Genomic DNA, 252613 nt, shown 5'->3' with positions numbered 1-252613 from the left:
TAAGACATGTAACCCTGGAGAGGCAAGACAGCCATGCAGGGAGCCCGAAACTCTGATGGGGCCCTAAATTTTACTCCACGCTGAGATACATCATGAACCAGGTTGGTCATAGCGAGGTAAGCGGCCCCTTTAGCTTCAATCATGGGCAAAATCCCCATTTGGTTCAGCGAGCTCTGCTATCTTGTTACTCAGACTGAACTTCCAAGCCCAGACCGCAATTGTACAGATGGGTTTTGATGTGGGAAACAAAGCAGAAGAAAAAGTATTAGATTTCCTCACTGTCCACAGCCCATTGACAAGTCTTTGAAACAGGCAGAGGGACATTCTTGCAGGGACTCAGCTCCCTGGATGTTGACACTTTGCTTAGGGCAAGAGGCAATCTGAGCCCAACCCGCAGGATCCTGTAAGTCTACTTTAACATATAAAAAATTCCTTTGGGAACTTCCTTTATCTACCCCCCTACCCCCAGATACATGTTGGAAATCATCCTCCAAGCATATGACCCACCGATATACATCTGAAAGGTCTCATGACTGAGTTTTTACTAAACAATATTAAATGACCTTTCTCAGCAATAGATAAGCCCCCTCAGGATCCTGGGAACGTTGTTTCCAAAATACCTGGGAGGCTTACACTATCCCTACCCCCCTCCTCCCAACTTGCAAGTTTATAATGGGCCGCTCCTCATGGCCCCAGTGTAACTCTTTCTGCCCACGGGCCCTGCTCCCCGTGCTTTAATAAAACCACCTTTTTGCAAGGTGCAAAGCCGTCTCAAGAATTCTTTCTTGGACGTCAGCTTCGAACCCTAATGTCTTTCCTACATCAGGTTGCGTGTGGGAGACTGAGTTCCGAGTCTGGGCAGCGCACCGCTAACCCATCACTCTTGCTAGAACATCTCGGACCGCATACCCGGCCGGCAGTGAATGCTACACCATGATGCTCTTCCGGCACAGCCAGATTTGTAGAAATGCATGGAAAAATCGACTAACTTCAGCTAAATGCCAGTGATCAGATACAGTAATATTCATCTCTTTGAGTCACTTTCCAGCCTTTGGAGTATATCAATCCAAGGTTTAGCTGCTTCTGTTGTCAGAGTTGAATCCTCTTAGGTTATCTTATGATAGAGAAAGAGGCACAGATATGAATGGGCTCCGCAACCAACCTCAGGATGTCCAGGCACGAGCAGGAAGGAGCGGAGGAGAAGAGTAATCCTGAGCAGCAAAACTCCTGCCAGTGGTGGGGTGTGGAGGACAGAGGATTTGTGTATTTTGGGGAGGGGTGGAGAGTGTGTGTATCAGTTTCCAGGAGAGCTTGTACAGTTTGAAAGAGTTTGTAGGTGATTAGTCGAGAATGGTCTAAAGTACAATCAATACATCCTCTGAAGAGTTTATTTATTTAGGATATCCAAAGACACACGAGAGTGGATTTTTAAAATCTATGCCAACAACAGAAAGAGGTTTTCTTTTCTATTTCGTGTGGCTACCCATCTCTCTTCCTCTCACATTTTCCTAAATATACCCATCCTGAATTTTCACGGCTTCCAACTCTAAAGTTAAGGTCACTGCATCTCTAGAGTTCACTTCAGTTCACTATAAGGAGTAGCTGTGCTTCATTTCTTTTCTATTTAAAGAGAAATTAATTGGTCCCACTTCCCAAACTGACTGTTGTGTATCTAAACATCATGCTACTTATAAACAATTTTTTGTCAAAAGTGAGATTCCAAGGATGTCTGTGTAAGCGTAAGGAAGACTGAGGTCAGAACCATGTAGGCCGGCAAACCACCATGGCTTGTCAACTGGATTTTTTCCACAAAGTGGAGAACTAGAAAGATTAGTTCATTGCTTTATTTGATGTAGCTGCATCTGGAAACCTGGAATAACTAAATATCTCTGGATTTTCCCAGAGACCAGGTCACCTCTTTGATCCTGCTAGCTATTCGTAGATTAAACACACACACACACACACACACACACACACAGAGAGAGAGAGAGAGAGAGAGAGAGAAAATTCTTAAATGGGACACTTGTAACCAAAAGAATTTTGAATGAGAAACCCTAAGAACAATTGTCTATTTGGGGAGAGAATAAAAAAAGAAAAAGAGTAGTGCAGATGGAGGGTCTTGCAGAAAGGAATAGCTTTATAACAATATAACCAAATCTATTAACACGTCTCTCTTGAGCACTAATTATATGCAAGGTGCACTCTATGCTGTAGAACATGAATAAGACTCTGCCTTCTATATCAGAAAGTTTTGCCATTATACAATGACTTGTCTTATTTTTGCTAAATTTTTAAATTATCAGTTTATTTTCACTTATTCTTCTTCTCATCCTGGACAACTGCCCAGAAGGCTCCACATATATTCCTAGATTTTTAAAAAGAGCTGTTAACAGTTTTGAAATGATTGAGCTCCATTCTGAATGAGCCATATAACCTTTCTGTGCCTCAGTTTCCCAATCTGTAATATAAGTTTAGCCAACGATCCTAAAAAAAGTCCCTATTTTATTTTATTTTATTTTATTATGTTATGTTAATCATCATACATTACATCATTAGTTTTTGATGTAGTGTTCCATGATTCACTGTTTGCATATAACACCTAGTGCTCCATGCAGAACGTGCCCTCCTTAATACCCATCACCGGGCTAACCCATCCCCCCACCCCCCTTCCCTCTAGAACCCTCAGTTTGTTTCTCAGAGTCCATAGTCTCTCATGGTTCGTCTCCCCCTCCGATTTCCCCCCCTTCATTTTTCCCTTCCTATGATCTTTTTTTTTTAACCTATAATGTATTATTTGTTTCAGAGGTACAGGTCTGTGATTCATCAGTCTTACACAATTCACAGAGCTCACCATAGCACATACCCTCCCCAATGTCTATCACCCAGCCACCCCATCCCTCCCAACTCCCACCACTCCAGCAACCCTGTTTGTTTCCTGAGATTATGAATTCCTCATATCAATGAGGTCATGTGATACAGGTCTTCCTCTGATTGACTTACTTCACTTAGCATAATACCCTCTAGCTCCCATCCACATTGCAAATGGCAAGATTTTGTGGTTTTTTTTGATGGCTGCATAATATTCCATTGTGTGTGTGTGTGTGTGTGTGTGTGTGTGTGTGTGTGTGTGTGTATGCCACATCTTCTTTATCCATTCATCTGTTGATGGACAACTTGGCTCTTTCCATAGCTGGGCTATTGTGGACATTGCTGCTATAAACATTGGGGTGCACGTACCCCCTTCGGATCCCTACATTTGTATCTTTGGGGTAAATACCTGGTAGTGCAATTGCTGGGTCATATGGTAGCTCTATTTTCAACTAAAAAAGTCCCTTCTAAGTGAAAAAAATTCTATGATTCATTCACTCATATTCAACACATATTGATATTAACCATCCAATATGTGCCAGGAACTGTTTTAGGCACTGGGGATATACCCAGGAACCAAAGTGACAAAGTCCCTGCGCTTGTGATGCTTCCGTGAGGAGGGAGGGGAGTAGGGGAGGGAGAAAGACTATACAACTAAAAAGATACCCAAACAGAATGTCAGAGGGTGACCAGCTCTGTGGATAAGCAGGATGAGGCCAGTTATGGAGTGTTGGGCCACAAAGGATACTGGGAGATCAAAGGAGGTCTCACTGATACGGAGCCACTTGAGCAGAGCCTTGAAGGAAATGAGGGGACAAGCTACCGACGATCTGGAGGAGGGGTGAGATCATGTGCAAAGGCCCTGAGGTGGGTCTGAGGGAAGGCACGAAACCAGAGTAGGTTGAGTAAGGGCAGAAAAGGAGGAGAGAAGGTGTAGAGGCAGCAGAATTGGCCACTGTAGGAACTGTGACTAAAGACAAACTAAAGACAGAAGCAGGACTGTCCTAGTTTTACACTTGGTTTAAATTGTAGATTTCCAACATCAGAATTTGTTAAAGTTTGATACGAAATTAAGTCATAACATGAAAATACGAGATGGCATTTAAAAAATAGCTACTTCCTGAAATCTAACCCTTCTGTTTCCTTGAACTTCATTATTAAGTAACACTGGAAATTTTTAACGATGTACCATAAAAATGATCATGACTCACTCAGCAGATGTATACAGCAACCACTGCCAAAGGCAACAGTGAGGATGTGGGGACAAGGGCCATGGCCACTGCACTGTCTGATCCAACAGCCCCTGTCTCATTGAGACTCCCGGTTCTAGCCTTGCTGGCTAAGCCAGCACATCATGTCTGATTCCCAAAGGAGAAAGGCTTCCCCGACACATCCTTTAAGCTTATTTTAAACTAACTGCAGTAGCACAAACTCGAAAGAACAGAAATAGTTTTAATTTCTGATATCACCATGGGCCAAAACAAGCAGTTTCACAAAAAGTCTTGTGAACTTCAGAATTTATAATTCCAGAGATGCACTGAGAAGAGAAAGTCATCATGAGGTCATAAAACATTTGGCCAGAAAGGAAAGGAAGAAGCAGGGCAGCCTCCCCGCCGCCGCCCCCTCCCCCGCCCCAGGCGTCCTGACCCAGGCCTCTGCCTCTGACCTCATCCTGTCCTCATTAAGGTCAGTCCTCAGCCCCTTCTCGGAATGTGGGTCCCCTACCCTGTATCAACCCACAGTGATCAGTGGGGCTTCAAAAATGACACCTGCAGACACCCTAAAAATGACATTTGCAGAACCACGTCCTATTGCATCTGACTTCTGAGAGCAGGACGAGTGGGGTAGGGCAGACAACTGTGTTTTTAAAAGCATTATGAAGCAGGTGTGGTTGATAGCCATTCTTTAAGAAAGCTGCCTGATTTCCTCGAGCTCCTGAGCTAATTTTGTAGATGCTTGGTAATTAACTTTTCTAACCCAAATTTTAGGAAATAGAAACAGTGTCAGCGCAAAAGGCAGGGTGTCAGGCTGCCAGGGTCTCATAGGGCGGCCTTGATCTCCATGAATTCACCGGGTTTCTGAGGTCATCTACCCCCACCCACCTCAGAATTGCTTGGACTCAAGAAGGATGACTCACGCTAGTAGAGTTCCCAGAAGCTTGAGTTATAAACCCATTATTTGCTGATTTTTCAGAAGAAAGGCAATTGCCAGGGGGACCCGATGCTCCTGTTTTTGGACCATCACGTCCTTCCCCCATTGGCAGATGTGGTCAGGAGCTGGAACTCTGAAGCTCGACTGCAGGCTTGTTGAGAGGCGGAACTGGAACTCAAAATCAAGTGCACCAGACTCTAGAGCCCACCTGTTAGGCAGCTCTACCCTAGTTCCATCAGTGGCCCACACAGCGACATGGCATCTGTATGCAATTGCCACTTCACTGCGTCAAAGATGTGACAAGTAATAAGACAGCATCAGACGTGGCTGGTACCTGAGCCTCTCTGGGTTGAGAAGGGATGTAAGTTCACTCATACATGTGACTTTTACAGACCACTGGGAAAAAGGGATAAAAGTCCCCACTGCTCTCGAGTCACAGAGAGACTGGTGAGGAGTTAATGGCAGCTACAGCAGGGGTGAATGGTGATACAGAAGCCTCTAGGGAGAGCAGCTAATCCAGCCTGGGAACAGGGGCACAGGAAGGCCTCCAGGGACAAGCAACACCATCCACGAGCCTCCCAGAACTACACGGAGGGAGGGAGTCACTGAAAGAATATTCTGGGCAGAGAAAACAGGACTTGTGAAGGCATGGAAGTGTGACCCTGTGGGAATCAGGAAGTCCCAGGTGGAGGAGGTACAGGGCGCGTGCGGGCAGAGCTAAGACAGGCGGGAAAGAGAAGGGCAGGGTCTACATCTTGAGGAGCCTCACCAAAAGGCTCAGATTCATCCTGAAGACAGGAGGCACCATTAAAGGATTCTAGGCTGGACTCGTGAAGACCTGATTTGATTGTCCAAGATCACTCGGTAGTCACAGGACTGCCTCAGGGGAAGGATGCTGACTGGTGTTGGGGAGGAAGGTTACAGCGCTGTGACAGTCACCAAGTCAGAAAATGAGGTCAGAGGCAACAGATCCCAGCGAGAGTTAAGCAAGCAGAATGGACTGAGGATGAGAGATGAAGAAGAGGTCTAGGACAGCTCCCATGTGCCTCATTTGGGCCAACTGGCAGAGCCAGTGACCAAGACCAGAGCCAACATATCAGTTTTAGCTATGGCGACTTGGGGATGAAGACATCCAGCAGGAAGCTCCCTAGGTGGGTCTGGAGCTCAGGAGCTCTGGGCTGGGACAAAAGTGCAGAAGAATGGCAGCAGGTGCAGGCGTTATGTCACGAGTGCTCCATCAATCCATAAGCACTGCAGCTGGGGACACGTGCTGGGCGTCTGTGGGGTGCCAGGCACCTCGGCCACGTTGTCTAATGTGGTCCTTTAGCGACCCTGTGAGAAAGGTATCACCATCCTGTTGTACCAGCGGGAAGACTGAGGATTAGAGGGGTTAAGTAAGCTGCCAAGGCCTTGTGGCTGGTAAGTGGCCAAGCCTGGAGTCAAGCCAGGCCCCGGGATGCCGGGGCTGACTCTCGCACCATGTTGCCTCAAGTCAGCAGCACAAGTGATAGAACTTCTGGTCACTCCTCATACAAAAACCCAAATTAACCAAATGGATTTAAAAAATGAAATCTCATATTAAAACAATCTTCACACTCCAAGGTACATTTGTCAAGACTAGAAAGTCAACCTCTCTTTCCCCTAAAATATACTTGATTTTGACAAAATCGGCATGATAGGTAACTTTGAAAGGATGAGTTGATGTCAGTAATACAGACAACACCAGCATTTAAAATGCAACTGATGGGGCCCCTGGGTGGCTTAGTCGGTTAAGCGTCCGACTCTAGATCTTAGCTCAGATCTTGATCTCAGGGTCGTGGGTTCAAGCCCCACATTGGGTTCCATGCTGGGTGTGGAGCTTACTTAAAAAAAAAAAAATGCAACTGATTCCTTCACTGAGCAAATAAAGCTTTTATGCAACATACCACCCTTAAAACCAATCCTGAGACTCGTCTTTCTGCCACCACTATTACTTTCTATATGCCTCTCCTAGTCTAGCTCTTGCATATAACAGACCATCAGAAATGATTTATTCACCTCTCCTCTTCTCAACCAAAAATTCAAACCTGGTGATCATGTAGGAGGATACTCTTAGACTGACGCACCTTCTTCATGAACTACACTACAGTGTATACTTTGCTTTGTAATTTTATAATAACGGTCATAAAAGGATGATGAGGATAAGGAATAACTAAGTCCTCCATACAAATCTGTTTGAGCAAGAGCCCAGGCAAGTCACACTATCCAAAGATGGGCTTGCCCAGAGTGCTCCTTAAGTCAAGAAAGGACAATGAGAGAACCACACCAGCACGTGTGCACAACAGCCTTGCTAATTCATCAGAAGGTGGATTGATTCTTACAACAAAAGACTAAGGCATAACATGAGGGATCTGAGAAACGACTGGTTCAGAAAGTACGAGATCACTTCAGTGGTTCTACAGCATTAAGGGATTCATAACTTACCTCAACAACGTGGTCTGTCTCCCAAAGATGTATAATATTGAAAAAGACAGTTTCCTATCTTTGCACATTTGCAACATCTAATCCCAAAGCCCTTTTGGTTTCCAATCCACGCTTAAACCAAAATCTTGCCTTAGGCAAGAATCACTCCATCTCCCTAAACCTAAGTTTGCGTATTTGCAGATTTAAGGTAACAATACCTGCCCTGCACTCCTCTGCCCAGCTCCCGAGGTCTGCGGTGATAGCTAAACATGGGGACAGGTGAAAGCACAGAGTACACGGGGAACTCGATACCTGTGAGCTACCGTTATTCATGAGACTGGTATCAACTGACTTCATGGGGCATGTGGGTCCTACATGTAGCCTGTTTCTTTTACTGAAGATTTAAATCTACATTTTAAAACACAATGGATATTCTAAAATATAGTCAGGGTCACTCTTACCTAACTGGGGTAAAAAAGCATTCTAAAAGCACAGAAGAGCTACGGGCTCCAGATATATATGTGAAAAAGGGACAACAGACCATAACGAAAAATTATTTTCCTCAAAAAAAGTTGCCTTTCTATATTGGCCCAAATTGAAAATTCTTTTCATCACAGTTCTTTTTTTTTTTTTTTTTTTGAGATTTTGTTTGTTTATTTGACAGAGAGCGAAGGAGGGAACACAAGCAGGGAGTGGGAGAGGGAGAAGCAGGCTTCCCGCAGAGCAGGGAGCCCGATGTGGGGCTCGATCCCAGGACCCTGGGATCATGACCCGAGCTGAAGGCAGACGCTTAACGACTGAGCCACCCAGGCGCCCCTCTTCACAGTTCTTTAAAGCCTTTTAAAATCCTTGCAGGTGAGTGGCTCAGTTGGTTAGGCCTCCGACTCTTGATTTCGGTTCAGGTCAGGGTCTCAGGGTCCTGGGGTAGAGTCCCTCCTTGGGCTTCACGCTCAGTGCAGAGTCTGCTTATCCCTTTCCCTCTGCTCACCCCCCATAATTAAATAAATCTTTTAAAAAATGAAATGAAATAAAATAAAATCCTTGCAGGTGAGATAAAATGTTCTTGGTCCTAAGCTGTATCTGAACATTTTCCTTTTAATGTGATGCGTTTCTTTTATAATCGAAAATTTTCCTCAACAAACTTAAGTCAAATTAATTTAGCATATATTTCTGAGCATCTTCTCTGCATTAAGCACTGTTAAGTACCACTGGAGAGAGGTAGGTCAGGAAAATACTCCTTGTTTCATAAGAACAGTACAATCTAACAAGGAGATAAGCACACAAATAACTATAATATGCTAAGGGTCATAAGTAAGTCCAGGAAAGAGACAGCTATGGTTAGGGGAATTGAGAAAGGCCTTACCGAGCACTGGGAGTAGGAATGAGGGCAGATTGATCTAGACTCGTAGGCAGAGAGAAGAATAAATGCCAACACAGGGGAGCAGGAAACAAGTGCTCAAGGGCTGGGCAGTTGTTCAGTTGGGCTGACATTACGGTAGAATATAAAGAATTTTGCTACAGCATCAGTGCATGCTTTTTGCTAAAAAGACGCAATACAGAATAAGTTTTTGTTAATTTATACAGCTGAAAATAAAATGCTAACTCCTGGAAGAGGGGAAAAAAGAAGTCAACTGGGGGAAAGGTATAGATGAACCAAGATTGGCTAAACGTTCCTAATTGTTGAGGCTGGGTTTATACTCTCTCTACTTCTTCGTATATCTGAAATTTTCCATTAAAAATAGCTAAAAAAGAGGGGCGCCTGAGTGGCTAAGTCAGTTAAGTGTCCGACTTTTGATGTCAAGGCCCTGAGTTCAAGCCCCACATTGGACTCCACGCTGGGCATGGAGCCTACTTAAAAAAAGAAAAAGAAAGAAAGAAACAAGGCCATTTATTGTAGGAAGATGGTCAGCTGATAGCTCCTCAGGTAAGGGCATGAATCCTATGAACTTTCTAACCTCTGGGTCACCTGGAGGGAGAGGGAGGGGCTGAGGCTGGAGCCGACTCCACAGGGAAGAGGACAAGCACAATGTGACTGAGGTGGGTCAGTGGGCCCGTTTTTGGTTCCCCAAGCCTCTTGCTCCACACTTGTTTCTCTACTTCCTACCGGGAGCAAGGGAGTAAGCAGGCTCTGCTCGGGGACAAGTCAGGAGTAACGGAGTCTAAGAAAAATGAAGGCAACTGTGTTGTCCCCATTGGACAAGTAACTGGGTGGTTATTTTTGGTCCTATCGAATTTAATAGTTGTTCAAATTTAATGCTTCTATCAAATGTAATACTTGTTTAATACATGCTAGAAAATACTGAAGTGAAGAAAATTAAAAAATCAACTGTATCCCACGAGCAAGAGAAAAACACTCAGCGTTTGGCATATCCTTCGCCTTTGTGCATGTGTGTGCACGCCCGTACACCCATGCACATGCGTTCTCTCCTCATAAGAACACGAAGGGCCACAGGAAAATATTCCTGGGTACCACGGTTTTAAGGGTAAAAACTATACTTCACGACAGCTCATGAAACAACATTTTACAACATTAGTTTAAGGGCTGCCTAGTAGTCCATTAAAGAACACTCATCTGGTACTTGTGATCTTGGACAGGGGGTTAAGTCGTCTAACAAAATGTTTTGATCTGGGAGGCCTCTCTTCCAATATTATTTTGAATTAATACATATAGTAGTATATATACTAGTGAACTGTGATGTGACAGTTAAAATAATTTGTTTTCTTAGGGGAGAAGGGGTGGTGGTAATATTCTTACCACAGAAATAATCCTATATTCCTTTAAAAAGTATAGGTTGGGCGCCTGGGTGGCTTGGTCGTTAAGCGTCTGCCTTCGGCTCAGGTCGTGATCCCAGGGTCCTGGGATCGAGCCCCGCATCGGGCTCCCTGCTTGGCGGGAAGCCTGCTTCTCCCTCTCCCACTCCCCCTACTTGTGTTCCTGCTCTCACTATCTCTCTCTCTGTCAAATAAATAAATAAAATCTTAAAAAAAAAAAAAGTATAGGTTGTTGGGATTTTAGTTTTTTGTTTTATTTTTAGGTTATAAAAGCAATACATGAATGTTGCAGGGTAGGCAAACACACAGTATTACAAAGAGTAGTAAGTAAAAATTCCCATTTTTCTTCTACCCCATTTCACTGCCCAGAACTGGCTACTGGTAAGAGCTTGGCATGTCTGTCTTCCAAACATTCATAAGACTATTTTAAATACATGGAACAATAATCGCACAGCCACATATCCTAGGTACATATATAAATATACAAATATGCATGTATACATATGTACACACACACACAACGTACATATACAATGTATGTAACATAAACACATATAATGACAATTTTCCTTCCTTTTCTTTAACACTTCTTTTGTGCCTCTTCCTGGAATCAGAATAGCTATTAGAAGCACTACTGGTTTTTGCATAAGAACACCCCAAATTCACATGCTGGCTTAGATTGCAGGTCTATCAATCCCAGCATCTGCCGTGGCTCCTGTGAGAGGCAGTTGGGAATAAAGACACCCCCCCCCCTCGCCATCCATCGCTGTGTCCTCAAAACGTGAACATACTTGGCCTTTATTTAGACAACCTACTATGGATGCTTTTTCAATCAATTCCAAATCCTTTGTGGTTGCCACTTCCAGCTATACCTGTCTTCGAGCACCAAATCTGTGGTATTCACGGATAAAGCCCTAAACAATGTACTTTTCCATGAAATTATCTCCTCGAAGGCGTGGCTCCTGTTCTGACATTCTAAGATGGGACTGCAAACTATGGCCCAGCCCCTGTTTTTGTAAATAAAGTTTTATTGGAACCCAGCTGTGCCCATTCATTTGCATATTGCCTATGGTTGTTGTCACACAACGAGAGCAGAGCTGAACAGCTGAGGCGACTATGAGAGACTGTAGAGCCCAAGGAACCTAAAGAAAATTCTGCTGATTCATGTTCTAGGATATGGTAAAAACAGACTGTTTTTTCCCTATCAAAAGTTCTGGAGGAATTGAATCACATACCTCATATTCGGTGTCTTTGTCTAGGCTAAAGAGTTTATTTTATTATTATTCTAATCATTTTTAAAGATTTTGTTTATTTATTTAAGAGAAAGAGAGAAAGCACAAGTGGGAGGCCGGGAGAGGCAGAGGGAGAAGGAAAAGCAGGCTCCCCGCTGACACAGGGCTCCATCCTCGGACCCTGAGACCAAGACCTGAGTCAAAGTCAGATGCTTAACTGACTGGGCCACCTGGGCTCCCTTAAAGAGTTTATTTTTTAAAAAATATAGGTGACCCTTGAACAACAAGGGTTTGAAGTGCATGGGTCCACTGATCCACAAATTGTTGTCAATAAATAAAGTACAGTAAAGTAAATGTATTTTCCTTATGATTTTCTTCACATTTTATTTTCTGTAGCTTTATTATAAGAATGCAGCATATCATACATATAACATACAAACTGTTCATTAATTGTTTATATCATCGGTAAGACTTCCGATCAGCAATAGGCTATTAGTAGTGAAGTTTTTCGGGAATCAAAAGTCTTACCTGGATCTTCTACTGCGCAGGGGGTCAGTACCCTTGACCTCCATGTTGTTCAAGGGTCAACCGTACAAACACACAAAAGCCCGCTGGCTCTGACAGCAGCAGTGGTGTGCTGGTAAACCTTTAACCACTTGCTCTCTGCGGTGGGGGAGCTCTGGATTACACCATTTGCTGATTTCCATGGTGTGGACAGTCCCATAACGGCTAACTTCAAGCTAGAAAAATGTGACGCCCTTGAACATGGAGTTGGGAGGAGACGCAAACCGCTGGTTCCTCGGACATCGGTGGTCCCACCACCCACTTTAAAGCTGTAGACACTGAGGCCCAGAGAGAGTGTCTTGCTCAAGGCTGCCCCAGTGACTGGAACCCCACTAGAGCTCATTTCCCAGTACAGGGTCTGGCTGCCCTCAGGGAGTCACTTCCTCTGTAAAAGGAAGAACAGAGGAAAGAAGGCAAAGGAATTTCTTCACCAGGCACATGGTAATAAATGTTGGATTTATCACTATCTTCGTGGCTTGGGACTCTGGCTTTCTCAGCATGTGCTCTGAAGCACACAGCTGGTAGGGGTAGTGTTCGTCACGCAGGACCAGGTTTCATGTGAACACTCGACAGTGGCCTGTCTCCATTAACCAGCACTTACCTAAGCTACCAGACTGTGAACTCCAGAAAGACGGGGGCTGCATCTGTTTGTGCTCACTGCTTCCCCCCCAGTGTCAAGGACAGAACTGGCCACTTGGTAAAATGGATAGTCAATAAATTAAGTACTGAAGGGATAAAGGCATGAGACCCCCACCATCAAAGTGGTGCTTTACTCCAAGAACACAGCAGGTACACAGAGATCCCATTCCCTTCTCCCATCTGTGGCCAGGGCAACAACATGCAATACGCTCATGTGCTTTAACATCTCTCAACTATCAGCTACAGTATCCAAGCTGCTTCATCAGAGCACAAGAGGCTCTGTGGATGGAGGAGCAACAGGGAGGACAGAGTTACGGAATCATTTTCCTTTGGTGAATATACATATGTAATTTCTATCTGGAACTTGTTTTGACAGAGCATGAAGCCAAGGAAATAAACCCATGAGGGATCCCACCTACCACACAGCAGGGTGCAGAACATGGCTTTCTGGTAGGGGCTGAGGCAGGGCCGCTCCAGGTGGTACACCTCTAAAAGTGGAAAGTGAAAGAGCAGCAAGACGGGGGAATCCTAATATTATTCCAACAAGCTCAAGGCTACACAAATGCAAATAGCAATGCACGTGGAGGAAAGGAAGGCAATGTTCTTTTGGAAATGACTTTTTGACTACTTGGTAACTCTCACACCAACCCCTACACACTTGGCATGGGCTCCCCGTGGCCACTTCTCTGAACCCACAGGTCCTGTTTGCCACATCACTGCTGTGACCCGGGCGCACAGACAGATCAGCTCTGTGGGCACAGAAACAACCAGAGCCATCTGTGAGCCTTGCTGAGTTTTCAGGAGGCCACTCACTGGGGCTCATCATCTCTTACGTGGGGACCTAGTACTTAGTTTCCAAAGCGAGATCAAGCTTGGTCCCAAATTCCAGAGGTTAACATTGTCCATGCATGGGGTGGTGTGTATTTCCATTTAGAGCAAGCATCCCAAACAAGAAGCAGGACTAATGACTGAAGCCTCCAAAGCATTTCCTACACCAGTGGTTCTCAAAGTGTGGTGCAGGAACTCTAGGTATCCACAAGATCAAAACAACTTCCATTATAATACCAAGAAGCAATTTGTCTTTTTCACTGTCACGTGTTCAGGAGTATACGGTGGAGTTTTCCAGAGGCTACATGATGTGATATTGCAAGACTGAATGAAGAAGCAGATATTAAGAATCCAGCTGCCTTCTATTAAACCTGACATAAAGATATTTGCAAAAATATAAAACAACGCCACTCTTCTCAGTAACATTCTGTTTTGGAAAATATGGATATTTTCATAAAATGCTATGTTAATATATAATACGCGCACTATTTTAAAAAATGATTATTAAATATGGTAAATTTTGTTTTATATATATGGTAAATATAAAAAATATAACCCACATAAACAAAAGGTATAGGAATTTTTATGTGTAAAGGGGTTTTGAGCCCCCCAAAAGTTTGAGAACTGTTGTCCTAGAGGCTGTCTCCCTGCCCCCAAGCCTGTGAGGCGGGTTATGTGTGTTGCAGGAAAGACGTGCCATTCTGATGTCTGGCTGGATTAGGAAAGGCAGCTCATTTTCCTTCCTGGATCTCTGAATCTATGAGGGTAGGCTCTGTGCCCAACTCTTCCACCTCACCCCATTTGCCCCTTACCACTTGGTGTGGATTCCCCGATCTGCCGGAGGATTTCCCTATTCCGCAAGCCCGGGCGCGCTGGGAACTCCCTCGTGAGGCCCGCACACCCCCCCGGGGTCAGGACACCCCAGCGAGGCCCGCACACCCTCCTCTGGGTTAGGATTCGCCAGTTCGGCCGGCCTGTGGAGCCTGGATGAGGACTCCCAGTGAGGCCCGCACAACCTCGGCGAGGACTCTCCGGCGGCATGCACAGTCAAGGCAAAAGAGGGACGAGGAAAGCCATTTCCAGTCCCCGAACCCTGTCCCCAGCGCGGCACAGGCTGGAGACAAGGCGGAGAGGTCAATCCCCAGGAGCTAGTCCCCTCCCCGATTCTCCCCTGGGCCTTCCCCGGCTTCTCTCCAGCCCCGGGCCGCTCTGCGCACCTCAGTCCCGCTCGGGGAAGGAGCCTCGGGCGCCGCGGCGGAGGCTCGCGCCGACTGCCCCGGGGACAGCGCGACCGGCGCTCCCGCCCCGGGACATCCGTCGGGCCGGGCCAGTACTCACCGCTGAAAGCACAGCCGGGATCTGACGGGCGGGCGGGCGCCAAGTGCGGGGCTAGCTCCAGTACGCTGCGCGGTTCCAGGGGCCGCCGCCTCCGCGCCCCTCCCCCTGCGTCCCCCGGGGCCACCGGCCGGTGGGCGGAGCAGGGGCGGGGCGGGGGGCGCCGGGCTCGGGCGCCGCGGGGCCGCGGCCGGAGGGGCGGGGCGGAGTCTGTCCCGGCTGCCCCGCCCGGCCCGGATGGAGCAACTTGGCCCTGGGCGGGAGGGGGCGGTGGCTAAGGGCTCAGCAGCAGGAAGCGCGCCGCCGCGTGCTCGGCCGCCTTCACCTCTGCGGGCCGTCGGCCTGGGACGCGGGGGACTTTCGCTCACTCTGAGGTATAGGGTGTGACTGCCCGGCTCCCGCTAGGAAGTGAGCCGAAGGGGTGGGGAAGAAATGTCGTTTTTCTTTTTTGCTTTTAATAAAAAATGACTTTGCCATAAAGGTAGAGGCTTCATTCTTTGGCTGCTCCCGTATGTGTAATCACGTTACCCTTCTCCCCACCGCCTCGACCCCTTTCACCCCCTTGTGTCCACCCCCTACCCCTACTCCCGCCTTAATGCCTTGCAAAACGTACCAAATGGGCATCGGGATCACGCTGACATAATAGGACTTCGACGTTCCCATGGTTATGAATGCAAAGTTTCTAGTGTAAAAAAAATTTTTTTAACGTGTGACAACACTTTATAATGCAGGCTGTTCACCAGTCGGATATCAGAGGAGTGGCTGAGAGTTGACACTGAGTGGGCCTTCTTCACAAGATCCGCATTTGATTGATAGGTTGGTTGGAGTTGCACCCTTTCAAACAAATGTGAGTAGAAAGAAGTGATTAGATCTTTCTAGACCAAAAGTGGTGAGGTTTTCCTGCCAACTTATATGGAAAATTACTGTAGTTTTCTATCTTGAACATCTGAATCAACAGCTTATAGGGCGAATAGCTAATAACTAAAACTAATTCCCACTGCTACCAGTTAGTTACCATTCTGCTCCTCTGTGCAGGGTCCTATGGTTGGATCTTCACATATCTTATTTAATTCAACTCCTCCATCTGCCCTGTGAAGTGAGGAATATTACCCCATTTTGCAGATATGAAATGCCCCATAGCTGGGATTCAGTCCTCATGCCTGTCTGTCTTCTAAGCCCATACTTTCCTCATCATGCTATACTAGGGTACAACTATCCCCTAATTATATCTAATTTTTAAATATAAAGGGTTATATTTAACTTTGAAAGATGAGATATTTACTGTATTTCCAATATGGAAGAAGACTTTCTTCCCACACGCTTCCTAAATTCACATTCACCCATTCTTCTTATGCACATTCATTGAACGAACTTTCCTTGAGTGTCTACCATATGCCAGAGGTTCACCACAAACTCTGAAAAATAATAATAGAGTTCCCTTGGAGGTTAGGGTAATCATGTTCAAGGATAACAGACACGAGTATGTATAGTATATCATTTCTTGACAGGAAATGATAAAATCAAAACTCTAAAGGGAATTGGAATTTATTAGTAAACACTGGCCCAAACCATGAAGGAAATCCAGATATCCCTTACTTTTTAAGAGTCAGTGTTCCACACTTCAGTTTTATGAAAGACCTACAGTCCTACCTGTTTTCGCTAACTGAAAGAAATCTGAAAAGGATTTTCACTTTTACGAGAAAGATGAAAAGTGAAAATAGCATTCAGTGTTTGTTTTGCCGCAAGCTGTTAGATGGGGAGAGAGGCCCCGCCAAGCTCCTCCCAGAACTACACTCAGTCAGCAACACAGCCTCAAGCCACCATGGCTTCGGACCGTCTGAGCATCTGTGCTTTATCTCGATTGATTTTGTGCCTCCCTTAGCAAGATGTGTCCTAAGGTATCAGAAAAGCCTAAAAAGTTATTTTGTGGGTCTGGGAATGCTCAAAAAATTTTCCACAGAAGGTAGTGGTGGTTGCTTCTTTGCTTTCTGCCATTTCGGTTTCCTAGGAACGCTCCACTTTCGGAGAGCACGAGAAACCTGTAGTCCCCACATCACCGGGCTCTGTTGCTCTCAGGAAAGTCACCAGTGACATGCAGATTGCAAATCCACTGGCCTGTCTTCTGTTCTTGTCCTCACTGACTGCTCTGTGTTATTTGACACTGGTGACTAGTCTTTCCTTGAAATTTTAACCTCCTTTTGGCTTCAGAGCCCTCGGCTTTTCCTTCTCTCCCTTTCATGTGACTCTGTACGCTGGTGAGTTTTTCTTCATTTATTTTCTCTCTAGACAAACTCCCTGCCACCTCTAGCGGAAGCCTGCTAGGTCTCTGTCACTGTTCTTTCCCCTCTTCAGATCTCCACATGCTTTATTTCCAGCCATTTGTGGGGAATCACCACCCGGATATTCCAAAGGCACCTGTCATTCTTCACATCTAAAATGGGAATTTAGTGTCTTCTCTAACCATCAGTCTGTTCCCTCCTTCCTGTCGAGTTTCTTCCTCATTCTGAATCTTACTTCTGGAATTTGGATCTCATGGTGCATTTAAGGGGTTTAGAACCATATTATGAGGCTTATACAGGGTCCACCTGATAAATATTTCTGTTGTGGCACAAAAGACTGTGCAAGTGGCCTAGAGGAGTATGTATACTTTATGGACCTTCTGAGAAGAGGTCATCCAGGTGTGGAACTGCTCAGGCACCACAGAGGACTCCAGGGCCTAGTGGCAGAGGGGCCTTCGGTCGAGGCCATTGCACTGTTCTAGCAGTCTCACCTGCCAGAAGCTTCTGCTGCCGTAACAAGAACCATGAGGATGTAAAATCAGAGACCTGTTATGCTCTGAGGAATGTCTCATCATACTCCACACTGACTTCAGTTACTTGTGTAAACTGGCCTTCCTCAGTTTATAGAAAGGTCCTAGAAACTGTACCCAACTAACTTTGTATCACGTTTTTCAATTTATAATGCACTTGCACACATATCATTTAATAAAAAGGAAATGGTGTCAGAGAAAGGCAGTCTGAGAGCACATTTCTCCAATCTCCTGGTGCATTGAAAACATACGTTCACATGCTGTTCTCTTGGAGAGACTGAGTTTGAGAGTCGGACCACCTTTTGAGAAACACCCAGACTGTTTTTTGGAATCACCAGAGGGCACTTATTAAGAATACTGCCTCCTTGGGACACCTGGGTGGCTCAGTCGGCTAAGTGTCTGACCCTTGATTTCAGTTCAGATCATGATCTCAGGGTTGTGAAATTGAGCCCCGCGTGAGGCTCCATGCTGGGCATGGAGCCTACTTAAGAGTCTCTCTCTCTCTGTGTCTCCTTCTGCCCCCTCCCCCCCAAAAAAAAGGAAAGAAAGAAAAGAAAACCGCCTCCTCTGTCCCCCACCACCTAGAATGTTGATTCATTAGGTAAGGGGTGGGATCTGTGCTCAGAGTCTGAGGAATCTAAACACTGCGGGTGATCTAGCATGTCCACAGATTGGCACCAGGGAGCTGCTGTCTGAAATATAAGCCATGAGGGTGAGACCATGTCAGTTTGTTCATCACCCCTAACACAGAGTCTGGAACATAGTAGGTGTTCAATATAAGTTTGTTGACTCTTACTTACTGTCGGTTTCTTCCTGCGCCCTACTGTATTACACTTTGTTCCATGTTCTCTAGCATGGCCCAGAGGGGGAAACATTGGCAATGCATGAAGTATAAGGTGGTCCTTCCTGAAATGCTTTTTTTTTTTTTTTAAAGATTTTATTTACTTATTTGACAGAGAGAGACACAGCGAGAGCAGGAACACAAGCAGGGGGGTGGGAGAGGGAGAAGCAGGCTTCCCACCGAGCAGGGAGCCTGATGCGGGGCTCGATCCCAGGACCCTGGGATCATGACCTGAGCCGAAGGCAGATGCTTAACTGACTGAGCCACACAGGCGCCCTGGTCCTTCCTGAAATTCTTGTTTGAGGGAACTCTCGAATACCCGTGTTCATCACTCAATGTATGTCTTCCTCATACTAGAGGAAGTTTGAAATAAATGTTTTCCATTCCTTTACAAAATGCTTATTCATAATAGAGAAAGGCAGTGATTAGCCTCATCTTGGCCCCCCACAAACATCCAACTGCCACCCCCCTCCACAGCCATCATCTACTTAATTTTTGTGCTCCCTTTCTTACTGCCTCAGTGCCTGAATCCTTGAGCTGCTTTCCCAAGGAACTAGGAACCCCTGGCCATCTGCTTTAAACGCCATTCCCTTCCACATAACTAGTGATAAAAGCCAAATGTGGTCAAATGTCCCACTGAATCTTCACAACAACCCTTTGAGGCTTGGTGACATTGTTACCATTTCACCGATAAGGAAACAGATTCAGAGTGATTTTATAACCTACTTCAGGTCACATAACTGGCATCACATAACTGTGATGCTGGGGTTTGAACAAAGGCAGATTTAACTCCAGAGCTTGTGCTTTTAACCTCTATGCAATGAAGTATAATTTTATTTAAGTGAAATCATCAGATGCTCTGAGGTTATAAATGATTCTTTGCAGAAAAGAAGAGGAACGTGAGTGTTCTAGGAGGGAACTTTGGTCCAACACCACATAGTCCAGAATTCCTTATTCATTTATTTTCAGGGCTTCTTCTCCCTGGTTATAGTACAAAGATCCCTGCTGCAGCCCTACAATTTAGGTGCACACAGGTGAAAATGCTCCTCATCCTGGGGGATGGGGATGTTGGAAGTCAGGAGCAGTAATATCATTATCTTGAGGCTGCAGCTACTGACTTTTTCATTTTTTTTTTTCAAGAAAATTATTTGCTAACATCGACAAATGAGAGAAAAATAGCAAATATGGCACTAATTGGACTCATTTTCATTTCCAGTTTATGAGGAGACTGTTTTCATATATTAGATTAACCACTTTAAAAAAATCTTACTACAGCCCCCATGCTCTTATATTCTCTTCATTCTTTTCCACCCTCTATTCTCTTTGTCCTTCATTCTGGGTATTTCTTTCTGACCTGTCTTGCAGTTACTACAAAAGCACTGGATTCCCCAAACTCATTTTTCCTAAGCCACAAAGCAGACTCCCTGTGTGCATAGCGTCCACCTGGGCCCTCTACCTAGTCGCCATGGGTAACTGATGTGACATTATTTTCATGCCACTTGCTGTGTATCAGTAATAAAGTACTTTATCTCTGACCCAAGGATCTCGTGTCTTCTGCCAACATCCATGAAACAGTAACAGGCTAAATTATTAACACGCATAGGGTAAAATCTTAGTTTCTGACAGTTTTGGTGACAAGATGGGATGCTAGCAGAGACATGCCTTTCTGGAAGACCCTATGGGCTGTGTTAGTGGGCAAGAGAAGACTCTCCAGGATCAAGCAAATGCTTTTATCCAAGTGGTGAGCAAGGTGCAGAGTAGGCCCCTCCTGCTCCCTTAATGTACATTTAGAGGATAAGTGATACAAAGCGGGATTGAAACAATTTACCCAAATGATGTTTTGATTGTACTCACTCTCCTCAAGAGTAGGAAGAGAAAGGGATGTTATATGACAGTGGGGCAGCCAAAAGTGGCTGTAGCTGCTGAGTCAGGGGGTCCCCAAATTTAGATAAATGAGGTTAGCAGTATGGAGATAGAAACTTAGGTGGATCAGAAACGGGCGCTGGTTTGGATGAGCCCTGCTGGCAGCTACTTGAAACTGAAAGTTGATACAAAGCCTTGCTTACTGGCAAGGGACTGCTCTGTTCCTCTGCACCTCCCAATTCCTCCCTTCCCCCACACCCCAACTTCAGCTGCTTTAAGGAGAAAGCTAGGTATGCTTGAGGAACCTCAAGAAGGGAGAAACTCAAATATTTTTAGCTTTGTTGATTGCAAGTGCCCAGGCTACAATCCTGCCCAGTTAGTGGGGGGTTGGGGTGCTAGATGCCAGGGTAGCTGAAGGCACCAAGGACTGTGGAGAAACCTGCAAGAATATGTGCAAGGAAATCGGTGTGGAGCCTGGCTTGAAGAGACAAAGGATTAAAAAAAAAAAGCCATCCTCCAAAGCTTTTCTTCCTCCCCCTCTGTCTGTGTCCCCCCACCTTCTAGACTTCCAGCAGCTGTAGCCCTTTATATGCCTATTAGACTTCTTGGTCTATTGGTCCATGTTCCATGGGGCAGTGGTTCTCAACCAGGTGATTTAGTGCCCCCTTCCAAACCTGTGGCATTTGACAATGTCTAGAGATATCTTTGGTTGTCACAACTAAAGGAAGGAGGGTGTGTTCTACTGGCACGTAGTGAGTAGAAGCAGGGATGCACAGGACATCTCCCCAAACAGATAATTATCCAATCCAAAACGTTAGTAATGCCAAGGATGGGATCCTTGCTGGGGGTGGGGGGTGAGGGGAGGCATCCAAAAATCAACTGATGGGGTTTGGGCAACATTTTCTGTGAAGAAGAAAAATTAAAGTGACCTGGTAGGGAGGGCTTTTTGGGCTGATTCAATGTACTATTGTCTTTCACTGCCGAATGTATAATTGATATTCATGTTATACGTGCTTGTTATACGTGAATACTCATGAAGTCCAGAAAGGATTCTTTCATTCAAGGACTGTGGCATGTACAGAGGTAATCTCTGTCCTCTTATCGGTGGTCTAGCAAAAAGAATATAAAATCTGAGAAGAAATGGAAATCACACCTTTAGTTAAAGAAAACTATTGCGAAATTCAGAGAAGCAATTCCCTAGTACAACATCGCCACCTGCTGATCCAGGCACCAAGTGCACCTCTTTTAAAAAACTGGGGTTGCGGCAGGGGAGTGGGGGGTTGGGGGAGGGGGTAGGAGGCGTCACTATTGACCTGTTGCTGAGCTCTTGTTGAAAAAGAAAACCTGACCCGTGACTTCACAAAACGTCCCCATTTGGGTGTAGGTTAGATCAGGCTTGACAACGAATAAGGAAAAGGTCCAATATACCTCACCTGTTAAATTGGAAATTGTTTCCACACTTGGAAATTGGATATTCAAGGACCTAGGAGCCTGGCTCCAGCAGCATCTCGGTTTATATGGAAAAGCAGCAGCTACTGCTGTGGGGAAACTAGATTCACATTATAGCACCTGAAATAAAGCCACAGGCGCAATGGGGCCCTCAGTTCCCAGAGGCTCACCTTAATGCTGGGGCCTGGTTCACTGATGGTTTGGCTAAGCTCAAACCTGTTAGTGTCCACTGGGGGCCTCTAGCTGTTTACTGCTCCATATAGGCCGTACTCAAAATTGGCATTGTTGTTCACTCACTGCACAGACCCCAAGGCCGTTTTTACAACTCTGATCAATACTCCCTATGATGAAACGTATTTTTTACTGACTCTTGGCATAGTCCCAATGACTTAGCTGTCTGGTCTCTTATCTGGTCCACCCCTTGGAAGACCATAGACTTCGGAATTAAACAGCCCTGGCAGCTGTGGTAGGAACACCTTAGACTCCAGATGTACAAGCGTGGGGCAATAAATATTCTCTTTGTCGCCTAGACCCAACACCATCACTCAAGGCGAACAGCAGGTGCAGCAGACAGTCTGTGGACGTGGCTGATAGTCAGATATACTGCTGTGCCCGAGCAACCTTCAGTTGCAGCTCTCAACATGGAGCCCCTTTAAACAGGTACAAACACACGGACTGGCACCACCTCCCCCCATTCTGTTACAAATTCACATGCTTCTCTGATGCCTGAGAGGGATGTGCCATGGATAGGAAAGGAAGTTACAACCATTCAGGGACACTGCCCATGTGACTTAATCGAACCGACGTGATGCTGATCCAGATCAAGTTTAATGACAAATCCTGATAGGAGTTACCTGTGCCTACTTGGGTTATATGCTTGTATATGGCTGGAATGGGCCATGAAATAGCTCTCCGTCAGGGATAGAGGTGGGTTTTTTGCCCATCTATTGCCCCCTGTAATTATTGGTGATGACACTAAAGATCAGCAGGTTAGTGAAATGGATAATGAATGGGTCTTAGACTAGATCAAATCCCGACTGTCTGAAATAGTCCTCTGGTCTCCCCTGGGACAGTTGCCTGGGTCCAGGACCCCGGAAGGCATATTTGAGGTCAATACTACAGGTTAACGTCATCTCATTGTTTGGAGTCCTGATGACAGTAGCCTTAATTAAGTGCTGTGTGAGACCAATTGAACAGATTTAGTTCTAGCCTCTGTTGGTTAAATTAATCAGAGTGGCCAACAGAGTGAAATACTTTGGTGACAGTTTGCCAGGATCCAAGACAGGTAGGGACAAAGGTGGATTGATGGGGAAAACAGTATTCTATAGGCCCTGAACATCCCTGCACCTGTTTGTCGGGTATGCCAAGAACGCAAGTTCCTTCCTGACTCTTGTTTCCTAATGCCATTTCTCAGGGTTGTGTTTAAAACGAACAACCTTGAGAGTTGAAATTATATGTAGGTCAGATATTCGCTTCAAGATGATTGGGTCGGGGGAAGAACTGAGTAAGGGTATAGAACCATATCATCTAAAAGTTTGTAATTGTTGAATCTGGGTCACAGGTACATGCGGGTTCAAAGTATAGGCTTTCTTACCACTTACTATAAAAACAGTGGATTCCCAAGCTGTGTTCCTCATCAGTAACCCAAACCCATTGTATGTAGTACATCTTTCCGGGTCCCTTAGCATTACCCCATGGGATCTGGGACAATGCTCATGCTGCTGGTCACCGGGACCCAGCGTGCGCCCCCTACTCAGACCCAGGCCTTACCTGCCGGGCGCCTAGGGCGAGGGTGCGGTGGGCGGGGCAGCAGGCGGCACAGGGCGGGGCTTACGTTCCCGCTTCCTCCTCCTGGTGCTCCCGGGCCGCGCAGCCTTGTCTTTTCCCGGCCTAGGGGCGCTGCCGCTGACCGCCGCCAACTGTTTCGCCAGCAACCAGTCCAGGAGGATGGCCCTTCTGTTGCAGGTGAGCCCTGGCATCACCCGGCAACTCCTCAGGTGAATCCCGCGACCTTAGCTTACTAGCCGGCCAGGCGCGGAGGGCGCGGTGGGCACCTGGGCTGTCACTACGCACCCCTGCAGCGGGCCTGCAGGGCTCCAAGCAGGGTGCCCCCACCCCTGAAAGAAAAAAAAAGAGGTACAGAAAGAGGCTACTGGCTGTGTTTGGCCCGTAGGCAGTAGTTTTGTCAACCCTGCCCTAAAGTTCATGGCTAAAGAATGCAGGCCCTGTAGCCATATTGCGTTCGATTCTGGTTTTAATCCCGACTCCACGTTTTACTGCTTGTGTCAACATGGGAAAAGTATTGAGCCTCTCTGTGCCTCATTTTCCTCATTTTAGTATATATGCTGCCGAAGCGAGCCTCATTTTGAAAACAGTGGTAATAACAGTTCTTCACAGAGTTGCAATGAAAATTGAACGAGCTAATATGTGTACCGTGCTTAGAAAAGTGGCACATTGTGCATGCTCACTAGATGTTAGATGTTATTATCAAGCCTTTAATTTCATATAGACTATTTCTGTTCATTGGATTCAATCACATATTGCATAGCCATCTGCTGTCTTTGCCCTTTTCATCCCTACTCTCTTTCTTCTCTCTTCCCCTCACTTTCTTTCATATGTAACCAAGAAATTCCTCACTTTTTTTTTTTTTTTAAATCAGGTATGACTGTTCTTCCCAAGGTTGGGGTTTGCCTATAGTATTATACTCTTCAGAGTGGACTTATTTATTTTATTCTCTAAGAAAAATTCTAATGAATAATTTTTCTTGTTCACAGCATTACATATAAATTACCAAAAATTGACTCTAGAAGGGATGGAAAACTTGGCTAGTGCAATAATCATGCAAGTAATAGGAAAAGTTATCAAAGAATTAGATCCAAAAATGTTAACTCAGGTGATTTTTAAATTTATTTATTTATACGATTTTATTTATTTGAGAGAGAGATAGCAAGAGAGAGCACAAGCAGGGGGTGGGGAGAGGGAGAAGCAGGCTCCCCCCACTCCAGCAGGGAGTTCGACATTGGGCCTGATCATGACCTGAGCTGAAGGTAGATGCTTAATGGACTGAGCCACCCAGGTGCCCCTGATTTTGAATTTAAATGGACTTTTTATTATGGAAAATATAATCATATGAAAAAGTAAAAAGAATTAGAAATGAACCCCATGTACCTATGACCCAGACTCTCCAATTATAAAGTCTTGGACATTATTGTTTTTACTACATCCTCACCTAATTCTTCCCACACCTGGTAATTTGGAAGCAAATACCTGACTTTATACAATTTCATGTATCATATATTTTATTTTAAAAATGTAACCACAATATCATCATTATATTAACAAAGTTAACAATACATTAATCCCAAAATATCATAAAATATGCTGCCTATATTCAAATTTCCCCAATCATCTTATAAAATTTTTAAATAATTTGTTTAAATTGGGCCTATTACCCTTTCTCTGTTAATTTACAGATATACACATTCTCTTTTTTTCTTGCAGTTGATTTGTTGAAGAAATAATTGTCCTGTAGTGTTCTACCACCTGGATTTTGCTAATTGCATCTCCTTGGTGTCATTTAATATGTTCTTCTATCCTCTGCAAATAGGTATATGTATTTTGAAGCTTGATTAGATTATGCTTTTGTGTTTTGCACAAGAATACTTCATAGATGATGTTGTATACTTTTATTAGGACTTACATAACACCTTGTTTTCTCTCTCTCTCTCTCTTTTTTTTTTTTTTTGATGTTAGCAGACATTGATGATCATTTCTTAGACTCACTAATCATTAGGAGATGGAAATGAAGATGTTCTAATAGAATATCTTCAAGTTGGCTCCTGAGTCTTTTTTTTTGACATAACCTAGCTGTCTTTGATAGCTTCCTTGCTTTCTGGTATAAGCATATACCAGAATATATAATCCCGTATAATAAGAGATTTCTCATTCACTTTGTATATTTTCTGTCCCAGACCTAGAACCTGATTCCTGTTACTGGGAAATGGTATTTGGAGATATAATCTGTGCCCTAGGGATGCTCATGGCTGTGGAGTTGGTCTTTGTAGAAACAATGTCTTTTCAGTGGATGGAGTTTTTGTTTATAAAATACATCCTTTAAAAATTTTTAATTTTATTTATGAATATGATTTATAATTATGTAAATTATTTTTAGTTTCAAAGTTGTGATATTGTGATTTGAGATGAGGAATATGTATTTGGTCTTTGTACAGCTTTTGGCACAGAGCTCCTAAGACCCATGGAATTTACTGAATGATAAGAGCAATAAAGGTGTCTTTTGTTATGTTAATGAGGCAGCTTTTGGCGAGCATCTAAGGATGGGGGCTGGTTGCCAGAGGAGCCAACGGTGTGATTAGGGTTGGAACTTTCAGGCCTGGGAGCTGAAGAGGGACTGGAGGTTGAATCAATTGCCAGGAGTGATTTAAGCAGTCATGCCTATGTAATGTAGCCTCTATAAAACCCCAAAGGACAGGGTTCGGAGAGCTTCAGACTTGGTGAAATGTGGAGCTTTGGGAAGAGTGGTGTGTCTGGAGAGGGCATGGAAGCTCTGCACCCTTTCCCCATAACTTGGTCTATGCTTTCTTCCATCTGGCTCTTCCTGAGTTAATATCCTTTATAATAAACCAGTGATCTCGTAAGTAAAATGTTTCTCTGAGTTGTATGTGCTCTAGCAAGAAGGGGGTTGTTAAAACCTCCACTCTATGCAGCTTGTCAGAAGCACAGGTGACAACCTGGACTTGTGACTAGCATCTGAAATGCGGGTGGGGGACAGTCTTGGAATCAGCCCTCAACCTGTGAGATTTGATGCTTTCTCCAGGTGGTTAGTGTCAGAATTGATTTAAATTGTGGGATACCCAGCTGTTGTCTGAGAATTGCTTGCTGGTATGGGAACCCCCGCTCCCCAGTTACCACACACACACCCCCATGTTGAAATTGGTACCAGAATCTTTCAAAGTCAAATCTATAAAACAAAGTATATTCAGAGAAGTCTAGCTTCTATCCCAGTCTTCTTCCTCCTATTCTTTCCTACCTCTTATGTATTTTTTTTTTAAAGATTTTATTTATTTATTTGAGAGAGTGAGCAAGAGGGAGCACAAGCTGAGGGGAGGGGAAGTGGGTAGACTCCCCACTAAGCAGGGAGCCCTTTGTGGGACCCGATCCCAGAACCGTGGGATCATGACCTGAGCTGAAGGCAGATGCTTAACAGCCACCCAGGCACCCTGTATTTTTTTGTTTATCTGTCAATTTCATTTAACAAAAGAAAATATGTGAATATGCTTCTATTTTTTTCTTTTGTAGACAAATAGGGGTGTCTTATGCATATTTTCTCCCCCCCCCTTTTTTTTGCCTAACCACTTATCATGGAGATCACTCCATAACAGTATATAGAAACTTTTCCCATTCCTTTTTTTTTTGATTTTATAATACTCTGTTATGTGCATGTACCATTGATAGACATTTTTGTTTTCAATCTTTGCTGTTACAAACAGCACTTCAAAGAAAATCCTAGACCATATAGCTTTTTGCATGGAGTACTAGAAGAAGTATTGATGGGTCAAAGGGTAAGTCATGTCATTTTGCTAGACATTGCCAAATTCTTTTCTGTATTAGTTAGGGTCTGCAGTGGTCTGAATGTGTCCTCCCAAATTCGTATGTTGAAATCTTGGCGACCCCCTGACCTTCCCACCCAATGTGATGGTTTGGAGGTGGGGCCTTTGGGAGGTCATTAGGTCATGAGGGTGGAGCTGGAGAGGTAGCTTGAGCTCTCTGCCCTGTGAGGATGCAGTGTCAGCAGCCTACAACCCAGAAGAGGGCCCTACCCAGCACCCAACTGACTTCATCTCGGACTTCGAGGCTCCAGAACTGTGAGAAATAAATGTTTATTGTTTAAGCCACTTAGCCTGTGGTAACATGTTGCAGAGCTCAAAGTGACTAAGACAAGGTCAAATTTGAAAACAAACCACACCAGCTCTTTGAGCCAATGGAATTTAATGTAAAGAACTGTTCACTAGGTATAGGGTTAATTAAATTGCTGAAAGGGTAAAAAGAGAGCTTTAGGGAATCAAAAAGGCAGCAAGTGTAGGAAGCCTGTACCAGCCCTCAGCAGAGGGGACTAAGAGGAGGGGTGCCATGGAACGGCAACTCAGACCTCTGTGGAGATGGAGATGGTGCTGCTTGACTGGTGCTGTGGTTCTGAGTTTGAAATGGGGAGCTCTGTGGTCCGGGGCCCAGATCTTGAAGGGGGTGGCCAGCTGTTGTATATCCTGTTTCTATGGGAGACGGGAGTTTGCAAGTACGGGGGAAACTGAGAACTGAATTTCGCTGCTGTTGTGGGAAGGTACTGCGGCTGTCAGGGTGAAAAGCATCATGGGAACTGCAAGCAGACAGGACCAGACAGGACCAGACAGGACCGAGCCAGTCCTTCCCGGCCTCCCCCAGCCTCTGTCCTGCGAAGAGCCGACGAAGCGGGACGGTGGCTTGAGAATCCTGGCTCCGGCATCAAAGAGCAGGGAGTAAGACAGGATAGATTGGGAGCCGAGGGGCAACCAGGTTAGAATCCCCGCGGGGCCGCCGTCCAGAGGTGTGGAAGCGCTGTTACGCATTTCTCCCCGCGACGGCCTGTTTCGCCACAGCCTCAGCAACAGATTCGGTATTTTGTCCGACTTGTAGATTTTTTGCCATCACATTCTTCCTCTCAACAACAGGTAATAATCGTGCTTTAAGATGGAAGGTAATAATGGTTCCTACTGCTTTTATGCTGCTCATGTATAATGGCGTTAACAGTGCTTGTAAAACACTTCACAGCTCCTCAGAAACACAGCTGACACGGAACAACTGTGACCGGGGAGAAGATGGCCGTGCAAACCCGCCTCAGCCGTCTGGTGGCAAAAGTGAACAGCGGGGTCCTACTGCATTCCTGACAATTAAAATAGAGAATTTTCTATGTTTTTATCCCTTTGAATTTTCCCGTTTATCTCACTCAGACTTAAGCCTAGGATAGCTTTTGTTAGAAAATAAGGCTCTTTGTTAAAAGGTTCATATTCCGTGCTTCTTTGCAAATTACCTTCATAAAAGGGAACATCTAGAAAATACGCCCTTAGTTTTCTTTTGTTTTTAATTTCGTAGGTATTTTTGACACTCGTACATATTTTTATGAAAGCCAATTAGTCATTTACGATTTTTTTTATACCTTTACTGATAAAATAGTGTTTCTCGACTTCTCTAGCTAGGCATCCCAATTATTTAAAGATATTACGATCAAAATATGCTCCCCACTGGTAAAAATCACTCAAAGATACATCCTCTTACATTCTAGACACATTCTCCATTGAGTTTTAAAATCTTTGATATAAATTTGTAAAGGTTAAGTCATCATATAAATAGCAGTGCTATTAACAATCCCAAAATTAATGAGAGTGATAATGAGCTCAAGCGTGTAAAATGCCAGAGTTAGCATAAACACTGTAATGCCTCCGTGTATGACATTTTTGTTTTGCCATAGGGAAAAGTTCTGTGAGCTAATTCCCTAAGTAGTGCCAATATGTTATTACTGCAAATAAACTGCTCATTATCTAAGGTGTTTTTGCAACGTTTGGAGAAAGCAAAATGAAGTTTTCTTGAAGGAGACATTTATCTCTGTGCAGTAAAAGAAAAAAGTGGTTTTAAACAGAGGTGAAATTAAGAACACTTCTGTACATCACTTTCATCATTGTTATAAAAGTAAAACATGTTCACTGCAAAGAACTTTGAAAATATACCCACGTCTGTGCGTACACACACACATCACATACACACACCCCTACACCCAATCCCGCTCCATTAAACACTGCCCATAATCTGGGGCACCTGGGTGGCTCAGTTGCTAGGCGTCTGCCTTCGGCTCAGGTCATGATCCCAGGGTCCTGGGATCGAGCCCCGCATCGGGCTCCCTGCTCGGCGGGAAGCCTGCTTCTCCCTCTCCCACTCCCCCTGCTTGTGTTCCCTCTCTTGCTGTGTGTCTCTCTGTCAAATAAATAAATAAAATCTTTAAAAAAAAACCCAAAACTGCCCATAATCCTTTCCCCCATGGATGACTTATCACTGCTAATATGTTTAGTTTTATCAATGTCTATCTTATCTCAGTAAGTGGGGAGCTCATAGTAGCTAGTATTATACGTTGCTTTTTTTTTTTTTCCCCAAACATAACATTAGAAACTTGTCTCAGGCCATTGAAAGTTAATTGAAAATATGATTTTTGTATTGTTGCATAATATTATAAGACACAAATAGATTGCATTTTATTTAACCCTTGGCCATCTCCCATTTTTAGCTATTTAAAAGTTTTCTTACTTTTCCATTATGAACAGGTGAACATTTTTATGCATAAAACTTTGACTAAATATCTAATTATTTCCTTAGCACAAATTCCTACAAGAAGAATTTGCTGGGTCAAAGGGTTTGCACATTTTTTTTTTTTAAGAAAATTTTTTTTTTTTTTTAAGATTTTATTTATTTGACAGAGAGAGAGAGAGCACAAGTAGGCAGAACAGCAGGGAGAGGGAGAGGAAGAAGCAGGCTCCCCACTGAGCAGGGAGCCTGACGTGGGGCTCGATCCCAGGACCCCGGGATCATGACCTGAGCTGAAGGCAGACGCTTAACCGACTGAGCCACCCAGGCGCCCAGGGTTTGCACATTTTTAAAACTTTTAAAATATGTTTCCAAATTGTCCTTCAGAAAGCTTGTATTAATTCAAATTTCCACTGGATGAGACAGAAGAACCGTCTTTCAGGATCCTTCACAATGCTGGATATTATCAATAATTTTTTTTGTTAATTTAATGGGAGAAATTGATGCTCATTAAAAAATTTATATTTATCAAATATTAATTTGTAAATACAATTATAAGATCAAAATATTCCTGATTTAGCCTTCATCAAAATTATGGCTGAAACCAGAGGGCACACATTTCCATAGCGTGTATCTCCAGAAAAAAAAGAAAATTGTTGACATGGATGGTCTGAAAGTGAAAAGCACTGAGATAGTCATTATGTGCTGTTAAGGAGATGAGGGTGAAAGCTGAAAATTTGACATTTTTAAAGTATAAATATTAGCCAGTATTATACTGTTTTGGTTTCTCTAGATTTGTAATGTAGTTTGAAATGAGGAAGTTTAATAGCTCCAGCTTTGTGGTTCTTTTTCAAGATTGCTTTGGCTATTTGGAGTTTTTTTGTGGTTCCATATGAATTTTAGGATGGCATTTTCTATTTCTGTAAAAAATCTCATTGGAATTTTGGTAGGGATTGCATGAATCTGTAGATCACTTTCAGTAGTATGGACGTTTTAACCGTATTAATTCTTCCAATACATAAATCCATTTGCTTGTATCTTCTTCAGTTTCTTTCATCAATGTTTTACTGTTGCATTTGCTCAGAGAGTGGATCTTATGTTTTCTCACCACACACACACACGCACAAACACACACACACGCAAAGGTGACAATATGAGGTGATGGATGGATTTGTTCATTAGCTTGATGGTGGTAATATTTCTCAACATATACACATATCAAAACATCACATTGTATATTTTAAATATATATGATTCTCATTTGTCAATTATACCTCATTAAAGCTGGAAAAAATGGCTTAGCCCTTTGGGAGCAAAATATGAATATTTAGTCAGGTTGGATAAATAAAGTTCTAGCCAGATTTTTCTTGAAGTTTCTTTTTTTCTGTCTTCATGAATTTGGATCAGGCCAGTTCATCAGCAAGATGTTCTCCAGTGACACACTGATCTTTACTCTTGAGACATTTTTTTTTTAAAGATTTTATTTATTTGAAAGAGAGGGACACAGTGAGAGAGGGAACACAAGCAGGGGGAGTGGGAGAGGAAGAAGCAGGCTTCCTGCCGAGCAGGGAGCCCGATGCGGGGCTCGATGCGGGGCTCCATCCCAGGACCCTGGGATCATGACCTGAGCCGAAGGCAGACGCTTAATGACTGAGCCACCCAGGCGCCCCTACTCTTGAGACTATATAAACTACTTTGGAGTAGAAAATTTTATTTTTTTATTATTTTATTTTATTATTTTTTAAAGATTTTATTCATTTGAAACAGAGAGATAACAGAGAGAGAGCATGAGCAGGGGGGAGGCAGAGGGAGAAACAGACTCCCCGCTGAGCTGGGAGCCCGATGTGGGGGCTCGATCCCAGGACCCCAGAATCATGACCTGAGCCGAAGGCAGACGCTTAACCATCTGAACCACCCAGGCGCCCTGAAAATTTTATTTATTTAACATAGGTTATAGACAATGTATATTTGAATTTTATAATGTTTCACTAATTGATTCTGGCTTTATTGACATTGCTATAATTAAGCAGACCATCTAAAATATTCTCTTAGAGAGATATGGGCTATACAGAAATATATGGTGTTTATTTATTTATTTATTTTAAGAAATATATGGTGTTCAAAGCAGAAACATTTAAAAACTAAACACAGTAAGAAAATACAGATAATAATAAGTATTGAAGAGGATGTGGAGAAATTGGTTCCCCTCATACAATGTATTCCCTCAAACACTGCTGATGGAAATGTAAAATAGTACAGCCACTTTATTTGTTTAAAGATTTTATTTGTTTGAGAGAGAGCACAAGCAGGGGGAGCAGCAGAGGGAGAGGGAGAAGCACAGCAGGGGCCCAGACGCGGGGCTCAATCCCAGGACCCTGGGATCATGACCTGGGCCGAAGGCAGATGCTTAACTGACTGAGCCACCCAGGCGCCCCTAGTATAGCCACTTTAAAAACAGTTTGAGGGCGCCTGGGTGGCTCAGTTGGTTAAGCGACTGCCTTCGGCTCAGGTCATGATCCTGGAGTCCCGGGATCGAGTCCCTCATCGGGCTCCCCGCTCAGCGGGGAGTCTGCTTCTCCCTCTGACCCTCCCCCCTCTCATACTCTATCTCATTCTCTCTCTCAAATAAATAAATAAAATCTTTAAAAAAAAAACAAAACAGTTTGAATGTTTTTCAAACTATTAGACATAGAGTTACTATATGACCCAGCAATTCTAGTTCTAGGTATATACCCACGATAAATGAAAACATTTATTTATATAAAAATTTGTACATAAATATTCATAGAAGCATTATTTATAATGGCCAACAGTAGAAACAATCCAAATGTCCTTCGACTGATGAGTGTATAAACAAAAAGTGGTATACCCATACGATGGAATATTCTTCAGCAACAAAAAAGAACAAAGTACTGATACATGCTACACCAGGGACAAATCTTGAAAACATTATGCTAAAAAGACGAATCCAGTCACAAAAGATCACATATTGTATGAGTCCATTCCTCGACAAAATAATAGCCAATCTAATCTACCAACGTATAAAGAGAGTAGTAGGTCATGAAAAAGAGATTTATCTTAGGAAAGCATTATAACATTTGAAAATCAACCAGTGTAATTTTTGTATCAACAGACTAAGAAAAACGATAATCAGCCTTAATAGATGGAGAAAAAGTGCCTGACAAAATTCAACATCCATTCATAATAAAAACTTTAGCAAACTAGGAGCAGGAGGGAAACTTCCTCAACCTTAGATAAAGGGCATCTATGATAAACTTACAGCTAACATTATACTTAATGGTGAGACTGAATGCTTTCCCTGTAAGCTCAGAAACAAGGCAAGGCTGTCCACTGTCATCACTCCTATTCAGTTTTGTTCTGGGTCCAAACCGATGAAATAAACCAGGACAAAAGATAAAAGGCGTACAAACTTGAAAGTTAAATAAAACTATAATCTGCTTGTAGCTGATATGAACAACTATGTAAAAAATCTCAAAGAATTTACAAAAAGATTACTAGAACTAATAAGTTTAGCAGGATTTTAGGATACAAGGTCAATATATAAAATTCAATTGTAGGGACGCCTGGGTGGCTCAGTCGGTTAAGCGGCTGCCTTCAGCTCGGGTCATGATTCCAGGGTCCTGGGGTCGAGTCCCACATCAGGCTCCTTGCTCATCGGGCAGCCTGCTTCTCCCTCTGCCTGCCGCTCCCCGTGCTTGTACTCTCACTCTCTCTAGCAAATAAATAAATAAAATCTTTAAAAAAACAAACAAGATTAGGGCGCCTGGGTGGCTCAGTTGGTTAAGCGACTGCCTTCGGCTCAGGTCATGATCCTGGAGTCCCGGGATCGAGTCCCGCATCGGGCTCCCTGCTTGGCAGGGAGTCTGCTTCTCCCTCTGACCCTCCTCCCTCTCATGCTCTCTGTCTCTCATTCTCTCGCTCTCTCTCAAATAAATAAATAAAATCTTTAAAAAAAAAAAACAAACAAAATTAAAAAAAATGAATTGTATTTTTATATATTAGCAATGAACAATTGGAAGTTGAAATTAAAGATGAGTACTGTTTACAATAGCACAAAAATTATATACAACTTAGGTGTAAATGTCAAAAAATATGTATGGGATCTGTATGCTGAAAACTACAAAACACTGATGAACAAAACCAAAGAAAGAGTTTAGTAAATGGACAACTATACAGTGCTCATGGATTTAAAGTCTCAATATTGTTAGATGTCAGTTCTGTTCAAATTTAACTGTAGATTCAATGCAATACCATCAAATCCAGCAGGATTTTTTTTGTAGAAATCAAGCTGGTTCTAAAATTTATATGGAAAGGCAAATGAAAAATCCTCTGTGCGCTCTTGTTCATCCCTCCCTCTCCTCTAATCCCTGGCAACCACTGATCCTTTCATTGTCTCCATAGTTTTGTCTTTCCCTGAATATTAAATAGTTGGAATCATACAGCATTTTGAGATCTGCTTCTTTCACTAAGTAATATGCATCTAAGTTTCCTCCATGTCTTTTCATGGCTTTATAGCTCATTTCTTTTTAGTCCTAAGTAATATTCCATTGTCTGGATGTTCCACAGTTTAATTAATCATTCACCTATTAAAGGACAAGTTGCTTGCTTCTTAGTTTTGGCAATTATGAATGAAGCTGCCTTAAAAATCTCTGTGCAGGTTTTCATGTGGCCGTAAGTTTTCAGTTCAGTTAGGTAAATACCAAGGAGTGTAATTGCTGGATTTTGTGATAATATATGTTTAGTTTTGTAAGAAATTGCAAACTGTCTTCCAAAGTGACTATGCTATTTTGCATTCCCACCAGTAACGAATGAGAGTTTTTCTTGCTCCATGTCCTCTCTGGCATTTGGTGCCAGCACGAAATGCTGTCACTTCTGGATTTTAGTCATTTTAATAGGTATGTGTTGGGATCTCATTATTGTGTACATTTGCAGTTCCCCAATGACCTATGATGTTGACTGTCTTTTCATGTGCTTACTTGTCATTTGTATATCTTCTTTGGTGAAGTGTCTGTTCAGGTCTTTTGCTCATTTTTTTTTTTTTTTTTTTTAAGATTTTATTTATTTATTTGAGAGAGAATGAGAGAGAGCACATGAGAGGGGGGAGGGTCAGAGGGAGAAGCAGACTCCCTGCCGAGCAGGGAGCCCGATGCGGGACTCGATCCAGGGACTCCAGGATCTTGACCTGAGCCGAAGGCAGTCGCTTAACCAACTGAGCCACCCAGGTGCCCCTTTTGCTCATTTTTAATAAGATTGTTTATTTTATTGTTGAGTTTTAAGTGTTCTTTGTGTATTTTGAATAACAGCTTTTATCAGCTGTGTCTTTTGTAAATATTTTCTTCCAATTTGTGACTTATATTCTTCTCTTGAGATTGTCTTTTACAGAGTAGAAGTTTTTGATTTTAATAAAGTCCAGCTTATCAATTCTTTATTTCATTGATAAGGCCTTTGGTTTTGTATCTAAAAAGTCATTGCCATACCTAAGGTCATCTAGGTTTTCTCCTATGTTATCTTCTAGGACTTTTATAATTTTGATTTTACATTTAGGTCTGTGATCCATTTTGAGTTAATTTTTGTGAAGGGTGTAATGTTTGTGTCTGCATTCATTTTTTTTTTTTTTTTGCATATGGACATCCAGTTGTTTTAGCCCCAGTTGTTGAAAAGACTGTCTTTGCTTCATTATATTGCCTTTGCTCTTTGGTCAAAGATCAGTTGACTGTATGTATGTGGATCCGTTTCTGGGCCCTTTATTGTATTTCATCAACTATTTGTCTATTCTTTCACTATACCACACTGTCTTGATGATTGCAGCTTCATAGTTTTAGGTCGGGTAGTAGGTCCTCTTTGTTCTTTTCCTTTATTATTATTATTTTTATTTATTATTTATTTATTATTATTATTATTATTAAAGATTTTATTTATTTATTTGACAGATAGAGACCTAGCGAGAGAGGGAACACAAGCAGGGGGAGTGGGAGAGGGAGAAGCAGGTTTCCCGTGGAGCAGGGAGCCCGATGCGGGGCTCGATCCCAGGACCCTGGGATCATGACCTGAGCCGAAGGCAGATGCTTAACGACTGAGCCACCCAGGTGCCCCTGTTCTTTTCCTTTAATATTGAATTAGCTATCCTTGGTCTTTTGCCTCTCCACAGAAACTTTATTGATATCCACAAAATAAATTGCTGGGATTTGGATTGGAATTGTGTTGAATCTATAGATTAAGTTGGGAAGAACTGGCACCTTGACACTATAGAGTTCTCCTATCCGTGAGCATGGAATATCTTTCCATTTATCTATTATTCTTTGATTTCTTTCATCAGAACTTTGTAGTTTTCTCCAAATGGACCTTGTACATATTTTGTTAGATTTATACCTAGGCATTTCATTTTTGGGGGCTCTAATGTAAATGGAAATGCGTTTTTAATTTCAAATTCCAGTTTTAATTGCTGGTATATAAGAAAATAATTGACTTTCATATATTAATTTTGTATCCTGCAACCTTGTTGAACTAACAATGGCTTATTAGTTCCAGGAATTTTTTTCATCTTTTAGATTTTCTACGTAGACAATCATGCCATCTGCAAATAGAGACAGTTTTATTTCTTCCTTTTCAATTTGTATACCTTTTATTTCCTTTTCCTGTCTTATTGAATTAGATAGAAATTTCAACAAGATGAAGGCAGAGGCAAAAGGGGACATCCTTGCCATGTTCCTAATCTTAGAGGGAAAGCTTGGAGTTTTTCATTATTAAGTATGCTACGAGCTATAGATTCTTCTGTAGATGTTCTTTATGAACATCCCTTTATTCCTAATTTGCTAAAAGTATTTATTATAAATGGGTGTTAGATTTTGTCAAATGCTTTGTTTGCATCTATTGATATGATCATGTGATGTGTTACATTAGTTGATTTTCAAATGTTGAACCAGCCAGGCATATGTCTGATAATCCCACGTGGTCATGGTGTATAATTATTTTTATACATTGTTGGATTCGATTTGCTTATATTTTCTTGGGGATTTTTGCATTTATGTTCATGAGAGATATTAGTCTATAGTTTTCTTGTAATGTCTTGTCTGATTTGGTATTAGCATAATCCTGGCATTAGGAAGTATTCCTTCTGCTTCTGTCTTCTGTAAGGGATTGTAGACAGTTGCTAAAATTTTTTTTCTTAAATGTTCAGTAGAATTTACCAGTGAACCCATCTGAGCCTAGTGCTTTCGGTTTTGGAAGATTATTAATTATTGATTTAATTTTTGTAATAGCTATAGGGCTATTTGGTTTATCTCTTGCTTTTTGTGTGAGCTTTGGCAGATTGTGTCATTCAAGGAATTGGTTGATTTCATCTAGGTTATCAAATTTATGGGCATAGAGGTGTTCATAGTATTCCTTTATTATCTTTTCATTGTTCATGAGATCTATAGTGGTGTCCCCTCTTCCATTTCTGATATTACTAATTTGTGTCTTTTCTCTTTTTTGCTTTGTTACCCTGGCTAGAGGCTTATTTTTTTCCAAAGAGCCAACTTTGTGTTTTGTTGATTTTCTCTATTGATTTCCTGTTTTCAGTTTTATCGATTTCTGTTCTAGTTCATATTTTTGATTCTGCTTCCATTTGCTTCTTCCTTCCTTCATAATTTTCATTAAGGCCCTTATTTCTTGCTGTTTGTGAACCTCCCTGCTTTTAGGTCCCCTGAAAATTGTTTCTTCAGGCCAGAGATTCAATTTGAGAAGGATTGAATGGTCAAGGGACTTACGGGAAAAGTGTGATCAAGCCTTTTCTTCCTACAACAACTACAGCTACTACTAAAATCTACCATTTATTGAGGGTCTACTAAGTGTGAGATATTTTTTAAGCAATTATCTTATTTAATCCTCATAATAGTCCTACAAGGTAATTAGTATTATTTTCATGTGTACATGAGGAAAGAAGGTTATGGAGGTAAAAGTAACTTGCTCAAGGCTACACACTTTGTATAAGTGGAAAAGTTGGGTTTTAAGCTCCGATCTGTAGGGCAATAATGCAAGAGATGTACATAGAAATAAATTCACTGCAGATATACAGTCATTTAGAGATTGCAACATCACAGAGTTTTTTAAAAAAGATTTTATTTATTTATTTATTTATTTATTTATTTATTTGAGAGAGGGAGAGAGCATGGGCAGGGGGAGGGAGAAGCAGACTCCCCACTGGGCAGGGAGCCTAATAAAGGGCTCTGATCCCAGGACCCTGGGATCATGACGTGAGCTGAAGGCAGATGCTTAACTGACTGAGTCACCCAGGCACCCTGCAACATCACAGAGATTTTAAGAACATTTTATGCTTAAAAAAAATTTCAAGAGTGGTGTATTTTGTTTATGGGAAAGTGGGATTGCCTTGTCAGGTGAAGGAATGACTTACTCAAAGGTAGAGATGTGTTGGTAGGTGGGGAATGGTGAGACTGGTGTTGTCTCAATTCAGTGTTAGTCTATGATATATATTTTTAAAACTGGCCCCTTTGGATGCCCATATGTTTTAATCCTTCAAGAGGATTAAATTGTTGGCATGTCCAGTATTTCACTCAATCCTTAAATATGACTTTAAAATGATTATCACATCCTAAATTGGTTTAAATTAAGTCTATGTGTAATACTTCTTCATTCCTTTATATCTTATTTTGGAAAATTTGGCTTGACTTCCTTTAGGAGGTGAAGATTATGTTCTAGGAATCCTCTCAGCCCAGTAATAATGCCATGAATTTAATTTCTTTTTTTTTAAAGATTTTATTTATTTATTTGAGAGAGAATGAGAGAGAGAGAGAGAGAGCACATGAGAGGGGGGAGGGTCAGAGGGAGAAGCAGACTCCCCGCTGAGCAGGGAGCCCGATGTGGGACTCGATCCTGGGACTCCAGGATCATGACCTGAGCCGAAGGCAGTCGCTTAACCAACTGAGCCACCCAGGCGCCCATGAATTTAATTTCTATAGGTTTATTAACTCCAGAAGGCAAAGAGCTTAATGCAGGGAGATGTATTTAATTATTGACAGTGGAAACTTTTTGAGAGACTTAATGAAGGAAACAAAATCTGCATAGAGTAATAAGGGAACATTTGATTTCAAGATATTATTTGCAATATTAAATTGTGCCAATAGATGGAGAAGTTGTTCCATATAAATCAGAAGGCTTGGTTCCTCTATGATGACTAAAGAAATTCCGGTTTCTGGCAAGTTGAAAATGGATTTTCTCAGTAAAAATGTGAAGCAGGAAAACTGGGTTACTCATAAATTTTAATAAGAAATAATTTTAACAGGGGACAAGAACTTCACTAATTTCAATTATATGTACATGAAACTCTTAGTACCTGCACTGTTTTTGCAATTTGGCCATACCACTCTTCGATCTGTACATATGAATGTATGTATGTATGTGTTTATACCTGATCTTGTACAAACAGGGTTTTTAAAAATGCATGTAATTTTATAGGATAAAAATGATAAGCATAACTATATTTAAAAAGTGGAGCAAGAAAGAATGGAATGAAGTTAGAGTAACAGCATGCCTTGAGTTGGGCCACAAATCTGGCCTGGAGCTTCCAACAGCCCTTGCAAGTAGGCAAACAGGATCAGCTGAATGACTCCCAAGCCAAGCCAGACTCCCAGTGTCTATAATGTAAAAAAACATGCCATGTGCTAGGAGAGCTATAATAATTCTTAACACTAAGGTCAGGAGTATGTCTCTTAGGGACTCATAAATAGGACTCTGTGTAATGCAATAGATAATACCCTTAATTAAGCCAGTGATACTTTTCACGGGACTACTTCTTGCAGATGGGTCATACCACAGTGCTATTTAATTAAAGGAGTTTGAGGTGGAAGGGGGAGGGTGAGCACCATGTGCCTCAAAAGTATCCTTACAAAGAATACAGTATAGCTTTCTGATTGTCTAGTTGGACAGAAGGATACAATTCAGAATCCATCAGTCGTTCATAAATGTTAATCTCTCTAGCGGAAGGGTTTGATGAGGCTGGAGGGCGGGAGTGAAGACTACCTAGCATGCTGCACACACACCACTGAGCCTGGCAGCTGGTGAGGCCTTACTGAAAGCCATTCACGGTCAGTCTGGACCGAGCACTACCCTCTACCAAAGGACACAAATGGCCTGCTGTGGCTGACTTGTATGGATATATGTGTGGCCTCTTCAATGCAGTGGTGTCTTTTTCAAAAGTCCTTTGACCTGGGTTAGCTTCTGGAAGGGTTCCCTCCAGCCTCATATTTGCTTATTCATCCTGTTCCAAATCTCCATGCACAAGGTCCCTCTATCCTGTTGGTGTTACGGACTCTCTCTTCGCATCGTCTCTAGCTTGATCCTTCTCTTGCTCTCTTGGTACCTTCACTGTTTGTGATTTTCCAGAGGATACTGCTGCTCTATACCCTGAAAGCCAAGCCAGACTCCCACTGTCCCAGCCTTTCTAGAATACTGCCCATATCAGGTTTCCCTTGCTTTCCAGGAGGGAAGGAAGAGACCACACAGCCATTAGGTTTCATGGCTTCCTTCTCCACCAACTTGCCCCAATCCGTTAGTCTGTGACACATTTATAAAGTTTTCAGAGTAGCTTCTGGGGCTGGAAGCTGATTTGAGAAGGTTGCTCCAGCTCCATATCCAGTCACCACTTGGTTTCTTCACATCCATACGCTCTGCCTTCAAACACGACGTCACTGCATCCTCTCTGGAAGTGACCTGGGTCATTCAGCCCACCTGTCCAGTCACACACACAAACGTCCCCCTGCATCTGGCCTCCTCTCCTCTCCATTGTGCCGGTTGCAAATTCTACTAAACAGAATGTTGCAATAATTTTGCTTTCTATAGCCTGAGAGTGTGCTAAAGGTACTTTTGCTTATACTTCTGCACATTGATTGGAAGAATGTGCCCTGAATTCTATTTTGTTTCCATTAACCTTTTTCTGAGAGATTACTGACCCTGAATATTGGAGCCGCAAATGGATCCTTTTTAACAAGTATCCTGTCAGGATGCAACTGCTGTGTATTATGTGGCTTTTAGTCTGCAAATGCTTCCTCTTAATGCATCAGTTCCCTTAAGAAGTAGTTATTTGAGTGACTTTCCCTGTATTAGGATTTTAGGAATATTTCTATTTCTACTGTTTTAGGAAACCTCCAGTCAGAAGAATTTACAGTTCACTTATTTTTATAGCTGGTGGTAGCTATTTAAAGCCTTGCGTCTCACTCCTACCTGCTTGAGAGCATCCCAGATCAATGCTTCTTCTGATTTCTCTGTAGACTTTGTCTTAATCCTGTGCACTCAGTCTTAAGTGAGATATTTGTATCCTGACGTATTCTGTATGTTTCTGTCATCCTTGAGAAAATCATGAAAATTCTTTTCCTAGCTCAACGCAAAGCAGAGTTGGGCCACTATCATTTCCCCTCCAGTGAGAGACTTTGTGTTGAGGTGAAGCAGCAACCCGATTTTGATCTTACATTATTTAGATGGGAGCCTCCTTACTGTCCACTGCAACACTATGTCTACGAAATAGCTCCCCAAAGTTGCCCTTAGAGGATGGGTCAGGATTGGATATACTTCTAGAAATCAAACCCAGTGGGCAGCACACTCTGCATTCTTGGATCCTTCATTATTTTCAGGTGATGCTGCCAACAACTCGGGACTCTCAAGCAGCAAGCCTGTAGGACCAGCCCCTGGGGGCTGTCTAGGCCTCTTAGGAGATTTTCAGTGGTCAGTTCTTAGCAGATACATAGGGATTGGTCCTCATTATAAGCTCTACCTGTCTTTAATTCTCTTCTCTATTTTCTATTATGGTAAAAATTAAAAACAACAACAAAAAAGACCTGTTAAAAGCAGCTCTTGGTTTCTATCAGTGAGTACGTTTTGAAGGTCCTTGGAATCTTGGGGGTAGATTTTCACACGTGCGAGTATGTGCGTGTGCAAATTGGGGGGCGGGCAGGGCACAGAGGAGAGACAGGGAGGAGTTGGAGACCCTGGAGTGTAAGGGAATATAATCGAAGTGAAAAACAAGTGCTCCCTCATGCTTTGCTGCAGAGTCCTCCCAGAAAGCAAAATGAATTGCATGTAGACTGCCCTCCCCTTCCCCGCAAAGGGCTTGCAATGTCCTGACTCTTCAATCTGAGTTATTGGTGACAAGTGAAATCAGGCAGCCTGCTTTCTAGGTAGCAGGTTGAACTGCAGTGAAATGTCTCAGGAATACCTCGGCCTTTGTCAAAAAGCTAAGCAGAACTGACTCCAGATGGTACCTGTAGGGTGCATTGTAATCTTTCTGCACACATTACTTATATTTGCATTTGTGAGGTATAACCCGTTGTGAAGCAAAATGCTGACTGAGAGGCTCTAGGAAAGACCCTTTAGCATAACAACATCACATTGGTTTTGGTTGTTTCGGAACAAATGAGCACTGGAAATCACTGAGGAAGAATGCAGACAAATTGAAAGTAAGGGAAACAGCTTCCCCTTGGTAGGGGGAGTGTGTGTGTGGCGGCGGCTAGCAGGTTCTTCCCCGTAGGATCATTTCCCACCGTCTCTTTATTATATGGAGCAGGGATCTGTCCGTTTGGATATCCTTGGCTTCTCCAGATGCCAGAAGCAGTCTTGAATGAGCATGCTAGACCAAGGGAGAAGGGAAGGGGACCTTTTATACCAGAGTGAGATCTACAGAAAATGAAGCTGAGAAACCATCAGTTGGTGGAGGGGACTGGAGTGAGCTAGGGGAGATGTTCAGTGAACAAAGGAACAGGAGAAAGGAGAACAATTGTTGTCTTAAAATAGAGGGAAAGAGAAGAGAAATGGGAGAAAAAGAAATCAAAACAAGAGATAAAATCATTCAAAACAAGAGCTAAAGAGCCAGAGAGAACGCTGCACAGAAAATGGTGCTGGGTGTCTCCCACAGTAGGGTTAAACTGAGTTAGGGCTAGCAGTGCGGTGGGGGAAGCAGGACAGAAAAGTGTCAGGAGGCTGTCCTTGGAAGTCTGAGGGCAAAGTTGCCCACAGACCTGCTCTGCTCTGGCAGGGATGATCCTGGAACATCTGCCCAGTGACCTGTCTCCACAGGGCCTCGTCTGGCTGGTTCTATAGAGCTCTGAGAAGGCCCTGGAGGCTGTCTTCTGTCTCTTGGTGTGAGGATGGTGTATGGGGAGGAGGAGAAGGAAGGGAGGAGCAGACGAGAGACACAGCCCATCTTCCTTCTACATCTCTGTATCCTAATTAACGAAATGGCAAAATGTCATAGTACCCAACTCAGAGAGTCCTTAGACCATTAGACTGAGGTGGCTTGAATGCCTTGATAGCCTCCCTTAGCAAACCAGAATCTAAGCCTGCACAGGCCTCAGTTAGGAAATCGGAACGGTAAGGACAGCCAGGCACAAACGGCCAGCCAGGTCTCAAGTTATAGCTAGTCATTAATTCCCTTGCTTTGCTTCTGCATTTTCTCTGTGCAGGTAAGTCTTGCCCTTGGCTCCTGTTGGTGGAACGCGCCTGACCACTTTCAGTTCGGTGCTGCTCAATTTGAATCGATTCTTGGCTCACATAAACTCTTTAACATTTTTAAAATGGCTCAATTTGTCTTTTAACAAGAGATAATACAACGTTCCTGGCTCAATAAATATTAGCTATTTTTAGTACCCACACGTGTGGTCTTTAAAAAATGTACAAAAATATTAACATAGTAGTTTTTATTAAGCAAAAACACCAGTTACTAAATAGTACTCACAACCAAAAATACACACACACAAGGACACACATGCTCACACGTACACGCATGCATGGAAGGAAGGAATTAAAATCTTAATAGTGATTACTTTTAGAAAGTGGATTATCACTAATTTATTTTTCTTCCCATGATTGTCTGTGTTTCTACAGTGAACATTAATTCCTTTTGTAGTAAAAAACACATTATTCTTTTTTTTATTCTTTTTTTAAAAGAAGATTTATTTATTTGACAGAGAGAGAGCATTCAAGAGCACGAGCAGGGGGAGGGGCAGAGCTAGAGAAGCTCAAGCAGACTCCATGGAGGCCGAGGTGGGGCTCGATCCCATGACCCTGAGATCATGACCTGAGCTGAAATCAAGAGTTGGAGGCTTAAGTGACTGCACCACCCAGGCACCACCAAAAAACATTCTTCTTTAAACAGCTGCAAGAATCAATCCCAACAAGGTTCATTATCAGTCCTTTTTCTTATGCGTCCCCAAATATAGATTCAAGAAGGTGTTACATCAGTCCTTGTTCTCACTCTTCCTCAAATGTGCATTCATTTTAGGTGGGAGCTTTATGGCCACCCCACTGGTGCCTTCCAGCTCAGAGAGAGAAGCATGTTTGCATTCTGGTAAGAGCTGGAAGTTACTCGGTCCTACTTTTCCCACCTGTGCTTTAGCAAAGGCACCTGAAGTTCATAACAAAAGACCTTATTTGCTTACAGCTGTGCTGGTTAAGGTGTCAGAATTGAAGGCAGCCTTGGATCAGGTATGGCTTCCCATGATCTGCAGGAGGAAGGCTAATTTTTTGGAGGGCTGTCTCTTTGCACATGCTTTATTAATCGATGTGCATTGCCATAAAAAATTGGCTTTTAGCTGAGGCAACCTTCTGAGGGTGGCTCAGTGGAACAGCTGCTCTGGATGGGAAAGTGCCACTCCAACTGGGTGTGCATATGAACCACCTGGGGATAGCTCAGAGCACCTGAAAGCAAGCATTTGTCAGCGGAGCCATGCTTTCCCTGGGCCCTGTTTGGAAATGGAAGATGTCATGTTGTGTTTCCATTGCCTCTCTGCTAGAATCCAATGAATAGCATTGTATGATGATGTGGAATCTGGGTGATTTTTGGTGGTGATGATGGGTTTGAAGAGCAGGGAGGAGGCGGGCGGTGATGTAGGATCCACAGTCCAATCGGAAACGAAGGAGAGAAGCAGAGAAAGAGCTACGAGTTAGATGTCTGTGCCTGTGAGTTGCACTCCACCTCAACTTAAGCACTGCTCCGTATTTTGATCTGCTTTGGCATGTTTTGATTTTGGGCAGGGATTCAATCTTGTCCATGTTGCCAGAGGCTGTGTATGTAATAGAGGCATCACATGCAGTGACAGGCTTGTAGAAAAAGCACTGTGCCCTGACACAGATTAAACGGGAGCATTTCCATTGAGAAGCACGGCACAGGTGGTTTTTTGCATCCCCGTGGTAATTTGGTGGCTCGGGGTCATGTTCAGCGGCTGTCCAGGTGTGTATGACACTCAGCGATGCTGATGGATGTGGGACCCTGCCTCCCCTGGTAGCCTGGTTCTTAGGTGAAGAGGCATCCTTTATGGGGAAGCTTACTGAGCAGAGGGTCCACGACTGGGGATACAGAGCCCTGAATACTAGCACCCCAGCTTGTTCAGACCTTGGGCGGAACTCTGATCCTTTGTGAAGAACTGACAGTGCGTGACAACTAAGAGCAGAAGCACGGGGATCATTCAGTCTTTATTCCTCATTCTTCTGGCTATTGCTCCCCCCCCCCCCCCCCCCCGCCCAGCCTCCCAGAAGGCGGAAGGCAGAAGAGGGAGGAGGGGCAAGTCGGGGCATGGTTGCGCCTCCTAATTTATTAGTAGTTCTATTAAAAGGTATTGTGGTGGTGGGGAAACTCATGGTAGCTAGGGATAAAAAAATGTTGGATAATTTTGGGTTTCAGATTATCTAGGAGTTATTGTGAGCACCATTGAAACCCTTTCCATACATGAGGGGCAGGGCCTGTAGCCTCGAATTCTGTATTTGGTGTTAAAGATTTGCATGAAACCGTTTTCATGTCCAGTTAGATTGATGAGCAGTTTGGCTACTTAATGTTATTCCCGCTTTGTTTTTTGCTGAGGTTCTTTAAATGTGCTCTGTGTTGACTGACTGATAAAGACATGTAAAACATTCACTGCCTGCCTACTGTGCACTGAGCCCTGAGCAGAGATACAGGGTGCAGATCGACTTTCAGGGAATTTAATCTAATTATAGGGACAGAGAATTAAGCAAATATTTAAGAGATAGTGTAGTAAGTGTCTGATAAGGAAAATCCTATGTGCCTTGGGGCATGTGGCAGCGACCTGGGGAGGATGGAAGAAGATATGGAGGCGCTGACTTGTAAGTTGAGACCTAATGATGAGTACAGTTGACTGGGGAGGGACCAGTGTTCTGAGCAGAGGGACCAGGCCGAGCACCTGTCATAATTCCTTTCTCCTGTGCATGTATGGTTAGAAAGTCATAAGTGAGAAGAAACGTCTCATAAAAATCAAGTTGGAAGATAGTTATTAGCAGATCTCTTATCAAGGAGAACTTCATTTATCTCCCACTTACGACCACTGCCCATTCGGTTTTGTATTTTTTTAAAAGATTTATTTATTTATTTGAGAGAGAGAAAGTGAGTGAGAGAGACAGAAAGTGAGTGAGAGAGACAGAGAGAGAGAGAGAGAGAAGGAGCAGGGGGAGGGGCAGAGGGAGAGGGAGAAACAGACTCCCCAGTGAGCAGGGAGCCCAATGTGGGGCTCGATCCCAGGACCCTGGTATCATGACCTGAGCTGAAGGCAGACACTTAGCCACCCAGGAGCCCCATGGTTTTGTATTTTGGCTATCCATGTGCATCTCCAAAGGATCTCTGCAGGCCGTGGAAGGCCTTAGTTATCCCTATATCTCACAGATGGGGGTTTTGCACTTGGGCTTGCTGAGTAGTGAATCAAGGAATAAATGGATTCAGGGGACATTGGAAATCAAGGCTACATCCCAGTGCCAATAGGGAAGGCAAATAATCTTAATATGTGATGTTGACTCTTGAACTCTGTCTGGATTGGCCAGTGGCCTAGGTGTATCTTACCTCCCTGATTCTTGGCCACTCCACTCAAACTGCTATTCTTTTTGGGCTTAGCCTGGGATGGGCACACTGACCTATTATTCCCTCAAATATCTCACTCTGCATTCAAGTTGTTATGATTGCAGACTCGTGCACACATAGCTCATTTCACAAATAACTTTATTTCCATTTATTTCAACACAATTGAGAGCGTCCTATGCCCCAGGCACTGTGGTATGTGCTGACAGTACAAGGATGAATGAGACAGGGCTTAGGGCCTAAAGTTACTAACAAGGATTACATGTCAGGGGTGCAACTGAGCTAGAGATGGTGTGGGTGGGATGGGGTGGATGTCTGGGAAGTCCCAACATCAAGGTTTTGGGCACACGACACCAAAAGGGAATATGGCCTTGATTGAGGAGCTGCTAAGATCATTTTGACAGGAAATAGGATGTGACCGCTTGGGAGATTATAAACTTTTGCCCAACTTTCTTTCTTGCTAGTGGGTATGAAACCATATTCTTTCATGCTGAGCTCTCTTTGGGTCCTGGACAGGATGGGGCTGAGGTCATTTGGGAGACTCACACCTACCGGATTCTAGACTGATTAATTCTGCGGCTTAAAGGAATCGATGTACCTCTGTGATACTGTGAAATAATAATAATAATAATATATTAGGTCTTTGTCCCCAGGTCCTGGCACAGAGCTCCCAAATCTTGTAATTTCTTGAGTGATAGAGAGGATAAGAACGTCTTATGTTATAATATTTGGTCTTAGTCCCTTCTTCCTGACACAAGAGCTTCTTTTTTTTTTAAATTTTTATTTAAATTCTAGTTAGTTAACATACAGTGCAATATTGGTTTCAGAAGGAGAATTCGGGAATTCATCACTTACATACAGTACCCAGTGCTCATCACAAGTGGCCCCTTTAATGCCCATCCCCCATCTAGCCCATCCCCCACCCACCTCCCTCCATCACCTGTCAGTTTGTTCTTTATCATTAAGAGTCTCTTAATAGTCAGGGCACCTGGGTGGCTCAGTTCTTAAGCGTCTACCTTTGGCTCAGGTCATGATCTCAGGGTCCTGGGATCAAGCCCTGCCTCGGGCTCTCTGCTCCTCAGGAAGCCTGCTTCTTCCTCTCCCACTCCCCCTGCTTGTGTTCCCTCTCTTGCTGTGTTTCTCTCTGTCAAATAAATAAATAAAATCTTAAAAAAAAAAAGAGTCTCTTATGGTTTGTTTCCCTCTCTCTTTTCCCCCCTTCCATATGTTTATCTGTTTTGTTTCTTAAAGTCCATATATGAGTGAAACCATATGGTATTTGTCTTTCTCTGATTGACTTATTTCACTTAGCATAATACTCTAGCTCTATCCATGTCATTGCAAATGGTAAGATTTCATTCTTTTTGATGGTTGAGTAGTATTTCAGTGTGTGTGTGTGTGTACATATATATACCACATCTTTATCAATTCATAAGTTGATGGACATTTGGGCTCTTTATAGTTTGGCTATTGTTGATAACGCTGCTATAAATATCAGGGTGCATGTACCCCTTCAAGTCTGTATTTTTGTATCCTTTGGGTAAATACCTAATAGTGTAGTTGCTGGGTTATAGGGTGGTTCTATTTTTAACTTTTTGAGGAACTTCCATACTGTTCTCCAGAGTGGTTGCACCAGTTTGCATTCCCACCAACAGTGCAAGAGGTCCCCGTCTCCACATCCTCACCAATATCTGTTGTTTCTTGTGTTGTTAATTTAAAGTTGGGCAAAAGTTTATAATCTCCCAAGAGGTCACGTCCTATTTCCTGTCAAAATGATCTTAGCATCACACCATTCTGACAGGTGTGAGGTGGTATGTCATCGTGGTTTTGATTTGTATTTCCCTGATGAGTGATGTTGAACATCTTTTCATGTATCCATCTGGATGTCTTCTCTGGAAAAATGTCTATTCATGTCTTCTGCCCATTTTTTAACTAGATTATTTGCTTTTTGTGTGTTGTGTTTGATGAGTTCTTTATACATTTTGGATACTAACCCTTTATCTGATTTGTCATTTGCAAGTATTTTCTCCCATTCCGTAGGCTGCCTTTTAGTTTTGTTGATTGTTTCCTTTGCTGTGTAGAAGCTTTTTATCTTGATGAGGTCCCAATAGTTATTTTTGCTTTTATTTCTCTTGTCTCTGGAGATGTGTCTAGTAAGAAGTTGCTGTGGCCCAGGTCAAGAAGTTGCTGCCTGTGTTCTCCTCTAGGATTTTGATAGTTTCCTATCTCACATTTAGGTCTTTTTTCATCTATTTTTAATTTATTTTTGTGTATGGTATAAGAAAGTGTTCCAGTTTCATTCTTCTGCATGTGGCTGTCCGATTTTCCCAACACCATTTGTTGAAGAAACTGTCTTTTTTCCATGGATATTCTTTCCTGCTTTCTTGAAGTTTAGTTGGCCATATAGTTGTGGGTCCATTTCTGGGTTTTCTGTTCTGTTCCACTGATCTATATGTCTGTTTTTGTGCCAGTACCATGCTGTCTTGATGACTACAGCTTTGTAATAGAGCTTGAAATCAGGAATTCTGTTGCCTCCAGTCTTGTTTTTCTTTTTCAGAATTGCTCTGGCTATTCGGGGTCTTTTGTGGTTCCATACAAATTTTAGGATAGTTTGTTCTAGCTCTGTGAAAAATGCTGGTGGTATTTTGATAGGGATTGCATTAAATGTGTAGATTGCTTTGGGTAGTATAGACATTTTAAAAATGTTTGTTCTAATCCATTTTCATTTCTTTGTGTCCTCTTCAATTCCTTCTTAAGTACAGGTCTTTCACCTCTTTGGTTAGGTTTATTCCTAGGTATCTTATTTTTTTGGTGCAATTGCAAATGGGATCAATTCCTTGATTTCTTTTTTTTGCTGCTTCCTTATTGGTGTGTAGAAATACAACAGATCTCTGCACATTGATTTTTATATCCTGCAACTTTGCTGAATTCATGTATTAGTTCTAGCAATTTTTTGGTGGAGTCTTTCGGGTTTTCTACATAGAGTATCATGTCAGCCACAAATAGTGAAAGTTTGACTTCTTCCTTTCTGATTTGGATGCCTTTTATTTCTTTTTGTTGTCTGATTATTGAGGCTAAGACTTCCAGTACTATGTTAAATGGTAATGGTGACAGTGGACATCCTTGTCTTGTTCCTCCTGACTATAGGGGAAAGGCTCTTAGTTTTTCCCCATTGAGGATGATATTAGCTGTGGGTCCTATGTATATGACCTTTATGATTTGAGGTATGTTCCATCTATTCCTACTTTGTTGAGGGTTTTTATCAAGAAAGGATGTTGCATTTCATCAAATGCTTTTTCTGCATCTATTGAGAGGATCATATAGTTCTTATCCTTTCTTTTATTAATATGGTGTATCACAATTGATTTACAAATATTGACCCACCCCTATGGCCCAGGAATACATCCCACTTGATCATGGTGAATAATTCTTTTAATGTACTGTTGAATTGATTTGCTAGTATTTTATTGAGAATTTTTGCATCTATGTTCATCAGGGTATTGACCTGTAATTATCCTTTTTAGTGGGGTCTTTGGTTTTACAATCAAGGTGATGCTGGCTTCATAGAATGAGTTTGGAAGTTTTTCTTCCATTTCTATTTTTTTGGAACATTTTGAGAAGAATAGGCATTAACTCTTTAAATGTCTGGTAGAGGGTGCCTGGGTGGCTCAGATGGTTAAGCATCTGCCTTTGGCTCAGGTCATGATCGCAGGGTCCCGGGATCAAGTCCCACATCGAGTTCCCTGCTCGGCAGGGAGGCTGCTTCTCCTTCTCCCTCTGCTGCTCCCCCTCTTGTGCTCTTTTGCTCTCTATCTCACATTTAAAAAAAAAAAAAAAGGTCTGGTAGAATTCCCCGGGAAGTCATCCCGCCCTGGACTTTTGTTTGTTGGGAGATTTTTGATTACTGATTCAATTTTTTTTTTTTTGCTGGTTATGGGTCTGTTCAAATTTTCTGTTTCTTCCTGTTTCAGTTTTGGTAGTTTGTAAGTTTCTAGGAATTTGTCCATTTCTTCCAGGTTGCCCAGTTTGTTGGCATATAATTTTTCATAGCATTCTCTTACAGTTGTTTGTATTTCTGTGGTGTTGGTTGTGATCTCTTCCATTCGTGATTTTATATATTTGGGTCCTTTCTCTTTTCTTTTTGATAAGTCTGACTAGTGGTTTATCAATTTTATTAATTCTTTTGAAGAACCAGCTCTTAGTTTCATTAATCCATTCTACTGTTTTTTGTTGTTGTTGTTGTTTCTATATCATATATTTATGCTCTAATCTGTATTATTTCCCTTCTTCTGCTGGCTTTAGGTTTTATTTGCTATTCCTTTTCTAGCTCCTTTAGGTGTAAGGTTAGGTTGTGTATTTGAGACTTTTCTTGCTTCTTGAGGTAGGTCAGTGTTGCAATATACTTTCTTCTTAGGTCTGCCTTTGTAGCATCCCATAGGTTTTGGACTTGTGTTTTCATTTTCATTTGCTTCCATGTATTTTCTTATTTCTTCCTTAATTTCCTAGTTAACTCATTCATTCTTTAGTAGGATATTCTCTAACCTTCATGTATTTGAGGTCTTTCCAAATTTTTTCTTGTGGTTGACTTCAAGTTTGATAGTGTTGTGGTCTGAATATATGCATGGTATGATCTCGATATTTTTGTACTTGTTGAGGGATGATTTGTGACCCAGTATGTGATCTATTCTGGAGAATATCTCATGTACATTTGAAAAGAATGTGTATTCTGCTTTAGGATGAAATGTTCTGAATATATCTCTTAAGTCCATATGGTCTAGTATGTCATTCAAAGCCAATGTTGCCTGGTTGCTTTTCTGCTTAGATGATCTGTCCATTGCTGTAAATGGGGTGTTAAAGTCCGCTACTATTATTGTATTATTATCAATGAGTTTGTTATGTTTATTATTATTTGACTTACAGATTTGGGTGCTCCCAAGTTGGGGCATAAATATTTACAATTGTTAGATCTTCTTAATGGATAGACCCCTTAATTATGATATAATGTCCTCCTTTCTCTTGTTACAGATTGTTTTAAAATCTGTTTGTCTTATATTAGTATGGCTACTCTAGCTTTCTTTCTTTTTTTTTTTTGAAGATTTTATTTATTTATTTGACAGAGAGAGACACATTGAGAGAGGGAACACAAGCAGGGGGAGTGGGAGAGGGAGAAGCAGGCTTCCCGCTGAGTGGGGAGCCCGATGCGGGGCTTGTTTCCAGGACCCTGGGACCATGACCTGAGCTGAAGGCAGACGCTTAATGACTGAGCCACCCAGGCGCCCCTCTAGCTTTCTTTTGACGTCCTTCAGCATGATAGATGGTTCTCCATCCCTTCACTTTCAATCTGCAGGTATCTTTAGGTCTAAAATGAGTCTCTTGTAGGCAGCATATAGATGGATTTTTTTTTTTTTAATCCATTCTGATACCCTATGTCTTTTGATTGGAGTGTTTAGTCTGTTTACATTATTGAATTATTGAAAGATATAAATTTAGTGCCATTGTGTTACCTATAGAGTTGGTGTTTCTGGTGATATTCTCTGGTCCTTTCTAGTCTCTGTTGCTTTTGGTCTTTTTTTTGTCCACTCAAAGAGTCTCCCTTTAAATTTATTTCAGGGCTGGTTTAGTGGTCACGAATTCCTTTAGTTTTTGTTTGTCTGGGAAACTCTTTATCTCTCCTATTCTGAATGACAGCCTTGCTTGGCTGTATATTTTTCCCATTCAGCATGTTGAATATATTCTGTCACTGTCTTCTGGCTTACCAAGTTTCTGTGGACAGATCTACTGTGAACCTGATGTGTCTTCCCTCGTAGGTTAAGGACTTTTTTTCCCTTGCTGCTTTCAGGATTCTTTCCTTGTGTGTGTATTTTGTGAATTTGACTATGGTATGCCTCGGCAGTGTTTGGCTTTTGCTGAATTTTTTTTTTTTTAATATTTTATTTATTTATTTGAGAGAGACAGAGATAGTGAGAGAGAGCTCGAGCAGGAAGGAGGGGGAGAAGTAGACACCCCGTGGAGCGGGGAGCCCGATGTGGGGCTCGATCCCAGGACCCCGGGATCATGACCTGAGCCGAAGGCAGAAGCTGAACCATCTGAGCCACCCAGGCGCCCCCTTTTGCTGAATTTAATGAGAGTTTTCTGTGCTTCTTGGATTTTGATGTCTGTGTCCTTCTCCAGATTAGGGTAAGTTTTCAGCTATAACTTGTTTGAATAAACCTTCTGCCTCCTTTTCTCTCTCTCTTCATCTTCTGGGACTCCTATGATATGAATGTTACTATGTCTTAATAAGTTGCTGAGTTCCCTAAGTTTACCTTCATGATACATTACCTTTCTTTTCATCTTCATTATTTTCTATAATTTTATCTTCTATATCACCGATTCGCAACTCTACTTCATCCATCCCCTTTTTTTGGCTTCCATTTGTGTTTGCATCTCAGTTATAGCATTTTTAATTTCATCCTGACTAGAGTTTAGTTCTTTTATCTCTGCAGTAAGGGATTTTCTAGTGTCTTCTATGCTTTTTTCAAGCCCAGCTAATATCATTATAATCGTTGTTTTAAAACCTAGTTCGGACATCTTATATCTGTATTGATTAAATCCCTGGCTGTGAGTTTTACTTCCTGTTCTTTCTTTTGGGGTGAATTTCTCCATCTTGTCGTTTGTCCAGAAAAGAAAAGAAGAAAGAAAAACAAAACAAAACAAAACAAAAAGAAACAAAGACAAACCCCCCTCCAAAACCAAAAAAACTAGATCCTGGGTGTGTTTTCATCTGCTTGTTAAAAAAAATCTAGATCCCAAAATAAAAAAAAATTTAAAGCAGGAATTAAAAAAATAAAATAAATGAAAAGATAATAAAAAAATGAAGAATAAAAGTAAAAAGGAAGCTAGATCCTACTTCCCCTAGAGCTGAAGCTTTGCAGCACTCTGATCAAATATACTTGGTGGGACCGTTGTTTGTGCTGATCTTCTGGGGGGGGGGAGGGGCCCACTGTGCTGATTCTCAGGCTGACTTGTTTCAATGGAAATGTGCCTCCAGGGGTCGGGGGGGCGGGGCTTGGTGTAAGCAGCTCGGGCCTCCACTAGGTGGCGCTGTTTTGCTCCCTGAAGGCCTTCAGCACTAATGAGCAGGATGAATATGGTGGCACCCTGCTCTCTGGCCTGGGAGCTGAAAGTTTGTGCCCCCCCCCACTCTTCATGAGCCCTCACAGAAGAGCAATCAATCACCCCCCTCATCTCCGTGGGTTCTGTCCGAACCCTGCGCTCGCCCTGCCTGTGTCCAACCTTTTTTATCTCAGACACTGAGATTCAAAACTCCAAGTTTTAGGGACTGAGTTTCAAAACTCCAAGTTTTAGGGACTCTTGCACCACGGACCCATGCTGTTCCTCCAGGGGAGGGTCTCCCTGGGTTTTGCTGTATGCAGGTCTGTACCAGGAAAGCAGTTGCAGGACCGTGTCGTGGCTCGCAGTTTATGGCAAAACAGAGCAGAAAGCCGGTGCCAAGACCTGCGGCTCCCAGCCGGCTTCCCCACTCCTGTGCCTGGGAACAGTGCAGCATGTTGGAGCCACCTGTTCTTGCAACCCCGGGGATCCTCAGACCACGCTGTCACTCCTGGGATTCCGCTCTGCCTCGTCACCTGAGCACCTGTAAGCCAGGCACGTCCCCCATGGTAGTGGACTTCTAACAGTTCAGATTTTGCACTCCGCTGCTTATAATACTTTGTGGTAGCCTCTATAAGCAGACACCCTCCCCGCCATGGTATCGACAGATACATCTCCTCCACGTCTGTTCTGTGCACCTTGTACCCTCCAAAAGGTGGTTGCTTTTCTACTTGTATACTATTAAGTTTTGTTCTCTCAGACCTCTGATCGGTTTCTTGGGTGTTCAGAATGATTTGGTAACTCTCTAGCTGTGTTTGAGGGACAAGACAAGTTTAGGGTCCCCCCTATTCCTCTGCCATCTTAGCCTAAGCTAATTTTAATTTTTACATTTGTAAAAATTTACATTTACATTGTCTGTGAAAAAAGGGGCCTGGGTATAAGATAATAGGGAAAATGTACAAAGGGTTAACAAAATAAGCTCTCTTTAGTAACACTAGAAGCAAGCAAAGTTGATACACTAGAAACAATACTTACCTTTTCATGAGGACAGATCTCCTAAGTAGAAGTCAGGTTATTATATATTTTGTTAAAACATTCTTGTGTCAACTTTTCACTAAGGGAGACTCAGGAGAACCTAGTGCTGATTTCCAGGCTACAAATCACCTATCTGTGTTATACAAAGAGACAAATTAGCAATGATGTAAATCTAATGGGTTGTTTATTTCCAGAAGTAGTGAAAGCTAGAAAAGCATGGCAACCAAAACAGTCACAGATAATGTGAGAGGGACTTCTACTCTTGGCAAAAAAGAATTGGAAAAAAAAAAAAAGGTGTGAAAAGTCCTGAAACACTCACTAACAGTTGTAGGCAATTTAACTTTTCCTTTTTCATTCTTGCATAGGGGGTTACATCCCATCAGGAGTAGTAGTTATAGTGAAGGGTTATTTGTTGCTTCCCCTGCAGCTCTTATTTCATAATTCTAAGCTCAGTAGCAGAGGCCCAATCAAAAGCCCATGGACACATTTTCTAGTGAAACTAGTGATGATTGCATATCAAGAACTTACAAAGAACTCAGGACGTGTGGTGTTATCCTTAAGCTCTCAGATTCTCTCCTTATTAAAGTCATCTCTTAGGATCTATGTGAATTCCATAGGCCACAAGAAAAATTACCATGTCAGTTCACTTACTGGTAAAAAACTTAATTGCCAAAGCTGGGTTTATGGATAGTGAAATTGTTTCTTTGCTGTTAATGCATATTTTCAGCCGTATGGTAAACCAGTTGATGCTTAATCAACCAGAACAAATTGCATCCATTTGTTCAACAAATAATGGTGCAAACTTTCTGATTCAAAACTAAGTGGTAATAGGACAAGTTCAAATACCTTTAAGCTCACCCTTTTTTACCCAGATTCATCACTTGAATAAATACTTCTTGGATCATTGCAAGCCTTTAATTTATAGAGTTCTGAAAAAGTGAATTTTGACATGTGTTTTTTGCCAATGTTCTCCTTGCTTTTATGGAGGAATGGATCTTTGGAGGTTCTTGTTCCATCATTCTAGAAGTGCCTCCCTCCAGTCCCTTCATTTTTACTTTGTACATTTATCGGCATTAAAAGTCAGTTAAATGGGTTCCCGTGTACCCACACAGCTTTGCATACATGGGACAGTGACACTGTGTGGCTACCTGCGGTGAATGGCCTCTGGCAGTGAGTGTCTGAGCACCTGCTGTTTCATCTGGAACTTCTCTTAACCTGAAGAGGAGCAAACAGTTTAAACTTGGAAGGAGAGCAAAGGGAACATCACTGAGAACAGCACTGGTCACAAGCATAGGGTTTCTGAGTAAGTGTTGAATTCAGTAGCTTAAACTCAGGACATTTCAAAAAACTCAATAGCTACAGCTCACTTTTGTTTCATTTCCTAGTAGAAAAATGTATCAGACTATTCAAGTTCTTGTATAGACTTTCGTTTTTAATGTAAACGTGGATGCTTATGCTTAGTGATAGATGATACCATCTTGCTTCCTCAGGTTTTCTTCCAGGATCTGCGCTCTGCGTTGTCCTCCTCTTCATGGATAGTGGCTGAGGCTCAACCAGTGATTTTTTTCCCCATTCTTCTCTCTTTCAAGACCAGAGTCCAAAGTAGCGAATTCAGACAGTATCATGTGAACTGGGAAATACTTGTATAGACAGACAGTTTTTGTGCTCATTAATGGTTTCAAAGGATCGAATGAGAGAATCTAGACCAAAGGATAGTTGTGTCAGAAGGCTAATTTGAGGGGCGCCTGGGTGGCTCAGTTGGTTAGGCATCCAACTTTTGACTTCAGCTCGGGTCATGATATCAGGGTCCTGGGATCAAGCCCTGAATTGGGCTCCATGCTCAGCATCTGCTGGAGATTCTCTCCCTCTGCCCCTCCCCACACTTGTGTGAGCTCTCTCTCTCAAATAAATAAATAAATCTTAAAAAAAAAAAAAGGCTAATTTAAGTTCAAAATAGGGAATTATTTCTGACAACAAAAGCTCTAATTCGAGTTCAGTTGTCATCTCCTCTGTTTTCCTCATTTTCCCTGATGGAGTTTTTCTTTCTGTAGTGCTTGACACATTTCTGCCTTTCGCCACCTTCTCATTTCATGATAGTATTCATTTACATGTCTCTCTGGTCCTGTGGTTCTCAACCAGGGGGAGTTTTGTCGCCCAGGGGACATTTGGCAATGTTTGGGAATAGTTTTGGTTGGCACACTCGGATGGGGAGTGCTACTGGCATCAGTGAGTAGAGGCTATAGATAGTACCAAAACCCTATAATGCACAGGACAGCTCTCCACAACAAAGAAATGCCCCTCCCCAAATGTCAGTGGTGCTGAGGTTGAGATCCCTGCTCTAGTCCATGAAATTCGAAGGCAGTGAGCTTATAGCTAGGTATATAAGATATGATAACTATTGGCCAAAGAACAGAGTCTGTTCATTTCTTATCATTCTTTGCAGATGGTTTGAGAGCTTGGAAATTATGTATTTATATTTTTTCTTGTCTTGGTTAGTCACTGAAGGGGAAATCCAGAAAGATCAAACAATCCATTTATTCTTACGAATAAATGTCAAAAATACGTGAAAAAAGCCAACCTAAGAGGCACAGGGAGCAAGCCAGAAAATGCACTCTATATAAAGGCATCATTCAAGTTTTACCTTAGCTGATGGGGCTGGCAGTCCTCCTTCATCAGAAGTACAGTCTTTTATCTGAGTTTGTTTTACTCTTCAGTGTGGTTTTTGAATGTGGACTTGATTTACTTCTCTTTGTTACAGAGTCTCAAGATAGCACAATATGGAGAGACACAGAGAGCCAGGCAGCCTGTGCACAGATAGCAGAGGGATGGGAGGGAAGCTGTAAATGGAAGAAAAACTTTCTGCATCCCATTTATTCCCATATAAAAAGAAACCATGTTCCTGCTGTTTCAGAGAGAAAAGGTAAAGAACATGGAAGAAGAGATAGCTTGCTTCCCGGGGTCCCCTAGGCCTGACTGTGGTAGATGTCTCTCTGAACGGGTCCTACCCTGGTGCGGCTACATCTTCCAGATACTGCTTTTGCAAAGGAAGTAAGCACAGGCCTGATAACACTTACCCACACCCACCATCTCTCCATGTCCTGTTGATATGCGTATACACAAAACAAAAGCACACAACTCAGAAATGTTTGTTGAAGGCACTTGCGTATAAAGGAATTGAATGAATACATGATTTAGGAAGAGATGTGGGCTTTTGTGATGGTCCAAGGAGTTACTATTTATTGTTTACTCTTTGCCAGGACCTTTGCTACGTGCTGTTTTCATTTAATCCTCATACTGTTCCTGTGAGTTACAAATGGTCATCTTTTTCTCACGCATGAAAGCTACAGTTCAGAGGTCAGCTAACCTCCCCAGGGTTGCAGAGCTTGTGTGGTAGAGTTAGGATTTGAGCCCTGGCCTGTGCTGCCCTGCTTCAAGGGAAGGGCTTTAGCTCCTGTGAAACCTGAGAAAGCGAGATAGTGGAGGGGGTGGGATTGAGCCAGGGGCTGCTTCAGGGAGCCCCCTGGGTGCACTCTTTAGGCAGAAACCCTAGAAGGTGTTCTTGCCCCTGGTTTTTAATGAAGACAACAGAAGGATCAGATGGCAATGACCGAATCCGTCCTCTGTAGTAAGAACTGTAGCCACTTTACTATACGTATGTGGCTTGTGACTCTTCAGGCCACAAACTGTGAGTGGGGTCACAAGTGCTGCTACCATCCATGTGTCACAGACTAGTCCTCGCTAGCTGATGAGGACACCAGTGCCTGTAAAACTCTCCAAGAGTGTCTGCAAGCCTTTTCGGGTAGGTCCTTCTACGTATATTAGGCAGCTTCCTCGTAGCACACTTCATTTCCTCCATTTCTTTCTCTCTTTCTCTCTTTCCTTCCTTCCTTCCTTCCTTCCTTCCTTCCTTCCTTCCTTCCTTCCTTCCTTCCTTCCTTCCTTCCTTCCTTTCTCCCTCCCTCCCTCCCTCCCTCCCTCCCTCCCTCCTTCCTTCCTTCCTTCCTTCCTTCCTTCCTTCCTTCCTTCCTTCCTTTCTTTCTTTCTTTCTTTTATTGAAATGTAGTCGACATACAATGTTTCTGTTAACTAACTGGAATTTAAATAAAAACTTGAAACAAAAAAACCAAGATTATAATAGTTTCAGATGTACAACATTCATATACATTATGAAGTTATCAACAAAATAAATTTAGGTACCATCTGTCACCATACAAAGTTGTTAACCAATTATTAACGATATTCTCAAAGCTGTACATTGTATCCCCGTGTCTCATTTATTTTGTAACTGGAAGTTGGTGCTGTTTAATCCCCTTTCTCTATTTTGCCCACCTTCTTACCCCTGTCCCCTCTGGCAACCACCAGGTTGTTCACTGTCTGTATGAGTCTGTTTCTGTTTTATTTGTTCATTTCTTTGTTTTTTAGAATCTACATATAAGTGCAATCATATGGGATTTGTCCTTCTCTGCCTTTATTTCACTTAGCCTAATACCCGCTAGGTCCATTCATGTTGTTGCATATGGTAAGATTTCATTCTTTTTTATGGTTAAGTAATAGTCCATTTGTGTGTGTTTGTGTGTGTGTGTATTATATCTTCCTTATTCATTCATTTATAGAGAGACATTTAGGCTCATATCTTGGCTATTGTAAATAATGCTGCAGTGAACATAGGAGTGCATATATCTTTTTGAATTAGCATTTTCACTTTCTTCAGACAAATAACGCAGAAGTGGAATTGCTGGATTATATGGTAGCTCTTTGTTTAATCTTTTGAGGAAACTCCATACTGTTTTCATAGTGGCTGCACCAGTTGCATTCCCACCAACAGTGCAAGAGGGTTCCCTTTTCTCCACATCTTCACCAACACTGGTTATTTCCTGTTTTTTTTTTTTTTTTTTTTTTTTAATAGCCAGAATATTCTGACAGGTATGAGGTCATATCTCAATGTGGTTTTGACTTATATTTCCCTGATGATAAGTGATGTTGAACATCTTTTCATGTGCCTGTTGGCCATCTGTGTGTCTTCTTTAGAAAAATGTTTATTTGGGTCCTCTGCCTATTTTTAATTGAATTATTTGTTTTTTTGATATTGAGTTATGTGAGTTCTCTATGTATTTGGGATATTAACCCCTTATAGATTATATTGTTTGCAAATACCTTCTCCCATTCAGTAGGTTGCCTTTTCGTTTTGTTGATGGTTTCCTTTGCTGTGCAAAAGCTTTTTAGTTTGATATAGTCCTAGTTGTTTATTTTTGCCCCTTTCTGCACTTGCCTGAGGAGGCAGATCTAGAACAATACTGCTTAGACTGATGTCTAAGAGCTTACTGCCTGTTTACCCCTAGGATTTTTATGGTTTCCAGTCTTATATTTAAGTCTTTGATCCATCACTTTTGCGTGTGGTGTAAGAAAATCGTCCACTTTCATTCTTTTTGCATATAGCTCTCCTGTTTTTCCAACACCATTTATTAAAAAGACTGTCTTTTCTCCATTGTGTATTCTTACCTCCTTTGTTGAAGATTAATTGACCTTATAACCTGGGTTCATTTCTGGATTCTCTGTTCTTTTGATCTATGTGTCTATTTTTATGCCGAAACCACACTGTTTTAAGTACTAGAGCTTTAGAGTATAGTTTGAAATCAGGGAGCCTGATACCTCCTGCTTTATTCTTCTTAATCAAGATTGCTTTGGCTCTCCCCTCTGTCTTTGATCTGACCACTGTCAAGTACTATCAGTGTGGTGCAGCTCTTAAGAGTATAGACTCTGGAGTTAGACTGCCACAGTTCGTATCCTACCTTTGCCACTAACTTCCTGAGAACTGGGATAATTTGCTTATGTCTGGTTTCCTCATCTATATAATGAGTGTGCCTACATCACAAAGTTGTGAGGATTAAATGAAATCATCCATTCAAAGTGCTTAGCACAGTGTCTTGTAAACAGACGTCCTTCAAGCTTAGCTATTATTACTTTTAAGTCCACCATATCTTTCAGGCATATTAAGAAGCAGCAACATTTGGAAACTGCCTGGGTAGAGTTCTCTTTAGGGAACTACCTGGGGAGACAGGAAGTTTATAGATATGGAGAAAAAGATGGGGGAGGATGGTGACTTCAGCAAAATACACTGGGTTCCTCTCAGCTTCTCTTCACACCCCCTAGGCATTTTGGAGAATTTTATTGGCCTGAAACTATGGGTTAAATTTTTTTTTTATTAATCATTTCATGACAGTGTTATGCCCGAATGTCTAAGCTTGTAATTTGTGTTACAAATTACTAGGATTTTCTGTTAAATTTTTAAATATATATTTTTGTGGAGTGTTGCCCTTTTTTGTGGTATTTTTAATTTTGTGATATTTTGTGATATGGATCATAAGTAAGTTTGGTTCTCAACAATTTTAAGAACAAGTTGAAAATGTAAATTCCTGGTCTTCAGGAGGTCTGGCAAGGCAGATATAATTTTTAGCAAGTATTGCAGGTCCCTTGGAGGTGAGAGGTCCAGAAAATGCTAGAATAATATCTAAGGTAAAGTTTGAGGAATCCATTATTTGGGAGAGGTTATCAAAATGTGTGGAGTGGATAATGTGCATGATTCCTGTATTGCTCTTCTGAAGAGTTTTTCACGGTGCCTTTGGTGAACGTGAGAGCTGACACGGCTGAGGTGGAGGGAATACTCCTCACTCTCCCCAGGGCTTTCTGGGAGAAACAGGCTATCTTAAAAGATGCCTCATTGCACAGTAAAGCTGCCCCCTTCGTGCATCTGGAGCTGCAGAGTCATCCGAGCTTGAGTTTGTTTCTGTCCACCGCTACTACCAGTGGGAGCACATGGGATTGCATGAAACCTGAATTCACCCTGATGTGGGGAAAATCATAAACTCTAAAGACAGATGTCATGGAAGTAATATTTAATTCTGCTTCCAAGTATCTACCTCTGCCTCAAACAGAATTGGCTAGGGCTCTTATTTGCAAATAAGAGAATTCACCCTATTCAAGCAAACCACAAAGGAGATTTATTAAGGGAGATGAAGAAGTTCACAGAACTTGAAGGAGAGGCGGGAGGCCCTGAAGTCAGGAACAATGCTTAAAGGAACCTCAGGTCTGCTCTACAGATGACTGTAAGCCCATTGCTGTGGGAACAGACACGGCCACTCACACAGCCAGAGCTAGGACTGGACACTAGAACCAGGCCTTTACACGCCACCTGCCAGGTTGCAAAAAGATAGATTCCATGTGGAGACTGCTTCTTAATAGTTCTCTCTTCAAAGCTCATTTCATGCAGGTGCATCTATTTAGGGAGTCTGAGTCACGTCCCTGTTCTGTGGTATATTGAAGCGGCTCAAATCAACTTATGAGAGCTGACTATTAAGTCTCAAGGATTTTATAGATCAGATTACTGATCTATACTAATCTAAACTAATGGTTCCTTGACACTGGCCTTGTTAGGAGTCTTTACACCCTGAAAATTGGCAAGTAATACAAATCAGGGCCTTTTACACCCCCCCTCCCCCCCGCAAAGCTAATTGTGAAACATTTACCGTCACGTCATTGTGATGCTAGATAGTCTGATCTCACATTTCCTTTGGGGATATGGACCTCGTAAAGTGTGGAATCCTGTAGACACAGAAATGCTGTTTAAAATGTGCTATACATTCACTAAACCAGCAAATGATTGGTTTCAAGGTTTCTTCCAAATGATTCCCTTGTCAAAGTATCTTTTTGGTGTCTGATAATGTAGAGAAAGATAGAACTACAGATGTGCTTCAGGTGATAGCCAGAATTTATAGCCTTGTCTCCTCCATTGGGCACCCGACCAAGCAACTCTCTTTTCCCCAAAATAGCCCAGACTATTTATTAAAGAACTAAAGGGAACCATGTGGCCTTTTGAGACATCACTGTGAAGCACTGGGCCATGAGCATTCTGAATCTGGTGGTCTTCTAGTTTTGGGTCTCCAGTAATTATTTCCAGGAGTTAAGCAGAGGGAATAAAATCTTGCCATTTGCAGCAATGTGGATGGAACTGGAGTGTATTATGCTAAGTGAAATAAGTCAGTCAGAGAAAGACAAATACCATATGATTTCACTCGTATGTGGAATTTAAGAAACAAAACAGATGAACAGAGGGGAAGGGAAGGAAAAATAAGATAAAAGCAGAGAGGAGGCAAACCATAAGAGACTCTTTAACTATAGGGAGCAAACAGAGGGTTGCTGGAGGGGAGGTGGGCAGGGGGATGGGGTAAACTGGGTGATGGACATTAAGGAGGGCACTTGATGTAATGAGCATTGGTGGTCTATGCAACTGATGAATCACTAAACTCTATCCCTGAAACTAATAATACACTATATATTAACGAACTTGAATTTAAATAAAACATTAAAATAAAAAAAAAGTCTCCAAAACCAAAATGATAATGGAAGTAGCCACACAGCAATTATGAGAGAGATGTAGCAAGGGGCACCTCTGTCCCTAAAAAAACCAAGTGAAAGGGAGGGACTTAATTGGCAGACTCAGAAGTGGGAAATCCTGTTGATGGACGCATTTCTCCGTTGAGGGTGGAGGAGGTTGGGCAGACCAGGGTGTGCAGGCAGAACTAGCACTGGAGATGGTAGTGAAGGGTAGGAAGGCGCAGATCCCCTGCCCTTTGCCCCTCCCACATTCCCATCTTCTTTCAGCACCAGGGGGACTCCTGGGACTTCAGGGAATGCCGAGGAAACAGTTCCCTCCTCACCCGAGACAGAGAGCTCATGTCCGCGGGGCTACCCCCAGTTACGATGATCTCAGACACCAGCATCCTGGGACTCTCAGCACTGCAGCGGACACACACAGAGCAGCGTCCAGGCTGCGGTGGTGCCTACCATGGGGTGGCAGGGATGTCTCTGGAGCCCAGGGGTAGAGACACAGCTCTAGGCACCAAGACGAATGTTTGGAAGGAGATTGTTTCGTAAAGCATGCAAAACCTGGCAGCCACAAAGGGCCCTTCCGCAGTGACAGCAGCCTTGCAGGGCGGCCAGACCACCCAAGCCAGCTGGTCCTGGAAGGTGACTGGGGAAACATTGGTGGGTAACAGTCACTCCCCCCACTGCCTATTAAAATAAAATAAAAAATATCATTGATCATCAAAGTAATAGGGTTTTTGGTGGAAAACTTAATAATATTGAGAAGTAAAAAGGAAAAAGTTGTAAAGTAAGTATTATCTTGTTACCTACTTTAACAGTTTTGACTTTTCAGTCTTTTTTTCTATGTATTTATGTTTTTATTTATGTTGTTAAGCTCATGCTATGTGTTCTACATGTTCTCTACCATATTATATTTTTTCAAAGGCATTTTAAATATTTGCATGATACTCATGTATATACATATATATACATGTACACACACATGAATCTATCTATCCCATTATAAATAAGATTGGGGTAAACATCATTTCTTTGTGCACATTTCTGATTATTTCCTTAAGTCAGATTTCTAGGATAGAAATAAAATTAATAAGCATTTTAAAGGTTGTTGATGTGGCTTCCTAAACTGACTTTCTGAGTTACCATCTAGGTGAATGTGTTGGGTACAGCCTAATATCGTGGGTAAGCCAGATAAGCTTTGAAGCCAGAAAGCCAGAAAGAAGTGGATTTGAGTTCTACCTCTGCCACCTCCTGGCTGGCTCATCTTGGGCCTCTAACCCTCATTTGTTCAGCTGTACTGTGGGGATAGCGCTGCTTGCCTTGTAGGGTTGTCATATGGATTAAATAAAAGAAGGCATGTGAGGCCCTTAGCCTGGGACCTGACCCATTGCAAGTGTACAGACCGGCGCATATGCTCTCAGCCTTACCTCGATGCCAACGTGTGGTGACCAGATCTGCACAGTCCCCGCCCACTGGGCGCAGGGACAGCCTGACAGCTCCTTACCACTCTCACTTCCTGCCCAGGCTTCTCTGCTGTGTGCAGTGGATGCTCCCTCGGAAGTGCAAGGGGTTTAATAACGTCTTGTAGGCCAGCACTTGACCACTGGGGGAAGGTGGCCAGTGGCTGAACCCTGCCCCCTTTCTTCCTAGACAGATGGTTCTGAGAATCCTTTTATAAAGCTTCTCAGGAGGCCCTGTGGGGTCAGCTTAACAGTGGCCCATGGCAGTGGTCAGTTCTATCTGCAGCTGAGATGGGCTTTCTCTGCTCCCAATCTCCTGCTCCCTCAGGTCCCAGTTTCCCAACCACCACCAGCACGTGAGCCTCTGTATCAGGCTCTGCTTTAGGGGAACCCAGGCTAAGACAGTAAGCATCAGTAAACGTTAGCTTTTTTCTTATTTTTTTTAAGATGGAGAAGGGGGGAGGGGCAGTGGGAAAGGAAGAGAGAGGATGTTAAGCAGGCTCCATGCCCAGCATGGAGCCCGACACCGGAGCCCAACATGGGGCTAGATCTCACAACCCTGAGATCATGACCTGAGTTGAAATCAAAAGTAAGACGCCTAACTGGCTGAGCCACCCAGATGCCCCTAAATGTTAGCTTTTTTAATGTTACTGCTAATTTTTTATATTTCCCCCATCCAACATATTCTAGAAGAAATTCAGTCACCTACCAAATATTTCTGGGGCTTCCCAGAAATCCTCATTTTATTCCCGGCAGGTGCACTGACCTTTGGTATTCCTGCCACCTTTCCTGCCTCATCTGTATCGCTAGTCTGTGCTAACTCTAACCTTCTCTGGTTAGCTTCTGCCCAAACTATGAACACACGGGCTCCCACAACCCTACTCTTTTCATCTCCCATATACCCTTAACCCAGGGCTTTGTAGGTAACAGAGGTGCATGTGAAAGGCCCACAGGGATACTCTGACCTCACTAAATACGGATTTTTCCTTTTTTTCTGGGAAAAAAGAATTAACAAACTATGGCAGTTAGGTAAATGATACTAAAATCCATGTATCCTTTCCCAGAAAATACATCATGCATATTTTAATAAGGGATGAGAACAAATAACAGTTTCTGGAGGCAAAGGAGACAGTTGACTTATTTCCCCCTTTGAGAGGATAGTTCAGGAGACCAGGCTTTTGTGCTCATTTTCACATAAGTAACCTCACATCCTCCCTAGACATTCCTATCACTCCCCAGGGCTTTTGTTCTAACTTCATCATTTCCTGAGTGAAACTGAGTTATAACTACCCTTTCCCTGTACACTTCCACCAAAGTTGACCTCTGAAAACACAAATACAGTTATTGCACTCTGTGGCTTAACACTTGCCAGTGGGTCTTTACTGTCCAGAGAGTGAATGGTCTCGCCATGGACCCCAGGGTCCCTTATGATCCAGGCCCTGCCTATGTCCTAGCATGTCTTTCTCCACTTCTCACCCTGCACCTAAGTCCCAGTTTTCAGTGTTAGCATCACTTGTGAGCTTGTTTGGAAATGCCAATTTGTGAGCCCACTCCAGACCCATTCAGTCGGAAACTCTGCTGGGGAGGCCCAGCCATCTGTGCTTTAATACACTTGCAGGCTAAGGTCTGAGAACCGCTCACCTAAGCAAAGCAGGTATTCAGTGGCCTCCAAGGTTCAGTGGCCTTGACCCCCTAAGATATCTGGAAGTTCCTATTCATTCTTCAGGAGTGAGTTTGATCACCTTTTCCATGAAGCCTTCTCTGCCTTCACCTGACAGCATTTACCAGTTTACCACTCCTTCCTTGGTGCCCACACATTTTCATCGTGAAGTGTAATATGCTGTTTTTCAATTATTGCAATTTTTGTCCATGTCTTTGACTAGACTGTGAGATGCTTGGGGGGAATAGAAACTCTCTGAAAGTTTGTTTTAACTTTTTTTCTGTCTTTCTCTACATCCACCCCCCACCGTAGCTTTTATAAAAAAGGGGATTGCAGGATAGAATGAGAAGCCACTGTTCAAATGTTCAAAATTGGTGCTTTCCACTGACTGGCACCTCTTCTGACTGCCTCTTTCTGTGCCCCACCGTGCGATGGGGTCACCAGTTTTGTCCTAGATACCAAAGGAACAGATTCATCCTTGGCTCTTGAGAAAGGGGCCTTGTTGTCAGAAAGCGGTCAGTTCCTGATGCTGCAAATAAGTAATTCTGTTTGCTCTATGACCCTGACTTTCTTTTTTAAATGGATCATTTGAAGTTTGTAGTTGATTGTGTTTTCTCTTCAGTCTTAGAGCAACAAAGACTCCTTAGTAAAACCTTTGCTGCTTAAAGAAACCTTGAAGTTGCCTAATGTTTAGGGCCATTGTATATCATCTAGGGACGGCCCTGTGATTCTCTTCTGACTGTGCCCTCATCGGTCTTGGACCAGAGAGGGCTCTGTTGTGGACCGAGAAACAGAGGGTTCAGGGGGGCCAGGGCAGATGGAGGAGCAAAGACCCTGCCTTTACCCTCCTCTCATTATTGTCTCTACAATTCTAGAAAGGCTGTCTCCACACTTCTAGGAAGGGTGGTGGCTTCCAGTGTGGGCCACCTGGAGGGAGGTCTGCTGCGTCCCTCTGCAGAGAGGCAGTTAAGACTTCCCAGGTGGCTAATGGGCCGGGTCTCACTATATTTCCTTTTTTTTTTTTTTAAGATTTTATTTATTTATTTCAGAGAGTGAGAGAGCAAGCATAAGCTGGGTTGGGGGGGTGGGAGGGGCAGAGGGAGAAGCAGACTCCCTGCTGAGCGGTAGCCCCCACGCGGGACTCCATGCCAGACTCCATCCTAAGACCCTGGGATCATGACCTGAGCCAAAGGCAGATGCTTAACCAACTGAGCCACCCAGGTGCCCCATCTCACTGTATTTCCTCTACCTAGGTATCCCCCATGGCTAGGACAAGGCCCAGTAGACAGCGAATTCCAACTAACTCATGGCCCAGATTGTACAGTTGTGAGTTCTCCAGGGTTTGTGGGCGCTCCGCTTTGGGTTGGATCCTAGACTTGTCTTAATTTGGAAAGAGAGAAGCAAGCAGCCTGCAGCTGTGTGGCGGTTTTTCTCCAGGCCAGAGGCTTTCCTAGAAACCATTCAGTGGAGTAGCAGATGGCAAAGTTACAACCTTTGTAGCTCTAAGACTTAATAGAAACCATGATCAACTATAGTAATGGACTGTCTTGTAACCCAAATTGATGCTTTTATTGTGCTCTGATGGGCTTGTCACTTGTTCTGCCTCTTTGTTAGTTATGACAAAAATCACTGTCATTATGCATCTGGAACAAGAAATCTTTGGCCAATATCCTTTCAGTATGATTTGTATAACTGAAAACTCTCATTTGGATATCGCTTTAAGAACTAAAAAGGAAGAAAGAGATGACTCTGACAAATCTAGGGCATTTCTGAAGAAGCATGAATTGGATTGTAGAGACTGCAGTGAGAGAGCTGGAATATGCTGGAGAACTTGTTTATTCAGAAGAGCTCATCTGGGTCCTGGCAGTCAGGGAATTCTGGGACACAGTTTCTCTCCAGTAAAATTCCTAATTTATGCCTGTAATGGGCCAATTAAGGATGTGGCCGTGGTGTGATAGGATGATCAGCTCATCTTTTTTTTTTTTTAAAGATTTTAATTTATTTATTTGACAGAGAGAGACACAGCGAGAGAGGGAACACAAGCAGGGGGAGTGGGAGAGGGAGAAGCAGGCTTCCCGCCGAGCAGGGAGCCCAATGCGGGGCTTGATCCCAGGACCCTGGGATCATGACCTGAGCTGAAGGCAGACGCTTAACAACTGAGCCACCCAGGTGCCCTGATCAGCTCATCTTCTTCAGGCTGAAGTTATAGATCCCAAGAGCCACATAGTCTGTTTCTATGTGATGCTGCCTGGATGTGGGCCCTGCTCACACACGGTGAGTGAATGGATGCCCCTCTGGTGGAAGGTACCCAAGATTAATAGAAAAGCCTTCCTTTTGTCAGATGTTATAATCAGGAAGATGGAACTTTCCTCTGTAATACAGTTTTTGCTTCTACTTCCAGGATGCTGCAATTAAAGGTCCGGACAGAGGATAGGGACATGAATAATGGTGGCACCGAGCATTAGCACAACACTCCATTCATCACTGCTGAAGGGCAAATGCATAACCCTCAAAACCATCCTGGGAAGAGGGGAAGGGAGAGGAAGTGCAGGCTCCTTGGAACCCTGATTTACCACTCAGCAGAGGATGTGAGATTCATCAGAACGGTCCACCTTTTTTAAACATTAACATAGAACGTGACATTGATAATGTGACCATTATGTGCAGCTGATTATGGGTCACAGATTGACATGTGGAGATTTCCCAGGCAGGCATTTAATTTCATGTATATGTGCTCCCTGTTTCTCAGGGGCCACCTACACAGCCAGCAGTGATAGAAACTGGGCTCAGACTCATTACTCAGCAAATGATTTCTTGTTAAATGTACCCCATATCCTTCTTGAACGGTGACATGATTGTACCACATCATCAGTTTGTGGCTTGTATAGCAGAGGCTGTGAATCTGATTTTTGTCGTTTACCCACCAGGGCAGAATATTCTGACAGAGAATAGAGGGGTTGAGACCTCTGGTTCAGGTCAGAATAAAGGTGAAAGGTTTGGCTTTGGAAGGGGTAAGACCAATTCAACTTAAACTAGGTCCTTAGCCGGGGCAGGGAGACGAAATAGTACCCAGTCTCCCAGAAGAGGCTGGTATGATCTATGGGCCCTCATCAGGATTCCTTGGTCTCAGGCGGTCTTAGGGAGCAGTGGGAGTATAAGGAAGAAGTCATGTCCCAGAGTCAGGGTCAACACTTTAGGTGTCAGGAGGAAGAGTTTCCTCTGCCCTTCAGTCCTTTTAGCTGGACTAAGAATCAAATTAACATGAGATAGATTAACAGGAGAAAATAAAATTTAATTTTGTATGCATGAGGAATCTACACAGACATGAAATTAAAACGACAGCCAGGCAAAATGGGGTCTATATGTCATTCTGAACTGAAGAGAAGGGGGTAAGGGTCTGAGACTTCAAAACAAAAGAGTACAATTCACAGGAAGATGAAAAAGAGTAAATAGTAAGTGTTTGCTTGGCCGCTCAGAAACAATGGGCCATAGAGGACTTTGATCAAATGGGCCTCGCTGGGTCCCTCTCTGTCTACTATGCCAAGTTCATATTATAATAGAGTTGTCTATGGTGATAGCTCTCTTCCTGAGGTAGGTCTTCCATCTGAATTGTTTTTTGGCAGTTGAAGGGGAGGTAAAGAGCTTCTCCTGAATTTGTTGGCTTTTGGTTGCTTCTAACTCAAAATTATCTTCATGCCAAAGTGTCCCTTGGGGCGGCTGCCCTTGGCCCCTACACAGGGCAAGGGTTGGGGTGGAGGGGACAGAAAGGGAAGCTGTGACTAGGGGTCTACCCCCTGGCCCAGGGCAGATCCTAAGTACATGGGTGATGGGGTCAGGACCAGGCACCACCTTGGGATTTGTGGCATTATTTTTTTTTTTCTTAAGTAAGCTCTAGGCCCAACGTGGGGTTTGAAGTCATGATCCTGAGATCAAGAGTCACATGCTTTCATCTTGAGGTGTGAAGCTGCTGCTGTCCTTTCTGTCCTCTCTGTCCTTCCCATCCCTGCTGTCCTTCCCGTCCCCATGTCCTTCCCGTCTCTGCTGTCCTTCCCATCCCCACTGTCCTTCCCATCCCTGTTGTCCTTCCCGTCCCTGCTGTATCAGACCAGAAATGGGTCATCAGGTATTTCTGTGGGGAGGGGCTGGGGAAGGCAGAGTCGGACAGATAAGGCAGGGGTCAACCGCTTGTGAAGTTTTTCCTGGAAGGCTCTGTCCTGGAATAATGTCCTCCAAACCAGAAGGAAGGGCTGCTCTGACCCATTGACCATGGGTGGACCAGAAGCCTATGATAGTCCAGGCATCAGGGAATGGGAAAAGGATGGAAATCTGCAGGGAGTCGTTTCTCCAACCCTTAATGACACCTCAGGACACGTCCTCAGACAGGTGAGCTTTGCACACCAGCTGTCTCTCTTCTTTTGGGGGAGTGGGCACAGCTGAGATCCAGCTATGTCCCCATTCCTGGGCTTTCCAGCTCCCCAGAGCCACACTCGCCTGACTCGTGTCTTTAGCTGTCTTCTTTGTCCAAGTTAGACGATGGTAGAAGATAGTTACCAAAAGGTGATTTTTTGGATTTGTCTGACTTACCGATTGCCAGTTTATTCATCTCATTTTGCTTTCCTTGAGCTGAGAAGGTTAAAATGGTGCAAAAAGTCAGAATGGCAGCACTCTGAAGGTGAGTAGGGATAGAAAAAGCCTCATTTTCTGTTTCCGAGAAGTACTCTTTTTCTCTTGGTTGCCCACTGAGACTTGGAATGTACTCTTCCAGTGGGAATGGAAACTTTTATTTGCATTGGTTTCTGTGTTGTGTAACTCAGCCCTGGTTCCAGCAGAAGCTTGATACAAAGCCGCAATGAGCTGAGTGGCACAGGCTGTTTCTTCACCTTCCCCTGATAGTACCTTGTTTGGAGAGAATTATAACTGAAAGGGAAACATATTCCCTCTGGCCAGAGACTTGGCTTAGAAATGCTCATTTGGGGAAGCTCCTTTTTGTTTGCTGGTTAAATAAACCCTCTGATATAAATCAGTATTTGTGAGTATTAGGGAAGACCAAGTAAATAAAACCCTACATGTTTATTGCAAACAGAAATGCCCTAGAAATTCTCTAGGGCAAATGAGGAGTGGGAGGGGGTCATTATTTCCTACACGGAGAAAATTAACTGTTTCATTAGTTTACAGGCAAACACATTTTTCCTTAAGTAGTTGTTACTGAAATCTTGCCACATTTGTGCCTCTTAGTAGGCATATGAAGCACCAAGAATATTAGGTAGAAATAATGGCATGAGAATTAGCTCCCACCTCATCCCCACCATCTGGGTAAAACTATGGAAAAGGAGGAAAGCTGCTGCTGACATTCGGGGCCTGGCAGAACACTTACAACGAGGCCCTCCTTTTGGACATAAACGACCTCACTGAACATCACGTCAGACAAGGGCATTCTGTGACTGCGGTGAAATCAGAGAAAAAACAAATGGGAGAACTTGATCATTTTGTGTAAGCACAGACAAAAACAAACCGCAACAATACCGGACATCCTCCTGTCTTGACTAATGTGACTGGCTGTCACGGCTCTGCCTTTGGTTCCTACCACTTGCCTTATAGGTCAGATTTACTAGGACAACAAGGCTAGAATTAGCCCAGTTTCTGGTAACATCCAATCCATAGCAAAGCCTGCTTCCTTTAGCCCTCCCTCAAATCACCACCCATGGCCAACTTCTATAATGAACCCTTTCTCCTTTTTATCTTACTGAGATGCCCCATGGTTCCCCATCTGTGTGTTCTCCCTCACTGCAATGAGCACTAACCCCAACTCATTCAAGTATGGGTGTGTTCCTGGAGATCTTTGCCTGGAGGACATTGACACGAACCACTGGTTTCTCCTTCCATCTTTTCTTTCCTGAAAACAAAACCATAATGTGTGGCTATTAAAAGCCTCTTGTTCTGCCCAAAAAGAAGCCTCATTTCCCACCGAGAATGCCCCATAATTGGTCTTTGCAAATTAGTCCAGGGATGGGCATGGGGACCAAGTCTGGTCCATGTGACCCAAGAGAAATTGCTTTATTGTGCTATCTTTGATCAGAACTACATATTTTTTTTTTTTTTTTAAAGATTTTATTTATTTATTTGACAGAGAGAGAGGGAACACAAGCAGGGGGAGTGGGAGAGGGAGAAGCAGGCTTCCCGCCGAGCAGGGAACCCGATGCGGGGCTCGATCCCAGGACCCTGGGATCACGACCCGAGCCGAAGGCAGGCGCTTAACGGCTGAGCCACCCAGGCGCCCCCAGAACTACATATTTTTAATTACTATATAACATTTAGTTGTGTGAAAGTCGTCAATTTTTGGAAATTTTAAAACGTTTCACATATGGCAGTGAGTAAAAGCTTGAGAACTCTAGTGTGCTTTTACTTTCTCTTCTCACATCATTAATTACATCCTGAGATATTAAAACATACGTAGTAATTTAGATCCACATTATTATTTTTTTGTTGTATTTCCTTTTCTCAAGGATTATTTTTGTTATACATCCTGCTTTATTAAGCATAGTCAAAGCAATGTGCCTTCTTCCTTCCCTCCTCCCTCACTTCTTCCTTCATTCATTCCTCTCTCTCTTCCCTCCCTCTCTTCCATCCTCCTCCCCCCTCTTCCTCCTCCTCTTCCTGCTTGTTACATGGCTCACTAGCATTTTTTTAAAGCTTTATTTTTTTCCCTTTCACATGAGCAGTAATTCTGGGTCACAATATTCTTTCCTTGAGACTCTACTGATGTTGCCCTTTGTCTTCTGAAATACTGTTTTAGGAAAGAAATGTCATGCTCATCTGATCTATTTTTCTTTGACTATGCATCTTAAAGATAACTTTAATCATAAAATATATATAAAATTTCTCTTGGACAATCCATCAGTTTGCTTCTTGAGTAAGTTGTAGACTCAGCTGAACCATTGCTGAAACTTGTAAGAATAGATAACAAAATATATTATTTCAGATGCTACATAAGGGGTGCCTGGCTGGCTCAGTTGGTGGAGCATATCACTCTCTATCTTGGGGTCATGAGTTCAAGTCCCATGTTGGGCCTAGAGCTTACTTAAACATTTTTTAAAACTAAAAAAAAAGCTGCATAATTAAAACTCTAATCCTTGACAATACTTGGTATTTTAAATTTTAGTTATTCTAGTAGTATATGTAGTGGTATCTCATGGTGATTTTAATTTGCATTTTCTGATGACTAATGATGTTGAGCGTCTTGTCATATGCTCATTGGTTATTCCTAAAACTTCTTTTGTGACATGTCCACTTTTTTGCCTATTTTTCATTGGTTTGTTTTTCATCACCTTAACGAGTTATAAGAGTTATTTTTATATTTGGATACAGTCTTTTAGCAAATACCTGCTTCATTTTAAGAAATCAAACTAGAAATTACAGCCAAAAATCAAAAGATTGGCAGGTGAATGAACAATTACATGTTTTAATCTGAAATGTTTAATAAATATGAATTAGTTTTCTTTTGCTGTTGTGATAAAGTACACAACAGAGTGGCTTGAAATAGCACAAATGTATTATCTTTTTTTTTTTTTTTAAAGATTTTATTTATCGCAGAGAGAGAGAGTGAGCACAAGCAGGGGGAGTGGCAGGCAGAGGGAGAAGCAGACTCCCGCTGAGCAGGGAGCCCGATGTGGGACTTGATCATAGGACCCTGGGATCATAACCTGAGCCGAAGGTAGACACTTAACTGATTGAGCCACCCAGGCATCCCATAAATGTATTATCTTAAAGGCCTGTGGGTGACAAGTCCAAAATGGGTCTTACTGGGCTGACGTCAAAGGGCTGGGGGAGAATCCATTTCCTTGCCTTTTACATCTTTTAGGGGGCTCCTATGCCCCTGGGCTTGTGGCTTCATTCCTCCATCTTCAAAGACAGCAACGTGAGGCTGAATCCTTCTCATGCTTTCCCCTCTCTGGTTGTCCCTTTTTTGCCTCCCACTCCTGCTTTTATGGACCCTTGTGATTACATTGGGTCCAACAGGATAATCCAGGATAATCTTCCTCTGTTAAGATCAGCTGATTAACAACCTTAATTCCATCTGCCATCATAATTCCTCTTTGTCATCTAACAACATAGTCACAACTTCTGGGAATCAGGATGTGTACATCTTTGGGAGGCCAGTTCTGTTCACCACAGTATGTATTATTAATTCATAAGATTTCTCCATATTTCTGGCTTTTTTTGATTAATCTGTAAACTTCTAGTCCCAGATACATTAGATAAGAGGACTTCTGCAGGGTCTGCAAGAATTTGACAATGTAACAGATAAATCTGACAATTGCCTTTGAGGTACAATAGTTGGCCCATATAGGTGAGTGCCCTGGGATGGAGAGAAATTATTGCCTAATATCACTCATCTGGAAAGTGGCAGAGCTCAGACTTGAACCCAGCTTCTTTGATTTTATTAGCCACACTTTATGACCCCTGCTATTCAGGGGAACTAGAATACTAAAATATGGGAGGCAGGATGGAGACTTAATTAAAAAAAAGATAGAAACCTAGGACAAAGACTGTCATATTTAGGAGATTTTTAAGAGGGTGGCATTAAAGTAGATAAAGCAGAATACAGGGAGTCATGGAAGGGACAAGGGACAGAAACCATTGGCCCCTTTTACTCAACTTTGGTGGAAAAGACATTCCACGAATGGCACCATGCATCACATTCCCTGAGTGCCAAAAGCAGGTGAATGGAGGATTGAGGGAGGTGGTCAGGAGGAGCACTATCCAGGAGCATGTGGGAGCACATCTATAAGCTCCCTCACTAAGAAGGGGTGAGTGACATCTGCCTGGGGGTGGTTGGGCAGGTGGAAGCTGAGCCTGAGGGTTTTTACCAGATCTCACAGTCCTAAATGAATGTTGAGGTTGAGGAGGCCTGGGAGTGGTGGTTTACAGGATAGTTTGGGCTATATTGGTATGTAATATATGAGTGATATCAATGACAAAATATAATTAAAGCAACAAGTCCATGACTACAAACTTCTGATCACTAAGGCAGCTGTGCCACACGTTTTCTGGATGGACATAAGTACAGTGTACGTGCATCATACTGAAAGCTTCGGTGGAGAACAAGGCAGTACCTGCCTAATGATGTCCAGTTGTCTCCTTCCTCTCTGCAGTTTGTCGCTGAAAGTCTTTGCCTTCTTTATTCCAAACTAACCTGCTGTGGAACTGTGCGTCTCAAGGAGCCTCTGGTTCCTGGGTTCCAAGGGTCAAGCTGCCCAATCAGACTGCAGGTTGCAGTAGAATGTCCACATTCTCCGAAGGCCCAGAAGGCTGAGTGGCGTGACCTCGCCCTCCTCACTTCTGAGCGTTTGATTTCCTGAGAATGTGAATGTGTCCTGGGCGGGTGAGGGGTCTCAGGTCAGTGCCAGAGGCCTAAAAAGACCAAGAGAAGGATTGTCTGAGGTGTAGGGATCCACACTAGAAGCAGCACGGGCACTGTTGCAGTTAGGAATTGTAATAGTGTTTAAAAACATTGTATCAATGTTTAAAAAATTAAAGGAAAAACAGAAATGAAAAAAAGGCTCTTTTTATAAAGACTAACTGAAAAACAGTACTTTGAGAATTTGCGTTTTGAGAACCTGCTCAGTTTCTCATTCTCCCCTCTCCTTTCTTCCTTCATTTCTTCCACTGTCTTGATTGGCTATTATTATGAGAAAATGCAGGTTGCAAAGAATCCCCTCAAACCTTGAAGAAACTGTTAGACTGTTCAGTTAGTAATGTTGAGCTGTTAACCTGTTTTTCACATTAAAGTCTATTGTCTAGGATCACTGAACCAGAGCAAATAGACCAGACACCTGGTTAAAGTGTTAGTGTAACAACAGCAAAAGCTATTGAGCACAATTTCTGATTGCTGGGAAGACTGTATGTTTCCAGGTTTCATTCTGTCACTTGGAATCAAAGCTACAGTCTCTATGCTCTGATATTTCCCAGAGCCTCAAAAGCTGCTTCTCCCTGTGCTCATGGGTCCAGTGGCAAAGGGGAGAAGCATGCACTATATCCTCCTGTCCATTTCTCAGATTTTTTTAAGTGTCACACATAACCTCCTCCTTTCATTAGTCAAAACCCCCCCAAAAAACAAAACCAAAAACAAAACAACCCCCCCAAACCCCACTCACTTACAAACTGATTCATGCAAATTACTTCCTTTGGGCCTCCCACTGTTTCATCTGACATTTGCAGATAGATGTGTTTGGATCTCAATTTGGGCCACTTGTTATTAATAAAACATTCATCATACTCGCATGCATATGGATTTCTGACCATTTTGGTTTACTGTCAAAAGGCTGCCCTTGAATTAGAGGCTTCTTATGAAATATTAAAACCGTGTTAATGATTTTCACTTAATCACTTTTCACACGGGCCAGATTTGGTTTATGGTTTGGTAAATGTCAAGGGTACTAGTTATGGTGATTTTGAATGACCCTCAGTGGTTCTCTGAGTTTGGGCAGGGCCCATCTGGTCATTTGATGATTTCAGCATATGGGTCATTGCAGATCCAGTAATCGCTTGATAGATTCAGGAACTAGCATGTGCACCACTCAAAGGCCCTGGTTTTCCATTAGTTCTTTGTAGTTGGCAGTAAGTTTCAGAGCAGATGTTTTTTTCCTTTGACCTTGATGCATGTGGGGTGGGAGGAGCAGGGAAAATCTGGCTTTCTCTGTGCATCTGCATGGGTTTTTAGTCCAAAAGAAAAAGACCAGGTACTTAGTGAAACTAGTTTTGAATCCCTAGAGTATAAAGGTCATTTAAGTAAGTGAAAAATGAATATGTAAGTCAATACATCAAAACTACAGTAAGAAGGGACGATGTAATCTCAACAGAGGAAAGCTGATGTTTTGGAGACTTTTGTCTTTGTTTCAGTTTATGAATTACCAGAAGGTTCATTTGCATGCGTGCATGCATAAGAGTGCATCACTCACATGCCATTGTTCTTGGTATCTGGTATCTCTTGATACCAAAACCACAGGGAATGCTTTTAAGATAGAGCCTAAAAAATACAGACACTTGCTGACTTGTAATTAACAAAAAACTGTTAACTATATATATGTATTTTTTAAAAGATTTTATTTATTTATTTGACAGAGAGAGAGACACAGCGAGAGAGGGAACACAAGCAGGGGGAGTGGGCGAGGGAGAAGCAGGCTTCCCGCGGAGCAGGAAGCCCGATGCGGGGCTCGATCCCAGGACCTGGAATCATGACCTGAGCCGAAGGCAGACGCTTAACGACTGAGCCACCCAGGCACCCCTGTTAACTATATTTTGAGAGTCTCTCATCGCTGTGACACAAGGATCTCCTTATGATCTGCAGTCACTTGTGTTCTATTAGTCTCTCATCTTATATAAAAGTTGACTGTGCATGAATATATATTTTGTTCAGCTATTCCAGTAGTTCTTTGAGGGAGATAGGGCAGGTGGTGCTGTTCTTCTATGGTAAATGAGAAGACTACGAGTCTATCATGATTGGTGAAAGCTCTGAGATTTTACCATACGTGCAAGCAGACATGTGAGCCTGTTTCTGTTCTCTGGATGCTGGCAGAAGACATAAAAATCCTAGGTCAGAGACAGAGGCAGCACCGCAAACAGCATGAGCATGGTGTCGACTCCTCTTCGCCATGCCCTCCAAGTCCTAGGGGTACGTAGATGGGCCTGGACGGATGCTGCCCATGCACCGGATTGTGTTACAGAAGAGGAATTTATTGTTTTTCTAGTGAGCACTCAGGAAACCTGCTCTTTGAGTGGGAATATTACCTTACCCTTCAAGGTTGCTTGCTGCAAAAACAACCCTGAGAAATGAACCCCATAAAGAACCATCATAGCTTTGCATTCTCAGCATACCCAGCAAAAACATGCAGGGTGTTCAGGACCCATGGGCATTGCCTCTCCCAACAGAGTCTGGGTGGATTACGTGTTATTTGCAGGCTTAGGAGGCGAGGAAGTGGCAGAGCTAAAGCTCAAATCTAGGTTTTCTGATGCTAGCTTCAGTACTTTTTCATTAATGTTAATTAATGTTAATGTCACTAATGTTAATACTTATACTAATACCAACATGAATACTAAATACCAGTACCAATGATATATGGAGCAGTAACCCTACACCAGAGACTGCAGGAGCTAATTTATACACATTATCACTAAATCTTGTCACGTCCCTAGCAAGTGGGTACTATGTTGTCCTTTAAAAATTAAAAAAAGAGGCCCAATTAGTTACATTTCCTAAGTTCACACAGCTAGAAAATGGTAGATTCCAAAGCGCATGCTGAAACAGAAGCCCAGACAGTTTCTTTTATGGGTATAATTTTAGTGGTACCAGAAATTCTCTATCCAAACTATCCCTTTCACAGCCTTGTCAATCCTTGAATCCCTTAGGGTGAGAGATTTGATCTTTTGATTAAGACTCTTTCTTGTTAAAAATCCAAATTCCTTGGGAGCGCTAACACTGTCACGTCAGTCACTTTATACTTGAGAATGAACAAGTTGAAAGGTCCGTTCGTGTTTTTAGGTGTGGATGGAGTGGAGGGCAGAGAGGACGTGAGGGTATAGGCGTTTTGGGAAAAAAGGCTACAACAAGGAGAGAAGTTAAGGGATGAAAGAGGGGTGGGCTAAAAATACGAACATTGTCCACCTCAGTGTGGTTCGTGCTTCAATTCATTGTACTTAATGGTTGGATATCGAATATGGAGAAATCACATCAGGCTATAAAAATCAGCACAAAGCTGATTCTGACGTCTTTGTGTGCCCAGGCAGTTCTGCAGTCCCCAAGAGTGAGGGCTTTGGAGCCAGAGGGTCTGAGTTCAATCCTAACTCATCCATTCATCTGTGTGTGATCTTGTATATTTTCCTAAACACTGTGCCTCAGTTTCTTCATTTGTGAAATTGGGATAATGATGGGGTTGTTAGAAGAAAACCTGACATTTAATTAAGCACTCAGTAAATATAAGTTACTATTATTGTATGTTCTTATTTAGGTCACCTCAAGTTCTTTTTGGAATGAGAGCTAATCTATAAAATAAGAATATTTAAAAAACATAACCTCTTTTAATTTATTATAATGTAATGTTAATAGTGTCTTTTCTGATTTTCAACTTACATGAAATTCCAGAAATAACTGAGAAATGCTCAATTAGGTTCAATTGATTATAATGCTATTTACATAAAAAATAGTTATTCCCTGAATAAATTATAACTAAGAATAAAATTCATTGAAGTTTCTTTGGTTACCAAAGCAATTGTTTTTTATCAATTTTGTATCAATACTGTGCTGGTTTCTGAGGGAGGACACCACTGTGAAGAAAACATAGTCCCTCTACAGAGAACCCAGAGTCTAGTAGAAAACACTGAGAGATGAGCAGATTAGTATTTTATTATTATTATCCATTCTTGGAGGATCGACCTTCTGGATAGTGTTCTATTTCATCCCATATCTTATTTTTTTGAAGTTTACTTCGTCTAATACTAATATAGTTACTCCAGCTTTCATTTGTATAATGTTTGCATGGTTTATCTTTCTCTATCCTTTTACTTTTTATCTATATATGTCTTTAAATTCAAAGTAGATTTCTTAAATACAGCATATATTTGGGTCTTGCTTTTTCATCCGATCTGAAAGTTGTTGTAACTTTTCCTTACATCATCCATATTTAATGTGATTATTGATATGGTTGGATTAAAATCTATTATTTTTCTGGCTATTTTTCATTTCTTCTATCTGTTCTTTGCTCTCCCACCTTTTCTACCTAGAAGATTTTTATGATTCTGTTTTATCTTCTCTATTGACTTATTATTTATACCTTTTTGAAATGTCTTTTAGTGGTTAACCTAGGGCTTATAATATACATGTTTAATAATATCTTCAAGTGATGCTATACGGCTACATGTGTGGAGGAAGGACGTTCCAACTGTATATTCTCAATTCATCCTTTCCATTCTTCTACTTTTTCATATGCTATAAACACAGAATGCAGTGCTGTTATTTTTTAGAGTAATTAAAAGTAAGAAAAGATTAATTTTACCTTCATTTATTCCATTTTTTAAATTCTTGTGGGTTTTTTGTGGGTTTAGTTGTCAGTCCAATGTATTATTTCTGCCTAAAGCACTTTAACATTTTCTGTAGAGTGGGTATGCTGGCAATAAATTTTCTGTTTTTTTTTTTTCTGAAAAGTATTTATTTTTCCTTCCTTTTTGAGTGATATTTTTGCTGGATATAGAATTCTAGGTTGGCAGTTTTTCTTTCACCACTTTAATGGTATTGTCTTTTAGCTTGGATGTTGCTGATGGTAAGTTTGCTATAAGTTTTGTTTTTCTTCTGTATATAATGTTTCTTTTATATCTGCTGTCTTCAAAAATTTTCATTGTCTTTGTTTCTAGCAGTTTGAATATAATAGGCCTAGAATTTTTTTTTTTTTTAAATCATGTTTGCTTTTCTCTGGACTTCTTGGATCTGTTGTGTCATGACTATCATTCATTTGGAAAACTCTTAGCCATTTTTTTTCTTAACCATTATTTTTTTTTAACTATGTATATATGTATATATATATTTTTAAAGATTTTATTTATTTATTTGAGAGAGGTGAGAGAGAGAGAGCATGAGCAGGCTGAGGGGCAGAGGGAGAAGCAGGGTCCCCACTAAGCAGGGAGCCTGATGCAGGGCTTGATCCCAGGACCCCTGGGATCATGACCTGAGGTGAAGGCTGATGTTTAACTGACTGAGCCACCCAGGCACCCCTTTAACTATATTTTTCTGACCCTTTCTCTCTCTCGCTCTCTCATCCTCTGGAATATTGTTCCACAGCTCTCAGATGTTCCATTTTTAAATTTTTTTCTTGCTGGGTTTTAGTTTAGGTAATTGGTATTGACATTTCTTCAAGTCTACTTATTCTTTCCTCAGCTGTATTGAATGTACTGATGAGCAGTTGAAGGCATTCTTTATCTTTATTACTGTTTTATTTATTTCTAGCATCTCTCTGATGAAATTACCCCTCTGATCTTGGATATCTACCACCTTTTCAATGATAACTTTTAATATATTAATCAGAGTTATTTTAAATTTTCTGTCAGAGAGTTCCAGTGTCTGGGGCAGAGACTGGAATCTGTATAGGGTTTTAAGCAGTGCTCAGAGTTGCTTATCACTATGTAAGTTTATAGAGAATCATCACACCAGCGAGCTCACTTGGCCAACTTGCCAGGAGTAAAAGTGAAATAATAAAATAGAAGAAACACTCTGGTACTCTGTTAGAATATTATTCTTCCTAGAATACTTAAATGTGGCAAACTTAATTCCAGAACTCTAAATTCATGATCTCTTCATCACAAGAGCTTTATCCCTTCTCTAGCTCTTATAGAAATGTTTTGAACATTATTTTAAATATATTTTTTAAGGAGTAGATTATAGGTTCCTTTGGTCCAATTTGTTAAAAATGTTTCTTTTCCCCTGTCACTAATTCCCTCACTAATTTCTACAGGCAGCATTTCTTTAGAAAATGCTCCTAAGGCTTTCGCACATGCCTAGACATCTAACGTCAAGATTTTTTTCAAAGCACAGTCGTGTTTTTAATTTCCAAAACAGCCAGAAAAATTACATAGGTGGCTTTGAGAAATAACCCCCCCCACCCACGTGCATGCATGAGTGTGCACACACGTGTATACAACATAAATAATGTGATAGTTCCTTAAAAAAAAAACTTGGAATATTTTGTTAATCTTGCTGTTGGGGAGTATATTATTACTGGGGACCATTGTTTTTTTTGATATGTGAATAATATAAGCTTTACTTCACAAGCTGTTCACCCATCTATCTACCCATTTATCCACTCATCCAGTTCATTTATTCAACAAACATCTGAATGCCTATCTGCCAGATACTTCATTAATAATAAAAAGATGCTTCTTGCATGGAGTTTGTCATTTACCAGAGGAGATAAGATGTAATAATAAGTAATGATAATATACAATAAAGTGTGGCATTCTTACTGCACTCTAGAAGCAGAGCCTGCATGAAACACCTGTTTGCCCTTTCAATTGCTGGCTAATTTCTGGCACTCATTCTCTACTGTGCTCAGCTGCAGAACTCAGACTCACTCAGAATGAGCCTGCTGGTGTTCCTTTCATGTTCTCTTGGGTTAAAAATCTCTCCCTGATGTACATGCACAATCCCAATAATATTTATGAGAGTTACTAGTGCCAGCAGGAGGCTCTGCCCCTGAAGCTGTTGGAAGGCATTTGAACAGCTTTTCAGTGAAGATTAATGATTACAGAAAAGAAAAAAATCTTGGTCTGTCAGCTGGAAGTTAACTCGAAGGGATATAACAGAAGAAAGCCAGTGAGGATACTTCACAAGCGAGGTGTGTTTGAGGAATTTATGTTGGAACTGAAGCTTTGATGAATTACATGTATAATGCTACTCACAGGAAGATGTCAAAGTTTGTGGATAACAACAGAGAAAATAATGAGGGTTACTATTTCAGAATGCCAAGCACATCAATGATAATCTGTTTGTCCAAGAGAATAGTAAGCAAATGCATTTCTTTGGGTTAAATTCATTTGCCAAGACGGACAGAAAGCTGTGCCAAGTGGAACTGGGTTGCTGTAAAGGAGATGCAGATTATACTTCCAGTAAGGACTCAGGCTTTCAAACTTCCACGGAGCATTGGATCCTGCAATTAAACAGAGTTTTGCTCTCTCTGACTTTCTGGTCTTCTCTGTTCTCTCTGGGTTGAGAACCTAGATGGAAAAATGGAGTGGAGAGTGAAGTAAGTAAAGCCTTCGTTCAGGAATTTTAGTTATTTCCCAAATACATATTGTGCTTTGGTCATTCCTCAAAACACTATTCAGATAAGTTTGACTATTTGATTTCCTTGGGAATCTTGCCTCTTCTCATTGTGACTGAGAAACTTACGCTTCTGTAAATTTTGATTCCACAATTTGGTGCTATATGCAAGAGTCTCTCACTCTCTCCCTCCTTTTAGTGCTCTAGATGTTCTGCTGCATTCCACATTTTAAGAAAGCTGCAGGGAAGAACCAGGCAGGGTGTTGTCATCTTTACGATTAAAACATTATCAATATAGCCAACGTAGGAAAGCCATCACCTGAGACAGAATCCTGAGCCAGAGGTCCTTATCCTTACAGAACAAGCTGTCCTGTTCCACCGTCTTGAAGAGAAGGCAGTGTGAATGTGGGTCTGGGTGGATGGTCACCTGCCCCTCAGAGATGGTCTGGTGTCTGTGGTTTTTGACGTCTTTTCTTCTCCTTCCTCACCTTCTCCCCTTCATCAGAGCAAAGAGTTCTTCCTGAGTAATAAATTTGAAAATTACACATTTCTACAGGCTATAAATCTATATGTTCTCTCCCTCATTTCATGAACCTTACTGAGGTAAATACACTTAAGAACAGGAATAAGAAATATTAGGCTTAGAATATCATGTACTGTTAGAAACTAACTGGTCATGAGGAGAGAATTCTACTTTTCGAGGTTTGGATTTGGGCAAAGCAAGCTCTGTATGATTAAAATTCCTTAGATATTTCAACAAGAAATAGCTATGAAATAGAACTCAGAATTGTTTTGTAAGCACAATAGTTAAGTAATTATCACAATAATAGTGATTGTGTTGCACTATATGCTATGATTTTTTACAGGCCATATTTGATTTCACAATTCTTTAGATTAAGTGTTATGTTGGTAATACACATTTGATAGGCTTAAAAAAGATTAAGTGATTTGCCAGAGTTACACAATGTTGAATGTGGAAGCAGAGACGCATCATCTTAGAGTCTCATCCTTTAACGTCTAGATTTTGCTGTTTGAACAATAGCCCAGGGCAGGATTATTCGAACACAAGCACTTCTGAATGTTGGGGGAGTGCCAGGTATGCATCTTTAGGTTCAGTGGTTTTTTATTTTTGTTTTTGTTTTTGTTTGCTCTGGAGGTCACTTATGCCCTGAGGTTCATATGTATACTGAAGGAATATTAAAAGAGCAACTAAAATCCTGACAGTGAAATTGATGGTAAATAATAGGTCAGAGGACCATAATGGGATAAATTAACTGCAAAAGGAGAGAACAAGGAGGCTGACTTTTGCATTTCGGCAGTGTTTTAAGTTTCTTTTGATTCAATTTAGTTTCGCTCTGTGTTTTCTTTGAACATTTTTGGCCATATTTACTGCTGTAAGGCTTGCTGATTTTAGCCTCATGCCTTTCCTCAACTTATACCAAAAGTTTGTAGTTAAATTCCTAAGATGCATTGAAATTTTAGATACTAATATGCCTGCATTATTTCCAAATTAAATAGTTTTTCCTGATTTTAGAAGGCTTATAAAAAGGGCAATGCCTTTTACCAAAAAATATTCAGCATGTCCTTTTCACTCTTTTTAAGTGCTGCCTCTGAAAAGCAGAGAGTACTCTCCTGGGCCATATTTAAATTTGCAATGCACACACTCCTCACAAGGTTTGGATCTGGCCCGGGATTGTTAAGATTCTTTTCCTTGGCTGGCTCTTTAATCAAGGTATTGATTAAAGTTCTGTTTTGCATCCACTCAGTGGTTGGCCAACTTTTGGAAGCTGTATGCCTGGTCTTCCTCAGTATGATGACACTTAAAATATTAGGTACCAGAAATACATCTTAATATCTAGAAGATATTTTCAAGGGAGAAGGTCTTCTAAGCTGAGCTATACAACTGCTTGCTATAACTCAGGGTTTTTTTTTTTCCCCCCTCAGGTGGTTGCTTCCCCTTTTCTTAGCCAAAACTCATTTTGCATACTTATTTGAACATAATACATTATATTTATTCACTTGTTTGTTTATCAATTCTTTCACTCATTTGTGATTTTGTTTTTTCTATTAGACTGCATTTCTTGAAGTCATAGCCAGCGTCTGGCCCATTGTAGTTACCCAGTAGATATCAGCTGAGTGATAGAAATATTTTTTTTCCCAGCTATATTGAGGAATAATTGACAAATATAATTGTATGTTTAAAGTATACAATGTGGGGCGCCTGGGTGGCACAGTCATTGAGCGTCTGCCTTCGGCTCAGGTCATGATCCCAGGGTCCTGGGATAGAGCCCCACATCGGGATCCCTGCTCATCAGGAAGCCTGCTTCTCCCTCTCCCACTCCCCCTGCTTGTGTTCCCTCTCTCGCTGTGTCTCTCTCTGTCAAATACATAAATAAAATCTTAAAAGAAAGTATACAATGTGATGATTTGATATACACTGTGGAATAACTACTAAGATCAAAATGGTTGATACACAATCATCTCAGAGTTAACTCTTCATATTTTTTCTTTTTGTGGTGAGAACATTTAAGATCTACTCTCAGGAACTTTCAAGTAAACAATACCATATTATAAAGTTTGTACCCTTTGACCTACATCTCTCCATTTTCTTCTTCCTTACAGTCTTTGGCAACCATTATTTTGTTCTGTTTCTATAAAAATATCCTTCAAAATTGTTTGCCATGAGTATGTAATACTTTATGATTAGTTAAATGTGTTATAGTTAAAAATAGATTTGTAAGAATAGTGATTTAATATGACTGTAAGAAATATTTCTGTCAGGCAGATTGAACTTTGAAGGTTGATATGTGTAATTTAGAAAGCAAAGATGGGATTTTAAGGTTGCTCTGGACTATTCATTGGTCACTCAACAAGAGAACATCCAACAGAACAAATGTATCTCTAAAACCGTAATAAAGTCCATGCATCTTCCTGTCTCTTTTAGCAGTGTGAAATAATTATATTTATGATTACAAGCGATGTTTCATTAAGCTAGCCCTACGTTATTGAATAAATCATAATCTTTAAAGTGAAGAGAGGTTGGCCTAACCAAGTCACACATCATACAGACGTTGATCCCAGGGGTTTGAACATTTATCTACACCAGGTCTGATAGCTTTCACGAAGAGCAGGCTTGTTTCGGCAATTCGTGATTCATTTAAGGAAGTGTGGTATTTTTAGACATGCCCTTGTGATCTATGTGAATGATGTTTTCTAAGGCTGTCTGTACATAACCAGTGTATAACCATACACAGCAGTTCTGAATGCCCCAGAGTTTCATTGTCAAAACTGAAATTGCGGAGAAAGTTAAGCTCATGAGTGTAGGTTTAAAAAAAGAAAAATGTATAACTGAAAATGGCTACAAGTAAATCAGAAACATCTTTCGATGCTCAGTTAAAGAAGGCATCACACACACACAAAAAAGACAAATTTTGGTCATGATACTGAAGGATAGAGTGATATATAATTGTATGGATAAATGTATACACTTAAAGCTTAGCAATTTTTTCATTCACATTAAATTCACTATCTACTTTAAAATATAATTGACTACGTTTTAGGAAGAAGAACATGGTACTAGCTGGCATTTAATCATAAAAATACCATTTTCCTCATTTTCCAAGTGAGCAAACTGAGCTTCAGAAATGTGGATTAACTTTGAGGTCACACAGATCTTACGTGACAGAGCCCAGATTCGAATTCATCTTGCTCTGTGAGCTGCAGGACTTAACCCTCTACAGCACTCCTGCCCTCTGAAGGAACTCGACTCAAGGCACAGAATTGCCCAAAGAGGCCTGCTTCTCCAAGGGTGAGCTCAAGTCTCAGGTCACACAGCTTGGAAAAAGGGCAAGTCTCGGGGTGGGGAAAGCAATGATAACCTTGACTCTGCCGCTCGTGGCTGTGAGGAACTTTCTAGGGAAAAGTTGGGTCAGATTTTCTGGCTTGATTGAGGGAATAGAGGCAACTGTGGTAGGAACAAAGGGTAGCTCCCTTCATTTCTGTGTCTGTAGCCTGGCCTCTCAGCTAAGGTTTCAGTCAGGAAGGACATTATCCAGTGTTTTTTTTTTAAATATATATATTTTTAAAGATTTTATTTATTTATTTGACAGAGAGAGACACAGCGAGAGAGGGAACACAAGCAGGGGGAGTGGGAGAGGGAGAAGCAGGCTTCCCGCCGAGCAGGGAGCCCGATGCGGGGCTCGATCCCAGGATCCTGGGATTGTGACCTGAGCCGAAGGCAGACGCTTAACGACTGAGCCACCCAGGTGCCCCTATCCAGTGTTTTTGAATTAGGTGCATGTTCATTGGGTCAGTGGTTTTGAACGAGTTGGACTCAGATTCATTGTACTGTAGACATGGTTTTCCTAGCAACACTTGAAAACATATTAAGACTTTGCCACTTCCCTGTTAGCATGTTCACTGGCGAATGGGACAGACACTGTAATCCTGTGGCCTACGATGGGTAACTGTGTACACGGTGTTTCTCCTAATCATCACCCCCCTGCTCACTTCCTGCTGTTTTTCTGCCAATCTCACTTGCCAGGGATTATCCACTGGCTTTCTGCCCTTTCGCCTGCTACTGCCAGGTACTACGTATGCACATGGGCCTGCTCTTGCTGCTTTGGGAGGCCAAGATGCTCCTCTGCCAAGGCTACGCAAGGAGGGCCAAGGATATGCAGATCAAGAGGAAAGCCGGCCAGGGATCCTCTGCACTGCAGGGCTGAGCACCTTGGCCAGAGCCTGGGGCCTGTGCTGATCTCCCTTAAGAGTTAAAAATTCAGGGGCACCTGGGTGGCTCAGTCGGTTAAGCATCTGCCTTTGGCTCAGGTCATGGTCCCAGGGTCCTGGGATCCAGCCCCACATTGGGCTCCCTGCTCAGTGGGGAGTCTGCTTGTTCCTCTCCCTCTGTCCCTCCCCCACTCGTGCTCTCTCTCTCATATAGATAAATAAAATCTTAAAAAAAAAAGTTGAAAAGTCAGTGAAAAGATGTGTTGCTATCCTTTGTCTACCTTCTTACCAGATAGATTAATTAGTGGGACAGGAAGCATGCTAGTTGAAAATCACCACTTTGGGTGACACCAGGAATGTTTTCTCTTAATTTGTGAAACCCGTGTTTCTGGAAATAAGGCATGTTTTGTGGTCAGTAATGCTTAGAAACAGTTGAGTGAGGGGCACCTGGGTGGCTCAGTCAGTTAAGTGTCCGACTCGAGGGCTCTAGGTTTCAGCTCAGATCATGATCTCACGGGTTGTGGGATCAAGCTCGGCATCAGGCTCCCTGCTCAGTGGGGAGTCTGCTTGAAGATTCTCTCCTGCTGTCCCTTCCCCAGCTCATGTGCGTGTGCTCTCTCTCTCTCAAATAAATAAATCTTAAAAAAACAAACAAACAATTGAGTGAATCAGAACCTGTATTGTTTCTTTATTAAAAGCCTTACCTCTGCAGTGACCAATTGGATTTTGACCACAATGGCGCTGAGGAAAAGTAACTCCTATTTTACATTGAAGGAGCTCCAACATATAGGTTCTACCATATTATGTTTCTCATTGCTAAGAGCGATAAAAAATTAATGGCTTATTTGTGGATTATTGCTTAGTTGATAGGGAACTATCTTGGAGGCCTTTTTTAAAAATAATATGTTCAGGGGAAAAATTTGGCTTTTGGGTACTATCTACTAATAAGGAAAGGATGATGGATTAAACAAGAGTTACTTTCCCAGGGTAATCATTAAGTATTTATGTAGGGCACAGCAAATGAACATAATAGAAATGAGTTTTGGCAAGTTAACAGCACCATTTATCTTTAAAGCGCTTTATAAAAACAAGCTAATTAATCCTCCCACCCTGTATATGATGAAGTGAAAATCTTGTAATCCTCTCTTTTGTTTCTTCTTCATCAACTTAGCTTTATTTAAATAACTTTTAGTTGGAATGTGTTTTTGGTCCTACTTGATTGTCCTCAGTGATAGATTCATTGCTGCCCCCTGGGAGACCCACTTGATGAAGTGACACTCCCAACAAGAAGATGAAGTCAGATTGAGCTGGCCGATCCCAGCTGGAGAGCTCATTTATAACTTTCTGAAGTTGTAAAGGAGATAGAGCCTCCCAGAGGACCACAGCTCCAGACAGGTCAGCCATTCCTTCCAGACATTTCTCATTGGGCAGAAAGTTAAAAATTAGGTTCAGTAAAAGTGATCTGCCATGATTTTGCTAAACCATTTAGTATCTTCCTGCTGAATCCTGCCTTCTATTTACATAAACTGACTTTGTAGACAGTTTATCAACTTACCAATTTTGTCAATTTTTTTTTTCCCAGTTTTATTGAGATATAATGGACATATAACATTGAATTACTTTAAGATGTATAATATAATGATTTGATATATATGTGTATTGCAAAATGATCACATAATAAGTTTACTTAACATCCATCAGCTCACATAATCATATTTTTTGTTGTGATGAGAACTTTTAAGATTTATTCTCATAGCTACTTTGATTTATACAATACAGTATTATTAACTATAGTCACCATGCTCTACATTACATCCCCAGAACTTATTTATCGTATAACTGGAGGTTTGTACCTTTTGACCACTTTCACCCACTGCCCCCCCATCCTTTGGCAACCATGGCAACTGTCAATCTCTTCTCTGTTTCTGTGATTCAGTTTTTAAGGATTCTACATATAAGTGAGATCATATATAGTATTTGTCTTTATCTGTCTGACTTAGCTCACTTAGCATAGTGACCTCAAGGCCCATCCATGTGTTGCAAATGGCAGGATTTCCTTTTTTTTGACTGTATAATATTCCATTGTGTGTATATCTATCTATCACATTTTATTAATCCATTAATCTATCAGTGGACACTTCTTATGTCTTGGCTATTTTAAATATTGCTTTTGGATGTGGGAGTACAGATATCTTTTGAGATAGTGATTTCACTTTCTTTAGTTATATGCCCAGAAGTGGAGTTGCTGGATCATATTTTTTTTTTTTTCCATTTTTTAATAACTTTATGTTTTGATATAATTTTAAATATAACTTAGACAAGTTTGAAGAATGGTGTAAATAACTCTTTATTCCAGTTTATTTCAGTTCTGCCAGTTGTTTACATTTTTCCCTATTTGTTTATCATATTTTTTCTCTCTCTTTTATTTTTTCTGAATCTCAAAAATAGAGCATAGGGGTGCCTGGGTGGCTCAGTCGTTAAGCGTCTGCCTTCGGCTCAGGTCATGATCTCAGGGTCCTGAGATCGAGCCCCACATCGGACTCTCTGCTCAGCGGAGAGCCTACTTCTCCCTCTCCCACTCCCCCTGCTTGTGTTCCCTCTCTCGCTGTGTCTCTCTCTGTCAAATAAATAAAATCTTAAAAAAAATAGAGTATAACCTGATTTTCTCAGAATAATTCTGTGTATGTAAATGCTCAATATTTAAAAGATTGATATCTTTAAAAATATTTTTTAGGGGCGCCTGGGTGGCTCAGTCAGTTAAACATCCCACTCTTGATTTTGGCTCAGGTCATGACCTCAGGGTTGTGGGATAGAGCCCCGAGTCGGGCTCTGTGCTGGGTGTGGAGTCTACTTAAGATTCTCTCCCTCTGCCCCTCCCTCACACTCTCCCTCTCTAAAAAAAAAAAAAGATCAGGGGCGCCTGGGTGGCTCAGTCGTTGAGTGTCTGCCTTCGGCTCAGGTCATGATCCCAGAGTCCTGGGATTGAGCCCCACATCGGGCTCCCTGCTCCGCGGGAAGCCTGCTGCTCCCTGCTCCGCGGGAAACCTGCTTCTCCCCCTCTCACTCCCCCTGCTTGTGTTCCCTCTCTTGCTGTGTCTCTCTCTGTCAAATAAATAAATAAAATCTTTAAAAAAAAAAATCAAAGAATATTTTTTAAAGGTCTATTTTAAAGACAAGACTATTTAAATGGCAATAGTATTTAATAGAATCAAATAACTCAAGAATAAAAAAACATACATTTTGCATTTGAAGTAAATCTCTTAAAGTTAGGGCCAGCTCTGCTACATAGTAGGTATTCAAGTATTCAGTGAATAAATGATTATAAATTATTTAAAAAGCCTAAGTATTCCAAAATTGTTTATATTTCCTCTTAACACATTTTCTTTCTGCAACAAAGAGATTTTAAGAGTAACCTTTATTCTATAATTTAGAACACGAGTATTTAACCTTTCAAACTTGTTTAATAATGCGAACCACAGACTAATAAGTTATCTTTACATTAGTGAATTAAAACACTGTGTTTTTTATTAGCTTCTGCTTCAGCTTAATAACTGCAAAAAGTCAACACATTCACAACTGTGTTAAGTCTTAGGTTAATTTATGTCAATTTTGATTTGGAATCAGAGAATGCATTTATCTTTTAAGCAAAAAGAATATGATGACGTAAAAAGTCTAAAATCTTCAAATAAATTTAAAATATCTGAACCAAAGAATTCCCTCATCATTACTTCATCATTTTTGGTAAGGAAAATAGGATAGGGTTACTTGTCCCAATGTCTTTTTTGAAAGGAATCTGTGATCAATGGGATTATACTTTTTGGGTCAAGGCACCCTCTTGACATTCTACTTTCCTTCCAAGTAGATAGCATTTGATTTTTTATTAACAAAATTTTATTATGACATGGTTCATATTGTCAAAAGAATTTAAAATATCAGGTGAATATTCTAATTTTGTCTGTATGGTCAGATGCCAGAAGGGACTGTGTTGTTTGTGGTGGAGGACACCCGTGATGATTAATTTTATGTATCAACTTGACTGGGCCACAGGGAACCCAGACATTTGGCCAAACACTATCCTGAGTGTGTCCATAGGGTGGTTCTGGATGAGGTTAACATTTCATTTGGTAGACTGAGTAAACCAGATTGCTTTTCCTAATGTGAGTGGGCCTCATCCAATCAATTGAAGAAGACCTGAATAAAATAAAAAGGCTCAGTAAGAGGGAAGTGCCCCTGCCTGACTATTGAGCTAGGACATTGTCTTTTCCTGCCCTCAGACTGCAACCATACCATTGGCTCACTGGGTCTTCAACTTACTGACTGCAGGTCTTGGAACTTGTCAGCTTCCATAATTTTGTGAGCTAACTCCTTTTCCTTTCTCCCTCCCTCCCTCCCTCTCCTTCCCCCTGAACCAGTATCCTGTTGATTCTGTTTCTCTGTAGAACCCAGACTAACCAAACATCCGTTAGGACATCCACCCATTTCACAGTCACTCCCTCTTCTTTGGCATCTGTTTTCTAACCCGCGTTGATGGTTCCTGTAGTCTTTTTTGTTCTGTTTGACCCCACCTCCCATATGAATTGTCCAGAGGTGGACATCTGACTCCATGTGGGCCTTTCAGATTATTTATCTTGAGAATTTGAGATTGGATCTGAGAAAGAGGAAGAAGGCATAGTTTCCTATTTGGCCAACATGTAACATTAGACTTGGGAGCTGTGAGTGGCCATCTTTTGTCCACTGGGTAAGAAGCAGAGAAAGCTGGTCTGCAAAGAGAGTAGAAAGTGTCACAGGTGAAAAGCAAAGGAAAAGTTCCTGACCCACTTCTCATTCCTGTTCCCATCACTTTCTCAAGCCTGGATGCTTCCTGCGTTTGGTTTATATAATGCCCTGTATCACACCCCCTACCCTCTACTTTGTCTTTTATTTTTTACTCTTGTTGGCTGAGTTGGTTTCTCCATCAATAGCCTGAGTAATACATTGGCTTGGCACGTTATTTACTTCTCTTTGTATGTTAACTAGAGCCAATGAGAAAGTCAAAGAAAAGGTAGGATGGGAACCTGTTCAGGTGTAGCTCACTGAGAAGCAACCACAGAATGTTATTTTGTAGAACTTCTCTTTGTGTCAATTCTAGTTTGAAGCCAACATTTTCATGAAATAGCCCCAAGTGCAGCATCAGTTCCTATGTTAAGAAAAAAGTGCCCAAGCCAGTATGTATTACTTAACTCTTTTTTGAAATGTTGATTTGATACTGTGAAGAGACCACAACTGTACTGTAAAAATTTGTTTTCTCTGTAAATTATTTGGCGTGGTGAAGTCAAGGTAAAGGTTTTGTTTCTTCTTTGCTAAGGTATTGCTCACTAATTGTGAGCATATGTATGAATCGTTCTAAGGTATTATGAAAACAATGCAAAATTGATGTGAGGAGTAACTGCAGTATTTACCTTGGAATTAAATAAGATGTGTTTAATACCTGGCACATAGTAAGGTCTACGTAAATGTTAAGTGTTATTTTCAGATTCAGAAGAAAACTGCTTTAGACTTTATTATTATTGTTATTTGCAATCCTAGGTGATTCTTTCCACACACAATGTAAGCATTATTCTTTTGCTCTGCATCTATCTGCATGGAAAAGTACTATAACAGATGTGGAGGAGTAAAGCTGTGGCGCTTCTGGTCAACATCTAAACAAAAGCATCCCTACTGCAGGATCTCCAGAGCAGCGCTGTTGAAGGCAAGGACATGAAATAATTCCTTTTAGTAGCAAAATGAGAATAGGACTCGGGCGTTCTAGCTCCACAACAACCTAGAACACAGTAGGGTCCTCAAATGCTGCCCTTAACCAGTCCTTGCCAGTTCCTTCTTCTGCCCATTCATTGTTGATGGCTGTGAATGAAGCTGCTCAAGAGAGGAGGGAAGGGAAAAGGTAGGCAGAATTCTTACTAAGGTATTTCTATTTCTGGCAGATCACTACTTGATTATGTAGAGCAACACATTTATCTGGAGGCCTTTTTCAAAAAAAGTGAACGTTGCCTTATAATGAATACTAAATAAAACCGATAGAATCCAGATTAATTTTTAATGAGCAGCAGTTGTGTACTGCATGTAATAATATTGAAATTAATACATAATTAAAGTAGATTTGTACAGAATAATTCACTTGAGAGTTGAGTAGTGGAGAGCAAAATTGAAAATCTCCAAAGGCGACCCACAGCTCTGTATCTTGATTTTTCAGACACACAGAGAGATCAGTGTTTCTTGAGGCAAAGTCACACTTCCCAGAGGCATTGGAGATCGCTGGTAACTTTGATCAGGGCTAAGACCTTCCATGTTTAGTTCATAGGAGGTCGCACTGGACACTAATTAGGACAAAGTCCACACATGTCACAACCTTGCCTAGAGCACTGTTACCATTTCAGTGACTTTTCTTCTGCATTTTCACTGACTAATGATTTTCACCTTTCTTAAGTCAGGTGATTGGGTCACTCTGACAAAGTAAGCAAGCAGTGCTACCAGTTGACATAGCTTTAAATACTAATTGAATTTATTATGTTGTAGATACTATAATGGAACAATGGACACCCCCAAAATGACAAGGAAAATACACTGGGGATCCATTTCCTTGTCCTGCAGCTCTACTGCAGTAAATGGCCACATTGTCACTTCTGGAGAGGTTGTCTCTGTGTAGGAGAGAGTGGTTGTGAATTTCAGCTGAATGGTCCTTAGTGAACACTGCTTTTTTTTTTTTTTTTTAACTCAGCATCAGTCTCCCTTTCCCCTGCCATTATCTCCCCAATTTTCTTGGGGTAGCAGCTCTCCCACGCTCTCAGTCTGTGTACTGAAGATGGGGTTGACTTCATCCTTGGCTCTAGGAGTGGGCTTGTGACTTAGAAGGTCACATCCCCTTGTCTACTGTGACTGGTTCAGAAATGAGCATGTGATCCAAACTGGAACAAACAGAGCCAATACAACTCAGTCTAGAACTTTAGGAAACTGCTGGGAGAGAAGCTTTCTCTCTTTCTATGGCTGTACAGCTGAGAAGAGGTAGACCTGGAACGGGGAGCTATAATAAAGCACAAGCCTTCCAGAGAAAGAAGCCAACACGGAGAGAAGTAGATGTTCACAAGAGGTAGGCAGCTTTCTACAACGTTGTTTAAATACACAAACCCAGCTGTGCCTGGAATTGATCAACATCCGGACTTTTCAGTTCCATGAACTGATAACTTTTCTTTTTTTGAGTTGGATTTTCTGCTGCTGCAGCTCTGAGAGTCTTGACTAATATGGGACTCTCAGAAGTCGGTGTCTTTTCTTTAATATAGCTTAATAGAATTCAGGACACCTTGCCCTGCCAAGCTTGTGTGGTCCTGCTGGAATTTGGGGGTCATACCACTTAATTTGGTCTTTGGAATCACCCGAGGCCCCTACCTCTATGAGTAACCCCTCTGGCCCAGGCAAAGTGGGGAGGAGGAACAAATAGGAGGATGTAAATCTGGAGAAGTTAATGATCCAGTGTCCCACTTTTCTAGAGCCCCTGGTTTGAGAAGATTCCTCCAGGGCAGAGCTTCTCAAACTTTAAGGGGCATGCAAATCACGTGAGGATCTTGTTAAAAAGGCAGATTGTAATTCAGTAAATGTCTAGGGTGGGACATAGGAGTCTGCATTTCTAACAAGCTTCCAGGATGCTACTGGTCCAAGGACCATACTCAGAGTTGCAAGGTGCTGATAATGCTTTGGCATGGTCTCTGTCTATGCACTTCTTCTGCTTCAATCTAGGGTCCAGACTGAGACCCCAGACTGATGGTGGAATTCTTCAAGGAATTCTAAAGGAGAGATTTTCCTTTAATCTTTTACTCCCCTCTTGGCACACCTGTTGAGCTAGAGAATGTTTTGCCTAGGATGCATAGGTTGTGGCTGTGGATCAAATGCCTAGAAATACCTCTGGCTTCTTGATGACAAATCATATTTTTATTCTTAAATAACTTACATAACTTTTATCTAGCTCTAAAATAAGAACTCCTACTTACAGTCTTGCTGTTAATCTTAAAGTTTCCCCAGGAGATAGAACACATCTTATTACAGATGATCACAAGCCAGCTTTTCCCTGACCAAACTGAGACAGAAGATGTATCTCCTTCCCCTCCCCTTTGTGGCAACTGTGAACATCAATCTAGATTTTCCAGACCAACTGCTAAGTGGTCCTGAGGGAACCTAAAATCTGTGTTACACTTTTAGAGAAATGGGACAGAGAGGCCTTTTATTTAATAAACACTTATCAATTCTTATATTATTTTTGTTAATTTATTATTATTAATTTATTCTTGGTAATAAGCACATCAGTTCTTGTGGGCTTATCCTGAGCCTACAAGTTTTTTTAACCTTTATTCTAAAATGAGAGGATAAGTATCACAATAGGGAGAACTCCATGTCAGTGCTCAAAGAGGGCAGAGTGAAACAAGATTTCAGTAATTTCCAGAACATACAAGCAGATGGAAGAGGGCTGAAGAAAGACAAGGTGGCAGATCCCTCCCTACAGCACAAAGGGGTGGGGGGCACTGCAGGAGTGACTGGGTGAGTCTAGACTCAAACTTACAAGTGACTATGGGAATTGAGCCAGTTTGTGGGATGATGAGCTAGAGTGTAGGCTGTGTGGGTCCACCTACAGAGATATTTTCATAGAAAATTGGTAGCAGTTACTATGTTAAACTAGAGGTCTTGTGCAAGTGAAGTCTTTAGAAAATGTGGGAGATGATTGTATGTCTTAATAAAATGGACTGGGAGAAGAATCTGAAGAACCACTCGTGGGAAAGGGAAGGACAGTGAAGTAGACAAATAGATAAACATGGAGTAATGAAGTATGTGTGTGTGTTTGTGTGTGTGTGTGTGTGTGTGTGTTTAAAATCAGTGATAGGGACGCCTGGGTGGCGTCATTAAGCATCTGCCTTAGGCTCAGGTCATGATCCCAGAGTCCTGGGATAGAGCCCCGTGTCAGGCTCCCTGCTCCACAGGAAGCCTGCTTCTCCCTCTCCCACTCCCCCTGCTTGTGTTCCCTCTCTCACTGTCTCTCTCTCTGTCAAATAAATAAATATTAAAATCAGTGACAATTTCTCAGAAGGTTAAAAGGGGGACAATAGCATAATAGTTAGACTTCAGAAATCTGCCTCTTGTCAGAGTTATTAGAATAAGATACAAGCTTGATTAGTATTCCTACTGGGCCTTCTGTTTAACTTCCAGCAAAGGGTTTTATTTCCCTGAAATATGATTCCAACATGATGATCATAAGCCTTGGTTAATTTTAGGACATTTCTCTTCACTTATGAAAAAGGGTTCATCAGCACTCCTTGCCAAAAACTCATTAAAATACCTTTTAAGCTCTGCTTTAAGGTCATTTTTAGTATTCGTTGCAGTGTTAATTAGAAGACTGCGGTCTCCTTTATTCCTACCAGAATCCCTTTCCAGTAGCATCTTTGGTTCTGGCATTTTGCTGACGACCCTGTTTCCCTGAATTTAACTTTAACAGAATAAACGGCTCTATTTTTGCTTTGCTGTATTTTATTTAGCTATTAGTTTTGCAGCCTCAATCACTGATAAACCCAAAAGCTGTCATTTATTAATTTATTGAGATGCTCTTCGCATTTTCCACAGAGTCAGAGAAGATACCAATTAAATTAGTTATTGCAAAAGTGAGATCCCAGAAAATAAATTTATATGTTCAGAGTACTAACTTCCATCAAGTCGAATCCCACTTTCCTAAAAGTACAAAATGTCTCATATGTAAATTTGATATATACTTATTGCTGCCTCTTTGCAGACATTAAGCAAATATAATTCGGTTATTGCCTTTGAGAAAATGTGTAGAGGAAAAATGTAAACTTCATATTGCATGTGTGCAGGAAATCTGAAGAGGACACAGGAAATCTAGCTTCCAGTTCCAGTTATAGGCCATGTTTGCATAGCAAGTCAGGGACGAACACTAAGCCAGAGTTTACAAAACTTGTGCCGTGCCATGTGGGCCTGTCCATACTGCTGAGTGTCCTCATGACATGGCAGCTGGTTTAACTCCGAGTCATTAATAAGTGAGGAGGGAGGGAAAGGAGGGAAAAGAGATAGAAAGAAAGAAAGAATGTGAATGGACAGAAGCTGCAGTCTTTTTATAACCTAATCTCAGAAGTGACCTACTGTTACCTTTACATGTTCTCTTATCAGAAGCACATCACTAAGTCCAGTCCATACTCAAGAGCAAGGGAAGTAAATACTTGGAGGGGAAGAATATCAATGAATTTGTAAACCTGTCTTTAAAACCTCCATAGTACTCTTATGTCCCCTCCTTCCCCTAGTTGTGCAGGGCACACATGACATGGCTGCACATGGCAGTCCTGGTGAAAAACCAGAAGGTCAAGGACCAGGAGTAGAAGATAGGACAAATCTAGGTTTCCTGGAGAAATTTTGGATAAGGGTTACATGTGAAGCTATGGAGCACAATGGTTAAGGACTTCAAGTCAAGCATAACTCGTGTGATTCCCAGTGCTTTCACTCTCTAGCTCTTGCCAGTAACCACCCTCCCCCCCACCCCCGCCCCCAACGCCCTGCTTCAGTTTTACTGAGATATACAGTTGACTCTTAAACAACATGGGGGCTAGGGGCACCAACCCCCACACAGTTGAAAATCTGTGCATAACTTTGACTCTCCAAAAACTTAACTATTCATAGCCTGCTGTTGACTAGAAGCCTGCTGATAACATAAACAGTTGATTAACATGTATTTTGTATATGTCTTTTATATTGTATTCTTACAATAAAGCAAGCTAGAGAAAAGAAATTATTTTTAAATTGTTGCAAATCTTCAAAAAATTTCCAGTATATTAATTGAAAAAAAATCTGCATATAAGTGGACCCATGTAGTTCAAACTTGTATTGTTCAAGGGTCAACCATAATTGACAGTAATTTAACATTTTACATTTCAGTTTTTTTTTTTTTTTTAAATCTGTATGAAAGGGTAATAAATGGGCAGTACGTTTGCCAACCCCATGTGATCACTTCTCATATTAAATTCTGTGAGCTCTGCTGGTTCCACCACGACAGCATATCTCAAGTCTGTCCCCTTTTCTCCATACCCACTGCTACCTCCTTGGACCAAGCCAGCCTCTACCATCTCTGATCTGGATGGCCGTAAAGACCTCCTCACTCGTTTCCCCAGTTCCACTCTTGCTTATCTAAGGTTCATTCCCCACACAGCAACCAGAATCATCTTTAAAAATTACAAATCAGATCATACCATGCCTCTGCCAAAAACATTCAGTGTTTCCATGTAGGTTTAAAACAATCAAAATTTCTTTCCATGAACTGCAAGGTATCGTCCAACTCCCACCTACCTTTCTAGACTCACCATTAACTCAAGTATTCTGTTAGCTTGCCATTCCTACACTTGACAGAATCAGTCTTGTTTGTGCTAGAATATTTGTTCTCTTGCAACAGGGATATGGATTAAAATTTTTTTGATGATGTCGGAAAAACTATCAGCTGAAAAAAAAGTCCTCCTCTAATCTAAGGGCTGCTACTGGCAGGAGATTCATCGGGGGTGCTGGTCGCCCACTGCACCATCCCAGCGCCACATCGTACGCTGCCTCCCTTGGCAAAGAGCCTGGCACATGGATGATGCTCATCAATGCTTGTTAAAATAAAGGACAAGTGAATTATAGTCTAAGTCAGCACATTATCTACAGTGTGAGAGCAGTGAATATGGGACTGAATGAAGCCTTTGCTGGCTCTAAGTCACTATCCTATTGTTTACCAGCTGTGGAACCTAAGACAAATTACTTAATTCCGCGGCACCTTGGATTCTGAAACCATAACATCGGAAAACGCTGTTAATTTTGTGGCATAGGATTGGTGTGGTAACAATGGGGAGATAAAATAGCTCAAAGAGGGAAGTTGATTATTTTTACTTTCCTTCCTTGCAGCTGGCCTCAGAAAATTAGCTGGCTTTTCCATGTTTTCTAATCTTTTCAGCCTTTCTATAGCTAAAAGAGACCCATGAGCAAGAGAGTGGCCTGTAATCTCCACACACTCTGTTTCCTGGAAGACAAATCCAGGGGCTTTTGATTTTATGCATTTTAGTATTCTACAAAATGTGAAACTAACGTAGCAGATAGAATCAATACACAGTCACTGGTAAATATTTTGTAATTCCCTTCTGAAAATGTAACTGGAATCCCCCCCGCCCCCGTTAGGCTCCCGCATCTTGCCATTTTTGAGGAGGGGGGTTAATAAGGAAGGGCTCATTAACCTGCCACCCCTCTGATTTCTGACTTCTGGAAGGGACCTCCTTCAAACAGTTATGAAGAGACAAAGTAGGTTAATAGGTACTTATTCCTTGGTTTATATCTCTGAGGATGTTTAGCCTGAGTGACTTCCATTGTAATGGAGTTTCTGCCTCACCCAGGAAGAGTTGCCTCAAACATCCCTCACACTGGGTAGTGATGTGGTCAGCGAGAGTTGTCTGAATAAAAAAGAAACCTCTCATAGGGTTTTTTTTTTTTTCTACCCTGACAACTCTTGGAATATTCCCCCATATTTGCAAGAAAACAAATTTGATTTGTAAAGTTTGTTTTAAATTTCAACTCTGAAACTAGGTTGTAATTTAATTCACTCAATTCACAAACATTTATTGAGTCTTTTCATGTGGCAGGCCTTGTGTTGGGATCTCGGGATTAAAAAGATAAAAAGACCTGTTTCCAGTCTTAAAGAGCTTCACGCCAAACGGGAAAGAGAAGCATATGCCCGGCAATTCTATGACAGAGGCAGACAGTTAGAAAGGAGAGAGGAGTTAAATCTTCCTTGTCAGGTAGTCTTAGGAATTGAGGGTCAAGAGATAATGTGTAAACTACCCCCAAAATTTGTGGCTTCAGACATTTATCATAGTTTCTGTGCATCGGGGGTCTGGGCATGGTGTGATGGGGTGGTTTTTGCTCCGAGTTCTTTGTGAGGCTGCAGTCTGCATGTTGGCTGGGCTGCAGTCAGCTTGACCTTTGGGGAAGGATCTGCTTCCAATCTTACTTACACAGTTGTTAGAAATACTCAGTTCTTCCCAGGCTGTTGGACACTGGCTGTTGGCTGAAGGCTGCCCTCAGTTTCCTGCTTTGTAGGTCTCTGCATGGGACATCTCCCACATCGCAGTTGCTTTATGAGAGTGAGCTAGCAAGAAGAGCCAGCAAGAAAATGTGAGTAAGACCAAAGTCACAGTCTTTTATAGCCTGATTTTCGAAGGGACCTGCCATCACTTTCTCAGTGTTCTATTCACAAGAAGCAAGTCACGAGGTTCAGTCTACACAGAAGGGGAGAGATTTACACACAGACATGAATACCAGGTGAGGATCTTTAGGAAGCTTCTTACTATAGATGAGTGAGCACTCATCAAGGCTGATTTGGGATGGTGGAAGAGGAGGGACACATTCAAGGAAAGGGGACCCAAATGAGCCATGCCATGAGAGCACAAGGAAGGTTTGATTGGAGAATTTTCAAACATTTGACTGGATTTCAGAGTGCAGGGGTAGAGTAATGGTAATGGTAAAGGTTGAAAATGAGGCTTACATAGGGAAGATACAGGTTATGAACGGCTTTGTATAGAGAAATAGAGAATGAACTTCATCCCAAAATACTATTGAGGATCTTAAAGGAGAGTCACGATTCCACATTTACCTTTGAAAGATCCCTCTATGGCAGTGTTTACAGAGGGGTTATTTATCACACTTAAAATCAATCCCATTAGACCCTCATAACCTACATGCACGTCAGGTTTCCTGACCTGTGGAAGCAAGGAGTTTGAGGGCTCTACAAGAAGCCATCGGTAATCAGTCACTGGAGTATTTGTGGGTGCTGCTAGTTGTGACATGGCCAAAGTGGGGGCGACTGAGCCTTTCTTCTTGCCCAGGAAAACTGGGAGAAGTTACATCAGGAGCATCCTGGTTCATCCCTGGATAAAACGTAATCAGTTTTTACAGATTGCTCACTTTAGCCCCACTTCTTGAGAACATCCCACTGTCTCTGTCTTGAAGCTTATGGTTCTGCAGTTGGAAAGTTTTGAAAAGCCATTAGCAGAGCACTAAAAGACATGATAAATACGGACCTACTCTGGTGACCTTTTAGAGATTTAGAACATTTTAAAAGTAGAACACAATAAATGTCATGGCCTCGGCTCCTTGTTTGTAGAGCAAGAGTCTTGAACGCGGTGGTCTCTGAAGTCTTGGAGAGTTTCACATTCTGAGATTTTCTGTGAAAGGCATAATTATAAATCTGCTTGTTTATTTTACTTCCAGAGATTAATCTTAAGGCGGAGTATATTCTTCCCATTTCAAGCCTGACACTAATTCTTTGATGTTTTGGGGTCATGTCATTGGGGAGAAAGGCTTTTCTTCTTGTACTATTGCGAAATGTGTAGAAAAGCAGTTGCTAAGATAACATGGGAACTTGTGAGTGCATTTACTTCCCACTGTACTGCTGACGGGCTGAACTTTTTCTTTTCCAGGAGAGACATTGCCATTTCCGACAGGGAGGGAGTATATAATGCATGAAAAGAGGGACAGCCTAGAGTAATAAAGCAGATGTGAAGAGACTGTCTCACAGTTGTCAGTCAGCTGGGAAGTAAAAAGAGGCCACATGTGCATCTGAGCTTGCTCAGAGTCATCTCTGCTCCCTCCTCCCCCACCTGCTTATGGAGTGGAGTGGTGCCAAGACCGTGCAGTGCTGGAGCTAATCCAAACATGCTCCTTTTGAGGAGAGAGGAGGCCTGTGTGGTTAGATTAAGGGGCTCTCTATTTACCACTATGCACAGGGGGCCCTTGAACTTGATGTCACAAGAAGATGGCAAAAGAATTTCCGGGGAATGATGAAACCGCTATTCTACATATCATTTGTTGTGCATGTTTACTCACACAGGGGAAATGTGGGCTTGTGAGGTACCTGCAGATCCTCCTCAGTAGGGAGGTGGTGAGATCTAGCAACTGCAAGAGGTATATTTACGGGCTTCAAATCTATTTTTAAATAATTTATTTTTAACTGGGTGATTCATACATGGGTATTCCTTATATGATTTGCTTAGACATTTTTAAGTGGAGGAAACAATAGGTGGCTATGGAACTTTTAAACAGCCTTATTGAGGTATAATCAACAAATATAACTGTACATGTTTAAAATACACAGTTTGGAAAGTTTTGACATATGAATATACCTGTGAAACCATTACCACAATCAAGAAAATGAAAACATCCATCATCCCTAAAAGTTTCTTTAAATTCCTTTGTACTCTGTCTCTTCTGTTCTACATCGTCCTCACTCTGCCAATCACTGATTTCCTTTCTGTCACTATTGATCAGTTTGCATTTTCTAGAATTTTCTGTAAGTGTAATCATATAGCATCTACTCTATGTTGGTTGGCTACTTTCACCTAGCATATTTATTTTGAAATTCATCAATGTTTTTGCATGTAACGAGAGTTTATTCCTTTTTATCACTGAACAGTGTTCCAATGGATGGATGTACCATGATTTGTTTATTTATTCACCTGCTGATGGACATTTGAGTCACTTCCAGGTTTTCACAAGTAAAGCTGCTATGCACATTCTTGTACAAGTTTTTTGGTGTGGACATATACTTTCATTTCTCTTGGGCAAATACCTAGGAGTGGAATGACTGGATCATATAGTAGGTGTATATTTAGCTTTTTAAGAAAATAGCAAACTGTTTTCCAAAATACTTGTACCGTTTTACTTTCCCACCAATGGGGTGTGGATGTTGCAGTTCCTCCACATTCTCTCCAGTGCTTGGTATGGTCAGACTTTTTAGTTTTAACTATTCATTGTGGTTTTCATTTGTATTTCCTTAATGAATAATGATGTTGAAGTACACCTTGTCATTTGCTTATTTGTCTGTCTATCATCTATCTATCTTTCTATCTGTCTATCCATCTATCTATTTTTGGTGAAATATATAGTCAAATCTTTTGCTCATTTAAAAAATTGCGCTGTTTTCTTGTTTGGTTTTATAGTTCTTTATATTTTATAGATATAAGTTCTTTATCAGGTATATGCTTTGCAAAAATTTCCTTTCATCTCATGACTTACTTTTCATTCTCTTTAGTGTCTTCTGAAGGGGAGGAATTTTACTTATTTATTTATAAAAGGATTTATTTATTTATTTGAGAGAGAGAGAGAGAAAGAGAGTGGGGGGCAGGCACAGAGGGAGAGGGAGAGAGAATCTTAAGCAGGCTCCATGCTGAGTGTGGAGCCCTGCTCGGGGCTCGAGCTCATGACCCTGAGATCACGACTGAGCCGAGACCAAGAGTCATACGCTTAACTGACTTGAGATTTGAAGTCTAACTTAACTAACTTATCCTTTCATGTATTCTGCTCCTGGTATTGTCTCTAAGAAATACGTGCCAAACCCAAGGTCTCAGAGATTTTATCTTATGCCTTTTTCTAGAAGTTTTATAGTTTTTAGGCTTTACATTTAGATCTGTGATTCATTTTGAGTTAATTTTTTATGTGCTATGAAGTATAGTTTCAAGGTTTTTTCCTTGTATATGTATGTCCAGTGGTTTCTGTGCTTCTTGTTGAAAAATCTATCCTTTGCCACATATAGGATTTCAAAATTTTCCTCCTATGTGGCTTGTCTTTTTCCCCCTCTTAGCGTTATCTTTTGCAGGACAGTATTAATTTTGATGCAGTCACATTTGTCAATTTTGTCTTTTATGGTTTGTAATTTTGGAGTTGTAGCTAAATCTTTGCCGCTTAAAAATCTCCAGCTTTTAGCTATCTGTCCCTTTTAGCTATCTGTCCCCTGTGTGATAATCAAATATGCAAATACGGATGAAACATTCTTGGTGTATGGAATATGCTAATATTGTAAAGTGTATTATTTTAGAAATTTAAGAGGAGTCCAGGCAGCTGCAAATGGCAAATTAGGGACAGAAGGAATTTTAAAACATTTTTGGGAAGAAAGGAAGAAAAAATTGCCCTGCATGTCTTTTTGTTGTTATTTGTTTTTTTAGAACAGAAGGATAATAATGGTGGAGATGGGATGAGGCTTAGCATCAGATGCAAATTCATGATGATAATTGGTTGTTAATATTCTGGGGGCAGGTGGTATGTGTACTTGGACTTAAAAATCAGCCATAATGTGCTAGTTGCCAACACCTTATTCTGTGAGTGATTACTGGGGATCATTTTGGGTACAGAAAATAAATTACTCAAAAAATTTTTCTCCTACATCTACGCAAGAAAATACCCAGTTTGGGATCCGTGGGACCATTTGCCTTCCTTTCTCTTATAGGCAGGGGACTACCCTTGGTCAGTATCTTTTCCTGTTCCAAATCTTCACTACTTTCCTTAGGCTAGATCTCCAGCCAGTCCTCATATTTTCCTTGGTTTCAACAGCTGCCTTCCTTTCTACCTCATTGAAGCCATCAGATGTGCTTCTGTCGCCTGTGCCTAAACACATATCTATAGCCACAGCTATCCCTGCATGCCTCAAAGGGCCACACAGGAGGTCAAGGCAGAGGGCAGGCAGAGAGAGAAGCAGGATCTGGGGCACGTGCCTTTGTTAGGGCCTGTGGGTGGTGTATTGGTCAATTCAAAGCATAAGAGAGGGTTTTTTTAAAAAAAGATTTTATTTATTTATTTTATTTATTTGTCAGAGAGAGAGAGAGAGAGAGCACACAAGCAGGGGAAGCTGCAGGCAGAGGGAGAAGCAGGCTCCCCGCTGAGCAAGGAGCCCGATGTGGGACTCAATCCCAGGACCCTGGATCATGACCTGAGCCAAAAGCAGCCGCTTAACTTAGCCACCCAGGTGTTCCAAGAGAGGGGTTTTGTAAGCCCTTTGGGGGTCTTATCTAAAGAAAGGGATTACAGGCGCTGGGAGGCAGGGGAGACTGTTGAACACAAGGGCTGCTGGGAAAGTCATATCATGAGCTCACATTTGCCTGTGACTCTGTGGGCTTGTGTGAGGGGCTAGCATCACCGTAAAGCCCCCAAGGCCACTTGGCCAAACAGAATGGGTTCTGAGGCAGCAGTACCATGGAGTAGCTTAATTTTAAACTCTGGACGTGCTCCTATCCTAAAAATATTCCTCATTGGACCCCTGATTTTCCTCCTCCTCCTTTTTTTTCTTCCTATTTTATCCATGTTTTTTGAATGAGTAATATTGCGATCTCTACTTGTACTACTACAACTTCTTCCCTGATCCACGGTGTCCTGGCCTCAGCCCTGACCACTCTACTGAGACTGCCCTCCCGAAGGTCCAGTAACTCCTTCATTGCCGTACCTAATGGGCATTTTTCAAGACTATTTTACTGGACTTCTTAGTTGTATTTACCTCTTTTTTGAAACTCTATACCATTGGGTACCATGAAATTTTATTCTCTTGGTTATTTTTCTGATTCCCAGAAATCCTTTGTTGTCTTTATTGTCTGCTCAATAAATTTTGTCTTTTTTGTAAAAATGTAAGTGAATCTTCAAAATGAATGATGAATACCATATACCCACTGAAACTATTTTTTTGTTTCTTGTCAAGATTTTTGGATTGGGTACTGAAATGAATATCTTACCATTAGTTTTTGCTTTTTATTTTAGTAGGTCATATGTTCTAATTTTATTCAGTTAACTTTTCCATAACATTAGCATAGCAGAGAAAGTATCTTCCTGGATCTCTTTACCTGTTCTCTTTGCAAGAATCTGGATGGTCATTAAATCTGTGTGCCAAAAAACAGCTGAATTCAGAGTATTCAACTCACAGGACAGAAATATATAGTGTTGTGCCTTAAAAATTATGCAAACCTTAGAAATCTGTAAATGAGAATTGAATTTGGAGCCTAGAGGTAGAAACTGTGATTAAAAAGAATATGAGAGCTTCTAAGATTTTTTTTTTTTCTGGGCAGGAGTGAAAAATAAAAGACAAATCTCATTTGCTTTTTTCCCCCCTACCACATAAAAAGGTAATACAAAGGCTTAGAAATACAAAGTTGCTTTTGGAATTTAAATAGGTTTTTGTTATATAGTATAGTAATCCTTGTTTAAATCAGCAAAGTAGTGTGGAGGCACGGAGTTAAGGATAAATTCTTTATACATCCGATTTCCCTTCTGTTTGATAGTATGAACATATTTTTCTTTCTTGCAACATTATTATCTTTTTACTGGATAGAATTAACCTCTAGTCAAGCCACTTTGATCATTGAAAAAATGTTAGTGGTCCTTTCATTTATTCAAAAATTGCAAATACATATGTACTATTTTTTTTTTTTTTTTTTTTTTGAGAAACCTATCTAAAATGGGCCAAAAAGAGGTCCAGGAAGGCTTATGCGGGATAAAGCAATAGTGTTTATATTTATTCTTTATTTTATCACAAGAGATTTTGTTTTCTTTTACTTGCTCACATGAAATATAGCTGGTTTATGCCCCATAAAGAGCACTAGCCTTCTACAATGGAGAAGAGAGTGGCAGCGTGCCTGACTAATGGCAGTTTAAAGTCTCTGATGCACAGGCATCAACTTAAATAAGGCCTCCGCGTTGTCAAGATTTAGAATCTACAGATGCACGGACATTTATTCATCTGCTTTTCATTTAGCTCTGAAGACTTGCAGGTCAGCAGCGTCTGATTGCTCTGGCTGCCTTCCAGGACTAGCAGAGGCCAAGAGCACGTTATGAGGCTGCCACCAGGTGGCAGTCTTTGACGGAGAAACCCCTGCCCTCCGGCAACCACCAGTGGCTCTTTCTACTTCCGGTCCTCTTTTTCTTTTTTTTTTCTCCTCTCTTTCTCTCTCTCTTGCTTTCTCCCTCCCTACCTCCTTCTCTCTTTCCTATGATATTTTTGCCTCTTATTCCCACGAAACAGTTCATTTATCTTCAGGAAACTATTTATGATTTACTTCCTGTCACAATGTTCTTTCCATCTCTGGAAGAATGAAGAGGGTTTCTGCATGCTATTGCAGCAGGAGGGACTATTCCTTTACACTTCATAAATGTACATAAAATACAGAAAAGGTGACCAAATAAAAAAAAAAAATCAAACACACAGCCCCCACCCCAAAGCAAACTGTATATAATAACCATAGACCAAATGCGGGTGTAATCCATACGGCACTCCCTAGGAAAAAAAATGATTAGCAAAATGGACTGCGTCTGCTTCACTCACTGGTCAAGAAGGGATTGTGCCCTGGGTGCTGGAGCAGACAGCTCGGACTGACATCTGAAAATCTCACGTCCATTTTGCTTTTAACCTCGGAAGGAGTCTGTTGTTTCTTTCTTGCTGACCGTTTTATCGATGGAGTACAAGGATCAAGGAGGCCTGGCCTGCTCTTTCAGGACTGGATGGTTCCTGCATGACCAGCAGCAGGGGGTAGAATTGCATTAATCAGTAAAAACGGTTTTACTAAACCTGGAAGCTGGATGCAGGTGGGATGGCGTTGACCAAACCAAGTATATTGTTTTGCTCAATCTCATAGCTGTGCTTTACATTATAGATGAAGAAGCTAAGAATCAGGAAAGCCAGTAACTTGCCAAGACTGTGTAACAGTGATCATCAGAGAAAAGATTCAGACACAGGTTCATTTCATGCCAAGATCTAAAGGCCGTCTAGGCTGCCTCCAGTTTAAGTGTACCAGACTTTTCTTCCCCATTCCTTTCCTTTCTCCACATTGATCGCCTTCTCCATATTTTCCTTTTCATTTCCTTATTCTTAATCAGTTTCCCATCCCCCAGACCAGATTCACATTTCTCCATTGACACAACCAGTTATTACTAATCTCAATGTTGTTTTATTTTTTATTTTTTTTAAAGATTTTATTTGTTTATTTGACAGAGAGATAGAGAGCACAAGTAGGCAGAGAGGCAGGCAGAGGGAGAAGGAGAAGCAGGCTTCCCGCTGAGCAGGGAGCCCGATGCGGGGCTCGATCCCAGGACCCCGGGATCATGACCTGAGCCGAAGGCAGACGCTTAACCGACTGAGCCACCCAGGCGCCCCCTCAATGTTGTTTTAATTTTCATGACTTTGATTATGAGTGAGGTGAGCATTTAAAAAGGAAACATGTATTACTTCTTTTGTGAGTAGCCTGTTCACGTACTCTGCCTATATTTTTTTCTACATTGGGAACTCTTCTTTGTTAGTTTCTATATGTAAAGTACATTACCTTTTTGTCCCCTAAGTGTCAAATATTTAAAAAGATAATTTTCATCTATCTCTTCGAGTTTGTTTTTTATGGAAACTATTTTTCCTTACGGCAAATTTAAATCTTTGTAAATATGAACCTGTTCTTTTTTTTTGCTGTGATTCGTACCTTTGTTGTCTGGCTTACATAAATTTTTTCACTTCAAGATTGCAAACTGTATTTTTCTGTAATTTCTTCCTTTATTTTTAAAACCACTTTATTGAGGTGTAGTGACACAAAAAGCTGAACATACTTAATGTACAAAACATAATGAGTTTGGAGATAAGTATACACATGTGAAATGTGTACCACAATCTATTCCATAAACATATACATCCCCTCCAAAAGTTTCTTCCTACCCTCTTTATTTATTAGTATTTTTATTACTTTTTGATCAGAAGAGCACAACATAAGATCTACCCTCATAGCAATTTTTTGTTTAAGTGGGCTCCACACCCAGCATGGAGCCCAACCTGGGGCTTGAACTTATGATCCCGAGATCAAGACCTGAGCTGAGACCAAGAGTTGGACGCTTAACTCCCTGAGCCACCCAGGCGCCCCTATAGCATTTTTTAAATCTATAATACAGTATTGTTAACTTCAGGCCCTATGCTGTGCAGTAGATCTCTAGGACTCACTCTTCTATAACTGAAACTTGTATACTTTGTGAGGGATTTTTTTTTTTTGTCTTCATTATTATTTAAATCTTTTAATCATTATCATTATTTTTCTATATGGCATAAAGAAGAAATCTAACTTCATTCCATTTTGAGAATAATACATATTTTGAAACAAACAATAAAAAGAAATGCATCAAGTACCAGGCACACAGTAAAACTGACTCTGTGAGGTAGATACTATTTTTATTTCAATTTTTCAATGGAAGAAACCGAAGCACAGAAAGGTTACATTATTCACCCAAGTCAAAGCAGTAACATTTGGCTTCAGAGTCATGAAAGTTAGTATCTTTCAGCAGGTAGTCTGACTTGAGAGACTGGCCAAGATTTAGAAGTTTATTCTGAGAGATCTAAGTTGGATTACATTTTCTTCATAATTATGTTTTTATCTTTATTTTCCCTTTTAAATATTTGAAAAATAGTAGGATGTAACAATGTACTTTTAGGCTGAATTATGAGGGTATTGAAGGCTAAATATAAAGAGTCTTGTATAAAGACTATAATTAGATACAAATATAAATTTACTAATATAAATCTATACGTGTCCTCCAAACTCATTCAATCTGGAAATGCTTCACCCATTTCCATAAAGCATTTAGCTGTGATATCTTTTGACTCTGCCTGTCCATTTTTAGCTGCCTTTCCTCCAAGGATGATGGGTGTGTACTGACTATTGATTCTTTTGCTCCCACTGCTCCTTATGACAAACGACCTACATTCCCTCATGTTTGGGATGCAGTGTGTTGCTTTGGAGCCTGCCTGAGCTCACTCTCCTAAACTAATCTCACACGTTTCAGGCTCATTAACTCTATACTCTAAGAAGTTAAGTTCATTTGAGTTACATTTGTTAATTTACTCTGCTAGGGAATTACTCACACCGTGTGTGCGGCTCTTCCCTGGTGGCTTGAGAGAATGATCAGATTGCTTATTATCTGAAAGTCATTTCACCAAGTGGAAAGATTTGACTTCATCAGTTTCACCCATAACACCAGATTTCATCATTCTGTACTTGACTTCCTGCATTCAAAAACAACTTTTGAATAAAATAAAACCAAAAAAGCAGTGCTCGCTGGGGGCCTGGTGTTAAGTTTGGATATTACATCATATAAATTATGAAGTAATTGTTTTGAGCAAAACAATCTCTTGTAATCTGGACAGAAATATCTTTCAAGTTTTGCAGGATGCAAACTGTGCTAGTGTTTTAAGAATCAGATATTTAACCAAAAAGAAGCTGAAGCCATGTAAACTAAAAGAACACCCCATGAACACTTTAAAAGTGCCTTTCTTTGTTGGAGTGAGTTCTGAAAGGGGTCTGGTTTTTGTTTGAAGACAAATACCTAAATTCTATTTAAAAATCTGCTGTCATATTGAATTTGAGTTCTGATCCAGTGGATAAGGTTGGTCTGAGATCATATATACTCTGTTTTGAGCTGTAGAATCTGGTAGTTATTTTTTAACAGCTTTCTCTGTGCTCGCATCTCTGTCTCTCTGTCTCTGTCTCTCTGTCTCTCTCTTTGGATCTCTATCTCTGTCTGCCTCCCCCCCCCCCACACACACCCCAGAGTAGGAGCCACAGAGGGAGATGACAGAAGCCATTTCTGAGGTAACCATCTTGGGTGCTCTGCAGAAGAGAAAATCGAAGCTCTGTTGGTTTTCCGCAATGCCCAAGTCCGAATGGTAGTTTTTGAGGAAGAGAAAGAAGTGTAGTAGATGAAGACGTGCAATTTAAACTCTGAACCTTGACCAGTCGTAGCCAAGTATTGGGAATTTCCTCTAAGGACTTTAAAGGCCTGGACCCATGAAAGAGCCAACACCTCTGTCTGTAAGAATGGCAAATGGAACAATATGAACTCAGGGATTCATAGAGTCAGGGAAAGTTGCAGATTCAGGAAGGGGAGAAAAAAAGGAGGATCTGGACCAGATCATGACAGAGCTGTTTTCGTTATCTGGCTCAACTAAGGATTTTCCCCTTTTTTTAAGTGAGGAAGGAAGTAAAAGCTAACACCAAAACCATTCTGCATATTACATGTAGTTCATTGTGTATGTAATTTTGCTTAGGTTAATTCTGGTAAATTGTCAAGTTTAGTCCATTGAGTGGGGTCATTTAACATCTTATAATTTCTTTTGTTACAGTCAGATTCTTAGTAGAATCGTTTCTTTATATATCGTTGAAAAGAAATGGCAGAACTTGCTGGAATCTCTGCTGGTAATTTTATTCAAGATTCTAGTGGGCAGAGCAGGTCAGTAGCATCCTCCAGTGGATGGCAGCTACTTAAGACCTATTGCTTGGATTAATTTAGAAGGAGAAACAATTGTATGGCAGTATAGGCAGTGAAGAGGTCTTAGATCTCCTATCTAGCCACATCTTCAAAGCTTAAGGAATTTGAGGTTAGGGCAGTAAATGACTTGTCCAGGGCCACCAAGGGAACATAGCAGGGCCAGGATTGGGTTGCAGATCTCCCAGCCCTATTCCTCGGTTCTTCACCTAATGCTTCCCAGCTTCACCAGATCTGTGTGTTCTGGTAAGGGAGAAAGACACTCTTAATCTGTTTCCCGAATAAAATGTTCTCTGCCATTTGCAACACTCCAGAGAATAGAAACATAGCAAAATCATTGTTTTGCGTTAATACTTCCATTTTCAGCCATCTCGGCAATCAATCAGAACTTTTATCTTCTTGCCTGAAATGACAAGGACATTTAATTCACAACAATTTCCTTTTTCCTTTCTCTCAGCGACTCTATTAAATAAAACATGATGGATCACACTCTACATTTGCATGCCAGCTAAAACACGGTCAAGGTTCTGCTAGAACAGAGAGGATCCTGCCCTTGCTTGAACATGATGGGGACAAAATGGAAGTTAGTGCTGGAAAATGCTCAAATTCTGCACATGTGAACATTTTTCACTTAAGGAAAGGGGCCCAGTTAATGGCCAGAATGAAAACTGGAAGCAATGCTAAAAATTAATAGATAAATTCCAATCAATAAAGGTCACGGTCCTACCTAATTAAGGCTAGCTTTTTAATGACACTTGAATTTTAGAGAGCTCAGCTGGAACATAATCTGGCCAAGTATTCATTTTCTGTACTGTACCTTTCAGTTAATTCCCTCCTTCCCATAACAATTAGAACAGAGAGCTTTTTTTTTAATCTGTGCCTTTATAGAGACTGTTCATATTTCTTCTTCTTCAGAGTGCCCAGGGGTGCTTGTCTTGCATGTATTTTAGAGCAACCCAATGTACTTTGCAATCTTGCATACAGAGCTATTGATTCTAGTGTTGACAGGACCATAAAGGCATTGTCCAGTCCAACCACCTGGTTTATGCAGACAGAGGATCACATTTCTACTTCTATATTCTCCTCTCCAGGGAGCTTATGGTTTGCTTACAATCAAGGTTAAATAGTGAGGTGTTGACTTGAATGCAGATCTCCTGCCTCTTGGTGACAGTGCTGTTTTCATACGTTCATTTATTCATTCAAGAGATCCTATTTTGTTCTGTGAATGTCAAGATAAACAAGATGCGTATCTTTCCACAAGAAATTTACAGATTGGTGAGGGAGTATGGATAAACTAGTAATAATAGCACAGTGTGGTAAGTACCATTTATGGAATAAGGATGAGATTCTGTGGGAGCACCTTGGAGAGATTTGTAATGTAATTTAAGGGCTGAGGAAGGTGTTCCAGAGAAAGTAAAATCTAAATTGCAACCTGATGGATGGAAAGGAGTTAATTTAGTGAAGGGGTGGGGGAACCAGGCAGAAGGAATAATCTGAGGTGAGAAAACCCAGCTCATTCATGGAAAACTGTGCCACTTATGTACAGGATAGCTCCATATTGACAATGATGAGAGAGGAAGCTGGAAAGAGAAATTATTTAGGCTTCATAAGCTACATTAAAGATTTTGAACTTGCTGTTTATTGCAATGGAAACCATTGAATGATTATCAAAACAAGATGACAAAAATACATTTGTGCAACAGAGCGATTACACAGGAGATGAGGGTATGGATGATAGATCGGAGAAAATTAAGAAAACAGACACTACCACTACCTCAGTCTGGGAACTCTGTCTACAGACTCTTTAGTCACAGTTGGTCAGAAGGAACCTTATTTAGGAAATGAGCAAATGTTGGAATTTCTACTGACTTGGTAACCAAATTTCATAGTCTTTCCAAGTTCCCGAAGTAGGATTCTTCAGGGTAATATTCCCTATCAGGGCAAGGTTGTAGCAGTTGGCATGGCCCGCTTATTACATCCAGACTTGTAGATGTTTCACTTCTTATATCAGGGAATCTGCAGCTCTTCCTAAGTCTTAAATTCCCCCCAACATACTGGCTGGTGATTATAGTTGTGGTAGCAATAGTCACAGCTCTGGCAATAACCTTCCTTATCCATAATTCCCTGAGAGGACGCTGTCTCTCATGGTTTTAGTTTATAAGCTCTTGGATAATCAGAGAATCATCTAGTAGCACAGTACTTTCCCCCTTTTTTTGCTTTTGCTTTTGTTTTGTTTTTTTCCCTTTTTTTGACACTCCCTATTATTTGTCTCTTACTCATAGTCCTTGATTTTAATTCTCTGTCTGCTTAGGGGATGAAGCTGTATGTGGCCCCAGGGCTGGGGCCCTTCAGTGACTTTTCAAAGAAGTCGGAAGGTGCGTGAGTCTGTACCATGGCATCTCCCAGTCCACCTTAGTACTCATTATGCTGGCTAAGTCTACGTATATGAGAATAGTCCCCATTTCTTTCTTTCTTTTTTTTTTTTTTTTTTAAAGATTTTATTTATTTGACAGAGAGAGAGAGAGAGATAGCAAGAGAGGGAACACAAGCAGGGGAAGTGGGAGAGGGAGAAGCAGGCTTCCTGCTGAGCAGGGAGCCCGATGCGGGGCTCGATCCCAGCACCCTGGGATCATGACCTGAGCCGAAGGCAGACGCTTAACGACTGAGCCACCCAGGCACCCAGTCCGCATTTATTTCTATGAGTAGCAAAGGGAAAATAAGAAACAGTCATTTTGCCTGGTTCACTAGCTCCTCCCTGCCCATGACAGGCCCACCATCTTGCCACATCTAGTTCAGGCCCCACATTTGTAGAGACCAGTATAGCTCTCAGGAGTAATCATCACACAAATTACATCAGGGGGCCTTTTGCTTGGCTCCATTCACTCTTCAATCCCAGTGTGACTTTGAATTTAGAGGCTAAGACAGGTCACTTCTAAAGTCAAGAGAGGCTTATATGCATTCCAGGAGAAGCTTAGGGAGTATCCTGCCAAGGAAGAAGGGGATAGGAAGGGCTGAGGAAGGTTTCTGGAGCTGCTGTGACTGGCTCTTCTTTCATTTTAGATGATTTTTAAATATTGAACAGAAAGCATAAACTCCTATCTTCCTACATAGGTGTCCATGCTAAACCTGGAGTTTATTAGGTCTCAAAAGCTCTTATCCCCTTCCCCCCGTGTCACTTGCTGTGGTATTGTCTCACAAAAACATCCATCTGGCATTTATTGGACTAGATAACAAACAGACCCAGGACATTCCCTATTGTCTCCAAGGAAACCTTTGAGGCAAAGCCATTATTCTCATTTAACATGGGATTCTAGGATCCCATACCTATTTTTCCAGAAGCTATAATATTTGTTCAGTTAACATTTCCTGAATTGAATTAAACTTTCAAAGAGCAAATGGCTCAGAATCTCCCCATGCGGTTTGCACCTTGCAAACAGCTTCCTAAAGCTACTGGTACAGTGTTTCAAGGTGGGTGGGGAGGAGGCCTATCCAGAAATGGCACCAGGCACGAGGCTGACAGAGGCCTGTCAAGGTGAAGGTGATAGATGGATTTGCGCAAGGGAGGTGGTTATTTTAATAAGGATTATCTGAGTGAGCTCCGAATAACCAGCTGCCTGTCTCCACAGGGAGCACTATTTGACATAAATGAAGACAAGGACAATGATCAAGTCTGAAAGAGAGTTAATTGAGAAGGAGTAGCCGGCTCTGATCTCCAGATTGAGCTTCTGAGGAGGATTTGGGGAAGTCAGAGTGAGTCAAATGATTTTACATGCAGGGATTTTCCCTGGGAGACACAAACACCATAACTTTATTGACCTCAAATGAGGAAAAGGTCAACATCACAGAGGCTCAAAGCGTGTTAGTTTCCAAGGGCTGAATCTCTTAATTGCAATGTTCATTAAAATGGTGTTTTTTTTTTTTTCTTTTAGAACTAGACCAGCTTTTTAAAAAATGCCAAAAGAAAGGAGAATGAAAGAATGGGGTATTAAGTATTTGGTGCCTTTTCATTTTGTAACCAAATGCCTCGGCCTTTGGATTGAAAGATAAAGAAGTTTGGCTGAGCACCCATTTCTCTATTAATTCTTATGGGAATCAAAAATTAATAAGCATCTGTCTCAGAAGAGCCAGCATTTGTTTTGTCTTGATGCCTATGAGCTACATACTGTATATTGTCTCAGATGTCATGCAAATCTCTGTCCGCATGTCATCTCTTCAGACAAGCTGTATAAGATCACCACCCTATCTATATTAGCGTCACCATCATTCTCCATCAGTAACTACCCAGATGCAGTATTTTTTATGGTATTTAGTAGTATTGTGTAATATTATATTATGTACTTATTTATCTGTTTATCTTTCTAACCTGCTTGACTGTGACCTCCATGAAGGCAGGGACTTTAATTTACTACTGTATCTTTAGTACCTAGGCTAGTGCTTGGCACTGTTAAAATGAATGACCACATATCCTGGGCAAGAATTTTCATGTCTATTCCTAAGAAGCTATATTCACTTTTTTCCTTATTTGGAAAACTTTTATTACAAATTTTTAAATTCTTTTGTGATGAAATGATAATAACAGAGATACAAGTACCACTAGCAATAAACAACAAAAAAGCTAGTCATACTTTGGTAGGAGAAACACCAGAAATTAATAGCTGAAGAAATAAAGTTTCACATAAATGAATGGCCCAAATATAAAATATACTGCAAAATAAGTTAGGTGGAGTGAACTGGGTAAGAGCTATAGCATACATTTCATGATACAGTTGGTGTATATGATTCTGTTAGGGTGATCAACTTTGATGAATGAGCTCTGTTACTAGCCATGCATTTTTTAATTGAAATTTTTTTGAGATAATTATAGATTCACATACAGTTATAAGAATTAATAGAGAAAGATCCCAGGAGTTCTAATGCCAGCAGAGCTGGCCAAGTACCACCTCTCTTTTAGGTCAGAGATCCACACTACTGATTTTAAGAAATGAAAAAGGGAGACCTCTAATCCAAGATGGCAACATGGGAGGCTCCTGAACTCACCTCCTCCCACTGGCATGCTGAATCTACAGCTACACATAGAACAATTCCCTCTAGAAGAATTCCAGAAAATACCTGAACAATAAGTACAAATGGGGTAAAAAAGAAAATACCCACACTGAAATGGGTAGGAAAGGCTGAGATATACTCTTGCCACAAACCCTATCCCCAGCACAGTGACGTACAATAGGGAAGCAACTGACAACTTCCAGCTTTTCCCTGAAGAGTGAAGAGGTTGGACCCAACATCCCAACTTTAAGACTTCCACCTGAGAGGTGGGTCCCCCAAATACCCAACTCAGAAAGCCAATGGGGCTTGGTATCCTCGAGACCCACAAGACTGTAACTAACAAAGAAACAGTTCTTAATGGGCTCAGGAAGACGAGGACTCACTGTGGCTATCTCCCCAGGACTCAGTGTAGAGGGAGCAGACCAAAATGCTCATCTCTCAGTCTTTCCCTGAAAGAGGCCCATTCACATTTCAAAACCTGCTGCCCGAGGGTCAGGCTTCTAATTTAGCACACCTCTAAGTGCTGACCACGGTCCTCCCTGAGACTGGGGAGGCTGGGAGAGCAATCTCTGAGTCCTCCCTCTGGCTTACTCCAGGTCATTGGTGTCTCCCTGGAAGGCAGTTTTTCCATAGAGATGTCAAATTGCCCTTTAAAGGTTTGGAAATTATTTTATTCTCTTTTCAGCAGTGAATGAGAATAGAGGTTTCTCCGCATCCTTGCCAGTATTGGCTGTAATTTTTAAAATCTGTGAGTATTGGTCATTTTCTTTTCAATGTGAAGGTAGGTTTTTGCTGATTTGTTTTGGACCTGTGGTTCTCAACTCTGGTTGCATGTGGATCTCCTGGTGAGCTTCTAAATAAGGCTGGAATCCCAGCCCTAACTGACTGAATCAGTTACTCTCCGGGCAATTCTCATGTTCACCTCTGGTTGACAGCCACTGGGGGCTAGGATGGTAGCTGATGCAGGAATAAACTGTTGAGAAATTGATTTGGTTCAGGAGCTCATAGCAAAACACGACATCAGATCAGAACAGCCACCCACATAGCCAAATCAGCTGACAAGTACTTTTTAATGAGCTTTCCAGATAATCAAGGCTTACTATATTTCCAGTAGCATTAGTTTAAAGCAATGTTTGTCAGTCAGAAAGCTGATGAATTTGGACATTGCAGCCTGGGTGTGAAGTCCTGAGCCCCTGCTCAGGGTCATAAACTTAATTAGCATCTGAGTTATCAGGAATAGAGAGGCATGGCTTCTTGGCAAACTATGCATATTGTGTGCATGTGGAATGAAACTTTTTAATTTGAGATAATTGTAGATTGCCATGCAATCGTAAGATGTAGTAGAGAGAGATCTCATATGCCCTTTCCCCAAAACTATAGGACAGTATCTTAACGAGGCTACAGACGTTGAATACAGTCAAGATACAGACCATTTCCATTATCACAAGGAATCCCCCATGTTGCCCTCTTTTAGCCACACCCACTTATCTTCCACAGCAGCTCCTTCCTTAACTTCTGGCAACCACGAAGCTGTTCTCCATTTCTATAATTTTGTCACTTCAAGAATGTTACATAAATGAAACCACACAGTACGCAACTTTTGGGGGTTATTTTTTTCCCCACTCAGCACAGTTCTCTGTGATTCATTCAGTTTGTTGTATTTATCAGTAGTTGTTTCCTTTTTATTTCTGTGTAGTATACTGTGATCTGGATGAGCCAGTTTGTTTAACCATTCACCCATTAAAGGGCATCTGGGTTGTTTCCAATTTTTGCCGTTACAAAGCTGCGATCAGCATTCATGTACGTGTTTTGTGTGTGTGAGCATTAGTCTTCATTTCCCTGGGAGAGGAGTGCTGTTGCTGCTGTATTTGAAAGTTTAGTTTTTTGCAAAACTGCCAAACTGTTTTCCAGAAAGGCTGTACAGTTTTACGTGCATACCAGCAATGTTTGAGTGATTCAGTTTCCCTACGTCCTCACTTATATTTAATATTGTCACTATTTTTTTCATTTTAGCTATTGTGATAGACATGTAGTGAAAATTCATCATGGTTTTAGTTTCATCTCCCTAATGGCTAATGATAAAGGAACATCTTTTCATGTGCTGATCTGCCATCTGGATATCTTCTGTGGTGAAATGTCTATTTACGTCTTCTGTCCATTTTCTAAATTGGACTGTTTTTCTGTTGAAAATGGAGAGCTCATAATATATCTGTTCTTTGTCAGATATGTGGTTTGCAAATATTTTCTCCCAGTTTGTCACTTGTCTTTTCATTCTGCTAATAGGGTCTTTCATGGAGCTAAAGTTTTTTAATGTTGATGAAGCCCAATTTATCAAGTTTCCTTTTATGGATTATACTTTTGGAGTTAAATCTGAGAACTCTTTGCCTAGACCTACCTTCCAAAGATTTTCTCCTCTTTTTTTTTTTTTCCTAAAAATTTTATAAGTTTTACGGTTTGCATCTAAGGCTGTGATCCATTTTGAGTTTGTTTTTATGTTTCTTTTTCTTGTTTTTGCTCATAAATGTTTAATTGCTTGAGCACCATTTATTGAAAAAACAGTCTTTAGTCCATTGAGCTGCTTTCGTACCGTTGTCAAAAATCAGTTGGACATATTTATATGAATCTATTTCTGGGTTCTCTGTTTTGTTTGATTGGTCTGTGTGTTTATTCCTCTGGTAACGTCACACACAGTCTTGATTATTGGAGCTAAATAATAAGTCTTGAAATTCAGTAAACAGATTCTTCACACTTTGTTTTTCTTTTTCAAAATTGTTTCACTTTTCTAGTTCCTTTGCCTTTCTATATAAATTTTAGAATTTACAAAAGATATTGCTGAGATTTTGGTAGGAACTGTTTAAACCTCTATGTTGGTTTGTGGAGAGTTGACATCTTTGCTATGCTTAGTCTTCTAATCCATGAATACAGTATGTTTATTTATTTATTTATTTAAGATTTTTATTTTAAAGATATCTCTACACCTAACTGTGGGGCTTGAACCCACAACTCTAAGATCAAGAGTTGCATGTTCCACAGACTGAGCTAGCTGGGTGCCCCTCTCTTCATTTATTTAGATCTTTCTTTCATCAGTGTTGTACAATTTTTAGCTTCTATATCATGTGTTTTGTTAGATTTACATATAGGTATTTCATTTTTTGAGCAATTGGGGATGGTATTGAATTTTTAACTTTTGTGTTTATATACTCACTGCCAGTATATAGAAATATAATTGATTTTTGTATGTTTTTCTTGTATTTTGTAACCTTGCTGAATTCATTTACTTGTCCATGATTTTTTTTTCCTCGTGGATTCCTTTACCTGTTCTATGTAGACAATCCTGTCATCTGTAAACACTTTTATGTCTTTCTTTCTGATCTGCATGCCTTTTACTTCTTTTTCTTGCCTTGGTGCACTGGCTAGAACTTCCAGCACAATGTTGGTTAAGAGAGGTAAGAGTAGACATCCTTGAATTGTTCTCAATCTTGGGAGGAAAACATTCAGTCATTCACTGTGAAGTATATTGTTAGCTGCAGGTTTTCTTGAAGATGCTCTTTATCAAGTTGAGGAAGTACCCCTCTATTAAAAATCATTCATGGGTATTGAATTTTATCAATTCTTTTCTGCATCATTGATATGAACAGGTTTCTTCTTTAGTCTGTTAATTTGGTAGATTACATCGATTGAGTTTTAGATGTTGAAATTCCTGGGTGGGGCTGATGGTGGAGGCAGTGGCCTCATTAGTTGGCAGCAGAGATGAAAGTCCCAGCTCCCTCCTTGATCTTCTTTGACACCACCCTGGTGGGGTGTTGGGGTCCCTTGCTGCAGTTCCCAAGGGTGGAATTGTGAGCTCTCCACCCAGTCTTTGCTGCTGTGACTGGGGGTGGGCCATAGATTTTTTTCTTTCCCGGTGTTTGGCTCTGATGGAGTAGTTATTATCTGAAAGTCTTCTTAGTCTGCTCCTGATCTGTTCCTTTGGCTCAGAGACCAGGCTTATTTATTTTTTTTTAATCAAAAAAATTTCTTTGTACTTGTTGATGTTTCTGGTTTGCCAGCTTCTTCAATTTGCGATATTGAAGGCAAAAAGAAAACCCAGGGAACTCACCACCATATTCTCCCTCAAGTTCTGTTGTCCCTAATTGGTCTTTCTTCTCTTCACCTTTCAGAGTCAGGAATTCCTGAGTTTGTTGTATATATAATGTCCAAAGTTTTTGATTGTATGTAGCGGGAGGAATAGGGGAAAGTATGTCTACTCCATCTTCTCAGAAGTGGAAGCATATTTAGATGTTGCTGTATTATATACATTAGATTGAACTACTCAGGATAAGACATTTATTTACATACTGCAGCTCTCTTTCTTCATGGTTCTGGGTGATTGAAGTATTATTTGCCTGCTTTAGCAAATGGAATCTTGATTAACTGTTTTTCGTTACTGAAAATGTTGAGTATTTTGTTTCACATGTTTCAAATAAAACAAATATCTGTCTCTATAATTATCCCTTGTTATCTATAGTTTGTTACTTATCAGTGAGACCCCAAGGTTGGTCTTTGTGGAAGGAATGAAGGTTTTAGGGGAGGCATAGCTCTCTTTGTGGGAATTATCCTTGAGGATGGTCTCTTAGTGGAACACTAAGGAAGAGATAGGGAAGGGGGAGGGAGATATTGTGTAGAGTTTATATGCAGGTGCTTTACACAGGTTATCTCATTTAATCATATAATGTATTGTTACCAGCTCTATTTTCAGCTGGAACCGTGGCTTAGAGCGGTTAAGTAGATATATAAGGATTGATATATATATATATATATATTTTTTTTTTTTTTTTAAAGATTTTATTTATTTATTTGAGAGAGAGAGAATGAGAGAGAGAGAGCACATGAGAGGGGGGAGGGTCAGAGGGAGAAGCAGACTCCCTGCTGAGCAGGGAGCCCGATACGGGACTCAATCCAGGGACTCCAGGCTCATGACCTGAGCCGAAGGCAGTCGCTTAACCAACTGAGCCACCCAGGCACCCTATAAGGATTGATATTTTAAGCCTGTGTCTCTATCCTGATAACTTTAGCTATTCCCCTAACCTGCCTTTGCCAGGTTGTGAGATCATCACACATTATATGGAAGTTTTGCTCTGAGTTTATGTCCTGTCTCTTCTGAAGGATACTCTGTAGATAAAACAGTATGGTACAGATAAGATGTATGATTAAATCTGCCTACTAACTTCTGTAACTATCATATGCACTTTAAAAAATGACATCCAACAAATGGAATATGACAATTCTCTTTTCTAATATTTTAGCCTAGGCAACTGGATACATGAAAACACTCCTGAAGATGAGTATGGGCTAAGGATTTTTGGGAGAAAGAAAAAAATTATCAAAGGATGACAATGAAAGAAAATAGGATAGAGAACTTTGTGTCTCAATAAAGCATCACTAGCAGTTCAGCAAAAGAAACATTTTAAGCATTAAAAATGAGAGAGTAACTTTTGACACAAATGTCATCCAAAGATAAAAGTGGCAAATAATGTGAATGGATAAATTTGGTAATATAATTTGGGTTCAAGATAGAAGTATCAATATAAAATACAAAAATTATATGATGTGGAACTGAGAAACTATAATGTAGGCTAAACTACTGTAGTTTCATCAATTAATGTTAATTTTCTGAGGTATGACAATGATATTGTGGATACATAGGAAAATGTCCTTATTTAGAAGATGCCTGCTGAAGTATTTTGAAGTCAAATGTCATAGTGTCTGCAACTTACTTTCAAATGGTTCAGCAAAAAAAACAAACCGAAAAGCCACTTGGGATGTTTTATTCCCATGTCCACTTTCCTGTATCACTGCCTAATCCATCAGGTGTAGTACTCAGGGCCCCAAATACTCTGAGAGATCCACAGCAATGTCTTAAGTTCTTTTCAAATCAAAAGACAAAAAATGGATTTCGAGGTCAAAGAAATGTTTTGATATATAATGTTAATAATTCATCCTTATGGAACACAGCCATAAAATGTAATTTTTAATCTGTTTTTAATAGAGGAAGAGGCACACAAAAGTGCGTAGGGCCCACAAAAGCCATAAAGTGGCCTACTTGCCACCATCAGAATTTAAGCTCCATGAGGGCAGAGATCAGTGGTCTCGTTCCCTCCTGTACTGAAGACACAGTCAGCACAGTGCCTGGTCTCAGGCATAGTCTTAACTAACATTTGTCAGTTGAGTGAAAGAATCACCTTGACTCGAGTTTTGTGAACATTGGACCTATTCTTCTAATAAAGTATATGAAATTACTCTTCTATAAGCCAAGTATACATTATTTTTAGATTACCAAAACATTTTGGATTGTTAACATCTCTTTCCCTCTTCTTTAGTATGGAAAATTAAGAACTGACTGCATAAGAAGGAAGGAATCAATGTTGAGCAATCATTTGTTGACCACCCACTATATGACAGGCAGTGATCTATGTTCCAGGCATTCTTTTTACCCACTCTGAACCCAATGTATTTGCTTCTGGAAGGAAAAGACAAGACAATTTAATGAATATTGTTCTGTGGATAATTTGCATACAACAGCAACAATGTAGTAATAAGCATTTGTTGGCATTTATGTGCCATGCAATGTGCTTAAAAGCACTTTTTGGGAATGATCTCTTTTAAATCTTATGAAAGATCTCATATAAAAACTAACAATACCTCATTTTATAGATGACCAAACTGGGGACCAAGAGGTCTAACAACTCCCCGAGTATCACACAGTGTGAAGGTGGCAGGGCCAGGGGCACCTGGGTGGCTCAGTTGGTTAAGCGACTGCCTTCAGCTCGGGTCATGATCCTGGAGTCCCGGGATCGAGTCCCGCATTGGGCTCCCTGCTCGGCAGGGAGTCTGCTTCTCCCTCTGACCCTCCTCCCTCTCATGCTCTCTGTCTCTCATTCTCTCTCTCAAATAAATAAATAAAATCTTTAAAAAAAAAAAAAAAAAAAAAAGGTGGCAGGGCCAGGACTTGAACCCAAGTCACTGGACTCTGAAGCACAGACTCTTACCTGCCTCCTTCTATTCTGTCTCCCACATGTGCCTTGAGCGAGCTGCCTGTGAAAACTTGGGGGATTATTTTTGGCTTTTAAAATATTTTGCCCTTGTGTGCAGACCCAGTTCTGGATTAAGTGCTTCACCCGTAACTGTTATCAGTAGTAATGTCTGAACTGAGGTATCTGAAATCACCTTGTGGTTCTAGGAACAAGAAATGGATGTGGGGAAGAGAGCTGTACAGGCCACAACCTGGTGCCCTGGAGTCACTGCCCTAATGGGGACACTGTGATGCGGTGCAGATTACGCTGTGGCACCCCTGGGAAGGGTGAGCGTTGCTATAAAGCCTCTCATGGACCCATTGGCCCAGCAGTAGCAGGCACTGGGAGAGCTGACTCAGACTCGGGGGGGAGAGAGGGGAGGGGAGGAGGAGGAGGGAAACTACTACACTGAAGTAGACAGTAGATACTGAGGTCCGTACCAGGGCTGTGGCTGTGGGAATAATTCTCAGGGAACACATGTTAGACACTATGTGGCCACATGATACCTCAATGATGCTTGTGTAGCAGAAGTTTTCTTCCCAGAGGCAGAGTTAATACAAGACACGTGGGTATGGATTATAGGAATTAGGAGGATGTATGCTCATTGTGTCTGTTTATAGTAGTTCTGGTACCCGATGTGGAAGAATGATTTTTAGCATCAATATCCTGAAGTAAACAAAACATCAAGATCCCTCACTTCATTATTTAGAAATTAAAAAACCAATTACCAATTTTTAGATTCTTGTAGTTATTTTTTAAGCAGAAGGTGAGATTGGTCCAATTTAATTGAAAGAAGTTGGGATTCAAGGACTCGCCTTTCTTTCATTTTTTTTTGTGTTTGGATTTGGGGGCTGGTCTGTTCCCTAGGTGTATGTGAATTTGGGGGCCGGTCTGTTCCCTAGGTGGTGGCTGTGTGGGAGTAGAGGATGTGGTGATTTGTTCTGAGAAGCAAATGAGTTGATGGATATGAATATCAGTGCTCGTGTGCTCTTTGTTTTGGAATATATAGCAGAGCAGTTTGCACGCAGGCTCAGACTTCATAGGTGATTTTGTTTTAATATGAATGTTAAGTTTCATTAGATGTGCCTCCAAATTACTTTTGCCAGAAATTCACCATTATTTGTACTGTATAATTTTCCTTAAGATTACAGTAGAGATTTTAGTACAAAGTAACTCTAATTGAGGAAATAACACAGTCATAGTACATATGATACCCAGCCACTAGTGAGTTCTGCAGGCTTAAAAATTGATTCTCATTTTTCCTAAGTAGAAGTAGCAGCAGGACTTAAGTCAGTATTTCTATGGTCCCAAGGGCCCACTTCTTTTTTGGCCCTGATATGCATCATTACTACAAACTTGCTTTACAAAATAAAACATAAAATAGTGTGGTAGATTGGATTAATGTCCCCATTTCTTCACTCTCTCTGTGAATTACCATCATGCATCCACAGCTTTTATCATGAGACTTTGCAGAACATCTGACCAAAGGCTGTGGGTATCCTTCCCCATCCCATTGGTTTGTGACAATGTCCAGTTCTGCAAAGAGGCCTTTGAAGACATTCTGTGGTTCTCCTTCTGTCTCTTACACTCTGTCATTGTTTCCAGAAGAACAGATCCCAGGTAGCTGTTGGTCCAAGGAAAACGAAAGATGAGCGGAGCTGACCTGAACCTGACCTGTGTCCTGAAGCAGAACTTCCCCAGGCTACTCTCAGGTCTGTAAGAAAACAAATGAATGTTTGTTGTAAGTCACTACAATTTTGAGATTTTTGTTATACAGCTAACACTGACTTAATATCAATAGGAATTCCCATGGTTCTTCAACTGACCTAATCGGGGAAATGCACGTGCAGAACGGTGCCAGCTGTTACATCTAATATGTGTGCCTGGACTTGCCAGTTACATCACCATGATTCTCAAATTGAATCTATTGATCATTTCAAAAAACACTAACTTGGAAGTATCCAGGCTTTGAACTTGGATCTGAAATACATAAAATTTTCTATTATTTTAAGAAACATCAAATGAGTATCATAGGAAAAAGAAACTCTGGAATGATCAGGGGGCCAAGAATCTTCGCACTATCTTCACCTTGGTCTAGTGGTGGGCATCTCATATAGTGTGGCATAGACCTCACATGAGCCTGGAACACAATGTCAGAAGGCCAGTTCTAGCCCAGTCTACTTGTTGAGACATCTCAGCACTTAATGAACTTCTCTGAGTCACAATTTCCTCATCTGTTAAACAGGAAAAATTATAACTGCTCCAGCTACCAAACAGAGTTTTTGGTTTTGTTTTTGTGTTTTTGCTGATCACATCAGGTAGAGCTCCTTGAAAACTCTAATGTCAGAGATGCTAATTCTCATACCTATGTACTTTCAAATATTCAGAAGTAAAAGCTGAGGGTGTAATAGTGACTGTAGATTAACAAGTTCCTTTTTAGGGAGTTGGGCTAATATGTAGGATTTCTAGAACTCTAAATTGATAAAGTTACAGAAATTAGAAAACCTCCATGGTGAGGAGTTCATACGTCCTGTTGGTAGTCTCTTAGGTGGTCCCAGGTGGTTTCTGTAAAAGACCACTTCCTGAATAATCCTTTAGGTGGGTGTCAGGTGGCAGGCATGCTACTCAAGACTTGTTCTATTGAGGGCGAGGGAGAGGAAGTGCTCTGTATAGGAGTGGGTAGCTCTGGGATTATTACTCAGGTCTGATTAAACTGCCCTCCCAGTTGCCCATAAAATGTGCCTTTTTAATAAAATAAAGGAAGTCACCCTTCAAACCATCAGTAGTAGGTGCATTTGGCAGAGTAATTGAATTTTACATTTAAAATATTCTTCGATATGAGGAAATATATACTTTCTGGGAAGTCTTTAGTTATTCCATCATTGCTGCTTACCAAGATTTCCTTGTGGCTGCTCTCACAATTTTCCAAAACAAAGGAAGTCTTTGCTTCCGCAGTTCAAAAAGGTCATCTAATTCATAGCCCTTTATCATTAGTAAGATCTGCTTCTCTACAGGTTGTTTTCTTTGCAAGTAGTTTCTTTTGACAATGTTGCTCCTCTCTCCTTGTTCATATTCTTCTTTAGTCTGGCAGTCAGTTTACCTTTGATTATTCTCCATGGACCTTCCCACTAGCACCATTTCCTCTCATACCTTTCTCTGTTGAAGTCTCAGTCAGTTTCTCCCAGTGACAGAGAGTCCTCCTTCTCTAATCAAAACTTATTAAATCCAAATGATCTGATAAAGTTAATTTGTGTGTCAGGACCCAGAAAAGTGGAGGCCACCCCCAGGGGCCAGGACCACATCACAAATCTAAGCCGAAATCAACCTGCACTAACGGGAAAGGAAACACCTGTCAAGGAGACCCAACACACACAACCCCAGTCCTCCAGCTCAGCTTCAGCTAGCTCACCTTACCCTAGAAAACAGGTCCTGCTGGCTTTTTAGGGAAATCTCCGAGCTCCTAGTCAATCATGCTCTGTTTCTGTGTTGCTGCTTCTAATGCTCTATAAAACTCACTCTTGCCCCAAATCCCACGGGAAGAGTGCTTTGCTGCTGGTGAGGCACCATACTCCCCCAATCCACGGATTATGTTCCCTTGCATAAAGGACATCAAACTTGTTACTAAATTGTTTTCCTTTTGTCATTTGACAGATTCATTCAGCCAGATCTTAACCAAAGGTAGAAAACGGTTTCTAAACCAGAGGATTATTATGATGCGTAACTTACATATCCTGTATTATCAGAAATATCATTAAATTGCATGTGATTTACTGACTTCATCATTACAGCTACATGAGTGCGTCTTAATCACTCAGTTCTTTTAACCACACTTAATTTCTAAACCGTCATGCCAAAAAATGCACTTCCATGCTTCAATTTCTCTAAAATGGTTAAAAGCTGAGAGGCAGGAAAAGATGATAAAGACAGCACAGATGATTACAGGATTATTTACAGTGTGAATCTGGGTTTCTGATACTTCCACATTCAAAGTTGTATAGATTATTTAGCAGCATTCCTCGACTCTAATCATTCTGAGACCACTGGAGAATTGCCTTCTAGCTCAGTGCTTGTGCTAATTATTGTAAATCTTTTGTGGAAAGTAGAGACAATCATGAATACCATACAAAACCAGGAGAAAGGGGCAGAAATAGTAAACTTTTGGACTATGGCATGGCAGAACTGGAAGGGCCCTTGGAGTGTTAGACTGATGCTGTCAGTCCAGTGTCCTCTTTTTGCAAGTGGACAACCTGTGAAGTTCCAGGGAAATATGTGATGTATTATTGTTGATGCTCACCAGTCAGATACCATCAGGGACACTTGAAGTCACGAGAAGTTGTGTTTATTACTTGATGCAATAAGGGGACCCCGTGGGCAAGTGTGAACATCAAATTAAGAAGGTGTAGGAAGATTTGTTATAGAGTTTGGCTTTCTGTTAGGTGACTGGAGGAAGGGGTCAAGGAGGCAGGAGTTTGCTGTGAATGGGGACTATCGGGATGGGAGCTATTCTTTCCTGGAGATCAATGGTTTATATCTTAGATACAGCGGGTACAGAGTGGGGATACAGCTGTATTGATTTATGCATCTGGCATTCATGATAGCTGGGAGAGGCGGATGTTTGGATATTCCTGTGGTTTGCATATTGTTCTTATTTTTGTCTAGGATCGGACATGATTATAAAATGATCTTGTGTTTTTCTCACTCTGTCAGAGGGTGACCTCTGCTGAAGTTGATGCTCTGTGACAGTGTTTACATTCAACAGGAGAATACCATGGTCTAGCTGTGTCAGGTCAGCTCCCAGCTGACAACTGTCAAGGCTTCCTTATTATTTCTCATGAAGACATCCAAAATGGGAAGAATGGGTGTGGCAGTGTCCAAGCTTGAACATAAATCTCTTGACTTCTAGGACAGAGACCTTTTCATTAATGCATGCCAGACCACGAAAATCTGTAATGTGGGAAAAACAGTAAAGTGGAAAGTACACGGAGTTTGGAATTTGATAAAATTGGGTCCAAATCCTGGCTCTGTCACTTAATTAATGTCTCTGAATTTCTGATTCCTCAATGAGGCAATTGAGGAGTGTTGTTTCCCAATTCTGTGTTACTAATTTTGCAAGAGGGTCCAAAAAATAGCGTTTTTCTCCAGCTTCAGAAAAAATGTATAATAGATGCCAACTTAATATGGAAGCTTAAATTTTACTTTATTTACTAAATTTTACTTTAATTTAAAACAGATTTCCTAATCCTATGGTTTTGAAATCTGAGTCAAAACTGGTAAATAGCTAATATTGTCTGTCCTTGGATTGAAATAAGATAATTTCCTGAATGCTATTTAATGTTAGGAAAAACAAACGAACAAACAAACAAACACCCAGTATGTTTTTCCTCTTGCCCAATTTTAAGGGCAATTATAAAAAAAAAATACCTACAAGGGTTAGAAGGATTGTACTCTTTCCTGGGCTTATATTGTAGAATATGTTATATCCATCCCTTATAACTCTCAAGTAAAAAGTCCCAAACCTACTTGTTAACATATTTCATTTCAACTCTCTCCTTGAAAATTGATCACAAGATTTATATTTCTACAGGCTGTTCACAAAGACTATTTTGAGTTTCATGAAAGGACACAATTTTAGCAAAAGAACAATAAGAAAAATATATCTGTAGATGAAATAAGGTTAGAAAGCAATACTTCTTTAATTGCTTTCAAATAAAATGTTCATGTTAGTTAAATTTGTGAATAAAACCATACACATCTTCTGGAAGCCTGAGTTTTACCTTTTGATGTGTTTCATCCTAGGAGTGAAATGTGGAAAAGGATTTCAGATTTCAAAGGAAAAATAAATTGCATAAATAAGGAAAACAATATTCAAACAAATAAAATGGGCAAGTGAAATTTCTGTAAATTGCAGTTGTTACAACACAAATTCTCTTCCTTTTACTTTATAAGCAGAGGAGTGTTTTGGGGGTACAGAAATTGGTTGTAGAGCTTATAGAGCTCTGAGGAAATATTTGGAAGTGTTCACTAGAAAGTAGAGGAGGGGACATACTCCTACAAGTCTCCCAAACACAGAAACGCTTAATGAAATATACAACAACAGGAAACATGAATATAGAACCAACCTCAGAGGAGAAGAAGAGAAATCCCGTTTTCAGAACCCCAGAGGAATTCAAGCCAGAACAGTGAGCTAAAACTGAAGCCTGTTGCAGAATGCTGAAGACCCAGGGGAGGAAAATATGGAACTTCTCTCTGAGGTCGTCTCTTAGGAGGGAAAAAAAAAAAATCCCACTGAAGATGTTAAAAAATACGAAGTTCTTGAGGGAACAAGTCACCCTAAGAAGTCAATGCAGGTAACAAATGGATGTATAAATAGCCCAAGAATTTCCAATAATGAGCAATCTAGAAAGGACTAAAAAAACAGTATTTTTAAAGAATGATCAGAGATGAAAGAAGGATAGACATCATAAAGTAAGAACAGGACATTATGAAAAAAGGAAAAGTTTACATAGAAGAATCAAGCAGGAATTGTAGAGATAATAAATAAATAAATAAATAAATAAATAAAGACTAACTTTAAAAGCAACAGCAACAACAGTAACAGCATATTTGAGAATTTAAAAGCAACATGGGAGGGGCACCTGAGTGGCTCAGTCGGTTGAGCTACCAGCTCTTGATTTTGGCTAAGGTCATGATTTCAGGGTCCTGGAATTGAGCTCCACATCGGGCTCTGTGCTTAGCAGGGAGTCTGCTTGAGGATTTTCTCTCTCCCTCTCCCGCCATCCCTCCCCCTCTCTAAAATAAATAAATAAATCTTTAAAAAAAATAAAAGCAACATGAGAATAAAATGTAGATGCTACTCTTAGAGTTTAGGCAAGGAGGGGTCTAAAATAAGTTGTAATACACCATAATTACAATTAAGCATATGTGAACAATCAGAAACAAGTTCAGTAGCTATCAGTTGGGTGGAAGGACAGATTGCAGTGTATTTATACAATGGTGTACTTAAATGGTGTAGTTAAAAATGAATGAGATCAAGATGTAGTAATATGGATAGAGTTTAAAAGCATCATTGAGAATGAAAGCAAGTAGCAATGTAAATGCACTTTGCATGTTATCATTCACATCAATTTGATAAACCTATAATATAAAACAGTATGCTCCTGGATATATACTAAGTAGTTAAAATGTAAGAACACGGAGAGGGAGAAGACTCAGCTTAAACAGTGTTAGCAATTGCTCTTGGAGAGAGATGGAGAGAAATCAACTTGGGCCATTTTCAGTTGGAACTCCAACTGCATCTGCAATGTTTTATTTATTCATTTTAGAAACTGAAGCAAAAATAATATAGTGTTTATATTCCTAGCAGATAGGTAAAGGTGTTTTTTTTTTTTTATGGTACCTTCTGTGCTTTTGGTGTGTATAAAATTTTTCACAATTAAAAATATAGGGACAGAATAAAAAATGTGAAAGAATGGAACAACTTTCAGGTGAACATGGGGCGTATCAAACCTAAGTCTTTCTGCTTCCCTAAATGTGGAAGTGACTCTCTCTGCCACAGGCCACAGTTTTCAAGTAGGGTGGGGTTGCCAAATAGAAATAAAAGTTCTCCAAGTTCATTCGTGCAACCTAAGTATGTGAGAGGAGATCAGCTTTTAAATGCAAGTTTCTCTGCCTATATTTGCCCTATCACCCTTCACCTTTGTTAGTCTTATTAACAAGTTTTTTCCAACAGAGACAGAAGTGCGAGTGAGAGGAAAAGTAGACCTGGTGATATCTGAGAGGCAGGCTACTCCTCTGAAGTTCCTCTTTCAGTTCTCTTAGTGAAGATGTCTTTCTCTTGACTTCTTGTTTTGTGGTACAAAGTGGTTGATGCCAACCGGTAAAAGCTAAGGATTAGCTGCATAGAGCTGTATGGATTCTGATCATCATAGAATGAAGCTGTTTGAGGGTCTGTTGTTATTGAGTATCAGTGGGGCGGGGGGGGGGGGTGGGGACGGACTTCAAAATTCAGAGGAATAGTATGACACAAAGGAAGCATGTTCCTGTAGTATGAGAAAATAGAGATTTTGTAATTACATCATTTTAGTCATTTAATAATTGAAGAGACAAGTTTAACATATCCTGTGCTTTTGATGTTAACTAGAGTTTAACATATTAATTGCCCCAATCTGATGTGAAATAATGCAAATTTAATCCTGCAACTGCTCTTTCCTGTTTACTTTAACTGATGAGTTTTTCATGGTTCTTCAGCATGAGATTTTTCTTTTTAAAATATTTATGGTTGTGTCAAATATGTGTAGATTCCTTCAAAACTATCTCATTTTTAAAAGCAATTAAAAGTGAGAATAGGCCCCATTAAAATTCAGGAATAAAACTTGTCATTAAATGGAAGTGATTTGTGTGCTGAATACCAAAGGATTTGGCAGCTCTAGGTTGCTGAGTCTGAGCCTAGGCTAAAGCAGAGTAACAAGGCTTTAGTGGCTGAAAGAGGAGTGAAGCTGGAATTCTAAAAAGCCATGAGGAAATTCATTTGCATATATAAGAAATAGATTGGGGGTTTTCTTGACATCTTTTGAAATTCAAGTTGATTGATCCAATGAATGTAAAGAAGGAAAAAGTTCTTGGGCCTCAGAATGGAGAGTAATAGAGTATATATGACAAACAGATAATCAGGGCGTAGGTCCCATAGGATGATGTTTCCATTTCATTCAGGGATGGGTATTGCAGAGTGAAGATATTCCAGGCAGAGTTAAATGGAAGAGATTGGTACCTTCTCTGGAATTAGGCATGGGGTAGCCAGAATCAACATGCTAAATGCTTTTTAATGTCGTGCCTAAAACAATGACTTACAGGACTATTCTCAACAGGCAGAATTTAATTACACATTGGATTTTAACTGATCTACATATAAAAATCTCTTTTCCTCTCTTAAATTTCTCTCACAACATCCATCCTTCTAAAAAACGAGGTTTGGATGACCCTAAGTTACTATCCGTGGATTCTTTATTGCATGCTGCTAGGATTCCTGTTACAACAACTTTAAGTCATTTATATGCTAGAGAAAGAATCTGCGGCCCTAATTATTGTGGGTAGAGGGTTAGGTTTTGGATATAAAAATGCTAATATATAAACCAGCTCTAAAGAGAAGACATGAGGGGATATCTCATTTTGGAGTCTCAAATATATCAAATTCACTATGTGACTGAGGAGAAATTGTCCAGAAGAGACATTTTGGAGGTAAGTTTTTTACATTTAGCTATGAATTCTGCCCCCAATTCCCCTAGTTTCATTGCTGGTGAAATGGACTGAATGTCAGGCTGAGCTGTAAGGCTTGCTTATTGCTCCATATTACTTTCCTTGGACTTACTCTGACCTTAGTATTTAAAGAGAGGTGGTGCCTTCTGCACATAAGCCACCATCAATTGCTGCTAGAGCTTAAGGAAAAACTAGCGCCAGCTAGAGGGGGAATGTTAAGCTAGTTCTCTCTTCTCTCAGAAAGCTCTAGACTTAGATGTGGAGGAGGTGAGTGTCAGTGACTAATGTGCGGACTCTCATTCTTAAGTCAGAGGGAAGAGGTGAGGAAAAACCATTATTCCTCATTTCACACATATTTATGGAGGTGCTATCATGTGTCAGACAGTTGTCAGGCACTGTGGCCAATACAAGTGTAAGGGTCTCTACCATTGAGAAATTATGATCTCGTAAAGACTAGGGAATACCAAGATTTTCAGGAGGTCAATATTTAATAAGCCTTTCCCAAACCAAGTTCTGAACCAGTTGGGAGAGACAAAGTTGGCACAAAGGTAAAATCAAAATACCAATGTTCGTACGATAGTATTGATGTGGCTTAGGTGTGAGGCAACAACGGATTCTTAATAATGTACCCAGTGTTAGACAGATGTGTCCTCCGAGGCACAACCTCCCCATGCTCTGCAAAGAGGGTAGCCCCTGAAAACCTGCAGTGTAGAAGAGCAGATCTCAGGCTATGCTCTCTGCAGAGCTGATTCTCAGGAAGGAAACTGGTATCTGTCCGAATGGATGGGGCCCCGGGAGTGGGGGGCGAAGATCGGGTGGAAGCCAGCGACTCTGATGGTGAAAGGATTCACCCAAGGCAGAACAAAGGAGATAGACGTGTACTGAGGAAGCAAGGGAGCTTTGGGAAGGACAGCAAAGCAGGGACTGTGACGAGGCAGCAGGTGGGGCTGTTTTTAAAGAGGGAAGGTGAGGTGTGCCTGGGTGGTGCAGTCCATTAAAGTGTCTGGCTCTTGGTTTTGGCTCAGGTCATGATCTCATGGTCGTGATCTCATGGTCTTGAGATTGAGCCCTGCCTTGGGCTCACACTCAGTGTGGAGTCTGCTTGATTCTCTACCTCTCCATCCGTCCCTCCTGCTCATGGTGTCTCTGTCTCTGTCTCTCTAAAATAAATAAATCAATCTTTTTTTTTTTTTTTAAGATTTTATTTATTTACTTGACAGAGAGAGACACAGCGAGAGAGGGAACACAAGCAGGGGGAGTGGAAGAAGGAGAAGCAGGCTTCCCGCCTAGCAGGGAGCCTGATGTGGGCCTTGATCCCAGGACCCTGGGATCCTGACCTGAGCTGAAGGCAGACACTTAATGACTGAGCCACCCAGGCACCCTAAAAAATAAATAAATCAATCTTAAAAAAAAAACAAACAAACCCAAAAACAAAAGAGGGAAGCTGAGGAAGTATGGGGACAAATGGAATTCTCCCTTTTTCGGTAACTGTGCCTAGTTGTAAGTAGCCCATTGGTCAGATGGGGCCTATGGATATTTTGAGGTGGGTCGCTTGATGGACCTATTTGTATTCAGCCAGGGGGTTGCTGTGGGCCCTTTCTACATTCCATTGCTCAAGTTTATTTGCCTAAAAGAATCCTCTACAGAAACTGAGTATCCAGTTGATTATTCTAAATTTACCAACCAGATTAATTCTCTTAGCATAGAATATGTTACCAAGAAATCTTTCTGACATGATGTTCTAGATTCTATCTTTAGGGTCTCCTAAGCAAGAGATATGAAATCAATGAATTTTGGGTCTGCCTCCTAATTTTACTGTTTAACATCCTCTTGCCTTCGTTTTTCTGGTTTATGCAATCCCACCAGGTTGTGCTCTCCCATCAGATCAATATCTAATCCAGGCCTTGATGCTACACATTATTGCCCTCCATGGCTTCCATTTAATATTGAAGATGCTTCATCTTTAGTATCCTAATCCCATAAACTTTTTGGTTATGATCTCAATTCTATCACTCCACCTTCAGGAGCAATCTTTAATTAAAGTTCTTTTATTTATTTATTTGATGGATAGAGAGAGACAGTATAAGCAGAGGGATAGAGAGAGACAGTATAAGCAGAGGGACCAGTAGAGGGAGAAGCAGGCTCCCCACTGAGCAGGGAGCCCAGTGTGGGGCTCGATCCCAGGACCTGGGATTATGACCTGAGCCCAAGGCAGACGCTCAACCGACTGAGCCACCCAGGTGCCCTTCACTGCAATTCTGACTCAGGAATACTTTTGAGTATTTTACCTATTCTCATGGATTCTCCTTCTGTGACTTTCACAGGGTGCTTCTCCTTCTTTTTTTTTTTTTTTTAATTTTTTTATTGTTATGTTAATCCCCATACATTACATCATTAGTTTTAGATATAGTGTTCCATGATTCATTGTTTGTGCATAACACCCAGTGCTCCATGCAGAACGTGCCCTCCTCAATACCCATCACCAGGCTAACCCATCCTCCCAACCCCCTCCCCTCTAGAACCCTCAGTTTGTTTTTCAGAGTCCATTGTCTCTCATGGTTCTTCTCCCCCTCCGATTTCCCCCCCTTCATTCTTCCCCTCCTGCTACATTCTTCTTCTTCTTTTTTTCTTTCTTAACATATATTGCATTATTTGTTTCAGAGGTACAGATCTGAGATTCAACAGTCTTGCACAATTCACAGCGCTTACCAGAACACATACCCTCCCCAGCGTCCATCACCCAGTCACCCCATCCCTCCCACCCCACCCCCCACTCCAGCAACCCTCAGTTTGTTTCCTGAGATTAAGAATTCCTCATATCAGTGAGCTCATATGATACATGTCTTTCTCTGTTTGACTTATTTCGCTCAGCATAATACCCTCCAGTTCCATCCACGTCGTTGCAAATGGCAAGATCTTATTCCTTTTGATGGCTGCATAATATTCCATTGTATATATACACCACATCTTCTTTATCCATTCATCTGTCGATGGACATCTTGGCTCTTTCCACAGTTTGGCTATTGTGGACATTGCTCACAGGGTGCTTCTCAATAGTTTTCTGGATCCTGGCGGTCTCTGGAGGAGTCATTTCAGTATTATCTGATATCTTTCCTCTCTTTTCCTCTGCTAGATTTCCATGCTAAGCACTCTTTCTGATTTAGTAAGAATTGAAACAATTAAACAATCCCCTGTTTCAACATTGCTTCTGAAACTTGTCTGCATGTTGGCACCACCTAGGAGGTTTAAAAACACTGATGCCAGATTCCACCCCAGAGATCATCATTGATTTGGTCTGGGGTACAGTCCCCCAATAATTCCCGTGTCAGTAATGTTTTAGAACCACTGAACTAAAACATGTCCCATTTTTCTAATATTTTAAGAGCAGTTAGGAGCGCCTGGGTGGCTCGGTCAGTTAGGTGTCTGTATTCGGCTCACGTCATGATCTCGGGGTCCTGGGGTTGAGCCCAGGGTTGGGCTCTCTACTCAGTGGGGAGTCTGCTTGTCCCTCCCCACACAAACGCGTGTGTGCATGCTCTCTCTCTCTCAAATAAAGAAATAAAATCTTTTTTTAAAAAAAGTAGTTAGACTCTTGGATTTTATGCCCATTTATTCTGATCTTTAAGTTTTGCTTTCTTCCATGTCTATTTAGTTTAGTTAATATCTTAAGTAATTAAGTTATTCTTTCTCTTGCTTCTGCTTAACCAGAATGCCTTTCTTTATTTGATTTTCATTCTTCAGTTGTTTCTATTCTAAGAGGAAGACTGAAGCACTCCAAGAAGTTGCTATATTTTCTTTTTAATAAGGATCCCATGTCTTTTTAGTTAGTACATAACAAAATCTACTCCTTTTCTCTGGATGAAACCCAATTTGGTTCTAAAATCTAAATCTAGTTTCAAACCAAATGGTGGGGTGGCTCTTGGGCCTGTGGGCAAGTTTCATGAATTTAAGGTTAGTTGCTCCATAGTTTTCTTCTGATTCCTAAATAAAGAATGGAATTTGGGGCTGAGGACCAATCCCTTACTGTCTACCCAGACATGGTACTAACATTATAGCCTAACCCTAACTCATACTCTGTAGAACTCCACTGTACAACAGATTTGTCTGCAAAACAGTAAAATAAAATAATTTCGCCCATTCATTGATGCTTTAGGAGGGTTTAACCAACACAGCATTACATTCAACATGAGGCCAAGCCACTCGTGTGAAATTCAAGGTCAGACTGCAGCAGCAGCCTCCTGAGTCCTTCATGGCATGTGTCTGGATATGTTGCTATTGCCTGGTGCCTGTGGCTCAGCCTTGATCAAAGAGCCACTTATGTGTGGCTGAAGCTGTCATAAACCTTGATGACCCAACGAGGTTCAAGTGCCACATGATAATCACTTGCTAAAGTCTAAGTCTTAAAACTGCCCATTCAGAACATATCAGCTAAAAACAAAAGCAAAACAAAGTGAAACTAAACCGTCCTGTGCATGACACAAAATAGGCTGAATGTTTCTCTCTTGTTTCAAATGTAGAAACACTCTTCTCATGGCCACAGCAGATGCTTCAATCTCCAGGTATTATTTTACTACCCAAATTCCGTTCTTTCTTTCTCATGGTTCTTGAACTAGGGCATTAGAAGGACAATTCCTAAGAGCTCCTTTCTTTATTCAATCAAAGACAAAGGAATTACGGAGAATGAGATTAAAACACCAACTTGTTACTAAGAGGGCTTTTGGAAAACACAACTTAGCTGTATGATAATAGTGGTCTTTTTTTTTTTTTTAAAGGTTTTATTTATTTGACAGAGAGAAAGACAGCCAGAGAGGGAACACAAGCAGGGGGAGTGGGAGAGGGAGAAGCAGGCTTCCCGCCGAGCAGGGAGCCTGATGCGGGGCTCGATCCCAAGACCCTGGGATCATGACCTGAGCCGAAGGCAGACGCTTAACGACTGAGCCACCCAGGCGCCCCGATAATAGTGGTCTTTTTTAAAGTTGGATCCCAGAATTAGGTAGGTTTATCCAATCACAGACAACCTTAAAAAAAGCACAGGCAACTCTTGAGGAGTGACGTGACCAGCTTGTAAAACAGAAGGCTTGCACGAACAGACCATAACACGTGCTTCCTGAAGTTAGGCTGGCCCGACTTTGGTTTCATGTCACATTCATCAGTCACCTAGTCATTCCTCCAAGAGTGCTCTACTAACAGAAGTCCCTCAATATGGGAACTGGTAGCCAGCAGACAGGAGGCTCCCTCGTACAAAAGAGATAAGACATAAACACAAATGTCCATTACACCAGCAACATTTGAGTGACCCATTAAAACAGACTCAGCAGCCTCAGTCCTGAGGAAAAAAGACTCACTTGTGATTACTGCCATGTGAAAGACAACCTTTGCAATAGATCTTAGAGGGTATTTAACACGACATGGAACAGGGGAATAATAGAAGCATCCTTGGCAGAAACATTGTAAGAGTAAGATGGAAAAGTTGAAGACAAAGTGAGTCATCTCAAATCTATCATCATAATTTAAGCCTCACTGTTCCTTCATTAATTAGCTCATTTTGTCCTGTTTCTCAAGTTAATCCTATTTAACATTTTATAAAACATCTCTTATAAAACTTTTCTGTGGCTCTTACAGTGCACAAATAACATAGGACTGGATCTCAGCACCTCTAATCCAACATATTTTCTGGCTACTCCTCTAATAAGAATCACATCCTGGGGACTTGTTTTGTGGCCTCAAATGAACTCTGCCCATTGTCAAAGGTCACAAGACTGGCAGTGACCTGCTGGAGCATCCAGCTTTCGTGTGGAATCAGGTGGTAGGTGGTGATAGCATTAAGAACAGGACTGCAAGTTTATCTTGAAATCAGGTAAAGATTTATCCTCTTGTCTAGGAATAGAGGAAAAATTGGTCTGATAGGCTTCCATTTATGGGGAAACATCCATTCCTGTCTTCACCACACTCCCATGAAAAGAAACCCAATTATTGGTTTGTGTTATCCTTAATGCACAGATTGTTATATAAACACACCAATGCTATAACTTATAAACATGTAATCAGGATATTTTAGACACCACACACTCAGATACTTAGAATTTTAGTTCCCCTTACAATCTTTAGTTAGCTAGCTGTCAGAAGAATAGAGAAATCTAGAATTATGAATTATGCAGATTTAATACATGAAAAATTCATCCCAAGTGAGAGTATGGAGATGAGTGTAGTAGAATGCTAATAATCTTTAACGGTAATATTTTTATTCTTAAAAATGACTTTCATTGTCAAGTCTGGCCTAAATCTTGGTCTCCATGGCTCTACAGTTTTAACAACTGGAAACATCTGGCTGCAGAATTTAGGATATCACTTAAACCAGATCTTTGTGACTTAAAATGGAGATGGCCATGTGGGTAATCAGGCCTTGATTGTTGTAGTTCTGCTAATTGATCTGCTAGTCATCCCTTTTACCTCATATTCTCAAAATTTGGTCTCTGTATAGGACCCACTGTTCTGAGGGGGAGGACCTATTTTGCACTCACTCATCTTCCGCCTCACAAGACCTTTTGAAGCCTTAATCTTGGTCCTGTTTTAAACAGAAGGAAACCTTTTGCTTTTTAGGGACTGTCGTAAAGATTCCATGGGATGTTACGCAGGTGATGCCATCCAGGCCCCAGGTACTCAGTGAATCTAAGCCCTGCCACACTTCCTTCTCCTCTTAGACATTTACTGGGGAAGGCCAGATGGGCTACTTATCATCCCAAGGATCCAAGTCATTTGGTGACAAACCTGTTCAGCCATCTGCTGTAACATTTAAAAGCTCCAAATAGGTAACCAGTGAAGGGGATGTCCCAGCCAAATGCACTGTAGCCCTCACAAAAGCTAGCATGATGTTGGATATCCCCCTGAGCGATAACAGGATCCCCTGGTAGAACTTTAGGGCATGCAAAAATTTCCGTGGAGCTAGTAACAAAAATACGTATTTTATAAACCTGCTTCCTGTGTTTTCATCTCTTGACCAACTATGAGATGTTTAGTGTCCTGGGTTAGTTTTTCTTTTTTTTTTTTTTTCCTGTTTTGCCCTACCTGGCTGTTTTGCACTATTTTCATCTACTATATCATATATCCAGTGGCTAATTATATTAACTCTGGCACTTAACCAGCCAGCTGAGTGACCTTCAGCAAGTTACTTAGTCTCTTTGAATCTCAGGCAGCTCATTTGAAAATACAGTAATAGTCTAATATCTTAAAGAATGAATGAGTTAAAATAAAAGGATATATCTAAAGCAGCAGTTCTCAAACATTTTCAGCTCGAAACTCCTGTAGCTCTTAAAAATTATTGAAGATTTCAAAAAACTTTTTATTTATATGTTATATATCTATCGACATTTACTGTATTAGAAATTCAAACTAAGAAGTATTTCTGTAATATTTATCTTTTTTAAAATAGCAATAACAAACCCATTATATTTTAACAAAAAGGAAATATTTTTTAATTAAATAACTTTAAAAACAGCTTTTGAGAGTGGCATTATTTTATATTTTGCTAATCTCTTTAATGTCTTCAAGACAGCTAGATTATCATATATACCCTCTAGATTTGATCTATTGCTATATGTTGTTTTGGTTGACGTACATGAAGAAAATGTGGCCTTACACAGATTCATAGTTGGAAAAGAGAAGACTATTCTTTTTTTTTTTAATTTTTTTATTGTTATGTTAATCCCCATACATTATTAGTTTTAGATATAGTGTTCCATGATTCATTGTTTGTGCATAACACCCAGTGCTCCATGCAGAACGTGCCCTCCTCAATACCCATCACCAGGCTAACCCATCCTCCCACCCCCCTCCCCTCTAGAACCCTCAGTTTGTTTTTCAGAGTCCATCGTCTCTCATGGTTAAGAGAAGACTATTCTTATAACCTTTTCCAGTAATTGTGGATATTCTCCTTTGATAGTCACCCAGACTCAGCAAGTGGTAGTTTATAAAAAGGTTTGTTGTAGTCTGGAATCTTAAACCATATCAGTGAACATTCTGTCCTGTGTAATATTAAAACCCATTGGTCTGCTTGGCACTTTGAATGGATCTTTCACCCACATATAATCTTATGCATTGTGTGTATGGATCATTTGGAAAATATTGGTTTACTAAGTTATACAGGTCTTCTAAGTGTTGACACATTTTATCACAGCATATAAACAAAAATCACATTTGTTAACTCATCACCTATCGTATCAGAAAAATCTCTTAAGTATTGGAAAGCTGTCAAGCTCACGGTGGTAAATACAAGACTTCAAAATTTGAATTTTCATTTGAAAGTTCAAATTTTATCAGTGGCCACAAATATTGTTAGTTGTTTTTCTTGAAGTGACAGGTTTACTTTGTTCATTTTCAAGAAGATATCTGCCAAATACCCAAGTCTGAAAACCATTGTTTGTCTGTCAGCTGTTCTTCCAAGAAAAAATTGTGTTCCATGAGAAAAGTGGCAAGTGCAGCTTACAACTCAAATAATCACACACCTTTCTTCGAGACAACCATAATGTTTCAGTCTCAGCAGATGGGCTCTATGTGTACTTTCCATTTGATCATATAGAATATTACAAAGATGAGCATTTTAGAGGTAAAATTTAATAAAATTAATAATTTTTACTACTTCATTAAAAACAATCTTAAGTGAGACTGGCTTTATGTATTTATTTTTTTCCTACATGCAAGTTCATGGCAGTGAAGACGGTAGTTATGACTGATACATTTTTATTTTGGTGCCACTGCCTTGATTCATGCTCAGGTGCCATGAGTTTTTCCCAGGATAAATTTTTCATCATCAGTACAAATGCCAACACAATGAAGAAAGACATGGAACTTCTTAGCATTGTTACAAAATCAGTTTTGATTTTGCAGAGTCCCTGAAAGGGTCCTGAGGATGCTAGAATGTTCTTGAGCCATACTTTGAGCTGCTAATATATGTTTTAGATATTACATGACGTAATACAGAGTAAGCTGTCAGTTAGGAAGATCGATTTCATTATTATTATAATGTGAGTATTTTATAATGTGAGTATATTTGTGGAGGGTCGAGTTCATGGCACATTATTGTCACAGGTTTACGTGAAAGACCCACTTTGCAAGCTTCTAGGTTTTAATGATTTTAACCTCTTTCTTTGTTCCCCCAGTCCTAGGGCTGTTTCTGATTCTCCACTGGTGGTGGAAATCAGAAACCAAACTTGGTGGGGTGGGAGACCATGAGTAGTTTCATAGCCCACCCTCCCCTGAGGTAAACAATGATCTGAGTTTTGAGAAGACAAAATATTCCCTTAATCCAGTCAGTCATCACAGATGTTATTTAAACAATCTGAGCCTCTTCTACTCTTAATATGATTCCATTTACCAAAATAATTTTTTAAAAAAATGCTGTCAGAATCAGAATACTATTTTTAAAAATAGGAAATACTCCCCCCCCCTTACATAATGCCTGAGGATGATTACAGACACTCACAGGTGATAATTCAATTAGGCAAAAATATGTATGTGTTCCAAAACAACTGAACAAAGGAAACTGAGCAAAACACAAAGTGTTTCATCCCATGAAGACATTTTCTCTGGCTTCCTAACAGGGCAATTTAATTCTGAAAGATGGCATGTATTGATTGAAGTACTTACTGGCCCCTCGATACTTAACAGATGAATGAAACCAATGAAAGGGCACTTACTGTTCACATTTCCCAATGTGAAAGAACAAGTATTAATAAAGGGAGAGAGTTAATTTTAGAAAATGACACCTCCTCCAAAAGATTGCATTTATTGAAACTGTTTCATAAAATAGAATTGTAAGTTATCAGCCTAAAACAATACATGGATTAAAAGAGAACGAGGCCAGAAAAAGCAGCTTCCAGGGAGAATGCCTCCAGATGCTCTTCTGGATAGAGATGACAGGCGTGGCTGCCTGAAGAGGAGCTTGGCCTTAGAGAGCTTCTAATCTGGGAAGAGGCTCTTGTTGGGTTGTGGAAGCATGTAAATCCCTGCTTTTCATTGTTAGCTCTTCTACTGCCTCTGCACACTCTCCACATTTCTAGTCTGTCCGTCTCTTCAGCTGCTCCAGATTGTTGTCTACCTATGGAGTGTCGAAATGGCGCCCGCAAGGGGCGCTACCTTGAATAGTGGGAGGCATCATCTCCTCAGAGAGTTTATATCTGAAATTTATTCATTAAAAGAGTAACTGCAGATTAAGTGCAATCTCTTAAGAGAAGTTTCTGATACCTATGACACACAACATATAAAAAAATCATCTTGTAGTGTGTTAAGTGACTGGCTAAGGAGATGGGTTAGGAAGAAGAGGCATTAACAGTTTTTTACATTGTCAGATTCTTTGGTCAGTGAGCTAGGTTTTACAAACATCAGTCATTTTTTAATCTTTACAAAAATCCCACGGTAAATTCATGTTTGAAGGGTGAGTAGACTGAGCCTCAGGGAGGATAACTTATCCAAGGTTGTGCAGATTGCTATAAACGGGCTTAATCCATTTGGTCTATCATAACTATTAGGTTATTGATAGATCATGGTAGCTTCTGTCAAAGCAAAAATTGCATGGGACAGTGTGAAACAGGCAAGGAAGATTTTATTCAAGGCTATTAACGATAGTTTGTGGGACACTACGATTATGTCTGAGCTCATCTCCCCTGTAACAGAGAGCTGGGGACGGAAGGAGAATCTTAGGTCATCTCTGTTTGCTAATTGCCTTTATCCAAAGGAAAAACTACTTTGTATCTTCATGACAAGAGACAGTTTTACAACTTGGAGAAAACTGCCTGCCAAAGTTAGGCTCATATCCTTCCACAGAAAGTGGGAGATGGGGCGTTAACCTCCTTAATGATTCTATTTCAGAAAGATGGCATTCAGGTTTTTTTTTTTTTTTAAAGATTTTATTTATTTGACAAAGTTAGCAAGAGCAGGAACACAAGCAGGGGGAGTGGGAGAGGGAGAAGCAGGCTTCCCGCTGAGCAGGGAGCCTGATGAGGAGCTTGATCCCAGGACCCTGGGATCATGACCTGAGCCGAAGGCAGACACTTAAGGATTGAGCCACCCCCCAGGCACCCTGGCATTCAGGTTTTTAAGAAAGACATTCCTGGATTGCAAAACTGGTGAGAGGCTTTTAAAAAGATTTACATAACAAAAGTAATGAGAAAGAATTTACAATTAGGGTTTTGTTTTTTTTAAGATTTTATTTTTTTAAAGCAATCTCTACACCCAATGTGGGACTTGAACTTACAACCCCGAGATCAAGAGCCCCATGCTCTTCTGACTGAGTCAGCCAAGCACTCCTACAATTAGAGTTTTCTTGAAGTAAAAGCTCTAAGGGAGGGTCAGGGTCCTAGAGGCAGGAAGAAGCCTATCTAAAATTTCATCAGGCTGAAAGAAAATTAAGGCCCTTGGTCTTGGTCAGTCCTCCCTTTTGTTCTAGGGAAACCAGGCATTCCACTGAACAATTTAAGAAAGCTAGTCTTTCTGCTTTGTTAAAGTAGATTTGTGTTATTGAAGGACTAGTTGAACCATCTACTGAGACTTGGCAGGAGAGGGTATTTGCTGGACAGTGTGAGCAATTGGGTATTTAATAAGGGGTTTCCTATGGAAATAAAAAGGAGAACAAACGTTAATGGTTAGAACAGACTATAAACCCAGTTCCTGAGTCCAGAAAGTAGTCCGTCAAGAAGATTCCTAGACATTGGGCTTGTTGTGTCTATAGATGGTGCAGTAAGGATGGCAATGGCAATACGACAGATTTTTCAGTTTGCAGTTGGAATATTTTGGTGATGGTATAGACATCAGAGGGGTTTTGGTGGGATTCACCATAGCCATAGTTATTTTCTGGAAGAATTTGGAAGATACAGGATTTCTGATGAACTTTCTCTGTGGCCCATATAGCTGCACCTTGAGGCATGAAGGCTGATACATGATCTGCTGCGTGATGGGCCCCTTTGAAATTTATATAGAGTCATCTGGCTTTAACTCTTGGGGCTTCTTCAGATCCCTGGGGGAAAGGCCAGCTAGAAGACAATGTATAGTTCAGTAGGAATCTGGGCAGATTTTAATTTTCAGTGACTCCCAAGTCAGAAGTGTGGTGGAAAAACTGGAAATGTTTGTTTGGAGGGTTTTAGTCAGATGTTGAAGGAAACTGTAAAAATGTTAAATTTCTTAAGTGCTGACAATTTGTGTAAGATATCAGGATCTCATATACTTTACGATAGGTGACAATATCATGAAGTTTATAAAGAGGTGAAAAATAACTCAGAGACAATGAACAGGACCAGAATTTGATAACTTACAAGACTGTACTATAGTTTTCTTTTGAAACATAAAATTTCTCTCTATAGTCACCTCACTTTTGATCAATGATAATCAAAGTAAGATTATTTTCAATCACAAAATAAATTTGGTCTTATTAGATTTGACCTGATTATTTACATAGGTGCAGCAAAGATGGTAATTACCCACATAAACCTTTTAAAGTTTGCTTTGTTGGAAGTTTCTGTAAGATTTGTAGATTGAACTTTAAAAGCCTCTTGAAGCTAGGAAACTGAGCCAAGAACTTGTCACCAGATTTTGCTTGCAGTACTTATAGATTTGGGTGAATTCCTCTCTTTTTGAGCTCGGGCCTTCCAGGAATGACTTTCCTTACTTACCTATAAGGCTGGAACTGTATAAACCAGGCATGAGGCTGGTTTTCCCAAGAGGGCTTTGTAAGCATTGGCTCCTTAAAGCTGACCTTAGTTCCTTAAAACTGTCTGGTCATATCTGATTCTATGCACATCCTTCTCAACTATGACATTATAATCAAAGTCTTGGTTATATAATCAATATTTTTAATTATGTTCTGTTATAAGGAGGACAGATTTTTATCAAACCTATGAAAATAATTATATTGCCACAAAAATAAGAAAACACAAAAGTTTCTGAATTCTGAGGAGGATTAAGTGGGGAGAAAAAGATGAATTTCATTTATGTTTACAAAAGTGAAATCTACTAAATAGTTTTATGAGTTATAGATAGCTTAAGGAAAAAGAGAAAAGGATTCCTTATATCCAGGAAATAGAACATTAAAGCATCAGTAATATTCCCAAATAAAACCCATAGTCATCCTTCATAAATTCATACAGTCCTGTGAAATTATTTCTTGTTCTTCTTGATCTTGGGTTAGCAATCTTGTGAATCCATCAGCTTCTTCTGGCTGGTATAAGAATTAAATTGACATGAGACTGATTAACAGGAGAAAATTAGATTTAATTTTGTACATATGGGAACTTCACACACATGAGAGGTTCAAAGAAAGAAAGGTAAAATGAGATATACATGCCATCCTGAGCTAAAGAATGGCGTAGAGCCTTCCAAGGAGAGGGGGGCAATTCACAGGGCAATAAGAAGAGCAGATGATTGGTAATTAGATGTTTGCCCTGCCATATAGATGGGTCACTTAGACAAAATTTATCTGTGGTAATAACTCTTATTCTGGGAAAGATCCCAAATTTAGATTTTTTTTTTTTTAAAGATTTTATTTATTTATTTGAGAGAGAGAATGAGATAGAGAAAGCATGAGAGGGGGGAGGGTCAGAGGGAGAAGCAGACTCCCTGCTGAGCAGGAAGCCCTATGCGGGACTCGATCCTGTGACTCCAGGATCATGACCTGAGCCGAAGGCAGTTGCTTAACCAACTGAGCCACCCAGGCACCCCAAATTTAGATTCTTCTTGGTAGTTAAGGTTGGGGCAAAAGCTTCTCTTAAGACTCCATGTTCTCAGTTGCCATTAGCTCAAAATGGTCCATGTGCTAAAGTATCACATTTTGGGGATATTTGTTCTGAACCCTTGTTGGGAAGGAAGAAATTTAATCTGTCCTTCAAGGTCTTTCTATCTGGACTAAGAATCAAATTGACACGAGACAGATTAACAGGAGAAATCAAATTTAGTTTTGTACATATGGGGAATCCACATAGATATTAAATTCTGAAGACAGTCTGGTAACATGAGGCTTATGTCACAACCTGAACTAAGGGGAGGGATGGAGGTCTGGAGATACAAAGTGGAGGAAAACCAGTAGCAGGAGGGTGAGGGGAGATGTTTGGAAAACAAAGTTTGCCTTGTTATGCAGATACATTTATTAGGTAAAGAGTAATTAGTATTAATAGCTCTCTTGTGGTATAGGCTCTCCTTTCTAGGGTAAATTTAAGCAGTTGAAGGGGAAGTAAAGAGCTTTTTCTGAATCTTCTGGGTATTGATTGCTTTTAACTCAAAATAATGTTCATGCCAAAGTGGTCCATCTTGGGGCAGTCTGCTCTTGGCCTTTACATCCTTCATTTGGTATTAGGCATAATGCTAGGACGTATCATGGACATTAATCAAGGGCATTGACACATTTCTAGAAACTTCATATAACTTAAAAATTATTTATATTATCATTTACCCATACAGACATAACCTAGGGAAGGTTAAGTATCTTTTTTTATTTTACAACAATTCCCATCCAATTCAACATATCAAAAAAACCCTAATTATTTTTTGTATCTTTCTTTTTAGGAAGTGAGAGCTCCTTTGTGACTTTCTAAGGGCCCTCTGGGAAGTCCCACATACAATTTTATGTGTAAAAGGTATTATTTAGGATTAGATTTGGAGAAGGCAAAATATTATATTTTGAAAAGCTGGTTAAATCTGATCATGGGTCATTGAGAAACAATGCTTGGCTGCCATTTAACTGAAGTGACAATAAAAGATTTCAAAAGTAAATATCGGAGATAACAAAATTATTAAAAGATCCTTAGCTCTTTTAAAAGTAAGAAGACTTGGTTCTTTTAAATAATCAAGGGCATGGTAAACTCAACATTAAAGCACAGGAAATTATTCTGATCGAACACAGAGTCTTTATTTCCTTAATGGTGTAGAGAAACGACAGGCTCCCTCTGAGCAGGGAGTCTGACATGGGGCTCCATCCCAGGACCCTGAGATCATGACCTGAGCTGAAGGCAGACGCTTAACTAACTGAGCCACCCGGGCACCCCAAAATTACTCTTCTTTTTCCTTAACAATAACACATCCTATGTACCTTGCATGCTTTGCACACATAGTTATTTCCCTTTGCCCTTATAGTTTCGTTTACATACATTGATTATAAGTATTAACTATTAATAACTTTTGTTATATAGACAAAGCTAAGAAATAGATAATTATGAACATGTGTCATATGCCAGCAGTTTGTAGCGGACTGGCAAAGCTTATGAATATGCTGTCTCATAATTTTTATAGGGATTTGCTTCCTTATAGTATAGCTCCTTATTGTGGCAAAAAAAGGACATGTTTATTAATAGCCTGAAATATCTAGCCTTTCTGTACCATGTAAAATAAGAAGTTAAGGTATGTAAACTTAAATTTATGTTTAGTAATTAATGTTTCAGTGTTCAATCTTATGTAGAAAATGATCTAGATATTTAATGAATATGTATACTTAATTTAGCATGTAAGTCTACAAAGTTACCAAAAAGGTTTTGGAAACTCTTTTTAAGCAGACATCCTACAAAATATAATTATTATTGAAGTAAATGAATCATATAAGATGCCTTTCTTTTAGTTCACCTGCCTACAGCTTCCCCAGGCCAACAGTCTCCAATCAGGGCATATCTGAATTAGAAACCTTTTATCTGTGCTTCTATAGTAATCTGTGTTTCTCTCTCTCTTTCTCTCTGATTGCTTTGTATGTCTATATAATAATTGTCTCCTTAATTGTCTGTACCAACTGAGTAGTGACATCCTTGCATGCAAGAATGTAGCCTTTAACCTCTTTATCTCATATAATTAGCACTATTCTAGTACACAAAGGGATCAATAAATGTTTTTGAATGATTGATTCCGCAAATGAATAGCACTAACTTTCTTGGTTAGGTAAAGTCACTAAAAACAGATTTGATATAAGCCTCCCCAGTCTCACAGTCAAGAAATCAACTAGGGCTTTGATAATTCTATGACATACAGCAGACTGTAAAGTAGAAAAGTCTGAGAAATAAAGGGCAGTGAAGATTAGAGCCGAGTGCCCACTATAGGGAAGTAACTCATATCAAAGAGAATCATTCAAAAGTCAGTGCAAGCATAGGTGCTGTGGTTTGTTTAAATAATTTATGCAGTTCTACACCCAATGCCCTAGGGGTGGGGAATTTTCTGCTCTATTTTTGTAGAACATGAGATGAAGCTGTTAAAAACAAAAATTCAACTGAGTAAACTTTAAAGATCTTATTGGATGTATTCAGTGATTCATGAATCAGGCAGCATCCCATTTTAGCAGATAGAAAGGAGCTCCAAAGAGCTGAACAAAGTGGGAGACTTTTATAGGCTGAAGTGGGCCAGGACAAGGAAAGAGCAGATTACCTCATTTTTCTTCGGGGGCCACACGGGGTCTGTCAGGCAGATTATCTCGCTAGTACTGACCAGGAAATTCCAGATGGCCTGGTTTAAGATTATATTCCTGGGAGAGGTTGAAATTGAGTTCGGGCTTGCTGCCATGGGGCGTAGCACAAGTGACTCCATTTTGGGCCCTTTGAAAGGAAGTTATCACTGACATTATTTCTGCTTTTAAAAATGTTGCTGAAAAGGGAAATCTGAGATAAATGATACAAAAACAAGCTTTTGTGACTCATTCGTTTTTAGAGATTGCTGAGCTTTTTAAGTGAGAGTAACAGCAATTTGATTCTCCCATTTGGACTATTTCACTGAAAGAAGGATGTGCAATTTTATGTTTTGTTTTTGAAATTATTTTGGTTTTTCTGATTTGATATTCTTTCCTGCTTTGCAAAAAGAAAGAAAGAAAGAGAGAGAGAGAGAAAAAAAAAAGGAAGAAAGCTTGCCTTTCTTACTCTATATTTTTTTAAATGTCCAAATAGATTTTACATTGTGATAATAATTGGAACTACAATTAACTTGAACTAGTTTAAAAATCACATAGAAAATTTTCTAGTATCTTCATCCAGAGAGATTTAAGTATATATATTTCCAGGCAAAAGAGAAGTATGCTGTGTTTTTAAAATATATTTCTGGTGATAAACACTGATGAGAGTAGAAAGTGCAAGCCTTCCTTTAATGCTCAACTCAAAAACTCCACACACATTCCATGGAAAACTGAGTGGAAGAACATGGAAAAACATGCCTAGAAAAGATAAGTATTTTTTGGTCATCAAAGTTGAGGAGCTTAACCACATATCCTTCCCACCTCTGGAAATGTCAGGGAATATTTTCATGTACCTTGCATCACTTTATCCTTAGAAAACTCTGTGGAACAGACAAGACAGATATTTTTGTCCCCATTTTATGTAAAGGAATATGATGTCCAGAGTGATTGACTTCAACAGAGCTACAGCTCTAGTAGGGATGTGTCTGTTTAGCAGAAAACAGCCATCCAGTTTTGCTTCATGATTGACACTGAGTTTACCTGTTGCTCAGCTTCATGTACAAGTGTAGTGATCTTCTCTCCAGAACTTCAGTAGGCTTGCTGATGTTCATAAGCAGACTTCATGAGATGCAGAGGAATTATGCAATGGATCACTCTGCTGGAGGTCCTTACACATGCAGATAATCCACATGAAACACGAGGGAGTTATCGTCAATTGCCTTTTCTCATTTTTGTGCCTCAAAACATCTCTTGAAGGAGAAGGGATCAGATTACTCATTTATTTAGGTGATTGGTGTATCATACTTAAGGGAATTTAAAGTAGAGTGGCCTTAAGTATAGTTAACATTGAGGAGCTGTAGCCCAAGTATCATGATTTTGTTTTTGGTGCCCTCATTACCCTTCTATGTATTTCTGTAGAGTAACTAACTATAAAGGACTTCAAATGATAAAAGCTACATGGAATTAGGATCCTGAAAGCATGAAGTTGACTTGAAAGAGGGAAGAAAAGTGGGTGACTCTCCACTGTCTTCTGCTATAAAGAAAAGAAAATTTGGCAAACCAGCCTTGTTCTGCAGAACATTGTAGAAGAGTGAGCACAGAGGAACCAGCACTACCTGCCATCATCAGCAGATACGGACTTGAGTGTTCGTTCCTCCAGGTTTCTGCCATAAGCTCAGCAGAGAGAAGTGGTACTAAGGGGCCTGTACTTTCCCACCACCTGTGGTTGCTCCAACTTTTATTCAAGTTGAGCCTTTAAAAAGTGAAGTCTGTGGAAAACTTTGATTATGCTTCTTGTTGCATGGCTTTCCCATGTTGTAATGCTTTCTCTCATACTTTAATGCCAACAACAGCAGCAAAAGCAACAAAACCCAAAAGCTGCCATATGGAATTTGTGATTCCCATTGCTAAAAAATTATTAGGTATACTATTTTCATCACTTACTCATGGTACTTCTTTAGTATCTTGGACAGTGCTGCATGGATAATAACTGCTTAGTAAATATTTGTTGAATGAGAGAATAAATGGATTAATAAAGGAGCACTTACTAGCCGCACTTCCTGATGTTTCAGGCACTGTGTTAGGGGCCGGAATATTATGGTGGACAAAACAGACAAAGTCTGTGCCTTTGAGAAGTTTGTGCTCTAATGTAGGACACACCTATTAACAGTCATACACATGTATAATTATAAACTGTGCTCAGTACCATGAAGAGATGTTATCTCTTCGAGAAAGTTTTCTACATTTTTTGATAGGGAAGGTTTTGTTTCCTTGAAGAAATGGTTTGATTCATCTTATATAGTTGATACCAATTGATCAGTCTCTTCGTTTTATTTGCCAAGAAACTCAGAACTAATTTGAATCTAATTTCAGAAATTATGTTTTATGATGAACATGTTTATGTTCTCGTTTTTATTCATCTTAATATGCTAGCTGTTCATTTATTCATTCAGTAAATACTTACAGAGTATCTACTGTGTACCATGCTGCATGCTAGGCATTCAGCATTGAACAAAACAAACATGGTCCTACCCCCATTGAGGTTACAGTACAGAGGGGAGAAAGATATTAAATAGTAATTGCCTAAATAAATATAATAACAATATATGAAAAGTCCTATGGGGTGAGGGGAAACATGGCAGTGTAAGAGAGAATAATGGAGAAGGGGAAGGGAGATTTTCTTTCTCTCCAAGGAACTGATACTTTGAATGGAGACCTGAAAGGTAAATTGTGCAGATGATGAGAGAGAAAGTGTGTGTGTGTGTGTGTGTGTGTGTGTGTGTATGTGTATGTGTGTGTGTAGAGGGGTGGCTTGAGAGTTAGAGGACAGTAGAGGGACAGGTGAACCATTGCAGGCAAAGGAAACTTAGAATCTCTTGATGTGGAAAGATCCACTCTTTAATAACTAAAAGCCAGGCTGGTTGATACTTACTGAGCTGAAAGGAGAGGGGCACTAGATGGCCATACAAAGCTTAAAAGGCTACTTTAAGGATTTGATTTTTATCTTAAGATCATTAAAAAGCTGTTGAAAGATTTTCATGGGGGAGATGGCATGATTAGAATTACATTTTACTACATTGACTCAGCTGCCTGTGAAATGGATTGGAAGGAAACAAATGGGGACTTTTAAAACATTTTATTAAAAATATTGATATCAGGGCACCTAGGTAGCTCAGTCAGTTAAGCATTGGGTTCTTGGTTTTGGCTCAGGTCATGATCTCTTGGTCATGAGATGGAGCCTTGTGTTGGGCTCATCGGGCTCCTGGCTTAGCCAGGAGTCTGCTTGAGATTCTCTCTCTCCCTCTCCCTCTGCCCTTCTTCCCCACCTGTTCTCTCTCTCACTCTCAAATAAATAAATCTTTAAAAAATATATTGATATCAGCCATTCTTGTTTTGCTTGAGATTTCACTGTGTATAGTGTTGTAGCCTTTTTGTTTAAATTTATACCATTTTTACTTAAGGAACATTCTCTTGTCCTATTTTAGTTATTTTAAATAGGCCATTTAAGGAGGTCACTGAGCATTGTCAGGGATTTCTTGGAGGAGACTTTGAAGGTATGACTGAAAGGAGAGACGAATAATGGAAAATAAGAAATGATGTGGGAAAAAAAAAAAAAGAGGCTGACTGCACCAAAATTACTGTTTTGCAGGTTGGTTAATGGCTGGCCATACATCCCTAAGCTTGACTGTAGAGGCAGTCCTCATTTTTGTTCACCCAGGGATATGAGAGCCTCATTAGTAGTAGGACATCAATATATTTGTAGAATTAATTAATCAATTAAGACATTCTTATCTTTTCCAAAAGTTCTTACATTCCATAAAGGAAGCTATATTGGGGAAATTTTTCTTTTGTTTCTTTTCCCTGGCTTATCTTTCTATTAGAGCAGAGATGATTATGAGGTCCACGAAGCTATGGGTCTTTTGTTTTGTTTTTTTTTGAGGTGGGGGAAGGCCATAAAGCAATAAATACAAAACATACAACAATATGGCCTTTTCTTTTCCCATCATGGGACTGTGTTTCTGTGGGTTCATTTTTGGTGCAACTTTTATATACTCTCCAGTCTGAAAAGATGCCAGCTCTGAAGTTTGAAATCTTAAATTCCATAATGGTCTCCTTAAGAAGACTGACAGAGTGTACCTGCATATGAATTCACGTTTGCAGGCAAAGGCAGAGGAGACTGTGGTCTACACTTCAGTCATGCTGTCACTTAGGTGGCTCATTGGCTCTGATAATAGCTCTAACTGCCTTATTAGGCTCTCGAACATATTTGGTGATGAAATCGTTCTTCTTTCATTAGGGTCATGCAGAATGTTGGACAAGAAGTGCCTTGGGCTATCTCTCAACACTATCACAGACTGGCCACCAAAAAAACCTCTCAAAATGCACTCCATCTACTTCACACACAAAGCACCCACAGCTAAATTAAGATGCTAATGACTGTGCTGATGACTCCAGCATAAAGATGCTGGAGTGCTACTGAGAAAGAAATGTTTCTCTACTGTCAGATCTATTTAGAACATCAAGGAACTTGACATTTTATTTCTTTTCTTTTTTTAAAGATTATTTATTTGAGAGAGAGAGAGAGAGTGAGAGAGAGAATGAGCAGGGTAGGGGCAGAGGGAGAAGGAGAAGCAGACTCCCTGCTGAGCAGGGAACCTGCCGTGGGACTCGATCCCAGGACCCTGGGATCATAACCTGAGCGGAAGGCAGACGCTTAACTGACTGAGCCACCCAGGCACCCCTGGACATTTTATTTGTATGGAGCCTTTTGCTCTGCAAGTTTTCAATACAGAAAGATAAATTTTATTTTATTTCTTTATCACTGAAGAATGTATTAGTTATGATGGGCTAGAGACGGAAATAGGGTGTTCAAAATGTTATCTCAATATCTTTCTTTCAGCTGCATGCAATAAGCTGCTTTGACCTCCTGACCTAATCACAACACCTCCAGGAGAGGAGATTTAGATATCTTGTCTAGATCCTTGGCCTTGTTATTAACTCTTCATCTCTGCCCTTTCTGGTCACTCAGAGCCTCTCCAGTGGCTCATGTGTTTCCATGAAGCTGTGCCTTACTCCAAAATACCTTCCTTCAATGGTGTAATAAATTATTCAATGAGAAGAGTTTTTAATAAAAATTTACCACAAAACTAAACTTCCCATATTCTCACCTTTATCGGTCTTTTCCCTCTCAATCAACAGCACTTCCATCTACCATCAAGTTACAAACATGGATATATCCTCAATATCTGTCTTTTCCACGCCTCACATCTCATCAAGTTTTGTTAACTGTAATTTTAAAAATCTCATAAATCAGATTTTTTTCATTCCCATGGTTACTGCTCTGTTTCAAGACATCTCTTCTTCCCATTGGACTAACATAATGGCCTCCTAATGAGTTAATATCTATATTTAATAATGGAGAGTTTACTAAGACAATACAAGTATTTATATTTCACCAGTAAACAGGTAGAAACTGTAGTTTAAAAAGTCTCAGGAATAAACTTAAAGGCAGATGTTCATGTTTTTGCATAAATTAAACCGCAAAGCCTTATTGGGATATTGAGAGTGTATAAGAAATATGTAGTAAATATCTAGTAAATGTGATGTACCCTTGGTGGTAATAGATATCTATTCTATGTTTTATATTTCTAGTTTAATCGCGATTAAAATGTCATGAAGATTAAATTTTAGATTTCACAAGAAATATGTCAAATAAGATACAAACAGCTCTACACACAAGCAAATGATGGCTAAAATAAACCAAAGAATATTTGGAAACATAGCCAAGCTCAAAACCAAGCAAGAGAAATGACCATGAGACAAAGATGAAGAAAACATGCAATATCAGAGCTGTGAGCAAGGGCTTCTGCCAACATCCCCATGGGGTTATTGAAAATACAATGAGATCTTAACAGCTTGGTTTTGTGTTTTAGGTGCACAGACAGGGAGAAATGGTTAGCCATAGGTCTCAAATGCCTAGGAAACCACTACTAAGTTTCTTGCCTAAAGCCAGAATCAGCAAGAGCTTCCCCATCCCTGAAGTGAACACCAGAAAATCTCTATTCACTGCCTCTAGGAAGCAGCAAGAAAGTTCACCTTCCATTAGCTTGTCCATGGGTGAAAAATGAAAACATCAGAATTGTGTCAGATGCATATGAGGGGTCAAGAAATTAAGAGCCAGTGAAATACTTGGGACTTGCAATATTGTGCAAGAAACTGCTATGTCAGACATTTGCATAGTCCTGAGCATATTTGACTTCCCCAAAAAGGAATACAGAATGACAGGATGAAGATAAGCTCATAGTGCAAGTGTTCAAACAACACAGAATGAACCATTGTGAGAGAGAGTCCCAGATCTGGTAAGTAGAATAATTTAGATGCTTAGAACTAGAAATAACAGAAGTCTGAAAGAAAGTTTACAATAAGTTTATTTAAACTATTCAAAGAGATAAGGAACAGAAGTCATAAGGTAAAACCAAAAATGTATAAAAAGGATTAGAAAACTTGAAAAGGTCTCTCTACAAAAAGTCTCTCTATAAAAAACATTCTGAATGCAAAGCCTGAACAGTAAACCAGACACAGATGAAAAGGGAATTCACGAACTGGACAGCACATCTGAGGAAATCACTTAGAATGCACCATTGGGAGAGAAAGTGATGGAAAACATTAAAATATTAGTTAAGGGATATGGAAACCACCATGAGAGCCCATATATATCTAGTAGGCAACGTTTTGAGTAGTCTTGGCTAAGAATTTTCTAAAGTTGAAGAAAAGCATGAATTCTGAAGTTGAAGAAGTACTTTGAGTCTCAAGCAGGGAAAAAAATGAAAGCAAACCTCACCAGAGAAATCATGGTAGAATGGCATGATATTAAAAGATACAATTACTATAAAAGCTAGCAGAAAGAAAATAAAGATTACTTATAACAATACATTTTAAATTATCAGCACACTGCTTATCAGTAATAATAGATCTCAAAATATAATGGGATTACATTCTCAAAATGCTGAAGGAAAATAATGTTGAATGGCAATTTAGATTTTAAGTTAAATGTGCATGATTTCACTAAAATCTAGTCTAGGTTATTCTGCGGATTAGAAATGTCTCTGTGTCTAACACATCTATCACAACGAAAGTTGATTTCTCACACTTTCCCAGTTTGCTGCACGTAACTTCCCAGGTTAACTTTTTTCATGCTCTGACTCTTTGATTTTGACTGCTTCAATCTCTTGATTCTGGGACCTCACCATGAGGTCTCTATGTTTTTTTGCCACAGGAAAAGAAGGGACATGGAAAGCTTATACCTGTTTCTTTTCTGCCCAGAATTGACATGTCCCTTCCACTTGCAGACCACTGGCCAGAACTAGTCAATGAGCCCCATCTAATTTTAAGGAAAATTAACATTGGGAAGTGTTGTCTTTCACTTGCCTGGAAAGAGAGGCAAACCAGATATTGTGAGCACTAAAAATGTCTACCATAGTTCAACTCCCGTGACATCAGATCTTTGGTTCATATTTCTTTCCAAACACAGAGCATACTAATCCCCTTCTTAGCTGAGAAAACCCACATGTCTTATGCAGTCATAGCATCATAGTCTAAGTCCAGGATCTCTGGGGATGCAAAGTAGTCCCTATTTGAAAGTCAGTAGATCCGGGTATAATTCTTCTTGGCCCAGGGAACTGTGATAAACAAATTCCAAACCCTTGGGGTGCCTGGGGGGTCAGTTGGTTAAACGTCTGACTCTTGGTTTCAGCTCAGGTCATAATCTCAGGGTTCTGGGGTTGAGCCCTGTGTCGGGCTCCATGCTCAGCCCGGAGTCTGCTTGTCCCTCTCCCTCTGCTCCTCCTCCTCTTTTTCTCTCTCTAGAATAAATAAATAAAATCTTTAAAAAAAATCCAACCCCCTAAAGCATAATTTATGACGGTGGCATGAGTTTTGGTTAAGTGCAAGTACTTCCATTCAGAAATGAGTTTAATGTAAAATACACAGTAGTCACTGGTCTGTAAAAACTCTGAAATCCTGATGGTAGACATTGTGAGGATGCTGTGACCTAGCGGTGGGGGATGTTCCTTAAAGGCCCCGATGTGATCTCTAAAGGAGCTTCCTTACGCATTGTTTTCTCTACCCTCTGGCTCTATCTCTGGAGAGGTGCTTTCTTTTTGTTATTCCTCTTGTTCACATCTGAAGTGCTGTCATGAAATATGCCCTCCTTGGGAAATACACTTCTTTCTCATCCTGCCACCTGCTCATAGACAGTTGGATGTTCAAGGGTTATTTCAAATCAGGAACAGTCACATGAATTTTTAGTTTAAGCTTTTGGTGTAACTCTGTCAAAATTTATTAAGCTTCATTCTTATTTGAAGTCAGTTCCATATGCCAATTATTACCTCTAGAATTCCTTTCAAAGTAAGATCTCCAGAAATGCTCTATATCTTTGCTTTCTTCTCTGCATATCTTTTTCTCTCAATGACAGCTAAAATGCAGGTGTCAGGCCCCTGAGGAATGGATAATCCTTTATTCTTACCTTTGCACTGAGTAATTTCATCCAATTGAAAAGTTTTATTGGAGGTTTTTCCTCAATGCCTTTTTTTTTCTTTTCAATCTTACATTTTATTGCTTGTAACACAAGAAGATTTTTTTCCCCAGCATTACAAAGTCCTGAATTTCTGAGCTTCTGGACTTCATAGAGAGGTGATCTGAGTTTCAAAACCATGAACTTAAACTGGTACCAATCTGCAAATTTGTGTGTTTGTCCTGAGTTTGTTCAGGATTTTAGATATAATCCTGGAGAAAGCTAACAGGGATTTGATCCAGGCCATGGGTTTATCAGCCAGTTATAATAGGAGAATAATTGGGAAAAAGACTTGAATGTATTTATAAGATAGTATCATACATAAATGGAGTAAAGAATCTAAGCTGTACTAAGACAAAAGTGGATGTAGCAAAGGGTCTGAAGAAAAGAAAAAAGGACATTATAAGATTGGTGGTCCCTGTAGAAAGGAAAACAAATAGCTTTTCTTTTCTCAGATCCTGGGTCTACTTTCATGGAGGTTGACCGAATGCAGAATTGGGCAGCTCGAATTGTCATTCCAGAAGGTATATTAATTTATCAGCATAGAGCCCAGAATTAAATATTGATGTACTGTGCCCCACCTTCCACCCAGAGGGGTCCTGAATTCTTCACAGGAGATAATACTGTTCTTTCTGGGTGTGTTCCTTTGGCTTACTGGCTGCTCTTATACTCAGATTTTTCAGGAATCCAAAATATTGCCAGCTGCCTGGACCACAAAGACAAGACGAAAGAGACAGAGTGAGCAGGAAAAGAGTATACCCTTTGATGGGTATCATATCAACAGTCCATCTCAAATATTTAAAGAAATCACCACCAATGTGGTTACCAACACTATTATATATGTGTTACCGTGTTACATATGAAAACGAAATCTGAGATATTGGAGAATTAACAGTAGAAAATAATATCTTGACACAGGAACCTGAATACAGTGTAATCCACATCATTAAGGGCTGCATGGTAATATTTTTCTCCAAATTTTCTGTAAGGGAGTTCATCTACCTGTCATCTCCTGAGATAATGACATACCTCTTAATATTTTATAGGTCGAAGTCTCCTGAAATATGCCCATGGAGGTTTGTCTCCCAAACTCAATTCCTGCTCCACCTTAATACAAAATACTCTATGGTTGACTTTCTGCCACAGTGCATGGCATCTGTGAGCCAGGGGGCTTATAGCTCTCATAGCATAGCCTGGTTGGAGGCAGATAGGAAAATTGGGGTGGCACACTGTACAGTAATCAGGGTGCAAGCAATGTCTATGTTTCATTTTTTGTTGCTTAGACCCAAAGCGCTAAGGGAAAATCAAACTCTCTATCATTCTATTTAAAAATAAAAATGTCAATGACAGAGGAATGGAAATAAAAAGTGTGCCTTGGTCTAGTCTCAATATGAGGATGAATAAAATAATTGCTTATCTGTGTAACTCATCTTTAAGTCATATCTTTTCCACCTAATTTAAAGCTATTGTTATTCAGCAAAAATGTGTATGCAGCTTCCTATTGTATACAGTAAACAAGAAATCTTCAGTGTTGTCCTGAGTATAATCAAATCTATATAAGCTAGTATCAGAAGTGTAGTCGGCCACCTCCCAACACAGATGGATCCCATGCAATACATTAAATCGTTGGATCTGTGACCAGGGCCAGAACGAGTCTTCTTGTATTCAGTCAGCTGTTTCAGGGTTTCATTTTGCCTGGGCTTTGTCTTTCCCATGTACTACCTGTCCGGTGGGAGTAAATCATTACCTTCCCCTTATAAATCCAGTGGGAGAATGTCAACCCCATTATGAAGTCAAGAATCAGTATAGGTTCTCATTAGGACATCATATCTTGCTAGTATGCATAAAGGGCCATTTTTTTCCTAGTTCTTGATCTCTGAAAGGAATACAATTAATGAGAATATTGGATTCACAGAAACCTCTGAGTTAGGAAGCCTGGGGATGCCAGCATTGTGATTATGGCTTCATCATTGGACAATCACAGAGATGATTTTTAAGAATTCCCACATGAGCATATATTGCACATCACAGTTTTCTTATAATCTTGAATCAGCTCAGAATTCTTGTTAATTGCTTAAGCTACTCCAACCTTGTTTGGATAGAAAATCACCCTGAAGCCTATTAGCTCACTTCTCTCAGCATGGCCAGTTATACAGACCTAAGTATCAATTCCAGAAAATTTATTTTTTAGGGTGTCATTCAATATTTCATCAATTCCCATCACACTTGGTGCCTTGAAAATATCCTCTATAATCTTTCTTCCCCCTGAAGCATGTATAAACAAATCTAATTCCTTGTTAGATGCTAATTGCAACCGCCATATAACTGGGCCTCTGAAGCTTTCTAAAGACATTATCCATATGTCAAGGTCCTCCCCTAACTGCCTGATTATCCTAATGAGAGCCTTATTTTTTCTTCTTCCTGCTGACTGCACCCCATCTATTTTGTAAGCTAAATATCCACTGTAGAAATATCTTCAGGATGGTTCAAGATTAGCAGCAGTGGTTCAGTGATAATAATTGTAATAAGTTGCTCTGCAAAAGCATCATTGGTGTAGGTTGTGTGAGGATGGAAAATCTCCCTCATCTTTGATATGTTTCTCAATTAACCCATTTTACTTAGTAGTTAAGAAACCTTCTGGAAAACAAACAAGTCTACATGACATCAATCAATGTTTATACATATATAAACCATCAAAAGGAATGAGATCTTGCCATTTGCAACGATGTGGATGGAACTGGAGGGTATTTTGCTGAGTGAAATAAGTCAATCAGAGAAAGACATGTATCATATGATCTCACTGATACGAGGAATTCTTAATCTCAGGAAACAAACTGAGGGTTGCTGGAGTGGTGGGGGGTGGGAGGGATGGGGTGGCTGGGTGATAGACATTGGGGAGGGTATGTGCTATGGTGAGCACTGTGAATTGTGTAAGACTGATGAATCACAGACCTGTACCTCTGAAACAAATAATACATTATATGTTAAAAAAAAAGAAGATAGCAGGAAGGGAAAAATGAAGGGGGGGAAATCGGAGGGGGAGACGACCCATGAGAGACTATGGACTCTGAGAAACAAACTGAGGGTTCTAGAGGGAAGGGGGGTAGGGGGATGGGTTAGCCTGGTGATGGGTATTAAGGAGGGCACGTACTGAATGGAGCACTGGGTGTTATACGCAAATAATGAATCATGGAACACTACATCAAAAACTGATGATGTAATGTATGGTGATTAATATAACATAATAATAAAAAAAAATCTCTGGAAGCCTTTGGGGGATGTGAGAATGCTATGATGCAAAATTTCAAGGTAGCACCTTAGAGTTGATGAGAGAGGACCTGAGAGGCTAAGAGGAGATTGGTATGCTAAGCTGAATTTAAATCCTCAAGATTGTTGGAGAATAATGGTTCTGCGTATAGTGTAGGGGCTCTTGTTTTAACCTCACTTAGTGTAATGGATGCTGTATGCTGCAAAGACCCCCATTTCAGGACCTTCCCCCAGCTGCCAAAATATTGACTGCCAATGACTCACAGCTGGGTTTGCTTCCTTGGACAACTCCTGGCACCAGGTATCTTGGTTGAGTCCCTCTCTGGAAATTACCCTCAGTTGAAGGGAGCTGCTTTGGTCAAGGGATAAGCCTGATGCCTGTGGGATTGGCTGAGGCTCTATGGCAAACATTCTTAGTTGGTTTTCTCCCTTTGTCTACAAATCCCTCTTCCTTCTCTTGCTTATAGGTGATAAAGGATCAGGAGATCATAATCCCCAATATATGTCCTACACACAGATCTCTAGACCTGAATTAGGTACATCATTGCGGGTGATCTGGAGGTGTGCTGCTGATATTATTATAGCAGATACTTAGTCATTCACTTGGGTAACTCTTACACTTGGGAAAGGGGGAACACTCAGATATTTCAAGGACTGTTGGACATAGGGTCCCAGCTGACATTGATACCTGGGCTTCCAAAGTGTCATCATGACCCCCTAGTTAGAATCAGAGCAAAGGCACACCAGGTATTTTTTTAAAAAAGATTTTTACTTATTTATTTGAGAGAGAGCACAAGCAAGGGAAGCAGCAGGGAGAGGGAGAAGCAGCCTCCCTGCTGAGCAGGGAGCCCGACGCTGGGCTCAATCCCAGGACTCCAGGATCATGACCTGAGCTAAAGGCAGGTGCTTAACCGACTGAGCCACCCAGGTGCCCCGGCACACCAGATATTAAATAAAGTTCTAGCCCAAGTTTATCAGAGTGAAGTTAAGCAACTTGATTAAGGGCATTCCTTAAATGTATGCCAGTAAGAGCCCAAGCTGGAATTTTATGGCAGATCTATCTGGTTCCACATGACATCCTCTCCCATTTTTTCCCCCTCTCAAAGTTTATAGGTGCAACTGGACTTAAGAACTATAAAAACTCAAACATTGAGAAGAATAATACCATTTCAGCTGACATAAGAATTGATGGCCTCTGCCTTGCTTTTTAGAAGTTTGGAGCATTTCCCTGAAGAGAATAGATGAGTAAAAATTAAAATTCATGTAAGATGAAAGATGAAGGGATATGTGATCAAAGTCCATAAATCATGAAAGGTACACACAGGTTTGCCCAAAATAGAAGTACCAGGAGATTTGGGATTGGTCTTAGTCTTTTTAAAGGAAGGTACAAGGTACAATAGTGAAGTTATATACCTCTTTACTGCAAAGATAGATATCAAGTATGAAATGTGGATACATTCAAGAAGATGTTAGTATTCCTGGATATTTATGTCTGATACACCGTCTTAGGTGACAGGAATCCCAGAGTGTTAGAGCCCGGCTGTGGTATAACACTGAGACCTTGGCCTAGTGGGAGGGTGGGGTATAGGCAGAGCTGGGGGAATCGGAGAGGCTTCACGGGCAAAAACAAAAGCAAAAGTAAATTGTCAGTGCAAATGGCAGAACTGAGAAGAATCTGGATACCAAAAACAGGAGAGATTCTGGTGGAAATGCCCAGGGATAAGGCTGAAGGCAAAGTTCAGAGGAATTCCTTGACTCACAGGACTATAGAATTGGCGCAATGCCTCCCTTGTGAGGAAAAGAGCTATCTGTAAAAGGCATAGCAGGGGAGAAGGAACTCTGACCAGGGAGGTCTCAGAGCTTGCTCTCAGGTCTCAGTAACTGATGACAAGCATGGAAATGCTTTTGAAGGATTTTGTTTTATCTCAAAAATTTATGCAAATTTTGAATTTAAAAAATAGTATTATTATGTTTGTTTTACTGTTAAAAAGTGTTTTGTTCCTGATAAATTCTGAAATAATATTATGCCTCCAAGAAAATGTGTCATGTATGTTTTCCCTAGGTAACAACTAGCACTTTAAGGAATTTCTTACCTCATTTTCCAAAGAACAGAAGGGAGTGTTTTGGATATTGGATCCTACTGGGGCCATATATAGTTGCTGTTTGTGTATCTGCCCTCTGTATCCATTCTTTCTTCCAAACACTTTTGGGGAATTACTCTATCACATTGGATACAGTCTAGTGGGGTTCTAGTCAGGTGATCGGACTTCATTACCCAAGAGGTAGACCCTGGACATAAAATTGGCTAAAAAAAAAAATTTCCATCCTGAAATTAATTTATATACAGAGTGATTAAAATCAGTATTTGTTGATCCCATTGGCAAATCCACTGACTATTAGAAATATATTTTTAAGAGTGACAGAATCAGAGAGTAATAGGAAACTTCTGTACTTTGGTTGGTGACAGATCAAATAGAATAAAAATAGAATAAAAACAAGCATTTAGGGGTGCCTGGGTGGCTCAGTTGTTAAGTGTCTGCTTTCGGCTCAGGTCATGGTCCCAGGGTCCTGGAATCGAGCCCTGTATCGGGCTCCCTGCTCGGCAGGAAGCCTGCTTCTCCCTCCCCCACTCCCCCTGCTTGTGTTCCTTCTCTCGCTGTGTCTCTCTCTGTCAAATAAATAAATAAAATCTTAAAAGCAAAACAAAACAAGCATTTAGAGAATCAGAGATATAGATCTGAATATGTGTGTTAGTATATATTTGTCAAACGTGATATACAAATGAAATGCACCTTTTTAATTTTTATTTTTGAAATGCACCTTCTTAGTCTTAGAAAATTTTAAATAAATTGATGATACACTGAGTTCAGTATAAATATATAATAAAAATTATAATAAATTTGAAAAAAAGGCATATGCTACATTTTATGACAATGAAACAAAACAACTTGAAAATAACCCTAACGTGGGCTGCGTGGATGGCTCAGTTGGTTAAGCGTCCAACTCTTGATTTTGGCTCAGGTCATGATCTCAGGGTCCTGGGATCGAGCCCTGAGTCAGGCTCCGTGCTGTGCTCAGTGGGGAGTCTGCTTCAGGATTCTCTCTCTCCCTCTCCCGCTGCCTCTCTCTCTGCTTGCATGCTCTCTGTCTCTCTCTCAAATAAATAAATAAATCTTAAAAAAAGAAGAGCAAACAAAGTAAGAAACTAAAACGTTCACTGGAAATAAGAGATACTACTTTTCTAAACAATGATTAGTTGAAATTAGAATTCAGAATTGTTTGCATGATTTTCAGGAAGATGAACATAAAATTCCACATATCAAAATGTACGTGGTCCAGTCCAAACTCTTTCCAGAAATTAATGGTTAAATGCTTTTAATTATTAAATATTAATAAGAAATAAATCAAATGTCCTTTTAAACATGTTTTAAAAGAGCAGTGGAGCCCCTTGTATACAAAAACCCATAGAAATGATTCTGGATTAACTAAAGATTAAAGAGGTCATCTTACATTATGAAAACAATTCTTTTTTTACATCCAATTTGAACCTTATTTTTAATCTTTATTCACCTTTCTTGGTTGTTAGAAAATTCTTTCATGTTTTCTTCTTAGAATTAAAAATAAGTGTGTCAACTTATTTTTGTTTTCTGATGAGATAACTAGGTTATTCAAATGATATTTTTTTGTATTTATTTCTCCATCTGTATGTTCATTTTTGTTCACCATGACTTCAGAAATTCCAAATAAATTTATTGTGTGGAGTGAGGAAAATGTTTTATCCCTTTTTATATCTTTGTTGGCATTTTAACTAGGAAAGGGGTTGGGTGTGCATATTTCTAAGGTTAGAATGTATTTGCCCTTCTCTTAACCTTACTCTTCCCAGTATTTATTTCTGAAAACACGTAGTGCCAGGGGCTTTCCCCTGTAATGGCATGTTTCAAAAAAAGCCCATTAATAACAACTAAGAATTGTATTTTCTATTTTCTAGGCTAGGAAAACACTCAGTAGTTTTAATAGAACAATGACATTGCATTCTTCAAAAACTGGGCGTTAGTCTTTGTCCAAACAAAGTCATACAACCCCAATCCAATTCAGGTTGCTTTAAAAACTTTAATGTCTTCCTTTTATAGTTTGTTTTTCCATTTACAACATTTTACTTCTGATTGAAATGCTTCCAAATGGATCAAATGGAAGTGTTAATATTAGAAGTCTTGTAAACCCACAGCTAATATGGAAAAACGGAGAGCTTTTCTTCTACGGTCAGGAACAAGACAGGGATGTCCACTCTCACCACTGTTATTTAACATAGTACTTAAGTCCTAGCCTCAGCAATCAGACAACAAAAAGAAATAAAAGGCATCCAGATTGGCAAGGAAGAAGTAAAACTTTCACTATTTGCAGGTGACATGATACTTTAAATGGAAAATCTGAAAGACTCCATCAAAAAATTTCTAAAACTAATAGATAAATTCAGTAAAGTCGCAGAATACAAAATCAACATCCAGGAATCTGTTGCATTTCCATACACCAATAATGGAGTAACAGAAAGAGAAATTAAGGAATCAATCCCATTTACAATTGTACCAAAAACAGTAAGATACCCAGGAATAAACCTAACCAAAGAGGTGAGAGACCTGTACTCTGAAAGCTATAGAACACTTAAGAAAGAAATTGAGGACACCAAGAAATGGAAAAGCATTCCATGCTCATGGATTGGAAGAACAAGTACTGGTAAAATGTCTTTACTACCCTGAGCATTCTACACATTTAGTGCAATTCCTATCAATACCAACAGCATTTTTCACAGATCTAGAGCAATCCTAAAATTTGTATGGAACTATAAAAGACCACAAATAGCCAAAGCAACCTTGAAAAACAAACCTGGAGGCATCACAATTCTGGACTTCAAGTTATATTTCAAAGCTGTAGTCACCAGAACAGTATGGTACTGGCACAAAAATAAACACATAGATCAATGGAACTGAATAGAAAACCCAGAAACGAACCCACAACTATATGGTCAATTAATCTTCAACAAAGCAGGAAAGAGTGTCCAATGGGAAAAAGAAAGACAGTCTCTTCAACAAATGGTGTTGGGAAAACTGGATAGCAACATGCAAAAGAATGATACTGGATGCCTTTCTTACACCATACACAAAAATAAATTTGAAATGGATTAAAGATTTAAATGTGAAACCTGAAACCATAAAAATCCTAGAGGAGAGCATAGGTAGCAACCTCTTTGACATCGGCCATAGCAGCTTCTTTCTCAATATATCTCCTGAGGCAAGGGAAACAAAGGCAAAAATAAACCGTTGCAACGTCATCAAAAGAAAAAGCTTCTGCACAGTGAAGGAAACAATCAGTAAAACTAAAAGGCATCCTACAGAATGGAAGAAAATATTTGTAAGTGACATATCTGATAAAGGATTAGTATCCAAAATATACAAAGAACATACAACTCAACACCCAGTAAATGAATAATCCTATTAAAAAATGGACAGAAGACATGAATAGACATTTTTCCAAAGAAGACATCCAGATGGCCAGCAGACACATGAAAAGATGTTCAACATCACTCATCATCACTCATTTGCAGAAATGCAAATCTAAACTATAATATCACCCCACACCTGTCAGAATGGCTAAAATCAACAACATAAGAAGCAACACGTGAGGATGTGTAGAAAAAGAAACTCTCATGCACTATTGGTGGGAATGCAAACTGGTGCAGCCACTATAGAAAACAGTACGGAGGTTCCTCAAAAAGTTAAAAATAGAACTACCAAACAATTCAGCAATTGCACTACCAAGTATTTATTCAAAGAATACAAAAATACTAATTCAAGGGGATGCATGCATCCTAATGTTTATAGCAGCATTGTCAATAATAGCTAAACTGTGGAAAGAGCCTGAATGTCCATCAACTAATGAATGGATAAAGAAGAAGTGATGTGTACACACACACACACACACACACACACACACACACACACACAGGAATATTGGCCATAAAAAAGAATGAAATCTTGCCATTGCAATGATGTGGATGGAGCTAAGAGAGTAGTGTGCTAAGTGAAGTAAGTCTGTCAGAGAAAGACAAATACCATATGGTTTCACTCATATGTGGAATTTAAGAAACAAAACAAGGGAGGCAAACCAAGAAACAGACTCTTAACTATAGAGAACAAACCGATGGTTACCAGAGGGGAGGTGGTTGGGGGGATGGGTGAAATAGGTGATGTGGATTAAGGTGTGCACTTGCAATGAGCACTGTGTGTTGTATGGAAGTGTTGAATCATTGTGTTGTACACCTGAAACTAATACTACACTGTATTTTAATTAACTGGAATTTAAATAAAAACTTAAAAAAAGTGTTGTGTTCTATTTTTATATCTCACAGTAAAATGCTGTCACATTTTTTGGTAAATCTTCCTTTCCAAACATAGACAAAATTGTAATATAAACACACTCACACATACACACACTGTCCTACTAATTTTTAATAACTCAGATTTCAGGGGCGCCTGGGTGGCTCAGTCAGTTAAGTATCTGCCTTTGGCTCAGGTCATGATCTCAGGGTCCTGGGATTGAGCCCCACATCAGGCTTCCTGCTGGGCTGGGAGTCTGCTTCTCCCTCTCCTTCTGCCCCTCCCCGCTGCTTGTGCACACTCTCTATCTCAAATAAATAAATAAAAAATCTTAAAAAAATCCCTCAGACTTCACAATTTTCTATAGATTTTTTAAATTATGTTTTCACTTATAATTTTTTGGGGAAAATTTCAAACCTATAGGCATCTTCCCTGGGGCAGTATATGTATTTACGTGTTGAAATTATCACATCTCCTTAGGATCCTAGGGTTCAACTCAAGTCACTCTTTCCAAAAGCCTGGTGTACAATAGCCACAAGGAAGCTGCACCAAATGGCACTATTGTGGAGACTGTTTAGGACAGTTGCTAACTTAGAATGTATTTTTACATATTTGATATATGGATATGCTTAATTTAAGTATATTTATCATTATAAATAACTATTGGGGTAAAATGATTTTTTAAAGTGAAGATTGTTTGACTAACATTTCTAAGTGTGGAAATCATGAACAAAGCTCCATTTATTCTTGGAGGATAGAACAATGAGGCGGTGGGAAGCATAATGGAATGTGAGCATTCAGCCATCCCTCACAGTCTTTGTATTCAGCTTGACCACTTGCCCAATACTGTATTAAGGTCTAGATTTACAAATATGGATGTAAACCAGTCCCTATTATTATCAATTTTATAATCTGAGGATGGAAAGACAAATAATTATATCAATGTGTCATGATATATGTACACATACATACTGAGTGGGACATATATTGCCTACCTGGGAGGTCAAGAATGGCTTCTGTGACCAGGTAACATTAGAAATTCATGGGTGGGAGAAGTGGGATGTAAGAAGCTTTCAGGCAACTGCAGGTAGTTGGATATGACAAAGAATTAATGCCTTCTGAGAAATGAACTGAAGGAATGCAGAATGATTAGCCTGGGCAGGTTTTGGTAAATGCTTTTAAATATTGAAAGCAAGTTCATCCCTGCATATGATTGTTGTTGTATGTATTAACACTAAATACCATCCTGTCTTAAACTTTATTAAAATGAACAACTTTTGAAAATGGGAAAGGTCATTTAAATTGCAATATACTTTCCTCCTAGTTTTCAGCACAAAATTGGTGCTCAAAATGGTGACTGTTATGATGGGAAGCTGTATTTCCACTGGTCCTTGATTCCAGTTCACATTTTGGTATCTGTTAAAAAAAAAAAAGATAACAGAAGACATGTGTTCCATTTATAAATAACTCTTCCTCATACCACATAAAAATCAATTGCAATATGTATAAATGTGATATTGCAGAAATACTTGGTTATAAATATTACTTGTGCACTACCACATGCATTAAAAAACACTTATAGTGCATTAAATATATTTCAAAATATAGAAAATGACTTTTATATCTGTAATGAATAAACATGTATAAATATGCACATGCATTATGAAACAGAAGGCATTGTATTTGAAGAAAACATTAGTGATAATACAGATAAAATGAGTTAGAAGGTCTGATAAAATAAAAGGTCCCAATGTAATAATTTATTATTTAAAATTGTGAGGCTTACTTATTTTTAATATAATTTTTTTGTTATTTAATGAAAGTATCACTTATTTTATGATTATTAAACACCCAGTCGTTAATGACAGTTTGAAATGTATGCAAAATTACAAAGAAAATACAGCCAGTAAATTTAATACTAACAATATCCATTCTTGAGTTTTCAGTTTTAAATATTATCCATTACTGCTGTACTGTCAAATGCCAACATTATAAATACATGTTTTTCTGTAATTATTATATGGGTCAGGATGGGCTCATTATGCTGTCATAACAAACAACCCCGAGTCTCTGTGTTTTAAAACAAAGGACTATTCCTTGCTCTTGCTACACATCAGCTGCATTAGCTGTCCTCTGTGTCACCCTCACAGGTTCTTGGGTTGACATAGCAGCTGCTTACCCTCTGGAAAATTTGCCAGCCCTTGTGACGGAGGGAAAGAGTGAGTGTGGCAGATGGTGCATTGGTCCTTAGAAGTTCCGCCTGTGGGGCCCCTGGGTGGCTCAGTTGATTAAGCGTCTGACTATTGATCTCAGCTCAGGTCTTGATCTTAGGGTTGTGGGTTCAAGTCCAGCATTGGGCTCCATGCTGGGTGTGGAGCCTACTTAAAAAAAAAAAGTTCCACCTGAAAATGATATATATCACATCAGCTCATTTCAAAGCCCAAAGCAAGTCATCTAACTCCAAGGGGGCAAGTAGTTCAATCCACTATTTGCCTGGAATGAGAAAAAAATTTTTTTGTGAAGAGTTTTTACTGACTACCAAAGTTGTTTTACAGGTATGTGAGAATATTGGCAATTATCTATGACAATAAAACAGAGGCAAGAAAAGTATAAAGTATAAGGAATGATTTGAAAAATTTTTGTAAGTACTTACGCAACCTCATGCTTCCAAAAACTTCATCCTACCCCTTCCAAAAAAATCAGTTTTGCTTGTTTGATCTTTGCCTGCTTTCTGAAATATGTCCTCACTTTCCAGTTTCTTGAAAAGCCATACTCTTGATTTTTCCAAACTCATATGTAACACTAACTCTAAATCTTGGCTTTTTCAAAATTTGTTATATAACAGTTTGTTATATGTGTTTATTATTAACATCCTTGTGTCCAAGTCAGCTTTGCAATTTTTAGATGATAAATGGAAGTCACCAAAATTAAGAGAATCTATCATTCTGATGTTTTTTTTGTTTGTTTGCTGCTCTCTCCAGTAAAGATAATACCTTTCACCAAAAAAATGTTTTTGGAAGGTAGCTGGTATTGAATTGCTTCTTTAAGTCAGCAAGAATAGGCAGTAAAGCAGCAAGACAGTGATATCCGATCATTCCTTCATTACTAACTTCTCAAGGTCAAATCTTTCCTTACTGTCTCCCATGCACTGTAGTAATTGACACAAATAGAAGTGGTTGCCTTGCTATATTCTTGCCATATTTCTACTATATTCCACTTCGTTACCCCAGCATTGGTCTTACCGGTACTTTGGGATCCATGCCTCTCTGATACAGTTGTTCAGGAGGCAAGTACTTGATTAAGCTGGGCTGATCACAGGACACCCTTACTCTCCAGTTACAGTAAGTGGTCCAGAGATGATGGGGTAGAGATTTGCGCCTGGACCATCTGAATCTACCTATTAGGTTTTTTTTACTGGAGCTAGAATGGAAAGCCCTTGACTTGTTGGTGGCAAAAATTGAGCTACCTATGTCAATAGTTATAGCTGTGTTGGAAAAAGTGATTCTGAAAGAAAAAGTCAACAAAAAAAAATGAGAGCGAGGAAGAGAGGGATTTCTGATTGTTCTCATGTCTGTTTTTTGTGGTTTCACGTATCAATCATTCCTGAGAGCTGGATTCTTGCTCCCTGTCCCTTTTGAGGATGAGTCATTAAACTCCTTTATTGTCTCAGTGAACTGAATTTAAGTTTATTTTACTTGTAACTAAGAGAAGTCTGAGAAATACTAATACAGGCAGGCCAGATCTGAGGACCCAGAGGGGGTTCTGCAGGACCAGCCAATATGTTCCCTGGCTGCACACAGGATAGAAATCAAGCGTGAGCCAGCAGGAGGTGAAAGCTGATTTTATTGAAGGTACAGAAAGAATGCAGGTACAGAGTATCTGTGAGATTCAGAAAGGAAAGGAGAGAGTCTTGTCTTTGCTCAGGGTCTGGGGTTTTACTGAGGATTGTGGTTTGGCGTACATATCCCCTCAGCCATCCTGGAACTGGTTAGAACAGAGATGAGGGCTCAGGTGTTATTCCTTCAAGCCAGACGTTCTTGGCATTGAGACGTCTAGCGCCAGTGGTCTGGAATACACATGTGATAGCTTCGTTTGGTCATTCTCACTTGGTCCTTCCTTAGATGTTATTTGTTCTAAAGAAATCGTTAGCTCCTAGTCTCTTAAAAGGGTGACATACACTATTTGCATTCTGAGGCATGCGTAAAGTTGGGGTGCAGGTCCCAGCAAGATGAGAAGCCAGCAAAGTAGCCAAAAGCAGATTTTATGGAGTCCTTCAGTTTCCCTATGTCAATACTGCCCTCGGTGCTATAAAGATTCTCATGGAAAAATAAGCAAAAATTAATAATATAAGTATTTGCTAATTTCACCCAGAATAGCAGAAGGTGTCTGTTTCAAAATGACTTTAAAAGGTAACATGATGTTACTTTATCTCACATTGAATTGAAGTTCACCATTGTCCACTGTAGGGAAAAAGATACTAAAAATTCTGAAAAAGGTTTTATAATTTACTTGAATAAAGAGACAAAACATGATAATGATAAAGGGATATTTAGTTTCTAATTATAATAGTGTCTTTTAAAAAAATGTGTGTAGTCTTATGTTAGACTTTATGTCCTAAGCTATTTGCGGAAACACCTATATTTTCCTCAAAATAATAAAGGAAGAAGAATCGGTCAGAGTGAATAAGGGATAGTATATTTAAATGTCTGAAGTTTCTTTTACTAGTTAAACCTTTATGTAATTTACATATACAAAAATATATATTTTAATACATAAGTAAAAGCCATTCTGCAGTTTTTTACACAGGGTCTGGGGAATGAAGTAGTGGGAAAGCCAGTCCTAAACAGTCTTGGGTTTAATTTCTCATTAATTTGACTTCATTAGCTCACTAGGGGTGGTATTTTGTCTTGGTGGTGGTGGGGTTAGTTGATCTATGTTAGATTAAATTGATAATAGACCCTTTTATAGAACAGAATAAAATAGATTAGACTGGGGAAATGGCAGCATAGAATACCTCTGTTTGTTGATTAGTGCCTCCTTTTTGCATTAGGAACAACTATTTAAGAAACAAAGTCAATTTCAGATGATAGTATTTGGTAAATAAAGGGTTGAAATAAATATAGCAGGATGGTTTTATATCACTTTATATATTACACTTTATAATTCATGTAATTATAATGAACTAGAATAGTCTTATCAGCCAGAGTACTTCTTCCCTGATCAATCTTACTGGAACACAGACATTCTTCAGTAACTACTTGGAAATACTCTTTTAATTACCTGAATCATTGGCATTATCATATCCAGCATTATAGCTTATGTTTCATTAATTACATTTTAAATTGGCAACTTCCCAACTGAATTAGAAGTTAGTATAACCCTATTAGCATTATGTTTATAAGTCATATTTTAATGAGGTTTCCTTACAGGAAGATAGTTTCATGTGGATAGCCCCATACATTACAGAAATCTTGTGATCTTTTAATCAGAGGTTAAATGAAAAGGTGATTTGAAAACATGAGGCATTATCTAAATGCAATATGCCACTCATCTACTCCTCATTCCATAATCTAAGAACCTTGTATTTATTTGAGAGATCCTTTTCCCCCTTTATTCTGATTAGTCCATTTTTATTCTCTGTATTAAATTTCACCATGAAATTGATAAATATAATGAAGAATATCAACAAAGCAGGATATGCAGTAGCCTGCCTGACTTAGAAAGTGCTTACTTGTCAATCTTTACTGCCTCACGTTTCAATGAATTACCTGTTCTATGAAAGTAGATTTCAATGGTGTGATATCTACAAATTAGATCCTACTTTCCTTGCACAGAAATAGAGATGAGTATTACACATTCACACCAAAAAAAAAGTTTGAATTTGAAATTTCAATACCTACTGTAAAAGCCTATATCATTGGCATTACTGATTAAAATGGTAAGTTGTTTTTCCTCGAAGTGGTTAATACTGACAATATGCTTTTCCAGACGTTAGCAAGTTTTACTATGAAAGGAACAGACTGTCCATAGAGTAGTAAGCACTGATGTGTTCTTCCTACCAGTTTCATCTTTGCGCCCCACCAAATCCCCTTTAAGAAAACCAGTATAACAATTTTTGAGCTTGCAAATAGCTGAATTAAGAAATAAGTTATGAAGTGAATTTTGAGGTAATCTACAGCACTTTCAATCTAAATTGATTCATAAAATTCAATTTACACTAATCTTTCATACACTCAGGCTTGCCACCAGATGACACAGAACTGTAAGTAATAAAAGATAAAATTCCAGTGAAACGAATTTGAGATATAACTGAATACAGATGAATAGCCTAACTGATACTAGACCAGGAAAACTTTGAATTAGAGAATTATTTCTCTGCATAAAAAGGTCTTTCCACTAGTTTACCATTGTAAAGATGATGAAATTACAAAATTACATCTGTAAAATGCTCTTCACTTGAACACATGCGAAGAGAAAAAATAAGTTTTCTGCATTACTAATATGTTAGTTAATAGGAGATGTGTTTTTGGTGTGTGAACATCAGTTTCATTATGGACATAGAGAAATGTGATTTTGCATTACATTGCAGTTAGGCAGTTGTTATTGGAAATATTATTCATAATAAAGTAAATTTTATTTATTTTTTAAATTTTTAAAAAATATTTTATTTATTTATTTGAGAGAGAGGGAGAGCACAAGCAGGGGGAGGGGAGAGGGAGAGGAGAAGCAGACTCCTCCCTGAGCACAGAGCCCCATGTCTGGCCCAATCCCATGACCCGGAGATCATGACCTGAGCCTGAGTCAGACGCTTAATTGACTGAGCCACTGAGGTGCCCCAATAAAATATAATTTTAAAATGCATTTATGACATGATTTTTGGTTCTAGCTGGATTCTTTCTAACATTTGGTAAATTAAGTAAGATTTTTTCATTATCCATATTTTAATGGTCAGCAAACTGAAACTCACAGATCTTAAAGGATTTGCCTTAGGATATACATTTTCTGATAGCAGAGTCTTTCCTTCACTGTGTGTTGTTTCCAACTGTAAAGAATCCTCAGAGCTTAAGCCATTTACCTTGCCAAGTTTACAGCAGAGTGGTGACAAAATGAAGCTGAAGTCATAAAATGTTGAGAATTTAGAAAAAGTCTCTATTTGGGAAACCTTTTCTAGCAAAAGTCCTTGTTGAGGCAGAGTCCAAGTCTATAGTCTGTTTACCACTGAGTCCCTAAATATTCGTCGTGCTGTGCTGCGTGGCTTCATCCGGCCGTGCCTAACACAGAACTAGTCCTAACAGAACATCCCCCTTTTCTGTTTGAGACCAAACTCCACGTTAGGGTCTTGCTCTTGCAGGACTTCTGCACTCCCATCACTGGAGTGGAATTAGCAGAAAATGACCCAGTGGTGAAGCAGTCACTGGGCCTTTTTGCTGTCCTTCAACTGTGTTTCACCTCAACACCTACTTCTGGGCAGCTCACATTGTGGAAGCTCAACAGATGCTCAAGAGAAAGTTGCTTCAGCTGAATCTAAACAACAGACTATTTGACCATGGAAGCTACATGCCGGGGATGCCTGAACCCACTGCCTGAAAGACAGCTAGCATTATTTTTTGCATCTCAGGCAGGCAATATTTAAGTCAACTTGATGGTATCTGATGAATAGGCCAATTCTGATATTTTAATCAGCCAAACAGTGTCAGCTGCTTGCCTGAGGTCATGGATTTTAGAACTGAAGTATACAATTTTTAGGTTTTAAGATGAGAATTTGTTCTCATTACATTTTTGTAAAGTCACTGTTGGGATAAATATACTCTAATAATTTAGATAATAATTCTGGAAACTGATCAATTACTAAATTTAAGATAGAAAAGAGTGTTCTTGTTTATTTTTAGGAAGATTTCTTATTATCAAGGGTTCAATCTGATATTCTAACGATTGCTCCATGGTGATTATAATCCTGGAACAATATACTGTTGGCAGTTTATGGGATTAAAATATGAAAATAAATGTGGTTGGAAGTTAAATGGCCATTTTCATGTTGGAGTAGGAAAAACCATTGTTCACATATTAGCTTAAAATTAGTGATTTTAGTGAGAAACAATTTTTATATTTAATGGTCCCTGTTAGCATTCTCCAATTACAGTCTAATTAGTATGTGCCAGCTATTACATCATTACTTTTTGTTTTGTTTTTTTCATAGAAACTTACTTTTTCCAATGTATAGCTTGGCTATAGGAAACAACATGACATCATTTAAGATTTCAGTTCTTCACAGTTTCTGCTTTTCTCAATCAAAACTTGACTTTCTTTTTGGTTATTGTTTTTCTGAATACAGAATGGAAGTATGTTTATATTGAAAAATTTGAAAATGCAGATAAGCACAAATAAAAAAAATAAATGCCTCCATTTACTACCAGCCATTCAGAGGTAACCACTGAAACACTACAATGTATGTCATCTGGTAATATCGTCTATGGAATATATTTTATTTTAGTTTTTAATTATTTATTTATTTATTTGTCAGAGAGACAGAGAGAGCACACAAGCAGGGGGAGCTGCAGGCAGAGGGAGAAGAGCAGGCTCCCTGCTGAGCAAGGAGCCTGACGTGGGACTTGATCCCAGGACCCCGGGATCATGACCTGAGCCGAAGGCAGATGCTTAACCAACTGCGCCAACCAGGCGTCCCTGGAATATATTTTATTTTAAACAAAAACTGGATCTTAGCTTATTAATTTTTTAGATACCTTTTTTCTTTCAGTTAATTGTTAAACTTTTTCAAATCAGTGAACATCTTCAACTCTATTAATTTCAAATCAATGAACATGCTTTCAACTCTATTAATTCAACTCAAAGTTTGACTATAATGTGGGAATCCAAGCAAAAATGATATACAGTAAATTTTATGTACATAAAAGCCGGGAAGGTAATGAGAAAGGAACAAAGAATGGGGCAGAGATCATGGATACACATAAAGATGTAAACTGACAATGACACAGTTTACTTCCCAGCTCAGCAAATGCTATAATTTTTGAGCCTTTGAAATTTTCTCCTTACATTTGTATATGGTTCAGTCTTACTGGAGTTGTATCCTCTCTTGTAGTGCCCTATTTTATGCAGCCAGAATGAGCCAGCTGATGGTGTCAGCATTTCACCTAGATACCTCCTTGCTCAAGGTTATGAATTCATTGGGTACATTTTCTGTCTTCCAAGTTATAGGTAATCATTTAAGACAAGTTTTTGCCCTACGTAACATACTTTGTACTTTTCCAGCTTCCTATAATGGTTTTCTCATTATTCATTCTCTTCGTTCTCCTTTGACGTTTGTTAGCCATGTTCTACTCGGCTCCAAAGGTGACCTGACATGTTTTAGGCCACAGCCCTTTTTCTTAGGGATTTCTAGATAGTTAACCGTTTCCACAATAATGCTGCATGATAACCAAGCACAAAATTTTAGTAACATTTAATAAAAATTTTTTTTTCTTATGTGACTGGCTATTCTAGGTCCTTTGCTTTTCCATATAAATTTTAGCATTGGCTTGCCAGTTTTGACAAAAAGCATTATAGTATTTTGATCAACATTTCGTTGAATTTATAGATCAATTTAGGGAGAATTGATATCTTAACAATATTAAGTCTTCTCATTCATTAACATGGTATAACTTTCCATTTATTTAAAATAGTCTTCCTTAATTTCTCTCAATAATATTGCATAGTTTTCAGTGTGCAGTTCCTGCACATCTTTTGTTAAAATAGATGTATTGGAGATGCTATTATAAATAATATTTTGAAATTTTGTTTTTTAATTATTAATTGATAGTCTATAGAAATACAATTAATTTTGTATTCAATTTTTTCTTTTGTCCAGTGACATTGGAAAATTTACTATTAGTTTTTTTTTTTGTAGACTCTATTAGAATTTCTATTTACATGTCAATGTGATTTTTGAATAAAAATATTACTTCTTCCTTTCTGATCTTTATTAAAGATTGTGATTATAGTGCTGTACACATGGATATAATTATTAGAATTCTTTGAGTTTCCACCAGTCCCCAGATTCCCTACTAATACTATGTTCTGACTGTTCTCTGGTATTTGCAACCTTATTCTGAATATAGAAAAATGGAAGAAAGGTGTGGGTGGGTTTACATCCCTTTGGCACAGAAGAGCAGTTACATGATTTTCTGATTGACATAATCCCTAGTTTTCTGGGTCAGGAACATGGATGGTTTGGAAGAACAAATATTTTTCTGACTATATTTTTAGGTGGTTTTTTTATTTTCTCATAAATTGAAGCCAGTGTGTGTCATTTGCTGAATTCTGATTTGTTTTTCTAAACCTAGCCCTGACAGCCTTGCAGTTGTTGTCAATCCCTCCAAGATTATAGTGTTAGACTGCCTAATAGTTATATTTTTCTTTGTGGGTTTGGGTATTTATCTTTCTTCTGTCTTTGATATTTTGGGGAGAAGTTGAAAGGAGCTGCATTGGAGGTTGCTGAGCCAGTTGTCAGAATGAACTGGAAATACTATTTTTTATTGAAAACTAAATTCCCAAGGCCAATTCATGCACCAATAAGTTCTAATACATGTATGTTTCAAGATGAGACAATATTAACTTTTGCATCAAAAATTTTATTCCTAAAAATTCTGCTATTGTTAAAAGACTAAGCACCCTTTCCTTATTATTTGTTTTAATTGTGCTTCTTATAGAAGGACTTTCATTGTATGATATTAGCTGTGCTTGAATTACCTATATATTTCATAAGAGTCTGCCATGAGATTCTCAGATCCTTTTATGTAGAGGAAAGGAGGGTGCAGAGTGTTGGCAGTGACATTGTATGCAGTTAACTATTTCCCCTAATTTTGCTTTGGGCAGAATATTTGAAGAAATATATCTTATAGAGATCTCTTGAAAACACTTTTAGCATAAGATTATGTTAAAAATTTAATTAAAAAAAATCCATGCAATATTCTTTTTTTTCTTTTTTTTAAATTTAAATTCAAGTTAGTTCACATATAGTGTATTATTAGTTTCAGGGTAGAGTTTAGTGATTCATCAGTTGCATATAACACCCAGTGCTCATCACATCACCTGCCCTCCTTAATGCCCGTCACCCAGTTACCCCATCCCCCTACCCCCTCCCCTCCAGTTTGTTCCCTAGTTAAGAGTCTCTTCTGGTTTGCCTCTCTGTGTTTTTATCTTATTTTATTTTTTTCTTCCCTTCCCTTATGTTCATCTGTTTCGTTTCTTAACTTTCACACATATGAGTGAAATCATATGGTATTTGTCTTTCTCTGACTGACTTATTTCACTTAGGATAATACCCTCTAGTTCCATCCACATTCTTGCAAATGGCAAGATGTCATTCTTTTTGATAGCTGAGTTATATATATATGTGTGTGTGTGTGTGTGTATATATATATATATACATATATATATGTATATATATATATATCACATCTTCTTTATTCATCTGTCGATGGGCTCTTTCCATATTTTGGCAATTGTGGACATTTAAAAAATCCATGCAATATTCTTAATTTTGTAAATGTGATATGAAGCCAGAGAATTCTGCTAAAGCTCTTTTTTGTTATCTGGATGTTCTCTAATCTATTGCAATTTACTGGCAGCAGGGAGTCAAGGAGGAGTAAGAGAGTAGGTGGGCAGAAAGAGGAGAGGAGGAAGCTCAAATCTTCCGACTCCCAAAGTCCTGTGAGGTCACTGTCAGCTGTAGACTCTGGCTTTACCACTGCTTCAGCTGGGACCTCAGTGTCCCAAGACACTGAGTGTTCAAGAACTCTGGAAACTGCATTATGCATGTGTTTTCTCCTAAATATTGCCTTTATCATTATCTCTTGAAAAATAGATGGCTTATCAGTCTTCCATAGTTTTTTGAAGGAATGTGCCTCCCATTTCCATTACTACCCAACTAAAACCTGGAAACATCTGGAGGCAGGAAACACAGAAGTTTGAACCTCAAGGTACTTACATGTTGAATGACACACTTCATTTAACCTCTGCCAGTATGTGTAAGGCTTAATAATAATGGCAACATGTTAAGGCAGTGTTTGAACATTGTTTAGTAATCCAGCATCATTTATAATTTCCAATTAGCTTAAACTCAATACAAAATATTCTTCTTTTTCGTATTTATCTGCTTCTCTAAGTGATTATTTTCAAGGTAGCAAAACATTGGTCACAGGAACTGCACCAAAAAAATGTGAAGTTTCATTTGCTAGGTGATTGAAAGTCAATGTGGTCATATAGCTCAGTCACACCGGCTTTCTTGTTGTTCCTCTCACATTTCAAGCTGCCTGTCTGCAGCAGAGTCTGCACACTGCCCATTTCCTCTTCCTGGACAGTGTCCCCAGATCGTCACCGGAATCCTCACCCTCTCCCTTCATCCGGGTCTCTGCCCAAATGGCCTCACTGCCTTGGAGAGGTCTTCCTTGATGACCCTACTCCAAATAGCACCTCCCCCCTCTCTCTTTTTCCTCTAACGTTGCTTTGTTTTTCTTTGCCGCATTATCACTACTTATATTTTTACCTATTTACTGATGGATTGATTGTCTGTTGTAGGAACTATAATGTAAGCTCAGTGAGGACATGAATTTTGTTCACCGGGCATGCCTAATGCCTAGAACAGTGCCTGGCACTTCATAGTCAGTAGGTAATTTTCTCTGAATAATAACTGAATGGGTGACATCTTCCTTTATCTTTCTTACTAGGCCAGAGTCTTCGCTTCCTTGCTTCATAGGATTTATTACAGTCTGAAAATACATAGTAATATTAGCATGTATACTCCCCCCCTCTATGTAATAGAGGGAGTAACAGTGGTTTCAAGAAGAGGGAAGCTTACTTCTCTTTGGTCTAATAGTGTGGAGGTCGGCAGTCCCAGGGGTGGCAGAGCAGCCAGGAGGTCAAGCAGAGCCACACCGCTTTCTGTCTGGTTCCTCAGCCACGCAAGGGGCATAGCCTCCTGTGCACTGCCGAGATGGCCATCGGGTACACACGCCCGCCAGCAGGAAGGGGGAAAGGAGAAGAGAAGGTCAACCCCTCCTCTCCTTTTAGGGTGTGACAATTTCCAGCTACAAGTGGGTCTGGAAAATAGAGTGTTTATTCTGCCCAGATAAAAACTCATTTATCATGGATGTGGAAGAAATTATCCTGGAGGACAAGCAGCAGGCCCTGCTACAATCCTTTTGTGTAATAATTTAATACTGTTCTTCTCTCCACTGAACTGTTAAACACCTGTGGTTTTTCTTTTTATTTTCTCCTCAGGCCCTAGCACCATGCCATCACATAGTGGTTACTCCATAACTATGTAGTTAAATGATTATTTTATCACTCAATAACTACATAGCTAAATAATTATTTTATTGATGACACAGCTCTCAACTAGGCATGCCCATTTGTCACAGGAGGAACTTTTTCAGTGAGGAGGGAGGAGGGAAGATTATTCTATTACTCGAGGTAGGAGGAGAGGGAAGTTCAACATAAGGGAAGTATTGATGAGGTTAAGGCAGGAATAGTTGAAGAATTGAAGGCTTTTGCAAGAGGAGGAGCCTGGGGTGGGAACTGTCTGAGGTTAGGGAATGGTAGCTGATGGGTCCTTTGTAGTGGTTATTACAAGTTCCCCAAGGGAAGAATGGGGAGGCAGCCAGGTGCTTTTCTGGGGATCCAGGAGCTGCTTGGGTCCCGTGGTCCCACCTTCCGTTCCACGGGCTGCCCAAATTCTTCATAAAATCACCATTCTGCTGAGCTTACTTTCCATTATGATTTTCTCTCTTTCAAGCAAACAAAATCCTGACTGACACATCACTTTGAAAAGGGCCTTGAAACTTGTTCTTGGATTTATGGATAACCCTTAGGTTATATGTAAACATCTTAGCTTATAATCAAAAACTCCTGGAATGTTGAAAGAAGCATATTTGTTATGAAGTTACACTTAATGCAACAGGAAAAATAGCTATCAATTAAAAGCTTATAGATGCTTGAAAATGATTTAAAAGATGAGTGCTGTTATATATGATACTTTCTATTAAAAGTAACATTTTTGGGGGTACCTGGGTGGCTTAGTTGTTAAGCGTCTGCCTTTGGCTCAGGTCGTGATCCCAGGGTCCTAGGATGGAGCCCCGCATCGGGCTCCCTGCTCAGCAGGAGGCCTGCTTCTTCCTCTCCCACTCCCCCTGCTTGTGTCGCTCTCTCGCTGTGTCTGTCTCTGTCAAATAAATAAATAAAATATTTTTTTAAAAAAGTAACATTTTTGGTGAAAAAAAATCTTATTTTCTATAATATTGATAACAAAATAAATTGCATAGAAAAATCACATTGGGGCACCTGGGTGGCTCAGTTGGTTAGGCGACTGCCTTCGGCTCAGGTCATGATCCTGGAGTCCCAGGATCGAGTCCCGCATCGGGCTCCCTGTTCAGCGGGGAGTCTGCTTCTCCCTCTGACCCTCCCCACTCTCATGCTCTGTCTATCTCATTCTCTCTCTCAAATAAATAAATAAAATCTTTAAAAAAAAAAAAAAAGAAAAATCACATTGATGTGGGAAAGATGTTGGGGTTCAGAGCTGACTGCCAAGAAAGAATTCTTGAGATGTCTTCAGTGCAAAAAGGTGGTTTAATTAAAGCACAGGGACAGGACCTGTGGGCAGAAAGAGCTACACTGGGGTCACGAGGAGTGGCCCATTATATACTTCCAAGTGGGGAGGGGGTTAGGGATAGTCTCTAAGGAATTTTGGAAGCAAGCTTTCCAGGACCTTGAGGGGGCTAGCTGTTGATAGGAAAAGGTCATTTATTGGTGCCTAATAAAACCTTAGTCATGAGACCCTTCAGATGTGTATTGGTGGACCATATGCTTGGGGGATGATTGCCAACATATATCTTGGGGTTTAGAAATAAAGGAGGTTTCCAAAGGAATTTTTATATGTTAAAGTAGACTCACAGGATTCTGGGAGTCAGGCAAAGATTGCCTTTTGCTCTTAGCAAAGCATGAACATCCAGGCAGCTGAGCTCCTAGAGGAATGTCACTCTGCCTCTTTTAAGGACTTGTTTTTTTAATTTTTATTGTTATGTTAATCACCATACATTACATCATTAGTTTTTGATGTAGTGTTCCATGATTCATTGTTTGCGCATAACACCCAGTACTCCATGCAGAATGTGCCCTCTTTAATACCCATCACCAGGCTAACCCATCCTCCCACCCCCCTCCCCTCTAGAATCCTCAGTTTGTTTTTCAGAGTCCATCGTCTCTCATGGTTCCTCTCCCCCTCCAATTTCCTCCCCTTCATTCTTCCCCTCCTGCTATCTTCTTCTTTTTTTTTTTTCTTAACATATATTGCATTATTTGTTTCAGAGGTACAGATCTGTGATTCAACAGTCTTGCACACTTCACAGCGCTCAGCATAGCACATACCCTCCCCAATGTCTATCACCCAGCCACCCCATCCCTCCCCGCCCCCCACTCCAGAAACCCTCAGTTTGTTTCCTGAGATTAAGAATTCCTCATATCAGTGAGGTCATATGTCTTTCTCTGATTGACTTATTTCGCTCAGCATAACACCCTCCAGTTCCATCCATGTCGTTGCAAAATGGCAAGATCTCATTCCTTTTGATGGCTGCATAATATTCCATTGTATATATATACCACATCTTCTTTATCCATTCATCTGTCAATGGACATCTTGGCTCTTTCCACAGTTTGGCTATTGTGGACATTGCTGCTATAAACATCGGGGTGCACGTGTCCCTTCGGATCCCTACATTTGTATCTTTGGGGTAAATACCCAGTAGTGCAATTGCTGGATCGTATGGTAGCTCTATTTTCAACTTTTTGAGGAACCTCCATACTGTTTTCCAGAGTGGTTGCACCAGCTTGCATTCCCACCAACAGTGTAGGAGGGTTCCCCTTTCTCCGCATCCCCGCCAACATCTGTTGTTTCCTGACTTGTTAATTTTAGCCATTCTGACTGGTGTGAGGTTTTGATTTGGATTTCCCTGATGCCGAGAGATGCTGAGCACTTTTTCCTGTGTCTGTTGGCCACTTGGATGTCTTCTTTGGAAAAATGTCTGTTCATGTCTTCTGCCCATTTCTTGATTGGATCATTTATTCTTTGGGTGTTGAGTTTGATGAGTTCTTTCTAGATTTTGGATACTAGCCCTTTATCTGATATGTCATTTGCAAATATCTTCTCCCATTCTGTCGGTTGTCTTTTGGTTTTGTTGACTGTTTCTTTTGCTGTGCAAAAGCTTTTTATCTTGATGAAGTCCCAATATTTCATTTTTGCCCTTGCTTCCCTTGCCTTTGGCAATGTTTCTGATAAAGGAAATCTCCATTTGTAAGTGTGTCTCCATCTGGATACCAGGAAGAGGAGCATGACTAAATCTGTAGGTGAAGACACTGATTTAAATCTGTGTAACAACCATACCCATGTTTACTGTGCTTTTTCTGATTGCTTCCAATAACTGGCTCCCTAGTCCTCAACATCTCCCTTTGTCTTTAGCTGGAGATGGTATTTAAGGTGGTGACACCTGGGCCATTTGGGGAAGTTACTTTTCCTGGGGATCTCCCATGTATACAGGAGGTATTTATATATTAATCTGCCGTTTATTACAGGAGGGTTGGGGTCTTAGCCAAGAACCTACAAAGGTAGAGGGAAAATCATTTTTCCACCCCTATATTATAAAAACCTATTTTTCTTTGAGGACTTTATATACCTAAAATAACAATAATGGGAGGGAGCGGTGATCCTTAAAAAAACGAAGCAAGTAAAACAAAACATAGAATCTTCTAAAAATGGTGATATTAACTTGAACAGGAAAAAAAGAGGACAAAGACAAAGGGCATTTTAACTATCAGGACTTTATCATGTCATCATCATAATAAGATTCAGCTGCCTTTGCCTTAGGTGGAAGCAATTTTGCATCCTACTTTGTGTCTCATGGTAAAAAACTGCAATGTGAAAAGGTCACTTTCACAACAAATTGTATCAAGGATGAAAAGTGAACAACAATAATGCCAGTATTGTTTTGCTAAGGTCTTCTGTGAATTGAAAGTAGCAAAGTTTGTGGCTAAATGTGTGGTTTGCCATGTCAGTATAATGTTGATATTTGAATCAGAAAAATCTAAAAAAAAAAAAAAAAGAAAAGAAAAAAAGAGAAATGTGGATTCTATAAGTTGCAGCATATTTTACTAAATTCATAGTGATGAATTACCAATATCATAGTGATGTAGTTTTTGAATGTTGGTGAGGTCCAGAGCCAAGGGCCAAGAAAGAATTCTTGAGATATCTTTGGTGCAAAAAGGTGACTTTTATTAAAGCACGGGGACAGGACCCCTGGGCAGAAAGAGCTGCTGCATTGGGGTTGTGAGGGTTGGCTGATTATATACTCGGGAGTTGGGGGTTGGGGGTCATATTGGCATATTGGCATATTGGTGGGTCATATGCTTGGGGGATGATTGCCAACATGTATTTTGGGGGGTACAGAAAAAGGAATTTTTGTATGTTTAAGTAGACTTACAGGATCCTGGGGGTCTGGCTAAGACTGCCTTTCATCGTTAGCCATTGAGGCAGCTGAGTTCCTAGAGGAATGTCACTCTGCCTGTTTTAAGGACTTGTGAATGGGCTGTAAGTAGTAAGGAAATTTAATTTTTCTTTTGCCTTTGTTTCCCACATCCATTGGATCAATTTTTATAGTTTTTATGGTTAATATTATATCATGCTTCCCACTTCATACCATTCTTATTTTATATGTTAACAATTAGTCTGGAACAGATTATGATGGGCCTCGTATGACAGGCTGAAAAATTGGAAACTTTGCTAAATGGTGAGCAATATAAGAGTATTTGACAGAAGAACAAAAAATCATGAGAGTTTGGTTTGAAAAAGATTGCTCTGTGTCGAGCAGGAAGATTGACATGAGGCAGCCATGTTGTAGGAAGGGAGATTTGTAGTAGGGGATTTGACATTTGAAATCTCATGTTCTTTCTCTTTTTTTAAATTTTATTTTATTATGTTATGTTAATCACCATGTTCTTTCTCTATCCATTCATGTGTTTGCTAAACTGCTGGCTAATGTTTGAACTTCTCCTCTTCCTCCCCCTTCCTCTCCCTCCTTCTTTTTGTTCTTTTGTCTTCAAAGTAATCGAGGATGGTCGATAGAAAGGCAGGCAGGGGCAAGGGACCCCCATTCTAAGAGGAAACTACCCTTAAAAGGAAAAAGACCCCATCCTGTTATTCTACACCACCCTGGAAGTAGCTCTCCACCCCTGCCCACGTGAACAACTACCTTATATGTAGATGAGCATGTGGACAAAAACCTGATTGGTGACAGGCTTATGGAGGGCTAATTAGATTAAAACAGCCCACCAGGGACACCTGGGTGGTTCAGTGGTTAAGCATCTACCTTTAGCTCAGGTCATGATCCCAAGGTCCTGGGATGGGGTCCCATGTCGGGTTCCCTGCTCTTCGGGGAGCCTGCTCTCCCTCTCCCTCTGCTGTTCCCCCTGCTTATGTTCTCTCTCTCTCTCTAACAAATAAATAAATACATCTTAAAAAACAAAAAAACCCAAAAAAAACAGAAAACAGGCCGCCAACAATCTCATAAAAACCTCTAGAGTTAGAAACTCCAACAGCAACCCTCTTGGGTCCCCTCCCTCTTCGGGAGCTTTGTACTACCGCTCAATAAACTGTGTTGCTGCCCATCACTCTTCGTCTAATCTACCTCTTCATTCTTTGAAGTGGTGTGACCAAGAACCAGGGTCACTAAAGGAAAAGAAATCCTGAAACAAAAGTGCACTTACCTTTGTGAGAGGGATTATTTTTACTTAGTCTTTGCCATCCTGGTGACAGAGCTTCCAGGGGTTAGGACTAAGGACAGACTCGAATTGCTGCCACCATGTTAGGTTCAGAATCCTTACCAACAACAAACTTTATATTAGTTTAAACAACCTGTGACAGGCTTCTTATTATGTAGGATGTGTTTTTCTGAAAAGAGTTTTCAGGTGCCTGCTTATAGACCCATCAGTTTGGCAGACATGCCCAGATATGTCTGAACCTCAGAAAGCGATATAACTCAAGTTTTCTTAGGAGGCTCCTCAGCCTTGTAAATAGGCTTCCAACAGGCCTATCGTTTCAGTTTGCCTGAACATGCCTGAACCTGCCTGAATCCCAACAGTGAGCAGGAGTGTTTCAAACTGAGCTTTTTGCTATATACAGTAGGTAGGGTGAAAATAAAATAAAAAACCAAAATGATTATCTTTGTATCAAATTTAATATCTGTTGAGGGTTTTCACATATTTGATCTTCACAAGAACATTGTCAGGTACACACATTTCTTATGAAAGCATTTCTTATCATCCTATTTCAAAGCCAAGAAAATGGTAGGAGATGTGAAGTGAGTGGGAGAGAGAGGATAGAAAGCAGCTTTCTGATCATTGAAATGGAAGATAATAGGAAACTTTTTGTTCCTGCAGGAAGAGGAGGAAGAGGTATGTGGAAAGATGCAGAGGTAATTGACAACCAAAGGGACACAGGAACATGAGAGGAAACCCTTCCTGGCTGAAATACAGAATCAATCTGAAGTTGCTGGGGAGAGAAATATAACAAAACAGTATAGTTCTGAATTTGTTTTCAACAAATCACAGAAAAAAATCCCAAATGCATGTAGGTAAAGATCATCTAGTTGAAAAATATATCTATCACATCTGACTGGTTTTGTAGAACTCTGGTGCTTTATTAAACTGAAATTAGTCCACTGTGGTATACCATACTGAATATAAGATATACCATTGTTTTATGAGTCACTAAATTTTTTTAAAATGCTACCAATTAAATATGGCAAACTAGTAATTGTAACACGCATTCTGATTTCAGAGATGATAAAATATTTAAAAATATGTATCTCAGAATAATTGAATGCCATTAATTATACCCTCCAAATATATTTTTATGTGAATGAGGAAAATCTATGCACATTAGTTGGATAAAGTTCATTGTGCAAAAGACAATTTTACCTAGCTCGCTAGGATCTTGATACTTGCCATGTGACAGTCTGGGGGGAAAAAATCAACTTTATCAACTGTCATAAGGAAAGCATAGTACCTCAATACGTGGGGCATTTCATTCCCAAGAAATATTTTATGTAAGTTATATCATGGAAGATATCCAAAGTATGCAGTTTTTTTTAGGGGGCAGGAGAGAGAATCTTAAGCAGGCTCCATCCCTGGGGGCTTGATCTCACAACCCTGAGATCATGACCTGAGCTGAAATCAAGAGCTGGATGCTTAACCAACTGAGCCCCCCCAGGCACCCCCAAAGTATGCAGTTTTTTAAATATTTTTAAATATTATGTTTTTCAATAATTTTACAGGCTTCCTTCCCTGCAATATTTCTATTAGGGAATAGGAAATCATGTTTGTAAGTCCTTTCAATAAAAAAGGAAATTATTGTCAATCACCTAAAGCATAAAAGAGAAAATCAATTACCAGGTCATATATAAGGCACTTAACTCAGAAAGAACCTCTCTTTGGGACCTCTCTTAAAATAAGGAATGGTCTCTAGTTGGCTTGGATATATTTAAAAACTCGAGGAAAATAACAAAACCTGCAAAGACCTGAGAAACTGATGTGGATAATATATGACTAAAATTTAATGTTAACTTTAAGATTTAAGGTTAAAGTAAGAGTGAGCAAGTCACTACTTCACGTGTCTGATGCATGTTTCCAGAAAACATCTCACTCAGCATCTTATTAAAATAACCTTGTAAGATGAAAGATGTATACCTGATTCTTTGGCCAAGAAACCTTCTAAAACGAGTGAAAGTGTATTTTACTAGAAATCTCAAACCCTATGTTCCTGTCTTGGATCTGGTAATAAGTAATTGTATGACAGACAAAATTCCTTAACTTATTTAGACCTCAGTTTCTTCTTCTGTAAAATGAACAAACCAGAGTAAGCTATGTGATGTGTAAAAACAACAAAAAAAAATCTCTTTCTACTCAAATAATTACAAATATAAAGAGGCAGCAAATAAATGGTCCTATTATCAAATTGACTAAATTTGGTAGCAGAGTTAGTATAGAAATATGCGTAATGTATTTTGGGGCAGATATCTGATAACCCTCTCAACAATCTCCCCTTCTCCCAAGAAAGTAAAAAGCATTGTGTTAAAAACTCATAAGAGAAATCAGGGAGATTGCCACTTTCCTTTTTTTTTTTTTTTTTTAAAGATTTTATTTATTCATTTGACAGACAGAGAGAAAGAGAGCACAAGCAGGGGGAGCAGGAGGCAGAGGGAGAGGGAGAAGCAGGCTCCCTGCTAAGCAGGGAGCCAGATGTGGGACTCGATCCCAGGACTTTGGGATCATGACCTGAGACGAAGGCAGCCGCCCAACCGACTGAGCCACCCAGGCGCCCCGAGATTGCCACTTTTCAATACAGTGGAATAGCTTACAGCCTATCCAATCACTCTTTGACAGAAAAGTAGTTTAGCTCAATTTAAGAAAATCTGTTTGAAGGGATCCATGAACTCCCAAGGTAGAAGGAGCCAAAATCCTGGAGAAGGAAATTCAGGGATATGAGTTTGACATTCTATGTTGCTTTTATTCTAAAGTGGGGGAGAGGAAAAGGCAGAGAAGCCAAGCAGGAAGGCAACAGAGAACAGTGGCTAAGCAGAGTTTTTGGTGGTTTTCTTAGGGGCTGAGGAGACAATGATGAGAGATCATGGCTACTGTGGCAGCCAAACCGAGATTCCAGAGAAAATGGAAGTACAGAGAAGCCAGTCCAACCTCAGCACTGCTTTTCACCTTTAGGCACTCGGTGATTTGTGTGTGACCTCTACCTATGATAAACCAAATGAAAAGTTCAGATAAGAGACTAAGAAACTAGGTAGAACCTTCAAGAATCTCATTGTTCTGGGGAGATGAAGAGTAGGAACTTCCAAGGAGTAGGGAACCATGCAAATTGCTAGGGCAACTATGGAGGTAAATCTAAATGAGTTTTACATGTACAGAATAAGTGAAATGAGGTCATATCAGGTTATAATCTATGTTAAATATATAATTAAATATATACCTTATAGGTTATTTATGTTATTAAAATATATGACAACAATAACTCAAGACATGAGGGATATATGGAGTTAAGTGTTCTAAGGTTGTAGTATTGTCAGGCAAGTGATGTAAGTACTAATATATATATTAGATCACAATAAGGCAAGGAAGCACATTTTAATCTTAAAGATATCATTAAAAGAATAATAAATAAACAAGCTAATCAAGGAGAAAATTGGAATATAAAAATATTTGAAATTTTCAAAGAGAAGAAAAAGAAACAAAGAATCTATAAAGTAACTATAATAAGGTAGATTTAAAGCCAAATATATTGATAATTACATTAAATGTAAGAAGACTAAATATTCCAATTGAAAGGCAAGATTATTAGTGGATGAAAAGAAAAAACATTATCTTTAATTCAGCCTGTAAGACACACAACTTAAATGTGAGCAAATAGTAAAAGTTAAGATTAAAAGGATGGAGACCTATATAAAATGCAAACTTTGTGTTGGCGAGATAAAGAGAAATTGGAATCCTTGCACCTGTTGGTGAGAAAGTAAAATGGTGCAGCCACTATGGAAGACAGTGTGGTGGTTCCTCAAAATATTAAAATCAGAATTACCATATGACCCAGCATTTCCGCTTCTGGGGACATACCCAAAAGAACTAAAGTCAGGATCTCAAAGAGATATCCACCCTCCTGTGTTCATTGTAGCATTATTTCCAATAGGCAAGATATGGAAATAACTTAAATGCCCATTAACAGATGAATGCATAAAGAAAATATGAGATGGAATATTGTTCAGCGTTTAAAAAGAAGGAAATACTGCCATATGCAACAACATGCATGAACCTGGAGAACATTAGTGTAAGTGAAATAAGTCAGTCACAGAAGAACAGATACTGCATGATTTTGGATACCTCACTTATAAGAGGTATCCAAAATAGTCAAACTCATAGAAGCAGAGAGTAGAATGGTGGTGCCCAGGAGCTGGAGAGAGAGGAAAATAGGGCATTACTGTTCAATGCATATTAAATTTCATTTATGCAAGATAAATAAATTCTAGAGATTTGGTGTACTGCCCGGTACCTATAGTTAACAATTTTGTATCGTGCACTGAAAATTTGTTAGGAGAGTAGATCTCAAGTGATGTGTTCTTACCGCAAAATAGAGGGTAGAGATGAGAAGAATCTTTTGGAGGCGGTGGATTTATTACCTTGATTATGGTGATGGTCTTGCGGTGCATGCATATGTTCAAACACATTAAATTGTATGCATTAAAAAATGACACTGCAGTCTGGTGGAAAGCAGATGGCCTTTTCAATAAAGGGTGCTGGGTTATTTGAATATCTGTGTGAAAAAGAGCTGACCCCTGCTTTGTAGCATATGTGAAAATTTTTTTCGGATAGATTATAGGTCTAAATGCTAAAAGCAAAACAGAAGAGGGGAGAATAACTTTATTACCTAGCATTAGGTAAAAATTTCTTTATAGATTATTAAAAGTACTGATGATAAAGGAAAACGTTCAAATATCAGACTTCACCTAAATTAAGAACTGTTATTCATCCAAGACTGTTAAGATGTTAAGAAAAGTGAATATACTAATGCATAAGTACATACTAAGAAAGTGAATATACTAATTACAAATTGGGAGAAGACATTTGTAATACATATATCCTATAAAGGCCTTATATTCAGAATATATAAAACATTCCCACAACTTAATGGGAAAAAAAGACAGAAAACCCAATTAACAAATTGCATGCTCTCTCTCTCTCTCTCTCTCTCTCTCTCCCTCACACACACACACACACACACACACACACACACACACACACACACACACACACACAAAGAGACGGGGAGAGAGATCCAAACAGCCAAAGAACACATAATGTGCTCTTTGTTTTGCAGGGAACTGGAAGTTAAAACTTCAATGTCAAAATAAGATACTACTAAATATGCACCAGAATGGCTAAAATGAAAGACTGAGACTACTAAGAGTAGATGAGGGTGTAGACCACTGGAGCTCTCATACACTGCTCATGATGATTTAAAGTGGTAGAACCACTTGGAACATTACTTAGCAGTATGTAAAAAAAAAAAAAAAAAAGTGAACATACTCTTACCATTTGATCCAACAATTTCATTCATATATGCATATGTATGTACCCCAGAGGAACAAAGGCACACAAATATACAGGAATTTTCATAGCACAATTTGTTAATAGACTCAAACTGGAAATACCTAGAAGTCATTTAACTGCAAAAAGGACAAATAAAAGTTGGTATATTCCTGCAATGGAATAACATACAGTATTGAGAACAAATGAGTTACTTTAGACACAACAATGTGATGGGATCTCACAGGCTTAATGTTGAAGGAAGAAAGCTGATGAATACATAGTGTACAATTCTATTTATAAGCAGCTAAAAATACTACACAAAATTATACAATATAAATATAAAAATATTACACAAGATTAATCTGTGGTGATGAAAGTCAGGGTAGTTACTTCTGGTGAAGCTGTTAATGACTTGGACTCTGAAGAAGGTGGGCTTCTGGATGCTAGTAATATTTTTGTGTTTTGATCTTGCTAGTGATTACATAGATGTATTTGCTTTGTATGCCTCTTAAACTTGCATTAAATGTTTTAAAACTCAGTAGATTCTAGATAACAGGGTGACAGAATTTATCTTCAATATTCTCAAAGGAAATGTCAAATCTAAACAGAAGATTCATAATGGAAACATTAGCTGCCTCCAGTTGTACCTTTAAATAAAATATATGAAATGCCTCTAATGTAAGACAATAAATTAGATTAAAATATATGATCAAGTTGCAATTAAGATCTGAAGATTAACCACCTATGCAGAGTATAAATCGGGGCAGAGAGTTTGATTATTTGAAGAAAAGCAGTATAGACACAATGAACTTTGAGATAGTAAAATGTCAGAATGATTACAGACCTAGATTTAGAGACCTGCAGTATATGTGTAGTGAAACACTTTCTTTTCATTCCATTCCAAGTTGAGGGCAGAACTGATTAGTTTTTTTTATGAGTTTTAAAGATATGGTATACTTATATTTTGTTAAATCATACTTGAAAGATGGATTAAACATACTCACGTTTAAACTGATTTTTTTTAAAAAATATTTTTATTTATTTATTAGCAAGAGCACAGAGGGAGAGGGAGAAGCAGACTCCCTACTGAGCAGAGAGCCTGACACTGGGCTCGATCTCACGACCCTGAGATCATGACCTGAGCCAAAGGCAGACAACTGACTAAGCCATCCAGGCACCCCTAAACTGATTTTTTAATAGAAGTGTATTTCTAGCAAAATATTTCCCCTTTATGTGTTGTGTGGGAAATGCATGGAATGCCAGAAACCCTTTTACAGAAACAAAGCAGTGTCCTCTGTTCTGGTTTCCCAGCTGTGAGGTGGCATGATTGGTTTCTGGGTGAAGGTCTTTGGCTGTTTCACCAACATACAAGGCTGACTAATAGATGACAGTGATTAACCAATGATGCTGGTAAAATTGAAAAGTGAATCACATCAGATATTTTGCTAACAGTATCCACTAATGTGTTAAAGTTACAAACAATATAGAGAGATCAAGAAGGGAGAATTCTGATATCATGCAAATAGAAATACCAGTAGTTTGTAATATTTGTCTAAAAATGTTTTGTAGTTGATAAAAATAGTCATTTGTGATTTGTAATTTTGAGAAGCTATAATGCATGTCTAGTCATCTCTGAAAGGAAGAGAAAGAGAGAGAAGAAGAGAGAGAGAGGGAATACCTATCCCATGGAAGGATTTAAAGTGTGAAAGTGGGGACATTTTATTTGCCTCCATATTTTGGTAAAGTGATATGCATTTGTGTGTGTGTGTATCATTTCTTTTCTCTGCCATAGGCGAAAAATGCAAAGGCAATTATTTTCTACTCTTATCTGAATGGCTTTAGAAATAAGAAAGAAAGATGAGAGAAAAAAACCAAAACATCTTTTCAGACTATGAAAATTGAAGGTCATTTTATTAGAACACTTGTGTTATTATCCCTTTTGCCATGCATGACAAATTTCCCACTTTTTCCTCATCTTCACTGCCACCCTTCTGGCAAACCACCTGAGATCTTGACAGAGATATCTAAGTCTTCTGTCCATTTGTGCTTTATCCCCTCCTCAATTCTTTCTCCACTCCAGAGCCAAAGCAATTATTTTAATGCCAAAGGGAATCATGGAATTCCCTTGTTTAATACACTTGATGGAAGCCACATTGCACCAAGGATGAAAATCACATTGATAGTGTGTCCTCTGCAGGTCTGGGTGATGTGGACCATGCCCACCTCTCCAGCTGCATCTTCCACAGCCTTCCCCTTCTCATGCTCTTGTAGCCACAGTTGACTTCTCCCATTTTCTCGTATATTCCTTGTTCTTTCTTTCTTGCCCCAGGGAGTTTGCTCATACCTGGGACAATTTTCTCATTCATCAACCTAAGTCAGGCCTCTCCCCTAGCCCTTTACTTTTCCATTGTAGCACATAGTATATGCATTCCCATGTTCATTTATTTCAAATCTACCTATGCCTCTAGATTATAAGTTCTATGAGGCAAAGGAGTATGATGATTTTAGTTTTCATTATATTTCTAGTGTCTAAGACAGTGTCTGGCATATAGCAACTGTTCAATAGATGTTAGTGAAATAAACTAATAAATTTGATATAAAATATCAATCAGAGAGCAAAATTACTAGCTTTATCGTACCTATTCATTTAGGGTTTCCTTTTTTTTTTTTTAAAGATTTTATTTATTTAGTTGACACAGAGAGAGAGCGCACAAGCAGAGGGAGTGGCAGGCAGAGGGAGAAGCAGCTTCCCACTGAGCAGGGAGCCCGATGGGGGGCTCGATCCCAGGACGCTGGGATCATGACCTGAGCCGAAGGCAGATGCTTAACTGACTGAGTCACCCAGGCACCCTCATTTAGGGTTTCAATTCAGGGTTATTTGTAATACATAAAAATTGCCATCCTGTTTCTTCATGTAACCCCAGTTGTTTAGATTTTGGAAAGTAGAAGGTAAATATCATTAAGTTTAAACTTCCCATTTTATGGATAAGACAGCAGATTCAGAAGAGGCCAAGGAGACACTGACCTCCTTGGGCCTATCCTGCACCAAATATCTTTGTGGAATTTAGTAAGTGCTATTTATTCATGGGAATCCCACTTGAACTTTTGTGCAAGAAAGGAGTAATTGCAGTTACAGGCTTTCTTTATTATAGCATGATTTTTATTCTATAGAATGCAATGTATACAGGGAGCAAATCAACTTTTGTGTATTCAGACATAAAGCAAAGCATCAGGCTTAAAAACACTGTTTTACAAAAACAAACCAGTAAACAAACAATGAACCATGGAACACTACATCAAAAACTAATGATGTAATATATGGTGACTAACATAACATAATAAAAATTTTAAAAAAAGGCTGCTTATCACATAACAAAATAAATTTTGTATTTTCTGGATACTCTGAAAAAACAAACAAACCAGTAAACAAACAAACAAAAAACCCAGTGTTTTACAGCAAACAAAATTTTTAGAAGATAAATACTTTTCCACATCATATATATCAAAGGTTTAGGCATAGTCTCTGTTTTCATTAACTCATGCTAAACATTGTCAGTTAAATCAGACAGTTCCTTTCTAGGTGTTTTCCAAGTTATCTTTGATATTTTGATTATACCTTTTTCCAATTTCTCTAGTACTTAGGTAGTGATTTGTACATTTTCTCTAAAATGTATCATTTTCACGGTAGAGTTTCAGAGCTGCTATGCAAAGAACAGGATTGCCCCCCGAAACTTGGGGCTGCTCACATGACAGTATCTGGACAAGCAGTTGGTCTGGGCTTGGGGTCCTCCCTTTTCTTCCAGCTGAAGGGGTAGCACCTAATCTCAGCATCCACCAGATGTGACTTTTTTCGTTGTGGAGAAGTCTGATAAGTCTCTACACCTGTGCACGTGCTTCTCCTGCTCTCAATATCCTCTTCATCTGCTCCATTTCTCAGAGCTAAATCATACTCATACTTTGGAGTGAAAGCAGATATCAAATAGTCCTAATGACTGGGGGCTGAGTTAGACACTCGTCAAATACATCCTCAGAGCTCTCCCATCGTCTCTATCATGGTCTTTCACAGAGTGTACTGTGATAAGTCAGCCACTGTTCTGCATGCCCCCAGAAGTCAGAGTTTTACCTAGGATGTGGTCTGAGTCTTTTGCTCACCCTATACTTAACATAGTACCTGTCATATTGCTCAAAAAATATAAGCCATTTGTTGCGTGAAGCAGTTGCCCTTTAGCACGCTAATTTAAAAAGCTCATGCAATACCAAAATTCATTCTATATTTTATATAGAAATAAATGTCCTCTAGATGAGCATGAAATGAGCATTCTTTTTTGTTTTTTAAATAATATTAAAAGGGTAGTAGCCATAACAATATTCACTAACACCTGTTATTAGGACCTAACGACCCACAGGATTTATATTTGACACCAATCTAAAATTGCAAGATAAGGCAAAATGTATTCTTTTAGATCAGACTGATAGAATATTAGAGTAGAAATTATTTTTAGATTTGGGTCTGCTGGGTATTTTTTAACTTTTATGTTTCCTAATTATTAATGATACCTAGAGCAAAATCTGGAAAGCAAGAATTTATTCGCATTTTAATAATTACTTCTCCACTCTCTTGGCCACAATCAATCAGTACGGAGTGTACCTTACTACCACTGCTTTTGGTATCTGTGATGTGTATTATAGTTACGGTGACCATATATTCTAGTGTTCCCCTGTTGTCCTGGAATAATTATTAAGAGTGTCTCCTTTTCACTCTCAGAAGTGTCCTTAATTGAGTAACAAATTATATAGTCAGTCCAATGATAAAATCAGAACTAAAAGAAGGCATTGAATTACTTACCTTTCTACATTATCCTTTGTTGATAGCAGGAGGGAGGCGTGGATTCAGCAGCATGGATGGCTGAAAGTGGTATCTTGCTATGCCAATAGCTTGGACCCTCTGGTACTTTAAGAACTTCAAGAAGAGGCAGGCGCAGTAGGGAGGGCTGGTTGTGTGCTCGGGGCTTTGCTTGTGTCTGACTAGATTGGAGGATAAGTGACGCTGGTCTCTCAGAGCACACTGCTGGCATCTTGCACATGCAGGCGTGAGTGTGAGCAAGGCTGAGAGGAAGCAGCATTTCTTGTGGGCATCATAACATACCATATGCCCGTCAGGCAGCATGGGCGGGGCCTTTTGCGTTCATCACCTCGTTGGATGTCCCCAGCAGCTCTCTGAGGTAGATACCTTCACGTCAGCTTTACAGATGAGCAGATGGAGGCTTAGCCAGGTGCAGCAAATTTCCAGTGGCCACACACGTTAGTAACCTATACTTGAACACTCGTTTTATTACCTTGGAATCTGCAAGTGGAGAGAAGATGGGTGCTACTAGTGTGTAAGTTATCATATGCCACGTTCCTTTCCCCCCAAACTAAGTGGGCCGTGCGCAAAATGGTACTTCGATTTTACTTTTGTTTGAATTGCTGTTAATTCCCCTGAGAACGAGTATTTTTTCCTCAGAGGCACACTGTGGACTCTGAGGCCTTACTGCCTGGCCCCCGCTTCTCCCTCCAGACTAATCTCCCTCCAAACACGCACTTCACTGTGTGTTCTAGTTACACCTGCGCTATCTCTGTCCCCGGAGCCAAACATGTTCTCTGTCTACCCCACACCTTTGCACACGTGGTTTCCTTTCCTGGCAAGTCTCTGCTGCTGCCGTCTTCCAAGCTTCTGCTGAGGTACTGCTTCTTCAGCAGGGTCTCTTCTGGCCTCTCGGACCAGAGTAGTCCCTTTGTCACGTTCTGTATTTCCCTTCTGGTAAAGTGCGTCACACCTGCAGTTTCTTATAAACTTGACAAGGGCGAAGGTAATATGATTCGTACAGAACTCCACCAGCACCCGGAGAAGACCCTGACACATCATATGTATTCCTCATATACCAGTCAGTATTAAAAATTGAATACTCAGTCCTCCTTGATATTCTTCTACCTGTTTGGCTATGGTTTCCCGGTATGCTGTCCGACAATACCATCATGTTTAAAGTGTCACCAAAGACATTTTGCAAAAATCTTAAGCCTTAAACAGTATGTTCATGAAAATAAACAGAACCAAAAAGCTTTAGCTACATCTGTTGGAAAGATTTTGCACTTACTTGAGTCCAGGGAGATTAGGGGGAAAAAAAAAAGAAAGAAAGAAATGCATAAGCCTCTTTGTTACTGTGGAGTTGCACTGTTTTATTTGTAATCAGGTTCACCAAAAGCCTAATTAGTGCTCTTTAGAGCAAAGAAATAATGCCTGACATGGTTCACCTTCTATCGGGAGCAAAATTAAAAAGAAAAATGTAAGGTGTGAAGATTTGGAGGCACTCAGAATGTATCAGTTATTTATATTAACATTCATTATCTGACTAAAAGGCAGCAGAAAGGCTTTCGGGAATAGTAGGTTCATATAATTTCTCTCTAATTATTCTAATTTACTGTAATTAAGATGCTGAAATAATCCTGAGAGAAAGCAGTAATGTCTTTTAACATCAACTGAGGGTAGGGGGAAGCTAGCTTGCATTTTTAGCTTTATTTACTGTAACTTGTCAATGTGACAGAAAAACTGATTCTGACTTGTAAGTTTTTTAAAAATTATGGCTTTTAGAACTCCTAGTGCAAAGCTGGATAAAGCACGACTCGAAATTATAACACTTAAGTCTATAAAGTATTTACCAGTTCATAAAGTTTATTTATCAATGCTATATATAAACTTTATCGAGATCATGGCTTTTAGAAAAAGGACACCTGTAATATACATTTTCAGAATTTCAAGCGTAGGGAAAAATGCAAAGAAATAAGTATGAGTTAGGTATCCTCTCTGCGGAAGTCATTCCCAGGTGGTGATAAGGAATGATCTGGAATGATAATATCTCCAAAATACTTTTCACGTTAGTGAATGTAGAGACTTAACTAGATAAGAGGATTATGGAAAAGCAGATGCTAAAAGAGTTCCCTCCTCAGTATGTATTTTATATCACTGATGATGTTGAGTGGAAATGGAGTGGATAAATAATTGTGGTCAAGGTTCTGCTGTGTGAGGGAGCGTGAAGGTATATCCTGCAGGTGGGTGGATGAGTGATGAGCCTTGATAGTTCTCAGTGTTCCCAGCTTACCATCTTCCTAGTCTTTTCAGTTGTTTCAAACACCTACTCTCAGGTTACAAGTTGAAGAAAGCTGCCAAATAAAGACATAAAATATTCATGTTACAATATATTGTAATATATATATACAATATATTCCTTTTCATTTGCTAAACATATCTTAATAATATAACATCCAGTTTGAGCACATGTTGATTGAACTATTTATGAGAGTATTTATTACAGTGAGAAAATTGTCTTCTCTTCTAGATCAAAGCCCCCCAGGGACCAACACTGTATTTCTTTCTCTTGACCACTACTGGGTGTAAAATTCCCGAAATACTAAGCTACATTTTGCCAAGTCTCCCAGTGGGAAAAACATGATTGAGACTTATGCCTGCTGTGATTGAGAGCAGTTCAGCGTATTCCTTTTAATTTGGGAGTTCCCAAGCAGTAGATTGGAATCTGCTAGATATTGTGATTTCATTTTTAGATTTAGTGCCTTTCCTTGGCTATACTTCTTATTGTTCCATCTGTCTCTACATTTGAGGCTGGCTTCCCGGTCCCAGAGTGGTGTTGGTGGCCATACCATGCAGTGGTGCCCCTTTCCATAATTCACTGCACGTGTAATCAGTGGGTACTCCTCCACTAACTGCTTGAACTGCAGACGTTCAGGAAAACGAAAATTTGTTTCCTCCCAACATAGCAAAAGCTCGTTCAGCTGTAAAGGCTTATCACCAATGTGAATTCCTTCCAAGATTTCCTAGAGCCCCCACAACCTCACAAGTCATGCCCCATCTTCTCCCAGTGCTTCCCTCCACTGGAATGGATCTTTGCTTCTTCTGAGCCCCCACCACAGATTTTTAGTTTCTCTCTGTTAGCCCTTGGCTCAATGTACTCTACTTTCTGGGACATTGTGAGGGAGGTTGCATTTTGAAGGGAAGATAGCATGATTGTTATTTAAGGAAGTTCTTTGGCCTCGGGACAGGGAAAAGAAGGGCAGAATTTCTCAGCTAGCCACTCTCCTCAAGCGTGCAACCCTCAGCTTTGCAGGTGCAGAGACCCATGTTCTCAGGATCCTGGTGGACTTGCCCCTCACAGGTGGCTTGCAATCACCATAATCATATAGAGCACAATACTAAGTCATTCATTATGTCTTTCTTTTTTTTTAAGTCATTATTTCTTAATGAAAACCAACAAAAAGTCATCTGGATCAGAATGTTCCTAACAATCTTAAGGGCACACTGTAGTCTTCTATTAAAGTTCCGAAGACAGTGAGGCTGTAATCAGCTGCTTGTTGGCCGTGAATTAAAGATCTTGGTAGCTAATGGTGCCAAGCAATGATAACTGAACATACCCACTTCCACTGTAGGGCTGGACCTGGCTCAGGACCACATTCTTCTTGCTGCGGATGGTTCCTTTCCTCTAGGGCAACACTGGATGGATATTACAAAATTCTACCTCACTGATCTCAGTTTCCCATGGTTCCATACTAACTAAATCCCTTCTGTTGATTTCTTTCTTCTTCAGCTATCTTTCCTTCTGTGAAATTAATTTTGAAACATTGTATTCAGCTAGAATTAAGTCCTGTTTTTCTTGCATTAAGCTTAGGAGTTTTGTCTGGAAGTGATCTCTGCTTATAGGTGATCTTCTCCCTCAAGAATGAATTTTAAGTATTTCCTTCTTAGTTCTTAGTTTAACCCTTTGAAAAATTACGTATATCTGTTTTCCACTAATCACGTGAAAAGTTTCATAGGCAGAGATTGCGTTTTAGATGTTACTTTTGTGTTGCTGCGTGCTGCATACACTTAGCCAAATGACTTACATATGGTTGGTACTCAAAACTTAATGGAAAAAGTTTTATTAGATCGCTGAGTGAAAATAATGAACTGCTAAGTAAAAACAAAACAAATTAGAAATAATAATATCCAGAATATTGTCCTTTCCAAAAAAATAATTCTCATATTTCTAGGCTCTCTTCTGGTTTTGTCTATATGAATACCTATTTAGCAAAGTTAAAATAATAAGGGTAAATACAATTTTGTACACTTTTTTCTGCTTTTTTTTCCCATTCAACTATGTCAAAAATATGTCTACAGTGTGATAAATTTTTGTAATTTTCATTTCAATGGCTGCATTCCATGGAGTGGTGATGTCATTGCATAAGTATCCTTACATTTTTAAACATTAAAATTGTTCTTAGCTTTCATTATTGCAATGAACACTGCAGTGAGTATCTTCATATCATAAATTTTTCTTTTTAGGTTATTTCTTTCGGATGTATATGCAAAGGTCTAAGTTTCTGTGCAATCGAATTATGAAAGAATTAAGAAGGAGGCGGACATGAGCTGAAAATTGGTTCCTTGCAGTCAGAAGTTGTGTGTGCATTGGGCCCCAGAAGGTCTGCCAGAAGAAGATAGAAAAACTGCTGGAGGGGCACCTGGGTGGCTCAGTTGGTTAAACATCTGCCTTTGGCTCAGGTCATGATCCCAGCGTCCTCGGATTAGTCCCACGTCAGGCTCCCTGCTCAGCGGGGAGCCTGCTTCTTTCTCTCCCTCTGCTCCTCACCCCTGCTCATGCTTGCTCACTCTCACTCTATCTCAAGTAAATAAAATCTTAAAAAGAGAGAGAGAGATAAAGAAAAACTAACTGCTAGACCCTAGAGGGGGTCCTCCCTTCGCTTAACAGTCGAATGTAAAGTGTGGCGATGCCCCTGACCTGGCTTGTGCCTAGCTCAGTGAAGAGGACATTTGACCTCCAAACTTCAATCTTACTGTGTGAAAAAACAAACAAACAAACAAAGAACTACAAAGACAAGGAATCTATATAGACTCACCTGTACTTTTAACTTATCTTTTCATCATTGTTTGCCAGTTTGAAAATAAATCAAGGTGAACACAACATGGGTGAGGCCAAGACATTTTCCCCCCCAGTCTCGAACGTGGAGCAAACTGTATGTCAGGCTCAGCTCAGGGTACCATGATATGATGATGTTAGTATGACCGGGTACCAGTGTTTGGAGAGGGTCCTGGCGATGCCTGAATGCTTTACTCAACCTCAGCTACTCTTCCTGTAATGTCCTTGAGAAGGAGAAAGACAACGTATAAAGATGCAAAAAAAAACCCAACATGTGGCAGGAGATTTGTCTGTAAACCCCAAAAGCAGAGCTCTGGTAATCCAGGCTCAGCCAATGATTGGCTTCCCTGACCCAAACTTCATACGAAATCTCAGAGACACCGTTCCCATCTGAGCAGTCGTGAAGCTCTATTTATTATTATTTAAACTGGATGGGGTTAAAAAAATAAGCAGGTATCTGCCAACACATCAGGCATTTTTGTTTATTTTCTTTCTTTCCCACTGAAAAATAAAAGCACTAACTATACCAGTATTTAGAATTCAGATAGTGTCTGTATCATCAACACCGACATGTGTATCTGTATGTGTATATTCACAGTGAACCATAATGAATTTGCTATTTTAACATTAACTCCTTTCCTTAATAAATTGAAGACCTTTTCCCTTTCCCAAACCCAAGGTTTATGTTTTTCTTTTAAGAGTTTCAAAATACTCTACTGAGAAATATGCCAATATTTTTATTCTTATTTTATTTCCCCAAAGGAACTTCTCAAGAAATATTTTCAAAAAGTGGAGTGAGTGCTATATTTTTTGAATCCTGATGTGTCTGAACATGCCTTTCTTTTGCCCACGTACATGGATAAAACAACCCCACGGTCACAATCCTTTTTATCCAGAATGCTGTAACATTGTTTTACTGTCTTCTAGCATTAATCTTGTGGACAAGAAAATAAAGACAGCCTAATTTTCTTTCCTTTGTAGACAATCTATTTTACTTTTCTTTATATAAGCTTATGGGATTTCTTATGTTACTGCAATTCAGAATTTTCCCTAGGATATGTGTAAGTGTGCACTTTCTATCAATATTCATGCTCTCACTCAGAGGGGGCCCTTTTTACCTAAAGATCCAAGCTCAGGCATATTTCCTTTTATTATTTTATTTATTATTGCCTTTCCTTTGCATACTTGCTTTCTCTTTTGCCTTCCCATTCTGGAAATACTCTCGTAGGAACAGGGGAGGAATAGTCAGGGCAATCGCTAGGGTGTTGGTATGGAAAGAGTTTCTATATTCTGTTAATGGTTGTTCTAGCCTTGGATGTGTCCTCTCCTCTGAGTTCCAGAGCTTTCAAGCCTTTGGAGAGTTGAAGAGAATTTTAAAAATATCTTTATGTTGAGTACCAAGAATGGCTTAGAAGAATCTTTAATTTACTATATTTATTATTAGACTAGATATGAACTAAAAGGAACCAGTCACTCTATGTAACTGATAACTTCCACTCCTTTGGTATAGTCACTTCTTTGATCAGTTATGTCTAGGACATGGAGCGTCATGAGGAGTCTTCATGAGAATGGCATATTTATGTGTAATAAGTTCAATAAATAAATATGTTTTGCTTAAAAATGTTTGTATTTCTAACACCCTCTAGTGATCAGATTATATCAATGTTCTATATAAATAGCAATAATTTGCATATATAAACCTATTTCAGATAAACAAACTTATTAATATCTTCTTGGAAAAGTATCTTGTGTCTTCCCTGGACCACTTTTTTTTGGCTTTTGCTATTGAAAAGAACACATTTTGAAATAATCTGCATGGTAGTAATATACAGATTGTTTCTAAACACCTTCAGATCAGTAATTCTCAACCCTGTCAAATGTACCTGAGTACTTGGATGCAAGTCCATCACCCAGGTAAAATGGCATATAGGAATTGAATATTATATTTAGTATTTATTCACATATGAAGAAGACTTTATTCTTGGAAACACATAAGAAACATAATATGGGCTACTACTTCCAAAAGATCAACTGTAATTATAAGCTCTACGTTAAAATCTTACATCATGCTTTGCTTTATCCTGGGAATTTCTGTACCTAAAAAATTTCAAGTTTAAGCTGGAAAAACAAAACAAAACTGAGGACAGTATATAAGATGGTTTTCTTTGAGAAATTCTTATATGACCTCATAAGTCACTGCTATGACAATGACTGACTTTAGATTATAAACATATCCAGATTGTGTTTAGAAGATCCTTCACATTGATAAAGGCAATACATTCTGTCAGTTCCTCAGAATTAGATACCTTTTTCAAATATTTATTTCATGGTATTACATGAGATAGAAAAAACATATATACAAGTCTCCTCTTTACTCTTCTGTCTTCCCCTCTTCCTGTTTTCCTTTTCTCTTCCCAGAGAAATTAGACGATAGGAACAAATGATAGAACCAGGTTGAAATATGCAGACTGGATGTCTCAAGCATCACAGTGTTGTTTTAGTAGTTAAAAATTTCAAAGAGCTTAAAGATTAAGTTAGACTAATATGTCTAGAAAATACATGACTGGTATATATATATATATATATATATATATATATATATATATATATATATATACTATGATGTTAGTATGACCGGGTACCAGTGTTTGGAGAGGGATATATATATATATATATCCCTAGACATACCAGTCTAACTAAATATTTCAATTCTTTGATATTTTTAACTACTAATATGATGCTGTGATGCCTGAGACAGACAGTCACATACACATTCACATAGTTGCTTACATCGTTCATACCATTACTACTACCATTACTATTATGACTACTACTACCACCACCAAAAATAATAATAGCAAACACATACCTAACATTTACTACTTGCCAGGCATTATTCTAAGCACTTCATATGTATTATCTTAATCCTCCCACAATCCTATGTGGATTATCATGTTATCCTCAGTTTTGCAGATAAGGAAACAGAGGCACAGAATGCTTAAATGACTTCGCAAAGGTTGGTTTCAGGAGTTAGAATTCAAACCTGTGCTCTTCACCACTGTATGTTACATTTAAGTACATAGCTATAGTTAAGTATGTAGCTATACTCTAATTAGAAATATATAAAAAAAATAAAGAGCTTAGAAAACAGAGCAGAAAAATGTGCTCAGGATAAAGAATCTCAAACAAAAATAAATGAAAAAATTACTGTCCCAGAGGTATGAATTTGAATGTTAAGGAAATATGTCAAATTGCAACTGAATTCAGTATTGGTACCTAGAAAGCTGAACATTGACACATGTCATTTATTAGACTATAGAATGTAATAAAATACTTTGGCTATTCAAGAGAACCAATTTTTAATTCCAAAGCAGTATCTCTGAGCTTCCTAACTGCAATTATTATTAGCAATTAAATTCTGTATAATAGTATGATCTTTTATTAAAGTGGAGTAAATTCAGAGGATGAACAAGATTGTTTTTTGTCAAAATATTCCTTGTTTCTTTCATAAAATTTCCGCATGTCTTCTTTTTTACTCTATCTGCATCCAAGTGGCAGCCATCTATCTTTATTATTAAGTTGATTTTTTGGTTTTGTTTAAGTAGAATAATTTTCTCTGCATTTTTGTTCTGTGTATATTTACTTAAGTTATGAAATATGACCATTATGAAAAGGATATATAATGTGTTCATTGATTAAGGAAAATGATAAACACCTGTGTACCCTTTACCAAGTTTAAGTAAAAGAATATTTCCAGTGCAGTTGTGCCCTTGTACCCTCCCTGCTTGCCTCCCTCTCCCCAGGGGAAACAGTATTTTGAATTTTATGTCTATCATTCCCTTGATTTTCCAAATCCATATGGATATAATATAAACATTATGATGTGAATTTTTGTTGAATTATGAAATCCAGGTAAATGTTATCACACTACATGAATGCTTCTTCTGCATGTTGTCTTTTCCAATCTACCATGGTTTTTTTTTTGTCCTGAGGTGTTTCCATGTTCATATGTATATCACTGGTTTATTAATTTTCACTCCTCTGTGGTATTTTACACTGTGAATATATCAAAATAATTTGCTCATTGTCCTTTTCATGATTAATTGGCTTGTTTCCAGTTTTTCTCTATCACAAATGATGCTGTCATGGTCTTTTTTGTACATGTTTTCTGGTGCTCATGTGAAGGAGTTTCTAGGGGTGGAATTGGTGGGTGTTAGCATAGGCACATTCTGAAACTTTATAAGGTAGCTCCACATTGCTTAACAGAATCACTGAAACAAGAACACTCCCACAGTGACTAAAAATTCCCCTAATTCCACATCCTTACCAGTATGTAACATTGTCAGAATTTTAATCATTGCCAGTCTACTCAAAATAAAAGTTTATCTCACTTTGATTTAAATTGCTTCCTCAGATTTTAACAGTGTGTTTATTGATCATTTCTATTCCCTTTTTGTGAAATACCTTTTTTCTTTTGCTTCTTTTTCTGTTGTTTTTTTCTTATTATTTTGTAGGATTTCTTTATATATTCTAGAAATATAACATTTGTCTATTATAAGGCTTTAAAATGTTTCCTCAGTTTTGTCTTCGTTTTAAGGCTGCCTACCTCTTGTCCATCAAATTTGAATCATGTTTTCCGATTCATTTGCTTGAATTCTATGGTAGTTTATGATATACAAATATTAGATATTTAAACTTCCAGAGTTCAGAATTCAAATCTATGAATCACTTTTGCTATGATTGCTTTCTCAAGCTTAGAAGATTCAATGATGTCTCAGGATCAGTTAAATATTGCCTTTTATTCTACACTGCACACACACACACGCACACACATCTACACACATGTGTAGATATACATATACACATATGTATAATGTGATTAAAAACTTAGTGCATTCTGTTATTTAACTTGAAATTTGGCTCACGAAATACTTAATTGAATAATCCATAGCATTTCCCAAGATTATTAATTTTCATATAATCAAATATCCATATATACTATGATCTGCTTTAGGTCTACCTAAGTCATGCATGGTCTGACATTTTTGATTCTTAACCAGAGACTACATTCTACCATTTTAATTGTTGAATTTCAGAGTATATTTCATATATTTAGAGTCCTTAAACCTAAACATAGATTTTTGTATGTTTAAGGTCCTTAAAATTTGAAACAGAAACAGCTGAAGAAGAAAAAGAGACATACTTCATTGACTTACCATATAAATTGTATTGTTCCTGGAGTTTTGCTCCTAATGGTGGTTGCTCAAAACTTATTCCTTGCCAGAACTACTAGAGGTGTCAACGCTTGACGTCCTTCTGAAGTGTATGGAAATACTCACTGAATGCTCTTAGACAAAAAGAAAAGGTGTCTCTAGGAGGAATATCATTGATGTCCCTGGAGTATAAAATGAGAATATATTTTGGGATAATTGACACCTGGCATACCTTCCAGTATTGCTCAAAAGCTCCTTTCTTCTACCAAATGTGACCCATTTTTATTCTCACCTTCACCTTCAGCAAATGAGACTAGAAATTGCCCTTAGTGATAAAAATGTCCTGTCTTTAGGACTCTATTAGTCAGAGTTCTTCAGAGAAACAGAAATAACAGCATATATGAGAGCCAGAGGGAAGGAGGGAGACATGGACAGAGAGAGAAAGGGAGAGGAACAAAAGAGAGACTTATTATAAGTAATTGGCTCATGCAGTTATGAGGGCTGAGAATTCCCCAGATCTCCAATTGGCAAGATGGAGGCCCAGGAGAACTAGTTGTGTAGTTTCAGTCCAAGTCCAAAGGCTGAGAACTAGGAAAGCTGATGGTGCAAGTTTCAGTCCAAAAGTCAGCAAGCTTGAGATACAAGAGCCAATGTTTCAGTTCAAGTCTAAAGGCAAGAAAAGACCAGTGCCCCAGATGGGCAGTCAGACAAGAGGAGTTCCCTCTTACTTGCAGGAGAGTCAGCTTTTTTCTTCTATTCAAGCCTTCAGCTGATTGGATGAAGGCCACCCACATTAGGAAGACAATCTGCTTTATTCAGTCTACTGATTCAAGTGCTAATCTCATAAAACACCCTAACAGACACACCCAGAATGATGTTTGAATAAATATCCGGACACCCTATGGCCCAGCGAATTTGACATATAAAATTGATCATCACAAGGATTTATCATTTCCCCATTTTATACTTGCTACAGGAAGGTCATATAAAAGCTAATGGATGACCAACTTTCTTAGTTTATTCTGTTATTTCAAATTATTATCCCAGTTGGAAATCATAAGTGGAAGTATATTTATAAGATATTTCAAAACCATTAAATTGGTTTGCTGGAGGGAGTTACTATATATGAACCATTGTCTGTCCCTGGATTCTTGGTTATTTTGAAGCAAAAGGAATATGAACTGCAGCACTACATATCAGCTAGAAGGAATAGCACCGTCAAACCCTTTGAAAAGATATGGTGGGGAACCGGCAGTGTCAAAGAAGAAATGAGAAAACAACCATGTTTCTGCTAGAGCAGTTGACATTTCAAAATCTGTATTTCTTCTTGGAGAAGTCCACATAGCTTGTATAAATAAAATTGTTTAGAGTGGGGAGGGGGTGGAAGGAAGATGAGAAGAAATGAAGTATTAAAAGCTTTGTCATATTCATTCTCGAATGATGCTCATAGACACACAGCTTATATCTACAACTGGAGAACAGATACTTTGAAAGTCTATTACATTTTACATGCTTATGTAATGAATTGTGTATGTTTTCCCAAAGGAAACTTAATTTAAATACTTGAAATCAAAGTCTTTCAGAAAAAAGCAAACATCAGAATGTTAAAATCCATCTCAGATCTATCAAATTAAAAAGGAAAGTTAGACTCAAATTTATTTAACTTCATTCATCCAATCAACAAACATTTATTTCCTACATGAATGCATTCATATACCTAAAACATACCTATGGGGTGAAAGAGAAAGAGGGAAAGAGAGAGTAAGCAAATAGATTTGAGGTACATAAGCATAAAATATATAATAAATTATTTGCATAAAATTGTTATAATGGTGGTTAACATATAATAGGCAACAGGGGTAGAGAATCAGAGAGGTCATTTTACTTTTTAGTTAAAATAATATTAAGTGAGGTATGTGTATTTATTACTTACTATGTGTGAGAAACTGTACTGGGTACCAGGACCGCCAATGGTGTACAAGACAGCCAATTTTTATGACATCATGGGCTGATATAGTAACTAATTACGAGATGGTCTTACTTCATGTTGTACTCCTAATTGGATGCTATCTATCTTTTGCTTTTATGATGGTATGTATCTTAAAAACATTTAGATTTTCTTGTAACTATTTAGACATAAACGTATAGAAAAACGGCATTAGTGAGAAATATTTAGTTTCTAAGAAATATTTCAGGAATAATTTTTCAATATGATTCATAATGTACTAAATACCCATCTACATTATGATGCCCAAGTCCCGTGATTTCCAGTTATGTTTTGTCTGACACATTTTGGATGAGACAGAACATTTTCAAACACTCCCGTTGGAAAAAACAAAACAAAAGAAAAAAAACACTCTCGTTGGAGTATTTCATGCTGATTTTCTTCTAAGTTGTTTAATTCACTCTTCTTATTCCTTCAGTACAGATTGATTGATTGGTAGATATAGGCTCCTTAATAGGAGCTACAAAAAAGAGGAATCAAACATGAATAAGACATAAATCAGGGCTTCTAAAGTTTATTGACCAGTCATATAGTAAAAAGAGAAGACATATACTCAAGATATAATTAAGATAAAAATGATTAGATGCCACAAAAGAAGAACGGGTAGAGTTCTATTTCGGTTCATGTAACTTCAGTGAAGGGGGCATTTGATGTAACACCTGAGTACTAATTAATATTTTGGCAAGTGGAGATGAAGAAGAGAGTCCTCGAGGTAGAAGAATAGTGAAATCCAAACAAAGGGTGATATGTAATGCGTGGAATCTTTAATGGCATAAATAATAGGGCGATGTTTAGGACAGATTTGAAGGCCTTAAATAATGTCAAAAGCCTTTTTTATTTGTTTTCAATGGGAAGCTATTGAAGATTGTTGGACAGCAGTATCTTGAGCCTGAATGATGAAGAGAGTTTATTGCCATTACCTGAAATAATGGGCACAAGGGTTGTACACATTTGAGAAGCTGTGTTGATGTTGAGGAGTCAGTTCTGGCGAGTTCCGTGAGGCTCTACACAGGCAAATGGAAGGGCAAGCGTCGTGGTTGTAGGTATTAGAGTCATTGCCACTAACGTGGCTGTTAGTGCTGAAACCATGAAATTCAACAAGTTTTTCTAGAACAGTGAGTTTAGGTAGGGAGGATGGGTGTGTCCAGGGTATAACCCTGAAGCAGGAGGGGAATAAAATAACACTCTCCAATTAGAAGATGGGAGGAGGAAGACAACTCCAGGAAACAGAGCAGTAGTTGCACCATCAGAAAGAGAAACAGAAAAGCAGAGAAATATCATCCCATAGAAGGTAAGAAAGAACCAAGGGATGGAACACAAGATAAAGCTGGCAAATGCATGAAAGAGAGCAAGGTGAGGAAGTGCTAAGGAAATATTTATATATGAACTTAGAGAAGGTGAGCATTTTTACAAATGATACATGTAGTTCACCTACCTTTCATTGTGAATGACACACTAACTGTTTAAGTCACAGATAGCAAAATGTGTTACCTTAAAGTGTTAAGAGTTCATACTCCACTCATAGGAAGAACAGTGGCTGTTTGTGTGGAGGCTGTGATGTTTTTTTGCCTCTGCTCTTGCATCAATGTTGTGCCTCTAAGCCTCCATCCCAGGAATGTACTTTGCGTGGTGGAATGAAGGACTTGGAATAAGTTCCCAAAGCTTTGGCAGGACAAGAGAAAGGGCCAGTGTTTTGTGCATCTTGGACATGAGAGTGAATGTGGAGTTGGGGCACAGATTTCATTGCCTTGCATAGTCTTCTCTTTCCATTCCTTTCTATGTGTTTTTCTCAAGCTAATAAACTAACAACTATAACATTTGCAGATGAAAACAGTGAGCACAGCTGAGGTGCTGTTGAAATATTCTTTCTGTTAATAAAATTTCACCCTTTAGGATAGCCATTTTTCATAGTTTTCATATTTCACCATAAACAGTGGCACAAAGTTAACAAAATAGATGGGGGTGAAATTAGCCATGGACAGATTTAATCAAATTCAACAGTGGAAATAAATTTAATAGATTTTGACCTAAAAGAATAAATTCCATGATTTTTTTTTCAATATTTCTGGTCCCTAGTCATGCTCTTTTTGATTGACAGTTTAAGTAGTTTTCCTTCTGCTTGCCTCTGACATTTCTAAAGCAGAATTCTCTTCTGCTACGTTTTCTACACTGGGGATGGAAGGTAAAAGGTCTATATTCTCCCCCCTCGACCTTCCTGAGTACCCACCTGGTTAGCTTGGATTTGGTTGAGATGCCAATAACAAGGACCCCAAACAATGGTGTAAACAAAGTAGAAATAGATTTCTCTAGAAGAATATTCCGCAAGTAGGGGTGCCTGGGTGGCTCATTTGGTTAAGCCTCTGACTCTTGATTTCGGCTTAGGTCATGATCTCAGGGTGGTGAGATGGAGCCCCCTTTTGGGCTTAGCACTTAGTGGGGAGTCTGCTTGAGATTCTCTCTTTCCCTCTCTGTCTGCTCCTCCCCCTGCTTGAGCTCTCTCTCTCTCAAAAGAAAGGAAGAAAGTAAGAAAGAAAGAAGAAAGAAAAGAATATTCCAAAAGTAGGAAGTCAAGATCAGGTTGTACAAGATCCACAGTATCAGAAAACTAGGATCTTTCTATTTTATTACCCAATTCATATGACTTTTGTTCTCAAGGTCCTCTATTGCTGCTTGAGTGTCACTATCAGGATTCCCAGCAACAGGAAGGAGGAGGGGGGAAGAAGCAGGATTTCTTTCTCCTTGTAGGGGGATATCTGGGAAATATTCACAACACTTCCACTTAAATTTCCTTGTCCAGACTTAGGTACATAGCCAGGCTGCAAAAGAAGCTGGAAAATATAATCTTTTCAGTGTGTGGTGATCTCTCCCTAAACTACAGCCAGAATAATCATTTGTTTTCCCGTATAATTTTTTTTCACAGGCTTCCCATTAATGAATTAATTAGCAATCCTTCAGTTTGGTGTTTAAACTCTTCATAATAAGCCCAAACATATTGTTCCAAATTTATTTTGCATTACTCTTACACGCGCACACACACACACACACACACGCATTTCAACCATATTAAATTCAAAAATGTTTATGAACACATCTCTTGCTTTTCCTTTCTTGTACTTTTTTCTTTGTGGTTTTTCTCACCTAGTATCTTCCTTCTGCCATTGCTTATTGAAATCTTATTTATCGAATAAAACTAATGACAAATTCTTTCCTAATTCCTACATAGTATATGAATTCTGTTCCTTTGATTTTTTATAGCATTTGATTTGATCTTTTACATGATACTTTGGAAATTATTATTATTATGCCACTTATATTACATTTTGACTTGCCTTAACTCCTTGTAGACAGTGAACTCCTTGAAGAGTCAAAGATGTATCTCATCTCATTTATTTCCTTATATATTTTCTGAAGCACCTACTTTCTGATTTTTGCATAGGAGGTACATGAAATAGAGTCATAAGATTTAACTAAAATTAAATTTCCACAGAAGTTTATGCTTAATTCTTAAGCACTATGGAAAATAGCACCATTTTATGGATTTTTTTTTTTTTTTGAATTAAGATTACAATATGTTTGAAGTATGGATTTTGGAAATAACAGCAGAGGACTCAGAATGTCCTGATGAAAGTGACTAAGGGTCACAGTGGAGCTGAATATATCTATCCTCCTCAGAGGGTACAGAGGAATCCATTTGTGTGTGGAACCCAAAATTTCAGGGAAGATATTCAAGCATGTCTCCCATCAGTTCATCTAGAAAAAGGTTCTCCTGAACCAATGTGATATTATAGGATATGACCACAGAATGTGACCCTAGGAACCCTATGAAGTGCCTTGTGAATCCCCAAGGAAGTAAGTTATCCACACAAACGTGCCCTAGTTTTCCTATAGGTCTGTTATTTTATTCAGTAGTCACTTAAGGAGAATTCTACTCCCTATTTAAAATCGGAGATTAGGCTTTCTTCTGACAGTGGTAGATTATTGCAGAAGAGAATTCTGGATAAAACGTCTCTTGTGTGGGAAGGAGTGGCCCCCAGACTGTGCAGGAGAACCAGGTCTTTATGTGTTAGTGCTGTATGTGACAGACCTAGATTTAAATCCATGCTCTACCACTTTGTGAGTTTGGGAAAGTTGCATAAATCTTTGAGCTCTAAACAATATGTGATGTATGTATACTGCCTGGCATTATAATAAATGTAGTTATTAAATACTGGATGCTGCAGATTAAGACAAAAATCGTAACACAAAATCACCAGGGATGTGTGTGGAAGGTCAGAGAGACAGGTTCCAAGAGAACTGACAAGGTAGAAGTTGTCTGGTGGATTTAGATCCTATGGGACCTCCAATCTTAATATTCATACCTCCAGAATTAGGCATAGCCATAGACAGCACTGTAGAACAGAAACCCTCTCTGTTGGCAAGAAAGTCTTAGGAAGGAAAAGAGAAATGCAGAGGCAAGTATACCTAGTTTATTCTTTCCTTACTTCCCGGTCATGGCAGCGAGAGGAAAGGGACAGGAGAGACCAGGAGTGTCACCACAAGTCTGTGTCCATCTCAGAGGCAGGGAGTCCTCAATCCCTGACAGCCCTCTTCTCAACTTTATGAGTTCACTTCCTCAGTGCTAACCTCTGCTCCCTTGGATCATTCCTCCTGGGAGCACTGTGGGCATTGGACACTGTCTGCAGTGGTTCAGAAGAGTATGTAATCAAACCATCTCCGTGGTTTAAAGGCTGAAATCTTATACCCTATTCTATATCTCAGCCAAAATATATGCAGCCACATATCATGTAAGAAATTCTGCCTTGAGGACAAGTGCTGGAATAAAACACATAAATACCTTCCACCTGGGTGTCCCAGTCAGTTGAGTGTCCGACTGTTGGTTTCCGCTCAGGTCATGATGTCAGGGTCATGAGATGGAGCCCCGCATCAGCTCCGTGCTCTCTGCAGAGTCTGCTTGGGATTTTCTCTCCCTCGCCTTTGGCCCCTACCCCCTCTCTCAAATAAGTAAATAAATCTTAAAAAAAAAATACCTTCCACCAACAAAATGCCAGTAATATAGTCACCCCAGATTTGTCCTCTGCATTTATTAAATTCCCTAGGAGAAATTGAAGTTCAAAAATAGAACTGCCTTACAAATTCAGGTCAAAGATTATAATTCTGAAGATACCAACTGTGAAATAAAATTGTCTTGACTGCATGAGTAAAAGCCCAAAGCCCAAGATTCTTAAATTGGATTAAAATCCAGAGTTATTCTCTCCAGTCTGTTATTCTGCTCATTTTTCCCTAGAGGTTCTTGATGCCTGGGTAAATGTTGAATTCTGCTAGCAGTTCCAGTCTGAAATATATCTCATTGGAAGGGACACGGTTTTAGGGCCTCGGAAGTTGCATACTAACACAGTGGATTCAAGGTTAGTCCTATCACAGATTGTTTCATGGCCTTGAATGAAGTTGATTGGTGGTGTTCTGACAGGCTTGATCAGTAACAGTTAAAACTAGAACCTCATTAGTGCCTGGTAGAGCAGTTGGGGAACCAGCTCTCTGGATTTTCAAAGCAGTGAATATATGATCCCATGCTCTGAGATAAAACAGACCTAAAGTCTTCTCTGTAGTCGAATTCTTTTCACAAGGCTGACTGCGGTACCTCATTCCCATTTTCACTTGGAAGTCACCTCTTCAGAGAGAGCTTTCCTGATCCCATCGCAAATCTCCCTAATCACATCTCTTTCTAGCTTTTTAGAACCTATTGCTTTCTGAGATTGTGTGTCTCTCTTTTTGTTTTACTTGCTCCTAAAATATAAATGAAGGGAAGGACCCTGTTGTCTTATCCTCAGGGACATCCCCAGTGATGAGAAGAACTCCTTGGATGTAAGAGTCAACCAATCATTTTTGTGGAACATGTGAATGGAAAAAAAGCAGAACTCTCCTGTAAGACCTTCCCATTCACCAACGTCTCATCTCTGTTCCTAAGGGAAAAAAACTGCCTTTGATTTTGTTTTTAATTTTTCTGGGTATTATTTGTATTTCTTGATATGTCAGTGAAGGAAATTATTTTGACTCCCTGCTCTAAATAATGAGATACTTTAGCTCAAATTCGCTGTGCTTCCGCCTCCTGAGTGTTGTTAGTAGTATGACTTTGAATACTTCAGATTAAGTGCTAAAATTATTTTCTTCATCGTGGTGGATGTTATTAAGTGACTCAATACCCACTTTCCCATTAGCTTTGATTCTGCCCCCTTCATCTTGTCTAGAACATGAACATAAAGTGGGGAGGCACAGCAGTCATTCTCTGGCCCTGGAATACAAGAAAGAGAGAGAGAGAGAGAAAGAAAGAGAAAGAAAGAAAGGAAAGAAAGGGAAGGAAGGAGGAGGGAGGGAGGGTAGGAAGGAAGGGAGGGAGGGAGGAGGAAGGAAAGGAAGGAAAGAAGGAAGGGAAGGAAGGAAGATTCTAGCTCTTCATGAAATTATTGACAAGATGTACCAGCCCAGAACGGAGGCACACACGCTCACATGTATTCTTATTACTCTTTAAAAAAATTTTTTTGTCTGGTGGATTTAGATCCTATGGGACCTCTTTGTGGGGCTCGAACTCATGACCCCAAGATCAAGAGTCACATGCTCTTCCGACTGGGCCAGGCAGGCACCCCATATTCTCATTACTCTTAATCTTTGTTTTCCTGTAACTTACAGTTGAACACATTACCAACTGATACATACAACTTTGAGCCATAACTCTTGACTCCCCATTATGCAGAATGAGGGGAAAAGCATTCCTGTATCAATCTCCTACATTTTTCTCTGTCAGTTTCTCTCCGCTGTATCATTATTTTGCTATCAGAGTTTATAACTTTTACATGCTATTCTATTATGATAATGAATTCTCCTAGGATTTGCCTTCAGAGTTAATCTAAAATTTGATAAATAATGAACAGCAATATAATTATGTAAATATCAGTCACAATTAGAGCTTCATATTATGATTGGACTCAGAGACAAAAATAATTATAAGCTACAAAACCTGTGCAGCTCAAAGAAGAATCTTAAATTATAGTCAACTGTAGTCTTATAGTTTGATTTGGTTTGTTTTATATCTGGGCCATCCCTTTCTATTATAGATTTTTTTCTGAAGTATTTGTCTTAATTTTTCTCATTATCGTTTAAAAAAGGCCTTTTTTTTATCATATCACTAATTTTTAACCCAGTTTCTTAACCTCCTTTTTGAATGTAAGTATTTAAAATATTTCCAAATTTGTACATAGAGATACACGATTTCATTCTCCTAAAACCAGCATATGACATTGTTTTTTCTTTCCCACCCTACCAGTAGGTATTTTTTTCCATCTTTGCCTACTTATGTATGTAAAAATATTCCAAAATTGAATTGATTTGCTTATCAAAAATTCTAAACATTTTTTCTTAGTTTTAAATTTTTTTCTTATATGAATTGTATGTTCTCAGCCTTTGTGCATTTTATTAAGATAACCTTCTTCAACCTTCTATTTTTTTATTTATTTATTTTATTATGTTATGTTAATCACCATACATTACATCATTAGTTTTTGATGTAGTCTTCCATGATTCATTGTTTGCGTATAGCACCCAGTGCTCCATGCAGTACGTGCCCTCTTTAATACCCATCGCCAGGCTAACCCATCCCCCCACCCCCTCCCCTCTAGAACCCTCAGTTTGTTTTTCAGAGTCCATAGTCTCTCATGGTTCGTCTTCCCCTCCGATTTTCCCCCTCATTCTTCCCTTCCTGCTATCTTCTTCTTCTTCTTTTTTTTTTTTTTTTAACATATAATGTATTATTTGTTTCAGAGGTTCTGGTCTGTGATTCAACAGTCTTAACACAATTCACAGCGCTCACCATAGCACATACCCTCCCCAATGTCTGTGACCCAGCCACCCCATCCCTCCCACCCCCCACCACTCCAGCAACCCTCAGTTTGTTTCCTGAGATTAAGAATTCCTCATATCAGTAAGATCATATGATACATGTCTTTCTCTGACTGACTTACTTTGCTCAGCATAACACCCTCCAGTCCATCCACGTCGTGGCAAATGGCAAGATTTCATTCCTTTTGATGGCTGCATAATATTCCATTGTATATATATAGCACATCTTCTTTATCCATTCATCTGTCGATGGACATCTTGGCTCTTTCCACAGTTTGGCTATTGTGGACATTGCTGCTATAAACATCGGGGTGCACGTACCCCTTCAGATCCCTACATTTGTATCTTTCGGGGTAAATACCCAGTAGTGCAATTGCTGGCATGGTAGCTCTATTATCAGCTTTTTGAAGAACCTCCATACTGTTTTCCAGAGTGGCTGCACCAACTTGCATTCCCACCAACAGTGTAGGAGGGTTCCCCTTTCTCCACATCCCTGCCAACATCTGTTGTTTCCTGACTTGTTAATTTTAGCCATTCTGACTGGTGTGAGGTAGTATCTCATTGAGGTTTTGATTTGGATTTCCCTGATGCCGAGAGATGCTGAGCACTTTTTCCTGTGTCTGTTGGCTATTTGGATGTCTTCTTTGGAAAAATGTCTGTTCATGTCTTCTGCCCATTTCTTGATTGGATCATTTATTCTTTGGGTGTTGAGTTTGATGAGTTCTGTATAGATTTTGGATACTAGCCCTTTATCTGATATGTCATTTGCAAATATCTTCTCCCATTCTGTCAGTTGTCTTTTGGTTTTGTTGACTGTTTCTTTTGCTGTGCAAAAGCTTTTTATCTTGATGAAGTCCCAATAGTCCATTTTTGCCCTTGCTTCCCTTGCCTTTGGCAATGTTTCTAGGAAGAAGTTGCTGCGGCTGAGGTCGAAGAGGTTGCTGCCTGTGTTCTCCTTTAGGATTTTGATGGATCCCTGTCTCACATTTAGGTCTTTCAACTGTTTGGAGCCTATTTTTGTGTGTGGTGTAAGGAAATGGTCCAGTTTCCTTCTTCTGCATGTGGCTGTCCAATTTTCCCAACACCATTTGTTGAAGAGACTGTCTTTTTTCCATTGGACATTCTTTCCTGCTTTGTCAAAGATTAGTTGACCATAGAGTTGAGGGTCCATTTCTGGGCTCTCTATTCTGTTCCATTGATCTATGTGTCTGTTTTTGTTGTTTTGGCAATGTTCTTAATCTAATTATAAATGAATATACACTGTTGCTCTTTATTAGGAATAAAGCTGAAGTTTAGTTCAGTCAAGATGGTGCTGAGTTTATGCTTTGATGCATCCTCCTTTGCTACAAAGATGCAACAATGATGGATAAAATATAAAAAAGAGAAAAGAACCATAAATGGACTCATTTGCAAACGCAAATCATCTTGGCACATCAATTTAAGATTTCAAATACTTAAAGACTAAGAGAAGTTTCTCCACTTTCAGGGAGGAAAAAGTAGAAAAAAATATTTAACTTTCCACTTCATCTTATTCAATTATTTGTTTTGGAGGGCGATGAATAGTAAACATTAATATTTTAACCTTTTTTTTTTTATCTTTTTAGAAGTTTTTAAGATGTTAACTAAATGGGCATTTACCCTCTCACTAGCATGTATTTAGGATCCCAGAAACAAAATGAAAGAATAGGCCATAATATTCTGAGCTATTTTCAGACAATCCCCTAGCAAAGTTGTGTGGTTTGTTCTCTTTGACAAATATAGACCCTGATGTAAATTTCTGTGCTTTTTCCTAAATTGTTTTATTCTTAGCACTTTCATAGAGATTAAGACTTTCTTTCTCTATCCCTGAACCCAAGAGACATTTTAATTTTAATTGAAACTCTTAAAGCTCAAAATTCTATTACATACTTTTAAACTCATCTGGTGATAAGTTTAACAAATATACAGTCTAATTTCTTCACTCAGACTTTCAAAAATTGAAGATCTGAAGAAGGATGAATTTCAATAGGAGATGAGCAGAGTGGTATTTTTTCTTGTAGTAAGAAAATATTTTGGGCAAATTCAGATTATTAGTATTTAATGCTTTTACATCTCATTTGTCCCAGTATAATTTTCTTAATAAGAATATAATTCAACACCTTAAGTGTAAAACTGTTAACTTTATTGTTTTACTTACGTTTTTGACATTCTAAAATAGTTTATTTCAGTTAGGATGGTGCTGTACATTCATGCTTTGATGTATCTTTCTTTGCTACAAATATGTAGCAATGATAGATAAAATACAAAAGAGAAACAACTGTAAATGGAGTAATTTGCAAAAGCAAATCATCTTGGTATAAACTGTCCAAGGCGCAGCAATTTGAAATTTTAAGCACTTTAGACTAAGCTTCTCAACTTCCAGGGAGGAAAGAAAGTAGGCTACATACAGAGGAATATGAATCAGAATAGCTTTGTCCTTCCCAACAGCAACACCAGAAGGTATTTAGAGAAGATCGGGTGTGTTCAGGGTGGTATGGCCATAGACAAGAAGGTATCTAGGTAATGTAGGTTTCAAAGTTCTGAGGGAAATTTCTCACTACAATTATATACCCAGCCAAAATGTCAATAAAATTAAAAGGTGATATGAAGACATGAGGCCTCTAGAAGACATGATTCACCAAACAAGGGTAAGAGGAACACATATGGTTTAGGAAACAACATCTGCCACATGGGAAAGAAGTCAGGGACTCCCCAGGATGGTCAGAAAGGGCGGGAACAGCACAACAGCCTTGTGTTCAGATTAGAGGGAACTGATTATAATTGAATCGAGTGAAAAAACTTCTGGAATAGACCCAGGCCAATGAAACTGATAGAATACTTGATGAATCTCGGGATGCCTGGGTGGCTCACTTGGTTGGGTGTCTGCCTTCGGCTCAGGTCATGATCCCAGGGTCCTGGGATCAAGTCCCACATTGGGCTCCTTGCTCAGTGGGGAGCTTGCTTCTTCTCCCTGCCACTCTCCCTGCTTATGCTCTCTCTCTCTGACAAAGAAATAAATGAAGTCTTTATTTATATAAAAAAAAAAGAGAATAGTTGATGAATTTCAGTCTCTTGAAAGGAAAATTAGACAACTAAAAAATACCATAACAAAGAAAAGGGGGGTGGGTCGCGGAGCAAAGATTAATTTTTCTGCAGGAAGGAAAAGTAGCCATAGTTCACTAAGTTATAAAAAGCACTTGCATGTCATAATCATATAAGCACTCAAAACTGATGAGACTGAAACTCTATTTGGGAAGTTAACAAGGGAAGAAGGACTAATTCTCTATTGCTATAATAAAGTAGCACAAATTTAGTGGCCTCAAACAATCCCCATTTATTACCTCGCATTTTCAGTGCTTCAGGAATGCAAGCAGAGCCTGGCTGGATCCTTTGGTTGGGGTCTCACAAGGTTCCCTCAAGGTGCTGGCTAGGCTGCATGGTCATGTGAGGAAAGACCCGCTTCCAAGTTCCCTCAGGTGGTTAGAAGAGCTCATTTGCTTCCTTCAGAGTTAGTAAGAGAGCATCTCTGACCTGCAGAAGTGCCTGTGCCCCTCTTTTAAGGGATTTTATCCAATTAAGTCAAGCCTACCTAGGATATTCTTCCCTTTGATAACCTCAAATTCAACTGATTTGGGGCCTTAATTGCATCAGTAAAAATGCTTCACCTTTGCTTCTTCTATAGGTTAGAAGCAAGTCACAGGTTCTGCCTGCACTGGGGGGAGAGATTATATAAGGTTATGACTTCTAGAGGGTCAGCACGAAAGGGTATGTGTATGTGTGTGATGAAGGCAAAGGGAGGAAGGAAGGCTAAATTCTCACCCTTTGTAGTGACAAGTCAGTGTTGGTAATGCTTAAAACTGGAGAAATCAAGGGGCTTCTGGCTGGCTGAGTCAGTAGAGCTTGTGACTCTTGATCTCAGGGTCATGAGTTCAAGCCCCACATTGAGTGCAGAGCCTATTTTAAAAAAATGGAGAAATCAGCAATATTAAGAGATATAGAGGTAAATCTTAAAATAATCTGCTAGAAGAGGGGGAAGGTTGTTTTCTTTGAAAAGAAGGGTATGCTAGGGCAGGGATGGCAACTGCTACTTTTCACAGGAAACTTTGTATAATCATAAGACTCTTATAAACTAAGTCACTGCATAAATTTGATATAAATAAAAACAGTAAGGGAAGAGAGTAAGAGACTTTTCAAGAATTCATGAAAGACCCAAGTTCTTAGGGAAAAAAAGCACATTTTAAGTTACAGGCAGAATAAATAAATATAAATATTCAACAAGACAGATTTTAATGGAGTTGTAGAATATTTCTAAAAGTACAGAAGTTTCATATATGGATTAAGATAAAAAATATGAACAATGCTTGGAACATAAAAGTAGACACTTTAATAATATCAAGAATGAAGGAAAAGAAAACTTTAAAGTTATCACACAGATAAGGCAGTTATCTACAAAGAAATGACAATTAGAACAGACATCTTAATAAAATAAATGTGAAAAGAAAATGGGGAACCATAATATAAATGATTAAAAATTGTTAATCTCTCATTTTATACTTAAATAAACTTGAATTCAAGAATTAAGTTAAAATAGGGCGCCTGGGTGGCTCAGTCGGTTAAGTGTCTGCCTTCAGCTCAGGGCATGATCCTGGGGTCCTGGATGAAGTCCTCCATCGGGTTCCCTACTCAGTGGGGAATCTTCTTCTCCCTATTCCTCTGCCTCTCCTCCACTTGTGCACGCTCTCTCTCTCTCTAATAGAGAAATAAAATATTTTTTAAAAAACAAGTTAAAATAGAGACATTTCTAGCTATCTGAAGATTAAGAGTTTAAAGAAAAGATTTTTCACTAGCAGAAATACTGGACACAGGAAAAGTATGGGAAATGTGTGAACTCAAAAATTAATTAAAAAAAATGTCAGTTACTTATAGTAGCTATTAATTACAATAACCTTGGGAGCCTAAAAATGGTAGAACTAAAAATCCAGACCAGAATAAATTATATTGGCATGAAAATGCTCAATGAATAAAGAATGCTAAATCTTATGTTTTGTTTGAGAGTGGGACAGAAATTAGAAACCTATACTTGGTTAACTTACAGATAATTATTTATATTAAAAATTAATAGTAATTAAAGCTATATACAACTATATTTTAGGTCTTCAGTCCTTGTTCATCTTATAATTAAAAATTGGAACCCTTGTACCAATCTCTCTGTTTCTCTCTATCCCCACATCTGCCAACTCCCAGCCCCTGGCAACCACTTTTCTATTCTGTTTCCATGGGTCCTACTTTTTTTTTAAGATTCTACATACAAGTGATACCATGCTGTATCTATCTTTCTCTATCTGGTTTATTTTACTTAGTGTAATGCCCTCCAGGTTCATCAATGTTGTTGACAATGACAGATTTCCTCCTCTTTAAATATTGAATAATATACAAAATATAATGTATAGAATATATTATATATAGAATATATAATAATGTAATCCAGAAAAAAATATATATATATAATTTTTTTTTTTCTGTTCCATTCATCCATCAGTGGACACTCAGGTTGTTTCCATCCTTTGGCTATTGTAAATAGTGCTGCTATGAACTGGGAGAATGGATATCTTTTTGAGATACTGGTTTCATTTCCTTTGGATATATAAAAATGGGATTGCTGGATCATATAGTAGTTTTATTCTTAACTGTTAAGGAACTAACATAATGTTTTCCATAAACTGACTGTATCAGTTTACAATCCCACCAACAGTGCACTAGGGTTCCTTTTCTCCACATCCTTGCCAGCATTTGTTATCCTGTGTCTTTTTGACAAGAGTCATCCTAACAGGGATGAGGTTGTATCCCATTGTGGTTTTGATTTGCATTTCCCTGATGATTAGTGATGTTGAACACCTTTTCAAGTACTTGTTGGCCATTTTTATGTCTTCTTTGGAAAAGAAGTCCTTTGCCCATTTTTAATAAGGATATTTGTTTTTTGCTATGGAGTTGTATGGGTTCCATGAAACTTTTTTTTTTTTAATTTTTTTATTGTTATGTTAATCCCCATACATTACATCATTAGTTTTAGATATAGTGTTCCATGATTCATTGTTTGTGCATAACACCCAGTGCTCCATGCAGAACATGCCCTCCTCAATACCCATCACCAGGCTAACCCATCCTCCCATCCCCTTCCCCTCTAGAACCCTCAGTTTGTTTTTCAGAGTCCATTGTCTCTCATGGTTCTTCTCCCCTTCCGATTTCCCCCCCTTCATTCTTCCCCTCCTGCTACATTCTTCTTCTTCTTTTTTTCTTTCTTAACATATATTGCATTATTTGTTTCAGAGGTACAGATCTGAGATTCAACAGTCTTGCACAATTCACAGCGCTTACCAGAACACATACCCTCCCCAGTGTCCATCACCCAGTCACCCCATCCCTCCCACCCCACCCCCCACTGCAGCAACCCTCAGTTTGTTTCCTGAGATTAAGAATTCCTCATATCAGTGAGGTCATATGATACATGTCTTTCTCTGTTTGACTTATTTCGCTCAGCATAATACCCTCCAGTTCCATCCACGTCGTTGCAAATGGCAAGATCTCATTCCTTTTGATGGCTGCGTAATATTCCATTGTATATATATACCACATCTTCTTTATCCATTCATCTGTTGATGGACATCTTGGCTCTTTCCACAGTTTGGCTATTGTGGACATTGCTGCTATAAACATCGGGGTGCACGTAGCCTTTCGGGTCCCTACTTTTGTATCTTTGGGGTAAATACCCAGTAGTGCAATTGCTGGATCATATGGTAGCTCTATTTTCAACTTTTTGAGGAACCTCCATACTGTTTTCCAGAGTGGCTGCACCAGCTTGCATTCCCACCAACAGTGTAGGAGGGTTCCCCTTTCTCCGCATCCCCGCCAACATCTGTCATTTCCTGACTTGTTAATTTTAGCCATTCTGACTGGTGTGAGGTGGTATCTCATTGAGGTTTTGATTTGGATTTCCCTGATGCCGAGCGATATTGAACACTTTTTCATGTGTCTGTTGGCCATTTGGATGTCTTCTTTGGAAAAATGTCTGTTCATGTCTTCTGCCCATTTCTTGATTGGATTTTTTGTTCTTTTGGTGTTGAGTTTGATGAGTTCTTTATAGATTTTGGATACTAGCCCTTTATCTGATATGTCATTTGCAAATATCTTCTCCCATTCTATCAGTTGTCTTTTGGTTTTGTTGACTGTTTCCTTTTTTTTTTAATTTTTATTGTTAAGTTAATCACCATATATTACATCATTAGTTTTTGATGTAGTGTTCCATGATTCATTGTTTGTGCATAACACCCAGTGCCCCATGCAGAACGTGCCCTCCATGAAACATTTTTTTAAAGATTTATTTATTTGAGAGAGAGAGAGTGAGCAGAGAGGGGAGGTGCAGAGAGAGTCTTAAGCAGACTCTGCACTGACTATGTTGTGTTTGATCTCACAATCCTGAAATCACAACCTGAGCCGAAACCGAGTCAGATGTTTAACTGACTGCACCATCCAGGTGCCCCTCCATGAAACATTGATTGAGACTTTCAGGTAAACCAGTAGTTTTTGTTTTTTGTTTGTTTGTTTAGGGTGGTCTTCTTAGAATAAAGAATACTTTCAGATTTGTGTTGATCAGTTGTCCATCTAGAAAGCCTATAGTAATTGATATGATCAAACATTTTGGAGAGAATTGTCCCAAACTCTGCTGCCAATATTAGTATGTAGCCTAAGTTTATGATTGAATGTAAAGAATGGATTAATGTAAATGCCTAGAAATGTCTGTCTCTGTCAGAGGGCTTCCAATGATAGTCTTGCTTTCTCTGATATTTCTCTATCACAATACATTTAAAAAATTATTTGCATTATCATGGTACTTTAGAGTCTATTCTGCTTGGAGAAAGAGCTATGGTTGTAGTCTAGAGATACAGGAGCTTTGCTTATTTTTAGCATTCTTCAGAAATTGAAATAAAATCCATGTTTTGAACCACCTTTAAAAATCTTCTGTTTTGTTAATGGGATTACACTTAAGTGCTTTATTCAACTTATGACTTTTCATTTCCATAGAAATATAGGTCTTTCTATAGGTGCAGCATCTTGTTAAGCTCAGTAGATTCAAATAGTTTTGTGGTGTCATCTCCCTGTCAGCTAACAAAATCCTTAGAAAATGCAATTATATAGATAGAGATACATGTCCAGTAGGTTCCCTTTCCTACCTATATCTATAGATGTAACTGTGTTTATGAATCAATAACCAAACTGAAAAAAATAAGATTACCTTTGATTGTTATAAAGCTACGAGGAATTTTTGGAACATGAAACACATGTGAAGTCATTTGAAGAAGGGAACAGCTGTCGAGATGTAACGGGAGGAAGCCTATTTCAAAATGTGGGAACACATTGCAATGTGCTCCAAATGTGGAAATGGCAGAAGCGTGGCCCAGGTGCCCTTGGGCAACTGACAAGGTAATGGGCTGCTGTCGGAACATCAGGTGGATCAAAACCTCCTCCAAGCCTCTCTCCTTCGGCTCAAGAGGCAATAAGCAGAGATATCTGCTATTAGGCATGTGCTATTGGGTGTGGGGACTTAGGAAAAGGAAGACAGAGAGCCTCAAGTGACTGGTGCCAGCAGGAGGAACTGGGAGCACCAGGCCAGGAGGCCAGGAAGAGGCACACACTGGGCGGTCGCATATCCTCAAGGCTGGTTGGAGATTGGAAGTCCCCTGAGTGACGAGCCGACTCTAAAACCTAAGGAACTCCAAGATGAAATGGCTTTCTCGGAGCTGACTTGAGGACATACATAGGTTGTGTTGAACCGGTACTATGAAACTGAAACATGTCCCAGTGTTGAAAAAGGGACTTTTGGGAAGTTGCAACGGATAGCTTGAGGTTCTCCAGAGATGCATGAATGCGTTTCTCATGCGTTTACTTCGCTACTATTCAGTGAAGCTTGTTGTTGGGTAAGACCTAAGATTCATGTGATTCCTCTTTCACAGTTCAGATCTTGGAATTGCATGAGCACTGGCTGTGTGTCAGACTCAGTACATGTGTCCTCTCATTGATACAGGACAAGAGTTCCCATCTGCCCGACGAGGAAACAGGGACATGCAGCTAATAAGCAGTAGAACTGAGACAAAAAACAGGCATTCTTAGCCCCAAATTGCTACATTTAAGTACTTAAAAGAGGGGCAAGGTGAACATAAAGTAGCAGCAAAAAGGGAAGAAAGTTGGGAAGTTTTTTGAGGTGAGAATGATTTTTCTGTGCCAGGAGTTAGTGAGGTGAGGTGGGAGAGGGCGTAGGTAGTTTGGACTGCTGAACAGCTAGCCCAGCAAGCAAGGACAGTGGGGTGGTAAGCTGGATTGAGTGCCAATGAACATGTGGACTCTACATAGATTTTCTTTATTCGGTTGTTTCTTATCAGATTCAAGTTAACACATCTGAAAAGTATTCTAGCTAGGAAAACTTTGGTGCTTTGATCACCTAAACATTTTCATGCATGCACTTCATAGTAAGATTGTGATTTATTTGGTTCTCATGAGGATCTTAAGTTTTATTCGTGTGTGTGCATGTGTGTGTGTGTGTGTGTGTGTGTGTGCGTGTGACCCTGAAATGACTGATATGTTTTTTAGCTTTGGTGTTTCTTAGTTAATTAATGTGTATATTCAAATAGGTAGCCTGATCTTGACTAGGTCTGGATGTTTTCTTTCTTTCACATAGCAGATCTATTTAGGGTTTTATATTTCCTTTTGGCAATTCAGAAATGTACAGGGTGTTCTGTTTCTCCACTTTCAGGGCTGAAGGAGTTCTACTTAGAGATCAAAAAGATGGATTACACTGACAAAGGAGGAGAGGAATTAGGAAGTCAAGAATTAATATGGGTTTATTGGAAACACGAATAAATATAAACCCAACTACTTTTAGGAACCTGTGTTTGATTACTTGATAAGGGAGCACTAAATCGTGTACCTTTTTTCTGTAATCAGAAGTCTCCTGGATTTTTTTTTGTTGTTGTAGTAATTAGCAGATATACTTAAAACATGGATTTACTCTCAACATCTAATTTAAGTACATTTTATTTTTGAAGGCAATTAAATTTTGAAACTGAGATACATTTTCAGCATGAGATATTATACTCTGAAATATTTTACTCTTCTATCCTGATATTATTTGAGGACATCTAATCTCTCTTTGTATGTTTTTTAATATTGTGCAGATGGGGAAAGAAAGCAGAAGGGATTTTGCTTTAGCCTAAATACCATGTTTAGGTCATCATCTCTCTTATGTTTTTAAATTGAAATAACTTTAATTTATTTAAGCAGCATTTATAATACAGCGTTTTGAAGATAAACAAATGCCATGATCATCTTCCAAAGGGGAGGCTAATCAGTTTGCTAAATAGAGACAGACCAACATGCCAGTCACCGTAACTTGTTTTATACTTTGCTGCTGATAGAGTGTAAGTCCCCACAGCATATGATAATGTTTGAAGTGTGAGAACACAGTTTTTCCCATTAATTCTCCTTTATATCACCACCCACATCAGATATGCTTTCCTGCAGTTTACTGTTGGCTGTATGCTCAGAATTTAAATTGCTAAGGGCCTGTTCTCCTTCCTGAGGATATTACAAATCTCACCACTCCTCATTGCAATTGTATGGTGAGGGCAAGCTTTCCTTTTCCTGCTACTGTGTGTTTGAATATCTGACTTTTATGGATAAACAGGCTGCAGTGTTACATGTGCTGTCTGCCTTCCAGGTCATCACGGATGCGAGGAAGAGGGTTGTTTGTTTAAGTGCAGGTATAAAGCCAGTTAAAAACGAACACCCTGCCACACTCACAGGATTTCAGATATGATCGGAAAATACTGAGGAAAAGAGGGGTGAGATCCTCTTTTGGTTTTATTCATTTGATAAACAAATATTTATTAAGCATCTACTTGCATCAGCCCTGATCTAGACACTGAGAACAACAACCCCTGTCCTCACGGAGCTCACATTAAACTAAATATATTAGATGTTTAAGTGACATCTAATGTAAAATATAATAGAAGGTAGAAATAGGATAGAAAATAGAATTTTTCTGTGGAGAAAAGTGAGTCAGGACTTGATGTGAGGGCTGGCGAAATGTTAGCCAGATGGCCAGGAACGACGTTGCAGAGAGGGTGACGTCTGAGTACATCCTGAAGTGAGTCGCAGGGAATTACTGGAGGAAGGGAGCTCAAGCCCACAGCACTAAACTGTAATGGCCCTGAAGCAGGTGTGTGCCTGGAAGGTTCAAGAAACTGTAAGGAGAGTGGTGTCACTCAAGAAAATTACGTAAAAGAATAAGAGCTGAGGCCATCAAAATGGAAGAGCTTTGGATGGGGTGCCATATAGGCCTTTAAACTTTTAAGGTGCTCCAGAAAATCCCTGGGAGCTTGGAGCAGGTGTCTGACGAGGTCTGTCTTGTTTTTACAAAACTGTTCTGGCTCTATGCTTGGGGAAAAAAAAGGCAAGGGCAGGAAGAAGGGAGAAGAGTGGTGGACTTCGCTCTCTAGCCTTTTCTTGCTGCCCTGTGCCCCACAGGGCTGACCTGTATGACCTATATTAACCACTAATTGGCTTCTTTGACTCTGGCTTGCATTGGGTTCAATTAATGAGAGACACTCGCGGGGGAGAGTGGGAGAAGAGCAAGCTTTCTCTGTTTATTACCCTCTTCTCCTGCTGTTTCAGGTCCCCGTTGGTGGTTCATGTCCATCCACCAGGGCCACAGTTCCTGCCGGTGCCTCTCTCCATGTAGCTGCTTCTCTGATTTCCTGTAACAACTCCTTGGCCTTTCTAGATAGTTCCTTGACTAAATCCTTCTTATTCATATTTGTCATCTGTTTTCTGCCTGGAATTGCCTGGTGTACCAGATACGAGGCCAATCCGTATTCCAGGGAGATATGATGATGATGTGGTCCAGGTTGATGGCAGTGAAGTGGTAAAAAGTGTTTGAATTATGGACATTTTGAAATCAGAGCTGATTCAATTTACTACTGAGCCCAATGTGGGGTGAGGTGTAAAAAACATCTAGGGGATGCCTACATTTGTGGCCTGAGAAACTAGAATAATGGAGTTGCCTTTGAGTATACTCTCTTGAAGTTCAGGGGAGAGAGCTAAGCTAGAGATACAAAATTGGAAGTTATCTATGTAGAGATGGGTTTTGCACTTTGATGTAGGATGAGATCACTTAAGGGATTGAGTCCAGACAGAAAAGAATTGAGTCTGTTCTCTTTTCTGTCTAGACTCAAAGGCTGAGTCCTGGAGCAGCCTGATACTTAGAGACTGAGTAAATGAGGAATCTGAAAAAGAAAGTGAGAAGGAATTATGCAAGAGGTGAAAAGCATTCCAAAAGACTGTGTTATTCCTGAATACAAATGAAGAATCTATAGAGTAAGAATGGATAGACTGCTCTGTAAGGTTCTGATAAACTAATGCTGGCTTTCAGTGTAAATTACTACAGTTTAAATAGACATACATGTATATATATACATAGAAGTTTTTGATACATGGATTAAAGATACTCAAAGAGGCATATTAAAAGTATGTCCCACAAATAATAATGGCATTTCAATTAGATGCATTTCAGCTGTCCTCGGTCACCTGAGACACTGTGACCCTCTTACAAGACCGCTTGTATTTAGACATATATGCATTTCACAGCTTAACATCCTGTCCAGTGTCATCTATACTATTACCCCCAAAGAATTCAAGTGTCAGGAAAAAAAGTTAAAACTTACCCCCACAGAAGTAGAAGTTTCTGCAACAGGGAAACAACAGCTAAAGGAAGTCAACTCAGTGACTCCAACAGGAAAAACTCATGGATTTAATGGTATAAGGGGGACGGGATGCTGCCTGTCAGCTCATCCCAAACAATTAAAAAGTGAGGAACAAGAAAGGCAGCTTGGAGCTCCACCTGAGTTTGGGAAACATGTTTGCAGCTATTGCAATTAATTTAGAGAAGAATTTCAGATAAGGATAGCAACCATAGATTGTTGTTCATGGCTTTAAAATTCTTAACTCTCCATGTCATTAAAAATATTTATTTAAAAATAACTAGTGATTAATTTAGCTCAGTAAAAATACTCAATAAACTTATTTTCTTGAGTTTTAATTGATACATAAATTTTTCAGCTCATTAGAAATTCACTTTTTATGAAGTGATTCATTAATCATTACAAACATGCTCATGTGTGTCACCTTTCTGTAATTAAATTATTTTGCCAAATGAGCTATTACTGTGTAAAAGATTGGCTTCAAAACCTAATTCAATGCTAGATTAGTGAAGTCTCTTCCTAAGGGACTTGAGTTAGAAAGCTAACAGGGATCATGTAATGTATAAAAGGAAATTTATATTTACTGTATGATACTAATTTTAATAATCTACACACAAGTGCAAAAGTGACTAATAAAAAAATTGGTATTCACAGTCGTATGTGAAGGGTTTGATTCTGTTCATTTCAGGTGTTAAGGATGCAATTTTCTAGGACCACACTTGGATTGCATTTAATTTTACTGTAAAATTTGAGAGAAGACCTGTGATTTTCTGATTATCCTCTTTATAATATTATCTCTGTTTATTATGTTCTACATGGTATCCATTTCTCCATAGGATTATAGTTTCCACAAGCACACTGAAGATTTGGAAGATCCCTCTTACCAACCAGTTTGCATTGGTTCTTTTCACATTAATCTTTTGCTAGCTTTTTTTCTAATCTCTATCAAAAATGTTTAGCATGCTTCCATTTATTTTAAAAAGTACATGGATAATACAGATCACAATTACAATGGGTTAAAACACATCAGATATGTTAAAATCCATGAGGTCATCATGATTTATTTTTTAAGAAGCTCATTGTTTTGAATACAGGCAGATAAAGGAAAAGAATCAAGGATTTACCCTGTAACTGTACTTCTTAGTGACCAAAGAACTGCTGAGGGGAAGTTTACCTTTAAAAAGATAAGTGAAGCTAGACAGCATTAAGACAATTGATCACAGATTATAGGCTTAGTGAAGTTACATATTAAGTGCATATTATCCTGTAGATTTTTGTCTAGTAGATAAGCAAATTGTTCCTGCCCAGTGGAAGAGATAACCTGAAAGATAAAACACCAACCAGTTTGGAATATAATCTAACAAACTGACTCTATCATTCCTTTATTAAATTGATAATAAATTCCTAGCACGTCAAAACATTCTTTGAACCTCTTTTTTTTTTTTTTTAAATGTGACTATAGCAGTCTTATATTTGAAGCTCAGGAAGCAAACAACTGCATTCCAAAACCGCTAAATATGCAGGTCTTAAAAAATGAAGGTACTTTTTAAATTGCCGTATTCACTCCGAAGCCTGTCCATCTTCTTCAGCATCCCAAAGATGAAGCACATGTTCTGCTCAGCTGTAGAATAAAATGGCAGACACTCTGCACCACTGACATCACAGGACAGTTGCCTATAACCCTAGACTTCTGACACTGGGCTCCAGCTGCACTTTCTCACGGGTCATCATGCTCAGCTGGGAGAGCAGTGGTCTGAGAAACCTCTAGATCATGCTCACACTGTGCCACCAAAGTTGGGTCCATGGCCGCCTCTGGTGGGGCAAGAGTAGGCATGATGACAGACTCCAAGTTAGGGTCTCCAGTTAGTTTTCTAGAAGCCACAGGAAGGGCTTTTCAAAGTTGTAGTGACTTTTGGCAGAAATGTCATAGTGCTGAAGGTTCTTCTTTTGGTGGAAGACAATAGATTTTGCCTTACCTTTTCTGTCCTTAATGTCTACTTTGTTACCCCACAGCACAGTGGGGATGTTTTCATGTACTTGTACCAGATCTCTATGCCAGCTAAGCACATTCTTGTAAGTAATCCTTCATGTTACATCAAACATTATAATGGCATACCGGGCTTGGATGTCCTAGCCATCTCTCAGCCACCAAATTTCTCCTGACCAGCTGTATCTCATACCAGGAACTTCATAGGTCCTCTGTTGGTATGGAACAAAAGAGTTGGACCTCAACACTAAGGTGGCTACATGCTTCTTTTCAAATTCACCAGTCAAAAAAAAAAAAAAAACAAAAAACAAATTCACCAGTCAGATGATGCTTCACGAATGTAGTTTTTTCAGTACCATCGCCAACCAATACAAGTTTGAACTGGACTTGGGGTTCTCCTTGGGCAGCCATTGTGCTCTTGCTTCTAGAAGTCTCTCCAGCCCATCTGACTGAGGCTGAACCACTTTTTATATATGGCTGTTTTTCTGCTTAATTATGAGTAAAATCCTAGATGTGTGTTTATGTTAAATTTGCATGAAAGTCATGATTTTACCTTTTTGAAAAATACATTCAGCAGCATAAGTAATAAAACTAGTAAATGAAGAAATGATACAATCAGTATTCTGAGTTGCTTTGCAACTCCTAATGAATGAATGGATCTAGGCAATAATCATTAATTGCTAATGGCATCACCTACAAAAAAGAGAGTTAGGTAATATGTACCTTGTGGTGGAAATATACCATATCTTCTATGAAGCAGTCCTGCCAAAAGTACTGACCTGGATCTGAAGATACAGGTCACTGAATGAATTAGGCTTCTGGAAAATTTGCATTGTGTTATTAATGATAATTAAAAAAAACCAAACAGCCCTTTTATTTTGTCCTCTCTCTGTCCCTTTCAGTCTGAGCTAGTAGTGCTCTGCTGGTGAACATTTTCAAGAACCTTGCCTTTCAGTCATGTACGTCTAGGAATTCACTTCATTAGAAAGAGGACCCCTCCTTCACACATCTCCCTGGATATTCCTTTTTTTTTTTTAAAGATTTATTTATTTATTTGACAGAGAGAGACACAGTGAGAGAGGGAACACAAACAGGGGGAGTGGGAGAGGGAGAAGCAGGCTCCCCGCCAAGCAGGGAGCCCAACATGGGTCTCGATCCCAGGACCCTGGGACCATGACCTGAGCCGAAGGCAGACACTTCCCTAACTGAGCCACCCAGGTGCCCTCCCTGGATATTCCTATCTCAAACGTGGCTTCTGCTCAGCTGGCTGAGGAGATCTGTGAGTGGCATGCTTAATCTTTGGTGTGTCTGAATACTTAGACCTACTGATTTTTCTCAGTTATTAGTGAAACTATTCAGTGACACCCTCAGTTGTTTCTCTAGAGCATGATTTCCTGGGAGTGGTCTTGTAATTTCAGCATCTCTTGCAATCTGAATAGGCTGAGGTTCCCAAAGTGTCAAGTCCTGATTCCTTTTAAATAATTCTTCCCTGAATTTCTCCTTTTCCTCTCACATTTTCTAATGAGCAGCAAGAAAAAACAAAACAAAACTATTCACACCTTCAACACTTGACTTGGAATCTCCTCCACTAAGTATCCACATTTCTCATTTAAAAGTTTTGATTTCTACAGAATGGCAGGCCACAGTTCTGCTAAGCTGTCTGCCACTCCATTACAAGGATTCTCTTTCCCAGACAATTGAGGAAAGTCTACAAAGGAAGGAAAGAACAAGACAAACAGAAAAACTGGCCTTTGAGGAAGCAGAATTGATCGAACAACCTCTCCTTCTCCCCTTCTCCCCTCTTACTGACCTACAAAAACTTAGGAATACATTGTATTCTACCCAGAGGATGAAATTCTACATAGGAAAAAAAAAAAAAAAAAAAAAGGAGCTGAAAGTTGCCAGTAGTGTGTTGCTCATTTTCTTCTAAGTTCTCACCAGCAGCACCTTTAATGTCTATATTCTTTCTACCAGCAGTGTGCTTATGATTTGGGGATTCTTCAAAGTGATACATGTTTTCTCTACCATGCTCCTCACCTCCTTCTGTATCCTTCCTATAAGAATCATTATTATCCAGGGCGCCTGGGTGGCTCAGTTGGTTAAGCGACTGCCTTCGGCTCAGGTCATGATCCTGGAGTCCCTGGATCGAGTCCCGCATCGGGCTCCCTGCTCGGCAGGGAGCCTGCTTCTCCCTCTGACCCTCCCCCCTCTCATGTGCTCTCTCTCATTCTCTCTCTCTCAAATAAATAAATAAATAAATAAATCTTTAAAAAAAAAAAAAAAAAAAGAATCATTATTATCCATATTTCTACTAAAGGTCTGCTTAAGTCACTCTAGGCTTTTTCTGTCGTGCTCCTCAAAATTCTTAAAGCTTCTGCCACTACCAAGTTCTAAAGCCACTTCCATATATTTAGGTATTTTTACAGTAGCACCCTACTCTCAGAACCAAAATCTGTGTGAGTTTTCTGTTGCTGTTGGGTCAAATTACCACAAACTTGGTGATTTTTAAATTATACAAATTTATTATTTTACAGTTTTGTAGCTTAGACATCCAACATGGATCTCAGGGGGCCAAAATCCAGATGTCAGCAGAACTGTGTTCCTTTCTGGAGGCTTTAGGGGAGAACACATTTCCTTATTTTTTCCAGTTTATGGAGGCTGCCCACTTTTCTTGGCTCGTGGGTACTTTTCTCCCATCTTTAAAGCCAGCAATATTAGGCAGAGTCCTTTTCATACTGTCATCCTCTGGATTTCTCCTTCAATTCCCTCTTCTACTTTCAACGACGCTTGTGATTACTCTGGGTCCGCGAGAATAATCCAGTATAATCTCTTTGTCTTAATGGTAGCTGATTAGCAACCTTAACACCAATCTACAACCTTAATTCCCTTTTGCCAAGTAACTAAACATATTCACAGGTTCTGAAGATTAGGATGTGGACATCTTTGGGCGACCATTCTTCTACTTACCATGTATGTTCACCCTAGAAGGGGTTCCCCAGCAAGCTGCCCATTTATTGGCCACTCACACTCAAGTGAGTCTACTGTTAGCAAATGCCTGTGGATATAGACACTCTAAGTAACTTTTCTTTTTCTTTAATTTAAAATATGGAGAGACTGTAAAAATTCATTAAGTATCTGAGGAAAGTCTTCAAAGTATTGAAAAAATAAGCTAAACTGTTAAGGAGGAAAGAAAATTAAACAAACAACCTCACCTCCTCTCCCCACATGCTTTTAATTAATAGCCTACAAAAATTCAAGAATACATTTGTATTTTACCCATATATCAAGAAAATATAGTAAAAAAGAATAACAGCAAAAAGAACTCTTAGAAATTAAAAATATGCATGGAAGCATCTTTTTTTTTTAGAAACCTTGCAGTTGTTGAAGATAAATCCCCTTGAAAATATATAAGATGGAAGATCAGTCCAAGAAGTTCTGTTTCAACTGATCAAATTTCCAGGAGAGTGCTGACAAAATGGAGTGAAAAGTATTCCTCCCAAAATGAAATTTTAAACTAAATTTCCAGAACTGAAGGGAAACACATGTCTTGAATTAGGAAAGGCTTCTGCGTGAAAAAAGACCTTACCTTAGACATCTGTGAGAAATTTCAGAAAATCAAGTATAGAGGATTCTAAAAGCTTTTCATAAGGGAAAGTAATACGTACAATAAAACACAACTAGTTAGGGCATGTCATCAGTCAGTACCACTAGTAGATGATAGAGTAATTCTTTAAAGTTCAAAGTAAAATTAACTTTAAACCTAGAATACTTATGCCAGCCAAATTATTAGTCATGAGTGAATATGAAATTAAAGGCCTTCATATATTAAGCGATTCAGAAAGTTTGTCTCTCATACACTCTTCCTCAGTCGAGGAATCAAAGATAATTAATTATACTAAGAAGAAATAGGAGGAGTAAGAGGATTATATAAATCATCTAAATCTTCATATAAATGGCAGAAAAGAAATGGAGAAAATCTAAATTTGAAATATAAAGAAAGAGCTATAAATACACCTTATTTTGCAACATGAAGAAAAGCATCTTTAGAACTATACGTAGCCAAGTTTAAAAGTCATTGCTGCTGGTGTGTAGAATTAGGAGTGGAGAAATACAGCTGAGGGGGGGAAATGATGGTTAATTCTCATAATGAAGGCTTTATATCACTCTCTGACTTTTGTACTTAGGGTTGAGAAGAAAAAAGATGGCATCTGCTGGCTGGAGCCATGCAGAGGGAGAAAGGGAGAGTGTGGAGAAGGTGCCTGCCAGCCTCCATCCCAGAGAACACCCCATCAGGCCCCCAGAAGTGTGTCAATCAGATGACTGCCCTTCAGGTCAACCCTCCTAGACCAGCCACTTCCTGCTGGGCCCTGCTGAGGTGAGTGAGCGCCGGAGCCCTTGAAGAGTACTTGTCAGATAGCTGCGGCCCTGTTGGTTTTCAAAGCTAGATGTTTTGGGGGTTCATGTCTCAGGTGCAGATCTTAAAAGTTGGGGATTCTTGATGTGGGGTTCAAACCCTTAGCTCCTTAAGGAGAAACTCTGGGTTTTCAGTTCCCTCTCAAGTGTGGGTGGCTGTGCTGGAAGAGGGGCTTATGGAGAGATTGTGTCCCAGCCTCTCCTGTTCCTTTTGATGTGGGTCTTCTCTCATTTTTTCTGACATGTAGAAATCACACAGTTTTTAGGTTTTTTTGCAGGGGAAGTTGTTCCATGTGTAGCGGTAGGTCTGGTGTGTTTGCGGGAGAAGGTGAGTTCAGGATCCTCTTTTGGGTCCAGCTTGACCCAGAACCTGACTTTTGTGTTTAGGGATTAAATTGAGAAAAATGATAAAGCTGAAGGAGAAGAATCAATTTTCCTTATTTGTACCATCGGTCAACATATGGGTAATTTTTATATTATGGTGCCTGTAGCTTTGAAATCTCTGGAATAAGAAGTATAGAATTAATTAGTGTACTAAGGCTCTTTGTCACTTTAGTTTTTAAGCTAAAATCTAGCTTAAGTAGAAATGCTGTAGTGCTGCCTATAAAATGAGTATCCTAGCAACTAAAATGTATCCCAATAATTAAAGCCTCCATATCGGGAACATTTAGACAGCAAGAGAAGTAACCGAATTATCAGAAGTAAACATCTAGCCATATGTTCACGGTGACCTTATGTGAGTAGTGCACAGTCTGGGTGCACAGTCAGTGAGAGTGGCCCTTCCGAAGCTGTCAAAAAACAACGAATTTGCTGTGCATAGTTAGATCAACCGGTTGAAACTTCCGAAGATCTTGTTTAAATTTCGTGCATGTGCGCCACGTGATTTAGGTCCAGAGTCAATATTTAAATGCATGAGCCCTGCCCTACTTGACAATTCCTTCAAATACGCCCATTGACAACAAAGTAGATTTGTTCTCACAATAGTAAATGTTGCAAAAAGTGGGGGAAGTTATAAATGGAAAGGCCTCTTACTAATGGACCTTAAGAGCTTCTAAATCTTTTCTAATTCAGAGATTGTCAGTGACTGTATACATACACCACTCAGCAGGCCACTTAACAAAGGAGTTAAACATAGAAAACTGTGAATAGCCACTGTTTTACCATAGAAAGGGGTATATTTGGGAATTATACACTGGTAATGAAACAACATCAGCCCAAGATTTATTTATCACAAATTGACATCATGGTTTTGATTTTGCTTTGGAAGTAGGATGGTGACTGATGCCTCTAAAAAAGCTTCAGTCCTGAAGGGGAGAAATAACCCTAGTCATCCTTCTCTGCCCATTTTTTAGTATTGAAAGACAGTGTGGTTCTTACTCTGGCTGTAAAAGATGGGCTTGATTGGAAGTCACCTCTGCCCCACAGTGAATTGGGTCAACATAAACTGTGAATTCAATAGCCAGTTCAGAATGACAGCCAAGTGACTGGTTACATATCATCTGGATATGTGAAGTATATCATTTCTATCAACCAACTCAGAGAGTGTAGTCAAGAGGTTCATGTGTAAATATGATCTGCTTTTAATAATTTATTTAACACAAAATAAGGGAAAATGAATTTTTTATGACTATGCAATTGAAACTTAAGACCTGTTTGAAAACAGGTTAAATGTGGATACAGCAAATTGTTCAGTGAATGCATAGATTCTGTTTGGAATTAAGGAATGCATCATGTAATTTGGAGTCACTGTCAAAGAATCAATTATAAGCGTTACAAAGCTTGCTAAAAAATAAAACATTATGGAAGAATAAAAATTATAATAAAATAGCAACTGAGAGTTTAGAGATCAGTATGGTAGCATGTGTAGGAGAAATATTGATAAGAAAAAAAAAGAATTAGGTTGAGGGAACTTTAAAACTATCTGGCTGATTCTGATGGGATAGAGAAGATCTCTAAAAATGTGGTAAGAACAAAAATATTCCTTTCAATTTTCCATTGACTGATGAATGGATAAAAAGGATATTATATATATATATATACACATAAAATGGAATTTATAATATGGTATATATATATATATATACATAATACACACAATGGAATATTACTCAGCCATCAAAAAGAATGAAATCTTGCCATTTGCAAGAATGTGGATGGAACTAGAGGGTATTATGCTAAGCAAAATAAGTCAGTCAAAGACAAGTACCATATGATTTCACTCATATGTGGAATTTAAGAAACAAAACAGATGAACATAGGGGAAGAGAAAGAAAAATAAAATAAGTTAAAAACAGAGAGGGAGGCAAACCATAAAAGACTCTTAGCTATAGAGAACAAACTGAGGGTTGATGGAAGGGAGGTGGGAGAGTGGGCTAAATGGGTGATGGGCATTAAGGAGGGCACTGGTTGGGGTGAGCACTGTGTGTTCTATGGAAGTGATGAATCACCAAATTCTACTCCTGAAACCAATACCATACTATATGTTAACTAACTTGAATTTAAATGAAAAAAAATTCCTTTCAATTAGACTTACATATTTACACTATTAAAGTATCTTTTTATTGTTTATTTTAGAAACTGGAAGACATGAATGCCAAAATATTACCAATATAATTTGAAAAATGAATTTGGTTAATATCATATATCCTTTTCAGAAATACAGCTACCATCCTATTCTACTATGATTTCCCATTTTGATCTCTAATACTTGAAACATTGTTAACCTGTGATTTTCTTTTCTTTAATATAATAATCTAGGCTACAAAATGAGTTTTTTTTTTTTTTTTTTAGCAGTATCTGAAATGTACACATTGCACTGTGGGAAGTGACATTCAGTGTCAGAGTAAAGTCTAATGTACAATGTTTCTTTATGGGTTAATATTTTATGGATTTTTTTCCCCTGCAGTTAAAACATGGCATGTGAAGTTTTGGCAAAAAGAGAATTATTTAAAATTTTTTGAAACATAATTTTCTTTTGCAATGGGTGACTATTACCAGGCATTGCACATAATTAGGCCAGAGGATTCATTTTGTAAATGTAATTCTCTGTGTAAGAAAACTGCCAAGACTTTTTTTTTTTTTTACATTTTATATTAGAAAAATTTAAACTTACACAAAGCAAACAGAATAGTGTACCCACCACCCAGCTTAAACAATTATCTAATAGTTCGGTCATTTTAATTTTGTCTCTCCCCCCATTTTTACTGGTTTTTTTAAATAGTTTTTTTTTAGGTAAAATTTACTACATTGAAATGCACAAATGTAACCCACACCCTATCAAGATGTAAAATATGTCTGTCATCGAGAAACTTTCCTTATGTCCCTTCCCTGTCAGTCATTGGCCCCCATCCCTGCCAGGTATTAATTTTGCCTGTTCTAGAACTTCAGGTGAATATAATCATACAGTTTCCACTTATCTGCACTGGCTTCTTTCACACAGCATAATGTTTATGAGATTCACCCATGTTGTTGTATATATTAGTGATTCGTTCCTTTTCACAACCGAGTAGTGCTCCGTGGTAAGAATATACCACTATCTGCTTATTTACTCTTCTGCTGATGGACATTTGAGTTACTTCCAGTTTCGGGTATTAGGAATAAATCTGTTATAAACATTTTTGTATAAATCTTTTCATGAGCTTATGTTTTCATTTCTCGTTTTGTATGCCTAGGAGTAGAATTGCTGAGTCAAAAGTAGGAGTATGTTTACCATGATAAGAAACTGCTAGGCCTTTCTCCATTTTACATTCCCACCAGAAGTGTATTAGTGTTCTGCTAGCTACTCTTATTCTTACCAATAATTAGTGTGGTCAGTATATTTAATTTTAGCCATTCTAGTGGGTGTATAGTAGCAGCTTGTTACGGTTTTAATTTGCATTTTCTTCATGATGAATGATGTTGAGCACTTTTTCATTTGCTGATTGGCTATTCAGATAAGTTCACATGTGAACTCTTGGTTTAGTGTTTTTTTTTTTTTTTTAAGATTTTATTTATTTATTTGACAGAGAGACACAGCGAGAGAGGGAACACAAGCAGGGGCAGAGGGAGAGGGAGAAGCAGGCTTCCCACCGAGCAGGGAGCCCGATGTGGGACTCGATCCCAGGACCCGGGGATCATGACCTGAGCCAAAGGCAGACACTTAATGACTGAGCCACCCAGGCGCCCCTGGTTTAGTGTTTTGTCCATTTTTAAAATGGGGTTGTTGGCCTTATTTATTGGTAGTAGTCACTTATACCTTCTGGATAGAAGGCCCTTGTCAGATTTATGTTTCACATTTACAAACATTTTTTTGATGGGATAATTATAATGAAAATTTATAATTTTAAGTTTTTGCTTTCTGTGTCCTAGGAAATCTTTTCCTTTCCAGAGTCACAAAGATATTCTTTTATGATTTCTTCTAAAAACCTCATAGCTTAAGCTCTTGGATTCCAACCTGTGATCTTTCTTGGAATAATTATTGTGTATGATATGAGGTCATGGTTAAGATTACTTTTTTTCTACATGGATATTCAATTGCTCTTCCCCATTTCTGTAAAGACTTTTCTTTCCGCATTGAATTGTTTGGTGCCTTTGTTGAAAAGCAGTTATTCATATAGGGCGCCTGGGTGGCTCAGTTGGTTAAGCGACTGCCTTCGGCTCAGGTCATGATCCCGGAGTCCTGGGATCGAGTCCCACATCGGGCTCCCGGCTCAGCGGGGAGCCTGCTTCTCCCTCTGACCCTATCCCCTCTCATGCTGTTTCTCTCTCTCTCTCTCTCAAATAAATAAATAAAATCTTTAAAAAAAAAAAAAAGCAGTTATTCATATAACTTTGTGCTTGCTTTTGAACTCTGCCTGCTCCATTTATTTATTTGTCTATCCATATGCCAATACCACATGACCTTGGTTAAGTCTGGTAATACAAATCTTCCAAATTTGATTCTCAATTTCAAGATAGTAGAATATGGTTAAACATAGTTTTGCCTGGAGCTAGCTTCCTTCTCATATTTATATATTTATATATGTTTTTAAAATAATCTAAATTGATAAGTATTCATTTTAGAAACTTTGGATTCCAGATAAAGACACATAAGGAATTTGTGAAAATTACTCCTAATCCTCACTGAACTTGAACATATCTAGAGCACATGCAAAAACATTATGAATGAGGACAAGTCTATACCTAGAGTTGGCAGGTGAACGATACTGTCAATTAGTCTGGTCTTTTAATTGCAGGGCTTTAAACAATGTTGCCTTGGGATACACACACACACACACACACACACACACACACACACCCATGCGGAGATTTAATCAACAAGAGCTAACATTGTCTTGCTGTTCAAAAAAGCTTTGAGGGGCACCTGGGTGGTACAGTCAGTTAAGAGTAGGACTCTTGGTTTTAGCTCAGGTCGTGATCTCAGGGTGATGAGATTGAACCCTGCATGGGGCTCTGCACTCAGCAGGGAGTCTCCTTGAGATTCTCTCTCCCTCTCCCCTCCTGCTCATGCTTGCTCTCTCTCTCTCTAACATGAATAAATAAGTCTTTTTATTTTTTATTTTTTAAAAAGCTTTGATATGTCAAACTGGGTTATCAGTATGTCCTTTTGGTGAGAATTCAGAAAAGAGGAAAACATTAGTGGGATTCTGATTGTATCTGCCTTAGCTTAAATTCTTAAATTCTACTTGATTGAGAAAAATCAGGATCCATTGGGTTTTAAACGTGATGACTTAAAATTCATAAAATAAATATTGCCTCTGTGCCTGTGAGTTTGGAGAAAAATGGAGGAATACACTCTAGGCTGTTAGCATGAAAATGTAGTGGCCTGTATTAAGTATTGAAGGAACAGTCATACCACATGGGAAAGCATCACTCTACCTGAGAAATTTCTATTTCTGTATATTTAGGAAAGTCCAGAGTTAGCTGCAGTCCTCTCCATCTGGCGCTTCACTATTAAGAGTTTGTTGTCACTACCCTCTTCCCTTTCTATTGAGCATATGGACCCAAGAGTTAGCTGGGGGTAATGAGCTGCCGTGGTGCCAGTAGCCTCTTCATTGCCCAAAGGCTTGGGATCTGCTCTTTGTTCCTATGTCTTTGAGTTGCTAAGTTTGGGCGGATTCTTCTTGATTCTTTGATGGGTATATTTTCTCTTCCCAAAGGCTAGACCATGGAACTTATAACACCTTCCCAGTTTTTAGGAATGGAAGATTTTTTTTTCACCTGTCTTTGAGTATTTCTTTGGTCATCAATGTAGAAAATTGGGGTTTGGGTAGGTTAAAAACATCAATTCTTGCTATCAGTGAAAGTCAATTATCCATGTTCTGTAATGTGTATGGAAGACTTTCCATATACAATTAAATACCTGTGGTAATTCCCGAACCTGGGCCAAAACCAAGAGTCAGACACTCAACCAACTGTGCCACCCAGGAGCCCCTGGGATGCTGCTCTTAAGAAGGATGACTAGGAGTATCAGGGAAATCCATTCCATTTGTTTATAGATTTTGCAAACACCCCGAGATCTAGCAGTGGAGCCTGCAAGGCATGCTGGGTCTGTGTAAGGTCTTCCTGTGGTCTTGCACTGGCATCTCACCGTAGTTCGGACCGGTCTGCACTGTCTCTGCATCAGAGTTCGTCACAGAGCACTGACGAGGCCCGCAAGTCACATAAGGACATGCGTCAGAGGGGAGAGGAGAAAACTCTTCTAAATGCTGTGGAGCTTCAGGTGAGGTGAGAACGGAGACCTTACTAATGACCTTGAAGAGTCATTTTGGGGGATTATGGGGATATTGGACTGATTGCACAGCGCTCAAGAAAGTATGGAAGAAGAGGAATTGGATAGAGCAAGTATAATGGTGAAGAGGAAGAGCGAATCTTCCCCAAAATGTCTTTCTAAACTGGAGAAAAGCACGACTGAGAGAAAACCTGAATCAATATCCAGTCTTACATTTTGAATGACAAAGAGATGAAAAAATCAGGAAGAAGTCACAAAAAATAGAAACAATATAGTTGATTATAATAAAATGCTATAAATGCTCTAAGTATTTTTATTATTTGCTCACTCATGTTTACTCCTATTTCTAAGGAGAACAGCTGTAGTGGGGAGCCTGCATTATATATGGGCTTTGGGTAGGTAGATATTGTAGTTAGATCATTCAGAAAAATAATAAAACTTGTGATTTGGGATTTAAATAAGTTAGTTTAACTGACTGGATTTTCAAGGTAATAAAATGTTTCCCCCATCCTTGTGCTTTGTGTACCTGCTGATGTTTGGGGGGTCATGAAAGTAATGCCAGGTATTATTTTTTTATTTTCATCACTCTGCAGTGAAATGAAGTGAATGGTCAGAATGAGGATGTTAGAATAATCATATTTTATTTGAATTATGGCTGTATTAATGCATTCCATTATTATAAAACATCACCCAATGTTGCATTATTCTAGTCACTCGGTAGTAAATGGAAAAGCAATTCATAATTAAATTAGTGAAACCTAGCACTAGGCTGACCTTTCAGTAATTCATTTTATGGCTGAACTGTAAGATAGACATAAAATGCTGTATGCTCTTTGACATATATTATGGATTTAAAGAAATTAAATGGAATTAATGTAATACACATGCAGTTGAAAGAGTGTGGATATAGGAGTATTTTTATGTTTGACCTTCCTAATTATTAGGCAGTGAAATAGGCTATTAACAGAGAATCACTGAGTTGCCATAACTTTTGCTTAGGACAGGGACTAGAGCTAGAGGAAAGGCCTTAGTTGAAGGTTCTATTAAAATCTATCATGCTTTACTCCTGACCTGTGGTTCAAATTCAAAGTATAAACGAAAGGGGAATGTCTAGGTTTTGCTATTAGCTTAGGTCTTTGAAGAGGTTTCTAAAACTTATATCCTGTTTAGACCAGTTCATTAAGAACCCGTTATATTGTATCATAAAAGGCAATTGTCATTAATGACTCACTTTTCTTTATGTCTACACATTTACTTTCTGTTTATAGGTATGCATATCAGTACTAAATATTAGTACTAAATATGAATATGAATTAGATTTGTATATGATAATAAAAACTTTAGAATAATTCCTCTTTTAGGACTGAGACCATGTTACTGTGATTGTCTCTTGGTAAATGCTCCGACTGAGGTTTTTTAAACCTTAGGCTAAATAAAAACTGATTTCATTTCCCCCCGCTTTTCAAAATGTCTTTAATGGGACATGGGCAGAAATGTCAAAGGGCTTAACACTGGTTGTTTAACTTGCCCACTTGAAAAATAAAATGAGCCCTGATTCTGCCTGGGTTGGTGAAAGATTTAGACAAAATTTCTTTGCATCTCTTTCCAAGAATTTTCAGCTTAAGCTAGATACTAAGGCCACTCTTGAAAATGTTACACCAGTGCCTCTTAATCCCGGCTGCACGTTAGCATCACTTGGGAAGCTCTATGAAAAAATAATGGTGGCTTCACTTTGGTTCTTTCTGTGCTCTTTACCTGGCAGGCTCTTCCCCAAATTACCGTCACAGGGATTAGCGCCTCACCTCCTTCAAATCTTTCCTCAAAAGTCATTTTCTCGGGTGCCTGGGTAGCTCAGTCGTTAAGCGTCTGCCTTCGGCTCAGGTATAATCCCAGGGTCCTGGGATCGAGTCCCACATCGGGCTCCTTGCTCCGCGGGAAGCCTGCTTTTCCCTCTCCCACTCCCCTTGCTTGTGTTCCCTCTCTCTCTCTGTGTCTCTCTCTGTCAAAAAATAAATAAAATCTTAAAAAAAAAAAAGTCATTTTCTCAGTGAACAGCCCCATCACTGCCCCCTCACCCATATCTTAGTTCCTTCCCTTCCAGTATGTTTTTGTGAAGCGACCCATCTGTATTTTTTTGCTACTCTTCCAGTATGTAAAATAGTACCTGGAGCATAATAAGCACTCAGTAAGATTTACTGAATAAAGTGAATGAATGATGCAGAGTATGTGGAGAGTGACAGCCAAATAGAGCCGTGTCTAAGTGAGGTAAAATATGCGGATGTGCTCCTTGACTTCCGGTCACCAGTTTCAAGAAATCACTTGATGCCCTTGTTAAAAATAAAGATTTTTCTATCTTTTTTCACCGGTGTAATAGAAAGTTAACTTCTTTAAAACGTGATACAGCATTGTTATTTTAGCTAGATTTTTAAAAGTATTACTACAAGTTGAACATGTTTCTTAGCTGTGAATATTTCCAGTGTTTGTAGTTCATTTTTTTTCAACGACTTTGCCAATGTATCTATTGGGATTTTAGCCATGTTCTTAAGAAGCATTTTCTACATTAGGTGAAAGACCCTTTTTACCCTGCAGGTATTTTCCCACTTTCTCCTTAGTCTTCTTGGGGTGTTTTTGATATGCTGAAATGTGTAGTATTCATATTAACCATTTTTCAGAATTCTACCATTGTTCTTAAACTTAGAACTTAGTTTTCTTCCAGCTGTAGAGTCTTCCACTATTATTATGGTTTATTTTCCCACAAATAACTTTGTTGAAGATCTAAACATTTTTTTCCTCTTATGGAGGTAGCGAATACTGCCAATACTATACTTATTGAATAATATTATTTTCTGAATATTTGGCATGATATTCTCACCTCCATTCTATATAAAATTAATAACAAGGGATTATGTACATTTAAGATATAGATACAGATAGATTCTGTCTGATAGATTGTAGTTCTTTTACTCTCTGCACAGACTAAACTATAACAGTTATAGCTTTATAGTATATTCATTACCTGACAGAGAAATTAAACTTTTTTTCATTTTTCTTCAAAATTTTAGCTAATCCAAAATGTTTTCCTCTAGTATTTAAAAATAATTTTTGTTAACTTAAAAAATATTTACAAGTTTAGTGTTTCACATTAAACTTTTAAATTATTTTGACATAAATGGACATCTTTACAATATTTAATTTTTTCATTAAGAACAAGGTCTTTCTTCTCCAGGCATGTACATCTGATTCATACTTGAGTGTGCTTTTTGTAGTTTTCTTCGTCTAAGACCTGTGGGATTTCACATTACTATCAGTCACCCACGCAAAAATGCATTTGGCTTGCACTCTTAACACAATATATTCTCCTCCATTGCATTTTTTTTTAAAAGTCCTTCAAACTTCTCTTCACTGTCCTTACTATTTACTGCTATCTTTTTTCTCCACTTTTTCCCCTCCCTAATACAGACATTCAGAATGGTTAGGGGACGCTTATTATGTCCTAACATCACTTAGTTCTGTCATGTCAAAAGTGACAAATAGATACCATTCTTGAATCAACGAAGGATAATCATGGTTTCTTTACTATGATGGAGAAGTCATAGAAAGTGATTTGTCCACTGTTATTATTCAAATATAGTAAGATTTATTTCACAGATTCTCAGTACAATATAAAATCTGATAATAAATCATTTAATATTTTGCTTCACTTACCAAGCAAATTACTAGCTATTTTCCCTCAGCTCACCAAGATAGATATTATATTTTACAATTTGCATTGCTTTTTATTGTAGGTGTAAAAATGAAATCCCTGAAGATTTATAATGACGAGATAAATACAGTGTAAAAACAGAAAGGGTTCAAGCTTTATGACACACAACTTAATTCAAGGTTGTGAAAATAGAAATATTGAGGCTAAATAAACATCTTTCATAATCATATATTATGATAACACAAATAGTCTTTGGTGAAAAGAATTTGTTTTTACAAACTTAAATCTGAAGTATTTTCCGTTTAAATAATATGTTTGAACTAGTACAAAATTTGGCAAAAAAGAACATTTTTGCAGGGCACATACATACAATTTTATGATAGAAACATTAAAGGTTTTGGGGGCGCCTGGGTGGCTCAGTCATTAAGCATCTGCCTTCGGCTCAGGTCATGATCCCCGGGTCCTGGGATCGAGTCCCACATTGGGCTCCCTGCTCGGTGGGAAGCCTGCTTCTCCCTCTCCTGCCCCTGCTTGTGTTCTCTCTCTCGCTGTGTCTCTCTGTCAAATAAATAAATAAAATCTTAAAAAAAAAAAGAAACATTAAGGGTTTTCTCTCATAGAAACTGTAAGACATCTTTTATATCCTCAAGTCTACTTTATAAATAATATAACTTTACCCAACTTTTTATTTTTTATTTTATTTTTTTTAAAGATTTTATTTATTTATTTGACAGAGAGAGACACAGTGAGAGAGGGAATACAAGCAGGGGGAATGGGAGAGGGAGAAGCAGGCTTCCCACGGAGCAGGGAGCCCGATGCGGGGCTCGATCCCAGGACCCTGGGATCATGACCTGAGCCGAAGGCAGACGCTTAACGACTGAGCCACCCAGGCGCCCACCCAACTTTTTATATATTTAAATTTTTTAATGGAAAATTTCAAACATATAATGCACTAAGATTTGGAGAGAACCCATGCATGGGGAACAGGAAAACCAGGTTAGCGTGGATTACAGAGAACTCCCTTAAAGAAGTGAGAGGATAGTTGAGGAGAGATATTAGGCATTATCCCAGCATCACTTAGTTGCAATTTGAAATTATGGTAAGCGGAAAAATTTGTGTATAAACATCTCCTTGTGTGAAGAAGCTCATAAGTCAAGTTTATAACAAAGTCACAGCCTGTTTTTAGTTTTAAGGATTCCCAGCGCCGTCATGTGTTGGATGGGAAACTTCTCTTTGGCAGTCCATAACTCAGATAGAGGTGAGAGACATGTCCTACACTGGGTAAATAAAAATGCTTCATTTTTAATAGTGATAATCACAATTCTATTATTTTAGCCACAGAAGCACAGAACCATCTATCAGTTCTTATAATTGTAGGAGTCCCTGGAGAAGTAACAGACCTCTTCTGCTGTGTAGGTTGGAAGATAAACTCATTAATGGCAGTAGGAGTATTGTCTGCATCCAAAGGAGTGACTGTTTGCTGTTACCAGTGGTTTACTAGGTACAAAATACATTTACATAGTCATTTTCCCCTAAAAAGTTCAAATCACTTGAGCACAGTTTGTCATTTCTTGTTAGAACTTTTTGGTAAAGTCAGAAAGCAATGGAGCCCTAAACATATCTTTATCATTCTTGAAAATGAACACGTAGGCCTTGAGTAGACAAGAGTGGGAGGTGGAATGATGGCTGGAACAGCTGCCCTTGGAGGCTTTTGTTTCCCCATTTTTCATTTTGATATAGTCTAAGGCAGATGTATTGGTAGAATGGTTCTGTTTGTCCAGACCTGTTAATTTATCCCACCAAATAGGTGCTGATTCAGCCAGGCAGTCCCCACCCCTCACTTTCTGTGGGGACCTTCCTCCGCTTCAGGAAATGCCTAAGTTCATAGGTGACACATGGTAGTAGTGATGGTGTTAATCAACCAGGTACTATTCTGGAAATATAGATTCCAAAGGGCCTAATAGCCACTTGGTCCTCTGGATAAACTGTATCTTCAGATGTCCCTGGTTTCACACAATAAATCCTGTCCCTTTCAGGTCAAGTAAGACAAATTTAAATGTCATCCATGGTCATTCACTCTTCTTGCTGTTTCCTGCTGGCTTTAGGTTTTGCCTGGCAGAAGGCCCTAGTGTTTTTAAGAGTTCGAAGCCTGCATTCAGTCTTGGAAGTGACTGTAAAGTCTGCAGAGTTCTAGGGATTTTCCTCAGAGCAGAAAGCAGTTGGTTCCTTACTGGGTTTATGACTCTTAACATAATTCTGGTATCCTGGAGCTAGGGAGCAGTTCCTTTAATTCAGTCCCAAGTTAGGAATTTTTCAGGCTGAGGACATCTGGTAGGGGGTTGTCCATCCCTCAAAGTCCCTCAAGTTTATCTGTAAGATTGTAAAGAAGAAAATGTCCACTTTGTGTTTTAGCAATTTTACCATCTTAATCTCTGCTATGAGAGTCGGTTATAGCAAGGGGATATAAATAAATAACACCTCCTTTTGTGTTTACTCATTCACCAAGCCTTTACTGACACTTGCTATAATCAAAACATTATCCTCTGTACTCTGGGAAAGCAGATCACTAACACTTATTTTCACATCAAGGAGCTATAGTCTTCTGGAAAAAGAGAGAGAGCGGGGGAGAGGGAGAAGCAAACAGGTAAATATAAAGCAGAATGTGATAAATCTTGTAATTGAGAAAGAAGCAGCAAAAAATATAGAGAGAATTAATTCCAGTTTGGGAAATCAGAGAAAACATATGAAAGAGGTAATTTTGAGTTCAGCCTTGAAAGGTCATTGGTGGAGAAAAGGTGGCGAGGATCTATAAAGGTGAAAGGGAAAACTCATGAGCAAAAGTGTGGAAGTGTGCAAGCCCACAGAATGGTTAAGATCCAGAAAATTGTTGAATAACATGGAAAGGGAAGAACATGTAGCAGATACTGATATTGGAGAAAGCAGATGGAAAATGGGTATAGTGACTTCCACATGCCATCATGAGGATCTGGCATTTGGCCTTAGGCCATAAAGAGCTATGGAAATGTTTTGGAGAAAGGAGTGACATGTTCTGATTTGTCTAAAGAGAATGACTGTCCTAAATATTGGTGTAGCAGAGGGGGAGAGATTAGTCCTGAGGCTATCACATAGTGTAAACAAGAGAGGCCGAGATTCAAAAGGAGTGTAAATAAGTCACCTCCTTCCCCTAAGGTATAAAGAATTCAGCAAAGGATGATCAGTCTACATAAGGAGGAATATGGAGGGTGTAGGAAGGACTCACTTTAGGTTCCTTCAACCTTCTTAATGAAGTAGCCAACAAGGAAATTGGATAAGAGGTTAAGTTTGAAGATTTCCAGGAGTGGTTTGGGAAAAAGAACCTGAAACAACTAATTAAAATGTGGTTTGGTCAAGATTCTGCTAAAAAATACAGTGCTATCTCAATTTAGTGTAAAAATGGGTCAGCCAATCTTCTGAAATTCAGGATGGGGGCTCATGGGTGGGAAGAAGCAAGGGGACACTGAATCAGTGTACTGGCCACATAGAAAACATATACCATAGCTATAGATTTCAGGGATAATTTTTTGAGAAGAGACTCCATTTGTCCATGAGTGGAAACAGCAGGATTTACTCACTGGTGAATAGCAAGACTTCTGTTGAGGAGTAGCTCTGGCCTTGAGATCTCTGAACTTTCAGGCTACCTGGTACACCCCTCTCTGTGCTTTTCCTTCCTACTTCTTCCCCCTGTCCTCTTGGGCTGCCCAGTTCAGTGTGTTCTAGCCTTTAATTATTATTTTTAATTGAGAAGTAGACAAGATATAGATAAAATGAATGACTGCCTCATGGTAGAAAACACTCATCTTCGTATTAAGGTCTTATGATGAGGAGCAGCAAGTGGACAATGGGGAGGGGGGGAGTCAGAGGGAAGATGCTGCCATAGAATGGTGTGTTTGTCCCTGTTCAAGTGAGAGGGAACTAACATAATATGGACCTCCTATGACTAGTCACTGTGTGTAGCACTTTACATACATTATCTCTTCTAAGTCTCAAAACAGTTTCACAAGGTAGGTGTGAATATTCCCATTTTACAAATAATAAAATTAAAAACTGGATGTGTCAGAATGCATCCTCAAGCATATCTGGCTGGTTAGTAATAATACTGATGTTTGGACAAAGTCCATTTGATTCAAAAGACCATGCTCTTTCCACTATACCACACTGACATCCATGTGTATTCCAAGCTTATCCTAAATTTTGGAACATTTTTTAGTAAAATGATTTATTTATATGTTCTGATATACTCTTATTTTTTAGGGTCCTATTACTGTAAAACTTTGAAAGTGTTTCCAAGAAGAGACAAAATGGTGATTATTGTTATTGCCAAGACTCATGCAATGGGAGTTCACTGAGATTTCATTAGTACCCTGTCTGTTAACCCTATTGGCCCTAAAGAGAAAAAAGTTCAGTGAAGTAATGCTCACATTGATTCCTAAGCTGCTTGGGACCACATGAGTCAAGTGTGATTTTAAAAACTTCTGCTAGGGAAATAAACCAGTTAAACTGCCGAGTGCATAGGTATAAGATTTCCCTCCCCTCTGAAGTGCCAATATTGTAGATTTCTTCTTGAGGAAACCTAACATTATCAGGCTGTAGCAAGACTATTCAACTTCCCATAAAAATTTCTTTGTAGCCTCGCTACAGTGAATCATACTCCTTTATTTCCAATAAAACATTTGCAGACAGAAATCATATTCAGATTTAATCCCATGACACCATAGTGTCCCTTCTGTAGAGGGTCCTGGGTCATTGATGTATATTAACTGATTATCCATCAGTGGTTTGGTCTAGTAATCCCTCCAAATGCTTCCTTATACCTTAATATAATCATGGCAAGAAAGCCATGCTTTAAAATGAGGTGTTAAACTTCCTAGCCAAAAACACTAGATATCTAGAAAGGCTTAGGTATTTGCACATATAAGAAAAAACTACACCATTCACCGAGGGTACTGTGTACCCTTGGCAATACTGATATACTAGGAAGGAGCAAGATGTGCAAAGCAAAGAGGCTGGATTCACGCAGGGCCAACACTCATCAACCTTGACTAGCATGAAAGAAATATTCAGTGATATCTTATGAGTAACCTTATGATCTTTAGCATCCTTGCAGATGAAACTGCCTTATGACTGTCTCAGGAATGCTGCTGAGAATATGTGCATGAAATTGCTCAGTATATGTCTCACAGTTCTGATTTCAAACTGTTCATTCTCTGGTTTCTATTTCCTTCTAGAACAGCTTGCTTTTTAGCCAAGAGGGATGGCATCAGAATACTCTGATCCTTGGTTTTCCAGTGATTTATGGTATCCTCCAGGTTTACAGTTCTTTTGTTCATTCATTCAGTCAGCTCCTTGTAGGGCTTAGGAACTGGGGTAGGTGCTGTGCGAACAGAGATAAATAAAACAAATTGATTGTAGCCTCATAAGACCCATTTCAGATTTCTG

General features: G+C 39.6%; 2 long non-coding RNA genes and 1 pseudogene across 2 annotated transcripts; 1 reads left to right on the top strand and 2 right to left on the bottom strand.

The window, feature by feature from the left end:
- The first annotated feature begins 15072 nt into the window (after positions 1 to 15072).
- LOC118518305 (uncharacterized) lies at positions 15073 to 236682 on the top strand. Its single transcript, XR_004908566.2, has 5 exons — positions 15073 to 15205; positions 15563 to 15678; positions 22324 to 22453; positions 125997 to 126103; positions 236498 to 236682. It is a non-coding gene; the product is annotated as an uncharacterized LOC118518305 (long non-coding RNA).
- Positions 168696 to 197647, bottom strand: LOC144380152 (uncharacterized). Its single transcript, XR_013443973.1, has 3 exons — positions 197279 to 197647; positions 182310 to 182464; positions 168696 to 169665 (listed from the first exon to the last, which is right to left on the bottom strand). It is a non-coding gene; the product is annotated as an uncharacterized LOC144380152 (long non-coding RNA).
- LOC118518323 (GTP-binding nuclear protein Ran-like) lies at positions 231967 to 232724 on the bottom strand (annotated as a pseudogene).
- Positions 236683 to 252613: the final 15931 nt, after the last annotated feature.

Source organism: Halichoerus grypus, chromosome 14 (assembly GCF_964656455.1).
Source record: "Halichoerus grypus chromosome 14, mHalGry1.hap1.1, whole genome shotgun sequence".
NCBI classification, from domain to species: domain Eukaryota; kingdom Metazoa; phylum Chordata; class Mammalia; order Carnivora; family Phocidae; genus Halichoerus; species Halichoerus grypus.
Note: the sequence above shows the minus strand (reverse complement) of the source record. Positions and strands in the feature narration are given on the sequence as shown.